Source organism: Vulpes vulpes, chromosome 7 (assembly GCF_048418805.1).
Source record: "Vulpes vulpes isolate BD-2025 chromosome 7, VulVul3, whole genome shotgun sequence".
Classification (NCBI taxonomy): Eukaryota; Metazoa; Chordata; class Mammalia; order Carnivora; family Canidae; genus Vulpes; species Vulpes vulpes.
Window position 1 is genome coordinate 30,172,446 of NC_132786.1, and position 275,172 is coordinate 30,447,617.

General features: G+C 34.1%; 2 protein-coding genes across 2 annotated transcripts; both read right to left on the minus strand.

Annotated features, from left to right (window-relative positions):
• Positions 1-8,781: 8,781 nt before the first annotated feature.
• ADAM2 (ADAM metallopeptidase domain 2) lies at positions 8,782-147,822 on the minus strand. Its single transcript, XM_072762690.1, has 20 exons — positions 147,708-147,822; positions 147,465-147,541; positions 135,510-135,638; positions 126,971-127,047; positions 126,188-126,356; positions 121,858-121,914; positions 97,009-97,080; positions 96,403-96,569; positions 95,453-95,534; positions 77,711-77,847; positions 74,723-74,903; positions 70,593-70,691; positions 70,286-70,481; positions 51,191-51,296; positions 35,976-36,159; positions 14,394-14,471; positions 14,036-14,171; positions 10,539-10,698; positions 9,281-9,342; positions 8,782-8,871 (listed from the first exon to the last, which is right to left on the minus strand). The coding sequence occupies exons 1-19, from the start codon at positions 147,820-147,822 to the stop codon at positions 9,309-9,311; spliced, it is 2,256 nt and encodes a 751-aa protein (XP_072618791.1). The 3' UTR covers positions 8,782-8,871; positions 9,281-9,308.
• Positions 147,823-162,494: 14,672 nt separating this feature from the next.
• On the minus strand, positions 162,495-262,384 carry LOC112916316 (A disintegrin and metallopeptidase domain 3-like). Its single transcript, XM_072763475.1, has 21 exons — positions 262,235-262,384; positions 261,628-261,710; positions 257,231-257,286; positions 252,940-253,018; positions 247,209-247,285; positions 245,895-246,072; positions 236,210-236,272; positions 229,103-229,174; positions 228,704-228,870; positions 227,483-227,564; positions 225,436-225,572; positions 214,316-214,505; positions 200,497-200,595; positions 192,152-192,347; positions 191,576-191,666; positions 191,197-191,389; positions 176,932-177,018; positions 174,743-174,857; positions 169,499-169,661; positions 166,323-166,373; positions 162,495-162,665 (listed from the first exon to the last, which is right to left on the minus strand). The coding sequence occupies exons 1-20, from the start codon at positions 262,290-262,292 to the stop codon at positions 166,325-166,327; spliced, it is 2,235 nt and encodes a 744-aa protein (XP_072619576.1). The 5' UTR covers positions 262,293-262,384; the 3' UTR covers positions 162,495-162,665; positions 166,323-166,324.
• Positions 262,385-275,172: the final 12,788 nt, after the last annotated feature.

Genomic DNA, 275,172 nt, shown 5'->3' on the forward strand with positions numbered 1-275,172 from the left:
TGGAAGAAATGGATAAATTCTTAGAAACATACAAACTACTGAAACCAAAAAAGGAAGATACAGAAACTGTGAACAGACCTAAAACCAGCAAAGAAATTGAAAAAGTAATTAAAAAATCAGCCAACAAACAAAAGTCCAAGAGCAGATGACTTTCCAGAGGAATTCTACCAAACATATAAAGAAGAATTAATACCTATTCTTCTCAAACTATTCCAAAAATGGAAATGGAAGGAAAATTTCCAACCTCATTCCATGAAGTCACTATTTTCCACTAGAAAAGAGAACTATAGGCCAATATCCCTGATGAACATGAATGCAAAAATTCTCAGCAAAATATTAGCAAATTAAATTCAACTAGTATATTAAAGGAATAATTTACCCAATCAAATGGGATTTATTCCTAGGTTGCAAGAGTGGTTCAATATTTGCAAATCAATCAATATTATACACCACATTAATAAAAGAACCATACAATCCTTTCAATAGACACAGAAAAAAGTATTTGACAAAGTACAACATCTGTTCTTGATAAAAACCCTCAACAAAATATGCTTAGAGGGAACATATCTCAACATAATAAAGGCCATATGTGGAAAACCCACAGCTAATATCATCTTCATTGGGGAAAAACTGAGGATTTTTCCTCTATGTTCAGGGACACTCTCCATTCCTGTTATATAACATATTACTGGATCTTAGCCTCAGCAATCAGACAAAAAGAAATCAGACAAAAAGAAATAGCAAGGAAGAAATCAAACACTCCCTATTTGCAGATAACATGATACTGTATATAGAAAACTCAAAGACTCCACACACACACAAAAAAATCCTGGAACTGATACAGGAATTCAGCAGTCACAGGATATGAAGTGAATATATTGGAGTCTGTTGCATTTCTATACACCAATAATGAAGAAGCAGAAAGAGAAATCAAGGGATCAATTCCACTTACAATCATATTAAAAACCATAAGATACCTAAGAATAAACCTAACCAAAGAGGGAAAAGATCTAATTTCTCTAAGCCTCCTTTAGATACTTCATATAAAAGTGTAATCGTGAAGTATTTTTCTTTACATGACTAGTTTATTTCGCTTAGCATAATGTCTTCAATGTTCATCCATGTTGTAGCATATTGCAAGAGTTCCCTCTTTGCTAACATGGAATAGTCTTTGCTGTGTTTTTATCCATTTTTCTGACTTCTGAAAGGAATTGGTGTATTTAAGACTGATGGTTTATCTTCTTAAGCATTTGCTAGATTTCAATAAGAAAAACATTTCTCTATGAGACATCTTTTAATTATGATTGTGATTGTTCTATTAACTAAACTTCTATCTAGATATTTAAATTCATCTTAAGTCACTTTTTTAAAAATCTTTTTAAAAAATAATTCTACCTTGGGATGCCTCAAGTGGTTGAGTGTCTGCCTTTGGCTCAGGTCATGGTCCTGAGGTCCTGGGATCAAGTCCGGTATCAGGCTCCCCATGGGAGCCTGCTTCTCCCTCTGCTTATGTCTCTGCCTTTCTCATGAATAAATAAAATTTTTAAAAAATAAAATTCTATTTATGTAAATATTTAAATGTTATTTTTAAAGACTGTGTGCCTTTTTCTCATATTGATAATTTGCACATCCAAAATTTTTCTTTACCTTGATAATCTTTTGAAAGGTTAATTTTATTAGTATTCTCAAAGAAATAACTTTGACTTTGCTTATTCTCAGTATTATATATTTTGTTTCTCATTTATTTTTGCTTCTTTCAGTATTATTTTTTATCTTAAATTACTTTTTAAAGAATTTAATGTTAGTTTTTTAAAAATTTTTCCTTAATGTTTTCAGATAGTTTATATTCCTTCTAAGCAAGGTCTAAGGTTCCCTCTAAACAAGGACTCTCTATATTATGCATTTTTTCTGGAATTAGTATATCTAAAAGATGTATATATAGTTTGAAGGATATTTGAATTTCCATTAATTTTTCTTTTGTGACTCATGGATTATTTTAAGCAATATATTGCTTATTTCCTTATATTTATGAATTTTTAATATAACATTTGTTTTAAATTTTAGTTAGAAAATACAATCTAAATATTTCAATCTTAAGAATGTATTTGGGCTGTTTTATATCCAAGCATGTGGTATATATCAGTAAATCTTTCATTGTATATATATATATATATATATATATATATATGCATATATGTATATAATATATATAATTATATATTATAATATTATATATTATAATATTATAATATATTATATTATTATGTTATATATTATTAATATTATTATATGTATATAATATATATGTATACATATGTATATATGTATATAATATATATATACATATGTTATTGGGCACAGTGCTCTCTGTATCAAATAGCCCATATATGTTCATCATGTTCAAATCCCTCACTATCTTTGATAATTTTTCTAAACCTTTTTTCCAAAATATTTGCTTCATTTATGAAGCTATATTAAAAGTCATGAAATATAATTTGTTGTTATGCTTAATTTTATGAATTAATTTAAATAGGCTAAGGGATGTCTGGGTACCTAGTAAAACATTTCTGAATGTCTGTGAGGGTGCCTCTGGAAGAGATTAGACTTTGAATCAGAAGACTGAGAAGAAGATCATTCTTGATAAAACTGGTGCACATTCTCCAATTCTTTAAAGGCCTGGATAAAGCAAAAATGTAAAGGGGGAACTCACTCTATGCTTGAGATGAGACTTTAAATTCATCTTGCCTTAAGACGTCAACAATTGTGGTTCTTAGACTAGGACTTATAGCACCACTACCCCCACCACCGTTTTCATTCTTAAACTTTTGAACTTGAATTGAATTAGATCAGCAGCTTCGCTGGTTCTCCAATTTGCAGATGTCAGATCATGGGATTTCTTGGCCTCTATAATCATGTGAGCCAACTGCTACAATAAATATTATATCTATCCACTTGTATGTATCTCTATACCTGTCTATCATCTATCTATCTTTTTTTAAAAAATATTTATTTATTTATTTATTTATTCATGATAGACACAGAGAGACAGAGAGAGACAGAGAGAGAGAGAGAGAGGCAGAGAAGCAGGCTCCATGCCAGGAGCCCAACGTGGGACTCGATCCCGGGACTCCAGGACTGCACCCCAGGCCAAAGGCAGGCGACAAACCGCTGAGCCACCCAGGGATCCCCTCTATCTATCTTTCTAATCAATCTATATATACTATTGGTTCCCTGGAGAATCCTCATACAGATTTGGGGATTTATTTTTAAAGATTTTATTTATTTGAGAAAGAGAGAGAGCGAGTGAGCAAATGAGGGAAAGGGTAGAGGAAGAAGGGGAGAGAGAGAGAATCTCAAGCAGACTGAGCTGAGCAAGGAGCCCAACTCAGTGCTCAGTCTCACAACACTGAGATCATTACCTGAGCCATAACCAAAAGGTCAGGGGCTTAGCCAACAACCACCCAGATGTCCTTGGACTTCTGTTTCTGTGGTGTGAGCTACAGGTTCCATAGATTTTTTTTTTTTAATATTTTATTTGACAAAGAGTAAGCATGAGCAAAGGATGAGGAGGGCAAAAAGGGAAGCAGGCTCTCTGCTAATCAGGGAACCCCATGTGGGACTGGATCCCAGAACCCTGGGATCATGGTCAAAGCAGAAGGCAGACTCTTACCTGACTGAGCCACCCAGTCACCACCAGAGATTTGGGGATTTTTAAGAATGAGTTTTCTAAATTGGTTCTGATATTTCTGGATTTGGCTCTCTAATTTAATATTAAATTTAAATATACTAATGACTCCATTTCCAGCATTGAGAGTCCATGGCAAAAACTGTTTATAAATATGTGCAAAATATCTTCATTGGATACTCCTAATCAAGCACTTGTAAGAGGCAAGAAGACTAATGACTTTTACATGATACTTTTAAACATTTTTTTAAAACTAAGGAATACAGCAATGTTGATTTGGTTTTTCTTAATGTTGCCAGACAACATAGTGACCAAAAAAATGACTAGTGATTTGAATTCCCGGGTAAAGCATTGCACAAATGACCTAAAATATCTACATATGCCCTGAAAAAAATTAATCTGTAGCCTCAGGGCTGAAACTGCTGAAAATAAAATAAAATTAAATCTCATCCTGTGATTGGCTGAATTATAATGCAGTTAGAACTTCAAGACTCACAAGGTGTCTACTTTTATATTAAGGACATTGATTGGAAAAGATTAGAATTTTGTAAGTTGGAATGGAGACATGTGAAACTGATAATAGTGTATTTAGCCCCTAAATTCTGCTGAGTCTTTTTTTTTTTTAAAGATTTTATTTATTCATGAGAGACTGAGAGAGAGAGAGAGAGAGAGAGAGAGAGAGAGAGGCAGAGACAAAGGTAGTGGGAGAAGCAGGCTCTATGCAGGGAACCCGACATGGAACTCGATTCCGAGTCTCCAGGATCATGCCCTGGATTGAAGGTAGCGCTTAACTGCTGAGCCACCTGGGCTGCCCCTGAGTCTTCTTTATGGAAGAAACCTCCCCACCCTCAGTGGTAGTGACCTCACTATCCTCTGCTAAAGTGTCCTCTCTAACCCCAGTGCAAGTGGCCCTCCCACCTCCAGTGGCAGTGGCTTCTCTACTCATGTTGGTGTTTCTTTCCAAGGTGTTTTAGCCTTCCTACCTCCATTTAGGAGATTAACTTTGAGGAAATTATCATGGCTTCCCCTGAGGCAGCTGCATGTTACATATCACACTTGTCCATTACCTTGATGACATTATGTTGATTGGACCTAGTGAGCAAGAAATATCAAATGTTCTAAGCTTAAAACAGTGCTATCAAAGGGTGGGAAATAAATCTGACTAAAATTCTAAGATCTAAGATAGATCTAAGATCTCTATTTCTAGTAAAATTTCTAGGAGTCCAGTAGTATGAAGCATGTTGATATAAACCTTCTATGGTGAAGGGTAGATTGTTGTAATTGGACCTTTTTACAACCAAGATAGAGGTGCAATGCCTAGTGGGTCTCCGGATTTTGGAGACAATATATTCCTAATCTGGGTGTTTTACTCCAATACATTTACCAAGTGACTTGTAAAGGTGCTAGTTTTGTGTGGGGCCCAAAATAAGAAAAGGCTCTGCAACAGGTATAGGCTTCAATGGAAGCTGCTTTATCATTTGGGCTATATGATCCAGCATATCCAGGGATGCTTGAAGTGTCAGTGGCAGATAGGGATGCTGTTTGGAGCCTTTCGTAGGCCCCACACAGTGCATGCCTTTAGGATTTTGTGTATCACAGTGCATGCCTTTAGGATTTTGGGGAAAATCCCTGCCATAATCTACAGATAACTACTTTCATTTTCAGAAACAACTCTTGGCCTACTACTGGGTCTTTGTAGATACTGAATGCTTGACCATGGGCCACCAAGTTACTATACAACCTCAGCTGCCTGTTGAGTGTTTTCTGACTCATCAAGCCATAAAATTAAGCATGCACAGCAGTACACCATCATCAAATGGAAATGGTAAATATGTGATCAGGCCCAACCAGCCCTGAAGGCAGAGGTAAGTTACATGAAGAAGTGGTCTAAATGCTCATGGTCCCCTCTCTTGCTACACTGCCTTGTCTGTCCCAGCTTGCACTTATGGCCTTATAAAGATTTCCTTATCATCAATAAACAGAGGCAGAGAAAATGTGGGCCTAGTTTACAGATAACTCTGCACAGTATGCAAGAACCAACAGAGAGTGGAGAGCTGCAGCACTATAGCCTTTCTCTCAGACATTGCTGAAGGATAATAGTAAAAGGAAATCCTCCCAAGAGGAAAGAACTTCAGGCATTGTACTTGGTTGTGAACTTTGCTTGGAAAGAGAAATAGCCAGACATGTAATTTATGTTGATTCATGGGCTGTAGCCAATAGTTTGGTTGAATGGTCAGGGGCTTTAAAGGAACAAGTGGGAAAATGGTGACAAATTTGGGGAAAGAATATGTGTATAGATCTCTCTGAATGGGCAAAAAATGTGAAGGTATTTGTGTCCCGTGTGGTTGCTCACTAAAGGGAAACCTCACCAGAGGAAGATTTTAATGATCAGTTGAAGAGGATGACTTATTTTGTGGATACTAGTCAGTCTATTTCTCTATCTGCTCTTACTCAAAGGGCTCATGAACAAAGTGGTCATGGTAGCAGAGATGGAGTTTATAATTTGGCTCAGCAACATGGACTTCTACTCAACAAATATACATGGTTACAGTCCATGCTAAATGCCTAATGTAGGGCAGCCTGGGTGACTCAGAGGTTTAGTCCTGCCTTTGGCCCAGGGCCTGATCCTAGAGACCTGGGATCAAGTCCCACATCGGGCTCCCTGCATGGAGTCTGCTTCTCCCTCTGCCTGTGTCTCTGCCTCTCTCTCTCTCTCTCTCTCTCTCTCTCTCTCTCATGCATAAATAAAATTTAAAATAAATAAATAAATAAATAAATTAATTAAAAAGAAAACACGCCTAATCTGTCAGCAGCATAGGCCAATGCTGAGCCCCAGGTGTGGCACCATTTCCCAGGATGATCAGCTAGATACCTAGTTGCAGGTTGATTACACTGGACCACTTCCATCATGGAAGGGGAAATGTTTTTCCTTACTGGAATAAACACTTGCTATGGATTTTTATCTGCCTTCCCTACATGCAATGGTTATGCCAAAACTACCCTCTATGAACTTATAGCATCCCTTACCTACTATTATGTTATTCTACTCAGCATTTATTCTGGCCAAGGAACTAACTTCAGAGCAAGAGAGAAGTGTGGCAATGATACCAGGCTCAGGGAATTCACTGGCTCTCCACTGTCATGAAGCTGTTGGCTTGATAGAATGGTGGAATGGCCTTTTGAACATTCAATTACAGCATCAACTAGGCGGCAATATCTTTTGGGGCTGGGACAAAGTTCTCTAGAGGATAGTATATGCTCACTGTTCAGTATATGGTGCTATTTCTAACATAACCAGGATTCATGGTTCCAGGAATTGAAGGGTGGAAATAGGAGTAGAGCCACTTATTCTTACCCCAAGTGACCCACTGGCAAAATTTTTGCTTCTCATTTCCATGACTTTATGCTGTGCTGACCTAGAGGTCTTAGTTCAGAGGGAGGAATGCTTTTATTAGGAGACACAACAATGATTCTTGAGAAGGAAATTGGAAGATTTTTTAGGATGTGTCTTAGTGTTGCCATGCCCTGTGATAAAAGTCAATAGAGAACTACAATGACAGGACTACTAATAGTCCAGAAGTGAAGGTTTGGATCACCAAACCAGGCCAGGTACTGGCTGAGGTCATAAGGAAAACAGAATGAGTAGTAGGAGAAGGTAGTTGTGAATACCAGCTATGACCACATGACCAGTTACAAAAATGAGGACTAAAATGTTATGACTATTTCCTCTTTATTTTGTTATAAATACACTTATGTGTATATATGCATATCTTGAGCTTTATTTTTCCTCTTATTCTTTTATAGTAAGAGGTTTTGACTTTATATCAATGTTTTAATTATTGCTGATTTTATTTATATCATAGTATTTAAGCTAAAGGATATCAGAAGAGTAAATATTACTCAAGGACTTTATTTCCTTTTCTGAGAAGGGATTAGTGCCTTTTTGTTTGTACACAGGGTATTTATATCACAATAGACAGCTATGACATTTATTTGAAGAATACATATAGGAATGCAAATTGAGCAGGGGTAGATTGTGATAGTTAATTGTAAATGTCAACTTATGAACCACCAGAAATCTGATAAATCATTATTTCTCTGAATGTGTCTCTGAAAGAGATTATTATTTTAATCAGAAGATTGAATGAAGATTACCCTCATCAATGAGAGTAGGCATTATTCAATCCGTTGAGGACTTAAGAGAAAAAAAAGGTGGAGAAAAGGTGTATTTGCTCTCTGCTTGAACTAAGGCATCCTTCTCCTGCCCTTGGACATCCACTGACACTCTTGGTTCTCATTTTGAACTCAGACCTAAACTTACACCATTGGCTTTCAAAGTCTCAGGACTTTAGATCCATACTGAGTTACACTACCAGCTTTCCTGGTTCTCCAGCATTCACATGACAGCTCATGAGACTTCTTGGCTCCTATAAACATGTGAACAAATTCCTATAACAAATCTTCTCATTTACCTATCATCTATCATCTTTATCATCTAATTATCAATCATTGATATCCTATCAGTTCTGTTTCTCTAGACAATTTGACTAGTGCATTTGTATTGTTGTAATTTCCTTTTAAGAATAACCCTTTGCATTATGATTTTTTTTTATCTCTATGAATGCTATCAGTGTTAAAGTCTATCAAGCTTTCTTTTGTATAAAGTTTTTGGATAAAGTTCCATGGCATATATCCTCCCATCCCTTACTTTGAACCTTTACATAACTGAGTTTTATCTTTTGTGAAGAGCATATAATTGAGACTTTTTTCCAAATCTTAGAATCATTGTTTTTTGATTGGTTACAGATCTGACTATAACATAACTACATAGCATTGCAATTTAAAATATAACAGTGAGCTTTAATCATGGTATTGGATTTATTATATTATAAAGTTTTTCTCATGCCTACTGATAATTTAGTGCATACTAACAATTAGTATGACATAACTTTAAAAATAAATGTAATATAAATACTCATAAGCATGCATTTCTTACAAGTAATTCATCTGTGGCATTTTATGTATAAGTATAAAGGTATATTTCTGCTATAGTAGAAATCTTCTATATATTCTTGTCATATCAGAACAATAAAATACAGGTTTTGAATCCTAGACAATCCAGCAATGCAAGTAATTTTTTGTTTTTTCTTTTTTTCTATTTGTCCTGTCCATTGAAGATAACTGCTCTGAAAGAATAAATAAAAGGGGAAAAGTTACTTGTTTGACCAATCAATTTAAAAGTGGTTAATTCAACAAATAGCATGAGGTTATCCTAATTATAAGAGTCCTATCATGCAATTTATTTGTGACCAACTTCTGAATGCACAAATACTAAAGGATTAAACATTATTAGAAAAAATTTAAAAGATCACACTGCAAAGAAGTTTTTAAATGGCAAAATGAGGTCATTTATACTTTATCATGTCATTGTATAGTTTGCAACATTGAAAATATTCTGCAATTCAATTTTATTATATGTAGCCATATGACTATCATCATTAATATATGTTTATATTATTTACATTTATTTAATATGTTAAATTTTTTTTCATTTCTCTGTCTCTACCTTTCACCTTTAAACTATTTTATACTCACTGTGATATGACGGATTCTGTTGTCCTGGCTACTCTTTAGGTTCACTCTCACTTTCAAGTTGCCTGTATGTTTCAAAATAAATATAGTCACTTAAAATTATATTTTCTTTAAGATTGTTCTATAAAACTCTGTATACAATATCAATTTTGAAAAACGTTTGAATTCCTATTTAGGATCTGAGGGCAGCCACTACTTGCGAATATCTTACCATTGAGGACATTTCTCAACTAGTATCTCCAGATTAACTCGAGAAAAAACACAGTAATACAATTTTACCTAAAAATGAACTAATAATTTTTCATAGTCATAACATTAGCTAAATAGCTTTAAGTTTTCCTGTGATTCATCTTCTTACATATTTATTCCTACACATTTTCATAGCTCTTTCCCCTAAAGATATTTGATATTAGTTTTTCCACAATAAAGTTCTCCAACATATATTACTTTAATATTGAATTATGTAAACTACACACTGCATATTATTCAGTAATTTTACATAAACTTTTCAAAACATTTCTGTGAAATGTATTGTTCTCTTTTCATTGATATCTTATCAATTTTAAATATTTTAATAAAATTTACTTTATGTTAAATAAAATGAATAATACAGATATAAAAATTCAAAAGCAGAAACTATTTTATAGCAATTTCTCTGAAGAAAACTAAACAATTTTAATATTATTTTTATTTTTGAGGCATATCATCAGATGTTTCTAAGGTTTTTTTAATGAAAAACCATTTGTCTTATTTTTTCTGAAGATTCGCTTTTACTATAATTCAGATTTTTTCATTCTAACTATTATTTATTGACTTTTAACTTTTTCTATCTCTGGTTGCCCTACTCTCAACTTATTTAACTGCCTAAAGGGCTAACTACTCTTTTAGATTTATCTGCTTTCTTTTAGTAAGATACTAAACACAAAATACTTTGAAATATATAACTATTAAAAAATAATGTTCATATATATTTAATAATTAAGATCAAATAATAAAAGGAGGTAAATAATCATTAACTAGAAGTCATTTCCACTTAATTTTACCCCAGCGGAGTTCAAGTTGTTATAAGACTAAAACTGCTGACCTTTGAAAAAATTCTGTTAACCACTATACTAATTATCAACATATTAAGTATTTTGTTTTCATGTAGAGATAAAATTTAAATCTGAATTATTAGTTACATCATGATTATATTTATTAATGTTATATATATGTCTACAAATTATAAAAGTAATGAATCTTAAATATTAAATCAATATACTCATCACTTGTATACTCCTCAGTTCTCCATTTTTTCCTTTGGAAATAAACTTTTACCAGTGTGATGATCAGTACAGAGAGAATAATGAGAAAAGGAATTAGTAAGAAAAATGGCCATTTTGTAGATTTGCCATGGTAAACATTCTCAATGTAGCGTCTTTCTGGAAGAGAAAACATCAGTGATTTAAAAGCAATTACCAGGAATATAATAAAGACATTTCTATATTTTAATATGACTATCAGCACAAAATTTTTAACTCTTGTATAATGTTATAATTAACATGTTTTTAAATGAAGTAGATAAGTTAACAGCATTTAAATGTGCTCCAGAATTTTTTTCATCCATAATAGTCCTATTATTTGCTTTATCATTGAGAACCTTTTATTTAATACTCTTTTCAGAATAGTTTAATAATTAATATAGATAAAAAGAAAGTGTGACCCCTGGAAACAAAGAATTTTTCTCAATACCCTATTTTTAGTAAGAGATACTGCTGTGAATGTTATAAAATTTTCCTGAGGTCCAAAGTACTTTTCTTTTATTGCATTGATGTGTATCATCACATCTTATCTAATAAAATTTATGTTAAATAAAATGAATAGTACAGATATAAAAATTGCTTATTCCAACATCGTGTGGGTATTTCTCTGCTTCTTTCAAGAAGATATATAGTTTTCATTTATGTTCAGATTTATGATTTATTTCATATAAATTGTTAAATGAGTTGAGATTTTAAGGGTCATTTGATCTTATGTGAATATTCAATTATTACAGAAGAATGTTTTGAACTAATTTTCCTTCTTCATGGAACTATCTGTATTTTTCTTGAAAAATTGATTAACCATATAACAATGGGTATATTTCTGCCTCCCTATTCCATTCCATTGATCTAACTGTATATCTATTATTTACCAATGCCACATTGTCTTCATTAGTGTAACTATATGCTAAATCTATAACATAGTATATTCAATATAAGGGCAATAGACTAAGGTGTCTTTCTTTGTTGTTCTTTTTCAGGAATTTTTTTTTTTGGCTATTCTGAGCACTTTGGCAAATACTGTAGAATCAAATTGTTAATATATAAAAAGTTGCATGCCTTTATGATTGGGTTTTTCAATCTATAAATTTTGTGAGACTTGACATCTTAACAATAATAAACCTTCCAATGGGTAAACATGGCATATTTCTCCAATTATTTTTGTTTAACATCTGTCTACATTTCTGTTTTAGTTTCAGTGTAAAGGTATTACATATATTTTGTTAAATTTATTTCTAAAATTTATATTTTAATAGTGTCCTAAATGGTACTGATTTTGATTTCCAGTTACAGCTGCTATTATATAGCAATACTACAGACTTCTGTTTGGTTCAAATTTTCATTTAAAGTCTAGTTAGTTAACATATAGTATAATGGCAGTTTCAGGAGTAGAATTTAGTGATTCATTATCACATCAAGTGCTCAACACAAGTGCCCTCTTAATAACCATCACCCATTTAGTCCATGTCCCACCCACCGCCCCTCCAGAACCCTGTTTGTTTTCTCTAGTTAAGAATCTCTTTTTAGGGATCCCTGGGTGGCGCAGCGGTTTGGCGCCTGCCTTTGGCCCAGGGCGCGATCCTGGAGACCCAGGATCGAAGGATTGAATCCCACGTCGGGCTCCCGGTGCATGGAGCCTGCTTCTCCCTCTGCCTGTGTCTCTGCCTCTCTCTCTATCTCTCTGTGACTATCATAAATAAATAAAAAATTAAAAAAAAAAGAATCTCTTTTTAAAAAGAAACTCTCATATGGTTTGCCTTCCTTTAATTTCCCCCCTCCCCCAATGTTCATCTGTTTTGTTTCTTCATTAGTTATTATTCTCTTCTCATGTTTTATCATAGATTACTTATAATCACCTACTGGAAATCTTTACAATCTACCTGGAAACCTTGCTGACCAGAACCAAGGAATTTTATTTTCCACTTTACCACAGGCTGCAGTGATTTAAACTATTTACCATTTCATAATAAATGTCTTATTTCTCCAACTTCTAATAACATGTTTTTGAATTGTCTTTGGATTGCTCACCAACAGTATTCTCAAGACAATTCCAACACATAATAAATGTCTTCAACAGTTTCCTAGAGGTCTTTTTATGTTCTGTGCACCATTCAGGTCCAAAGCTAATGCCACATGTCTTAGATTCTTTTTATATAAATACACCATCTGATTACCATATTGTTTTCTATATTATATATATAAATATATATTTTTTATGGATATGAGAGAGAGAGAGAGAAAGATGTGTAGGAAACTTCTCCCAAATGTAGTAATTTAAAACAACCATTTAATTTTGTTCATTTTGTGTGGCATGAATTTGAGGATTTTGCATTTTCATGTCTCAGTGTAATCAGATTTCAAACAAGGAAGATGATTTTCAGCACAATGAGTGTTCTAATAATGAGAGTTCCAAGAATTAGTATTCTAAAAGACCCAGTCAGAATCTCACTTCTATACATGTTATTGATCAATTACATTGTAAGGTCAACCTGGAATGATATGTGTGTGCTCAAAATATGCTTTTTTAAAAAGATTTTATTTATTTATTCATAGAGACGCAGAGAGAGAGAGAGAGAGAGAGAGAGAGAGAGAGAGAGAAAGAGGCAGAGACAGAAGCAGGCACCATGCAGAGAGCCTGACGTGGGACTCGATCCAGGGTCTCCAGGATCATGCCCTGGGCTGTAGGTGGTGCTAAACTGCTGTGTCACTGGGGCTACCTCAAAATATGCTTTAATTATCTGTTAATTTAGGTTTTTATATAGAGTTTGGCCCTAAGCATCATTGGATATACTGCATTATTCTAAAACCCATCCCTCATGGAAAAAAAGAAATGTAGGAAACTACTTCAAACTTCTACTTATAATTGGCTAATAGGAATAACTGGCTAACATTTGCAGGGTCAGAATAGGTCAGAAATATTAAAGATATTTATTCCCCAATCTCTGCACCATCTCCCATAGTGGCTGCACGTGCTCTACAGCTCCAACTTCTGCTGGGCAGTACTCTCCCTGTGACTTAGATCCTGATATGTGGCCCTGACCATAGTTACATGTCATGAAGGTGCCTCAGATTCTGGTTCTAGTAATAGTGCCTCCTTTCATTGTCCTTTTAGCCCTAAGAAGTAGTAGTGGATCCCTCTGTTGCCTCAAGATTCTCTGATTGGCTTTCAACTCTGCCATTATGTGTTAGCCTTATATTGAATATCTTCTGTGTGAAATACTAAAATGATTTCTATTTCCCTGCCTGGGCCTTTACTGATATATCTTATTTAGGATATATGTTATGTATGTTATATTATTCTCTATGGTAAAACATAAACTAGTTTTATATGTTTTATTATTTGATGTCCATACATAATCTAAATATAGATTGGTAGGCAAATAAAATTTTATTTTATTAAATTTAATAAATTAAAATGTTGTTTTAATTATGTTTTCAATTTGCTCTTAATACTTACCAGAACTGACTTGGCCAAGTGGAGGTGGAAAATTGCCACTGTCAACACTCCCACCAATCCATGCATCATCAGTATTTTGGCAATTAGGAGGCAAATATGAAGGGTTACAATGACAGTTCTTTCTATTATTGCATATCTGAAACCAGGAAAAATATCACCTTATGAGATAGGTAGCTATAATTATTTGTGTTCCAGCAGAATTTTAAAATAATACTTAGGTCAGATAAGGCCAATCTTTTTACATGGTTTATGAATATATGTGTGTGTGTGTGTGTGTGTGTGTGTGTTTAGTTATATGTTTGCTTTCTAGGATTATTCTCAATGAGTTTTATTCTCCCATCATATTACTGGTACTTACACCCCGTTCATTGCATTTTCCTGGAGTACAATCATAATCCAAGTACCCAGCATCTACACATTCGTGGTTCTTACAAACCTAAAAGGAAAATAAGCCAAAGTAAATTAACTGAAATAACATTTGTATTTGACATTTTACTAAAAGAATTCTATATATTCTTATATAAGGATATTCATTTAGCAATAAGTGAAATATACTAAGTGATTAATTTATAGGGCTACTATGTTTCCAGCACTAGATGAGACTCTGATTATCTGATAGTAAAGAAAACAACAAAAGTATCTTCCCTTCTTATACCGGGTTAAAAAGTACAGACATCAAATAAATAAAGTGGAGATAAATATGTCATAAATACTATAATGAAAAAATAGTCTTATGAAAGATTAAAGTACAGGCAATTTATCTGATATGTGAGAACTGTTCTCATATCATATGTTCTCATATCATATATCACATATATCATAATTTTCTTATCAAACCTGGATATTGAACAAGACTTAGTCAAGAATAGAAATGAGAGGGGATCCCTGGGTTGCTCAGCAGTTTGGCGCCTGCCTTTGGCCCAGGGCGTGATCCTGGAGTCCTGGGATCGAGTCCCGTGTAGGGCTCCCGGCATGGAGCCTGCTTCTCCCTCCTCCTGTGTCTCTGCCTCTCTCTCTCTCTCTCTCTCTCTCTCTCTCATGAATAAAAAAAGAACAAAAAAAGAATAGAAATGAAGAATGCCTGGGTGGCACAGTTGGTTAAGCTTCTGACTCTTGGTTTCAGCTCAGGCCTGATCTCAGGGTCCTGAGACAAGCCTGCATCAGGCTTCATGCTCAGTGTGGAGTCTGCTTGAGTTTCTCTCTCCCTGTACCTCTTCCCCCCTAAAGTAAATAAATCTTTTTAAAAAAAGAATAGAAATGAAACACAAAGTACTTATAGGAAAAGAAATATTTAAAATGACCCTATATTGAAAGATAGTATAAAAATTTGAGAAATATTAATAGCAGTGCAGCTGTTACACAGAGAATAGCCATTCAATCATTAAATCACTATATATTTGAGTCCTACAATGTGCCTACCCTAAAAACACACCAGTGAACAACAAAAAAATTCTCATATTGTTCATATGCAGTGAGAGATACAGAAATACAATACAAAATTTATTTGTAAAAGGGCAGGTATGATGTGATAGAAATTGTTATGGCAGGACTGTGTAAGCTGAAAGTAGGCCTTAACCTACAAGCAACTGATTATATTTAGAGATTTTATTGGAAGATGGAAAGCTGATAAAAGTAGGTTTTTAAAAGAGGATGGAAAGGGCAAGAGAAAATGTAGGATACCATTACAGTAGTCCAAGAAAATGATAACCATAGAGTGAAACTGAGTGGCTGTGGTGTAGTGAAAATCTGTGGTTGTATTTGAGATATAATTTAGAAATTTAAATCATTTAAGTTTAATTATAATTATGAATTTTATATAGAGAACGAAAAGGGAGACAGATCAATGACACTAAGTTTCCTGGCTTATCTAACACTTTGGTGGTGGTACAATCGATTGAGGTAGAGAAAGCTAAGCAGAAAACTCAAAAGTGCAGCAATTATTTTTTGAAATTTCTTTCAACTATGCTTCATATTTTAAAAAAATTTTAAAATTTACTGCCCTCATAGAAAGGTTCTGCATGATATGGTGAACATATAATTGGAAATAGTTTTTCTAAAAATGTTTTCTAAATAATATCGTCAATATTTATTTGGAATTCTTTCCTCTTGAAAATATATGATCAAAATATACTATTTATAAAGACTTGATCTATTTGTTTATTTTAGAGAGAGAATGGGTGGGGGAGGGGGTAGGACAAGAAAGAAAACTCCACTCTCAATGCGGAGTCCAACATCAGGCCATGAGATCATGATCTGAGCTGAAACCAAGGGTCAGATGGTTAACTGACTAAGCCATCCAGGTACTCCCATAATATGTGAATTTTTAAACCCAGAGAATGAATCTGCTCAAATAGGTTTTGCAAAAATTACTGAATGTGGAAAAATATATCATTAAAGGTGTTTGATGATTGTAGCAACCAACTCATACCTCTGTTTAAGACTTAGAAGGATATATATTGATGTTAAATGGATGGCCAGGTTATTCTGAGGGGTTATGGTAAGAGTATAAAACTTCTAGCTCTGGTTACAGACTAGTGTTGCTATAGTTAGAGATATATGTGTTCTGTATAAATGACACATTAACATCTAATTAGCACTTGTGCAGAGAAGTTAAATATGTAATTTGCAGAGCTGTTGTCCAGAAGAAGATAAACTTAACTCTCAGAACCATTAAATAAATTCTTTGAACCAGAGAAGAAAAAAGTTGAAAAGATATTGTTGATATTATGGGTATCTATTACTGCAATGATTTTATTTTATTTTATTTTTTTGCTTAAACATGCTTACTTCAGTAGTGCCATGCAGAAAGGCTAGAAAAATATTATCTGAAGTGATGAGCTAGCTACAAAACCACAGAAGTTCTTTATCACCATATAATAATAACATAAAGAAAACAATGTTTTTTCACTAAAGTCTTTGAAATAGATTTTCAGAAATGTGGCTGTAGATAAGAAAATGATGCAGTTTCCTATTTCTCTTACTATGATAGAATAAGATTCTGTTGAAATCTTCTTGTACAGAGAACTTAAAATGGAGGATAAAATAAATTATGTACACATATTCTTTAAAAAGAACACATGACTATACCATTGATAAAATAAACATTATTTTTAGGTTCTCAAAATATGAGACATTGTGATTCCACAAAACTAACCAGAAACTGAAGCCAATATTCCCACTGGCCATCAGTGACCAAGCACATAGGCTTTAAATGATATTTACCCTGCACCAATGACAGAATAACAAGCAGACTTTACCAAATACTGAAAAAATAATCTGGATAGTTGCTTAATATAATGGTGCACTAAGAAGTCTCAAGTTCTTGTTCTCCCTTGGAGATATTTTTTAAAAGAAGAAGAAAAGCTGGCTAAAATAACCAATAGGAACTCTAGAAACACTCAATGGTCTACAGCAACCAAGAAAATGCCCAATCAAGAAATAGCCACATTCAAAATGGTGGAAAAATGAGTGGGATGTTTGATCAAATTTTCCCCACCCCTTCCCCAACATGGCACAGTCTTGGTCTGGAGGAGGAAACTGCTGAGGTCACAATTATTTCCTTTGAACTGAAGGGAGCAGTGGAAACCTAGTTTTTAATATTATAATATTTCTCGGAGCTGCCTGAAGGACTGGTCTCTGCTTCACCTAACTTGAATCTCAAATAGAGAGAAGCAATGAACACTGCTCAGGAAAGCTGCAAGGAGCCTAAGATTCTCAGACAGGCACCTGGGGCAAAAGATTATGCATAAAACACACAATAGACTATTTAAGACCCAAGGAGAAGCTGGTATGAGACTGTTTGGAAAAATAGTACATTTGAAAGCATTCGCGTATGTGAGAAAAGGAAAAAGCCAAAAGGAAGACCAGGAAGGATGCATAATCACAAAAGTTCTGAAAAGACCACAAGCACTCTCTCTTCTCAGGCTGATTGCAAGGCTCAGAGCATCCCCCAACTGCCCTAACACAGAGCCAGTCTACAGACAGTAGAAGTGTCTGTTTTTACAAAAGTCCAATGTAAAAAATAAATAAATAAATAAAATGCAGAAAAAGAAATAGGAAAACATGTCCCACTCAAAGGAAAAAAACAAAGTGATATAATGGTATTTTAATAACCATACTAAAATGGTGCTTGGGTGGTTCAGTTGGTTGAGCATCTGACTCTTGTTTTAGGCTCAGGTCATAATCTCATGGTCATGAGATCAAGCCCTGCACTGGGCTCCATGCTCAGTATTGAGCTTGCTTAAATTTCTCTCTCTCCCTCTCCCTTTGGCCCTCCCACCATTTGCAGTCTCTCCTCTAAAATAGTTAAAATAAAAATGCTGAAAAGCTAAATAAAAACATGGATTGAAAATGACCAAAAATCAAAAAAATTCCACATGAATTAAATAAAAATATCAACAGAGAGAGCAAATATAAATAGCAATCCAAAAATTATGATACTGAAACATACAACAGCTAAATTTCAAAGTTCAATATATGGGTTCAACAACAAATTTTGGTTGGCAGAAGAAAGAATCAGTGATTCAATGATAAGGTATTTTACATTTTGAAGTATTAGAAAGAAAAAAGAACAAAGAAAAATGAACAAAACCAATGGGACTTATGAAATACCATTAGGCAAATCAAATACATATTATGGGAGTTTCTGAAGTAGATGAGAAAAAAAGGGGGCAAGGAGATTACTTGAAGAAATGATGGCTGAAAACCAAAAATGATGGCCCCATGTTTGAAGAATAACATAGATCTAAAAATTCTAGGAATCCAGTGAACTCTGGTAAGACAAATGCAAACAGGCTCATACCAAAGCACATTACAATCAAATTCAAATGACAAAGAAAAAAAGAGAATCTTAAACACTGCAAGTGAAAAAGTAATCACCATGTACAAGGGATCCTAAACGAGATTACAATAGGTTATTCAGAAAAACTTTGAGGCCAGAAGGCAGTGGATTGATATATTGGAAGTACTAAATGGAGAAAAAAAAGCTCTGACAACTGAGAATTCTATATCCAACAAAACTCTCCTGAATTTGATGGGGGAAATTAATACTTTCTCAAATTAAAAAGAAACAAACTTTAAAAAGTTGAGGGTACTTAATATCATAAAATTTAGCCTACAAAAAATACTAAAGGGAGTCCTACAGGAGGAATAAAAGGTTGCTAGTCTGTAACTAGATTTTAGAGAAATAAAGGTCTGTGGTAAAGTTAAATAAATGGTGAAAGTATAAAAAACAGTAATATTGTAATTTTCATTTAGAACTCAAATTTGAGGGATGCCTGGGTGGCTCTGTGGTTGAGTGCCTGCCTCCAGCTCAGGTTGTGATCCAGGTGTCCTGGGATCAAGTCCCACATTGGGATCCCTGCAGAGAACCTGCTTCTCCCTTTGCCTGTGTCTCTGCTGCTCTCTGTGTGTCTCTCATGAATAAATAAAATCTTAAAAAAATAACTCAAATTTGAAAATTTCTGTGACTTTAAAATATAAATGCATAAAATTAAATAATTATGAATCTATTTTAATGTATATAAAGTATATAAAATATAATTTTGAAATCAAAAACAAGTGTGGAAGGAAAAACTGTAAAAGAGTGGAGGTTTGTATGTACTTGAAGTTAATTTGGTATCAATTCAAATCAGATTGTTGTAACTTTAGGAAGATATATGTAATTCCATGGTAACCACAAAGAAAATATTTATAAAATATACACTAAAGGAAGTAAGAAGAGAATCAAAACATGTCACTACAAAATATGAACTAAACAAGAGTGAAAGTGGTAATGGGGAAATGAGATTCAAAAAGCTATTATAAAAATACCAACAACAACAACAACAAAGGTAAAAGAAAGTCCTTCTCTATCAGTAATTACATTAATGTTAATGGATTAAATTTCCCACTCAAACTCCATGAATTGGCAGAATGGGAAAACACTGCTCAAAATATGCTTAAAGAGACTTTCTATGGAGGAAACTCACTTAATAGCCAATGACACAAATACATTGAAAGGATGGAAAAATATATTCCATGCAAATAGTAACAAAAGGGAATGGAAATGGCTATAATATCAGACAAAATAGATATTTTTTTAAAAAGATTTTTATTTATTTATTCATGAGAGACTCAGAGAGAGAGAGGCAGAGACACAGACAGAGGGAGAAGCAGGCTCCATGCAGGGGGCCTGATGTGGGACTCACTCCAGGATCTCCAGGATCATGCCCTGGGCTGAAGGCAGGCACTAAACTGCTGAGCCACCCAGGCTGCCCCAGACAACATAGATCTTAAATCAACCATTACAATAAAAAAAGTTCTAGATTAATGTTCTAGATTAATAAGTTATCAAATTAATCAGAAAACATACAAATTATAGACATGTATATACCAAACATCAGAGCTCCAAAATATATGGCACAGAGAGAACTGCTGGGGAAATAGACAGCTCTACAATAATAATGGCCTTTAATATCCCTTTGAATATCCCTTTGAAAAGAAGATCAATAAGAAAACAGAGGATTTGAACAACACTATCTACCAATTGGATTTAAAAGGCATATAGAACATTGCCTGACAACAGCAGATAACATTTGTCTCAACTGCACATGAACATTGCTTATATTAGGCCATATGTTAATTACAAAATGAGTCAGTAAATTTAGACTAAAATCGTACAAAGTACCTTTTCTAGTTAGAGTAAAGTAAAACTACAAATTAAAAGCAGAAGGAACACTGGAAAATTTAAAAATATAGGGAAATTATTACATTTAATTAAAAAATGGTCAACAAAGGACACAAGGGAAATTATAAATTATTCTCAAACAAATTAAAAATGCAATACACCAAATCTGTGAGATGCAGAAAAATGCTGTTGACAGTCATTTTTAACTATAAATCAGCATGTTAAAAATTAAAAAGTATTTTAAATCAACAACTTGAACTTGCACTATCAATCAATCAATAAATGAATGAATAAACAAACCTAGAGATAACAGAAGGAAGAAAATAATAAAGAATAGAACAGAAACAAAAGAAAATTTAGAGAAAAAAAAAGACCAATAAAATTGAAAAAAACTTTTACCTAGGAAGACTAAAATAAATAATTTTCAAATAATTAAATTACAAATGAAGATGGGACATTGCTATCAATTTTACAGAAATAACAAGCTTTATACGATCAAAAACTGAAAGCCAACATTTGAATAAGATAACAAAATGGGGGATCCCTGGATGGCTCAGCGGTTTAGCGCTGCCTTCGGCCCAGATCTTAATCCTGGAGTCCCAGGATTGAGTCCCACATCAGGCTCCCTGTGTGAACGCTGCTTCTCTCTCTGTGTTTCTGTCTGTCTGTCTGTCTGTGTGTGTGTGTGTGTGTGTGTGTGTCTCATGAATAAATAAATAAAATCTTTTAAAACAAAGATAATAAAATGAACACATTTTTAGGAACACCCCATCTACCAACACTGAATCACAAAGACATAGAAAGTCTGACTAGACCTATAACTCATAAATAGATTAAATCAGTAATCAAAATCCTTGAAACAAAGAAAATTCCTGGACCAGATAGCTTCACTGGTGAATTGTACCAAATATTTACAGAAGAGTTAGATGTATTTTTGTCAAACTCTTCCAACAAATACAAGAGGGCATACACCCAGATGCATTCTATGAGGCCAGAATTACCCTAATATAAGAGCCAAGGACACAATAATAATGGAAAATTACAACCAAATATTATGAATATTAATGCAATGTCCACAACAAAACACAAGTAAACAGAATTCAACAGAATGTTAAAAAAATTCTGTATTATGGCCAAGTGGGAATAATTCATGTAATGTGAGAATGACTCAACATACAAAAATTAATGTAATATACCACATTAAAGGACTAAAAGGGAAAAAATCACACAATTATCTCCATTGAAGCAGAAAAAATGACAAAATTTAACATTTTTTAAAATTATAAAAAAAAAACAAATTAGGAATAGAAGAAAACTCCCTCAATATAGTAAGGACTATCTATAAAGAACATACAGCTATACTTCCAGGGAAGATGACAGAGTTGGAGAATCCTAAGTGCACAGCATCCCATGGATACAACTAAATAACTCAGTATAAATAATCCAGAAAATGATCCAAAGATCAGCAGAACAGACTTTCCACATTCGAAATGTAAAGAAGAGACCATCTCAGAGAAGGTATGAAGGACAGAGATATGGACCAGAGCTAAACAGCCCTGTGAGACTGACCACAGGAAGGAGAGACATCTCAGGTGTGGAGAGAAGAAACAGACCCTCACACCAGAAAGCTCAGGCATGGGAGATTCATATGAGAAAGACAAATCCCCATAATATTTGGCTTTAAAAACCAGAGAGCTAAACTTCATAAGAGTTTACAATCAGTGGGGCTTAATACCTGGAACTTTAAAAATCACTGGGCTTGGCTCTGGGAGAGCCTTTGAAAGGTGAGAGGAATTTGAGTCCCAGCCCTTAAGGAGAAGGCACAACAAACAGTGTAGAAGGAGATGGAGCATAGAAAGCAGTTTTAAAAACACCTGGGTTATACAAGGGGGATATTTATTTACTAATCTTAGAGCCTGAGCTGGAGTGGAGGGATCTTTGAGATACCATTTCCCTCCTTTGCCCCACGCCCTAGATATACAGACACTTGTGGGAAACAATGCAGCAAAACACTAGTTTGCTAAAAGGCCACTCTGCCCCAGTATTCTACTGCAGACATGCCCTTTCCAGCCAAATCTTATGCCAGGTTTCTTCCCATAGTTCCTGACACTGCACACCTTGCTCCTGAGTTACCCTGCAAACTTGTCCCCTCAATATTCCCTTGATCAGAGCCCATCCAAAGTGGTACCACAAGCCTGGCAGTGTGCAAGCTGTCCCAACAGGGGCCAGTGCCACTCCAAAGTGAGTCCAGCTCTGGGGAGAGAAGAAGGCATCTGGTCTGACTGCAGGCCCTGCCCACCAAGCTTCTCAGGGGACAACACAGGGAAAGTGTCCTGCAATTTGATGCTAACATATCTCTGGGAAACTCCTGGTATGACCCAACTCAAGCCCAAGATAGCCCCAGATTTGCCTCCTGACAGCACAGGGACCAAATTCTGCCCATACAGGCAAAGAGAACTAAGGCAGGTGACTGAATTGAAGGCAAAACCAGCTTAACCATAATAGTAGGTGCATACAACAAACAAAGGAGATACCCTTGATGCACTAGGTTCTGGTAAACAGGGGACATTGCACTGCAGGGCATTATAGGACCTTTTCTTTGTAAAGCCACTACCTTCTAGAGAAGGACATCTAGCTTCCTTTCCTAACACATAGAAACAGAGAGGTAGACAAATATGAGAAGACAGAGGAATATTTCCCAAATGAAAGAATGGGACAAAAATCACAGCAAGACACGTAGATGAAATGGAGAGAAGTAATATGTCTGAAAGAGAATTTAAATTAATAATCATAAAGATACTTACTGGACTTGAAAAAAAGAGTGGAGGACATCAGTTAGACCCTTAACAAAGAGTTAGAAAACAAAAAATAAATCAGAGATGAAGAATTCAATAACTGAAATGAAAAATGCACTAGACAGAATAGTAGACTATAGGAAGGAGAAGAATGGATCTGCAACCTGGAGAAAAGAGTAATGTAAAGCGATCAAGTGAATAAGAGAGAAAAAAAATAATAACAAATGAAAATAGGGAACTGGGCAACATCTAAAAGTATAATTACATTTGCATTATGGGATCTCAGAGGAGAGAGAAAAGGCAGTAGGAAATTTATTTGAAGAAATAATGGTAGACAACTTCCAGAATCTAGGAAAGGGAACAAAACTCCAGACCCAGTAGGTATAAGTGGTCCCCACCAAATCATTCTGAGAAGGTCCACACCAAAAGACATGGTAATTAAAATGGCAAAAAGGAGTGATAAAGATAATTTTAAAAGGAGCAAGAGCGGGGATCCCTGGGTGGTGCAGCGGTTTGGCGCCTGCCTTTGGCCCAGGACGCGATCCTGGAGACCCGGGATCGAATCCCACGTCGGGCTCCCGGTGCATGGAGCCTGCTTCTCCCTCTGCCTGTGTCTCTGCCTCTCTCTCTCTCTCTGTGACTATCATAAATAAATAAAAAAAAAAAATTAAAAAAAAAAAAAAAAAGGAGCAAGAGAAAAGAAAATGGTTATGTATAAAAGAAATCCCATAAGACTATCAGTTGATTACTCAGCAGAAACTTTGCAGGCCAGAGAAGAGTGGCATGATATATTCAAAACTGAAGAAAAAAGGCTGTGACCACAAACATTCGATCCAGCAGACCTATCATTCAGAATAGAAGGAGAGATAAAGAGTTTCCCAGATAAACAAAAATTAAAGGAATTAATGACACTAAACTAATCCTATGAGAAGTGTTAAAGGGGATTCTTTGAGTGGAAAGGGAAAACCATAAGTAGGAGAAAAAATAGGAAGCACAAAAGCAATAAAAATAAGTATATCTATAAAAATGAGTCAAGGGATTCACCAAAATCATCATCCTTAAAAGGATGTAAAGGATGATACTGTATATATAAAGTTTAGAGATATTAAATAATGAGTTCAAACTTAAGCAACCATCAACTTAATATAGATTGTTATATGCAGAGGATGCTATATACAAATGTAATGGTTACCACCAATCAAAAACCAGTAACAGACCTGAAAAAAATAAAAAAGAATCCAAATATATCACAAAAGAAGAAAGCAAGAGAGGGAACAGCGAAGAAATACAAAAACGGCCATTATACAAGTAACAAAATGGTAATAAGTACATACCAGCAATTATTTTGAATGTAAATGGACTAAATGTTTAATCAAAAGATGTGGGGGGCATCTTGGTGGCTCTTGGTTGAACATCAAACTCCATTTCAGCTCAGGTCATGCATGGTCTTGGGGTCAGGATGGGGCCCCATGCCAGGTTCCTTGCTCAGTAAGGAGTATGCTTCAGGATTCTCCCCCTCTGTTCCTCCCCACCACCTCCACTCACTCTCTCTCCCTTAATTTTCTCTCTTTCTCTAAAATAATTTTTTTAAAAAAGATATAAAGTGACAGAATGGATAAAAAAGCACAACTCTTCTATATGCTGCCTACAAGAGACTCATTGCAGACCTAAAGACCAAAGCAGATTGAAAGTGAAAAAATGGATATAATATAATATATATATTTTATAATATTTATATTATAAAAATGGAAGTGAAAAGAAAGCCACAGTAACAATACTTATATTAGACAAAATAAAATTTTAAAACAAGACACAAAGAAGAACACTATATAATCATAAAGGGAACAATCCAACAAGAAGAGAAAGTAATTATAAATATTTATGCAACTATCATGGGAGAATTCAAATATGTAAATCAGTTAATAACAAACATAAAGTAATCAATAGTAATACAACAATAGTAGGAGACAGTAGCATTTCACTTACATCAATAGATAGATCATCCAAACAGAAAATCAACAAGGAAACAATGGCTTTTGAGTGGCACATTGGATCAGAGGGATCTAACAGATATATTCAGAACATTCCATCTTAAAACAGCAGAATACACATCTTTTTCAAGACAATTAAAACATTGTCCAGAATATATTATATATAGGAACAAAACAAATATCAACAAATTCCAAAAGATCAAAGTCATACTATTTATCTTTCATCTTTTCTGACTACAATGCTACGAAACCAGGAATTAACCGCAAGAAAAATCTGGACGGAACACAAATACATGGAGGTTAAATAACATGCAACTTAACAATGAATGGGTCAACTAAGAAATCAAAGAGTAAATTTAAAAATACATAGATATATACAAATGAAAACACATGGTCCAAAATCTTTGGGATGTAGCATAAGCTATTCTAAGAAGAAAGTTTGTAGCAATATAAGCCTACCTTAAGAAGCAAGAAAAATAAAAAAACAAACAATCGAATCTTACACCTAAACAAGCCAAAGAAAACAAACAAAACTCCAAACCAGTAGAAGAAAAAAAAATACAATAAAAATTAGAGCTGAAAAAATGAAATAGTAACTAAAAAAGTGAAAAAGATCAGTGAAACCAGAAGCTGATTCTTTGAAAATACCAATAAAATTGATAAAACTTTATCCAGACTCATTATTACTTATCAGTAATAATAAAATAATAATAATAATTAATAATAATAATAATAATAATACAAAAGTTCAGGACCAGGGGCACCTGGGTGGTACAGTCAGTCAAGCACCTGCCTTCAGTTCAGATCATGATCTCGGGATTTCAAGATTAAGTCCTGTGTCAGGCTCTCTGCTCAGTGGGAAGTCTGCTTCTCCCTCTCCCTCTGCTCCTCCTCTGCTCATGCTTGTGCTCTCTCTCTCAAATAAATAAATACTTTTTAAAAAAATTTCAGGACCTCACAGAGGAATTCTACCAAACATTTAAAGATGGGTTAATACTTATTCTTCTCAAACTATTCTAAAAAAGGGGGTGGGGGATTTTCAAATCCATTCTATGAGGTCAGCATTACCCTGATAACCAAACCAGATAAAGACACTCCAAAAAGATAGATAGAGAGATAGAGAAAACTACAAGTCAATATCTCTGATGAACATAGCTGCAAAAATCCTCAACAAAATGTTAACAAACTGAATCTAACTCTATATTTTTAAAAATCATTCACCACAATAAAGTGGGATTTATTCCCAGAATGCAAGAGTGGCTCAATATTCACAACTCAGTCAACGTGATATATCACATCAGTAAAAGAAAGCATAGAAACCATATGATCATTTCAATTGATGTAAAAAAAGCACGTGGCAAAGTACAGCATACATTAATAATAAAAACCCTCAACAGAGAAGGTTTAGAGGAAACATACCTCAAGATAACAAAGGCTGTATATGAAAAACCCACAGCTAATACCATCCTCAACAGATAAAAGGTGACAGCTTTTCTCTCTATGATTTAAGCAATACAAAAATATCCACTCTCCCTACTTTTATTCAATGTAGTACTAGAAGTCCTAGCCACAGCAATCAGACAACAAAAATAAATAAAATTAGTAAGGAAGAAGTAAAACTTTTACTATCTGCAGATAACATAATACTATATACAGAAAACTATAAATAATCCATCAAAAACCTACAAAACTGATAAATGAATTCAGTAAGGTCACAGGATAAAAAGTTAATATATAGAAATCCATTGCATTTTATACACTGATAATGAATTAACAAAAAAAAGAAATTAAGAAAAAAACACCTTTACATTATATCAAAAATAATACCTTGTAATAAACCTGAAGGAGGTGAAAGAATTATATTCTGAAAACTATAAAACAACGATGAAAGAAATTGAAGTTGAAACAAATAGAAAGATATTCTGTGCTCATGGGTTGGGAGAACAAATATAGTTAAAATGTCATTACAATCTAAGGCAATCTACAGATTTAATGCAATCCCTATCAAAATATCAACAGCATTGGGCTACTTGGATGACCCAGCTGGCTAAGTGATTGACTCTTGATTTGGGCTCAGGTCATGCTCTCAGGATCATGAAATTGAGCCCTAGGTCAGGCTCTCTGCTTAGAGTGGAGTTGGCTTAGGATTCTCTCTCCTTCTTCCTTTATCCCTTCCCACTCACAATCTCTCTCTCTAAAAACAAAAAATAAAAAATAAAAGACCAACAGGATTTTTCACAGAACTAGAACAAATAATGCTAAATTTGTATGGAGCCACATAAGACTCCAAAAAGCCAAAGCAATCTTTTTTTTTAAGATTTTATTTATTTATTCATGAGAGACACAGAGAGAGGCAGAGATATATGCAGAGGGAGGAGAAGCAGGCTCCACGCAGGAGCCTGATATGGGACCTGATCCTAGAACTCCAGGATCATGCCCTGAGCCAAAGGCAGATGCTCAACCACTGAGCCACCCAGATGTTCCGAGCCAAGGCAATCTTTAAAAAGAAAAGCAAAACTATAACCTCTGGAGATTTGAGTCCTTAGGTCTGAGATGGTGCCTGGGAATCTGTTTTTGTGAGTAGAGCTTCAGGTGATTCTTAAGGACCAAGCAGGTTTGGGAAATATTGGTGTTGTAGTTAATAACAAGGCTTTGATATCAGATGGATCTGGGTTCTAGTCACATTGCATTTGCTTGACAGCTGTGTGTTTTGATGCACAGAAATAACCTCCTTAAGTGTTAACTTCTTCTAATAGCAGTACTTACCTCTTAGAATTGAGAGGATTAAAAGAAATAACAAATATAAAGAGTGAGGCCCACAATAAATATGCAATAAACATTATCCACTATACTCATGTTCTATTTAACCATAATTAGACAAATATTTGACCATTAAGGCCAATGATGAAGAAAACTCACTTTGCTTTCTAGGTGGAGATGAGATTTTACAGGAAAGTCAGTAAGGGGCACTGACTGGCTTAGTTGGTAGAGCATGTAACCCTTGATCTTGGCGTCCTGAGTCTGAGCCCACTTTGGGTTTTTATTTTTTTATTTTTTATTTTTTTAAGATTTTATTTATTTATTCATGATAGACATAGGGGGAGAGAGAGGCAGAGACACAGGCAGAGGGAGAAGCAGGCTTCATGCAGGGAGCCTGATGTGAGACTTGATCCCGGGACTCCAGGATCACGCCCTGGGCCAAAGGCAGGCGCTAAACCGCTGAGCCACCCAGGGATCCCCGCCACTTTGGGTTTTTAAAAAGTTATACCATCAATAAGACCCATTTTTAAATAAAAGATTTTATTTATTCATTTTTTCAGGTGCCCCACTTGTTTTTAAATGGACCATATAGAAAGTCTCTACTATGGACATTTTTCCTTTATTTACCTAGATTATTGGAGTTAAACACATTACCTTTCAGATGTATTTTAAGCATTTGTATTTTGTTTTGAGATGTAGATTCCTATTGTTTTTAACCTTGAATTACTATTGCATCACTATTACTATTGAAACAAACTCCTAATTTTTCCCCCAAATTAATTCTTACGTTCACATTGCCAGGTTAATTTGAAGTACCTTTTTAAGATGTGTAAAGTACACTATACTCTTATTAATATTTTCCTGTTCAAAATCTTCAGTAGAAACAAAAGCCAAGCCCCTTAAATCTCTCAAAAACCCACCAATCTTATTATCTTTATCTCCTGACACTATTCCAAGTTTACATACATATGAAAGAAACCAATAGGATTGATCCCTGTTTTGTGAAGAAGCTTTATCATTTCCTACCTCTGAGTCTTCATTGTTCCTAGTTCCCATAGGACTCCATCTCATTCACTCACCCTATAACCCAATTCTAATATATTCTGCCTATGTAATTTCTTTTATTCAAAAAATAGATCTTGGGGCACCTTGGTGGCTTAGTGTTTGAGCATCTGCCTTTGGCTCAGGTCATGATCCCAGGGTCCTAGGATGGGCTCCCGCATTGGGCTCGCCTCAGGGATCCTGCTTCTCCTTCTGCCTATGTCTCTACCTCTCTCTGTGTGTCTCTCATGAATAAATAAATAATAAATATTTTTTAAAAGTAAAAATTAAAACAAATTTTTTTTAAATGTAAAGCAAAAACAACACTGGAGTTATCATAATCCCGGATTTCAAGATATATCACAAAGCTGTAGTAATTAAAACAGTATGGCACTGGCACAAAAATAGACACATAGATCAATGGAACAGAATGCCCAGAAATAAACCCATGACTGTATGGTCAATTAATCTTCAACAAAGGAGGCAAGGATATGAAAATGGGAAAAAGACAGTCTCTTCAATAAATAGTGGTAGAAGAACTGAACAGCTACATGCAAAAAAGAACAAATGTTGAGGAGGATGTGAAGCTACTGTAACCCTTTTGCACTGGTGGCAGAAATGTAAAGTAGTAGAAAATAGTATGGGAGTTCCTCAGAAATTAAACAGAATGCAATATGATCCAGAATGCCTTTAGATATAGAATCAAAACAGTTGGAAACAGTGACCTGAACAGACTTGTACACTGATAGTGGTAACAACCCTACTTACAGTAGCCAGAAGAAAAACAAAACAAATGGCCATTTACAGATAGACGGATAAGCAATTTATGGTATAAACAGGCAATGGAATATTATTCAGACTGAAAAAGGAATGAAATTTTGGTATAGTAATAAAATGGGTGAATTTGAAAACATATTATCAGGTGAAATAAATCAGACTCAAAAGGTTAAATACTGTATGATTCCACTTGGATTAGGTACCTAGACTATTCAAATTTGGAGACAGAAAGTAGAATAGTGATTACCAAGCATTGTGGGGAAGGCTCATTGGGGAGTTATAGTTTAATGTGTAGAAAGTTTCAATGTTTCAGTTTATAATAAAAATTATCTGGAGATAGTGATAGTGGCTGCAACAACAATGTGAATGTACTTATGTTTCTGAACTGCACATTTGAAAATGATTAAGAGGGTAAAATTTATGCTATACATATTTTACCACAAAAAATTGTATGTATTTTATACACAGTGTTTTAAAAACTAAGATAGTAGGTATAATCACTAAACTGTGAGAACAGTATATATTACTATTCACAGCAGCCGAGGGCACCCTAAAAGATGGTATATTGTTTGTTAGTATTTGGGGAATATACAGTCTAAACAAATTGAATTATTTTCCACAGTTGAAAGGGTGGAGGAAAAACAGAATATTTATTTAATACACACTATAAAGTGATTACATGTAAATAAAATGTGAGATAAGTCAAATCAATCCAGATAAATGTTTTTTAAAAAATTAACATTCATTCCTTATAATAAAACCTATTTGAAAATAAGAAAGGGGCATCCTAAAGGAGTACCATTTTATTTTTCTTTATTTTTTTAGGAGTACCATTTTAAATGTTATGCATTTTTGTCCATTAAAATTGATTATGCCTGGAGTTTTATTCAGCACAGTCAACCAGTGTGATTTTTCAGACCCAGCCCGGGGTCTGACCCTGGCTGAAATAGACCCAACAATCTATTTCATTACCATCAGTAGTATGATATACTGACTTGTGTATATCTTCAGGGTTTTAATCCTTTATGTGAGCATGCAAAAAGTTTATGTTTTAGGAACATGAAATCAACTCTTGTTTTCCATTCTGTAGGAAGAGACAAATAAAAATTACCCTGCCCACATTGTAGAGATTTTTCTCATACTGTAATGTTTTACATTTTTACTCAAGGAAAAACAAATAAAACCAATGTATAGCAGTGCTCATAATTATCATTTCTATTTTTAGTGCTGTCTTATTCCTGTCTTCCCTTATAGCTAGCCACAGTAGCAGTAAAAATGATGGCAATTGTCAGGAATTTCTTGTTTCCACCATATTCTTTTATAACTCTTTCAGTTTCTCCCTCAGAATCATACAATATTTTCTACTCTGATCTTCCTTAAATATTGTAATAGACTATCTGTGCTGGTTTCTTTTTTTAAAAAATATTTTATTTATTTATTCGAGAGATAGTTAAAGAAAACAGGATCAGGGAGAGAGAGAAGCAGACCCTCTGTTGAGAAGGAAGTCCAATGTGGGGCTCAATCCCAGGACCCCAGGATCATGACCAGTTGAAAGCAGACATTTAACCAACTGAGCCACCTAGGTGCTCCTGTGCTTATTTCTTTTGAGAGAACATTTTCATATTAGGTTTTGTGCTTATCATTTTTGTTTGAATTTCAAGATCAAGACTTAAATACAGATCTTAGCAAATCCGTGTTAGATTCCCTTTAAGATTAACTGTGCACAGTAGGTAGTAACGTACTATTTCTCATACTTAGTCACTAATGTCTGAAAATTGAAACAATATGTTTAGGATTCAATATCTCCTGCTATTTCTTTTTTTTTAAGATTTTATTTATTTATTCATAGAGACACACACAGAATGAGAAAGAGAGGCAGAGACACAAGCAGAGGGAGAAGCAGGCTCCATGCAGAGAGCCCGACGTAGAACTCGATCCAAGGTCTCCAGGATCACGCCCCGGGCTGCAGGCGGCGCTAAACCGCTGCACCACTGGGGCTGCCCTCTCCTGCTATTTCTTTGTAAACAAAAAGAATTATAAAATTTCTTGTGATGATGAATCCATTATAATTCAAATGAACATTTATATATGAAGCATGTAAAAAACAATGATACTCTAATTTTCAGAATACCAAAATGATTTATTAGAACACTAACATGAAGCTAGCTTATCTTTTTGCTGGTAGAAATATATGATATAAATGAAGCCAAAAATCTTGCAGATACCATTTGGATAATATCTCCCATAATCTCTGCCCAGCACCTGTATCCTCCCTACCTTGAAACAGAAACTTTTCCAACATTATATCTATTGCTTATTTAATGATGAATAGTATAATGGTTTAAATCTGCTGACACAGATGTCTTATTTAATAAAGCATCACCTTAATCACAAATACTGTGGCAGAGTAGTGACTACCAAATATTCCTCATTCTGTTTACTAACTGTGGTGAATAAAAATGACATGCATTCTTTTTACACTTTAGCTATTTCCAAAAATCATTCTTAAAATGTGGATAGTTGGAGTTCCATCAATCATCTTGAAAACACCAGGAAAAGTATCACTGTTACAGGATCTATAGCTGAAAATTAGACTGAATCTAGATCATTGATGATATGAAACCCATTAACTCTTCTGGATAAACAATCTCCCCTACTTTTTAAATAATGGGAAAGAATAAGCCATCAACTGTTTAAGTCATTCTTGGTGGGTCTTGTGCAATTCCTAATTCATGATATCCTATGTTTGGCTGCTTAGAAAAATGGAGAGTTAAAAATACAAGACAGTTTAGGCAATAATTTAGGAAATATTTTGTAAAGTAAATTTTATGAAATTAAAACTTATTACAATGTTTTAAAAATGAGTTTTTGTGAGAATTTGGGGTGACAAGTTTTAGATACTTTTTTACTTACTAATTTTTAAAATAAACATTAGTAAAGCTAGGTTATAATAGGACATTAATTGTATGGCAAATATTTCCATAATTATCAGGTAATATGTTAATATATATATCCTTATTGAATATAATTAACATACAATGTTTTATTAGTCTCAGGTGTACAACATATTAATTTGATAGTTCTATGTATTATTCAATGTTCAACACAGTAAGATTAAAAACATCTGTGACCAAAAAAAAAAAATCTGTGACCAAACAATGTTATTATAGTATTATTAACTATATTCCCTATGCTGTACTTTTAATATATATATAAATATATATATTTATTTACTTATTTACTTATTTATTTGAAGGAGAGAGAGAGAGAGAGAGAGAGAGGGTATATGAATTGGGGGAAGGGCAGAGGGAGAGAATCTTCAAGTAGACTCCTAACTGAGCATGGATCCCAACATGAGGCTTGATTTCACTACCCATGAGATCATGACCTGAGCTGAAACAAAGAGTCTGATGCTCAACTGACTGAGCCACCCAAGTGTCCTCTGCCTCCATCTTGTACTTTTTATCTCCATCACATTTATTTTATAACTAGAATTTTGTACCTCTTAATCCACTGTATCCATTTCATGCATCCCCCAAACCACCTCCTCTATGGCAACCGCAACAAATTTGTTCTCTGTATATAAAAGTCTGAACAGATGGCCAAGACACACATGAAAAGACGCTCAACATCACTAATCGTCAGGGAAATGCAAATCAAAGCCACAGTGAGATATCACATCACACCTGTCAGAATGACTAGTTTCAAAAACTAAGAGGGGCACCTGGGTGGCTCAGCAGTTGGGCATTTGCCTTCAGCTCAGGGCATGATCCTGGAGACCCAAGATCCCTCATCGGGCTTCCTGCATGGAGCCTGCTTCTCCCTCTGCCTATGACTCTGTCTCTCTCTCTCTCTCTCTGTGTCTCTCATGAATAAATAAAATCTTTTAAAAAAATAAGAAATAACAAGTTATTACATATATAATAATATATATTATATAATATTATATATAATAAATAAATAAATCTATATATACTTTATATATAATAAATATAACATACACCAATATATACATTATATATAATAAAATATGTATTATATATAATATATTTTATAATTAATGATAATATATTATTATATATTATATAATTAATAATAATATATTATTATATATAATAACTCTTGTTATTTCTTATTTTTATTTAGCTATATATAATATATAATATAATATATATAATTATATATAATAGCTAAATAAAAATAAAAATAAGAAATAACAAGAGTTATTATATATAATAATATATTATTATTAATTATATAATATATAATAATATATTATCATTAATTATATAATATATAGAGAGAGGAAGAGAGAGAGTATTTGTCATAAAAGATAATGAGATCTTGCCATTGGTGACAACATGAATATATATAATTATATATAATATATATAATTATATATAATATATTATATATAATAGCTAAATAAAAATAAAAATAAGAAATAACAAGAGTTATTATATATAATAATATATTATTATTAATTATATAATATATAATAATATATTATCATTAATTATATAATATATAGAGAGAGGAAGAGAGAGAGTATTTGTCATAAAAGATAATGAGATCTTGCCATTGGTGACAACATGAATATATATAATTATATATAATATATATAATTATATATAATATATTATATATAATAGCTAAATAAAAATAAAAATAAGAAATAACAAGAGTTATTATATATAATAATATATTATTATTAATTATATAATATATAATAATATATTATCATTAATTATATAATATATAGAGAGAGGAAGAGAGAGAGTATTTGTCATAAAAGATAATGAGATCTTGCCATTGGTGACAACATGAATATATATAATATATAATATAATATATAATTATATATAATATATTATATATAATAGCTAAATAAAAATAAAAAGAAATAACAAGAGTTATTATATATAATAATATATTATTATTAATTATATAATATATAATAATATATTATCATTAATTATATAATATATAGAGAGAGGAAGAGAGAGAGTATTTGTCATAAAAGATAATGAGATCTTACCATTGGTGACAACATGAATGGACCTAGAGGATATTATGCTAAGTGAAATAACTAAGGCAGAAAAAGACAAATACCATATGATTTACTTGATATATGGAATCTAAGAAACAAACAAACAAATAATAAAAATAGCAGAAGCAGACCTATAAATACAGAGAACAAATTGATGGTTGCCAAGGCAGGGTAGAGAGGAGATGGCCAAATGAGTGAAGGACAGTAAAAGAAACAGGAATGGTGATAAATGGTAACTACCTTGTTGTGAGCATAGCTTAATGTATAGGCTTTCCAAAAATCACTGTTATACACCTGAAACTAATGTAATGTTGTATGTCATCTATACTTCAATAAAAATTCAAGTATTGTGTATACAAAATATAGTTATTATAATAAATATTCTATATTTATGTAAATGAGTATATAAATTAAGAGTTGTTGGAAGGCTCATGAAAATAGAGTGGTTACATCTCAGGTGTGTGCCTTTGAAAGATTTTGCTTTAGTCTCTTTATCTTCATTATTTTCATTGCAAAAATGACTATATATTATTTTAACAGGTATTTTAAACAATTATAGGAAAAGATAAATTCATGGCATTGGTACTCTCTATGTAATATGAGACAGGTTAATAAAATACAGTGAATAAACAGTATGACTCTCAGTTCAGTGAATATACATAATTTCCATGAAAAAAAGTATGAATAGCCAATAAAATGTTCATAGCAAAGTAATGTGTGTGAACGCAGATTTAAGTTTTTTTCTTATTCTTAAAGTTTTTTATTTTTGAAATCAAATGTGCACTTAGTTATGAAAAAAATATTGAACATGCATTTGAAAATAAAGTATAAAATCCTAGGAATTTATTGTCATACGTACCTTATTAAGACCACAAACAGTTCCTTCTTTTACCCACATCTTATTGCCATCAGTAAAATCATGTGGAAAATCCACTGCAACACAGAGGCGTCCATTTATTTTGGCATAAATAGCAGTGGCATTTGGAATATTAATTATTTCTTCTCCTCTATATTCACATATTAATTTTCCACATGGCAGATCCCTATAATTTACAAATAAATGAAATCATTATTTTAATAAAAAGAAATGTTAGAATATCATTTATAAAGTAAAATGATTTAGGTAAAGCATTGAAGACTTCCAAAGAGATGCATGCAAATTAATTGTAAAATGACAAAAAGTATAAAGGCCTTGCCTGCATTGTTAAAAATAACTCAATATTTTAATAATTTTTAATTATTCTCAGCCTGATCACTTTTTTGGTAATAATTCCTTTACTCTTTTTTTGATTTTTAAAGATAAGTAATTCCAAGCTTATTCCATTTTTAAAAATTGGTAAAAGTTCATCTAATTATGAATCTCATTGGATTTTCTTTCCAGTTTTTCAAACAGAATACCTAATATCAGAATTATTAGTCCCAAAAAGACAAGACATTGAGACCCATATTCAAAAAGCATTATTCATTAATAAATATTAAAATATAGCCATGAAGATTCATCATAAAGATAGTCTATAAACCACAGAAAAACTGGTAAAAGTAACCAGAATACAAAAAAGTATTAAAAGCAAAGGGCAATAATAAAATTTAAAATTGACTTTCCAAGAGAAACAATGGAAACCAGAAGATTATTGAATGACAGATTCAAAAAATAAACAAAGTGTTTTCCCATTCTATATACAGAGAAAAAAATCTTTCAAAATGAAATATAGCATTTTCAGATAATAATTAAGAAAATTTGTCACCAGCAGTCCTGGACTAAAGAAAATGTAAACCAAGTTCTTTACACTGAAGGGAATTTATCCTAGATGGAAGCTTGTAGAAGTACAAAATGTATATAGCTTTACCAGATTAAGGAAGTCTCTCTTTTTTCTTTTTCTTTTCTTTTATTTATTTTTTTTGAGACAGAGAGAGACAGAGGCAGGGAGAGAGAGGGAGAAGCAAGCACCATGGAGGGATCCCGATGTGGGACTCGATCCCAGGACTCCAGGATTATGCCCTGGGCGGAAGGCAGGCGCCAAATTGCTGAGCCACCCAGGGATCCCCAAGGAAGTCTCTTTTTATACTTAGTTAGATGACAGTATCTATCATGGATCAGTGCTAGATTTTGTGATAAGTTAGACACAGAATCAAGAAAATTGTGCAGATAAATCTAAATGAGGAGGCTATGAAAGAGAAGATATATTTAAATCACCTACCCCCAAAACAGATATAAAACTGGGCAAATTTGTCAAAATAACCATTTCAGGGTGACATATCAGACAGAAATTAAAGGCATGATCTTGAAAATCATAGCTCCATAAAGGGTAGTGATAAATTCTCCTTATATCACATCCCTCCTGACAGGGAGGCTACATGCATGTGCTAGAGAGAACTGAAAAAGACTGACAGGAAGTAACACCAGTGAAAACTTTAAATTTGCCTAGAATATAAATGTACTCCCCAATTACAAAGAAAAGTGCAATGCCATGTGGCTCATAGGATAAAATCTATAAAATGCATAAAGAAAAAAGTAATTCTACCTAAAATTTACAGAAAGCGAGAAATCAATGCAAAACACATTAATGAAAGAAAGGAATAGAACCATATAATCATTTCAAGAGTTGCAGAAAAAGCATTCAACAAACTACAACATCCATTCATGATAAAAATCCTCAATAAAGTAGGGTTAGAGGGAACATACCTCAACATTATCAATTATGAAAAACCCACAGGTAATATCCTCTTCAATGAGGAAAAACTGAGGTTTTTTTTTTTCCATATAGTCAGGACAGGGATGTCCAATCTCAACATTGCTATTTAACATAGTCCAAGAAGCCCAAACACAGCAATCAGACACACACAAAAAGAAAAAAAAAAAAGGAAGGAAGGAAGGAAGGAAGGAAGGAAGGAAGGAAGGAAGGAAAAGAAAAAGACAAAGAAAGGCATCCAAATTGCAAGAAAGAAAACAAAGTTTCACTATTTTCAGATAACATGATACTATATCACATACACAAATTAAGTAAAGTCACAGGACACAAAAATCAACGTAGAGAAATCTGTCACATTTCTATATAACAATAATGAAGCAGAAAGAAAAAAGAAAGAACTGATACCTTTTATAATTGCACCAAAAATCAAAACATACCTAGGAATAAACCTAAACAAAGAGGTAAAAGATCTGTAATCTGAAAACTATAAAACACTAATGAAAGAATTTGAAGAAGTCACAATGAAATGGAAAAACATTTCATTCCATACTTATGGATTGGAAGAACAAATTCCATGTTAAAATGTCCATATTACCCAAAACAATCTACACATTCAAAGCAGTCCTTATCAAAGTACCACCATTTTTTACAGAGCGGGAACAAGCAATCCTAAAATTTGTATGGAACCACAAAAGGCCTTGAATAACCTATAAGCAAACTTGAAAGAAGAAAGCAAAGCCAGAAGCATCACAGTTCTGGACTTCAAGGTATATCCCAAAGAAAATATAGCTCTGGTATAAAAACAGACACATAGATAAACAGAATAGAATAGAAAACCCACAAATGAAACCACAACTACATGGTCAATTAATCTTCAACAAAGCAGGAAAGAATATCCAGTGGGAAAAAGACAGTCTTTTCCAGCAAATGGTGTTAGGAAAACTGGATAGCAACATGCAGAACAATGAAACAATATTTTTGGACCACTTTCTTACACCATACACAGAAATAAATTCAAAATGGAAGAAAAACCTAAATGTGAGGCAAGGAATATCAAAATCTTAGAGAACACAGGAAATGACCTCTATGACATTGGTCACAGCAACTTCTAACTAGATATGGCTCCTGAAGCAAGTGAAACAAAAGCAAAAATAGACTATTGGGATTTAAGCAAAATACAAAGCTTCTGAACAGCAAAGGAAATAATCAACAAAACTAGAAGGAAACCTTTGGAATGGAAGAAGTATTTGCAAGTGACATGCCCAATAAAGGGTTATTATACAAAATATATAAAGGACTGATACAACTCAGCACCCAAAAAAACCTGAAATATCCAGTTAAAAAATGGGCAGAAGATATGAAGAGACATTTTTTCAAAGAAGACATATACATGGCCAATAGACGCACGGAAAGATGCTCAACAATTGCAAGTCATCAAGGAAATGTAAATCAAAACTACAGTGAGATGTCACTTCACAACTGTCAGAATGGTAAAATCAATAACACAAGGAACAATGGGTGTTGGTGATGGAGAAAGGGGAAAACAATAGCTATTGGTGGGAATGCAAGGTGGTGTAGCTACTCTGGAAAATAGTATGGAGGTTAATAGAATTCAAGAGACACCTCAGTGGCTTAGTAGTTGAGCATCTGCCTTTGGCTCAGATCATGAATCCGGCATCCTGGGATTGAGTCCTGCATCAGGATCCCTGCGGGGAGCCAGCTTCTCTCTCTGCCTATGTCTCCGACTCCCCCTTTGTGTCCCTCATGAATAAATAAATAAAATCTTTAAAAAGTAGAACTCAAAAGTTAAAAATAGAACTACACTATTATCTAGCCAATGGCACTGCTAGGTATTTACTGAAAGGATACAACTTCATGTTTACAGCCCCATTGTGTACAATAGCTAAATTATGGAAACTGTCAACTGACTGATGAATAGATAAAGAAAAAATGATATATATATAATTTATATATATATGGTAGAAGTGATAAATATATGAAATGATGTACATATATAATATATATTATATATATACATCATCAGCTGGTGCTTATTACAAGTGCACTCGTATGTATATATATAATTGGTATGGTATATATATATATGGTAGAAACGGTATATATATAGGGGTATGGTATATATATACTGGAATGGTGTATATGTATATATATGGTATATATATGGTATAATGGTATATATACACAAGAAATGGTGTATATATATATATATATAATACATATTATATACATAATGAGCTGTTGCTCACTACAAGTCCACTTCTTTATTAAGAAGCAATGAGCAACAGTAATGAGCAATGTTGTAATGAGCAACAGTTGTATGGAAGTGTTGAGTGACCATATTGTACACCTGAAACTAATATTACATTGTATATTAATTATCTGGAATTTTAATAAAAACATTGTTAAATTTTTTTTAAAAACATTGTTAAAAAGATATTAAACATATAGTTGCCATCCAAGTATACATCAAAGTGAAATTTTAAAAATATCTGTTTATCCAATGACTTGGACTTGCATCTTTGTCACTTGTTATATCCCAAGAAAAAGTGAAACAAATACATGACTTTACAAAACCAATCACAAACAATACTACATGAGAATGTTCACAGCAGCATTATTCTTAATAACCCCAAAGTCTAAATTCCCACCAACTGTTAAATAACTTAAGAAATATAACCATATATATCCACACTGAAAAATTCAGCAATAAAAAATTATAAACTACTTATATATACCACAAAAAGGATGGACCTTAAACACATTATGATAATTAAAAGAAACCATACAAAAACCCTTATGATTTCCCTTATATAAATTTTCCAGAAAATCCAAATCTATGGAGACAAATAGCAGGTCACTAGTTGCTTGGGAATGGAATCAGGAATAAAGGTTGATTCCAAAATGGTCATGAAAGAAAACAGGCACCATAGAAATCTGGGGAAAAAGTAAAGAATAGATGATAATAGGAAAGTATTTAAGAAAATTGATTGGGGGTGCTGTAGCTGTGGCAGGGACTCAGCAATGGTGGCATGTGATGGGAAACTCTATACCTGCAAGAGGGACCATAACACTTCCAAAATCCATACCCCTAAGACACAGGCACATTAAAATACTAAGCTTACGTGAAAACTACAAAAGGTCCCTACCCACACCCCATCCCCATTCTAACAAGTAACAACAAAAGTGGATTACTACTGAAAGAACTGCAAGATACATATGATCTCCGAAGGCCAATGTGAAGGAAAACCCTAATCTTAAGAGGGGAGAAAGAGAGTGTCCCACTAGAGAAATTTGAGGATTCTCGTGCCCATAGCTACAAGAGCCAAGCTCCTAAAAGATTAATATAAATCCTCGCTCTAAAGGCCTATTTATTTCAGTGCCTATTATCCTATAGAACATGCTCAACTGTATGTGAAAAAGCAAAACAAACAAATAAAACACAGTCTAAAGAGATAAAACAAACATCAGAAGTGAAAATAATATAAAACAGATGTTGGAAGTACCAGACATGAAATTTAAAATAACTGTGATTAACATCTTAAAAGCTCTAAAGGCAAGTTGACAACATGAAAGGCTAGAGAGAAAATATCAGCAGATATATGGAACCTGTAAGAATAAGATATAATGAAAAGGAAATAATAGCAAAATAATAATAATAATAATTAATAATAATAATAATAATAACAGAAATTAAGAATGTCTTCCAAGGGCTCATCAATAAAACTCAATCAAAAGAGCAGAAGATTAAAAAAACTCAATGATAGGTCAATAGAAACTTCCTAAATGAAAACTCAATGGTAGAAAATAATAGAAAAAGAAAAAAAAATTAAAAAAAAAAGAAAAAGAAAAAGAAAAAGAGAACAGAAAATCCAAGAACGATGGAACAGTATCAAAAAGTGTAACATAGGGCAGCCCCGGTGTCTTAGCGGTTTGGTGCCACCTTCGGCCCAGGGCGTGATTCTGGAGACCAGGGATCGAGTCCCACGTCAGGCTCCACGGAGGATGCTTCTCCCTCTGCCTGTCTCTCTTTCTCTCTGTCTCTCTCTCTCTGTGTCTCTAATAAATAAAAAATCTTTAAAAAAGTAACATATTCAAAAGAATTACAGAAGGAAAATCGGGCAGAAAAAATATTTTTGAAAATAATGGCCAAGATCTTTCCAAACATCAAGCAGGGTAAATACCAAAACATAAACCACCTACAAATATATGACATCCAACTGAAGAAACCAAAGTCAATGAGAAAATCATGAAAACAACTAGGTTGTGAGCACATCTTACTTACAGAGAAATAAGGATAAGAAATAAAATAGACTTATTAAAAAATCCTAAAATTAAGAAGAGAATGGAGGAGGGCCTCCTGGGTGGTTTAGTCCATTAAGTAATCCACTCTTGATTTGAACTCAGGTCATGATCTCAGGGTTGTGAGATTGAGCCCCATGTCTGGCTCCACACCTAGCACAGTCTTCTTATCCCTCTCCCTCCACCTGCTTGTGCTGTCTCTCTTTCTGTCTCTCAAAGAAATAAATAATAAAAACTTTCCAAAAAAACTATAAGACAATGGAAGAAAAATTTTGAGGGGTGAAAGCAGAAATATCTAACTTGGAATTCTGTCCAGTAAAATGATTCTTTGAAAGTTAAGGAGAAATAAAGACTTTCTGAGACAAACAAAAAGTGATAGAATTCTTTGCCAACAGATTTGTTTTGCAAGAAATGTTAAAAGAAGTTCTTCAGGCAGAAGGAAAATGATTTGGGATCAGAAAACTGGATCAACATAAGAAAAAGAAGAGCATCAGAAAATGGATACATTAAAAAAATAGTTTAAAAGCCATACATTTTCAGTGGATAAAAAAACATGACACAAAGCTAGCTTAACATCTGAAAATCAATATAACATACTATATTAATAAAATAATGGACAAAAATAGAATCATGTAAATAAATGGATGAGAAGCATTAGAAACATACAACCAGAGCTCAAGATTTAAAACTCTCTAAAATAAATAAATAAATAAACAAATAAATAAATAAATAAATAAATAAATAAAAATAAAACTCTCTACAAAGTAGGAATACAGGCGAACTTTCCTAGTCCAGTAAAGGCCATCAACAAAACAGAGATAATGATAAACTTAATGCTTAATTTTTCTAAAAAATTTGGGAATAAACAAGTATCTCTTCTTTCTCCACTTACATTTCAACATTTTCAAGCAAAAGAAACAAATTAAAAAGCATCCTACTTAGAAAAGAATAAACAATTCAGACTTTACTTGCAAATGACATGAACTTGGACATGGAAATGCTAATAAACTCAGATACAAAAAAAGAGAGAGAGAATTTAGGAAAGTCATGCAATATAACAATATAAAATAATATAAAATACAAAAACAAAAAAATATTTGCATTTTCATTATTACTGTTATTATATACCGGCAATGAACAATGTGAAAATGGAATTTAGAAAACTATTCTACTCACAAGTTTCAAGAGTAAAATGTTTAGAACATACTTAATGAAATAAATGCTACACTTGAACACTGAAAAACATTAAACCCGCCTTAGAAAAAATAAATAAGATAAATAAATTGAGATATTCTATATTTATATCTATCAATTGAAACTCAATATTGTAAGGTGGCAATTCACCACACACACACACACACACACACACACACAGACACACTTAAAACTAACAAAATCTGAAGAGTGAGGTCTATTTACCAGTGATAATTTCCTGATTTTGATATTGTACTACAGAAAAAATACATATGATATAAATCATAGAAAATGCTACCATTTGGGGAAACCAACTGAAGGGTACAGGGGGGCTCTGTATTCCCTATATTTATTTTTGCTACTTCCTGTGAATCCACAATTAGTTCAGAATAAAAAGATATAAAGATACAAGTCAAAGATAGGAAGACTAAACTATTCTAAATACAATGGGAAAAAAATTGAACATATTCTCCAGTGGAACAGATTTACAGGTAAAAATATGTAGTGACAAGAGGACTTGGAAAATGCTCAAAAGTTTTAGATTAGATAAATATGTAAATTTAAACAGTTAAGACTAGAATGCTAACATTAAAAATAATGTAATACTAAATGGTAGAATATTGTAGAAAAATAGAACTCTTGCATTCTGCTAGTGTAAATGTACATTGCCACAGTCACTTTGGAAAATAATTTGGCAATTTCTTTCAAAGGCTAGTATGAAGTTATCATATGACTCACTAATTATAGTCCCTATGTATCTCTAACTACGAAATATAAATGAAAATATATTGCACTATACAGACCTGATCTTAAAGATTTATAGCTTTATTCATATAGCCAAAAACAATGTACCACAAAATTGACCATCAATAAGTGAATTTATAAACTAATCATGCTATTGTGATATATATATATACATACATATATAAATTTTCAGTAAGATTCAGAATTATTTAACAATAAAAACAAAATATTAATATAACAGTAAACTATTTGAATCTCAAAACTATGTTGGTAATATATTTTTTTTAATTTTTATTTATTTATGATAGTCACACAGAGAGAGAGAGAGGCAGAGACACAGGCAGAGGGAGAAGCAGGCTCCATGCACCGGGAGCCCGATGTGGGATTCGATCCCGGGTCTCCAGGATTGCGCCCTGGGCCAAAGGCAGGCGCCAAACCGCTGCGCCACCCAGGGATCCCCTATGTTGGTAATATTAAGTGTGACACAAAAAAATGCATACTGTAGGAATCCATTTGTATGAAATTTTTTAAGAGACTACGTTTATCTATCATCGAGATAAAGCACAGGTTTTATGGGGCAGAGATTAAAGAAAACATCTTTCCATCATGAAAATGTTAATTAAGTTTTACATTTAAAGTACATTCAATTGGGCAGCCCGGGTGGCTCAGCGGTTTAGCGCCTGCCTTCAGCCCAGGGCGTGATCCCAGAGACCCGGAATCGAGTCTGGTGTCGGACTCCCTGCATGGAGCCTGCTTCTCCCTCTGCTGTGTCTCTGCCTCTCTCTCTTTCTATGTCTCTATGAATAAATAAATACAATCTTTTAAAAAAATAAATAAAAATAAAAAATAAACTACCTTTTTAGTTTACACAATTATTTAGGTCTAAGTACATTTAAAAGTCAAATAAAACCAAACAAAGTGAGGATAAACAAAAGCCTCAACAGGAGTTTGTATATACTCTACCTTTAGTATGCTATATCTACACATGGACTTAAAGAAAAACTTTACAAGGGTAAAACAATAGTGTTTTCAGGTGTTTAACATGAAATTTAAATTCTTTTAAAAGTCATTTGAGGTACAAAGGGATAGTATTATTAACAATAACAAAAATAAATAAAAGGCATCCAAATCAGCAAGGAAGAAGTAAAACTTCTACTATTTGCAGATGACATAATATTCTGTATAGGAAACCCACAAGAATCCACAAAAAAATTGCTAGAACTGATACACGAACTCAAGAAAGTCACAGGATACAAAAATCAACATACAGAACTCTGTCAAATTCCTATATACCAATAATGAAGCAGCAGAAAGAAAAATTAAAGAATCAATCCCATTTACAATGGCACTTTAGATAATTAGATACCTAGGAATACACCTAGCCAAAGATGTAAAAGACTGTACTCTGAAAACTATAAAACACTGATGAAAGAATTTTAAGATGTCACAAAGAAATGAAAAAAAGAAAAGTCCATGCTAATGGATTGAAATAACAAATATTGTTAAAATGTCTATATTACTCATAGCAAGCTACACATTTAATGCAATCCCTATCAAAATACCACCAGCATTTTCACAGAGCTAGAACAAACAATCCTAAAATTGGTATAGAACCACAAAAGACCCTAAATAGCTTATATAACCTTGAAAAAGAAACGCAGAGCTGGAGGCATCACAATTCTGGACTTAAGTTATATTACAAAGCTGTAGGAATGAAAACAGTATGGTACTGGCACAAAAATAGATACATAGATCAATAGAATAGAATAGAAAACCCACAAATGAACCCACACCTACATGGTCAATTAATATTCAACAAAGCAAGAAAGAATATCCAATGGGAAAAAGATAGTCTTTTCCAGCAAATGGTGTTGGGAAAATTGGATAGCAACATGCAGAACAATGAAACTGGACCATTTTCTTACACCATACACAGAAATAAATTCAAAATGGATGAAAAACCTAAATGTGAGACAGGAATATCAAAATCCCAGAGAACACAGGCAATGACCTCTTTGACATCAGCCATAGCAACTGCTAACTAGATACGGCTCCTTAAGCAAGTGAAACAAAAGCAAAAATAGACTATTGGGACTTCAGCAAAATAAAATGCTTCTGCACAGCAAAGGAAATAATCAACAAAACTAAAAGGAAACCTTTGGAATGGGAGAAGATGTTTGCAAATGACATATCCAATAAAGGGTTTGTATCCAAAATATATAAAGGACTGATACAATTCAATGCCCAAAAAGCAAATAATCCAGTTAAAAAGTGGGCAGAAGACATGAATAGACATTTTTCCAAAAAGAAATACAGATGACCAAAAGACACATGAAACGATGCTCAACAGCACTGGTCATCAAGGAAATGTAAATCAAAAGTACAGTGGGATGTCACCTCACACCTTTCAGAATGTCTAAAGTCAACAACACAAGAAACAAGTGTTGGCAAGGATGTAGATATTAGTAGGAATGCAAAGTGGTGCAGCCACTCCAGTAAACAGTATGGAAGTTAGTCTAAAAGTTAAAAATAAAATTACTCTATGATGCAGCAAATGCACTATTAGGTATTTACCCAAAGGATACAAAAATACTGATTCAAAGGAATATATGCACCCCAATATTGACAGCAGCATTATCTACAAGAGCCAAGCTATGGAAAAAGCCCAAATGTCCATCAACTGATGAATGCATGAAGAAAAAAGTGGGAGTATATATATATATATACATATATATGTGTATATACATACACATAATGCAATATTATTCAGCCATAAAGAAGCCATTATACATAATAATGCAATATTATTCAGCCATAAAGAAGAATGAAATCTTGCCATTTGCAGTGATATGGATCAGCTAGAGTATTAGACTAAGTGAAATAAGTCAATTAGAGAAAGACACATACCATATGATTTCTCTCATTTATGCAAATTAAGAAACAAAGCAAATGAGCATAGGGGGAAAAAAGAGAGAGGAAAACCAAGAAACAGACTCTTAACTATAGAGAACAAACTGAAGGTTACCAGAGAGGAGATGGGTGGAGGAAGATGAGTTAAATAGGTGATAGGGATTAAGCGGTGTACTTGCTGTGATGAGCACCAAGTGTTGTATATAAGCGTTGAATCACTAAATTGTATACCTGAAACTAATATTTTACTGTATGTTAACTGGAATTTAAATAAAAACTTTAAAGGACACCTGGGTTGCTTAGTTGGTTAAGCATCTGCCTTTGGCTCAGGTCATGATCCCAAGTTCCTGGGATGAGCCCTACATTGGGCTCCATACTCAGTGGACAACCTGCTTCTCTCTCTCTCTCCCTCTTCCTCCCCCAACCTTGCTCATGCTCTCTCGTACTGTCTCTCAAAAAAATAAAATCTTAAAAAAACATAAAAAATTAAGAATTCAAGGGCTAAAGTTAGATTAATGAAAGCAATTCAATTATGTACTCTAGAATTATCACTATGTACATTATTTAAGGTATATGCAGTATTTTAACAAAATGTGTATCCTGAAAATTATGTCTGATGGATAGTGTGAACATCTATTTAAAGTGTATTAACATACACTAAAAATTTTATTTGGCTTATGAATCCTTTTGGAGATCTTAAATTCTACCACACAGCCAGTGGTACATCAGAGGCTTCACCAAAAGTGGTAGGGAGAGTAACACCAGCCCAACTGTACACAATGTTCTCTAAATAACTTCCTAGACAGTAAAATCATAGCAATGATGAAAATATAGATATCTTAGAGCAATTTTTCTATGGTCTGATTTTTTTCTGCTTTTGGGCAAAAAAGGAAAGTGGAAAAGAAAAAGCAGCTCTTGACATTCAGGTGAAAGTATTAACAGCAAGGCATTAGAGTACTGACCTGCACTCATAACTAAATCATCAGGCTTAACTGTTGAATATAAGCAATTTTAGGAGTATTAACTTTAAGCCAAGTCACTCTGTGGCCATGATGGATCAAGAAAAAAGAAAAACTTGCTCCATAAATTATGTCTTGAATATAAAAAGACATGACATAAATGTTGTCCAAACAAGATTACCAAGCATCCCTTTCATCCTGCTGAGTGACTATTGCTTCATTATCAATGACTTTAACTTCTCTCCAGTCTTCCTGCTTTGTATATAAGTCCTAATGAGGTATCCAATCATAGAATTACCTTCACTTTCTGAGAACATCTGATTCAGAAGAAAGATCCACTTTCTAAAATCCTGTTGAAAATCACTTAAAACACACCCAAATCCTATAAGAAAAAGTTTCTAAAACTCTGGAACCAAGATGTCCCACAGTTTCCCATAGTGTTTAGTTTTACTGACTGGTACATGTAATATATGTTCATATATGATATGAACATCACATGTTCAACTACAAGTGTGTTCCTGTGGTCTTTGGCTGGAAAGCATTGAAACAGAACCTGATCTACAAAGCATGGGTTGAAGTATATACCAGTAAGGGTACAATTCTAATCGGAAACACATGCACATACACATACACACACAGAAGGCACCTGAATATAACCAGAAAGGGAAGAATTATATGATTAACTGAGCCTTAAGAATGAGAACTAAATCAAGAGATACTGCGGATTGGGGTTTTTTTTTTTTTTTTTGATTCAGTACAGAACATTCAATCTCTTAACTTGAATAATCAGAGTGCAGGACAAAACAATGGGCCTCCGTCAATTAGGTAACTGGAAATTAAAAGGTACTTAACACTAAAGTGTGTACAAACTTCATTCTAAAACCTGGATGACCACTGAACCAACCATGTGCAGCGAAGACTCCAGGGAGTTCATAAAAAGTATCTTAAGAGGCTTAAAGAAATAAACAGTATTTCAGCTGCTACTCAAAGAGAGATTATTGTTTATAGCATGAGTCCAACTATGTTAAATGCCTCCCATAACAAAATTCTATAGCTTTCAGAAAGCATAAATGAATGCAAAGTATCTGTTACATATTTTTCATAGTATCCAATATAAAATTTAAAAATTGTGAAACATGCCAAAAAATTAAATGTGACATAGTTAAGAAGCATATTAATCACTAGATACCAATATTAAAATTATTCAAATATTGCAATTAGCAGAGAAGCACTTTATAAAAGTTAATATAAAAATGATCATTAATTTAAAGGAAAATACAGTCATAATAGCTAGAAGTTTTTCTTTAGTCGGTATACACAATTTTTATACACAATTTTAGTAATTGTGAAACAAACTTCAATGTATTTTGAGCTTGAACATATGAAAAGGCAACTTATATAAATATACTAAAATGTACTTGGTGGTGTTTAATCAGAAATAAAATTATCACTGGAAGTTGATGTCTTAAATACAGAGATATATGTGAACATATAAGAAATTGCATGATGCATATATTACATGTATGTTCTAGATCTACTGACTAAGAAGGCTTAGAAGTAATGAAAGACATTTTAAATAAGCACATCTGGTGCCCAGATATTTATTTTTTAAATATTATTCTCTACTAAAAAGAATATGGGCTACTTGGATATATAGCTGTATCCAGAGTAGGGGTAGGAAAAAGCGTAACAGGAGTATAGAACATTTTGTGATAGAAAAACTTGGAAGTTCTTAAAGAGCCATACACACTTTTGATAAAACACTATAGCCAAATAAAAGAAACTCTCAGTAGCCAAAACTGAGACAATTTGAAAAGGAATAAAAATAAATAACAGTAATGTATTCTATACTATTAAGTAAAATAACAATTGGTGAATCTGAACTGATATTAACAAATATGTAAACAAACAAATAAATATAGTGAAGGGAATACTTCCTACAGCACATTTCTAGCTTAAAAAAGTAGAATCAATAATGGAGTTACAAATCGTCAATGGATTTTAAACCTAGTGGGTGAAAGTTTGAAGAGGAACAGAGTATGTCCATGGTCTCAATTTAATTTAACCTAAAATATCCAAGATTGAGAAAAAATGCCAAGCACCTTTTAAAAACTTCATTAGGGCATACATCACTTCAGTAGTAAGCATGCCAAAATGCATAACATGGATAATTATGAAAAATATCCATCAAAATCAAATTGAAGGAAATCTTTAAAACAATTACTCTGTAGCATTTTTTAAAAACCTTATGGAAAAGAAAAAATTAAAACAAAATTTTCTAGATGAAAAATTGGTATGACTGGATTTGTTCCTTAAAAAGGCAAAATAGTTATAAATACTTCACTGAAACAAAGAAATTTTAATACAAGCTATGTTTTTATAGCTGCAATGTAGTTATATAAGAAAATATCTTTATTCTCAGGAAAGACACACGATTTATTTAGGGGTTAGAGAAGGATAGTTTTTAATATTATTTCAAATATTTTAGGAAAATCATTTTGAAGACAAGAGAGGAGAGTTGGAAAAACAGAAGGATAAAGCAAATGGGCAAAATGTAAACAATCGGTAAACCTAGGTAAAGGTGTATGAGGAATCTATACTATTCATGCAAACTGGAAATGTTTTACAGAATTTTTACTTTTACTATCAAACAAATTTTTAAATCATATCAAAATAAAATATTATAATAACAGCAACATTCTAAATATTCCCAACAGACTATCTAAATTCCACACTGGCATCAACCCAATAGTGTTAGTGGAATTCATGTTTATATTTTACATATCAGAAAAATGAAGCACATCCAAGGTCACACAAGTAAGTAAGCAGTGGGATTAGGATTTGAAACCAAGAGTATCTATTCTTAACCACAGTGCTTTACTTACTGGATAGTAAAAATTCATGTATTTTCATTTCTTCACCAGAAGAATGCTCATTCTTTGCAAAATTAAAGTAACAATCGCTTCTCAGCCTTTTGGCTAAGATCAAGTATTGTAAAATTAAAGTGACAGTATGCAAAATAAGAATGATCAGTCTAACTAATGTTAATGTACCTATATAAATTAAACACTGTGGGAAGGCGTAAGGGATAAGTAGATATAGAAGAAAGAACAGTATAAATATTCTGTATTAAAGACATAATTTCTAGTCTTACTTCATGATCAAGTAATATTCTGATTACTCATAACTTTAATTATCTGGTGGTATTTTCTAATTTAAAGCAATAGAGTTTCTCAAATAGATTTCTTAAAGCATACTTAGTTTTACACCGTATGTATCCTGAAGCACCTGAACCACAGTTCCCAGATATATCAGCCTTAGTATTAAGGTAAGCATAACACTCTTCAGGACCAAAATCTGCATCTGAAAAAAATATGTGGTTAGTCATATTGAGCTTGTATAAATTTAAAATATTTTATGAATATATTTGAAATTCTGAAATGTTTTAAAATATATTGTAGAAAATACAATCATAATATAAATTGAAAACAAAAACTAAATTTAAGATCACACTAAATTACCTCAATGAAATATTTAAAAATTGAAAGCACTCTTGTCAACTATCCAAAAGGATATCTTAATCATATTGTACAGTTTATTTTCTAGTTTTTAGTAAGTCTAGATATCTGTAAGTGTATTCTTATTCACTTACAGATTCAAGTAAACTTTGACTTATTAGTCAATAACCTATTTTCCATAAATGTCTTTTTAAGTCAAACCATTAGACTAATATCTTATTTTTCATATTTTTCTCAAACCAAAAAATCTTGGAGATCATAATTTTTACATTCACTATTCAATTCATGCATATGATATGTTCAATTCTCTTAAGATCTAACCTACTCAAAGTAGTTTATTTATGATGACCTCTAATCAGTTTTAATGTAGTCGAAAGATTAACCCAAGAACTTTGATAGGAAGATTTAACCACTGAATTGTGGTACTGAAGAAAAATGACACACCTAAGAGGATCCACAGTGGACACATCGGGATCTCAGCTGAAATTCCCACAGGCTCTACTGAACTGAAAATAAGCAGTTTATTTCATCCCAGAGGTTATTTGCAAACCTCCTTATGGGTGAGAAGTCAAAATTATGTGCTTCAAAAGGGAAGCAGGCCATTGCTGGTGGAGATAAAAATAGACCGAAGTTGAAAGATCTTTATAGCTATAGTGACTAAATTAGAGACCCAAAGGGCTTCAACATATAGTTTATCCCCTCCCCAAAGCTTTTTCCTGCTTCTAAATGTGTGAAGAGCAAGAGATTAACCCATAAGAGACCCTTGACTATAGGAAACAAACTGAGGGTTCCCAGAGGAGAGGTGAGTTGGGGGATGAGGTAAATGAGTGATAAGTAGTGAGGAGAGCACTTGATGTAATGAGTACTAGGTGTTACACACAACTGGTTAATCACTAAACTCTACCTCTGAAACTAATAATACACTATATGTTACTAATTGATTTTAAATATTTTTTAAATAACAAAATTAAATAAAATATAAGATGACTTCCATAGAGCAGGATGGATTTTTCTGCAGTCTTGTATTGTCACGTATCTGCCAAGGGCAGGAGTCTCAGTAAATACAACTCTCAGTTGAAAACCCTGAAGAGTCGTGCCATAGAAACAGTGAACTAGATGGACCAAATTTTAAACCACGTATCAGTTTCTGATTTAATTAAAGTGATGAGTCTCTCATTTCATACACTTAATAGAAGAAAAGATAAGAAATAGTAGTATCTATACAAAAGAAGCATTTTAGACTGAAAGCAGGGCTTCAAAAAGGCAAAGATTGAAGAAAATAAAAAAAATTACTAGAAATATCTTTGTCATTCAAGAAAAAATATAAGATAAAGATATCTACCTACATTAAAATAGTTGAGAAAGGGAACAATGATATATATATGAAAATTACAAAGGATATAAATATGCGAGAAATAAAAGTATCAAAAATAAATATATTGAAGTAATTTATGGAGAGACAATTAAATATAAATATAAACTGAATTTTTAAGAAAATATGCATAATAATACAGGGTTTACACCAGAGTTTCAATTCACAGAACATTAAGAAGAATTAAGCATACAAATATACTTAAAAATGTCCAAACATATGATATGAAGACTGGCCAAAAACAAGGAAAATTTGTATTATTCAAGGAGAAAAGAAACACAATTTGACAGATTTTCTTTAGAAAATATGGAAACCATATGACAAGAGACTAACATCTTTAAAATGTTAATGGGGATAGAGGTTCTAATTCAAGATGGCAGTGTAAGAAGAGTCTGGGCAAATCTTCAGCTCCATATGGAAAAATTTCGCATCAGTAAAACTAAAATCTAAGTGGACAACTCCTACAGATTGAGCAAAGGAGAAAAATCCACATAGAATTTGATAGTAGAGACTGAGACACAGACAGCACCACCCCACCCCTGGCATAGTGACCTACAATCATAAGGGAATACAAAACCCAGAGCAATAACACAAAAAGAGCTGGAATGCCTATACTAACATCACAAAAATGCAGTATAAGAAAAATATTGTTACTAAAGACAACCAAAGAATTCTTACAACGGTAAGTCAATCCACTAATAAAATATTACAGTTATTAAGTGTGTTCCCTAAGAACAAAACACCAAAATCTAGGAAATAGAAACTGGCAGAATTGAAGTAAGAAATAGGCAAAAATAATACCTGATTTTTGTCAGCTTTTTTTTTTTTTAAGATCATTTATTTATTTATTTGTGAGAGACACACAGAGAGAGAGAGAGAGAGAGAGGCAGAGGCACAGGCAGAGGGAGAAGCAGGTCCCAGGCAGGAAGTCTGAGGTGAGACTCGATCCGGGGTCTCCAGAATCATGCCCTGGGCTGAAGGCAGCGCTAAACTGCTGAGCCACACTGGCTGCCCAGTCAGCTTTCAATAATGAATAGAACAAATAGATCAGTGAGGAAATACAAAACTAGAACAACACTACAAATGAACTAGACCTATCAGATATCTGTAGAACATTATCCAACAATAGCAGGATACATATTCTTTTCCATGCATTTGGAAATTCTCCAAAATAGATCAGATAAAATGTCAAGATAGTCTAAGTAATATGAAATATGTTCTCTGAACACAATTAAATTACATTAAAAATCAATAATAAAAGCACATTAGGGAATGTGCAAATATGGGAATTATAAAACACACTCCTAAATAACCGAAGCATCAAAGAAAAAAAATCTCATGGAAAATTAGAAAATAATTTAAAGTAAATAGGTATAAAAATATGACATACAAAAATTTATGGGAAACATTGAAAGCAGTATTTAGAAAGTGTAAATTTTTTAAAAAAAAAATTTTATTTATTTATTCATGAGAGACACAGGCAGAGGGAGAAGCAGGCTCCACGCAGGGAGCCCAACATGGGACTCGATCCCAGGTCTCCAGAATCACAACCCAGGCCGAAGGCTGCACTAAACCGCTGAGCCACCCGGACTCCCCGAAAGTGTAAATGTTTAAAATAGGAAAGAGTATTTCAAATTAATAACCTAGAATTCCATCTTAAGATACTAAAAGTAGAATTCTTAACATAAAGCAAACAGAAGGAAAGAAATAATAGTGATTATAGCAGAAAACAATACAATAAAAGATACACAAATGACGGAAAGTCAACAAAACCAAAATTTCGTTCTTTGAAAAGATCAACAAAGCTGACAGATTTGAATTATTAATTAGGAAATTTCCTGCAATGAAATGGCTGAGTGCAGATGACTTCATTGGTAAATTCTCCAAAATTTTGAGATAATACGATACATTACAGATTCTTCTAAAAATATGAGTTAAGGAATGCTTTTGCATCATGCAATGTGACTTATTAAAACAACTCAAGACATTTCAAAAAAGAAAAAAATTAGAACAATATCTTTCACAAATATAGATATAAAAATTTCAAAAAATCTACAGAATTTAAGAAACAAAACAAATGAACATAGAGGGGAAAAAAGAGATGAGAATGAAAAAACAGACTCTTAACTATAGAAAACAAATGGATGGCTGCTAGAGGGGAGGTGGGTAGGTGGATGGTTAAATAAGTGATAGGGATTAAAGAGCACACTTGTGATGAGTACTGGTTGTTGTATCGAAGTGTTGAGTCACCATATTGTACAGCGGATACTAATATATTATACTATGTGTTAACTAACTGGAATTTAAATAAAACCTTTAAAAAATCTACAAATGAATGCCCTGTATGAATAGCGATTTTAAAAATCTCAACAAAATGCTAGTAAGTTGAATTCTAGAGCATATTTAAACATTGTACATCATTACCAAGTGAGATTTATTCCTGGCATGCAAGGATGATTCAAATACAAAACTTTGTCAGTGTTATACACCAAACTAGCACAATAAAAGGGGAAAACACATGGTCATGTCAACTGATGCAAAAAAAGTATATGAAAAATTCAATGCATTTTAATGATAAAAACAACAAACTAGACATAGGAAAGTCCTTCAATATAATAAAGACCATCTATAAAAAACACAGTGAACATAATACTCAATGGTGAAAAATTGAAACCTTTTCCTAAATGACAAGGAACAACACAAGAATGCCAGATTTTGTCACTTAATGTAGTAGGAGTCCTAGCCTAGAGCAAGAGGCAAGTAAAAGAAATAATAGGCACCTAAACTGGAACAGAAAAAGTACCGTCTCTGTTCACAGTTGCCATGATTTTATGCATATAGAACCCTAAGGATTTCACACAAATACACACACACACACACAACTAACACATCAATTCAGCAAAGCTTCAGGAAACTATTAAGATGATCTACAGCTCCAATGCAAACTATATCAAAATACCGACTTTGCAGAAATAGAAAAATCTGTCCTAAAATCTGCATAAAATCTCAAGGACCCTAAATAGAGAAAATAAACTTAAAAATGGAGGACAAGCTTGGAGGTCTCATACTTCCTGATTTCAAAACTTATCACAAAAAGCTACAGTATTCAAAACAATGTATATTGGCATACTAGCATAAAGACAGATATATATACATATATATATGCAACTAGAATAAAATAGAGATAGAATAAAATGGAATAAAATATAATTTATAATAAATATATTATTTAATTATTAATTATTGAATTAATTAATTATTAAATATTAATTAAATATAATAAATAAATATATTTAATAAAATAGAATTTATAGAATATATAGAATAAAATAGTATGTATATATATATATATATATATATATATATATATATATATACAAATAGAATAAAATAGAGACCCCGGGAGTAAATCCTTTCATACGTCTGATAATTTTTGATTAGGATACCAAAACCATTCAGCTGGAAAGGATGGTCTTTTCGATGATTAGTGTTAAGAAAATGGATATACATATGCAATTGAATGAAGTTGAACCCTTAGTTATATGATATTCTAAAATTAACACAAAATGGAGTAGATACATAAATATAAGAACTACAATTATAAAACTCTCTTTTAAAATGATAGGGATTAAGGAGTGCACTTGTTTTGATGAACACTGGGTGTTGAATCACTAAATTGTACATCTGAAATTAATATTACCCTATATGTTAACTAACTTGAATTTAAATAAAAACTTTAACATCTTTTTTTATTTGTGTATAATTTACACAGAGTGTGTTGCATTAGTTTCAGGTATACAACATATCAATTCAATGTCTCTATATATTGTAGCGAAAACCTACAAAACTCTTAGAAGAAAATATAGAGGAAAAGTTTTCTGACATTGGATTTGGCAATTATTTCTTGGATGTGATGCAAAAAACACAGACAACAAAAGAAAATATAAGTCAAAATATTAAAAACAGTTGTACTTGAAAATGAACAGTGAAGTCACCTTTAATGGATATGAAATTTCAGTTTGGAAAAGTGAAAAAATTCTGCGGATGGATCACAGTGATGTTTGCAAAGTAATGTGGATACATTTAATGAGATTGAATTGTACATTTACAAATGGTAAAAATGATATGTCATGTATATTTTTCACAATAAAAATTTCTCAAGCATATACCAACAATCCATATCCATCAATATAAAAAAGAATACACCATGACCAAGTGGTATTTTTTCCAGATATGCAAGGTTAGTATGATGCACTGTATCAATAAACTAAAAGACAAAAAAAAAAAAAAAGATCATTTCAATAAACACAGAAAAGAATGGGAAAACCTAGCATTTTACTCTTGATTTACAAAAAACAAAAACTGGGTGACAGAAGTAGAACTTCCTTAACCTAATAAAGAGTATTATAAAACCATAGTTAGCATCATCTGTAACATTGAAAAACTCAACTCCCAACCCCTAAGATAGGGAATAAATGAGAATATATGTCCTAACTACTTCTACTCAATATTGTACTGGAAGTACTAATGGAGGAAAAATAGCCAAGAAGAAAAAATAAAAAGCATATAGATTGCAAGTTAAGAAATTAAAATATACTCATTTCCTATGACATTTTCTGATATATAGAAATTCTAGGAATCCACTAAAAATATTTATTAGAACTAGTAAGGAATTTTAGTAGTTTGTAGGATAAAAGTTTAATAACCAATATCAATTGATATCTATACACTAGTAATGAACAATGAAATTGAAAAAAAATCCTATCTATAATAGCATCAAAAAGAATACCAAGAAATATATTTAACAAAAGTATAGAGCTTATATACTGATAATTACAAAACTATAAAACATTTAGTTAAAATTAACTAAATAAGATACTAATAATTGGAAAGACATCTCATGTTTATGGATTAGAAGTCTTCATATAGTTGATATAACATTGCACCTCAAGTTGATGTACAAATTTGACACAAAATTACTATAAAAATTCTACATCTGACTTTTTTGCAGAAATTGATTAGCTGATTCTGAAATTGAAGAAATAGAAGAGACCCAGGATATCTAAAATAATATTAAAAAGAAAAAAAATTGGATTTCTCACATTTCTTGATTTCTAAACTACAAAGCTATAGTAATCAAGACACTGTGCTACTGACATAAACACAGTGATGTATATATCAATGGACTAAAATTGATGGTCCAGATATAAACCGTTACTTTTGTAAACAAATAATTTTTCAGCAGAGATGCCAAGTCAGTTAAATGGGGGAGTAATCATCTTTTTAACAGTGATGCTGAGACATTTGGATATCCACATGCTAAAATATTGAGTTGGAACCATATTTCACACCATATACAAAACTAACTCAAAATCGATTCTAGACTCAAATTTATTTTTATTTTTTTTAAATATTTTATTTATTTATTCATGAGAGACACAGAGAGAGAGGGAGAGACACAGGCAGAGGGAGAAGCAGGCTCCATGTAGGGAGTCAGACGGGGGACTCGACCCCGGGTCTCCAGGATCATGCCCTGGGCCAAAGACAGGCGCTAAACTGCTGAGCCACGCAGGGATCCCCTAGACCCAATTTTTTTTTAATTTTTTTTAATTTATGATAGTCATCACAGAGAGAGAGAGAGGCAGAGACATAGGCAGAGGGAGAAGCAGGCTCCATGCACCGGGAGCCCGACGTGGGATTCGATCCCGGGTCTCCAGGATTGCACCCTGGGCCAAAGGCAGGCGCTAAACCGCTGCACCACCCGGGGTTCCCTAGGCCCAAATTTAACAGGAAAACTCCCAGAAGAAAAAAAAAAGGAGTAAGTCAGAACCTTGGACTAAGCAATGCTTTCTTGTATATAACACCAAAATGTAAAGCAGACACACACAAAAATAGATCATTTGAACCTCATCAGAATTAAAACTTTGAATTTCAAAGGAGGCTATCAGGAAATTGATGATATAATCTAAACAATGGAAGAAAAGATTTGCAAAATATGAATTTAGCAATAAACTGAATACAGATTATATAAAGAGCTATTACAATTCAATAATAAAAAAGACAACCCAATTAAAAAACAGGTGAAGAATGTAAATAGATATCTCCAAAGAAGACATACAAATGGTCAATAAGCACATGAAAAGATGCTCATCTTTAGTCTTCAGTTAAATGCAAATGAAAACCACAAGATACCACTTCACACTCATTAGATCTTCCACAGAATAACTCAATATCATATGGATATCAATTAAACTAAAAATAATGTATGAGTTAATTTATTAATCTAGTTCTTAAGTTCATATGGAGAGGAGTCAAGTCAATACATATGAAGAAGATACAAAAGGCTAAGATGCCTTATTTTTGAGATATTAAAATAATTGTAAAGGGAGAGAAATTAAAATAGCATAAGATTGACAAAGCAGAGAAAAATGACCAAGAGAACACTGAGAAACATTCACACTTTTAGGTTTAAAACCAACAACCACAGTCAAACAAACACTTAGCTTTTAGCAGATACCACATTGCAGTGCATTTAGAATTAAGTTGAAGCAGTAAAGGTGATCACCAATATGCTGTAATAGTAAACTGAATATATGTTGAACAACACACACACACACACACAATCACATACATCTTTTCTTTCCTTCCCCTAGCTTCAGGCAACTATTAATTTACCTTCTATCTTTATATATTTGCCTTTTCTGTATGCTTAATATAAATGGAATCAGAATCTGTTTTTTTGTGGCTGGCTTTCTTAGCATAGGTTTTCAAAATTTATTCACATTTAGCAAATATCACTTCATTTTTATCAATTACATGATATTCTGCTTTTTATTTACTCATTCATCAGTTGATGGATATTTGCATTGTTTCTGCATTTTGACTATTATGAATAAATGGTATCAGGAATATTTGCATGCAAGGTTTTGTGAGCACGTTTTCAGTCCTCTTAGCTTATACATACCAAGGGTTAAACTGCTATGTTCAACATTTTGAGGAACTTCCAAACTGCTTTTTTAAGCAACTGTACTATTTTATAACTAGCAAAGCATAAGAGTTAGGATTTTGCCTTATCCTCACAAAAATTGCTATTTTAATTATGGCTATCGTAGTGATTGTGAACAAGTATCTTTTTGTGGGTTTAATTTGCATTTCCTTAATAATTAATGATATTGAGCATCTTTCATATGATTTGCCATTTCTGTGTCTTTTTTTCCCAGAAATGTCTATTCAGATTATTTCCTTATTTGTTAAACTACATTGTCTTTTTATTGTTGAGTTGAATGTCTTATGTATTCTGTATATGACCATTATTAAAAATATGGTTTGCAAATATATTCTCCCACTCCTTGAGCTGTCTTTTCACTTTCTTGGTGATTTTCTTTGAAGAACAAAATCTGCTTAAAGTTTTGAAATCCAAATTATTCCTTTTTCTCTTATCGCTTGTGCTTTGAGTATCTTATCTAAGAAAACTTAGCCTAATCCATGGTCATTAAGATTTATGCCTATGCTTTCCTCTAAAAGCTTTATGGTTTTAGCTCTTACATTTAGATCTACAATACATTTGAAGTTAATTCTTGTGTTTGGTGTGAGGTAGGGGTTCAAATTCATTCTTTTGTCTATGTACACTTGTTCAAGGACATTTATTGAAAAGATTTACAGGGATCCCTGGGTGGCGCAGCGGTTTGGCGCCTGCCTTTGGCCAGGGGCGCGATCCTGGAGACCCGGGATGGAATCCCACGTCGGGCTCCCGGTGCATGGAGCCTGCTTCTCCCTCTGCCTGTGTCTCTGCCTCTCTCTCTGTGTGTGACTATCATGAATAAATAAATAAAATCTTTTTAAAAAAATGAAAAGATTTACAGAGTATTTTGGATCATTACAGAATCCTGGGTGGGCAGTTATTTTCTTTTAGTGTTTAAGAAGTGTCTTTACTTCATCATCTGGCTTCTCTAATTGTTGACAAGAAATCTGACTCACACTTGCTTTTTAAAAGGCATTGTGTCTTTTTTCTCCCACTCTCTATGTTTTGTTTTCATCTTTTCATTTTTTGTAGTAGTTTTGCTATGATGTCTTTATGTGTTTTATCTTTAGACATTCTTCTTAAGATTCTTAGAGCATCTTGAATTTGTAGGATTAACTTTCATTTTGAAAATTATTGGTTCTTAACTCTTTAAATATTGCTACTTTCCATTCTCTATTTTATCTTTTTAATGACTCTTTCCAAAATTAAGCAGGTTGACTGAGATAGTGACCACTGAAATCAAATCAGGCAATTAAATGTGTCAGAGCTTATGTACAGTTTTATTCTGAATCTGCTCATTATCTTGGGTGTGACCCTTGTAAGCTACTGACTTCTCAATATTTGTCTTCACTATAAGTCTGCTTGAGATAAATGTTTACCTTCAGAAAATCTCAGAAAGCTTCCTAGCCTGCTAACATAGGCACTTTAAATCTTTTAGAAGACTAAGGATTTGTGGTGGTAAGCTTACTCCACCATTTGGTCTTTGATAATCTTGTGACTGCAGGGAAATTCATAATGCCTTTTTAATGTTTTTAATCTAATTAAACAAATTGCTGAGCAGCTTCAGAGCTCCCAAAAAGCCTCACGCAAATTTTTTTCTATGGTTTTGACAGTCCCCTTAAATTTCAATTGCTAAAATTTTCTATTTTTTTTTCTAGTGGAAGATTTATGCCTAATCCAAGCCTGACTTTCAGCTTTCAAAATCACCAAACGTCTCTAGGAAAAAAAATTGGCTAATAATAGTCCCCTAAAATACACAAACTTTCTCTCCTGTGGTAATTTAAACAATTAGCTATCTTTGGTTTCATTATAGTCTAATACTTTTTAAAATATCATCAGGGGACACCAGGTGGCTCAGGGGTTGAGTGTCTGCCTTTGGCTCAGGGTGTGATCCTGGGGTCCTGGGATCTAGTCCTACATTTGGGTCCCCACAGAGAGCCTGCTTCTGCTGCTGCCTGTGTCTCTGCCTCTCTGTCTCTCATGAATAAATAAATAATTTTTAAAAGAATTTAAAAATACAATATCATCAATACAATGCATCTTGTTTTTTCTAGTTATTTTCTCACAATTACATCTGTCGCTACTCGCTACATCCTATCCCTAAATTTAATATTGAATACAGATTTTATATTTAATGTAATTGCTAAATATTTAAATGTAAATAAGCTATCTTAGAATTTATTGTCCATTCTATTTTCTTTTTTTAACTTTGTTCTTGTCTTCTTTGGGGCTAATCAAGTATTGTTATTCTTTTTGGTTTTCTCCTTTATGAGCTTGTAGTTTCATATTACTTTATTATTATTCTTATAGCTATCTTAAATTATAAAATGAATACTTGATTTATGACAATTTTTCATTTTACTTTGTGCCACATTTTATTGGAATGATTGACTTTTGTTTCAGGATTTGTTTTTTTCCTCAGTGAAACTATTTTTTTCTATTTTTATTCTTCTAGGGATTACCACATTTTTGATATATTAAGAACTCCATTTCATATTATTCTTTATGTTTTAAGAGATATGTTTATTAGTCAACAGTGAACTTTGCTAATTCCTATGATGATTATTTCTTCTTGCTAATTCTTCTATCCCCTGGTTTAGTCTCCCTTTTCTGCGACATCATTAACAACCAATTCTTATAGAAATAAATTTGGAAAGTAAATTATAGAAGTTCAAATGCATGCTATCACATACTTTTTTGGGGGGGGGTGGGTATCTACCTATTTAAGATTTGGTGAAATTTGCAATTCTATCATAGATGATAGATGATGATGATGAGGAAGATAGATGATAGATAGATGATAGATAGATAGATAGATAGATAGATAGATAGATAGATAGATAGATGATAGATAGATAATAGATGATAGATGATAGATAGATAGATGATAGATAGATAGATGATAGATAGATAGATAATAGATAGATAGATATCTGAGAGAGAGAGATGGGGAGATAGAGATATCTCTCTTCAAAAATTCCTTTGTGGTTCAAGTCACCCAGTTCTTTGGGAGAGCACTTTACCATTATATAAGTTTCTTTCCTTGTAACTTTGTGTCACCTTTCTTTTTTTTTTTTTCTTTTTTTTTAATTTTTTTTTAATTAATTTTTATTGGTGTTCAATTTACCAACATACAGAAAAACACCCAGTGCTCATCCCGTCAAGTGTCCACCTCAGTGCCCGTCACCCATTCCCCTCCAACACCCGCCCTCCTCCCCCCTTCCACCACCCCTAGTTCGTTTCCCCGAGTTAGGAGTCTTTATGTTCTGTCTCCCTTCCTGATATTTCCCAACATTTCTTCTCCCTTCCTTTATATTCCCTTTCACTATTATTTATATTCCCCAAATGAATGAGAACATACACTGCTTGTCCTTCTCCGATTGACTTATTTCACTCAGCATAATACCCTCCAGTTCCATCCACGTTGAAGCAAATGGTGGGTATTTGTCGTTTCTAATCGCTGAGTAATATTCCATTGTATACATAAACCACATCTTCTTTATCCATTCATCTTTCGATGGACACCGAGGCTCCTTCCACAGTTTGGCTATTGTGGCCATTGCTGATAGAAACATCGGGGTGCAGGTGTCCCGACGTTTTGTTGCATCTGAATCTTTGGGGTAAATCCCCAACAGTGCAATTGCTGGGTCGTAGGGCAGGTCTATTTTTAACTCTTTGAGGAACCTCCACACAGTTTTCCAGAGTGGCTGCACCAGTTCACATTCCCACCAACAGTGTAAGAGGGTTCCCTTTTCTCCGCATCCTCTCCAACATTTGTTGTTTCCTGCCTTGTTAATTTTCCCCATTCTCACTGGTGTGAGGTGGTATCTCATTGTGGTTTTGATTTGTATTTCCCTGATGGCAAGTGATGCAGAGCATTTTCTCATGTGCATGTTGGCCATGTCCATGTCTTCCTCTGTGAGATTTCTCTTCATGTCTTTTGCCCATTTCATGATTGGATTGTTTGTTTCTTTGGTGTTGAGTTTAATAAGTTCTTTATAGATTTTGGAAACTAGCCCTTTATCTGATATGTCGTTTGCAAATATCCTCTCCCATTCTGTAGGTTGTCTTTTAGTTTTTTTGACTGTATCCTTTGCTGTCCAAAAGCTTCTTATCTTGATGAAGTCCCAATAGTTCATTTTTGCTTTTGTTTCTTTTGCCTTTGTGGATGTATCTTGCAAGAAGTTACTGTGGCCGAGTTCAAAAAGGGTGTTGCCTGTGTTCTCCTCTAGGATTTTGATGGACTCTTGTCTCACATTTAGATCTCTCATCCATTTTGAGTTTATCTTTGTGTATGGTGAAAGAGAGTGGTCCAGTTTCATTCTTCTGCATGTGGATGTCCAATTTTCCCAACACCATTTATTGAAGAGACTGTCTTTCTTCCAATGGATAGTCTTTCCTCCTTTATCGAATATTAGATGACCATACATTTCAGGGTCCACTTCTGGGTTCTCTATTCTGTTCCATTGATCTATGTGTCTCTTTTTGTGCCAGTACCACACTGTCTTGATGACCACAGCTTTGTAGTACAACCTGAAATCTGGCATTGTGATGCCCCCAGCTATGGTTTTCTTTTTTAAAATTCCCCTGGCTATTCGGGGTCTTTTCTGATTCCACACAAATCTTAAAATAATTTGTTCTAACTCTCTGAAGAAAGTCCATGGTATTTTGATAGGGATTGCATTAAACGTGTAAATTGCCCTGGGTAACATTGACATTTTCACAATATTAATTCTGCCAATCCATGAGCATGGAATATTTTTCCATCTCTTTGTGTCTTCCTCAATTTCTTTCAGAAGTGTTCTATAGTTTTTAGGGTATAGATCCTTCACCTCCTTGGTAAGGTTTATTCCTAGGTATCTTATGCTTTTGGGTGCAATTGTAAATGGGATTGACTCCTTAATTTCTCTTTCTTCAGTCTCATTGTTAGTGTATAGAAATGCCATTGATTTCTGGGCATTGATTTTGTATCCTGCCACGCTACCAAATTGCTGTATGAGTTCTAGCAATCTTGGGGTGGAGGCTTTTGGGTTTTCTATGTAGAGTATCATGTCATCGGCGAAGAGGGAGAGTTTGACTTCTTCTTTGCCAATTTGAATGCCTTTAATGTCTTTTTGTTGTCTGATTGCTGAGGCGAGGACTTCCAGAACTATGTTGAACAGCAGTGGTGAGAGTGGACATCCCTGTCTTGTTCCTGATCTTAGGGGAAAGGCTCCCAGTGCTTCCCCATTGAGAATGATATTTGCTGTGGGCTTTTCGTAAATGGCTTTTAAGATGTCGAGGAAAGTTCCCTCTATCCCAATACTCTGAAGGGTTTTGATCAGGAATGGATGCTGTATTTTGTCAAATGCTTTCTCTGCATCCAATGAGAGGATCATATGGTTCTTGGTTTTTCTCTTGCTGATATGATGAATCACATTGATGGTTTTACGAGTGTTGAACCAGCCTTGTGTCCCAGGGATAAATCCTACTTGGTCATGGTGAATAATTTTCTTAATGTGTTGTTGGATCCTATTGGCTAGTATCTTGTTGAGAATTTTTGCATCCATGTTCATCAGGGATATTGGTCTGTAATTCTCCTTTTTGGTGGGGTCTTTGTCTGGTTTCGGAATTAAGGTGATGCTGGCCTCATAGAACGAATTTGGCAGTACTCCATCTCTTTCTATCTTTCCAAACAGCTTTAGTAGAATAGGTATGATTTCTTCTTTAAACGTTTGATAGAATTCCCCTGGGAAGCCATCTGGCCCTGGACTCTTGTGTCTCGGGAGGTTTTTGATGACTGCTTCAATTTCCTCCCTGGTTATTGGCCTGTTCAGGTTTTCTATTTCTTCCTGCTCCAGTTTTGGTAGTTTGTGGCTTTCCAGGAATGCATCCATTTCTTCTAGATTTCCTAATTTATTGGCATACAGCTGTTCATAATATGTTTTTAGAATAGTTTGTATTTCCTTGGTGTTGGTAGTGATCTCTCCTTTCTCATTCATGATTTTATTAATTTGAGTCTTCTCTCTCTTCTTTTTAATAAGGTTCGCTAATGGTTTATCTATCTTATTAATTCTTTCAAAGAACCAACTCCTGGTTCTGTTGATCTGTTCCACAGTTCTTTTGGTCTCGATATCATTTAGTTCTGCTCGAATTTTAATTAACTGTCTTCTTCTGCTGGGGGTGGGGTCCATTTGTTGCTTTTTCTCTAGTTCCTTTATGTGTAAGGTGAGCTTTTGAATTTCAGTTCTTTCCAGTTTTTGAATGGATGCTTGTATTGCGATGTATTTCCCCCTCAGGACTGCTTTTGCTGCGTCCCAAAGATTTTGAACGGTTGTATCTTCATTCTCATTAGTTTCCATGAATCTTCTCAATTCTTCCTTAATTTCCTGGTTGACCTTTTCATCTTTTAGCAGGATGGTCCTTAACCTCCATGTGTTTGTGGTCCTTCCAAACTTCTTGTTGTGATTAAGTTCTAATTTCAAGGCATTATGGTCTGAGAATATACAGGGGACTATCCCGATCTTTTGGTATCGGTTCAGACCCGATTTGTGACCCAGTATGTGGTCTATTCTGGAGAAAGTTCCATGTGCACTTGAGAAGAATGTGTATTCAGTTGAGTTTGGATGTAAAGTTCTGTAGATATCTGTGAAATCCATCTGGTCCAGTGTATCATTTAAAGCTCTCGTTTCTTTGGATATGTTGTGCTTAGAAGACCTATCTAGTATAGAAAGAGCTAGATTGAAATCACCAAGTATAAGTGTATTATTATCAAAGTATTTCTTCAGTTTGGTTATTAATTGGTTTAAATATTTGGCAGCTCCCACATTTGGGGCATATATATTGAGAATTGTTAAGTCTTCTTGTTGGATAGATCCTTTGAGTATGAGATAGTGTCCCTCTTCATCTCTCACTATAGTCTTCAGGGTAAATTTTAATTTATCTGATATAAGGATGGCTACCCCTGCTTTCTTTTGAGGACCATTTGAATGGTAAATGGTTCTCCAACCTTTTATTTTCAGGTTGTAGGTGTCCTTCTGTCTAAAATGAGTCTCTTGTAGACAGCAAATAGATGGGTCCTGCTTTTTAATCCAGTCTGAAACCCTGCGCCTTTTGATGGGGTCATTAAGCCCATTCACGTTCAGAGTTACTATTGATAGATATGAGTTTAGTGTCATCATATCTATTCAGTCCTTGTTTTTGTGGATTGTTCCACTGAACTTCTTCTTAAAGGGGAGTTTTAAGAGTCTCCCTTAAAATTTCTTGCAGAGCTGGTTTGGAGGTTACATATTTTTTCAGTTCCTGCCTGTCTTGGAAGCTCTTTATCTCTCCTTCCATTTTGAATGAAAGCCTTGCTGGATAGAGTATTCTTGGTTGCATGTTCTTCTCATTTAGGACCCTGAATATATCCTGCCAGCCCTTTCTGGCCTGCCAGGTCTCTGTGGAGAGGTCTGCTGTTACCCTAATATTCCTCCCCATAAAAGTCAGGGACTTTTTTTCTCTTGCTGCTTTAAGGATCTTCTCCTTATCTTTGGAATTTGCAAGCTTCACTATTAAATGTCGAGGTGTTGATCGGGTTTTGTTGATTTTAGGGGGGGATCTCTCTATTTCCTGGATCTGAATGCCTCTTTCCCTTCCCAGATTCGGAAAGTTTTCAGCTAGGATTTGTTCAAATACATATTCTGGCGCTCTGTCCCTTTCGGCGCCCTCGGGAACCCCAATTAAACGTAGGTTTTTCTTCCTCAGGCTGTCATTTATTTCCCTTAATCTATCCTCATGGTCTTTTAATTGCCTGTCTCTTTTTTCCTCAGTTTCCCTCTTTGCCATCAGCTTGTCTTCTATGTCACTCACTCGTTCTTCCACCTCGTTAACCCTTGTCGTTAGGACTTCTAGCTTGGATTGTATCTCATTTAATTGATTTTTAATTTCTGCCTGATTGGATCTCAATTCTGCAGTCATGAAGTCTCTTGAGTCCTTTATGGTTTTTTCTAGAGCCACCAGTAGCTGTATAATAGTGCTTCTGAATTGGCTTTCTGACATTGGATTGTAATCCATGTTTTGTAACTCTGTGGGAGAGAGGGCTGTTTCTGATTCTTTTTTTTGAGGTGAGGTTTTCCTTCTAGTCATTTTGCTCAGTGCAGAGTGGCCAAAAACAAGTTGTATTGGGAAAAGGAGAAAAAGAGAGAGAAGGAAAGAAAAGAGAAAAAGAAAAAAGAGAAAGAAGAAAAAAAAGGGGGGGAAAAAGAGAAGAAAAAGAAAGAAAGGAGAAAAAAGAAAAAAAAGGGGGGGGTGGGGGACGCAATCAGAAATCAAGAAGAAAGAGAGAAAAGAAAAAAAAAAAGCACAAAACAAAACAAAACAAAAAACAAAAAAAACACGGGGGAGTATCTTCCGATTCTGTGTTCTTTAAGTCCCTTGACTTCCCTTGGAACTTGTCCCTCTAGCTGGTCTTCTGGGGGAGGGGCCTGCTGTGCTGATTCTCAGGTGTTAGCACTTGGGGAAGCTGCTCTGCCCTTGCCTGGTGCAGGGCTCAGTGGGGGTTGTTCACCCCGTGAGGCCCCGGGAGGAAGCCACAGTGGCGGGGGCAGCTCTGGGACCCTGAAGTCAGCCCCCGCAGTAGCTCCGGGGCTCTCCGTCTGCAGGGCCTGGAGGCTCCCAGGCGGGGCCGCTGATCTGCTCAGTTCCAGGCAGGAGCGTCCTCGCTGTCCTGGGCCCTCCCGGCCTCTGCCTGTCCCGGGGGGAGGCCGGATCCTGGGCTGTGTGTCCCAGCGCCCTGTGCTCCGGGGCCTGCGCTGTTGGATTCGCGCTCCCGGCGGTGCAGCCTCCTCCGCGGAGCCGCCGCCCGAGCCCCTCCGAGCTGTTCCCGGAGTCGCGCCGCCCCCTCCGGGCTGAGCTTCTTCCTCCGCCCGAGCCGCCGCTGCCGAGCTGTTCCCGGAGCCGCGCCGCCCCCTCCGCGGAGCTTCTTCCTCCGCCCGAGCCGCCGCCGCTGAGCTATTCCCGGAGCCGCGCAGCCCCCTCCGCGGAGCCGCCGCCCGAGCCCCTCCGAGCTGCTCCGGGGCCCGCCGAGCGCTGCAGCCCTTAGGGAGCTCGGCGCACTCTCCGGGGCGCAGGTGCCTGTTACTGTCCCAGGGAGCCCGAGGGCATCCCCGCCTTTCTGGGGATCCTGCTCCAATTCCCCGGGAGGCCTTTCCCCCGGGAAGGTCGGTGCAGCTCCTGCTCCTCCGGGACGGGGCTCACCTGTCCTGGGGACACTCGCCCCGGCCTCAGCCCGGCTCCTCGCGGGGCCCCTCCCCCTTGGAGGCCTTTTGTGTCTTTATTTCTTTTTCCCCGTCTTCCTACCTTGATAGAAGTGCGAACTCTTCTCACTGTAGCGTTCCAGCTGGTCTCTCTTTAAATCTCAGGCTGAATTCGTAGATTTTCAGGATGATTTGAATGTTTTCTAGGTAATTTGTTGAGGACAAGTGACTTGGAGACCCTACTCTGCCGCCATCTTGCCCCTCCTCTCCTGTGTCACCTTTCTTCAAACCAACAGTCATTCTATGTCATTGTATTTTTATTTTGGGTTAATAATCACTTTGCAACTCATTTTTACACAAAAACTAGAGGAGGCATTTACCTGTTACAATTGAGAAAAGATTGACCCATCATGGTACAAAATATACACAGAATCATTTGCTGAAAAAGATGGAGACAGAAGCAATGGCAGCAGCATGTCATGTCAGTATCAGAAAAGGCAAGAGCAATTGACAGAGGAATTATTTAGGATATATGACAGAGGAATTATTTAGGATATTTATATATCCTAAATAATTCCTCTGTCAATTGTTCTTGCCTTTTCTGATACTGACATGACATGCTGCTGCCATTGCTGCTGTCCCCATCTTTTTCAGCAAATGATTCTGTGTATATTTTGTACCATGATTTTCCTTTTTGTTTTCAACTTTGGTGCACATCATCTTTCAATGATTCCATAGTTACTGGATCTTCATGACCCCTTTTTGGGATTTTATAAGCTATCCATGTGGTTCCCAGGTGTGAATTTGTGTAACTGGAGGTGCGTACCTGCATGTATGATTTAAATTATATTCATATGCCAACTTACATTTATGACCTTCTAATGCCCATAGCCATATGTATTTATTTTATATTTACTAATAAAAATTGTGGATATGGAGTAAGAGAAGGAAGTGTAACTTATGTTAAGTCTGCTTTCTTCCTTCTTAAATGAAGATCCCATGGACTTTGAATCTTTCCCTTTATTATTTTGTGGAAATAATTCATAACTTTAATTCCAGACAACTTGTCTAATTTTTTTCTTACAGAGTATTCATTATATCTTTCTGTAATCCTTTAAAATATTTATACTAAATCACATTATTTTTTAAAATCACAATTATGTATCAACATCTTTTTTTGCTTTCCAGAAAAATACATATATGAGAGATCAAATTATAATAAATACCTTGACCAAATACAGCTATACATTGTTGTATTCCACTTATACAACTTCCATTCAGACAGACCCATTGATTCTCTCCACATGGATGCCCATTCTGAACAAAAAAGTTATCTTGACATGTTGCAGATGATCCATTGCAATATTCAGGGAGATCACATTCATCAGTGGAAGTTCTACATATTTCTCCTTTTGCAGAATACTGATGGAGTGAAGTAAATGACATTGAATAAAGCAGAATGTAAACATAAATATTATGAAAAAGATGACTTTGTTCATGTAAGTAACATAGAAAATTTTAAAAAGCTCTTACTTGACAATTTTTACAACATGCACCAGTATCACAAATTGAACCAACTTTTAGTGTACATGTGGCAGGATTACAGCATGTGTTTGAAACAGTTTCACAATCCTGAAAGGCAAATCAAATGCTCTGAAGTATCTTCCAATTTTACTTGTGTTAGACACATATTTTTATGATGACAACATATTATATAATATACAGATAGATGTTTAAATAACATGTCGGCGAATAAAATATGAAGCTACTTATTCATTTACTTAACAGATATTAGTTACTACTCTATGCTATATTGTATATCCCTAGGTAGGTTTGACTATGTTGGTAGTAGGATTTTCTGAAACTCTGGAGTCCACGAAAGGCAAGACATCAAGCTCTCTGATAAAGAGAGCTAGGTAGACAAAGAGATAGTTAAATACAAGACAAAAATAAATAGAAGCTATAATTTATCACTTTCATTATAGTGACTAGCTCCTAATCAAGTCTTATGAATCTACTGTGTATTAACAAGTCTGTAACTTTTATGGGATGCTCAAAGTTTACTTTGCATTTAATTCTCTGAAGATGAAGTGCTAGAAAATTATATTTCTAAACAAACATTACTGAAATTAACTCCTCTATATCACTCATCTATATTAAACAATTCTTACATACAGTCACACACACACTTTTACTTTTTAAATTCCCAGGGATTTGGAATAGGGTTAATTGGACAAAAATCTCAATAAGTTACACAAAAATAAATCATGTATTTCACTAGTCTTAATATGAGTTATAGCATAATACTTACTAAAGCAAACTAAATTTGTGGTATTTTCCAGAACTAATCTGTCTAATCAAATCATTGTATTTCCATCTATATGGGATTCCAGAAAGTAAAGTTATATCACAGGGGCTGTCTCAATTATATGATAATTAATAGAGCTATAATACACAGGTGTCAATTTTTACTAGAAATTTTCATAGTTTCCATTCAGACCCAAACAAGAAAAGACAAGTGGGTACTGGGAAATAGTTTCTTAAAAACACATCACCCAACAAGGTATGTAAAGCTCACTTTCATATTGGGGAGGGTGCACATGAGTAACTTAAGCTACTGCTGTAGGGAACACTGAACTCCTTTCTTGTCTTGATTTTTTCACCTCCATATGCCCATTATGAGTCTCATGAACTCTTTCCTTCATTACATTCCTTTTATCTCAACTCTTCCCACCTTCCTTCAATTTATCTAAAACTTATGTGGTTCAGAAACATGTTTTTTTTTTTAAGATTTATTTAATTGTGATAGACAGAGAGAGAGAGAGAGAGAGAGAGAGAGAGAGAAGCAGAGACACAGGAGGAGGGAGAAGCAGGCTCCATGCCGGAACCTGACGCGGGACTCGATCCTGGGACTCCATCCCGGGACTCCAGGATCGCGCCCTGGGCCAAAGGCAGGCATTAAACCACTGAGCCACCAAGCAATCCCCAGAAACATGGTTTTATTAATTATATATGGTCCAATATTTTTTACTTAAATATTGACCTGTATTAAAATACTCAAAGCCTCAAGTATGCCTCATTTTATTGTTGAATTGTGAAAACTTTGTATCTATTTTCCTGAATGCCAGAAGATCCTAGGTTAGGAAGAAATATGGGAGTACCGTATTTTATTGTGCTTGACTTCATTGCACTTTACAGATATTACATTTTTTTAATTGAAGATTTTATTTTATTTTATTTTTATTTTTATTCTATCAGTGTCATTTTCCCAACAGTCTGTGTGTCACATTTTGGTAATTCTTGAATTCAAACTTTTTCATTATTATTATATTTGTTATGATGATCTGTTTTCAGTGATTTTTGATGTTACTATTGCAATTTTGGGTAGTGTCATGAACCATGCCCATATAAGACAATAAACTTAATTGTGTATTCTCTTGACTATTTCACTGATGAGCTGCTCCTCTTTCTCCCTCTTCTCAGGCTTCCTATTCCCTGAGACACAACATTGAAATTAGGCCAATTAATAACCCTGTAAAAGGAGGAGTCTCGTATTTCTCACTTTAAGTCAAAAGCTAGAAATGATTCAGCTTAATGAGGAAGGCATGTTGAAAGCTGAGATAGGCCAAATCCAGGACTCTTACACCAAAAAGTTAGCCAAGTTTTGAATGCAAAGGAAAAGTTTTTAAAGGAAATTAAAACTGCTGTCTCAGGGACACTTGAATGATAATGATAAGAAAGCAAAGTGGCCTTATTGCTAATATGGAGAAAGTTTTAGTGGTCTGGATAGAAGATCAAATCAACCATAACACTTCCTTAAGCAAAAACTTCATCTACAGTAAGACCCTAATTCTCTTCAATTCTGTAAAGGCTGAGAGAGGTGAGGAGGCTGCAGAAGACTCTGAAGCTGGCAGAGGTTGGTTCATGAGGTTTAAGGAAAGAAGCTAAATACATCACACAAAAGTGCCAAGTTAAGTAGAAAGTGTTGATATAGAAGCTGTAACAAGTCATCTAGAAGATTGACTAAGATAATTAATGAAGATGACTATACTATGCAACAGGTTTTCAGTGGAGATAAAACAGGCTTCCATTGAAAGATGTCATCTAGGACTTTCATAGTAGGACAGAGAAGGTAATGCTTAACTTCAAAGCTTCAAAGCACAGGCTGACTCTCTTGGAAGCTAATGCAGCTGGTGACTTTTAGTTGAAGCCAATACTAATTTACTATTTCAAAAATTCTAAGGCCCTTAAATTTTATGCTAAATCTACTCTCTCTGTGCCCTTTAAATGAAACAACAAAGTCTGAATGACAGCCTAGCTGTTTACAACAAGGTTTAGTGAATATTTTATGACCACTGTTGAGACACGCTTCTCAGAATAAAAGTCTTTCAAAATATTACTACTGATTGACAATACATCTGGTCATCCCAAAGTTCTGATGGAGATGTACAATGAGATTAATGTTCCTATGATTGCTAACACAACATCCATTCTGCAGAACACTGATCAAGGAGTAACTTCAATTTACATTTCATAAAGTTACAATTACAATACATAGTGATTTCTCTAATGGATCTGAGCAAAGTTGAAAACTTTATGGAAAGGACTCACTGTACTGGGTGCCATGAAAAGCATTCAGAAAGCATTAACATAAGTTTGGAATAAATTGATTCCAACCCTCATGAAAAACTTGAGGAGTTCAAGACTTCAGTGGAAGAAGTAACTATAGGTGTGGTGGGAATAGCAAGAAAACTAGAATTGAAAGTGAAGCCTGAACATGTGACTGAATTACTGAAACCTCATGATAAAACTGACAAGGAGATGCTTCTTCTAATAGATAAGCAAAGAAAGTCATTTCTTGATATGGAATCTACTCCTGCTGTGAAGATTGTTGAAATGACAACGAAAGATATAGAATATCATATAAATTTAGTTGATTAAACAGCAGCAGGGCTCGGGAGGATTGACTCCGATTTGAATCAATTCTACTGTGAGTAAAACATCGTCAAATGCTATCACATGCTTACAGGGGAGCTGTTCATGAAAGAGTCAATAAATGCAGGAAACTTCATTGTTGTATTATTTTAGAAACTGCCAAAACCACTCCAAATTTCAGCAACCACCATCCTGATCAGTCAGCAGATATCAACATTAAGACAAGATTATGACTTGCTGAAAGCTCAGATTATAATTAGCATTTTAAAAAATGTATTAGCAAATGTATTTAGCAAAAAAATTATTTAACTATTTACCTTGTTTTTTAAACATAATTCTATTCCACACTTAATTGACTATTTTTATAGTCAATTTTATTACATATAAACATATAACTTTTATATGCACCAGGAGATCAAAAAATTTATTGTGATATTCACTTTATTGTGGTGGCCTAGAACCAAAGGTATGCCAGTATTAAGGAAGACAACACTCAAGAGGGAAAGTAAAATCTCAGACAACTCAGTTATATAATCAATGACCTTGAAAATCACCTGTATGAATAACCTACAAACCACTGAATCCATATAATGATATACAAGTGCACTCGACATTTTAATATAAAAGTGAGTTTGATGTATTAGGGAAAATGGCAGCATAATACTATAAAAATTTATTTATAACTTTTCATGTAATTCTGTTATATATCCTTCCAAATTAGTACTAACCTCTGCACTTCCACAGTCACATTGTTCTCCTTGTTCCACTTGTCCATTACCACAAACTGCAACTTTGTATGATGGATCTAAGTGTGGCTGATTTTGAAGACATTGGGACTTTGGCTTTGAAATAAACTGTGCAAAATCCTCCATGCTGCAGTTACTAAAGATCTTCACACCACTGGAATGACTAAACATACATCAATTTTCAATTTTTTATGTAAGTTATCGCTTCATAAATTGCCTAGACTTGGAATAAAGCTACTTAATAGCATTCCACAAGAGTCAAAATGCTCAATTTTGTTAGTGTCAAGCTTTCAATTTCTGTACAAGGGAAGTCAAATGTGCAAGAATTTATATTAAATAATTTTAGTTAGGATTAAAATTTTATTGGTTCTTATATTACATTCACTCATGACATTATTTTCTCTTATAGCTCCTATCTCACAAAGTACTCCACCTGTTTCATTTGTTGCTTCTTTTTCTTTTCATGATTCCTAAATATATAATACCCTGTATTAACAAAAGAGATTGGGCTTTTTGCTGCTTTATCTATATTTAATTATAGATAATATTATCAGTACTGCATTGTGAATAACAACTATACCTGACAGCTCAGAGAGTTGTATTTCTAACTCAAACATATCGCCTAAACTCAGGAGTCCAGTATCCAATTCTTTATTCAGAGATAACATTTATAAGCACACATTTAAAATATCAACCCTTACTATTCTTATCCTTTTAGTGACATTTATTTTTAAAATATTTATTAACAATCAAAATTTTATTATTTGCTCATTATCATCTCCTACTACTTTTTTAGCTTCAGGAAAAAGGCATTCCAACTCTTGTTCTCTAGCCAGAGTAAAAGCTCGTGCTCTCTCTCTATATATATATATATTTTTTTTTTTAATAAATGAATTCATGGTGGAAACCATCTGTTGAAAATAGTACATTCTTTGGTTGTTTTTCTATTATGATTTTTATTATGCTGAGTAGCATTAACATGCGAAAAGATTATTTTCATAAAGGTTTATAATTTGATGACAGATATAGCTAATGAATTTTTGGATATTAAGGTAATAGACTCAAATCACAGTTCTTTGACTTAGCACAGGGAAATGTTATTTACATAGAATCATGAACAAATTAGGGTGTTTTGAATGAATTACAATTTTGTTTAGAAGTCATATCCTGGTTTAACATACACTTCAGTTATGACCACAAATAATGGATTTATTATTACATTGCCAGTAATTCAGATGATTTCCATTTATATACCAAAACACATAAAACATTTTATTACTAAAAATTAGGCAATGCAAGATATTTTACTATGTGTGAACTGGTTTATAAGATATAAACTTTCTAGTAGTAAAATTAATGCTGTTATAAGAAAGAAAATATCAATAATTATATCCAACTAGAAAAATTTTTTGCAGCTTGAATCTTTGCAAACATTTGTTGGATGTTCCCATTCTCCATTCTCTCATTTTCCCTTGATAATAGAGCTGATTTTCAGTTGAATACAGGACTTTCAATCAGTTTATTTAGATTATCTTGACCTTATATCTGATCTATTTTGGAGAATTTCCAAACGCATGGAGAAGAATATGTATCCTGCTATAGTTGTTTGTTTTATGCTTTGCCTCCTTTCTCCCCTATGTTCATGTTTTATTTCTTAAATTCCACATATAAGTGAAATTAGGTTTTTTACTTTCTCTAACTTATTTCTTTCAGCATAATACATTCTACCTGCATCCACATCTTTGCAAGCAGCAAGATTTCATTCTTTTTGATTAGTATTGCTATATATATATATCTTTTCATTATATATATATATATATATATATATATATATATATATATATGAAAGAACCCAAATGTTCATCAATTGATGGATATATATATATATAATCCATCAGTTGATGAACATTTGGGTTCTTTCCATAATTTGGCTATTGTTGATAATGCTGTTCTACAGCCCCTTCTGAGATAACTAATTTATATGAGTTTCTGCCAAATCAGAGCCTGAGATAAAAACTCGAGTGCAAGTATTCTTAAGAAATGATAATTGAAGTAAAAGTGAAGGAATAGAGAGAGAATGTGATATTATCAACTTTGCTGCTGTAGGCAATGGGGTTGATTTTCTAAAACATAGACAAGCAGAAAATGGCTGTGAGAAATGTCCTCCAGAAAGACAAGGGGCTGGCTCTAGTCACTGACTGGATGATGGTTTCCTAAATCCTATATTTGATCCTAATTCTATAAAATCTAACCATCATACTCTAAAAATAATTATGACTACAACAAATTCACTAGATCTTTAAGGCATGACAAGGATACTGCAAAAGGCCTTCACTAGTAACAGAAAAAGCTGAATAACTGCTCCTCTGAAACCAGGAGATGCCAATACTTTTTGGTTGAGTGAGGTCAAAATGAAAGAGATTGATGCAGACAAGACTAAACTAATAAATCATTCTTGTATAGGGATCACGAGCCTGAATTTGGCTTATCAAATCATTGATTAGATTATAAATTCAGGCATATAGTAATAAATGTAGAATTAGATCACATATGACAAAGCAAGTGTCACATCAGAATACAAGTGACAAGGCAGCCCCGGTGGCGCAGCGGTTCTTCGCCGCCTGCAGCCCAGGGTGTGATCCTGGAGACTCGAGATCGGGTCCCATGTCGGACTTCCCGCATGGAGCCTGCTTCTCCCTCTGCCTGTGTCTCTGCCTCTCTCTCTCTCTCTCTCTCTCTCTCTGAATAAATAAATAAATCTTAAAAAAAAAAAAAAAGAATACAAGTGACAGTGAGGTAGACAATCAGCATGGGCATTGGAATGGATCCAATGACTTGGGCATTGTTGGATAAAGCTTATATTTGACCATAATTAATTATTTTAGCAGCCTAGACTCTTTAAACTAAATATACCAAACTTATTTTTATATAAACTATGTATATAAAGCATATAAAAGTAAAGCATCTTACATTGCTTCTGGGTTCATTATGCAGACAGCTCCTGAGCACTGGCATTTGTTAATATCATCATAGGCTATTCCCATACTAAGGCTCAGTAATTGGGCTAAAATAACTGCAAGCGATTCCAGACTTATGGTTCTGGGGTGCTGGCAAAAAAGAACACACATGCACACACTCACATTAAGGAAGATAATTCATTTGCCTGGACGATAATGTAATTATTAAAGATAGTCACTCAATAAAATTGAATAGAGTCATCTAATGTATTAAACACAGGCATGCCATCCATATTAATCTAACATGATACAGGTACTATTATCAATATAAGAAAAATATAAAAAGTGACATCTGAAATTTTACCAAAATGTAAATACATGGTTCACTTGGCATCAGGGCAAGAAAAATATTACCCCAGTAACTTTTAATTATATATACAAAAGTTATATTTGTATTCACAAAAGAATATCTTTAGACATAATATATACAGGTCAAATTATTAACAGATTATGTTCATCTATAATTTAATTATAATTAAATTATATTTATATTATATATTATAATAAATTAATTATGTAAATCTTCCATACATTTAAAACATCAAAAATTAACCCATTGAGTTAGGCTAAATAATGACCAAAAAGAAGAATGCTGACTTGGCACAGTTGCTTAAACTTTATTTTCAAAACTAAAATATCTTTATAATTTTGTTTGCAAATATAAAATACTTATTATCGTGCACTTGGGACATACTAAAACATACACAGTCCAAGAAAAGTCCAAAACCCACACTATCACTTTTTAGTATATCCATACTTATCACTATTAGTATATATCTAATAGCATTTTGTCAAATATACTTCAAGAATGGTTTCTGGGAATACATTTGGGTATCTTATGTTTGTCTCTCTATATCAGCTTTGCAGCATTTTCCACCCTGCTCTCTAGCCCAGAAGGTGACACCAATAGATTATGTTAAAGGTTTCCTTTACCCTCTGCTTTTACCTTGATTTGGTCTTAAGAGAGGAACAGTCTGAGAGCAAAGTATTTATTACCACCACTGCCAGCATGCCTATAATTGTCTGAAATATTGAGTGGGAAGCCTCTAATCTGTCTGTGACCGTAGTAAAATGACATTGTCCTTTCCTTCAAGTCTGGGTGACATTTTTTTATTACTATCCTTACAAGCATGGCAAAGTTCTTATGTCTTGCATACCCATTGACAAATGGTCCCTTTATCAAATTATCACAGTTTAATATACCACCCATCTCAGAGAGAGAGAGAGAGAGAGAGAGAAAGGGAAAGGGAGGAAGAATGCAAAAGAAATTGAAGGATTCTGAGGATTCGGCTAAATTTCAAGAATTTAAATAATAAGATATTATATAATAATATAACAAATAATAGCATATTATTACTATAGTTACAGATTTGCTTGTTTGCAGGATAATGTGGAAAAGGTATAGCAATTATTCAATGTATCCTTACAAAATCATTTCTTTTTTTAAAAAACATTTTATTTATTTATTCATGAGAGACACACAGAGAGAGGCAGAGACACAGGCAGATAGAGAAGCAGGCTCCATGCAGGAAGCTGAGCCACCCAGGCATCCCTTAACAATCATTTCTCATTCTGTATCTGTCCTGTTCCCTGTTATCATTTATAGCTCAATAAGATAGAAAAAAATGATATTCAAAAATTTCAATTTAGTTATTTGTGTAAAAGTAGTTTCCTTCTCTCTCTCAATGTATAAACAAATCTTAAAAAAAAAAAAGTAGTTTCTTACCCCCACTCCCCATTAACTGCTTATCTTCTATCTTCTTACTACGACATGTATTTTGACCTTTCCTTTCATAGTATGATGGGATCAGATACATGGTTTAGTTTTTGAGATGACCTTCCTTTACACTTTCATTATGACAATCTCACATTGAACTTCTACTAATCAGCTCAGGCCGCTATTACAAAATACTACAGATTGTAGTGGTTTAAATAACAAATTTATTTCCTCATAGTTCTGAAGATCAAAAGTCCAAGATCGAACTACCAGCAGGGTTAGTCACTGGTGGGGTCTCTCTTCTATAGCTACCTTTTTACTGTGTTCTCTCACGTGGATTTTCCTCTATGTACGTGCAGATAGGTATTTCTGGTGTCTGTTCCTGTTTTTGTAAGAACACCAGGTCTACTGAATTAGAGATCCACTCTTATGATCTCCTTGAATCTTAATTATCTCCATAAAGGGCAGCCGAGTTGGCTCATTAGCGCCGCCTTCAGCCCAGGGCCTAATCCTGGAGACCCAGAGTCGAGTCCCACCTCAGGCTCCCTTGATGGAGCCTGCTTCTCCCTCTGCCTGTGTCTCTGCCTCTCTCTCTCTTTCTCTTTCTCTCTCTCTTTCTCTCTCTAGCTGTGTCTCTCATGAATAAATAAATAAAATCTTAAAAAAATATATATCTCCATAAAGGTTAAATCTCTAAATACAGTCACATGGGGCTTAGGGCTTCAATATATGAATTTTAGGGGGCTCGATTTAGTACATAACAGACCAATATGAAAAACTTGAAAAAAGTAAGGACTAGAGTATTAGAATCTCCTACAGAATATTTTTATGATTACTTCCATTTTGAAAATAAAATAATAGAAAAAGTAAAAAGTAAAATTAAACATTGGATTTTTAAAAAATATTTTAGGAAAAATATTACAACTAAGCAGAGAAGTTTCTTTTTGCAAATAATACTTGCTTAGGACAATAGTTGTAAAATAACAACAGTAACTGACATTTATTAAGGCTTCTTATGTGTCAATCACTAGACTGAAAAAAGATATGCAGATGAGTATTGATTGAGCAACATGTGATTACTTACTATAAGTATGCCTGCCACTTATGCTTATAAAATCTTTTAGTCTCTAATTTAAGGTCAGATTCTATATATGCCTTTCAGACAAAGCTTGCCAATATTGTTCAAGTCTTCTAAATTTGGTCTGAAAAATTAATTATCCAAGTATGATTTCTTTGGGCTAGTAGCTCTTTCAGTGTTTGCTTTGTGTTTTTTTGTAGGTATTTAGTTAGGTACATATGATTTCAAGTTTATTATATAAGGCTGGTAAAATTTTGTTTCATTCGAAATAATGAATCACTTAAAATTCATAGTTTACTTGAAGAACATTTTGCTGATTTACATTAACACTGATACATTACTCTTCCTTTGGCACTATATTCTGCATTTTTGTACTCTTCAGGGTTAAAATTTCTGGCATTATATATGGTTTTGAAACATAAAAGAGAAAACAATCTGATAACTTTTTTATTTTTAATAGTTGAAATTAAAATATTTTTAGCCACTTCTGGTTATTGCCTTTTCAAAATTGATGAAATTTTGTGTAATAGTTTCACACAAATCTTATGCCTTGATGCAGTTTTATGTACATATACGCATATATATAGAATACTTATTTAACATATATACACATTCACATACAATTTATACATATTATATGTACATACACATATACATACATACTCATGAATTGTGTATATATGTCACATACCTGCATACGTAGTACACTGTAGAAGATATAGAATGTTTTTATTACTCAGAAAGCTTTCTTCAGCAAGTTTCCAGGCATGATCTCTCCACGAAATGTTTCTGTTCTGATTTTTAACAATATGGCATATCTTTAGCTATGCTTTAGCTTCATAAAAATGGCACCAAGAAATAAATAGCCTTTGTTTCTGTCTTCTTTTTCTCAACTTACAGTTTTTGAGATCCATGAATATTGAGTGCACCAATAGTTCTTTTATTGCTTACATTATATGTATATACCACATGTATATCCATTTCATGGATAAGAGGAGTCAGTATTGTTAAAATGTCAATCTCCCTCAAATTGACCAAAGGATTCAGTTCAAAAACCAATCAGATTCAAAGCTTTTTTTGTTGGAATTGACAAGCTGATTTTAAAACAGAAATACCTAAATTAGTCTGAAGTAGTAGTAGTAGTAGTAGGGCTTATACTACCATTATGGATGATATACTATAAAACTATAGTTATCAAGACAATGTGGTGTTGGCAGGAAGGACAAAAAGACCAATGATACAAAAGAATACATAAAAGAATATATATAAAAAAATAAAAAAATAAAAAATAAAAAAAGAATATATATACGATGATTTGATTTATATAATAAAGGCACCACTGTAATTCTGTGAAAGAAAAATAACCTGTTTACTAAGTGTCATGAAATGATTGCTTGCCTAATGTGAATAAATAATCCTGACCCCTAACTCACAGCAAACAAGTTATTTGAATGTGATTTACATAGATCTGTAATTGAAAGGTAAAAATAAGTTTGCATTAGAAAATATAAATGATTAGCAAAAATTCTTTGAAGGTGTTCCTTTTTATATCTAGTTTGTTAACAATTTTCTTTTTTGTCATAAATGGGTTCTTTTTAAAATTTTTTATTTAAATTCAATTAACCAACATATTGAACACTACATCTGACACAAATGATGATATCATAAATGAGTTCTAACTTTACTAAATGTTTTCTTCTGCACCTATTATTTATTTTGGTATGATAGATCATGATTGATTTTCAAATATAAAATTAACCTCGCATTCCTAGAATAATTCCAACTTGGGCCATGTGTTAATCTGACAGATTGTAGACATAGTTGACATAAATCTCAGTTCATAACACAAGTGAAGAAACAGGCCCCTCTTTTAATTTTCTCTAAAAGAATTTGTTATACATTGGTACTAGAACTTTTCGGGATTTCCTGAAGGAGGCCATCTCAACCTCAAGTTTCTGTGTATTTTCATTTTTTAGTCTTATAAGATTCAATTACTCAATAGTTCAATGTTGATTCAGATTTTCTTTCCTATTGACTTGATAGATTTTTATTATTCAGGAAATTTGTTAATTTCATCCAGATTTATTGCCATCTGTTACTTAAGAACATGCCTTGTTTTATTTTTGATATGTCTGAGATCTGTGGTGATGGTGTCCCTTTTTTGTCAATGATGTTTTGATAATTCATTTGCTCTTTTTGAGATAGCCTACTAATTTTGCTTGGAATTTATCAATTTTATTTATCTTCTCAAACAAATTGCTTTCGTACTTGATGATCTCCATGATATACATGTTTTGTATTTTTCACTGATAATCAATATTATTTTTATTACTTCCTCCTTTCTATACAGTCTTTCAGTTTAACTTACAACTACATGTTTTTGAAATTGGATTTAGATCATCTATATTTAAGCTACCTTTATTTTAATTTGTATAACTAAAGCTACAATGTTCTCTGTTCTTTTTTTTTTTTTTTTCTGGCATCCCAGGAGTTTAAGTATGCTGTATTTTTGGTATCATTTAACTTAAAATGAGTTCTAATTTCTCATGTTTTATTTGCAAACCCTTAGAAGTTTTATGTGATGCTTCTATTATTTAGTTCTAATTTTAATCCATGGTGGTCAGAAAATTTTCTCTGTAAGATTTCTCTCATTGATGCTGTTTATTTATCACTGTTTTATTTATTTTGGTAAATTAAGGAAAAAGCAAGGGAAGAGAAGAAATCTTATGTATGTGATAGATATGTTTATTCCCTTGTTTGAAGTGATGATATTATGGATTTATGCATATAATAAAATTAAAGTGTATACATTAAATATGAATAAATTGTTATGTTTAATGCAGTTAAAAATAAAATATTATTCTGCTGCTCTTTGGTATAAAGCTTTTAAATATGTTTCAACAAAATGGAAAATAGGGCATTTCTGAGTAGATTTTTTCTCATTCTCAAATATTATCATGGATGTCTTTTCTTCTTTTATTCTTTCATATTTGCTTTATGTATTTTGAAGCAGTGTAACTAGGTACATGAAACATAATGATTGCTATGTCTTTTCAATTCCTTTATCATTTAGTATTCCCATTTCTTGTTTTTTTTTTAAGTTTCTTTTTTAGATTTAATTATTCATTCATGAGAAACACAGAGAGAGAGAGAGGCAGAGACATAAGCAGAGGGAGAAGCAGGCTCCATGCAGGGAGCCCAATGTGGGACTTGACTCAGGATGCCCTGAGCCAAAGGCAGAGGCTCAACCGCTGAGCCACCCAGGCATCCCAATATTCCTATTTCTTGTAACACTCTTTCCTTAAAGTCTACTGCTATAGATTGAATTGTGTCCTCTGCAAAATCTTAGGCTGAAGCCCGAGCCCCCAGTGTGACTAATGTGACTGTATTTGGAGACGGGGTATTTAGGAAGTAATTAAGGTTAAATACAGGCATCTCATAAAACTGTGGGCTTAAAAAGAAGATCTCTTTCTCTTTCTCTTCTTTTTCTCTCTCCTTCCCCACTTCTCCCCACTATATAAAAACACAAGAGAAGATGGATGCCTGTAAGCAAGGAAGAGAGAGAGCTGTCACCAGAACCTGACCATGCTGGCACCCTCATCTCAGACTTCCAGCCTCTAGAACTATAAGAAAATAAACGTGCTGTTTAATCTACCCACTCTATGTTATTTGGTTATGGCAGTACAACCTAATTAAAACATCTATTTTATTTGCTATTAACATCTCAAGAAAAATTGCTTTTGTTTAGTATTTACACTGTATAAATTTTCAATGTATAGATTCCATTTTCAGAAAAATGGAGCAAACACCAGTTTATCTCTCCCATTGAACCCATCTATAAAACCTGGACAGAATGAAGAGACAGCTCTTCGACAAGTCTGAAAGTATCAGCATTCAAAGGGAGAAGAATACCCTAACCCAAAGTACCAGTGAATTGGTCTCTTCTGGCCTAAAAGCCATGTAGTGTGAATTTGGAAGTGAGCACTATATTGCAAATGGAGAACCAGGAGAAAAATCTAGAATTCTAAACTGAAAAGTGGGAAAGGAAACTTGAATCTCAGGGAAAGTGGGGATGTCCTGTGTATTTCTTTTTTTCCTTTTCCTTCTGTTCTTTCATGTCCCATCTATCAGATGATTCTTCAGGGACTGTAGCAGCACTGAAGTGGACAAAATGGGGGAAATTACAGAGCCAAAATTCTGAATCTGAAGGAAGAGCACTTTTCCCTTCTTTTAGTGGAGCTTTGGGTTCAAGAATTTGGGACAAAATAATCACAGAAATGGAAAGATTCTGGACAAAAGACTAAAAAAGGCAACCACAAATAAGTGAAACATAGTAGGATGATAAAGAAGTATAAATTGAGGAAATCAATCCCACAAAGCTATCGTCTATCTATTTACCATCCATCTATCATAATCATCTCTATCCTGTAACCCTCTCTTAATATTTAAGACTATATTTTTTAAAATTTATGTATAAACCATTGTATTAATCTGGGCTTGTTAGAGAAATAGAACCAATAGCATAGTGAGAGAGAGTCGGAGAGAAAGACATGTATTATAAGGAATTGGCTCATGTGATTATGGAGGCTGACAAGTACAAAACTGGGAGAGTGGGCCAGCAGCCTGGAGACCCAGGACAACTAATAATGCTATTCCAGTTTGAAGGCCAGCAGGCTGAACACCCAAGGAAGATGATGGTGCAGATGAAATCTGAAGGCAATCTGCTGACGAATTCTCTCTTGCTTGTGCCGGATGATCCTTTTATTCTATTTCAGCCTTCAAATGATTGGATTAGGCCCACCCACATTAAGGGAGATAATGTGTTTTACTTAAATTTCACCAATTTAAATATTAAATATTAAACTCTCCAAGTCTACATGCAAAATTAATCATCACAAGCATCATTCTAACATTTCAAATTCAGGTTCAAAATTAAACTCCTCTTTTACCCTTCCCTTCCCTTATGCCTCTGGCCCTGTTCCTCTGTCTAGTTTTTTCAAGACAAATCTGAGGCATAATCATTTATTTTTCTATCCTACAGGTTATGTATTCCAATAAGGTGTTAAGCCCTTTATGTTCTATTTTTATAGTATTTACTGAACAAAATCTACTCACAAATCCAAGAATAAAACACTAGCTTATATCATTCATCTGCAATTATCTCCTATCTGGTCTCCCTGTTTTAGAAACTTACCACTCAACAATTATTTTTCCATAAGGCTACTAGAAGAATATTTCACATTGGCTTAAAAACCTCCAGTGCCTTTTTATTGCAAGTTGAATAAAATTCAAAACTATTTACCAAGATCTATAAGGCCCCATATAATTAGACTCTTGTTGACTTCAACAATCTTAATATTTTTTCAGCCATCTTGTTCATGACATTCATGTCCATCTGAAAGCCTTTGAATTTAATGATCTTTCTTGTAGTCACTGACTTCTTAGACCTTGCCATAACTGCCTCTGTTTCATCCTTCATCCTTCCCTCTTAAATATTTTCTCCTTAAGGTTTTTCTCTGATCACCCTAGCTTAAATAGTCCCTTCCTCATCTCACCGATTATATCACCCTAATGTATGTTCTTATTAGCAAATGCCATTAACTAAATATTATGACATTACTTTCAGTTAAATGATGTCAACAGATTTTCCAAGTAGAAATGATCCTACATTCTTTGGATAAAATCACATTGGTCATGGTCTATTATCTTATAAATTGTTAGGTTCAGTTGGTTAGTATTTTTGATTTATGTTTCTACTTCTCTTCATGTTTGTGGATAAATGAGCTCTAATTTCATCTTGTGTAACATCCTCTTTGGGTATTAATATTATTATGGTAATTCTGGCTTCCAAATTTGTATTTTTATTTTTCTATTCTCCATAAATACCTAAGATTGAAATAATCAGTTCCCTCAAAATTGTGTAGAATGCCTAAAAACATTGTTTTATTTTCCTTATGAGATTTTTAAAATAATTGATTCCTTTAATAGTTTGGTTATTCTGAATTTCTAGTTCTTCTTGTGTAAGTTTTAGGAAGTGATAGATTCCTATTAAAAATGTACTTATTTTTCTACATTTGCAAATTTGTTATAATACCTACTATCTTCCTAATGTTATCTACATCTGCAGTATTTCCCCTTTATTTTTATAATTTTATTAATATATGTCTACCCTATTTTATAAAAATTAGTTTTGACAGAAGTATGCTTGTTTTTAGTTTTTTTTGAGACTTAATATTCCTTTCAAATATTTCTATTCTACCTATAATGTCTTACATTGATTTCTGCTTTTATCTTCATTATTTCTTGCCACTTATATGTCTTAAATGTTATCTTGTTTCCATCTTTTCACATATTTTATATTAGATAATTAGCTCATAGTTTTCAGCTGTATTATCTGCAAAGTTCATCAGATACTAATTTCCTGGACTATTCTTCCTTTACTCCTTCACTCCTAAAGTTTTAGTATCAATTATTTTAGTATCAACAATGCTTTTGATTTAAAGTTTCTTATGAATATGAGATTTTAATTTTATTAATTATTTTTGTTTATTGTATAGCTGGAATTGCCTTGACAACTTGTCCAAAAATCATTTGATTATATATGTGTGGGTCTATTTTTAGATTTCTATATTGTTACATTGATCAGTCTAATTACACTGCAATATCTTAATTACTGTGTTTTTTGGAAGTTTTTATCTTCCACTTTTCCTCAATTTTCAAACTTGTTTTATCTATTTTCTTAATATTTGTATATAAATTTTTTGTTATCAGCTTGTCAATTTTTTCCAAAAAAAAAAAGCCTGCTGAGATTTTGATTAGGACTGCATTATTATCACTATAATATTGCAAAGGACAATTTAATTTCATATGAGAAAGACAACAATTTAATAATTTTTTTATAAGAAACAGAGGATTAAAAAATAAAATACCTTTTAAAAAGCTTAGAAAATTAGAAATGAAACTGAGCCTCCATATTATGTTACAAAGTGTCTATAATTATCTAGGATTATTAAATCTGGGATTTTTGAGGTCCTAGCCGATAGGAGAAGAAAGAAAAGATATAAGTATTAGAAAGGAAAAAAGAATGAAATTGTTCTTATTCACATATGACAAAATTGGACACGAAAAAGTTTAAATCTAATACTGCTATAGGTAAACATAGAAATATATAGGTCAGTGTACAATATTTGTTTTTCAACATAACAGAAACACATTATATTTAAAATATAATATTGTCAAAATCAAACCAAATATATGCAAAACATCTACATGGAAAGCTACTGTGAAGTTTATGCCTATTTGCTATGTATTATATATATATATGTATTATGTATATATGTTTTAAAGAACTCGTGAGTTATTGGCTTCTCTGAAGGTTTTTTTTTTTTAAATAAAAAGATTTTATTTATTTATTCATAAGAGACACACAGACAGAGAGAGAGGCAGAGAGAGGAGCGGGCTCCTTGCAGGGAGCCCGATGTGGGACTCGATACCAGATTCTGGGATCAGCCCTGAGCTGAAGGCAGACACTCAACTGCTGAGCCACCCAGGTGTCCCTGAAGGTTCTTTTTTTAAAGGATTTTATTTATTTATTATTGAGAGACACAGAGAGGCAGAGACATAGGCAGAGGGAGACACAGACTCCATGCAGGGAGCCTGATGTGGGACTCAATCCTGGGACTCCAGGATCACACCCTGAGCCAAAGGCAGATGCTCAACCACTGAGCCACCCAGGCGTCCCAATATATTTTACTATCAATTCTATTTGCTCATACTTGCTTCTTTCTTATTTAACTAGAATATATTTTAACTTTTTATGTTCACTTTCACTTAGTCCTAGTAATGTATCTCTTGTAAAGAACTAAACATTTGAACTTGAAAAAAAAATTTAAATTCATCAGAGATTTTATCACTTAGTTGGTGAGTTGTAATTCATTACATTCACATAATTACTGTTATATTAAAATATATTAAACCATTTTATTTGATATTTTCAATTCACTTTATTTTATATATTATGTTTCTTCTTCCTTAGCTATAATTTTCATTTATTTCATTAGATTATTACATGATATAGTTTTGTTCTTACTATCCATTCTCTAGATCAAAGTTCATCTCATATGCCCATACTTCTTTTTTTTATTATTTTATTTATTTATTTTAAAGATTTTATTTATTCATTCATGAGAGACACACAGAGAGAGAGAGGCAGAGGCACAGGCAGAAGGAGAAGCAGGCTCCATGCAGGGAGCTTGATGTGGGACTCAATCTCGGGACTCCAGGATCACACCCTGGGCCAAAGGCAGGCACTAAACTGCTGAGCCACCCAGGGATCCCCCTCATACTTCTAAATTTTATTATTATCTATAACTTTCTCTTAAGAAGACAAGTTCTATAACATTCTTTTATGTCAATTCTATTACTCCTTAACCACACCATCATAGAATATGTTCTGGTTTAATATTGACATAATACCTATCATTCTCCACTGCAGCACAGTTCCAGCTATTTTCATTTATAGCTTTTCATGTTATAAGTAATTTCTACAAATATATTCTGAATGTTAGTATATCTGGGAATATTTTATTGTGTCTTATATTTGAATGACTTCTTTTAGGTATTAACTGTGCCTTTCAAGCACTTTTATATTACTTTTTTTATTCATTATTCATTATGATTTCTCCACTATAGAACTTCTTTGTTATTCTGATTTTCATTTTTCTGGAAATAAAGCAATTTTCTTCATTATATTTGATATTTCATTTCATTTTTGGTGTGCTTTTTTATCTATTCTGTTTTGATGTTTTATATGACCTTTTCATCCAACAACCAACTTTTCTCCTCTCCTACAAGATGATTGAGTATAAGGGATATGGGAGACTGCAGAAGGGATTGCTTGACAAGGATTTTGTTGATCTGATAGTGGCTATGATTTAGTGAAATTTATTTTCATTTCTCCTTCAAAAGTCTTCTTATGACTTTTAATTATTTATCTCCATTACTCTTTTCTTAAAATATTTAACATACTTATTTGAGAGAGAAAGAGAGCACACACTCGAGTTGGGAGAAGGGCAGACAGAGGAAGAGAATCTCAGCATGGAGCCCCATAGGGCGCAGTCTTATGACACTGAGATTATGACATGAGCTGAAATCAAGAGTCAGACCCTTAACCAACCAAGTCACCCAGGGGCCCCAATCTCCATTACTCTTAATATCTAGCTATTGGCACTTTTACTTCAATAATATATTTCCCTTAACTTTTCATTTACTGTTCCTATACCTTTTCTGATGTCTCCTGGGAGAGGTTCTAATTCTGATTTTATCCAATACTTTGTGCAATTATTATAATTATACCTAATTTTTTTGTACCTAATGCTTCAAAGTAGTCCATTCCTATAATATCTTACACCTAATGTTTTTTTTTTATACCTAATGCTTCAAAGTAGTCCATTCCTATAATATCTTACACACTTCATTTTCTTTGAAGTTCTATAACTATAAATAGTTCTGCTTCAAGTGGTATATATTGTGTACTGTGTTTTCTTCCAAAGACGTATAATACTCAGGATCTACATAGTCCATGAACTGAGGTCAACAGATAATATGTCCAGTAATACATAATGGTATAAAAACCTTGAGGCCAAGAACTGCTTGTGTCAATCCTCATGAATGAGTAAATTAGTGACTAACAAGTAAGTGGATGAGTCCAAGGAAAAAGAGTTGCAAGACATCAAATAACTTTTGCTAACTATTCTTACATGTTTCTACTAATCCTAAAGTCACCTGGGTTATGGTTTCCTCTACAAACTTTTAGGAAGAAGAAGCAACTGAGGGATATAGATCTTAGATTGTATTCCATAGCTCTGAGAAATTAGGTAGGGAGGTGGTGTCTAAACATAAGAGGACAGAGAGGAGCTAAGATAGGGTAGTAGGAGGACCCTAGGATTGCCTGGTCCCTCAAACACAGGTAGATAACTATCAAGTCATTCTGAATATCAAGAAATTGTTCTGAAGACTAGTAGAACAAATTGTACAACTAGAGAGAGAGATAGAAGAGGCCACATCATGGAAGGTGGGATGTAGGGAGGCATGATTTGGGGGAGAAAAGGATCCCAATGAGGGAGTCCAGGTCAGGGAGGGAGGCAAAAGAGAGAAAGAGAAGTGCACAAGAGATCACACAAGGAAAACATTTATCCAAAGACATTGACTGATAAAATGAGAGGGGCTGATTTTCACGAGCCCCTGGTTGTTTTTTTACAACCAATGGGGCCAAAGATTGGAATTTCAGAGGCCTAGAGTGTGACCAGGGTGGAGCCTGGTGGGTACTACATTGCTCCAATGGAGGAGGACAAATATCCAAGTAGCAGGAATTGAGAATCCCCTGGTACACCCTGAGAGAAGTTTCCCTCCATAGACCACATCTTGGATAGATGGCATTATCTTTTCAGGGACAAGAGAGCTGGTGGGTGCCGTTATTCTTCCCCACCTTTCAACATAGGTCAGAAACACCTGCTGAGGGTAGCTCATCTGGACACTGGTTATTTGCTGCACTTTATTCCAAAACCCACTCCCTGTACTTTGCTGTGTCAGCTTTTCTGGGAAAAACTTACATCAACATCAGCATGGCAAGACCCTCCACCAGAGGACTAATGAAGGTCTCTGAAGACAGAGACCTAGCCAAAATGCCACGACAGAGGAATTCATCCCAAAAGAAAGAACAAGAAAGATTACAGACGATCAAAACAGATATAAGTAAGATGCCTTATCCATAATTTAAAACAATAATCATAAGGATACTAGCTGGGTTTGAAAAAGCATACAAGACACCAGAGAGTCCCTTACCATACATAGGAAAGACCTAAAACTAGTCAGGTTGAAATAAAAAATGCTATAACTGAGATGTGAAAAAGACTGGATATAATGACCTCAGGATGGAAGAAGCAGAGGAATAAAAGATAAAACTATGGAAAAAGTGAACTGAAAAAGAGAAGGAAAGAAAACTATTGGATCACAAATGTAGGCTCAGAGAACTCAGCGAATCCATAAAGCATAATAACATTCATATCATAGGAGTCTCAAAAAAACAAAGGACGGGAAAAAGTTTGAGCAAATTATAGCTGAAAACTTTCCTAATCTGGAGAAGGAAACAGACATTGCAATACAAGAGGCACAGAAAATTCCCACCAAAGTCAACAAAAGCTGGCTAACACCAAGATATATTGTAGTCAAATTAACAAAACACAGACAAAGAAAGAATCTTGAAAGCAGAAAGGGGGGAAGAGTCCTTAACTTAAAATAATCACTCTGAAAATGACCACTAAACAAGAAGCTGCAAGAAATATTAAGGGGGACTCTGACTCTGAGTAGGGGGAAAAAAGACCAAAGGAACAAAGCAACAAAGACTAGAAAGGAACACAGAACAATTGTAAATATATATGCACCTCACTTGGAAGCTTCCAGATATATAAATCAATTAATAATAAACAAAGAAAATCATTGGTAATAATACAATAATAGTAGGGGACTTCAACGTACCACTCACAGCATCCAGGCAGAAATTCCTCAAGAAAACAATGAACCAGATGGATTTAACAGATTATATATATATATATATATATATATATATATATATATATATTATATAAAATATATATATAATATATAAAATATATATATACATATATATATATATAAAACATTTCATCCTCAAACAGCAGAATACACATTCTTCTCAAGTTCCCATGGAACATTTTACAGAATAGATCACATACTGGATCACAAATCAGGCCTCAACAAGTACAAAAAGACTGAGATCACACTATGCATATTTTTAGACCATGACGTTATGAAACTTGAAGTACTTGAAGTCAACCACAAGAAAAAAATTGGAAAGACCATAATTATATGGAGGTTAAAGAACATAAGAATGAATGTGTTAACCAGCAAAGTACAGAAAATAAAAGTATATATGGAAATAAATGAAAATGAAAACACAACAATCTAATACCTTTGGGATGCAGAAAAGGCAGGCCTAAGACAGAAGTATATACCAATACAGGCCTATCTCAACAAGCAAGAAAAGTCTCAAATACACAATCTAAACTTACACCTAAAGGAGCTAGAAAAGGAAGAGCAAATAAAGCCTAAAGCCAGCAGAATGGAAATAATTAAGATTAGAGCAGAAATAAATGATGTAGAAACAAACAACAAAAAAGTAGAATAGATAAATTAAACTAAGAGCTGGTTCATGGTCAGAATTAATAAAATTGATAAACCCCTAGTCAGACTTATCAAAAAGAAAAAAGACTCAAGTAAATAAAATAATGAAAGAGGAGAGATCAACCAATATCACAGAAATACAAGCAATTATAAGAGAATATGATAAAAAAAAGTATATGCCAACAAACTGGGCAATCTGGAAGAAATGGATAAATTCCTAGAAACATATAAACTACCAAATCTGAAACAGGAAGGAATAGAAAATATGAACAGCCCCATTACCAGCAAAGAAATTAAATCAGTAATAAAAAGTGTCCCAACCAAAAATAGTCCAGGGCCAATGGCTTCACAGGTGAATTCTACCAAACACTTAAAGAAGAGATAACTCCTATTCTTCTCAAATTATTACAAAATATCAAAAAGGAAGGAAAAATTCCAGTTTCATTCTATGAATTTAATATTTCATATTTAATATTCTACAGTACATTAAAAGAATCATTCATCCTGATCAAATGGGATTTAATCCCAGGCTGCAATGGTGGTTCAATATTTGCTAATCAACTTGATACACCACATTAATAAAAGAAAATAGAACCATACCATCCTCTAATTAGATGCTGGAAAGCATTTGACAAAGTATAGCATCATTTATTGATAAAAAACCCTCAACAAAGTAGAGATAGAGGGAACATACCTCAACAATGTAAAGGACACATATGAAAGACCCATAGCGAATATCATCCTCAAGGGGGAAAACTGAGAGCTTTTCTTCTATGGTCAGAAACAAAAGAGAAATGTCCACTCTTACCACTGTTAATTAGTTTAGTGCTAGAAGTCTGAGCCTCAGTGATCAGACAACAAAAAGAAATAAAAGATATCCCAATTGGCAAGGAAGAAATCAATTTTCACTCTTTGTAGATCACATGATACTTTATGACATGATACTTAGGCAGCCTGGGTGGCTGGGCGGTTTGGCACCGCCTTTGGCCCAGGGCGTGATCCTGGAGACCAGGGATCAAGTCCCACATCGGGCTCCCTGCATGGAGCCTGCTTCTCTCTCTGCCTGTGTCTCTGCCTCTCTCTCTCTCATGAATAAATAAAATCTAAAAAAAAAAAAAAAAAAAAAAAAAAAAAAACCTCCACCAAAAAATTTCAAGAATAATACATGAATTCTGTAGAGTCATAGGATACAATATTAACATGCAGAAATCTGTTGCATTTCTATACACCAATAATGAAATAATAGAAAAAGAAATCAAGGAATTGATCCCATTTATCTTTGTACCAAAGATAATAATACCCCTAGGTATAAACCTAACCAAAGATGGAAATGATCTAAATTATGAAAATTATAGAACACTTATGAAAGAAATTGAAGAGGACACAAAGAAATGGAAAAACATTCCATGCTCATGGATGGAAGAACACCTATTGTTAAAATATCTATATGACCCAAAGCAATCTACACATTCAATGCAATCCCTATCAAAGTACCACCATTTTTCACAGAGCTAGAACAAACGATCTTAGTATTTTTATGGAACCACAAAAGACCCGAATAGTCAGAGCAATCTTGAAAAAAGAAAAGCAAAGTTGGTGGTATCACAATTCTGGACTTCAAGTTATATTACAAAGCTGTGGTCATCAAGACAGTATGGTACTGGCACAAAAACAGATACAGAGATCATTGGAACAGAATAGAAACCCCAGAAATGGACCCATAAGTATATGGTCAACTAATCTTTGGTAAAGCAGGAAAAAACATCCAATGGAAAAAAGACAACCTCTTCAACAAATGGTGTTGGGAAAAACTGTACAGCAATGTGAAAAAGAACAAAACTGGACCACGTTCTTTCACCATAGACAAAAATAAATTCAAAATAAATGAAAGGCCTAAATGTGAGACCTGAAACCATCAAAATCCTAGAAGAAAACACAGGCCACATGTATAATAAGAAGCCAGAGGCAAGAGAAACAAAAGCAAAAATGAACTACTGGGACTTCACCAATATAAAAGTTCTACTCAGTGAAGGGAACAATCAACAAAACTAAAAGGCAACTTTTGGAATGGGTGAAGATGTTTGCCAATGACATATCTGGTAAGGTTAGTACCCAAAATTTATAAAGAACTTACCAAACTCAATAATCAAAAAACAAATAATCCAGTTAAGAAATGAGCAGAAGATATGAACAGCCATTTTTCCAAAGAAGACATATAAATGGCCAATAAACATGAAAAGATGTTCAACATCACTGATCATCAGAGAAATACAAGTCAAAACCACAATGAGATATCACCTCATACCTGTAAGAATGGCTAAAGTTAACAACACAGGAAACAACACATGTTGCCAAGGATGAGGAAAAAGGGGAACCCTTGCACTGTCGGTGGGAATGCAAAGTGGTGCAGCCACTCCAGAAAACAGTATGGAAGTTCCTCAAAAAGTTAAAAATAGAACTACTCTGTTATCCAGCAATTGGATAGTAGATACTCACCCAAAGGATATAAATTTTTATTTGTTAAGTTCAGTAAGAACTTTTTTAAAGTTCAAACATTTCCAATGATCTTAGAATTATTTTGTAAATTTTAATATACATGAAATAATAAATATTAACTGTATATTAATCTAAATAGCATTCTACTTATACATTTCAGCCAAACAAATTAAGCCATACTATACCAGAGCAACACCTCCTCCATAATGGCTATCACACATCTTCCCTTGAAAGGTTGCACCAACATAATTTGATTTTTCTCTGTAACTTAAGTTTAAAAACAGGATTATAATCATATGATTTTGTAAAATTAAGCAAATTACTATTGAATTTTCCTAATAAAACGTTTTGGTTTGCATATTTATATAATAAATTTATAAATATTTCTACCTAACATTAGAGCTTGAAGTGACTAAATGTGTCTGCTTGTTTTGAAAACAGTGAAGCACATTTAAAAAAACAATAAAAAGTTTATTTTCATATTGAAGTTTTAGAAAATAACAAATCTTATTGTAACAAATTTTTTTTAAATTTTTGTTACAGAAAAAATTTTTTAAATTTTTTAAAATTAAAAAAAATATTTTTTAATTTAAAAATTTTAAAAATTTTAATTTAAAAATATTTTTCAAAATTAAAAATTTTAAAAAATTAAATCAATCCTAGAATATCAAAATAGAAGAGGAGGCTTATATTTTTTAAAATGCAGCACAATGTAAATATGGTATGTTAGAGATATTAAAATATACAGTAGTATTGACATATTCTTGGAGGTTTTTTGTTATCTTATGAAAATAAAACATTAAAAGAAACCCTAACTACTACACCCATCATGTGTGTTTCTTTAGATACATATTATTAATATTTCAAACACAGTTAGGGACATTTAATGATATATTACACATTCTAAGGTAAGAAAGCATAATAACAATATTGAAAGAGTGAGTTTTAAGTACAAATAAAATGATTGACATCAATAATTCTCTGTAAAATCTATGTTTTAAAAAATAATATTCCCATGATGTTGTATGCAGGGCAAAAATGGCATATTTTCCCTGAAGACCTGTCGTTGTCAGAAATTGGGTCAAATATAGGTGTTTCCTTTGTATAAGATTTAGTAAAACCAAGATATGCTTACACAAGTAAAAATGCTACATCATGAGGACGCAAAACAAGATAAGATCTTTTCCATTTTAAAAATCTGTGTAATAATTCATTAGCATCTCCAGTTACTGAGATTTTATTTTCATCTATCCAAAGTTCCAATGAAGAGAGAATTATTGTAACATTAAATGATGTAAAAATCTAAATAGAAGACATAAAGAAAATATGTTTAAAGGTCATGGTTTAAATAGATCCAGGGATTTATCCATAAAAACAAACAGTACATTGATAACAAATATTAAACAACAAAACTGCTAAGTCTGGTTCAGATCTTATAGAGTATATCAGTAAGTAATAAATACTACTTGTAAAACAAGTAATAATTAACATTTTGAAATACTTGTACTTCAGCAAGCCCCATGTGACATGCTTTATCAATTTTATAATTACCATAACTTAATTAGGATATATAATAACTATTTTTCTTTTTATTATCCCTACTCAGAAAACTGAAACTTAAAATGGTTATATAATTTGGCCTATTCCATACTCATGTGTATTCAGGCAGTGCCATAAAAAAATGTATGGAAATTATTTAGGTAACACAGCAAATGCAAAAAACTAAAAAGGAAATACTTACAGCGTTGGTCAGTCCAATCAACTGGAAAATTTTTTGAGTGACAACAATCATATCAGAACCCATATAATTATACTGAAAAATATAAGAAATTGTTTAAATTACCAATTTATTAGTTTTTAAACATTATTATAGAATTATATATATTTAGTGTAAAATAGAAAAAATATTTTTACAATACAAAGGCACTAAAAACTCTTCCAAAAATAAAAGAGGAGGGAAACTTTCTAAACTCATTTTATGAGGCCACCATTACCCTAACACGAAAATCAAACACTGCAAGAAAGGAGAAATGCAGACCAATATTCCTAATGAACATAGATGCAAAAAATCCTCAACAAAATATAGAAAGACTAAACTCAACAGCATATTAAGAGGATAATACACTGTGATCAGTAGGGATTTTTTTCATTAATATAAGAATGGTTCAACATCTGCAAATCAGTCAAAATGATACACTACATCAACAAAATGAAGGATACAAATTATGAGATCAGATGACGAAGAACCATCAGAAGATACAGAAAAAAGCATTTTAACAAACTTGGAAATTCTTTAATAATGAAAACTCTCAGCAAAGAGGGTATCTAAGAAGGTACATCAACATAATAAAAGCCATATATAACAAGCCTATAAATAGTAGTATACTCAACCAGGAAAACCTGAAAGCTTTTAGTCTAAGATCAGGAACAAGACAAGGATGCTCACTCTCACCGCTTTTATTTAACATAGTATTCAAAATCCTACCCAGAGGAACTAGGTAAGGAATAAAGAAGTCATATAAATTGGAAAGGAAGATGTAAATTGTCACTATTTGCAGATCATGTGATATTATATATAGAAAACCCTAAAGTTACACACACACACATATTTAGAACTAATTTTCAAAGTTAGCAAAGTTGCAGGGCAAAAAAATCAATATGCAAAAATCTGTTGCATTTCTGTATACTAGTAACAAACAGAAAAATTAAGAAAACAATTCCATTTGTATTTACAACAAAAAGAATACAATACCTAGAAATTAGCATAAATAAGGAGGTAAAAGATATATACAGTGAAAACCAAAAGACAATGATAAAAGAAATTTAAAAAATGTATAAATAGAAATGTATACTATGTTCATGGATCAGAAGAATTAGCATTGTTAAAATGTCTATATTACCCAAATGAATATACAAATTCAAGGTAATGCCTCTCAAATTTCCAATGACATTCTTCACAGAAATAGAACAAAAAGTCTTGAAATTTGTGTAGAACCACAAAAGACCCTAAATAGCCAAAATAAATTTGAAAAAAGAAAAAAGCTAGAGACATCATGCTCCCTGATTTCAAAATATATTACAAAACTATAGTAATCAAAACAGTATGATATTGCTATAAAAACAAACACATAGGCCAATGAAATAGAACAGGAAGCTCAGATATAAATCCATGCCTTGTGGTCAATTAATTTATAACAAAAGAGTGAATAATACACAATGGAGACATTTTTTATTTGCCTAGTTATCAACTTATAAGAATTCTATGAATATTGAAAATACTCATGTTTTATTATCTAAAATAAAATATCAAAATATTGACTTTTATAATTAAATTCATTTGCTTTTTAATCACAAAAATCTTTAATTTTCATGTATTCAAATATGACCTCACATTCCCACACAATTTTCACCTAGGCAATTTTAATTAGGAAGGTATCAATTCCTCCTATACTTTTTAAAAATGAGAAAAGATATAAGTTGTCAATTCAGAAAAAAGCTAATACCAGTGACCACTAAATATTAAATGATGTTTAAATTAATTATCAATTAAGAAGAGAGAAATTAAAATCATATTTAGATTACGTTTTATGTGCAATGACTAGAAAAACTTAAAGAGAAATATAAAATGGATGGCTAACAGGTATGAAAGGAACATTAGATTTTCATTTTCAACTTGGATATATTAAAAAAAAGTTACAATCTTTTTATGAAGCAATGAATGATATCTATTAAAATTGAAGAGCATAAATCTTTTGAGCCATCATCCCTACTCCTGGTCACCATTCTCACAGGGTTAAATACCCAAGATGGAAGTACACATGAATAAAGGATAATTCATAAGCACTATTTACAGTGGAAAACAAAACAAAACTGGAAATAAAATGAATATTCACCAAAAAAAGGAATCTATTTCACCACATGCATACCTGAAAGTCCTCAAAAAGAATTAACTACTCAGTTGACTTGAAGAAACACACACACACACACACACACACAAATTAAAAATTAAATAATCCAAGAAAACATCCTACACTGCCAGACTTGATCGAGAGAAGAATTAAATGTTTACAGAAGACATACTACATTTTCAAAGATAAAAATAACTTGAAAGTAAAAGTACTGAAAGAGCATACCATGCAAACAACATTGAGAACCGACATGTCCATGAGGAAGACATGTCCATAAAATTATAAATACATATGCATCTAAAAAAAAGATCCTGGGAAAGGGGAAAGAGTTAAGATGGCAGAGGAGTAGGGGACCCTAATTTCATCTGGAACCTGGAATGTGGCTAGATAATTATCAAATCATTATATACACCTGAAAAATTAATGGAAGATCTGGGAAAAGAATTGTTGCAGTTCTACAAAGAGAAAAGTGATCACTTTTTGCAAGGTAGAAAGTGCAGAGGAGATGTGACTCTGGGGCAATATATCAGAAGATAAGCCTTGGAGGAGAGGGAGTTCCTAAGCAGGTTACCAGAAAGTATTATAAACATCAGAGTGTAAAATTAGAACTTTAAGAAGTCTGTTACAATTGGGAACATCCCTAGCCTAAAGGTGCTCAGGTGGTGAATTGAGGCAGAATCCCAGGTAGACAGTGTGGTCTCTGGATTGTCCAGGTCACAAAAAGAATGGGGGTGCCTAAGTGCAACAGATTTCCCAAGCATCAGAGTAGTGAAGTCAGCTGAAAGCAGCAAGTTTAAGCATCAGCCTTCCACTCAGTGTTGACATAAACTGAGAACCACAGCAAGGTCAGGCAACCATTCTCTGGGCAGGAGCCCAGGAAAAGGCAGAAGCTCAAGGACAACTCCTTTCTTACCCAGTCAACAAAACTAAAAGATGACTTACAGAACTGGAGAAGATATTTTCAAATGTCTTATCAGCTAAAAGGCTAGTATCCAAAATCTATGAAGAACTTATCAAAGCCAAAATCAAAAAACAAATAATCCAGTCAAGAAATGGGCAGAAAACATGAACACACATTTATCCAAAGAAGACATTCAAATAGCTCAGGTCCACACTGCAGGAGTCCAAAAGTTTGGAGACTGGAAACTGGGTGATGTGCCTGAGATTAAAAAAAAAAAAAGCTTAGTCGCAAGCTAGGTGAACATAGAGTTAGGATGAAAATCAGGGAAACGAGTGATTGACTGCTTTTCTTTGAGAGATCAGTGAAGAGTTGGGGGCATGAACTTTTAGCTGTGGGGCTAGAGATCAGAATTCCATCATTTTTATGACCCTTATTGGTGCTGAAAGTTTTCAAGGAGCAAAACAGCACCACATAGTGCAATCTGGAGCCACTTACAGATTGGCAAGGTGGGCACAATTCCACCGGCAAGAATACCTGAGAATCAGTGCAACAGGCCCTTCCCATAGAAGACCAGCAGGAGCAACTAGCTAACACCAAGTCAATCGATCATATAGAACTGCAAATTTTCAGCTTTTGGAGAAAACAGTACAGCATTTGTGGTGTTTTTATTATTCTTTAGTCTTTCATTTTTTTCCAGATATTTTCTTATTTTATCAATTCTTTTTTTAAAATTCCTTTTTAATTTATATATATATATATATTTATTTTTGGTTTTCTTTCATTGTAATATTGTAATAATACAATATTATTATTGTATTATATATAATGTACATAATATGTATGTATATAAATATATAAAAATCTATTTAAAAATATATTTTTTTCTTTCTTATTTTGGGATCCAGTTTCCTCTAACAAACAGCCACAATATACCTAGGATCTAGGTTATTGTTTTGTCCTGTCTTACTTCTTGTTTGACTTTTTCTCATTTTGTTTTGTTTCTCTTTTCTTCCACTTTGGGTTTTTTTTTTTTTTTTTTTTTTTTTTTTTTGCGTCTTTCTGGTGGTGTTGTTGCTATTTTTGTCTTTTCTCTCTCTTTCATCTATTCTTTTCTGGACACAATGAGGAGACAGAGAAACTCACCCCAAAAGAAAGGACAGGAGGCAGTACACACTACCAGGGGTTTAACCAATATGGATTCAAGTGACATCAGAACAAGAATTAAAAACATGGCTATAAAGATACTAGCTGGGGTTGAAAAAAGTATCGAAGACAGTAGAGAAATCCCTTACTGCAGAAATAAAAGGACTAAATTCTAATCAGTCCAAATTGAAAATGTTATTATTGAGATACAATAAAAAATGGAGATTCTAACTGCTGGGATAAAGGAGGCAGAAGGGAGGACAAAATGATGGGAAGTAAGGAAGCTGAGAAAAAAAGAAGAGAAAAAACACTACTGGATCATGAAGGGAGACTTCGAGTAATCAGTGATACCATAACACAAAATAATATTTGAATAATAAGAATCCCAGAAGAGGAAGAGAGAGACAGAGGGATAAAAGGTTTATTTGAACAAATTAGAGCTGAGAAATAAATAGACACTCAAGTCCAGGAAGCACAGAGAAACTCCCTCAAAGTCCATAAAAATAGGTCAACACCTTGACATATAAAAGTGAATCTTGCAAATTTCAGAGATAAAGAGAAAATTCTGAAATAAGTTTGGGACAAGAAGTCCTTAACATACAAGGATAAAAATATAAGGCTAACGGTAGACCTGTCCAAAGAGACCTGGCAGGCCAGAAATGATGGCATGACATATTCAATGCGCTAAGTATGAAAAATATGCAGCCAAGAATACTTTATCCAGTAAGGCTGTAATTCAGATTAGAAGAGATAAAGAGTTTCAAGGACAAACAAAACTAAAGGAAATCATGAACATTAAGCCAGCCCTGCAAGAAATATTAAAAGGAATCCTTTAAGTGGAGAGAAAGCACAAAGGTAACAAACACCAGAAAGGAACAGAGACAATCTACAGAAATAATGATTTTACAGGTAATACAATGGCACCAAATTCATATTGTTCAATAATTATCTGAATGTAAATAGCTTAAATGCTCCAATCAAATGACATAGGGTATTGGATTGGTAAAAAGCAAGACCCACTGATAATGCTGTCTACAAGAGACTTATTTTAGATCCAAAGACACCTCCAGATTGAAAATGGAGGAGTGGAGAACCATTTATCATGGTGATGGGCATCAAAACAAATCTGAGGTAGCAACCCTTTTATCAGAAAAATTAGATTTTAAACCAAAGATTGTAATAAGAGATGAAAAGGGATACTTATATTATACTTACAATGTCTATCCAACAAGGAGATCTAACAATTATAAATATTTATGCCTCTAGCATAATTGGGAGCAGCCAATTATATAAAGCAATTAATAACAGAAACTTAAAGAAACTCATTGATAATAATACAAAAATAGTAGGGAATTTAACAACCAAATCAAAGTAATAGATAGGTCATCTAAGCAAAGAGCAAGAAGGAGACAAGGGCTTTGAAGGATATACTGGACTATGTCAACTTCACAGATATATTCAGAGCATTTCATCCTAAAGCATGAGAATACATATTCTTCTCGAGTGTACACAACATTCTCCAGAGTAGATCACATACTGAGTCACAAATCAGGGCTCAGTTGGTACCAAAGATTGAGATTATTCCATGAATATTTTCATATCACAGTGCTTTAAAACTTAAACTCAATCAGAAGAGAAAATTTGGAAGGAAAACAAATATATGGGAGTTAAAGAGCATCCTACTAAAGAATGAAAGGGTCAACCAGGTAATTAAAGAAGAATTTTTAAAATACATGGAAACAAATTAAATTGAAATCACATAAGTTCAGAACATTTAGGATGCAGCAAAAGCAGTCCTAAGAGTAAAGTATGTAGCAATAGAAGCCTCTCTCAAGAAACAAAAAATGGGGATGCCTGGGTGGCTCAGCAGTTGAGTGTCTGCCTTTGGCGCAGGGCGTGATCCTGGAGTCCCAGGATCGAGTCCCACATCAGGCTCCCTGTGTGGAGCTTGCATCTCCCTCTGTCTCTGCCTCTCTCTCTGTGTTCCTCATTAATAAATAAAAATAAATAAAATCTTTTAAAAAAGACTTAAAAAAAAAAGAAAAGAAACAAAAAATGTCTCAGATATACAACTTAACCTTACACCTAAAGGAACTGGAAAAAACCAGTAAGTAAATTCTAAATCCTGCAAGAAAAGAGAAATAATAAAAATTAGAGCAGAAATCAATGATATAGAAATCAAAGGAACAGTAGAACAGATCAATGAAACTAGGAGCTGGTTCTCTGAAAGAATTAATAACATTGATAAACCCCTGGTCAGACTTATCAGAAAGAAAAGAGAAAGGACTCAAATAAATAAAATCATAAATGAAAGGGGAGTGATCAGAAACAGCACCAAGGAAATACAAACCATTATAGCAATTATATGCCAACAAATTAGGCAATCTGGAAGAAATTGATGCATTCCTAGAAACATATAAAGTACCAAAACTGAAACAGAAGACCTGAACAGATACACAACCAGCAAAAAATTGAAGCAGCCATCAAAAAACTCCCAGCAGAGTCCATGGCCAGATGGCCTCCCAGCAGAATTCTACCAAAAATTTAAAGAAGAATTAGTAACTTTTCTTTGAAGCTGTTTAAAAAAATATAAATGGAAGGAATACTCATACTCATTCAATGAAGCCAGCATTTCCTTGATCCCAGAATCAAATGAAGATCCCCCACCAAAAGGAATTATAGAATATCCCTGATGAACATGAATGCAAAAATTATTCCTAAGATAATAGCTAATAGAATCCAACAGTACATTGAAAGGATTATTTACCATGACCAAGTGGGATTTCTTCCTGGGATGCAAGTGGTTCAATATTCAGAAATCAATCAATATGATAGACCACATTTAAAAAGAAAGGACATATGATCCTCTCAATAGATGCAGAAAAAAATTTTACAAAGTACAGCATCCTTTCTTGATTAAAACTGCACAGTGTAGGGATAGAAGGAATATACCTCAAAATTATACAAAAGCCATATACAAAAAGCCCACAGTGACTATCATTCTCAATGGGGAAAAACTGAGGGTTATTCACTTAAGGTCAGGAACACAACAAGGATGTCCATTCTCACCATTGCTGTTCAACATAAAACTAGAACTCCTAGTCTCAGCAATCAGACAACAAAAAGGAAAAGAACGGTATCCAAATCAGCAAAGAAGTCAAGCTTCCCCTCTTTGCAGAAGACATGATACTCTAAGTATACAAAATGTAAGAATCCACCCCAAAATTGCTAGAACTCTTACAGGAATTCAGCAAAGTAGCAGGATACAAAATCAATGCACAAAGTCAGTTGCATTTCTATACAATAAGAATGAAGCCTAAGAAAGAGAAATCAAGGAATGGATCCCACTTAAAATTGCATTAAGAACCATAAGATATCTAGGAATAATCCTAACCAAAGAAGTAAATGATCTGCAGTCTGAAAACTATGTAACACCTTTGAAAGTAATTGAGTAAGACACAAAGATATAGGAAAACATTCCATGCTCATGGATTGGAGAACATTGTTAAAATGTCTATAATACCCAAAGCAATCTACACATTCAATGCAATCCCTATCCAAATACCATAGACATTTTTGGCAGAGCTGGAACAAACAATCCTAACATTTTATATTCATATGGAATGAGAAAAGACCCCAAATAGCCAAAGGAATGTTGAAAAAGAAAACCAAAGGTGGTAGCATCACAATTCCAGACTTCAAGCTGTATTACAAAGCTGTGATCATCAAGACAGTATGGTACTGGCACAACAACAGACACATAGATCAATGAAATAGAATAGAGAACCCAGAAATTGACTCTCAAATCTATGGTCAACTAATCTTTGACAAAGCAGGAAAGATCATCCAATGGAAAAAAGACAGCCTTTTCAACAAATGGTGTTGAGAAAATTGTACAGCCATATGTAGAATGAAACTGGACTACTTTGGGCACCTGGGTGGCTAAGGCGTTGAGCATCTGCCTTCAGCTAAGGTCGTGATCCCAGAGTCAGATCGAGTCCCACATCCAGCTTCCCACAGGGAGCCTCCCTCTGCCTCTGTCTCTGCCTCTCTCTGTGTCTCTCATGAATAAATAAATAAAATCTTTAAAAAGAGAGAGAGAAAGAAAGAAACTGGACTACTGTCTTACACCATACACAAAAATAAATTCAAAATGGATGAAAGATGTAAATGTGAGACAGGAAATCATCAAAATCCTAGAGGAGAACACAGGCATCAACCTCTTTGACCTCAGCCACAGCAATTTCTTGGTAGACACATCTCCAAAGGCAAGGTAAACAAAAGCAAAAATGAACTATTGGGACTTCTTCAGGATAAAAGCAAAGAAACCAGTCAACAAAACTAAAAGATGACTTACAGAACTGGAGAAGATATTTTCAAATGTCTTATCAGCTAAAAGGCTAGTATCCAAAATCTATGAAGAACTTATCAAAGCCAAAATCAAAAAACAAATAATCCAGTCAAGAAATGGGCAGAAAACATGAACACACATTTATCCAAAGAAGATATTCAAATGGCCAATAGACATGAAAAAATTCTCAACCTCACTCAGCATCAGGACCACAATGAGATACCACCTTCCACCAGTCAGAATGGCTAAAATTAACAACTCAGGAAATGACAGATATTGGTGGGGATATAGAGAAAGGGGAACCCTCTTACACTATTAATGCAAGCTGGTACAGCTACTCTGGAAAACAGTATAGAGGTTCTTCAAAAAAGTTAAAAATAGAGTTACCCTACAACCTAACAATTGTCCTATTAGATATGTACTCAAATGATACAAGCCTAGTTATTCAAAGGGGCACATGTGCCCTAATATTTATAGCAGCAATGTCCACAATAACCAAAATGTGGAAGGAGCCCAGATGTTCATCAACAGATGAGTGGATAATGAAGATATAGTATATATGTACAATGGAATATTACTAAGCCATCAAAAAGAATCATTATCTTGTCGTTTGGAACAATGTGGATGGAACTAGAGGGTATTATGTTGTGAAAAATAAGTTCATCACAGAAAGACAAATATCACAAGACCTCACACATATGGAATTTAAGAAACAAAAAAGATAACTAGGGGAAGGGGTAAAAAAATAAAATAAGATGAAATCAGAGTGGGAGAAAAACTGTAAGAGGCTCTAAACTATAAAAAACAAACAGGGTTTCTGGAGCAGATGTAGGTGAGATCATGGGGTAATGGGTGCTGGGCATTAAAGAGGGCACTTGATGTAATGAGCACTGAGTGTTATATGTAACTGATTAATAACCAAAGTCTACCTCTGAAACTAATAATACACTATATGTTAATTAATTGATTTTAAATTAAAAAAAGAAAATAGAACATGAAATTACAAAAAAAAATACAAAATGCAGAACTGAAAAGGGAAACAGAAAATTTAACAATAATATTGGAGACATAAGTATACAACTCTTAATAATTGAAGCAAAAACTTAGCACAACATAGAAACCTGAGACAAAACCAACAGATATCAATGGGACGTCCCACCTCAAACAGTAAAAAATGATTTTTCTTGTATAGGCCACAAATTGACCATATGCTATGCCACAGGACAACTCTTCAATAGAGTTAAAACAATTTTTTAAAGTATAAAATATACTCTCTGACCATAATAGAATTAAATAAAAAATTGACAACTAAGGGAAATTTGGAAAATTCCAAAATATGTGGCTACTAAGCAATCAATTATAAATAACGGATAATCAAAAAAAAACAGCATGGGGGTAGTAGGAAATGCTATATTAATCAAAATACAATATAGTAAAACTTAAGTTATTTAACACAGTGCTCAAAAGCAATGTATAGGAAGTGGCTATATATTTTTTAAAAATCTCCTCAAACTTAGGAAATTAGTCAAAGAAAAGCAAAGAACCCAAAGAAAGGAGGTTAAAGAAATTAATAAAGGTCAGAACAATGTGCTTGAAATTCACATAAAAAATAACATAGAATATTAACATTTTTTGAAAAGATGAATATAATTGACAAACTTTTACGGACATTGACAAAGAATATGAAAGAAGTCTACAATTATTTATTTTTTTAAAGATTTTTATTTATTTATTCATGAGAGACACAGAGAGAGAGACAGGCAGAGAGACACAGGCAGAGGGAGAAGCAGGCTTCATGCAGGGAGCCTGACGTGGAACTCAATCCCGAGTCTCCAGGATCAGACCCTGGGTGGAAGGTGGCACTAAACCACTGAGCCACCCAGGCTGCCCGAAGTGTACAATTATTAATTCAAGATGGAAGAACTACAATTACTGACCATAAACAAATGATAAGTGTTTTAAGGGAAGTCTGGGAATAGTGTGGTGAAAACTTAAATTAAATAGTTAATTCCTGGGATTACTGGGCGGCTCAGTGGTTTGGTGCCTGCCTTCGGCCTAGGATGTAATCCTGGAGTCCTGGGATCAAGTACCGCATCAGGCTCCCTGCATGGAGCTTGCTTCTCCCTCTGCCTATGTCTCTGCCTCTGTGTGTGTGTGTGTGTGTGTGTGTGTGTGTGTGTGTGTTTCTCATGAATAAATAAATAAAATATTTAATAAATAAATAAATAGTTAATTCCTTATAAGACATATAACCAAAACTGACTCAAGAAGAAATAAGATATCAACAAGCTGAAGATTGAATAAGCATTTAAAAAATTTCTACTGGGCAGCCCCCATGGCGCAGCGGTTTGGCGCCACATGCAGCCTGGGGTGTGATCCTGGAGACCCAGGATCGAGTCCCATGTCGGGCTCCCTGCATGGAGCCTGCTTCTCCCTCTGCCTGTGTCTCTGCCTCTCTCTGTCTGTCTCTCATGAATAAATAAATAAAATCTCTTTTAAAAAAATAAGATAAAATAAAAAATAAAAAAATAAAAAATAAAAAAATAAAAAATTTCTACCAAAAATAAATAAATAAATAAATAAATAAATAAATAAATAAATCAGTTTCAGAAGGCTTCATTGGTAAATTCTTCCAAATATTTAGAGAAAAACAACACAAATCCCTTATAAACTTTTCTATAAAATAGGAGGAAACTTTTTCCTATTCGTTCAATGAAGTTAGTATTACCCTGACACCTAAAGTCATAAAAAATATAATAATAAAATAAAACTACAAAGGAATATGCCACATGAATACAACTATAAATATCTTAAAATACTAATAAACCAAATGATGCAATGATTTGGTTTATAACCACACATTTGGTTATTCCACACATAACCAAGTGGAATTTGTCCCAGGAATACAAGGTTGGTTTAATATCTAAATACCAATCAATATAATTCGACTTATAAAACAGACAAGAAATGTGATGCTTTAAGCAAATACAGAAGTACTTGAGGGGCAGTCCAGCATAGTGTCTCAGTGGTTTAGTGCCGCCTTCAGCCCAGGGTCTGATCCTGGAGACCTGGGATCGAATCCCATGTCAGGCTCCCTGCATGGAGCCTGCTTCTCCCTCTACCTGTGTCTCTGCCTCTCTCTCTCTCTCTCTTTCTGTGTCTCTCATGAAAAAATAAATAAAATTTTTAAAAAAAGTAGTACTTGAATAAATACTTGACTAAAGTATTGACTAAATATACTTATTCATGACAAAAACAGTCAATAAACTAGGGATAGAAGGGAACTCACTCTATCTGATAAAGGATATCTATTAAAAACCCACAGATAACATCATATTTAACAGTGAAAGAATAAATGTTACTTCTTTTATATCATGACTAAAGTAAGGATATCTGTTCTCATTGTTCATTCCACCTTTAACTGAAGGTTCTAGCTAAGGCAATTATCAAAAAAGGAAAAGAAACAATAGGCATCTAAATAGGAAAGAAAGAAGTTAAGCTCTCTACTGATAGATAAAAAGATTTATATATTGAAAAATCCTAAGAAAGCCACTAAAGTATGTATGCATATAAAAGGTATTTCAGCAAATTTGCAGGATACAAGATCACTATACAAAAATCAATTACATTTCCATACATCTACAATAATCAATTCAAAATTAAATTAAGAAAATGAATCTATATACAATAACATTGAAAATAATAAAATATCAAAATATAAATTTAACAAAAGCACAAAATATCAAAAACTCAAAGCCACTATTGAAAGTAAAAATACGTAAATAAATGGAAAGTTATCCTGTGTTCATAAGTTGGAACATCTAATATTCTTAAGATAGTAATAATTTTTAATTGTTCTATAGATACAATTTAATCTTTATCGAAATTTCAGTTTTCTTTTTTGTTGATAGATTGACACAATGATCTTAATATGTGTATGATAATAAAAGCGATGTAGAATGTCCAAAACAATTTTAAATAAGAACAAAGTTGGAGGACTCTCCTTACTCTCCAATTTCAAAACTAACTACAAAGTTGCAGTAATTAAGAGTTATTATAGGTTAGACTCATAAGTCAATGAAACAGAATTGAATGCCCAGAAACAAAATCTAACACTTATGATGAATTGATATTTGAAATTTTAAAAAAACAGCAAGAAAATTAAATGAGAAAGATGGATGCTTTCAAAATTTAAAATCATTACGCTTTAAATGACACCATCATGAAAATGAATATACAGAATGGGTAAAAATATTTTAACTCATATATCTGATAAGGGTTTAGCATCTAGAATATGTATAGAACATTTACAACTAAACAATAGAAAAACAAACAACCCAACTAAAATATATGTAAAGAATTTGAATAGACATTTCTCCAAATAAGATATGCAGATAATTTATAAAAAGTGCAAATATTCTCAACACCTCTGCCATGCATTAGGGAAATGCATATCAAAAGCAGAATGAGAAACCAATTCACTTCCACTAAGGTGGCTATAAACAGAAAGATAGTCAATAACAAATGTTGAAAATGTAGAGAAACGAACTCTTATACATTTATACACTGCTGGTGGACTATAAAATAGAGCAACCACTTTTTAAAACCATTTTTTTCCAGTTCATCAAAATCTGAAACATAAACTTACCATATAACCCAGCAATTCTCATCTTTTGCATCCACTCAATAGGAGTGAAAGTATATGTCCACAGAAAACCTTATACATAAATTAGTATTATTTGTAATATTAAGAAAGCAAAAAAAAAATGTCTAACAAATGGGTAAACAAATGTGATTCATCTATATGATGGGATATTTGGCAATAAAAATTACTACAGTGTTAATTGTATGAACCTGAAAATATGATAAATGAAAAGAGCAGAAATAAAAGGTTACATATTGTATGATACCATTTATATGAAATGTCCTTAAACCAAAAAAAAAAAAAAAAAGTAGCATATGATTGCTTAAGTCTTCAAGGTAGGAAAGCAGGGAGTGACTGCTAATGGATATAAAGTCATTTTGTAGAGTGATGAGAATGTTCTATAATTAGATTACTGTGCACACTGTACAGCTCTGCAAATATACTAAAACTCATTAATCATACACTTCAAATAGACCTTCTGAAGTGTAAATTATATCTCAATAAAGTTAAAAACAACAACAAAACTGAAGCAGTTATGTAGCTCCTTTTGCTCTTCAATAAGTTCAGTGACTGCATCTCTCCACTATAAGTTAAGACTGGGAGGTTTATTTTCTTTCAAGGTTATATTACAGGATTTCTAAACAGGACAACAAGTAAGAAGCATTTCCCAAAAAAGGGAGTTCAAATGCAATGTTTTTTTTTTTTAATTTCTTCAATTAACTCTCGAGACACCTTTAAATTTGCCTTTCCAAAAGGAAAGATATACACATATAGACATCTATGCTTAACCAAAGAAAACAAAGAGATCTTCTGATAAGCCTCAACTTGAAAATTCCTATCCCTGAAACCCAGTTTATCAAAGAATTTTAAGAAGACAATCTCTGAATATACTGGCATATTTAACTGCTTCGAACTATGCTCATAAATTGAGTTGGATTAGCTCTTTGAAGGAGATAATTAATTTAGAAAGGTGGAAGTAAATTTTACATTAAGTTAATTTGGAGAATAGAAATAGAAATTTAAAAAATGAGATTGGACAGGTTAAGAGAGAATATTAAGAGAGGAATGGTGTTCAGTAAATACAAACAAGTCTTTCAAGAAGTGTTATAAATAAAAGAAAAATATCGCTGTGTTACCTAAGAGAAGGGAGACTGTTGTTTTGTTTGTTTTTAATACAGAATAACACTTATTTTTTTATGAAAATTGATGATGTGGGCTGGATTTTTTAGTGTCACATCCTTCAATGAGTGAGTGTTAATGTACACAATCAGAGTTTCATATTAGATTGGAGCACCATTTCATCCATACTAACATCAAGGAAAGTAGAGAATATGATTATATACCAAGTTCAGTATTTGATAAAGACTAAAGTGTGTGGGGTTTCTTTCCTGATTTGTTCTATTTTATTAGTAAAATATGAGTCTGTAAGGTAACCAGTAAAAAGTGGAAAAGCACAGTGAAGTTTGGGCATGTATGAGATTAAAGTGAGAGCATTCCCTATTATGGTGTATTCTTTCTAGTTATAAACAGATTATTCCTAGACTTCAATTTAACCAGGTGTGAGGCTTTTCCAGGAAGATAATTAAAGGGAAAAAATGGCAAGTGGGTTGAAGATGTTTGCAAAGGAGTGACAATAATAAAGAACCATAGGATACATGGTTTATAAGGGAAAGGTTGATTACATGATGAAGGCCAATGCAAAAGTGATAGAATCAATGAAAGTCTTGGTGGCATAAAATATGCAAGACTGGAAATGGGGAAAGAGAAATACCCAAAAAAATGGAAGTCAAAGACTGTAATGCTTGAATATAAAAGTATGGAGAAGTGATATTATAGTAGTCATGAATTATAATGTATAATCATGGCAGCTGGTGGTTGAAGCAGGCTGATGAATAGTACTACTGAAGTAGTAAAGTCAAGGAATTGAAAAGTATGGGAATTGAACATTCATGTAAAATTATGATACGAGTATTATTGGAAAGTAGAGAGTGACCAAAGTGTTAAACTTTTCAGGGAAAAAAAGCAAGGAAAATGCAAAACTTTATTTATATTCTTTCCATTCCTGTATGATGTTACTTTGTAGTGTATTAAAGTATATTTTCCTACCAGTTGAATTAGAGGCTGGACATTGTTGCTCTTTTTGGATGTTTTAGCAATCATGATGTAAGGAGAAGCTTATAAGCCACTTACAAAGTGAATGTTGCTGTTTTGAAGGACCCTATCAATGCTAATAGCATGCAAACAACCCCTCAAAAACAAAAAACAAAAAACAAATTATAGGCCTATTTGCAGACTGACGAGACACCAAGTGGAGCAGAGATGAGATATGCTAGCTGAGACACCCTTGGACCAGTCAACCCAAGCAAAATTCAGCCTTACTGAAGATACATGAGTGATGCCATCCAGTAAGAGAAAATCTTGCTGAGATCAGAATAAAATTTAAAACTGTGAGTTAAATGAATAGTTGGATGGCTTTTTTTTTTTTTTTTTTTGAACCACTAAATTTTGGAGTACCTTATTATACAGAAAAAGCAAATTGATATACAAAAAAAAAAAAAAAAAAGATTCAAGAATCTTTGTAGGTGGAGCTCCCGGCTTAAATGAGCCTGGGCTGCCCGCGCCCACCACTTGGGAGCTGCCGGTGCGGGCGCTGCCCCTCGCACCAGCGCACCTGGCCGCCTGGCTGCCACTTGGGCCCGTAGCAAGGCGCCAGGCCGCTCGGGAACATGGCCCTGGAGCAGCTGTGCACAGTCTTCAAAGTGTTGTTAATAACAGCACTTGTAGTCGAAGGGATTGTTGTGGCCCAAAAGACCCAGGATGGACAAAATAATGGAATCAAGCATATTCCTGCAACCCAGTGTGGCATTTGGGTTCGAACCAGCAATGGAGGTCATTTTGCTTCACCAAATTATCCTGGCTCTTATCCACCAAACCAAGATACATTTTGGAAGCGGCTCCACATCAAAGAATAGAGTTGACCTTTGACGAACATTATTTTATAGAACCATCATTTGAATGTCGGTTTGACCACTTGGAGGTTCGAGATGGGTCATTTGGTTTCTCTCCACTTACAGATCGTTACTGTGGTGTGAAAAGCCCTCCACTAATGAGATCAACAGGGAGATTCATGTGGATTAAGTTTAGTTCTGATGAAGAACTTGAAGGACTGGAATTTTGAGCAAAATATTCATTTATTCCAGATCCAGACTTTACTCACCTAGGAGGTATTTTAAATCCATCCCAGATTGCCAGTTTGAGCTCCTGGGAGCTGATGGAATAGCGCGTTCTAGTCAGGTAGAACAAGAAGAAAAAACAAAACCTGGCCAAGCAGTTGATTGTATATGGACAATTAAAGCTACTCCAAAAGCCAAGCAGTCTTCACACCATCTTCACCAGGAGTACCTTCCATCCGAAGAATCACTTTCTTTGCTCACCAGTGAGAAAGTCCTCTTCTGTTAAAGTTTTATCATGAGATTGTTGCAATTCAAATCTAGTAATTTCAGTTTGAAATATTGAGAAAATTACCAAATGTGACCCAGAGACACAAAATGAGCAAATTCTGTTGGAAAACTGGCTCTGATAGATTTGCTTGATACAGCATTGCCACACATTTTCAATATGTAAAAAATGCAGTATCTGAGAAGCACAAAAAACAAGGTATGCCTGTATTTTTACAGAAAGGCTACCAAGAACAATGAACTGGAAAACTATTTGCATACTCAAACACCAGTGACTTCTTTTTTATACATAAGTAGATTTTTCTGAAACATCACCCATTAACTACTTTATCCCATTTTGAGTATTCACTGGTTAGGGTGGTTAATCTTTAATATTTTTTACTTTGAATTTTTTTAAGATTTGTTTATTTATTCATGAGAGACAGAGAGAGAGAGAGAGAGAGGCAGAGGCAGGCTCTACGCAGGGAGCCCGATATGGGACTTGATCCCTGGACCCCAGGATCTTGCCCTGTGCCAAAGGCAGACACTCAACCGCTGAGCCACCCAGGTGTCCCTCCTTTGAATTTCTTAAATCTGTTTGCCCATTTAGTTAAACACAGTTTTAAAAATTTGATCCAATTCCCATGTCAATTGTGTATAATATTTTGGATTTTTAATTTTAAAAATGTAGTGATTAAAGTTACATTCTCCAGTGTTCAAATATTACATTTCTAAAAATTTATGAATATAGAATTTCTCCAAGAAGTATTTCAGAAAGAGAGCAAGAACTAAGAAATAATAATTTCATAAACAATTAGATAACTAAGTATTATCAAATAAAAAAAAGGAAAAACTATGTAATATTATAGGTATAGAGGAAATCTATGTTCCCATTATCTTTTCTATGTACCCTATCATGAGTTTGAGTTTTATAATTCCTATATACAGTTTTTTATCTTCATACTTATGTGCTATTCAAATATATACTATTCTGTATATTTTAAAAATTTGTAGCAATTGTGGAAATAAATCAGTATCCATTCTCCTTTAAAAAAAAAAGAAAAAGAATCTTTGGAGGTGCCTGGGTGGCTCAGCTGGTTAGACATCTGACTTTTGGTTTCAGGCTCAAGTCATGATTGTGGAGCCTACTTGAAATTCTCCCTCTCCCTTCCCTTTGCACCACCCCCCCCCAAAAAATTTAAATTACAATAAATAAAAGAATATACAAAAATATCTAATTTATGGAAATAATGAAATAAAATGCCTAGCAAATGTGTGAAATCTATAGGAAGAAAAATCATAAACTTCTCGAGGATTAAAAAAATAATTACAGGCAGCAGAACTTCTGAGATGGTAACATGATGAGCTCTGTAAATCCTAAATCCTTTCCACAATAAGCAATGATAAAACAAAATTTTCAAAAAAAAAAAAAAAAACATTTCAAGATTCTTGAAATTGACCACATACAAAAAACAAGAAGCATTTATTAAATAAAAACTTCTAATATTATGGAGAGAGTAGTAAGAATCTGTTGCATTTTATTTACTTGAGGCTGTTCCCATCACCATCTCAAGTTCTTCTGTATAGTAATTCTGCCATGCTAGGTCAAGACATATAAGCGAGCAGCTTCCCTTCTAGAGGAAGATGAGTTGATATGGAGCAGAGCAAGGGCAAAATGCCCTGAATGCATGCCTAGATACATCGTCAAAAACAATAGTAATCTCTGTATCGACTGAACATCAAAAGTCATTATTACAGCTAATCTCAGGATGCGATTCTCATTGTTTCAAAAAACAATCAAAAGACTAACATGGAGGTGGAGGGAATACAACAGCCATCGTATACAACGTATATGTTGATTCATATATCTTTGGTAATCTGGAATATTCCATGAATACACAAGATATCATTCAGGCTCAGGAAAGACAATATAAGATCCAAGATATCCACAAGGTCATGTATAAACAAACTGAAGACATTACTTACTAGCAGAAGACACATGTGAAAATCCTGATACAAAATTAAAACCTCCCTGACTTGGAAGACTACCTAAATATTGAATACTATCCCCCATCCACAGATAAATCCCAGATAGAAGACTTACTGCTCAATTGTTGAAAGATAACCTTTGACTCATCATTGACTAGCTGACCACTAAAATATGCTGACCCAGGATATAAAACAAAACAACAAAGCCTAGGAAACCTGGCTTAAAAATAGAAACAAAGGGGGAAAACCAGTAATAACCAACATTTTTAAACTGCCTACAAGAGACTCATTTTAGACCTACTACATCGGCAGATTGAAAGTGAAAGGATGGAGAAATGCACACGATATAAATGGATGTCAAGAGAAACCCAAAACAGTAATATTTACATGGGATAAACTACACTCTAAAACAAAGTTTTTAACAAGAGATAAAGGGCACTAAATAATCATAAGGGGGACAATCCAACATGAAGATGTAACGATTGTAAATATTTATGCCCCAACATGGGAGCACCCAAATATGTAAGAATTAAAAACAAATATAAAGGAACTCATTGATAAAAATAGTATGAGACATTAACCTATTACTTATATCAATAGGCAGATCATCTAAACATAAAATCAACAATGAAAAATGGCTTTGAATAGCCCACTGGAACAGATAGACTTAATAGATATATTCAGGATATTCCATCCTAAAACAGCAGAATATAAATTCTTTTTAAGTGCACATAGAACATTATCAAGAATAGATCATATATTAGATAACAAATCAAGCCCCCTCAAATACAAAAAGACTGAAATCATACCATGCACCTTTTTTGACCACAATGCTATGAAACTTGGAAGTCAGTTAAACTACAAAATTTAGAAAAACCACAAATACATGGAGGTTAAACAACATGCTACTAGACAATAAATGGGCCAACCAGGAAATATAAGGAGAAATTATATATATGTATATATGCAGTATATACATATATACATATATATATATACATATACACATAGATACATGTATACATAGAGTATATATGTACATGGAAACAAATAAAAATGAAAATACCACAGTCGAAAACCTTTGGGATACAAGAGAAATATATATAGTAATACAGGCCTATTCCAAGAAGCAAGAAAAATCTCAAATAAACAACCTAGACCTATATTCAAAAGATCTAGAGAAAGAACAACAAGTGAAGCCTAATCCAGCAGAAGAATGATATAGAAACTAAGAAAAACAAAACACAATAGATCAATGAAATCAGTGGCTAGCTTTAAAAAAAAATAAATAAATAAAATTGATAAACCTAAAGCCAGGCTTATTGAAAAGAGAAAGGACCCAAATAAAATTACAAATGAGAGAGGAGAAGTAACAATTACCACAGAAATATAATTACAGGAGAATATCATAAAAAATATACCAAAAATTGGTCAACCTGGATAAATTGCTAGAAATATATAGACTTTCAAAACAGAAATAGGAGAAATAGAAAACTTAAGCAGACCAATAACTAGCAAAGATATTGAATCAGTAATAATAAAAAAAAAAAAACTCCAAACAAACAAAAGTCCAGGGCCAGATAGCTCCACAGGCAAATTCTACCAAACATTTAAAGAAGAGCTAATGCCTATTCTCAAACTACTCCAACAAATAGAAGAGGAAGGAAAATTTTCAAACTCGTTCTATGATACCAGCATTACCCTAATACCAACACCAGATTAAGACTCCACTAAAAAAGAGAACTATAGGCCAGTATCACTGAAGAATATTGATGCAAAAATTCTCAATAAAATAGTAGCAAATTGAATCCAACAACAGTAAAAAAGTCATTCACCAATCAAGTAAGATTCATTCTTGGGTTGCCGGGGTGGCTCAATAAGCACAAAGCAATCAATGTGATATGACACATTAATAAAAGAAAGGATAAAAACCATGGTTATTTCAATAGATGCAGAAAAAGCACCTGACAAGTACAACAACCATTCATGACAAAAACCCTCAACATAGTAGGCTTAGAGGGAACATACCTCAACATAATCAAGACAATTTATGAAAAATCCATAGCTGCAGTGGGAAAAACAGAGTTTTTCCTCTATGGTCAGGAACAAGACAGGGATGTACACTCTCATCATTGTTATTTAACATAGTTCTGGAAATTGTAACTACACCAATCAGACAACAAAAAGAAATAAAATACATCCAAATCAGCAAGGGAGAGGTCAAACTTTCACTATTTTCAGATGACATGATACTCTATATGAAAAACCTAAAAGACTCCACCAAAAAATTGCTAAGACTAATAAACAAAGTTAGTAAAGTTGCAGGATATGAAATTAACATACAGATATTTGTGCATTCCTATACACCAATAATGACACAGCAGAAAGAGAAACTAAGGAATTAATCCCATTTACAATTGCACCAAAAACTACAAGATACCAAGGAATCAACTAACCAAAAAAGTTAAAGACCTGTACTCTGAAAACTATCAACAATTAAGAAAAGAAACTGAAGAGAAATGAAAATATGTTCCATGACTCATGGATTGAAAGAACAAATACTGTTAAAATGTCTATAGTACCCAAAGCAATCTGCACATTTAAGTAATCCTTATAAAAATACCAACATTTTTCACAGAAATAGAACAAAAAATCCTAAAATTTGTATGAAACCATAGAGACCCTGAATAACCAAAACATAATGAAGAGTAAATCTGAAGACATCATGTTTCCAGCATCATAATCACATCTTTATGTTACAAAGCTGTAGTGATCAAACAATATGGTACTGGCACAAAAATAGACACATAGATCAGTAAAACAGAATAGGAAACTCAGAAATGAACTCAAAACTACATGGTCAATTAATCTTTGTCAAAGCAAGAAAGAATATCCAAGGAAAGAAGACAGTCTCTTCAACAAATGGTATTAGGAAAACAGGATAGCAACATGCGAATAATGAAACTGGACCACTTTCTTATGCCATGCACAAAAGTAAATTCAAAGTGGATGAAACACCAAAACGTGGGACTTGAAGTCGTGAAAATACTAGAGAACACAGGCAGTAATTTCTCTGACATTGGCCACAGCGACTTCCTTTTATATATAGCATCCTGAGGCAAGGGAAACAAGAAAAAATAAAACACTGAGATTTCATTCAAAATAAAAACTTCTACACAGCAAAGGAAACAATTAGCAAAACTAAAAGGCAGCCTAAGAATAGGAAAAGATATTTTCAAATAATGTAACTGGATAAAGGTTAGTACTCAAAATATATAAAGAAGGTATAAAATTCAATACCAAAAAAATCAATAATCCAATTTAAAAATGGGTGAAAAACATCAACATTTTTTCCAAGAAGACATACAGATGGCTAACATACACATGAATGCTCTACATCATTCATTATCAGGGAAATACAAATCAAAACTGCAATGAAATATCACCTCACAGTTGTCAGAATGGCTAGAATCAACAACACAAGAAGCAGCAGGTGTTGGTGAGGATGTGGACAAAAGAGAACTCTCTTGCACTGTTTGTGAAAATGCAAATTAGTGTATCATTCTGGAAAACAGCATGGAGTTCCCTCAAAAAGTCAAAAATAGAAATATCCTATAATCCAGCAATTACACCACTAGGATTTATCCATAATATACAAAAATACTCATTATAAAGGATACATAAACTCCAACATTTATAGCAGCCTTATCTACAATAGCTGAAATATGGAAACAGCCCAAGACTCCATCGACTGATAAATGAATAAAGAAGATGTGAGATATATATATATATGTATATATATATATCACATGTGCTATATGTATCTATCTGAGATATATCTCAGATATATCTATCGCTGTGGCCAATGTCGATAGATGATAGATAGATAGATAGATAGATAGATAGATAGAGATATATCACATATCAGATGTATATATATATTATATATAATGGAATATTACTCATCCATAAAAAAGAATGATATCTTGCCATTTGCAACGACATGGTTGGAGCTAGAGAGCATAATGCTAAGTGAAATAGCCAGAGAAAAACAAATACCATATGATGTCACTCATATGTGGAATTTACAAAATAAATAAGCAAAGAGGGGGAAGAAAGAAAGAGGCCTAAATAAACAAACAAACAAATAAATAAACAGATATTAACCGTTAGAGAACAAACTAACAGTTACCAGATGAGAGGTAGGTGGGAGAATGGTTGAAATAGGTGATAAGGATTAAGGAGGACACTTGTGATGAGCACTAGGTATTGAAAGCAAGTGCCAAATTACTATATTTAACACCTGAAATTAATATTATACTGTATGTTAACTAACTGTAATTTAATTAAAACGATCATAAAAAGATAACATAAAATATGCTGAAACAGTTAAAGAAAAGAAAGAACTAAGGAAATTCAGGAAATGGAACATGATTTATGAACAAAATGAGAATAATAAAGATAGAGAAATTATAAAAAGAAATGAAACAAATTCTGGAGTTGAATAATGCAATAAGTGAATTGAAATTCATTAGAATGGTTCAAAAGTAGATTTGAAGAGACATAAGAATCAGCGGACTCAAGAATAGAATAATTGAAATTACTGAGTCTAAGAATCAGAGAGAAAAAAAAGAATTATAAGATACCATTGTGCAGAACAATATATGAATTATGGAAGTCCCTAATAAAGAAGTTTTTTGAAGAAACAATGGCCAAAAACTTCCCAAATTTGATGAAACACATGAAACTATAAATCCTGGAAGCTCAACAACAATAAGAAGGATAAATTCAAAGGGCATCACATCAATTACACTTTATAATCAAAGACATTACAACCAAACTATCAAAGTTAAGACAAATACAGAATATTGAAAGCGACAAGAGAGAAGTAATAATAAATTATCAGTCAATTTTTCATCAGAAATCTCAGACACCAGGGACAACTATGTCGCTCAGTCAGTTAAGTATTGGACTCTTGATTTCAGCTCAGGTCATGGCCTCAGGGTTGTGAGATGAAGACCCGGATCAGGCTCCACATTAAATGTGGAGTCTGCTTAAGATTGTCTCATTGCTCCTTTCCCTATTCCCTCTGTGTCTCTCTCGAAAAGAAGAGGAGAGGAGAGGAGAGGAGAGAGAAGAGGAGAATAGAAAAGAGAAGAGAAGAGAAGAGAAGAGAAGAGAAGAGAAGAGAAGAGAGAGAAGAGAAGAGAAGAGAAGAGAAGAGAAGAGAAGAGAAGAGAAGAGAAGAGAAGAGAAGAGAAGAGAAGAGAAGAGAAGAGAAGAGGAGGGGAGGGGAGGGGAAGGGAGGGGAGGGGAAGGGAAGAAAGAAGAGAAGAGAAAGAAGAGAAGAGAAGAGAAGAGAAGAGAAGAGAAGAGAAGAGAAGAGAAGAGAAGAGAAGAGAAGAGAAGAAGAGAAGAGAAAAGAGAGAAGAGAAAAAAATGAAAAAAGAAAGAAATCTCAGAGGCCAGAAGACAATGGGATGACATATTTAAAGTGCATTTTGCATTTATGCAAAATGGTACATTCACTTTAGAAGAAATTCTAGCAGTCTCTTACAAAATGGAACAAACTCTTACCATATGATCTAGCAATAATACTCCTTGGTATTTACCCAAAGGAGTCAGAACTTATGCCCACACAAAGACCTGAACATGGATGTTTTTAGCAGTTTGGTTCACCATTTTCAAAACTTGTAAACAACCAAGATATCCTTCAGTAGCTGAGTGAATAAATAAATTGTGGTATATTCAGACAATAGAATTTTATTCAGTGCTGAAAAGAAATGAACTATTAAGCCATGAAAAGGCATGGAGTAAAGTTAAAAACATATACTAAGGTGAGGAAAATAGTTTGTAATGGCTACATACTCTAATTTTCAATTATATGACATTCTGAAAAAAACAAAACTATGGAGATAGTAAAATAATTAGACATTTCCAAGCATTAGGAAGATGAGAGGGATAAATAAAAATTACTAAGAAACTATTCTAAAGGTAGCAATGGTTTTAATTTACGTCAATTATGTAAAACTAAGAATAAATTGATAGAGATTTGATTTCCAACTTATTAACAATACTAGTAATTTAAAATACATTAAAAGATATAAAGCAAAAGTAGTCATTTATTGTCATTTCTTAAAAATTTATTCCAATTTTTTATAACCCTTCATTGCTAATATAAATGGACATAAAACAAATAAATCAAAATATACTTACCAAATTCTTTTCAACTACAACATGCATTTCTATATACTGAGAGAACTCAGAAAGTGGCTGAAAAAAACCAAAAATTTTATATCAAAATAGAAGTATTACTTAAATATTTTAATATATATCATTACCTCATGAATTCAGTGTCGCAAAATATACTTTTATATATAAAAAAGAATTAGATAATATAATCAAAACTTGCTCATTGAATCATTTTCAGAAATTTTGCCTTTGTCATTTCTTTTGCATTTGATCAAATATTCAATTTACTCAAGAAAAACTTTCCATTACTTCAAGTGGGCAATTTCTCATTGGTACTGGGCTATTCATATTATTTTCTCTAAAGAAACTTTTCTATTGACTTTCCATTACAAAATATGTGTGTTTAATTAGCTTAAAAATTCTATTATACTGTAGTGTGTGGTCCTCTTTTTTTTTCTATACCCCGAAGGAGTGAGGACACATCTCTATCTAAAAGAATGGGATATCATTTGAAGGATAAAGTAATTTTTGTATAATTTACTTCAGAAAAACGTTAGCCAAATAATTTTTTTAAAAAAATGTTCGCCAACAAATAATTAAAATGACAAACTTTCTTAAATCAGATCACAGATATTTCAAGATGTATATTCTGAGTATGATGTGATCCACTTAGATCATAGTAGTTAAATTAGGCATAAATGTGAAGCCTAACGGTATTTCAAATCTTGCTTATCATTTATGTGACTTAGATTGTTTTCCCAAAATGAGGACAAAGTAATAATTGTTATAATTACTATTAATAAAATGTTACTTTTATTCTCATTATTTTTCATGAAGGAGGAACACACATGTGAGACAGATGCTGCAAGCACTTTGAGACTATAAGTGTGGAAAATTCAAAATATTTTGTTACTAAAATAGCATATCGTCTATATGCACTGAAAAATATTTGGAAGCAGAAAAGGATAATCAAATATCAGAAATTCAGGAAAATTTTGTCATGTTTATTTTAGTGTCTGCATTTTTTCTTCTTTACACTGATATTTAATCCTTTGAAAGTTCAAAACCATTGCATTTGAAACTGTTTTTCTTTAACATATAAAGAGAATAATTAAGGAGGGAACAACAAATCAGGGGATTTAATAAAGATGAAAAGAGTGATGATTTTAGTAATTTAAAGGAAAAAGAAAAGTTGAGAAAGGTCAGATAGAAAACTTTAGGATTGATTACTCATTTTCCCCCCACTTTAAAATTCTCTTTCTTAGCCCAACTTTTGGAGATTTGAGGGTTTCATTTAAAAAATGCTGATGAAATCCCCTTATGGTCTACTGCTTTCTTGTCATTTCTTCCAAAATTAAGCACTAAATTTTGCATAACAGTCTTGCATATAGGATTCTATCCTTTTATTAAAGTCCCTAAACAAGAAAATAACACTATTTTACTGGAGGATAAAAATAAAATAAACATTTAAATTAATTGAGAAAAATAATGTATTAATGGATTGAGAGATTCAAATCTGTTTTTGTTTTGTTTTGTTTTGTTTTAATGAATATTAGTGTTGCTTAACATTCCCTGAAGTAATTTTTTATCATTGTCATACTTGAGATTGGGATTGGTAATATTCAGTTAATAATAATTTATTCATTTACTGAGCAATAAGCTTGTATGCAGAAAAAATACACAGTTCATCCTAAACAAATAAAAATTTAAGACAAAAATGCATAAAATAATGCCAGGAATTGTGTGTGTTGGAAAAGTGAGTAGATATTTGATTTCAAAAGACCTCGTAAGCCATTTTATTTAATAAGAGAAAGTAGCCATATACAGAGACAATTTGCTTAGATATGTGTTATATAAAGATATCTCCAAATGCAGGAAACTTTGCTTTAGTCAAGTAAATGCTAAAGAATTGTATCTAAGCAAGAAAATCACATAACACTACCTGATGATCTAATTGCAACATGGATAGGTTAAAGATTTAAGTTTAAAAATTGTCAAAGGTGGGATCCCTGGGTGGCGCAGCGGTTTGGCGCCTGCCTTTGGCCCAGGGCGCAATCCTGGAGACTCGGGATCAAATCCCACATCGGGTTCCCGGTGCATGGAGCCTGCTTCTCTCTCTGCCTGTGTCTCTGCCTCTCTCTCTCTCTCTGTGACTATAATACATAAATAAAAAAATTTAAAAAAAAAAATTGTCAAAGGTCATTAATACAAATATTCAGGGAGTAAGATGGGACATGAAGGTAAGTGATGATAGATACATAAATGATAGATAGATATAGGTAGATAGATAAGTAGGTAGATAGATAATGTGTGTTTGTATATTTTATCTTGGGATTACTCAGGAAAAAAACTTGAAAGAGAGTGGAAGATCTGTAAATCACAGTAGATAAATCAATGGAAAAATACATGACAAACAAATGAAAACCTGAGATATAACATGAAAAATATCAGTATCTAAAATGTGAATGCATAAGGAAAAGTCAAAAAAAGTGGGATAGAATGGACAACTGGAGAGTTTTATCAGGGAGTAAAGTGAGTAAAAAGTTCTAGAGAGTTTTTATTTTATTTCACCATCAATATCAAACTTAATGGCAATGGACTGAATCCTTTCCTCCTAAGATTGGAAAAAGACAAAGATATCTCTTCTCACTAATTCAACACTATACTTGAGGTGCTAACCAGGGCAATTTGGCAATGAAAAATAAATGGAAGGCATCTTAATTGCAAAAGAAGAAGTTTGCAATAAAAATTAAGTGTGCAATAGTATTTCAATAAAAAATGTAGAGATAAATTTCACAAAAGAAGTTTTGATGACAACTTGAAGACTAAACTGTATAAAACATTGCAAAAGAAATTAAAACCTAGTAGCCAAAGGCTACTCAATGTTCACAAATAGAAAGAGTTAATATTGTTAAATGGCAATATTTCTCAGAGAAATCTACAAAATCAATAAAATCCCATCTGGCTTTTTAAGGGAATTAAAATAAATAAAATTTAAAGTTATTTGGAAATGAATACTACCCAAAGTAGCCAAACAGTTTCATAAAAGAGCATCCCTGAAGAGTGTACATCTACTAATTCCAAAGCATACTTCAAAGGTATAGTGGTTAAAAAAAAATAAAATGTGGTTCTGGTATATGAATAGACATAAAGATCAATGAAACATAACTGCAAGTGCAGAAATAATTCCAAACATTTATGATCAACTGCCCTTTGGGTGAAAAAAAATTATGAAAATTCAGTGGAACAACATATATTTTTTTCACTAAAAAATATTTTGGGAAAACTAGATTCCAAATAAAAAATGATGAATTTAGAACTCTATCTCATTCCATACAAAAAATTGACTTAAAATGTGTCATATATTAAAATGTAAGAGATTGAATAATAAAAGTTTTAGAAGAAATATAGTAATGATTTTTCTAACTCTGGTGTGGTGCATAGTTTTTATCTGTCAACTTGATTGGGCTACAATGCCCTGATTTGTCGTTAGACATTATTCTAGATGTTTCTGTGAAGGTAGTTTTGAAGATAAACATTTTTATTAGGGGACTTTGAGTAAAGCAGATTACGCTTCAAAATGATTGGACCTCATCCAATCGTACATATATATATATACATGCATTTTGTTGGTTATGTTTCTCTGTAGAAATGTCTGCCCTAAAGAAATCCTTAACTACTGTATTTGCTGAGCTGAGATTGTTGAAAACAAAACTCAATCTCATTTATATGAATGGATGAAATATTATGCAAATTGAATTTCCAATGTTACATGTGTCTACTATTAAAATGTGGACATAATTGGGAAGAAATAAGATCTTGAAAATTGGAATAAAAACATATGGGAAGACTCTGATGAAGCTCGAGTTCACTGAACTCCTAAATTCTGATGAATCTTCTTTTCTAGTAGAAGCAATCTCTCCATTCCTGTATAAGAAGATTAACCCTGTCTTTCTTGAGGAAAATGTAATGGCCTATCATGAGGCAGTCGCCTTTAAAGATGCTGGTGACTCTCTTCAGGACCCTAGATATTTATCTTCAATATTTATGTGAGTTGCTTTTGTGTTAATTATATCAAAATTTTGGCATAATAAATATGGAGAAAGGAGTGCATCTGCAGACAATAAAGATCTAGATCACAAGAAAACATGCTACTAACAGTGGAAAATGCCAGGTTGTAGTTCTAAAAAATTGAATACTAGTTTTAAGGCTTACAATAGAGGTCATGAAGTTTCTGGTATATCTATCTATCTATCCAGTCTGTAATGTATGTTAATGTAAATAATTTGTACATTAGAAAAATACATTGTTTATATTGCTGCATAGTAATCATATAGTTTACTCAATCACCTACCTCTATACTTTGTATTTTATGGGACATTTCTCTTGACTCAATATCCTTCTCAGCATATAAAGAAACACCTTTATTCTTATGTTTTACTTGATAAACCACATGTTCAAAACCAATTGAAGGCTCCAAGGGCTCAATACCATAACTTACATTTTCAAACTGTAGTAAGCCCCTACAAATATCAAAAAATAAGTAAATAAATAAAATAATGCATTTTTAAAGTCAATACAATAAATAAATAAATAAGAAAATGACAGTGAATGAGTTTAATAGTATGTAGATTTTTTTGAGTCAGTCTTAGATGGTAAAGTAGGAAAGAGTTACTGAATGTCCACAAACTCACTGAGTGGCAAGAATTGGAACATAATTGGTATGCACTTAGCCATTAATATTTTATAGTTTACAAATATATCAAAAATCTCAATTCAAGACTGAGTAGGAGACATAACAAGAATTTGCATACTATGCTTTTCCACTGACAGTTTTCTACAATAAGCCATGCCTCACTTTAAAACTCCTGAATATAATTTTTAAGAATTTAAAAATTTGGGAGGCCCTTGGGTGGCTCAGTCTGTTAAGCAATTGACTCTTGGTTTTCGATCAGGTCATGGTCTCAGGGTCATGAGATGGAGCCCCCTGTGGCAGGCTTCATGTTCAGCCTTCTCCCTCTGCTCCTCCCCACTTCTGCTCTCTCTCTTAAAAAAAAAACAAAACAAAACAAAAAAAAAAACCTAAAAATTTCTAAAACACGGTTCTACTTTGTAATCATAAAATTATATAACAAACCTGAGTCCAGAACATGTGCTAACGATGACCATAGAATTTGGATAACCTTCAATATACCCTTGGTAGTAGCAAAAATTCTGAAAAATAAAGATACCTCTATTAGCATAATTCATTAGAACAATTCATGTTAAAGGAAATATTTTCAAATATTTAAAACATATATGTTTATTTGCATATATGTGTCAAATACTCATTATTTCCAAAATAGATTTATAAGATTATTGCATGAGCATTTGGTTCAATTATTCAAAAATTTTCCTGTTATAAATTACACGTGACATTTGCAGTCACTAGGGTCAAAGTAAAAATCATCAAAAACTTTTTTTCCACACTCTCTCGACTTAATTTTGCAGGATAGAGTTTAAAAAATTGAATCCAAAAGATAATTTGTTCTTTTCAGAATTACTTGAGTACAACGGCCAACTAACTTGCATTAACTCTCACTGATAATAAAGCAGAAAGGTAAAGGAGGGGGACAGGGAACCCTCACTAGAAAGAAAACTGCATTTTTTTAAGATTTGCATTTGTAATGGTTTTCACTTGAGGGCACTCCTCAAGTCAGGTCAGCATAATATTTCAACAAAAAAACCCAAATTATTAACCAGAGTTTGAAAGTGTCTAGAAAATGAGATGTGATATTCAAGAAAGGAGGAGGCACAGAATCAGGCTTTAAAAATGTGTGCTATTAACTCAGGTGTAGGTTTTTTACTTACAACTAAATTGACACTATATGAAAATAGTTTAGTAGAAACAAACTAAAAAAACTGGAAGAACTAAGGAGATATTTTTGGTTGTCTCCAAACTCAAGAGTAGAGTTTGGAAACTGGTTCCCGTCTAGTTATTTGTCTGCAATAGCAAGAATAAAAAAAAAAAAAAAAAAGTCACAAGCTCCAATGTATCATTGAATATGGCTAGTATATGATTTTAAAATAATGTATATATGAATAAAAGAAAAATGTGGCCCCTAGTCAAGAGAACAATCCAAAAGAGAGCTGACCCTGAAATAAGTCAGGATTTTGGAATTAGTAGAGGAAAAAAAAAGGCATTAAATCAGTATTAAAAATGTGATCAAGAATATAAAGGAAAGTTGAGAACAATAAGCAAATTCAGCAAAGAAATAAACATTATACAAATGTCAACTCTAAATTTTAGAACAAAAAATATATTTAAAATGAAATGCACAGGATAGGTTTTTTAAAGAAATAAACGTTATACAAATGCCAACTCTAAATTTTAGAACAAAAAATATATTTAAAATGAAATGTACAGGATAGGTTTTACTGCACATTGAAGAAGATTTAAAAAAAGAGTATGGATCTATAAGATATTATCAAATCTGAAAGAAAACTGAGAAAAAAAGAGGGACTTTAAAAATTAAATATAGTTGCAGCAACCAGTAAGGCTATATTATCTAACATATGCTTAATTGGAGTTTCTGAGAAATGGAAAGAAAAAAATAGGTAGAAAAATATTGAAGAGCTAATGGCCAACACTTCCCTAAATTCAGTGAAAAACTACAATTACAGATTGAGAGACTGAATATACAAATGGACAAAGGCCAGACCAAATATTAAAAATAGTCCTTCAGTAACCTGTCCAGAAAACCAATCCCATTGTTGACAATAAATAGCCCAGAAAGCCAGCCCACTGCAAATCAGATTTCATATTGCTATCTCCAGTAATAATCCAGGAAGTTGAACAATAACTTATATAACAGTCACCCCCAGATAATCAAGACTTATTAAAAACTATCAGCTTACCTAGTTTTTTGTCTCTCCTTCCAATTTAGGACCAAGCAGAGAAAGTTAAATATGTACTCCTAAACATAAAACATAAAATACTTCACCATTTCTAGTTAGCCTACACCTTCCTCAGGCCAACAACCTCTAATCAGGGATTCATGAAGCTTTCCCTTTTTTCTATCATATAAATGAGATAGGGACAGATAGGGCTATGCAGGGAAAGATAAGAGAAAGGCCCCAGAGTCAGGTTCCCATAAATCCCAAGGACATTGAGATGCAATAAAAACAGAGATAAGGAAGTAAATCTGGCCCCCTGGCCCCAAAATGCTAGGGAGTATCTTCCTTTGAGATCTACCAAGTAATCACCAAGACTCAAAACAATCATATGTCATTCATTCAAAATGGCTCAAGAAATCCCAAGTCCATCAACTCTAATGAGGTTTTCTATAAGAGGCAAGCTGAAAAAGCCCTCAGTGGCAACCCTGTCAGGATCCCTTTCACTTCTGAGAGCTTTCTTTATATCTTTGCTTGATAAATTTCTATTGCTTTACTCCTCTCATTTCTCCATGAGATTCATTTTTTGACTCTGTAAGACAAGAGCCAAGTTCTCCCACTTCATAAACCTTTCCTACTTTCCTCCTGCTTTTGAGTGTCTGCCAAGATTCAGCTCTCTCACTCTGGCAAGCTTTGAATAAGTAGCCTTCACTTATTCTCATTGTTTGGTTTTGCTTATTTCCACAAGATCTAAGGAACTCATTAGGATAAAAAAAAAAAAAAAAAAGCAAGCAGTAGAAACTACTTATGAAAGTGACCAGATATTGGATTTAATAGGAAAAAAACTTAAAGGAGACATTATAATTATGTTCAAAGATTTATTGAAGGAAACTATGATTTAAAAATAGATGTATGATAATATCATATCCAATAGAGACTATCAATAAAAGGTAGAGATTGTCAGAAAAAGTAAAAAACAAAACAAATCTATAATTTGTCAACATGTACCATGCTTTAAATTCAAAGACACAAATAGATGGAGAATAAAAGAATGAAAAAAGATGTATCATGAAATAGCATCCCCAAGCAAATCAGATAAAATAGACTTAAAAAAAATTTTTTTACTAGAAATGAAGAGTAACATTCTAGAATTATTAAAGTTTCAACACATCAGGAAGATATAACACTTTTAACACATGTGCACCAAATAACAGAACACCAAATTGCACAAAGCAAAAAAAAAAACTAGGTAAAATTAAAAGCAGAAATAGACAATTCAACAATCATAGTTGGAGACTTCTTTTCTTTTTCTATTTCACATTCAGTAATGGATAGAACAACTAGGCAGAAGATCAACAAGGAGATATAAAGCTTGAAAACAGCATAAATCAATGAAGCCTAGCAGACATCTGTTAAACACTCCACCAAATAACAATAACAACAGAATATACATTCTTCTTATGTATACACAGAACATTTTATAGGATAGACTATATGATAGGCCATAAAAAAGCCTCATTTAAAAGTATACAAATAATAAAAATATATTTCTAAAATAGCATGAAATTCAAACTCGTTTACACAAAAATTTGGAAAAACTCACAAATATGTGGAAATGAATAACCTACTATGGGTCAAAGAACAAATAAACCTGAATCCAGAAAATACTTTAAAGTAAGTTAAAATGAAGGTATACCATACTAAAAAGTATGGTAGGTAGTTAAATTAGAGATAAATTTATGTGGATAAGCGCATATATTAAGAAAGAAGAAAATCTTTTCTTTTTTAAAAAGATTTTATTTATTCATTAGACAGAGAGAGAGAGAGGCAGAGACATAGGCCAAGGAAGAAGCAGGCTGTCTCTGAGGAGCCTGATGCGAGACTCAATCCCAGAACCCTGAAATCACAACCTAAGCCAAAGGCAGATGTTCAACCCTGAGCCACCCAGGTGCCCAGGAAAGAAGAAAATCTTAAATTAATATCCTAACCACCCACCTAGGACATGGGGAAAAAAAAAAGAAAAGAAAAGAAACTAAAACTACATCAAAGAGAAGAAAGGAAATAATAAAGATTAGAGTAAATAAATAAATAAGAACAGATAAAAAATAAATCAATAAAACCAAAATGTGACTCTTTAAAAAAATAAAAATGACAAATCTTTATAACAGCCTGAGTTTGATACAGAAACCTATTTCTCAACAAATTAAGTGCATTAATGGTTTTATGTGCTTGAGATTAACATAAACTTTACCATATAACTCTATCAGTTGAAAGCAGCTCGTCTGGTTGGAAGATACCCTAGGTTCCTTAATAGTCATATACTATGCCAGTTGGTACTCTAAAAGGCTAGGGTTATATTTGAACCAGAGATCATTATATGGTATGGTTTTCTGATAGAATATGTGAGTTCAGGAATTAGTGTTGAGGTGGGAATGTCTCCTCTCACGATTATACCTAATAATCTTTTAGAATTTTTGCATTCCATCTCAGTAAGGAAATTTGTCCTTACATAAAATAGTACATAACAGGGACATAAAAACAGTGCTACTAATTTGGAAGATGAAAACTTCCAACTGGATGTGTTCAGATTCTTATATCACTAAACAAAGGCTAATCTAGTAGTTGGAGTGACTGACTCTGAATATCAAAGGGAAATCAGTTATCTTTACCAATAAAAGCAAGAAGGGCTAAGACTTGAACCCAGCTGATTATTACAGCAACCAAAAGAAAGTATAATTAAAGATGCAAGCCCTTTGGGAATAAAGATTTACTCTATTCTGCTTGGTTAATATCCATAACAAGCTAAGGTTCTGGGTGAAAGCAATGGGAACAAGGAATAGGTAGTAGGGAGGAAAAGCCATAGACAGCAATTATAACTTAATACAGAAATCAAGAAAATAGTGGCTTTGCATATTTTCTCTTTTTTTCTTATATGTATACATATGTGTTTATTTGTATGAGCTAACCATTTTCTTTTTCCTTCTTCCTATTAGTGGTTTATCTACAAGTTGTTGAAAGTTAACTTCACAATTTAATCTCTAGTTATCATAGCATTAATTAACGATCACAATGGCTCTTGTGATTCTTTTTCTCCTCAATTGAAGGGAAGAGTGGGAATTTCTTCATTCTTAAAAAGGGTAGCTGAATCTTGTTAAATAGAAATATAGGGTAAATATGTTGTTTTACCAGAGTTCAAATGTGTGCAAATGAAGCCTGACTAGTCAAAGTTGTAGACATTATCAATTATTGATGTATTAACACTCAGCTTCTAATAAATCTTTTATCCGCTTTGTGTAAGTAAATCTAGGCTCCTAAATTATTTTTTCCTTTGCCAAGAGGCACTGGAGATTTGCCAGAAGAGCATGTAAGAGAGCATGAGAAGAGAGCTTTGTTTCCTGGTTCCAGTGTGCTGGTTTGGAAAGCTCCTGTAAGTGTCCCGCTCATTGTACCACCAGGATCCCTCAGTACTTGATGATTCTCCAGTACACAGATCCTTTAGTGCATGATGGTCACTAGCACCCATCAACCAGTAGTTTCCTCTCATGATTCAAATCCCTTTCCTTTTGTAGCAGAGTAGTTTTGTGAGATACTGCTTGGTGAACAGCTTTCCTGACTACCCTAAACAGATTTCCAGAAAGTTCCAAAAAGAAATTCTATGGCAATACCTATTGGTACAGCACCATTGTGGCTTCCTGCTCTTCAGCTTTAAGTGTTCCAAATACATGAGATATTCTTAAATGTATATGAAGAGAGGCACAGTTGTGCCTCTTCTAACAAGGTTTGGATCGCAGCCCTGGGATAACAAGACTGTCTTCTTTATCCCAGTTCTAGGGGTGCTGGCTGCTTCTTGTATCTGGTATTCCAACGTTAATTTTAGAGTTCTCTCTACTTCTTATTTTTTAATCGAGTCTCTGTTGCACTTAATAATTCTTTATGTAACATTTTCCCTGTTTAAGTTACTATATGGTTTCTTTACATTGAACTATAACAGTGTCTTATTTTTTTAAAAAATTTTTTCATTAGCATATCATCATAACAGATTACTTTGCCTTTTTTTTTTTTAATTGTGGGCCCATGTAGAGTTTCAACGGTTCGAATCATAGTTTATAAGATCAAAATAAAATACCTGGACCTTTCCACCAGCTTTTTCTACTTCCTTCCAAAGGTGGTTTATATAATTCAGATTGATAAATTTCTAATCTTTTGGAATAATCAGTAAGTTATATCAGCATTATAAACATTTGGAAAAGTCATAAATAAATAAGTAAAAAAATCATTTTTAAGTAAGCATATGATAGAATTTTCATGGAGGAATCAAAAACTTTATTATTATTATTATTAATCAATTTCCTTCTTTGGTTTTTTCTATTTTTATCATTGCCATTTCTTGCACTGTTTTCCTTTATCGCATCTTGTTTAATGTTCTTTTTGCACTAAAAAGAATGTGTATACTGTTGCTACTCTGTGTTATCTCCTATAAATGTTGATTAGATGAAGATGATTGATAGTTCATCTCAAGATCCATCAGATTTGCTATTTGTTTCCTCTTCATCTATCAATTATTGAGAAAATATTTACATCTTCAATTATTTTAATAATTTATATATTTCTCCTTTCATTTTTGTCAATTTCTGCCTCATGTAATTTGAGATCTATTTTTATGTGCATACAAATTTTGAATTGTTATGCTATCCTGGTGATTTTATCTTTTAATAACATGATGAATATTTATTTGTTCTAGAGAAATTGTAAAGTCCACATTCATGAATGGCTTATACTTGTAAGCTCTAGGCAATAAATAAATTCTTTCTATGTCTAATGGACTAATCTGTTCTTTTGTAGCTAAGTCTGTATTTTCCAAGATAGTATGACTTTGAGGGATGAAAATCACTTGTAGATTTTATTAAAAACAAATTTACCTACACTTTTAGGCTAATTCAATAAACTTTCCTGATTTTCCCTGCGCTAGAAATAGGCCTGCAGTTTTGGCAAATATCAGTTATCTATGTGGAACCATATATGTATTACATTAGAAGCCAGCATTAACAACCTACTTCATTCAGGTTTTCAATAAAGTAGTCTTTGCTTTGTTTTTTAAATTATACATTTATCTCTCATGGTCACCTCCTGGGATGTAGGGGCAGAGGTAGGTGCTAGGAATGGCAGAATTACATAAAATTCCGGTATGGGATATTGTAGCTCTGGTGTCTCTTTGTCCCACTGGTTCCAACTCGGTCTCTCTCTCACACACACGCACATACATGCTTTTATGCCACACACACGTATCATACATTTATGTGTGTGTATGTGTGTATAGCGTTGACAGCACATAGTATTTATGTATTTCTGTAGATGACTCACGTAAAATTTAAACCAACTCACCATATCTATTATTTCTTCTGTTAAAAGCTTAGTTTAAACAAAAATGCTTTAATTTCAAAGTACTGGTTGATTCACTACACAGAAATCAGGAATACAAACAGAAAAAAAAGCAATAAGAATTGGTAGGGCAGTGAGAAAGAAAAAAGAAAAACAGTATATCAGACATGGGTCATCCTAGCAATTCTATGCACATTTCTTGATTATTTTTACAACAAAGCATAGACACTATTAAACAAAGCTTCAACTGTTCCAAATACATGAGATATTCTTAAATGTATATGAAATTCCATGTATATTTATTTAGTCCTTGAACATGTTAGACAAGTCTTTGGACTCTCCTTCTCTTCCCAGATTTACCTTTCTTGATTCAAATTGTGGTTGTTTTTTTTTTTTCCATTTTAAGTATTACATGGTATTTTCAACCTTACTGCTACCTGTACTTAAGCACATACATCATCATGAAATAATAGCTTAAATAAATCACAATCCTTTTTGGTTTGGTTAACCATCTTTGTAATAAGAGCTAATTTGTGACACGTTGTAAGCAGAAGGTTAGAGGTTCTCAGAAAAAGTAAACGAGACACAGTTTTTGTGACCCAAGGGAAGTCATTTTAGGCTGGCAGGTTTTTTCTGTAATTTATCCCCACCAGCACACTGTATTTGCCCAAGCACACTTCCTGCAGAGCTTCCTAGGAAGTATCAGAATTATAAAGAAATGCAAAAACCTCAGTATTTAAGGATTTTAAGGGAACAAAAGGAATGCAAAAACTGAATCTCTATCAGGCCCGGAAATAGCCTAAGAATATCAGAGACAATAAATCTGTAGTAAAACTCTCAGAGATGTTTGAAAAATAAACAAGGCCCTGCATTCTCTACCCATGATAAGAGCCCAAGACTCCATCTCATTTATACTGGCTCTCTGAGCATGCCCCATAGCCTCTTCCCCTTGTCCAATACTTACCTATTTTTCATTATTATGTTAAAATCTCCACACCATGATGAACACAATCTTCATTAACAAGCATAAAAATGTATGTATAGGCATGTTTTCTAAGGACACCTGCACAACTTTATCCCTGCCTTTGCACGTGATGACTAATTTTCCCTCTCTGATTATTCACCCTAAACACAAAATAAAAAGAACCTGCTCCCTCCTGCTTAGGCTTTGGTTCTATTCCCTGTGATCTTGTTTGTTGCAAATAGTTTCCTTTGTGTGACAACCACCCAGTGTAGTCCCTATCTGTAGCTCACCAAGGAGAGAGAACCATCTTAGTTCAGTTACAGCATCATCAAAAGTAAATGTTAACTTCATTTTAAAACAACACATAACTCACAATCCTTTGTTTTCTAATATGCGAACCCTAAGTTACGTGATCATAAGAACTCACATAGTAAAGGTAAAACAGACAGTAAAATCATACCTGAAACTGTTGTTCAAGAGGCTTCATACTTCCTGTGCCATTATATCCATAAACTCTAAAATTATGAGGCAAAAAGGTTCTGTAAAATAAGGATAAAAAGTATTTAATGGGAAGTTTGTTTTCTAAGCTCTTATTTTGAAAATATATTTATTGTATTTATTATAGACAGGAGTAGACAGGGTCAGGGGAGAAATAGAAAGATTACTTTGTTCTAATTTTACTCAAAAATCCTGGTGTCCGGACCTCTCCTCATTCACTTTACCATCACGCTGTCCTCTAGGTTGTTTTAATTTTATAATACAATAGGCAAGGGGCACCTGGGTGGCTCAGTGGGTTGAGTATTTGCCGAGCCCTATGTTAGGCTCCCTGCTTAGTGGGGAGTCTGCTTCTCCTTCTGTTCCTCACCCTACTCTTGCATGTGCACTCTCTCTCAAATAAGTAAGATCTTAAAGAAAAAAAAAAAAAACAGTAATAGGCAACATCCCTTCCTGGGATGTTCTTCAGCATAGTTCATTGTCTTATCTACTTCAAGTCTTTACTTAAATAACAACTTATCAGTGAGGCTTATCTTGGCAAGTTTATTTTAAAAAAGCAACTTTCCTAATTGTCAAAACAGGATTTTCAAACAACACTTCTAACTTTGCTCTCTATTTTGCTTAAGCATTTATCACCTTCTAACATTCTTCCTAATTCATTCATTTTTATTGATGTAGGAAAGATGTTAGGGTTTGAAGCCGACAGCCAAGAAAGAGTTCTTGAGACCTCTTTGGTACAAAAAAAGGTGATTTTATTAAAGCACAAGGTCAGGATCTATGGGTAGAAAGAATTAAACTAGGGTCATGAGGAGTGGCCAATTATATACTTTCAAGTTGAGATGGTATTCAGGGTAGACTTATGTCTCTAAGAAATTTGAAAGCAAGGTTTCCAGGACCTTGAGGGGCTAGCTGTTGTTAGGAAAAGTCCATTTATTACTGTCTAATAAAACCTTAGTCATGATACCCTTCAGATGTATATCAGTAGGTCATATACTTGGGGGATGGCTGCCAATATACATCTTGTGGGGTAGTGATAAAGGAAGTTTCTGAAGGAATTTTTGTATGTTAAAGTAGACTTACAGGATCCCGGGGGGGTCAGGCTAATACTACCTTTTGCCCCTAGCAAAGTATTAGTGCCAAAGCAGATGAGTTTCCCAAAGAATGTCACTCTGCCTATTTCAAGGACTTGTCAGTGGGCTATAGGTAATAAGGAAATTTAATTTTTTCTTTGCCTTTGTTTCCCACATTAATACCATCAATAATCTCATTTGATAACAATATAAACAGAGATTCTTGTTTATTTTGTTTACTAGTGCATCCTAAGCACTTAGAAAAATATCTGTAAAATAGCAAATGGTTACTAAATATTGAACTAATGTGACAAGAATTCAACAGATTAGATGGAGATCTCACATTACAATATATTATTTATAAATATGGGAAGAATATGCCGAAATGGCTCTGTAAATTTTTAAAAGATTTTATTTATTTATTTGACAGAAAGAGAGAAGGCACAAACAGGAGGGGTCACAGAGGAAAAGGAAGAATCAGGCTCACCATTGAGCAGGAAGCCCATCATGGGGCTCAATCCCAAGACTCCGGGATCATGACCTGAGCCCAAGGCAGATGTTTAACTTACTGGGCCACCCAGGTACCCTTGAAACGGCTCTATAAAGAGAAAGGGTAATTGTAGATATCCCATTTCATTTTCCTAATTTAAGTGTAATATAAAAATCTGTGACTGCCATGGCAGTCTGGATTTGTTGAAGCAAAAGGCCAAAGAGCCAAACTACTGACAAGCAGAGCAAGATTTTTTACATTTTTGTCATACCAAAAAAGACTATGACCCACAGTAGAGTGGGGCTTCAAGAAACACACAGATCCTGAGTTGAAGGTCCTATAAAGAGATTTAGCTGGTGGATATGTGGACACCATTTTTTGGCAAAGAAAGAAAAAGCCAAATGTCCATATTTGGGCAAGAAAGCTACTTGGGGATGCCTAGAAACAGGCAGAGCCCCTGATGTCGTGTATCCCTCGAGTGAAAATAATGAATGTTTGAAGTATATCAAATACATAGCTTCTCTCCCTGTAAAATCTTTTGCCAACATTGGAAATTATTCAGAGTGGCCAAGGAGCTAAACTTAAATTCTCTGAAAATAATAACAATTTTTTTTTCAAAAATGATACAGAATCAATAAACTCAATGTAACTCACGTGTAATAAAAGCAAAGAAAAAGCACATCGATTTGTTTAAAAGGCTAATGAAAACCAAAATAAAATCTTCAAAGCATTAAGACAAAAAAAGAACAAAAGATTTTATCTTCAAAGAAATAGCAGTAAGACTGATAACTACCTTGTCAATAAAAATGAAGAAAATCAGAAGATACTAAAATGACAATTTTAGAAGACTGAAGTTATTTACAAAATGTCATCCTAGAATTTATTCCAGCAAAAAAAGTTAAGAGTAGGGTTAGGTAAAAATGTAACAATGAACACAAACCAATATAATTAAAAACAAAGAGACTTACAACAGAAATATGGAGAATTCCAGAGATATATAAATTAACTGCACATTGAAATGAAATGTAGGAAGAAATGAAGAGCACCAGACTGAGTAAATTTATTGTTAAAGATAAAAGAATATTGACTGAACAAAAAAAAATAATAATATCTCATTGGGATTGACAAGTATGCAGGATTATAATGGCTAAAAAAAATAATGCCACATGTATTGATATTTAGAAATACAGTAATGTAATATAAACTTGAGTATTTAATGTAATGTAAACTTGATTATGTTTGCTAATAGTAAAACAGAGAAAATTCTACACATTCAAAGATATGAGGGGGAGCTAAGAAGTATTTGGAGAAAAAGTTAGCCTTAAGTTTGTAAACTAGAAAATAAAATTGTTGATGAATAATCACTTTAGAATTCACTTGCAGAAGTAATAAAGGTCAAAATAAGCACAAAAAAGTCAAAAGCAAAGCAATAATACAAAAAATCATATAATGTAGGGGATGACTGAAGTAAAGGAATTTTTTTTTACATAAAAATACAATTTTTCAGAAAGGAAAAATTCTCTTTACTAAAATGTCATAAGTGTGAAAACAGAAGGCATAAAATAAAAGAAGTTATTTGAAAAACACATCATGAATTAAAGACTTTTAGGCAAAAAGTTGAAAGAATTCCTAAAAATAGGAACAAAAATGTTAGATTACACATTACTTTTTAAAAAGTATAAATGTCTTACATAGTGCTTCACAAAGAAGACAATCCAAGTAGCCAAATGATATATTTTAAAAAGTATTCAGACTTACTTGCATTTAGAGAGATACATATTAAATCACAATAAGATGTTAGTATATAATCAATAGTTATTGAAAAGTTAAACTATCTACCATTATTAATAGAATATGCAATTCAGAGGGGTATATAAATTAGTATAATGTTTCGGGAGATTTGCTTAATAATTATGACAATGCACATAATTTAACAATCCAGTCTATCTTTAGTTATATGTCATAGAACATCTTGTGCACATGTACCAAAGAATATATATATGAATTTTCATATTTGAATATTTGCAATATCTCCATAATAGAAAAAAAAGCACAAAAAAGCAGAATATATTGTTGTATAATCATTAAATTGGATCTTATACAGTAATAAAAATGAATAAACTGAAATTACTTTTAACAACATTGGTAAATCTCACAGGCATTGTTTTGAGTGGCTAAAATAAGCTGTAGAAGAGTACATCATTTAAATTCAAAACAAAGAATAGAAATATATTACTAGGATAATTAAATAAAATCAAGGAAATGATTATCACAATGATCAGAAAGTGGTTACAAATAACAGAGATGGAAAATGATATCCATTTGGCTCTTGGAGGTCAGTCGATGTGTGTTTGATGTCAAAGAGATACAGGAATGTTCACTTCATAATTACTCATTTAACTGCATAAACATATTTCAACAATTAATTAAATAAAGGTAATTAGTAGTGATTTTTACGAAAGACAGAAGATTCAATCCCCTATTTCCATTTCTACTCTCAACACACAGAAATGACCAATTAACCATACTAATACATTTTTTAATATGTTACTACACATTAAACAATAAAGTGGTTTGACAAAGTATGGCCTATAGGCCAAACCCAGCCCATCACTTTAGTGATATTAGAATATAGCTAGGTCTATCTATTTGCATATTCCCTATGCTGGCTTTTGCAATGGCAGAATTGAGAGGCTACACGAAAGATCAGATGAAGTTCATTCTAAAATGTTTACTAACTGGCCCTTTGCAAAAAGTGTACTGATTCTTGCTTTAAACAGAATGATCAAAAAAGTAAAAGCAAGACTAGTGCTTCAGCTAAAAGAGTAAGCAGGTGACACTACAAATTAGTACGGAATCTGAACCAGAATGTGTCTTAGGGATGGAGTTTTTAAAAATGCCCTTTAGTCTCTGGCATGAGAACACATTGTGGGCTTTCAAGTAAAGAGCATGGAGCTAGAAATATTCTCAGTAATTTGTAAACAGAAGGAGAAAAAAAATTAATGCCTGCTGTTGGTGGACAACTGGGTCCATGATTGAGATCCACATCGGGCTCCCTGCAAGGAGCCTGCTTCTCCCTCTGTCTGTCTCTGCCTCTCTGTGTCTCTTATGAATAAATAAAATCTTTAAAAAAAAAAAGAAAACCCTAAACTACAGCTCATGCAGATGTGGAATGGGTTACAAATGGTCCCATCACTTCTGAAACTCTGAGATAATGAACAATATAAACATTGGAGCCAGATAAACAGACCCACCAGGAATGAAGCAGAAACATCCATAAATCCATTGCTCTACTTACAGTTGCCGCAAAAATCTTCACTATGTAAAAAATATAGTCTGTGTGAAGCACAATAAAATGAGGTTTGCTTTAGTATTATCCTCACTATTCCAATCTAGATCCATTCCCGATTTTGGCAAGAACAGTTTTGAGCAATATGATAAAATTGGTGTTCTAATTTTTTTATATTTGAAGGCCCTGGGGGATTGCCAAGTTTCTGTGACAAGGCACATATTTTTGCTAGCTCTGCACACAGCCAAAACTCCATAGGCTGTTGAGAGTGCAAGTGATAGCGCCCTGTTTGTATATAGACTGTTGGCTAAGCCTGAAGCCAACTATCTGCCAAGACACCCTGAGTGGTGACCCTACAGTGGTCACTGAAGGCTTCATGACTCCACCAGCAGGGATTCCCTGGCCACACTTTATTTTGTTTCCTTTCATCACAGTATTAATCACTATATTCTCAACTGTTCATATAAAATGAAAGAAAAAAAACAAAGTTTTACATTTTACTTTGATTAGAGATTTTGTCATATATATAAAGTTGAGTTCTATTTGTGATTACTTTATTGATATTTTGCAACAATATTTTGAATTTTTCTGAGCCAAGATTTATTTGGTGACTTTTATTTTCCAAAAAGCTGGTTTTTCTTTGATTAAGCATTTGTAATTATGTTCTAATTTTATCATGCTAGTCATTGAGAATATGATTACTCTTCAAAAGATTTTGTGTTCTACTATGTGATAGCTTTTAAGTGTACTTTGTATGTAAATAAAAGCATTAATTGTAGGGTATGTAATACTCAATTCATCAATTACATTCTCATTAATTGTATGTTCTGTATCTTTTTTCTTAATATAAAAAAGATAGCTTATGAATAGCAGTATACTCTTAAGCTCTATCTTTTTTTATATTAGAAAAAAAGTATAGAATATACAGTTCAACTAATGATGACACAGATAGCAAACAGACACATGAAATGATGCTCAATATCACTTAGCATCAGGGAAATACAAATTAAAACCACAATGAGATATCACCTCACACCTGTCAAAATGGCTAAAATTAACAATACAGGAAACAACAGATGTTGGCAATGATGTGGAGAAAGAGGAACCCTCAACTGTTGGTGGGAATGCAAGCTGGTGCAGCCATCTGGAAAACAGTATGAAGATTTCTTAAACAGTGAAAAACAGAGCTACCCTATGATCCAGAAATAGCCCTACTAGCTACTTATCAAAGAATACAAAAAACTAATATAAAGGGATACATGAACCCCAATATTTACAGCAGCATTGCCTACTATCACAAAGTTATGGAAATAGCCCAAGTGTCCATCAACTGATAAATGGATAATGAAGAGGTTTTATATATATATATATACATTGTATATGTGTGTGTGTGTGTGTATATATATATATATATGAACAATGAAATATTACTCAGCCATAACAAAGAATGAAATCTTGCCATTTGCAATAACTTGAGTGGAGCTAAAGTATATTATGCTAAGCAAAATAAGTCAGTCAGAGAAAGACAAATATCACGTGATTTCCCTTATAATGTGGAATTTAAGAAACCAAACAGATTAACATAAGGGAAAAAGAGAGGGAGTCAGGCAAACCATAAAATAGATTTAACTATAGAGAACACACTGATGTTTACCAGAAGCGAGGTGGGTAGGGGATAGGTGAAATAGGTGATAGGGATTAAGGAAGGCACTTGTGATGAGCACCGGGTATTATATGTAAATGATGAATCACTAAATTCTACTCCTGAAATTAATATTATAGAATGTATTAACTGGATTTTAAATAATAATTTGGGGAGAAAATACACAACTTCACAGTTTTAAAAATACATATGTAGAGTTCTGAAATTCTTACTTTTACCATTTAAAAAGTGCCAATACAGTTCTGATTTTTCTTTATTCCATAATATAATGCACCTATTTTTTTCCTCAATTCATCAGCTGGCATAGGATTGAGTTTGGCTAATCACAATATATATTCTAAGTCCTTAGTACATTCTGACAGGATATGCTAAGTAATTATTTTCAGTTAGTAATTTTCTTTTAATTATCACTATTCTTTCCACCCTAAAATTCATGATGTTCTTTTCAAATATAGCTGAATATTAGGGATTCAAAAACAAGGCATATTTATGTTCTGATAAAATAAAAATAAAAACTAATGTTTCATGAAATCCATGGATAGCCAAATAAAAATCTGGTGCTACTGAGAAGGAGGAAGATGGGAGTATACACTACAGGTCCAACTTCTAGATATTTATTGTATAAACTGGAAGTTTTTTAAGGCATAAGAGAAAAATGAATAGCCAGTTACTAGGAACATCTGAAAATGCAAAATAACTACATTCTGGATTGATTATAAACAACAATTAGAATAAATACAGGTGATAAAATAATGTAGATCACCTACTTTTGCATTAAGTTCACCGTGTATGTTTTCCCTTCAATTATAATGTTGTAGGACACCTGGCAGGAGAGTATATTAAAAAAGCAAAGAAAAGTGAGAAGAATGTTATTTTATAATAATGATAATTACATTCAAAGCACATTAATACAATAAAAAGAGGAAAATTTATATTAAATTTGATATTTAAATATTGGCTTTCATAATAAAAATAGATGGAAGAATATGATTTGTGCCATTTCTTGTTAATTTTTAAATGAAGCTAACAAAACATTTGACTCTGAAAGATTGGTTTTTTATCCAATAATCACATTAGCTTAATAAAGAATGAGACCACTGCAAAACTTATGCTAAATTATTCAATACAAGATTTATATAGAAGAGCAAAGATTCAACAGCATATGGAGTATAGTATTTGCAGATTTTATAAAATTAATTCCATTTTTGGATCAAAACTCATTGATCTATTTTATTAATAGTAAGATTAAGAAATGATGTCTCTTAAATGGGCAATTTAGTCTTAATACATCAATTTGGGTAGCTTTGACATCTTTACATCATTAGGTCTTCCAATCAAACAGCATGAGATATACTCCATTTATTTAAGTCTTTAATTTTTTTCGTGTTTTATTGTCTTAAGGGAGGAAGTCTTGCTTATCTTTGTTAGATTTATTAAGATTTTGATTTTTATGTAGTGTAGATTTTCTTTTTAAAAGTTTCATTTTATATTTTTGTTTTGCACAAGGCATTTGATCTTCTCTATAAGCCACAATTGATTATTATTTTTAATTATTACATACTTTGGGCATATAAACATTACAGCAAATTACTTTAAATGCCTTGTCACCAATGTCTATGTTAAAAAATAAAAACATTGCAAGTATTTGAAAACAATTTTAAGTGCTCTCTCATCCCATGGTTAACTCTCTTTCTTGCACTCCAGCTAACCAACATCCTGAATTTTGTGTTTATCATTCCCATGCATATTTTTATATTTGTACTAATTATGGATGTTTAATTTTTTGCATAAACTTTAGCTCTGCATAAATATAATACTTCTAAAAGTTATATATTTCATTGCTGGATTTCATTTGCTTGAAACAATCTCATACAAAAAGCACTATGCAAACATTTGCTATCATCATTGTCATCAATATATGTAGCTTTAAAAATTTTTTTTCTGATGTTATAGTATGCCATTTTCTGAATATAGCACAGTTGTTTCATCTATGCGGTTGATGGATCTTGTTTCACTATTTTAGGAAATGCCCCAATTAATAATGTTAAACATATCTTTTTGTGAATATTCCTCAGATATATATTAAACTAAACCTATGAAAGAACTTCTTTTATTAAAAAGTACTTTTGCAACTTCACCTGAAGTTTAAAATTAATCTGCAAATTTGTTGTACCAATGTAGAGTCACCAAATGTGAATAATATTATCCATCTCCTCTAATTGCATTTTTTGTTATTTAACTTTTGCCATTGATGATGTTTAATAGTAACCTATTGTATTTCACTTGACAATTACTGATAAATTTTCTGATTTGTATATATGTTTGATAATTATTACCTCCTCAAGTTCAACACTTGTCACTCATAACTGCACGTTCGTATTTTTTTTGTTTTTTATATTATTGTATGATTTCTTGATATATTCTGAATACCTTTTGTGTGTTATATGGATTGCAAATATCTTCTGTGAGTCTGGAATATTTTTCAATTTGTTTATGGTAACTATTTATATCTTTAAATCTAGGTATTCCCTAATCCTTCACTTAAGAATTTGTGTCCTTTTTCTTTTTGGTATAATTCTTCCGTATTAAAGTCCTAGAAATAATCTTCTATCTGGTCTTTCAGATTTATAGTATTTTACTCTCAGATTTAAATGATCTTGAATCAATTTTGCTGTATAATGTAGCACTAATACACACTTTATCATAATTCTGTATCATTAATCAACTGTGAGTTCACTGTTTATTAACCAGTCTATTCTTTATCCAATGATTTCATTGCCACCATTGAATAGAGTAAGTTAATATGTGTGTGGGTCTTGAGGTGGCACTCTATTCTGTTCTATTAATTTGTCCCTTAGATCATACCACATCATATTAATTACTAAAACTTTAAAATATGTTTTGAAATGAATCAAAGTGAATCACTGGTTAGCAATCTTTTACCATTTATCATGCCATATATATTTCAGAATCAACCTACCAATCTCCACGAAATTTTTTTTTAAGATTTTATTTATTTATTCACGAGACACACACACACACACACAGAGGTAGAGATACAGGCAAAGGGAAAAGCAGGCTCCCTGCAGGGAGCCCAATGTGGGACTCATCCCAGTACCTCAGGATCATGCCCTGAGCTGAAGGCAGCCACTCAACAACTGAGCCCCCCAGGCAGGCGTCCCTCCATAAAATTTCTTATTCGAACAGCAGTCAATCTATGGATTTGGTGAAAATTAACCCAAGAAAATACTAAGTATTCTTGACTGCCAACATGATCTATCTTTTATCTTTCCATTTTTATTAGTGGTTGTGTAATGCCTTTTTTAAAAAGGATTTATTTATTTTAGAGAGATAGATGGAAGAAGAGAGAGCATAAGTGGGAGGAGAACAGGGAGAGAGAATCTAATGTCTTTCAATAAAGGTTGACTCTATCCTAAAAACTCTTTACCTTTTTAATAATATTTATTGTTAAGGGACCCATGTTTTTGGCCTAAATGTGTATGTGTTGTACGTATTTATGTGTGTGTGTATACATACATATACACATGTATATAATATGTACACTCTATCAAAGATGTTATTTACCAATAAATATTAAATATATGTGTATATTTTCCCTAATTTTTTGTTCTACATTTCTACTTAATTTTAATATTTGAGTCTTATAGTTTGTTCTTATTTTACTTAGTTTATAATACCATGTAGGATATCTGGTATTCTGATTTCACTATGTCAAGGTGTTGTCAATACTGATTTTTATTTCTTCCGTGTTGTCATACTTGCATCTGAGGATTCTCTTCTTTTCTACCATTTCTCAGTTATTATATGTTTAATATAGCCTCTTCTCCAGGTTTTTTCCCTCTTTCAGGAATTTAGTTATTATATACCTAAGCCTCTAATTCTATATTCCTCTTCCTTAGGCACTTGTATGTTACATCTATCTGGTGTCTTTAGCTAACTCTGGTCTACTGTTAATTCTTGATTTTTTTCCCGCTTTTATTATACTTTTTCACAGTTAGATGTGCCATTCAGTTGTTGGGTTTTTTTAACTGCTAGTTTAATATTCTTTTCTTATAATCTATATCATTTATCTATGAATTATAACAATTATACACTATGTGTTTTTTTTAAGATTTTATTTATTTATTCATGATAGACACAGAGAGAGAGACAGAGACACAGGCAGAGGGAGAAGCAGGCTCCATGCAGGGAGCCTGATGTGGGATTCAATCCTGGGTCTCCAGGATCACGCCCTGGGCCCGAAGACAGGCGCTTAAACCACTGAGCCACCCAGGCTGCCCTATACACTATGTTATATTTATAGCTTTGTTAAGCCAATAAGTACAATATAACCTCACTGTTTCAAAAAATACTATATATGTATCCAGCAGTATTCTATAATGGGAGATAGAGATATTAACAAAATAGTAAACTTTTTCCCTGGTGAATTTGACAGTTGAGGACTGGTATTTTTTTTTTTTTTTTTTTGTACTTCTGAGAATTACTATCATAGAAGGTAGTGATGCCTGGTTGGAGAGATCTCCTAAGTCATTCTGTATGTATTTTCTAATATGAGCAAGCAATTTCATATTATTTTGCATTCAAAAATAAAACTCTTTAAAAATACCTTAATGCTTCACCTTTTTTCTATTTAAATTATTAAATTTTAAGTTTTCATAAATATGCATTCCTTTTAAAATGATATATTGATAATTTTAGCTTATAATATCTTAAAGAGGGTGACAAGTGAGTAGTTGCTAAGGAAGTACTTGCATTCAAATACTGGAACATTTCCTACCCAACCAAAAATAAATTTAAGGTGTGGTGTTTGAAAAAACACATTTCATATCTTGGAAATGACTCTAGAAATCAGAAATAAATAAATAAATAAATAAATAAATAAATAATAAATAAGATATTTTCTAATCCAAAGAAAAGGAAACCTAACACCCTGAACCAAGATGAATTAAGATGGCATGAAAAAAGTCTTAATGATTAACATATTTGCAACCAAGATGCAAAAATTACTCATATAAAACTTCATTAAATGAAATGATCATTAGATAGTATAAGGAAGCCATAAGCTTAACAAGGACAAAAAAACCCTCCAAATATAGCCTAGTAAGTAAAAAGAGAATCTCTAGATGAATTGGGTCAATGATTATTCAAAAAAACTTAAGAGGGAAACATTTAAAAAATGGGACTTGGAGCTTTAATAATAAATATCACTGCACTATATTTATATGACGCATTATCTTGATTCATTTTCAAAAGGGCTTTTCCACTTAAGGAAAATTGGATATAAATATAAAATTCACCAAGTTGCATGGATGAAAATGCCAAGTTTTCTTCTTACAAAAAAATATCCACATGATTTTAGAATGTGAAAAATGTTAGTGCTTAATTACATGTGATTCAGCTCCTCCACTGATTGTTGACCGTATTTTCTCTGGTATGGTAATTTGCACACGAAGTTTTTCAGAATCTGCAAGATACAAATGTTTTATTAAAGTAATACCATCACCTCATAGCTTCCTCCATTATTTCCTCATCTAAATCCACAATATTTCATATATCACCGTTTTTTGAGCTATCTTTTCAAATACACTCTATTCCCACTTCTTTCTAGAATTACAAGAGAAATTCAGTACAAGTAAAGTCAGGTCCTTTGGACTTTCCAACTACAGAGTCCACAGGTCGAAAAATGCGGAGCAGTATATGAAACTCTAACCTTGAGGCATTCACTCGAACCATGGCATCTCTCATTTTTCGTATGGTACCAAGATGAGTGGGAAAGCCCCCTCATGTCCAATGTGGATTTTGGTCGGGGAAGGTGATGTGGTGGTGGGCTCTGGCTTACAGAGTCGGAGCCCCTGCAAGAAGGCACTTTTCCAGGGTATCCAGCCTCTTAGAAGAAAATGAAGAGAGGAACTGACATTCCCGAAAGGTCAGAGGCAAGGTTTTTGTACTTACTATTGTCTGTCTGGAGCCCGATGAGCCCGATGAGAAGAAGCAGAAAGCACAACATAGCTTCATGTCCTTGATGCCAGCCCGAATATTGGCGGTTGGCTTGCCTAGAGGGCAGTTGGGAGCGCGAGGAATATCCCTCCTGGCCACGGACCCTGCAAGAGACAGCCAACTTTGAGAGCAGAGGTGAGTCAAGAGCATGGGTATTGTGCATTGTTGAACGTGGACTATCTTGCCACCTGCGTCTGTGTAGATTTCGAACAGTGTGACCCCGCTTTGAGGATAAAAAGGAACAGAATCACTTTCAAAAGGAAGAGCTGAAGAACAATTAATGAACAGGAAGATTCATATATACTTCTTACTGAACTTTTAATTCAAGATATGTATGTATTTTCAATCAACATATAAGATAAACTTATATTCTTAGAAGTTATAAAAAGAACAAATTACATCCAGTATAGAAAAAAGGAACATAAGAGGAAAAATCAATAAAATAGAAAACATGTAATAGAAAAAAAACGAAATCCCAAACTTAGTTATTTTAAAAGTTAATAAAAATAATAAACTCAAAGAATGAATAATGTAGAGAAAAATCACAAATTATTAATCTTGAAAATGAAAAAAAAGGAATTTGTTCTACAGAGTTCAAAAGAACGATAAAGGAGGGAAGGATACTATGAACAGCTTTGGCCAATATATCTAACAACTCAGAAGAATTGGGATGAATATATATATCTTCAAATAATATTCAAGTAAACAAACCAGTGTAATTAACACCTAGATTCAGATCAAGAAATAAAACATAGAACCACAAAACCCCAGAGTGCCCCATGATAATCGTTACTGTCACCATCATAGAATAGTTTTGTCTGTTTTTGAACTTTAAATAATTGGAACCAATCACCATGTACTCTTTTATATGTGAGTTCTCTTAATATAATGATTTTCAGAGCCAGCCAGCCATCCATACTCTGAAGAGCAATAGCTTTGCTTTGTCCTTATAGGTGTTTATCACTCACTGAATGAATATAAAACCATCTATATTTTCATTTTACTGTTGATTGACATCTGGTTTATGTATAATGGTGGCTATTAAAAACTATATTTAGCTATTTTATTTCTTTGATGAACATATGTAGTGATTTCCTTCAGTTACATTTCTAGAGTGAAGTTGCTAAATCACCATGTATGTTTTATAGATATTTCTGAGTTTTCCAAGATTGTTGTACTAATTTATTTCTTCACCAGAAATATTTGAGAATTCCAATTCATATCATTGCCTACACTTTTTTGTTTTTTATTTCATTGTAGTCATTTTGGTGGACCTATAGATGGCCTGCATTAATTTGCAGTTTCAGTTATTAACAAACTTTACCACAATTGCATATGTTTATTTATATAACTTATTTGGTAAATGCTTATATAAGTCATTTATATAATTTATTTGCTAATGCTTGTTTGACACTTTGGTCCATTTTTCAATTGACTGGTGTTGTCTCTTTTGTATTATATGTTGAACCTAATAATGCATTCTAGAATGATTCTTTTGTTGGATATAATGGTTTGCAAATATCTTCTATACTGGGGCTTACATTCAATGGATATTTGTATATACAAATTGGTATTCAGAAATTTACTCCCCACCGGTTTGCTGGGATTTTCATGATATGTATCTTATTGTGAATGTGAATTTTATCAAAAGCTTTTATTATAGGGGCACCTGGGTTGAGTGTGGGTTGAGTGTCCGACTCAATTTTGACTCTGGTCATGATCTCAGGGTAGAGCCTACTTAGGTTTCTCACTCCCTCTTTCCTTCTACTCTTCCTCTCCACTCCACACCTTCATCCTTACTGATGCTCTCTCACTCTCTTTCAATTAAAAAAAGCTTTTGCTATATAAATTGAGGTGACTATATAGCTTTCTCCATTTTCTGTTAATTTGGTGAATTAAAATTAATGGCTTTCTAGAGTTTAAACAAATTGTATGCTGGAATACATCCTATTTGATGTACTATCTTTTTATGTTTTGCTCGGTTGATTTGCCAGCATTTTGTTTAGGATTTTTGCATCCATGGTCATAACAAATATTTGTCTGTAATTTTCTTTCATTGAATAAGCTTGTCAGTTTTTGTACCAGAGATATGCTGCCCTCAAAAGAAAGTGGGAAATGTTATTCCTTCCTCTATCCTTTGAAAAAGTTAGTGTAATGTTATGAATATTTCTTCTTCTCATGTTTCTTAGAATTTAGAAATGGAGTGATTTGGACCTAGAATTTTATTTGGGAGAGACTTTCTTTTTAATTTATGAAACCAATTTTTAAAAAGAAATGGATTCAGATATTCTTTTCTCTTTGTGTTAGAAAAGTACTGTTTCTGATGGATTTTATCCAATTCTTCTGAGTTGTTAGATATATTGGCCCAAGTTGTTTATAATATCCTTCCCTCCTTTATTACCCTTTGAACTCTGTAGAATCTGTACAAATCCCTTTTTTTCATTTTCAGTATTTATAATTTGTGATTTTTCTCTACATTCTTCAGTCATTCTTTGAGTTTATTATTTTTATTAACTTTTAAAATAACTAATTTTGGGATTTCTTTTTTTTCTATTACATGTTTTCTATTTTATTGCTTTTTGATCTTATGCTCCTTTTTTTTCTATCGGGATGTAATTTGTTCTTTTTCTAACTTCTAAGAATAGAAGTTTATCATATTCATTTGAAACAATTCTCCTTTCTAATATGTACATTTAAAACTTTAAATGTTCATCTATTCATCACTTTAAATTTATCACCAAATTTATATGTATTATATTCAGTGAATCTTGATATACGTTATTACTGTTCATTTCAAAATGTTTTCTAATTTTCATCATGGTTTCCTCTTTGCCCCATGTGCCACTTAAAATCCATAAGTATGAGGATGTTCCACTCACATTTTTCTTATTAGTATCTAATTTAATCCTGTTGTGGTCATGGATCATACTCTGAACCATTCTAAGCCATTGTAATTCACTGAGATAAGATTCATTTTGTTCATTTAATGCTTCATTTGTTCATTAATGCTTCATTTGTTCATTAATGCTCCACATAAACTTCAAAAGAATGTGGATTATTCACTTGTGAGCTATGTTATTCTATAAATGTCAAATAGGTCGTTAGATAGCAGAGTTTCAAATATTTTTACATCTGTGTTAATTCTTTTGCCTGCTTGTTCTTTTAATATACTCAAATAAGAGAGTAGATATATGTATTACTCCTTTGTGTTCTATCAATTTTTTTATTCTTATATTTTTAAGACATGTTATTTTGTATATCCCCATTTAGTGATGTTTTGTCTTCTTGATGAATAGCCTTTATCATTATGAATTTCACTCTTTATCTATTGTAATACTTGTCGTCATCTTCTATTTTGTCTCACACTTACATACCCAGATTTTGTTTTATGGTTAGAATATGCATGGAATATTTTTTTTTTTTTACTTCTTTACGGAGAAGGGTAAACAGCACCATGAATATACAAATAGGAACATCCAGACCGGAGAAACTACAAAAAAACTACAAGTCAAACACCTGAGGCTTTTATGAAACAAATTATTGGGGGAGAGGGGCGGTAAAATGGCATCTTAAAAAATGCATTCATACGTTGGTTTTCAGTATTTATGTCTTATTTTACTTTGTAAATAAGTAATTTCAAATTTCAAAATATTTTTAAATTGTATCCTTATTTTTAAGGTGTGTATGTGTATTTTCAATAGTATATAGATTTTTTAAAATCCAGATTGGCAATATTTAGCTTTAATTGAAACAATATGCCTATTTCATTTACTGTTCATACAGATATGTTTACTTCTCTCATCTTGCTAGTTTTTCTATTTTTTTTTTCCTGGTTATTTTGCTATTTTCTTTCTTTTTTAAAGATTGATTGATTGATTGATTGATTGATTGATTTTAGAGAGAAAGAAAGCATTGGGGGAAGGGCAAAGAGAGAGAGAGAATCTCAGACTTCCTGCAGAGCACAGAGCTGGCAGGGCTCCATCTCATGACCAGAGAAGAAATCAAGAGTCAGATACCTAACTGACTGGGCCACCCAGGCACCCGTTGTCTTTTCTTTTTACTTGTTTACCTTCTTAGAAAATTGTAATTAACACTGGGTGTTGTATGGAAGTGTTTAAAACTATATTGTATACCTAAAACTAATATTACACTGTATGTTAACTAACCAGAATTTAAATAAAAATTTAAAAAATATAAAGTCATTGTCACTTCCCCTCTAAGTGACCATCAGTTTCTTCTCTATAGTTTAGAGTCTGTTTCTTGGTTAGTCTTTCTCTTTTTGTTTTCCCCTTTGTTCCTTTGTTTCTTAAATTCCACATATGAGTGAAATCATATAGTATTTGCCTTTCTCTGACTATTTCTCTTAGCATAATACATTCTACCTCCATCCATATCATTGTAAATGGCAAGATTTCATTATATGTTATGACTGAGTAATATTCCATTGTGTATATGTAGGACCCCTTCTTTATCCATTTATCAGTCAATGGATACTTGGGCTGCTTCCATGATTTGGCTATTGTGGATTATTGCATTGTAGTACTTTTGTTTTCTCCTTTCCACTCAAAGAGTCCCTTTTAATATTTCTTGCAGGGTTGGTTGGGTGGTCACAAACACCTTTAGTTTTTATTTGTCTGGGAAACTCATTATTTTGCCTTCTATTCTTAATGATAGCTTTGCTGGATAGAGTGATTTTTACATGTTTTCCCATGTAGCACTTTGAATTTATCATGCCACTCTCCTGTAGCTTGCCAAATTTCTATAGAGAAATACTGAGCTAGCCTTATAAGTTTTCTGTAGTAAGCTAAAGACTCCTTTTGTCTTACTGCTTTTAAAAATTAACTATAATTTGTTAATTTAATATGTCTTGATGTTGGCCTGCTTTTATTGATTTTGATGGGAGTTCTCTGTGCTTCCTGGATCTGGATGTCTGTTTCTTTTTGCCAGATTAAGGAAGTTTTCTGCTATTATTTCTTCAAATTAATTTTCTACTCTATTTTCTCTCCATCTGAGGTTCCTATAATTCAAATATTATCCTATTTGATGGAGTCACTGTATTCCTTAAGTCTATCCTCATATTATTCTCCTCTCTTTTGTTCAGCTTCATTATTTTCCATTACTTTGTCTTCCAGATTGTTCATGTGCTTCTTTCAACCTGCTGTTTGTTGTGTATAGGCTGCTTCCAATCTCATTTATATCACTTTTCATCTCTGATTTATTCTTTTTTTATTCCTTTATCTTTGTGGTAAAGGTATTATTAGTGTCTTCTATTCTTTTCTCAAGCCTAGTGAGTATCCTTATGATTGTTGCTTTAAATTCTCTATCATTTATGCTACTTACATCTGTTTTGCTTAATCTTTGGCCATGGCCTTCTATTATTTTTTCATTTGGGATAAATTCCTCCATCTTTGCATTTTTTTCTAAGTCTCTGCCTTCTTCTCTATGTTACCAAAGTCAGTTGTATCTCCTGCACCCAAAAGTAATGACCTTATGTAAAAAAGCTCATGTGATGCCCACAACTTGGCACTTCAGGGAGCATCTCGGGTATGTGGTGCATTAACTCTGCTGTTGAGTTTTGGCTGTTCTATCCTTCAGACAAATCATTTAAAGAGGCTTTCTTTGCCTGCTGTGGGCTGTATATGGTCCTGGCATAAATGTGATGAGTTTTAACTAGGTATGCTCTGGTCTGCTTGTGAAATAACACTTGAAACCACCTCCAACAAAACTGAACCTCTGCAGAATTCTGGTTGGGAAACACAGTGAGGGCATTTGTGCATGTCTTCTTGGGGAGGGTCCTGTCACACTGGGATTGAGGCAAGCTTGACTGAGAAGAGAAATCCCACCAAAGTGCAGAGCTGTGGGGCTTTGTGTAAGTAAGTTAAAAAGCCAGTGTTGGCACTGTGCTACTTCCCACAGGTGGCTCTGTGTTTATGCTGAGGGGTAGGGAAGTGAAGATATGTTGTCAGCCAGCTCCTTTGTCCCCAGAGAGGCATCTCTGTAAATTCCATCTCTCAGGGAAGCACATAATGAGTTTGTCCATTGTGTGCCCCAGGCATTCTTCAAATCTCTGTTTCCATGCTACCTGGCCCCAGATTGTTTGCATGCCTTCTCTCAAGGAGCAGGGAAATGCTCTACCCCAGCCATGCTCACTGACCTTTAAGACTCCAAGGTATAATCCCTGCTGGTTGAAAGAACTCAAAAAACTCAGCCTTTCTTATATCCCAAGACAATGGCTTTGGGGAACTATTCTCCTTGTGTGATACCTCTGTGCTCCTCTCTCTCTCTCTCTCTCTCTCTCTCTCTCTCTCTCTCTCTCTCCCTTCCCTGGAAACACAGCTCCCTGTCTTCATAGCACCCATGATCTGTTTCTCCCCTATACCATGTCTCCACATTTCCTACCTTCTTCAATGTGTCTTCTTCTCTCCCTTTAGGTATGGAATTTGTTCTGTCAGTCTTCAGGTCAATTTCTGGGGTATTTAGGATAATTTGATAGTTATGTAGCTGTGTTCCTGGAAAGAGACAAACCTAGAGTCCTCCTACTCCACTGCCGCCTTCTGACTCCAGACCATAGCTTTTTAAAATAAAACTGGTTGGGATCTCAGAAGACAGACACTCGTGAGAGAATTTAGAAGATGGGGATCTAATGCTTCATAATCAAGACTTCAGAAAGCAATTAACTAATTACCAAAAGGACAATACCCTCAGGAAAACAGATCCTGAAAAACACTGGGAAGCTTAAACAAAAAGAAGGATCTCAAATCCAAGAAGATACTTTCTAAACCAAAAGGAAAAAGATTACTCATGGAAGTGGAAAGCTGACTCCATTAATGTTGCAGTGGCTTCTCATTGACTGAAGGTAAGTAAGGGCAGCCTGCTTTTGCCAGACAAAGAGGAAATCTTCCTTCTTTCTGCTGGATTATGCAAGCTGTGATGAATGGTACATGCACGAGAGCCCTGCCTCCCTGACTTCTTCACACCAATTTAGTTAGGTTTCCTTGACACAGCATCACAAAATTGATCTAGAAATCCGAGCCATTCCCAATAAAAGTCCCATCGAGTGAGTTTATATGAGCATGTGTGTGCATGTGTTAGAATTTATCAAGCTAATTATAAAAGGTTCATGGAAATGAAAAGGATCTAAAAAGCCCAAACAATTTTTAAATAAAAAGTCATACAGGCATCCTTTATTTTATTGAACTTTGTTTTTGCAGTTTTGCAGAAACTGCATTTTTGCAAATTCAAAATGTGGCAACTCTCACTGAACAATTTCATAGGTGTGATTTTTCCAACAGCATTTGCTCACTTCATGTCTCTGTGTCACATTTTGGTAATTCTCACAATGTTTCAAACTTTCTCTTTATTTGTTATGGTGTGCATTATGTACATCTGTACATCTACAGATATGTACATTGCTTTTTTGGACATAATGCTGTTGCACACTTAGACTACAGTACAGGGTAAACATAACCTTTAATATGCACTGAAAACCCCCCAAAATTCTTACTTTATTGCAATATTGCTATATTGCATGGTCTGGAACCAAATCTGAAGTATGTCTACAGTATTACTGTACTATAAAGCTCCAGTAATTAAATGAGTGTGTTAATGGCTTCAAAGAGACCCAGATTAGTGGAACAGAATATAGATTGCAGAAACAGATTATCTTTTTCATCTCTCTCTCTTTTCCTATAACTATATATGCATAGAAGTACACGTTTATATATGAACACATATGTATATGTAATATATAATATGTATATTCATAAACATATATATATTTATTTGTATAAATATACTCACAAACACATATTAGATTCTTTGTAGGTAAAGGTAACAAATAGTTTCATGAGAAAAGCACTGCCATGTCAATAAGTGGTTCTAGAAAAACTACATGTTCCTATGAGGACAGGAACCCTAAACCCTTCATCATGCCACATACAAATACTAATTTGAAATGAATCATTGAGTCAAACATAATCAATAAGAATATAAAACTTCCAGAAGAAAATATAGGGAAAAAAAGAAAATATAAGGCAACTTTTCATGAACATATGTACAAAAATTTTTTGAGATAAGTGCAAAAGTAACTAACCAGAAAAGAAAAAAAAAAAAATTGGACTTTGTTGGAATTAAGAAAATTTGATCCTTTTTAAAAGTTTTATTTATTTATGAGATACACACACAGAGAGGCAGAGAACACAGTGGGGAGCTAGATCAGAGGTTTTTATACAGAAGATGGAAAAGCAAAGTATTTAATTGGCTATAGTTTATTTATTTATTTATTTATTTATTTATTTAAGATTTTAAAATTTTCTTATTCATGAGACTTACAGGGAGAGAGGCAGAGACATAGGCAGAAGGAAAAGCAAGCTCCCCACTGGGAGCCCAATCCTGGAGTCCTGGAATCCCTACCTGAGCCAAAGGCAGGTGCTCAACCACTGGGTGACCTAGGCATCCCAATTGGCTATAGTTTAAATGGTTGCCCTTTTTGGGCTAATCTAGTTATTTAGATGTTTATAATTACTTATTTCTTGAGTTTCATTTTATAAGATACCAAAGCATTGATTCTGCCTTGGGTTTTGGTTTGCTTATATGGACTACCAAAGGCACTAGAGCCCCTCCAGTTTAATGTCTTTCTTGTTTAACTTCTCTAACAATATACATAAAGAGAGATGTACGACTTAAAATCAACCATCAGCTGAAGTAGATTATCCTGGTATTAAACCTTCCCCAAATCTCTATGACCTTATAAAGCATTTTTAACATCTTCTTGCTGAGATGCTCCAGGGGTCCCCAAGGTCTGTGTTCTCTCTCATTGCAATGACTAATAAACCTAACTTGTTTTACTACAGTTGTGTTCACAATTGTCTTTGGCAGGAAGGCATTGACAGGAGGAAATAAATCCACTATAACTCTCTCCTCAGTTAAGGACTTTCTTCTCAATGTTACAGCAATTAAGGCACTATGGCCTTCCACAAATATGCTTAGGTAAACCTTCAAAGGTTAGACACTATCTGCCTATAACTCCTGTTATATCCCCATTTCCAAGCCATGCTTTAGTGGAATATACAGGAAACGTGAAAACGTGAAAAATTGAAAGCCCATGAGAAAAGAATCCTTTATATGTCTAAAAAAACCAACATGGCATAATGAGGTATTAAAGGAGGTAAAGAAGAGAGATAAAGGAGGTCAGCTCTAAGAAATAAAATGAGTATGTAAGCATACTCTATCACAGAATATAATGGCTTCAGTAATTTCATATATAAAATATAAAATATAAAAAATGAAGACAAGTACTGAACACTTCATGTAAAACTCTTTCATGTCCTATATAGTTATACTTTTTGACAGACAATTTGATGTAAACAATTGAAGTTTAAAATGATCATGCAATGGTAATGTACAAACAGAAGTAAATTTGAAAAAAATAGAAGAAAATAAACTTTTATGCAAATAATTTTTCAGACAAAGGTAATGGAATTGTAATGGAATTACATTCATTACTGGTTTTTGATTTGTGATTACCATTAGGTTTGTCTATAGCATCTTCTACATATAATAGTCTATATTAAGTTGATGGTCACTTAAGTTTAAACCCATTCTTTCCTGCTTTACACACACACACACACACACACACACACACACACACACACACATTTTAGGTGTACGTTGTCATACCTTATATCCTTTTATCTTGTGCATCCCTTGACTGATTTTAACAGATATACATATTTTCACTGCTTTTGTGCTATTTTACTCCTACTTGTGGTCTTCCTTCCCACTCAAAGTCCTCTAACATTTCTTGAAGGAGTGGTTTAGTAGGAGTCATGAATTCCTTCAGTATTTTTTTTTTGTCTGAGAAACTCTTTATCCCTCCTTCTATTTTGAATAACAACCTTGCTAGAAAGAGTATTCTTGGCTGCAGATTTTTTTCGTTTCAACACATTCCATATATCATGCCACCTTCTTCTAGCCTGCAAAGTTTCTGCTGAAAAAATAATAGCTTTATGGGATTTCCCTTGTATGTAACTATCTTCTTTTCTCTTGCTGCTTTTAAAATTATCTTTATCACTACTTTTTAATTTATTTTTATTTATTTATTTTAGAGAGAGCATGTGTGTGCATGAGTGGGGGGAAAGGCAGAAGGAAAGGGGAAAAGAGAGAGAATCAAGAGAATCCAGGGTGCCTGGATGGTACAGCCAGTCAAGCAACTGACTTTGGCTCAGGTTATGATCTCAGGGTCCTTGGATTGAGCCCTGGGTCAGGCTACCTGCTCAGCAGGTAGTCTGCTTATCCCTCTATCCCCACCCCACCCCCCATTCATTCTGTCTCTCAAATAAATCAATTTTAAAAAGAGAGAGAGAGAGAATCTCCTGCTGAGCAAGGAGCCTAACATCAGGCTTGATTCCTGGACTCAGATCATGACCTGAGCTGCAGCCAAGAGTTGGATGCTTAATTGACTGAGCCACCCAGGCACACATCACTACTTTTTACATTACTGTATGTTTTGGTGTGGATCTTTTTGGGTTGATTTTGTTCAGTTATCTCTGTGACTTTGGGATCTGGATTTCTGTTTCCTTACCCAGATTTGGAAAGTTTTCAGTTATTATTTCCTCAAATATATTTTCTGTCCCCTTTTCTCTTTCTTTTCCTTCTGGGATCCCTATAATGGGGATGTTACTACGCTTGATGGGGTTGCTGAGTTCCCCAAGTCTTTTTGCATAATTTTTTTCTCTCTCACTTTTTCAGCTTGATTACTTTCTGTTACTCTGTCCTCCAGGTTGCTGATTCAGTTTCTGCTTCATCTAGTCTACTATGTATTCCACTTAGTATATTTGTAATTATATTTATTATGTTCTTCATCTATGATTGGCTCTTTTCTATCTCTTTTTTAAGGGTCTCACTGTTGTCTTCCATTCTTTTCTCAAGTCCATTTAGTATCTTTATGATCATCATTTTAAATTCTCTATCAGACATATTACATATTTCCATTTTGCTTAGGGATCTTGCTATGATTTGTCCTATTTGGGGGGGATGGCAGGGGGGGAACATATTCCTCTGTCTCCAGTTTTTCTAACTCTCTGTGTCTGTTTTGCTGTATTGGGAAAGTTGATTACATCCCCTGCTCTCAAATTCAGTGGTCTTATGAAGTGCCCTGTAGTACAATGTCCCTTATTCACTAGAACCAGCTGTTTAAGAGGTGTCTCCTATGTGTACTGCATGCACTCTGCTATTATGGCTAGGCTGCATTTCCCTTCAGTCTAGTTCTCTGGAGTGGTTCTCTTTAACCTGTTGTGGGCAGTGTTTGGTCTCTATGGTGTTAGTGGGCCAATGTGAGGCTGCCTTGGGCTTGAGTTGAGTTAGAACAGCATTTGCCATAGATGTGATAACACCAAATTTCAGAGTACTTTCCCTGTGTTGTCTCCTCAAAATCTTTAATTGGTGGGTGGGGCCTGCAGTCAGACCAGTTTTCTGCCCAGGCCCACTGCTGAGGATGCAGTCTGACTTGTTTGTATGTGGTTATTTTTTCTTCACCCTGAGGAAGAGGTCACTTTGGAGTAATGGTGGCCCCTGTCTGAATTGTTTGCTCACTGCTAGGCTTATGACACTACCTTGAATGGGTTCTGGCCAAGAGCATATTTTATGGAATGGATCTACCAAATTGCAGAGGGGAAAGGCATGCAGTGTTAGCAAGTTAGCTAGTTAGTGTCTGTGCTACACTGGTTTCAGCTTGTGGCCCTGTGTTTATGCTGGGGGGAAAGGGAGAGAAATGGCACCTGCCAGCTACTTTGTCCTAGAAGAATCTCCCAAAGGTCTCTGTTCCTGCAAGACAAGTTCTGCTGGTTGTAAGAACTCATGAAATTCAGCCCCTCTGGTTTCAAAGTGAAATCTTATGGGGATTTGTCTTGCCCATGAGGAATCCCCAGTGTGGCAGTTTTCTTCACCATGCCTGTAGGCTCCTCCTTCCCACTGACCATCTCTTGGGGTCATTTAGCTCTCCCACCACATCTACACCATTCCTAAAATCTTTCATGAGGTCTCTTCTTTTCATTTAGTTGTGAAGTTGTTCTGTCAGTATTTGGATTGTTTTCTGGGTTAGTTACATTGATGTTAGAATTATCTAGTCGTATTTGTGGGATGAAGTGAGGCTAGAGTCATCCCACTCACCATCTTTCCAGCAATCCTCACCCTTGACCCTTGATGCAGAGAGTGTATACCTTGGCTCACATCCTCAACCCTGGCCTGGGAATTAGGGAGACAGTGAGGAAGGAAGGAGCAGATTTAGGATGGGAGAGGTAGGGATCCCAGAGCTACAGGAAATTTCTCTCCGGGAAGAGCCTGGTTGGAGACAAAAAGAAATGGTTGAAGCACTAGTAGTCTCACCCTCCTGGGCGTTCAATCTTCCAAGCTCAGAAAGCAATCCAAAGAGAAGGAACTAGGCTGGGCTAGAGCACAGCCAGCATGGCCAGGGCTGAAGGCCATTGGGAAGCTCTAAGGCTGCAGGCAAGCAATACTCAGGAGTTCATCACACTGCCCTAAGCCTTGTAAGGACTGTACTTGCTTTCAGCTCATGCTGGATCACCCTTAGGGCTTCCATGTGGCTCAGCAGCTGCCACAGGATGCAGAAGAAGAAGAAGCAGACACGGGCTTATGCCTTTGCACACAACTGATTTGTTCTGGCTAAGTTTACATTGATTAAAGCCTTCAATAGTGACACAGGAGCAAATGAGCATAATTTGCTATTCTGAAGTTCTTGGTAATTTCATTTCTCCATTTCACGGTTTTCTGGCATGTTTAATTTGCTGCTTTGGAGGAATAGAGGAAAATAGAAATGTTAAAACCTTGTACAAGAAATTTTGTTTAAAAGCTACTGCAGAGTTAATTTAGGAAAAGGAAACCTAAGTGTTTTGTTAACAGTTACTCTAAGCACTAGCAGGGAAGCTATAGAGGTGGGAAGGGCAACAAGGCAAATAGAAACTGTGTCCCAGGTGGACAAGAGCATGAAATTGTCTTTGAATATCCTAAGAGAAATCTTAAACCACACAAGTCCAAAACCTAACTCAACTTCTACCCACTTCTCATCTATACCTCCTTTTATCCCAGCACACCCTATTGCAAGCATGAATTGTGTCAACAGTTGCAACATTAAACTCATCAGGCTTAAAACGTGGGCCTGCTAGTACTACACCAGAGATCCTCAGAAATTTTTATTAAAATAAGGCAGGCCAGTGATCACAATGACCTAAAATAAGTTAGAAATGAGGATGGGGAAAGTAATGGTAGAATTATCCTATGTGTCATATACATGACACACAATATATATATATTATATATCATACATGTATTATATATGTATATATTATATATAATATATATCATACAATTCACCCACTAAACTGTACAATTGAATGATTTTAGGATTTTTTTCATATATTCACAGATGTGTGCTTTGACCACCCCTCACCCAGCCTAAACAACCCAGCCCTACACAGCCATTCATCTTTGTCTCTATAGATGTCCCTGTTCTGGATATTTCATTAATATTGTCTCTATAGATGTCCCTGTTCTGGATATTTCATACAAAGAAATATGATTTTGTGACTGGTTGTATTCACTTAGCATAATGGTTTCAAAGGTTCACCCAAGTTGTTGAGGTGTGTTTCATTCCTTTTTATGGCAAAATAATATTCATTGTGCATAAATTACTATCCATACAATGTTTATCCATTTATTAGTTGATGGACTTTTGGCAAAGGAATCTCTTGGGCTCTGTGGTGAGCTACTCTCAGGCCTGAACCAGGAGCAAAGAATCTTTGTTTATTGATGGAGACTCTGTAGGTTCTCATTAGATTCTACCTAGGTTGATGGTTTCTTTATCCATGTACAATGCTTTGAGGTATGCAGAAGTGCACTCATTTCAGTAAGAGGGAGATGAGGAGGAGGGCACTGAAGCAAGAAAATCTTACCCCAGAAGCTCAGCTCAGTGAAGAAGGAGTAACAATTCTGGGTTCCCCAAAAGAAAAAGATATATCCTAGATCTCAATTTACCTGAGGCCAAGGATGTATCACCTGGAGATGCAACATTTATATATGACCAGGAACTCAGTTCAAGCAATTCCCTGAAGATAGAATGATCTTAATGACTCTCTGAAGGTTCCGGGGCTGCCCTTACCTAGCAATATTTCCTCTCAATATCCAAAAGCCTAGAATGTATAGAGCATTCTAGGATACTGGAGAGATGTGGACTATGGGTGTCTTTTCCTGAGAAGGGATCAGTTAGCATGGCCCTGGGGATCTAAGGGTGGGCAGCAGCAGTGTAGCTTGGGATGTAACAATTTTCTTGGTTTCAAAAGAGGCAATATTGTTTTTCCCCATTAAGGATCACAGCAAGTAGAGGAATCAATAGACACAAGCCTACATATTTCACTCTCAGGATTTATTTTTTTTTGTTTGTGAAATTGAAAGCTTTAAGCCATAACAAAAGGAGAGAATATCAGATTTTTTTTTCATTATAGAATCAGGTCACTTAATGGTGAATGTCTTGGTTAATAGTCTTTCTCCAACCTATGGCTTTTGATGTTGCTTAGTCACTGTTGTAAAACAGAGAAAAATGGAAATGTTAAATTTTAATTGTTAATAAAAGCTATCTAATTTTTCTATGCAACTACAGGTGTAGGAAGTAATTAGCATATAGAACACTGCTTATAATGTCACAGTCTATGCCAGTGCTCCATGAAATTATCAAACCTGGCTTTCTTTTTCCTAAATTGTCTGTGACAGCTCCAGTAAAAGGAAATACTATAAAGTGGCATTCACATGCATTTCAGTTACACAGTTTCAACAATTCATGTGGAGAAAAGAATATTATCAGCAAGGAAAAAAGAGGAAAAGAACATTAAAATATGTGAAGAAATAAATAACTATTGTCTATTTTTATCATCTGAGGAAGAGTACTTCCACAAGTCCTCTATGCATTTCCAGCAGGTGTCCAACCTACGTACATGTTAAACTCAAACTCATTCTTCACTCCCTCCACGTGGTCACTCCCAACACAAACTGGTGCTGACCAGGCTGTACAATATGTCATTAGTAAAAGGTGTCATCATCCATTGGGTCAGAAATATTTATCTCTGCAGGTTTGTCTCTGTAGTTCTCTTGTATTCTAACCCAAATACACCTATCCAGTCACCCATTCAATTGAGTCTACACCTCTGTTATATCTCCTAAAACAATTCTTTTCCTCTTAATCCTGCCCTTCTCACACATTTCTGCGTATTCTATAGTCTTAAAGTTGTTTCACTAACCTTTGGTTCTTACTGACTCTGAATGACTTTTCCCCTACTTTATCCCAGTAAAATTTGTAAAAAGCAAACCATGTCATCCTGAATCCCTCCCTTACTACTTCAAAAATACTTTAACTATACAAGAAATACTTCTATATAAGAAAATGACTCCTTGTCATGGCATACCAGACACTTGTCGTGGCTCATAATTACTTGAGTAAATTTTCTCTTGCAATTTTAATTTTAATAAATTTTAAAATGTATTAAAAGCACAAATTTGAAAACAGGACTGCATTTACATTTAATCTTGCTTATCTTGCTACTTTATCAATAAACATCATTTAAGTACTTCTTACACTTTATACTCAAACTGTCCATTCATTTTGTTGGTCACCTTCAAAAGGTGACCAGGTGATTTGGTAAAAGGTGATTTGTTCCTAAAAAGGTAAAAGGTGATTTGTTCCTAAAATCATCTTTACTATCCCTGATCGCAGGTACCATCCCTTCCCTCCTGGACTGTTACAGTAGTTTCTCCACTCTCTAATTTCTCCAGTTCTACTGTTGCCATCATACAGACTATTTTCAACAAACCAACCTTTTATGTTTTAACAAACCAGCCTTTCAAAGTGGAAGTAATGTGCTTCAAACTTTAATCTTCCAGTGATTTCCCTCTTTCACTGGGAATAAAACACAGATGGCCCCCAAATCTCCCACAGCCTACAAGAGTTTTACTGTCTGACCTACTACTACCACAGCCCTCTTGCTAACTCTGCTCCAGCTAACCTGACATGACTTTTATTCATCAAACATTCCTGGCTTATTGTTTCATTGGATCATTCATGTGCTTGGAAAGCTCCTGCCCAGGTATATGCATGGATACCTCTGCTAGCTCTATTCCTATGTCAGAAAGAGTTGATTTACAGCTGGAATGGAAAAGTTCTACCTTTATCTCTGGGAAAGCCAGGGTCCCTGGTTTCACTTTTTGCCAAGATGTCAGTGAGATTTGTCATGGGCTGTTAAATTTTTTTTAAATTTTAAGTTCAATTTGCCAACATATAGTATAACATCCAGTGCTCATCCCACCAAGTGCCATCCTTAGTGCCTGTCATCCGGTTACCCCACTTCCCCTCCTGCAACCCGTTGTTTGTTTCCCCAAGGTTAGGAGTCTCTCATGTTTTGTCTTCCTCTCTAACTGTTCCCCCACTCAAGTTTCCCCCTTACCCTAAAGTTCTTTTCACTATTTCTTATATTCCATGTATGAGTAAAACCATATGATGATTATCTTTCTCTGACTGACTTATTTCACTCAGCATAATACCCTCCATGTCAATGTAAATGGTAGGTATTTGTCCTTTCTGATGGCTGAGTAATATTCCACTGTGTGTGTGTATACACACACACACACACACACACACACACATATATATATATCACACCTTTTTTTATCCATATATCTGTCAAAGGACATCTTGGCTCCTTCCACAGTTTGGCTATTGTGGACATTGATGCTATAAATATTGTGGTACAGATCCCATCATTTCACTACATCTGTATCTTGGGGAGCAATTGCTGGGTTGTAGGGTAGCTCTATTTTTAACTTCTTAAGGAATCTCCACACTGTCTTCCAGAGTGGCTGTACCAGCTTGCAAGCCACCAACAGTGCAAGAGAGTTCCTCTTTCTCCACATCCCTGCCAACATTTGTTGTTTCCTATCTTATTAATTAAGGAAACTTGAGGCCTTGTGCATGAGGTGTACCTGTGGTGCCCATTGCTTGCCTGCACTCTCTTTGCTGCACTGTACCATTTACATTTAAATAAAAGCCTCATGTGAGTTGATCCCGGAAAGTCAAGTACCTCCTTTCAAATTATCTAGACTGGGAAATACTCATTCAATCATATTCAAAATTTCTATTCAGCTCCTCCCTCACCATCAACTCTCCCATTTACCTCTACTGAAAAATAAGAACATTTTACATGAAGGGTAGTAGTTATGTTTTCTTTGGTGGCAGATGGGAAATAGAAATCCATTAACAACAACAACAAAAGAAATCCATTAACTTAACTCTCCATCAAAGTAAAATATGAAGGAGTGGCAAATTAGTAATTGGATGAACTCTTGATTTCACTAATGGTTGAATTTTTAATTTTTCCATTTACCCAGTGATAGGTCTGTCAAATACTATGATTTCTCTATGTATCTGACTTATAAATATGAATAAATATAGGTATACAAATGTATATATGTACATATACAATTTACAGATATATATTTTGAATATATGCAAAGGCCAACATTATCCTATTTTATAGTAAAGAATTTTCTTTCTAACCTGGAGGGACAGTGCATTTATCATTTTGCCTTGCATCTAATAGATCATCAAAAATGGAAATTTCATTTTCCATCACCAGGTATATATCAGGCTATGTGTATCTAAATTGTGAAGTTCTTTTTTTTTTTTTTTTTTTTTTTTTAAATTGTGAAGTTCTTAAGAGTCAAACCCTGGAGTCTGGTTGTCTTAAATGAAATTACATCTCCCAAATTTACTAAAATTTCATACACATAGTAACTTAAGTTTTTTATGTCTGTCCCTTCATTTCTAAAATGAGGATAAATATAACCATGGAGTCTTAGTGAGGAAGAAATATCAATGTTGGGAGTCAATCTGTGTAAATCTACCAAGTTAGAACTTAAATGTGTGAGCAGGATGCATGATGGCTCATAAATATTTTAAAGTCATTTCTTATCATAAAAATGTTGGTTAACAAATATCTGGTAATATTAACAAAATATCAAATTTTAGTTTTGAAATTAAATTAAAACTAAATTAAATTTAGTTTTAGTCTTTGTTTTAGTATGTCATGATGTAATATGGAATAATAGCTTTTTTACACTGAGGTATTGTTAAAAATTTTAAACTATTTTATGAATTATGTCACTTTCACTAATTTGTTTCCTCCATTTACCTTTAACTTGATGACTGGTGGCTGTTACTTTTGCTGTCTTCTGATACAGATCTGTAAAAAATAAATAGCATTACATTAGGGTTAGAAAACATTATTTTTTTCTTTTTTGAGTATTTACTTTGCACACAATGTTACATTAGTTTCAGGTATACAACGTGGTGATTTCACAAGTATATGCACTATGCTATATTCACAAGTGTAGATAACATCTATCCTATTATAGCACTATTACAATGTCATTGACTCTATTCTCTGTTGTGCCTTTTATTGCCATGATTTATACATTCCATTACTAGAATCCAACCTTTTCCTCTCCCTTTCACCCATTTTACCTAGCCATCCACCCCACTCCCCTCTGGCAACCAACAATTTGTTTTCTGTATTTATAGATCTGATTCTGCTTTCTGTTTTATTCGTTATTTTTTCTATTCATAAGTGGAATCATATGGTATTTGTCTTTCTCAGTCTGACTTCATTTAGCATAATACTCTCCAGGTATTTTGTTAATTTTGAGAAATCTCCATAATGTTTTCCATAATAGCTATACCAATTTACAATCCTACTAATGGTGTACGAATTTGTTTTTATTTCCTGCACATCCTTCCCAACACATTATTTTTTGTTTTATTGATTCTAGCCAATATGATAGGTGTAGGTCATATCACATTGTGGTTTTAATTTGCATTTCCTTAATGATTAGTGATGCTGAGCATCTTTTTATGTGTCTGTTTGCTATCTGTATATCTTCTTTAGTAAATGTCTATTCAGGTCCTTTGCCCATATTTTAATCAGATCATTTATGGGGTTTATTTGGTTTGAATTGTATAAATTTGCAAATGTCTTCTCCCACTCAGCAGGTTTCCTTTTCCCTACTTCCCTGAGTATAAGCTGATTTTGGCGTAGTCCTAATAGTTTATTTTTGCTTCTGTCTCTTTTGAGGACACATATCTAGAAAAATGTTTCTGTCATCAATGTCAATGAAATACTGCCTATGTTTTCTTGTAGGATTTTTATGATTTCAGGTCTCACATTTAGGTTTTTTAATCTATTTTTTTTTTTTTTTTGTATATGGTGTTAGGAAGTGGTCCAGTTTCTTTTTCTTTCTTTCTTTCTTTCTTTCTTTCTTTCTTTCTTTTCTTTCTTTCATTCTTTCTTCTTTCTTTTTTTGCATGTAGCTGTCCAGTTTCCCCAGCACTATTAGTTGAAGAGACTGCCTTTTTTCTCATTGTATATTCTTGCCTCCTTTGTCACAGATTAATTGACCATACAGTTTTAGGTTCATTTCTGCCTTCTCTATTCTGTTCCATTGGTTGATGTATCTATTTGGGGGCCAGAACCATACTGTTTTGATTACTAAAGCTTTGTAGTATATCTTGAAATCTGGGACTGTGATACCTCTAGTTTTGTTCTTCTATTTCAAGATTGCTTTGGTTCTTTGGGCTATTTTGTGGTTCTCTAAAAACTTTAGGATTGTTTGTTCTAGCTCTGCAAAAAGGAAATGCCACTGGTAGTTTGAGAGAGATTGTATTTAATCTGTAGACAGATTTGGGTAGTATGGATATTTTAACAATATTCATTTTTCCAATCCATGAGCATGAAAATATCTTTTAATTTGTGTCATCTTCAATTTTGTTCATCAATGGCTTATAGTTTTCAGAGTAAAGGTCTTTCACTTCCTTGGTTAAGTTTATTCCTAGGTATTTTATTCTTTTTGTTCCAATTGTATATGGAATTATCTTAATTTCTCTTTCCACTACTTCATTATTAGTGTATAGATTCACAATTGATTTCTCTGTGTTAATTTTGTATATTTCAACATTGCTGAATTCATTTAATATATCAGTTTTTTAGAGGAGTCTTTGGTTTTTCTATGTAGAGTATGTTATCATCCACAGATAGTAACAGTTTTACTTCTTCCTTACCAACCTGGATATTTTTTATTTCTTTCTGTTGTCTAGTTGCTATGGCTAGGATTTCTAGTACTATGTTAAAAAAGTGGCAAGAGTAGATATCCTTGTCTTGTTCCTAATCTTAGAGGAAAAGTTTTCAGAGTTTCATCTTTGAGGATGATGTTAGCTGTGAGTTTTTGATATATGGTATTTTTTATGGTGAGGTATGTTCCTTATAAGTCCACTTTCTTGAGAGTTTTTTTTTTTTGGTGGAAGTTTTATATATTATCTTTATTTGCTCAAGTAAGCAACAGAGACATTTTCCTTTAGCATAGAACAATGAGACCTACTTATTTATCCTTACTTCTGCATTCTTTTTTCCCTAAAGATCCACTGACTAAACAAAATTGTGATTTGTATAGTGATATGGTAAAGAAAAAAGTTGTAAGTGAAATGTTAGATAAAGAAAGACAACTATCATATGATCTCACTTATATTGGAATCTAATTATTTTTAAACAGAAAATAACCTCATAGATACAGAGAATTGATTGGTAGTTACCAGAGGTGGGGGTGTGCTGTGAGTGAAATGAATGAATGAATTCAAAAGATACAAAGTTCTGGTTACAAAAGAATTAAGTCATGAGTATATAATGTTAACTATATTTAATAATAAAATATTGTATATTTGAAACTTGCTAAGACAATAGATCTTAAAAATCCTCATCACAAGAAAATAAAATTTTGTAACTATATGTGGAGACAGATGTTAACTAGGCTTTTTGTGGTGCTCATTTCAAGTATCTTAAGTCTAATTTTAGAAACATGAGCAGTATTAAGTGTAAAATGGGCATTGTATTATCCATATTCTCCCTTTGCTATAATGTTTTTTTTTTATTTTTCTCAACTTCAACATATTCTATTCATTAAATTTCCTTATCTCTATTAATCTCCTTGGCACAATCTGAAAAAAATAGAGGTTGCTTAGGTGGTAGACAGAGCCTACTAAAGCAATTGTAGTCAACATGGCTTTCACTTTGAAAAGCACTGTGAATTTATTAAGTAGCTTCAGTTATTTCTAGATCTATAAGAATAAGAAAGATAACTACTACATGAAATTGGAAAAAATATGGTATATAACAAGATTCAATATGTCTAAATACTAACCCAATTCATCTGAGATCCAAACTTAACACTTTTAAGTCCTATTTGTAATATTCTAAAATATATTTTAGTTTTTCCACAATTGGATTTTAATATGACTTTTAAAAATAATAAATTTACTTACTCTTCACTTTCTGATCCCTCTCTGTTCCAAAGTCTTATTTTATTCCATTTAAGGGCAACAATTGCAGTTAAAATAAGGACAGGTATAAAAATGTAGAAACTGATCAAGAGGCCATTTTTTTTAGGAGCAGCATGTCGCTTTCTGAATAAGGTGTTTCTTTTCTCTGAAAATGTGAAAGTACATTTTAACTTTTTCAAAAATAATATTCAAAGCTTATTAGTAATTTGAAATATAAAAATTTGGGATTCAAATAATACAGTCCTGGGATAAATAAGTTTATATTTTTAAATGTTTCCAGTAAATAAATAAATAATTTTTAAATGTAAAAAAAAAAATGTTTTCCAATATTCTGACTATGCCCCATAAAGTATTATATATTTGTCAACTCAGTATATAATTAATATAAATCTACATTTAATCCTTATATGTATATTCAATCTTTCTATATATTTTCATATTTTTCTATAGCTTTTATGGACTGCTACTTAAAACACATTAAACTGATATTCAAATTTATTCATTTAAAAAATAGAGTAGGTATAAAAGAGGGACTCTAGGGTTGGGGAAGACATAGGAGAAGTAGGGACCCTACTTTCATCTGGTCTCTGGAATTCAGCTGGATAGCTATCAAATCATTGTGAACATTTGTGAAATCAACCAGAGATCTAAGAAAAGAATTGCTGCAATGCTACAAATAGAAAAGCAACCATTTCTACAATGTAGGAGTATGAAGAAGTGAATCCTGGTGATGTTCAGAAGATAAACCAGATGGAGGGAGCCTCTGTAAGCTGGCTGTGGGAAAGTGATATAGCAGCAGATTGCAAAATAGGAACTTTTAGAAGTCTGCTCTGGCAAGGGACATCCCTGCCTGAAAGGCAGTCAGGTAGAGAAGCCAGGTAGAATCCTTGGTGGGACAGTGTGGTCTCAAGATCCCCAAGGTCACAGAAATAATAGGAGTCCCTTAGTGATGCAGAGTTCCCAAACATCAGAGCCAGGGAGCCAGCTGCAATCAGTGAGCCCAGGAGTGGGCTTTCAGCTCAGTGTTACCATAAACAACATAAGTATTAACTATTTTTTTTAGTATTAACTATTTTTAAAGACTTTTTTACATTTACTTTTTCATATGCATATTCTTCATTTTTGGCTCCCTTTTATTACATTCAATTTTTTTTGTCTATATGTTTTCCTTTCTTTACAATTTTGGGATCTAGTTTTTTCTAACAACAGACCAAAATACACCCTGGACATAGTGTATCACCCTGTTCTGTCTACCTATGTGATTATATTCTCTCTTTTTTTCCTTATTTTCTTCTTGGTTTTTTATCTCTTCTGATTTGTTTAGTGTATATTTTGCTGAGGTCATGGTTGTATTTTTGTACTTTATTCTCTCATTCATCTGTATTTCTCTGGACAAAATGACAAGATGGAAAAACTCACACCAGAAAAAAGATCAAGAGGCTGTACTAACCACCAGAGCCTTAATAACTATAGATATTAGTAAAAATGTCAGAGCTAGAATTCAGAATAACTATTATAAAGACACTAGCTAGATTTGAAAAAAGCATAGGACACACTAAATAGTTGCTCTCTGGGGAAATAAAAGAACTAAAATCTAATCAGATCAAAATCAAAAAGGGTATTACTGAGATGCAATTAAAAATTGAGGCTCTGCCAAGATAAATGAGGCTGAAGAGAGAATCAGTGACATAGAAGATAAAATGATAAAGAAACTGAGGAAAAGAGAGATAAACAAGTACTGGAAAATGAGGGAAGGATGTGAGAGATCAGTGATACCATAAATCAAAATGATATTAGAATAATTGGGATCCAAGATGAAAAGAAAAGGGGGGGGGGGGGGCGGAAGGTATACACTGGAGTAAATTCTAGCTGAGAACTTTCTCTAGTCTGGGGAAGGAAACAGGCATTCAAGTCCAGGAGGCACGGAGAACACCTTTCAAAATCCATAAAAATAGGTCAACACCTCAAGCTATAATGGTGAAGCTTACAGATTTCATACAGAAAAAAATCCTAAAAGCAGCTAAGGACCAGAGGTCCTTAATCTACAGAGGTAGAAACGTAAGGCTAGCATCAGTCCTATCCACAGACAACTAGGAGGCCAGAAAGGACTGGCAAGATTGGAGCAAAAATAAATGATATAGAAACAAAAAAAGTAGAACAGATTGACAAAACTAAGAATGAGTTCTTTGAAAGAATTACTAAAATTTATAAAACCCTCACAACACATATCAAAAAGACCCAAATAAATAAATAAAATCACAAATGAGAGGAGATCACAACCAGTACCACAGAAATGTAAACAACTATAAGAGAATATTATGAAAAATTATATGCCAACAAACTGGGCAATCTGAAAGAAACAAACTACTAAAACTGAAATAGGAAAAAATACAGAAAATTTGAACAAACCTTTAACCATCAAAAAATTTGATTCAGTAATAATAATCTATGAACAAACAAAAGTACAGAGCCAGATGGCTTCCAGAGAGATTCTACTAGACATTTAAAGAAGAGTTAATACTTATTCTTCTCAAACAGTTCAAAAAAATAGAAATGGAAGGGAAATTTTCAAACTTATTCTACAAGGCCAGCATTACCTTGATTCCAAAACCAGATGAAGACTCCACTAAAAAGGAGAATTACAGGTCAATATCCCTGATGAACATGGATGCAAAAATTCTCACCAAGGTACTAGCAAATTGAATTCAACAGTGCATTAAATGAATTATTAACCACAATCAAGTGAGATTTAGTCCTGAGCTGCAAGGGTGGTTCAATATTCACAAATCAATAAACATGATATGCCACATTAATAAAAGACAGGATAAGAACCACATGATCTTCTCAACAGATGCAGAAAAAGCATTTGACAAAAAAGTACAGCATCTATTCTTGATAAACTCTCTCAACAAAGTTGGGATAGATGGAATATAGCTCAACATTATAAAGGCTAGAGACAAAAGACACACAGCTACATATCTTGACATCATAAAAGCCAAAGAAAAAGAAACACAGCTAATATTATCCTCAATGGGGAAAAATTGAGAGCTTTTTTTCTCTATGGTCAGGAACAGGACAATGATGTCCACTCTCACCATTCTTATTTAATATAGTACTGACTTAGCCTCAGCAATCAGAGAATAAAAAGAAATAGAAGGCATCCAAATCAGCCAGGAAGAAGTCAAACTTTTACTATTTGCAGATGACATAATACTCTATGTAAAAAATCTGAAAGATTCCACCCCAAAATTGCAAGAAGTGATATACCAATTCAGCAAAATTGCAGGATAAAAATCAACATACAGAAATCTGTTGAATTCCCATATACCAATAATGAAGAATCAGATAGAGATCAAAGAATTGACCCATTTACAATCAATCACACCAAAAACCACAGGATACCTAGGAATCAATCTAACCAAAGAAGTGAAATGCCGGTACTCTGAAAACTATGGAACACTTATGGAAGAAATTGAAGATGACAGAAAGAAATGGAAAAGAATTCCATGCTCATGGATTGGAATAAAAATATTATTAAAATGTCTATACTATCCAAAGCATCTACATATTTAATACAATCCCTATCAAAATAACAAGAGTATCTTTCAGAGAGCTAGAACAAACAATTCTAAAATTTGTATGGAACCACAAAAGACCCTGAATAGTCAAAGCAATCTTGGGGGAAAAAAAAAAGCATGAAGGGCACCTGTATGGCTCAGTCAGTTAAGCATTTGCCTTCAGCTCTGGTCATGATCCTGGGGTTCTGGAATTGAGCCCCCATGTTGGGCTCCCTGCTGAGCAAGGAGTCTGCTTCTCCCACTGCCTCTCTCTGTGTCTCTTTCTCTCTCTCTCTCTCTCTCTCTGTCTCTCTCTCTCTTTCTCTCTCAAATAGAAAGAAAGAAAAAAACAAAGCTGGAAGTATCACAATTCCAGACTTTAAGCTACATTACAAAGCTGTAATCATCAAGACAATATGGTATTGGCACACAGACAGATACATACATCAATGGAAAAGAATAGAGAATCCAGAAATGGCCATAACTATATAGTCAACTAATGTTTGACAAAGCAAGAAAGAATATCCAATGGAAAAAAGGCAGCCTCTTCAACAAATTGTGTCAAGAGTACTAGAAGCAACGTGTAGAAGAATGATAATGGACCACTTTCTGACACCATACCCAAAAATAAATTCAAAATGGATGAAAGACCTACACTGGGACCAAAGATATAATTGAATCTTTGAACTGCTGAAAGTGAAAATTCTCAGTGCAGAATTCTACTTCCAGTTAGAATACCCCTCACAAATTGAGACATTTTTAAAAAACGTTTTAAAGACAAAAGCTTTAAACAGTTGGTCACCACAAGGTACATTTTTTTTTTTAAAAAAGGAAGTTTTTCAGTGAGAAAGAAAATGACCCACATGGAAATTTAAATGTGCTGGAAGAGTTGAAAAGCCCTTAAAAACAGTAAATGTGTGGGTAAATGGGAATATTTATATAAAAAATTCTTTAACTTTCCATTGGCTGTTTAAGGCAAATATAATAATGTGTTGTCCAGTTTGCAACATATATCTATATGTACACACACACACACACACACATAGAATATATAGTTAAAAATGCAAATGATGGAAAGACATAAGGAATTATACCATTATGAAATTTTTACATAATATTTAGAAAAAATGAAAATGCTGTGAAGAACATGAGTTAATGTTCATGAATGTTCATCAAATACATAAGAAAATGTTTTATACCTTCTACTATCCATATCTTTCAATAAGATGTCAACTTCAAAGATGCAACTTGGTTATGAACTAGCACATCATAATAATTAACACCCTTGGAATATACAGAGTATATAATAAAACAATTACCTATTCTGTAATTTAACCATACTTATCTATAAAACTCTGCCATATAAACAGGAATGTTTTGGGAAGTATGGTTTAAATTAAAGGAAGGCCTATTAGCATGTTCACTTCTTGACTGGAACTAAAAGCATATGCAAAATTTTGACTGATAGTATGATCTGGAGCTGTACTGTTTAATTGCCACTAGCCACAAATGGCTACTTAAATTTAAATTAAATAAAGTAAAATAAAATGGAAATTTTAGTTCTATAGTGGCACCATCAACGTCATGTGCTCAATAGCCACACAGTCGGTGGAGACTATTTCTCTAAGTGCAGAAATCACTACTGAAGCACACTGATCTTGATACTAACTTTCTGGATACCAAAATCCATCATTATAACTTCCTCCTGGTGATGATGGTGATGGGAGACAAATTGGAGGAGAATATCCAACATCACAGTGACAATTAAGCCTATCATTGCAAATCTAAAACCAAAACCAAACAAAAAATTAGATCATTTTAGGTAAAATGCAAACATTAAATTTATTATTTGTGACTGTTGGTCAATGTAAGTTATTAAAATATAACTTCATATACTATAATTTTTATTTTAATATGGAAAATAATTTTTAAAATATAATAAATGTCTGTAATATCTTTTCAATGTCATAGGTACTTCCTCTTATTTGTCTCTTGTATTTTAAAATAACAATAGATTACAAGCTGATACAATGAAAATGTCTTATTCTACAAAGGCATAGAAATTATGAAGCTAGAAATTATAAAATAGTGGAAGTTGATATATATAATGAATTGTGCTAGATTTTAAAATATGCCTGTTATAAGAGCCAATTTTTACAAAAAAAATGGAGAAAAAAACATAAAGGAAAAAGCTTGCTTAATGAGACACAGATACCAAAATGTATTTTGCTAGAAGTAGGAAGGCTATAAAATATCTATAAATGTGATCTGGTGGATGGGCACTTGGGTAGTTCAATCTGTTGAGCATCTGCCTCCAGCTCAGGTCATTATCTCAGGGTCCTGGTATCCAGCCCCACATTGAGCTCCCTGCTCAGCAGGGTGTCTGCTCCTCCCTCTCCTTTTGCTCTTCACACCTGCTCATGGTTTTCTCTCTCTCTCCAATGAATAAATAAAATCTTTTTTAAAAATGTGATCTGGTGGATGAATCAAAAGGGTCAGAAGCAGAAGAAAGAGTCTAGAAATAGATTCATGCAAATTAAATTTAAACTAAATAAGAAAAGAAAGAAACAAAAGAAACTGTTAATAATAGGACATGTAAGTGATTTGGGGGAAAATTTGATACAAGTCATGTAGGCAGGTCACTTTCTTCCTGGATTATTATATAAAATATGAAGCATCAATATAGCAGGAGATATTAGCCAAAAAATTAAAGCCAAATGCAGGCTTGGAAACATTTACTAAATTTACAAAATTCTATTCCCTGGTAGATATTTTCACAATGGATGGACAAATAGAAATGCAAATGGTAAATATGACCATACATGCTTAAGAACTGTATCTTAATTTCTTAATTAAATGTAAATTAACAATAGATTTAGCATGTGAGAAGAGATTTTAAAAACTGAGAATGTAGTCTTGCCAAAATTTGAGAAAATGCATTTTTATCTATAAGGGTGAAAGCAAAAACAGTATAGTATTTCTAAAAAATATAATATCTATGAAAATTTAAACTGCATAAATTTGACCCATCGTATTTCATTGCTAGCAATTTAAGGAATCAGATAATTGTGTGAGGGGTAATGTATAACAATGTCCATTACACTATTATTTACATGAGTAAAGTAAAAATTTGACATTATCTTAAAGTCCATTGGTAAATGAGTTTTCAAATATAGTTTGGAAGAGACATACATGGAAGTAAATTGAAGTTATTAAAGGATGAAAGAGATCTGGATGGATATGAAATTCTGCTCTCACAAAAATATTAGATTTTAAGTAATATGTGTAATATAAATAATATGTGCAATATAAATGGTGTGTTTAAACATCAGTACACATACATTCAATTACAAGCAAAATTTATATAAACATGTATAAATATATATTTATAATCTTCAATGAACCCATTTCTAAAATTTCATACTGGAGTATTTTTCATGCTGCATTTTTGTACAAAGCTCAAAGTTATTTTAGCTCATGAGGCTTATAATAACCTGAACACATAAATCATTTGTATATGTATATGGAATGGAATCCACTTTATTAAATTTCTAAAGGAAATTTCTACATTGAATAATTCCGAACTTTATTACCACCTTGGAAAAAGTTACTGACATGGATTTTATTTTATTTTTTTAAATATATTACTTATTTACTCATGAGACACACACACACAGAGATAGAGGCACAGGCAGAGGCAGAAGCAGGCTCCTTGCAGGGAGTATGATGCTAGACTCGATCCTAGGACCCTGGGATCACTAACTGAGCTAAAGGCAGACACTCCACCACTGAGCCACCCAGGTGCCCCTGACATGGATTTTAAACATTATACATGAAAATAGAGGAAATATTACATACCCCATGTCCACTGCAATTTTTTTCTGACCCACAATTTGGTCTATTTGGGTAGTTATTGATGTCTTCGCAGACTCCATTAAAACAAAACTAAAATGTTAAAACAACCAACAAAAATTTTAAATGTAAAGCCAAGAGTTTCACAATCATACTTGGTACAAAAATTAGACACACAAGATAGATTCATATATACACACACATACAAAGCATATGAATCTGGATTTCATGACATCTATTCCTTCTAATAAAATTAAGTTGAAGTCTAAATGGCATGTTATTACTTTACCATATAAAATTCTGAGAATGAGATACTAGTTATTTCCCCATGAGGCAGCAGAGCTGTAAGTTAGTTGATACTAACTGGCCTAAGAACAAATATAGCCAACTTGTACTGACCATTTGTAATAAGCTAGTATCTGTCTTTGCATTTTCTATGCATTTTTATAATATATACTCAGAATGACCCTGTGAAGATGTTTTAACCTCACCTTATATTTGATAAAAATAAATGTACTCTTTTATGATCATGCATGAGTGGTTAACAGAGCCAATATCAGTGCAGAAACTACTTCAGTCTCAGAGCCACATATTTATAGATCAATGCTAAATATTAATGTTCCTGTCATTTTTAGATTTATTTCCAACTTTAATGATAATCTTTCTTCTCTTTCACATTAGCAGTGTGACCTAGTACAAATTATTTAAACCCTCCTTGCCTCAGTTTATCCATCTTTGAATTTGGAATATAATTGATACCCAAATTTTTTTAAAACTATAGGTTATAAAAATGTAGGTTATAAGGATGAAGTAATTTGTTAGACATAAAGGGATAACAGCAATGTTTGGCACACAGTAAATTTTCACTAACACAAGATATTGTTTTACTGATTATTTATTTCATTTTTTTGTAGACTTTAAGTACTTATTCCCCTATCCAAATTTTAATTTACCCTAAATATCTTACCTGTTGACAAAACCATTTTCATTCTCCTTAAACATTGTCACTGTGGCTATAATACACTAGTCATATTTCACTTGGTTGTCCTTAAGGGAAAAATAAGCTATGAAAAGTTAAGACCTATGCTTCTGATACAGTTTCCTTCAAGTAAACAGACCAACTTATAGGTGGCTTTTTTGTAATGACAGCAAACAAGAGACGCTATAAAAGTACATAGCCTTGGGATGATGTTTTGAATATAAACTAATACACAAGACTTCCTTCTTTGAACAAAAGACACAAATAGTGTCAAACAGAAGCAGACACATCATAGTTCAAAGGAAAAAAAGCAATATAAGTAAATACATATTTCCTAAAGAGAAACACCTGGATTATGTAAGCATATTTTCTTATATAGTCCCAGGTATGAGTAAGAAAAAGGCAGATAATTTTATTTATTTATTCAATGATTAGGTTATCTCATTTTGGATGATTAAATGTCTCAAACATACCCCTTTTCAAGTGTAAAATGAATGTGCTGAGATGTATTTGTCCTAGCCTACCTGTGTGAGCTAGAAATCACTGAAACTCTTTACCTGTTCTAAGTCTTTTTTTTAAAGATTTTATTTAATCAAAAAAGCTTTCTATCACATCTAATATTAAGCAAACTTGTATTGTGAGAATAATGTTTATCTCCATGTAGTATACTTTTCACTCAATATATTACAGTATTAAATACATATGTTTTATTTAAAATTTCATTGTGATTAGTAAGAGAGACATACTTTTCTTCATGTTAATAAGTAAGATATAAAGTCTCCCCCCCCTCCCTCTTTCTCTTCTTATCTAACAAGATAATTTTTACAAAGGACCCACATTTAATGAGAATAAGGTAAGGAGTCTTTCCTTTCCAACCATTCTGAAATCAACTGACTAATGTAGAATAACAGATGAAAATAAAGTGTATCTTTAATTTTCTAAACAATCATAGAATAATTCCAGTTCAAGTTCACAGACATGGCAGTCACGATTGTTCCCCTTTCCTAATTAATGTGAGTAAAGGAGAATCAGAACAAGCCAATTAGAAGATGAGAGAGTTAAGAACTTCCTGGGGTTTTGAAATAAAATGAAGGCCACTGGTGGATAAAATGCTGTGTGGAAGCAACCACATCAAATGCAATAATAAAAGAGAGAGCCTAGTTGATCAGCCTCACAATGCTCTGGAGGAGCTGCAGCCTCAGAATAATAAGGAAAAGCAGAGGAAGGAGACCCAAAAAGTCAGGTTGGGCAGGGAGGCTAACAGGTGGAATTGTCCATGGAAGTCTGTCCATAGAACCACAGAAGTAGAACCACAGAAGTAGTTAGCTCTCATATTCACCACTTGCCTCTCCTTTCTCTCAATTACAAAATGCAGCCAACACAACATTTTTTATCCCAAGGAAGAAAATTTAGAAAGATATTTTGTTTCCTAAAGCAACTGAATTAATGATGACTATAGAATTTAGGCTTTTCAAGTGGTCTGTCCTCTAGGAGAGTCCTATCCAATTAAACTACAGGATGTACCACAGCCGAAATGGCCAGTTCCCAAATGAAGACAGTTTGTGAAAAGTCCCTGTCACATGGATAAGGCTGTAAATTAGGTTTTTTTTTTTAAATTAAAAATAAAATGGGAGTAAAAAGTCATGCCAGCTCAAAGTTCCTACTGAACCAAGTAGAAAGAGTCAGTTTCCCTTCCTTCCTTCCTTTCCTTCCCTTCTCTTCCTTTTTCTTTCTCCTTCACTTCCTTCTTCTCCCTCCATGGGCACATTAGTCAAATGGGCATAAGCTAGTGATCAGACCTTCCCAGGCAGAGAATCATTGATGGTGAGATGAGTGGTCATACAAGGCAGTAGGACAAACCAGCATGGCATTCTTCTGTGGCATTTGTATGCTTCATCCTCATATGATTTTATTTCAATTGTTATCGTTATTTTAATTGTATTCTCCCTGTAGGTAAGATATGGTTTCACTCTCATTACTTTTTTTAACATTCTTCATCTTGAGGGGGTGTGGCAAGATGGTGGAAGAGTAGGGTCCCCAAGTCACCTGTCCCCACCAACTTACCTATATCACTTTCAAATCATCCTGAAAACCTATGAATTTGACCTGAGATTTAAAGAGAGAACAGCTGGAACACTACCGAGAGAAGAGTTTGCATTTCTAACAAGGTAGGAAGATGGAAAATAAATTAATAAATAAAAAAGAAACCAGTGGGGGAGGAGGCCCCACAAGGAGCCGGGCTAAGGTCAGGCAGCGACAGCCTCCAGGACAGGAAAGCCCAGGCCTGGAGAAGCAAGAACTTTAAAAATCTTCTCAGACAGAAAGGTGCTCGCAGGGAACTCGGGCAGGATCCCAGGGGGGCAGTGGAGCCCCCAGGCTCCCGGGGTCACTAACAGAGGAGGTGCGACAGGGGGGCAAGAGTGAGCGACACACCGCAGGCCCAGTGGGGTAAAGGGTGGGGCCTTGGGGAGAAGCTCAGGCAGTGGCTCCAGGCAGAGGGGGCTGCGGGCCAGGGAGCACAATTCCTGCAGTGCAGGCCTTGCATTCCAAGGCTCATGCGGGACACAGCCCAGGATCTTGCATCCCCCCCAAGGCAGGCGGAGGCCGCGAGGGACAAGACAGCGAGGATGATCCAACCGCAGGCGCCCCCAGAGCATCCAGGCCAGTGCAGACTGGGAGACTGCGGTAGTTACTACCAGGAGGTGACTCTAGGGATGGAGAGCTGGCCGCTGCCACTGTTGCTGTTCCTCCTGACATCCTGTGCCTGGGAGGGTCGGGGCCACCAGGGAACCGGGCCTCACATGATAAACAGCTCCCACTGAGCCATGCACCTGGTAAGGGCAGGGCAGCTCCCCCAGGTGTACACACCTGAGAATCAGCAGAGCAGGCCCCTCCCTGAGAAGACCACCTGGAAGGACAGGGGAAGAGCAAGTTCTTGACCAAGCAGAACTGGGAAGCTCCACAGGAAGTCGAGGGATTTATAGTACATAGAACCAGAGGATACCCCTCCTGTTTTTTTGTTTTTGTCTTTTGTTTCTTTGTTTTTCCCTTTTTTTTCTTCCTTTTTCCAGTACAACTTGTTTTTAGGCACTCTGCACTGAGCAAAATGACTAGAAAGAAGAACTTACCACAAAAGAAAGAATCAGAAACAGTACTCTCTCCCACAGAGTTACAGAATTTGGATTACAATTCAATGTCAGAAAACCAATTCAGAAGCAAATTATAAAGCTATTGGTGGCTCTGGAAAAAAGCATAAAGGATTCAAGAGACTTCATGACTGCAGAATTTAGATCTAATTAGGCCGAAATTAAAAATCAATTAAATGAGATGCAATCCAAAATGGAGGTCCTAATGACAAGTTAATGACGTAGAAGAAAAAGTGAGTGACATAGAAGACAAGTTGATGGCAAGGAAGGAAGCTGAGGAAAAAGAGAAAAACAAAAGACCAGGAGGAAAGGTTAAGGGAAATAAATGACAGCCTCAGAAGGAAAAATCTACATTTAATTGGGGTTCCCGAGGGTGCTGAAATGAACAGAGGACCAGAAGGCATATTGGAAGAAATCATAGCTGAGAACTTTCCTAACTTGGGGAAGGAAACAGGCACTCAGATCCAGGAGATAGAGAGAATCCCCCACCTAAAATCAATAAAAACCGTTCAACACCTTGATATTTAATAGTGAAATTTGCAAATTCCAAAGATAAAGAGAAAAGTCCTTAAAGCAGCAAAAGAGACAAGAGATCCCTAACTTATATGTGGAGAGATATTAGATTAACAGCAGACCTCTCCACAGAGACCAGGTAGGCCAGAAAGGACTGGCAGGATGTATTCAGGGTCCTAAATGAGAAGAACATGCAGCCAAGAATACTCTATCCAGCAAGGCTCTCATTCAGAATAGAAGGAGAGATAAAGAGCTCCCAAGATTGGCAGAAACTGAAGGAATATGTGACCACCAAACCAGCTCTGCAAGAAATATTAAGGGGGACTTTATAAAAGAAAGAGGAACTCCAAGGAAACGATCCACAAAAACAGGGACTGAATAAGTATTATGATGACACTAAATTCATATCTTTCAATAGTAACTCTGAACATGAATAGGCTTAATGATCCCATCAAAAGACGCAGGGCTTCAGACTCGACAAAAAAGCAAGACCCATCTATTTGCCGTCTACAAGAGGTTCATTTTAGACCTAAGGATACATACAGCCTGAAAATAAAAGGTTGGAGAACCATTTACCATTCAAATGGTCCTCAAAAGAAGGCTGGGGTAGCAATCCTCATATCAGATAAAATAAATTTATCCCAAAGACTGTAGTAAGAGATGAAGAGGGACACTATATCATACTTAAAGGATCTATCCAGAAGAGGACCTAACCAGCATAAATACTTATGCCCCTAATGTGCGAGCTGTCAAGATCAATTAATTAATAACCAAAGTTAAGACATACTTAGATAATAATACACTAATAGTGGGAGACTTCAACACAGTGCTCTCTGTAAATGACATATATTCTAAGCACAACATCTCCAAAGAAATAAGAGCTTTAAATGATATACTGGACCAGATGGATTTCACAGCTATTTTTACAGAGCTTTACATCCAAATGCAACTGAATACACATTCTTCTCAAGTGCACATGGAACTTTCTCCAGAACAGACCACATACTGGTTCACAAAACAGGTCTCAACCAATACCAAAAGATTGGGATTGTCCCCTGCATATTTTCAGACCATAATGCTTTGAAACTAGAACTAAATCACAAGAAGAAATTTGGAAGAAATTCAAACACGTGGAGGCTCTAGACCATCCTGCCAAAAGATGAATGGGCCTACCAGGAAATTAGAGAAGAATTAAAAAGAATCATGGAAACTAATGAGAATGAAGATACAACCATTCAAAATCTTTGGGATACAGCAAAAGCAGTCCTGAGAAGGAACTACATTGCAATACAAGCATCTCTCAAAAAACTGGAAAAAACTCAAATACAAAAGCTAACCTTGCACCTAAAGGAACTAGAGAAAGAACAGCAAATAAAACCTACACCCAGCAGAAGAAGAGAGTTAATAAAGATTTGAGCAGAACTCAATGAAATAGAGACCAGAAGAACTGTGAAACAGATCAACAAAACCAGGAGTCGGTTCTTTGAAAGAATTAATAAGATAGATAAACCATTAGCCAGCCTTATTAAAGAGAGAAAAGACTCAAATTTATAAAATCACAAATGAAAAAGGAGAGAACACAACCAATAACAAGGAAATACAAACGATTTTAAAAACATATTATGAGCAGCTATATGCCAATAAATTAGACAATCTAGGAGAAATGGACGCATTTCTGGAAAACCACAAACTACCAATACTGGAACATGAAGAAATAGAAAACCTGAATAGGCTGATAACCTGGGAGGAAATTGAAGCAGTCATCAACAACCTCCCAAGACACAGAAGTCCAGGACCAGATGGCTTCCCAGGGGAATTCTATTGAACGTTTAAAGAAGAAACCATACCTATTCTACTAAAGCTGTTCTGAAAGATAGAAAGGGTGGAATACTTCCAAACTCATACTATGAGGCCAGCATCACATCAATTCCAAACCCAGACAAAGACCCCACCAAAAAGGAAAATTATAGGCCAATATCCCTGATGAAAACAGATGCCAAAATTCTCAACAAGACACTAGCCAATAGGATCCAACAATACATTAAGAAGATTATTCACCATGACCAAGTGGGATTTATCCCCAGGATGCAAGGCTGGTTCAACACTCATAAAACAATCAATGTAATTCATCATATCAGCAAGAGAAAAAACAAGAACCATATGATCCTCTCAAAGATGCAGAGGAAGATTTAACAAAATACAGCATCCATTCCTGATCAAAACTCTTCAGAGTGTAGGGAATAGAGGGAACATTCCTCAGCATCTTAAAAGCCATCTATGAAAAGCCCACAGCAAATATCATTCTCAATGGGGAAACACTGGGAGCCTTTCCCCTAAGATCAAGAACATGACAGGGATGTCCACTCTCACAACTGCTATTCAACATAGTAGTAGAAGTTCTCGCCCCAGCAATCAGACAACAAAAAGAAATAAAAGGCATTCAAATTGGCAAAGAAGTCAAACTCTCCCCCTCTGCAGATGACATGATACTATATATAGAAAACCCAAAATACTCCACCCCAAGATTGTTAGAACTCATACAGCAATTCGGCAGTGTGGCAGGATACAAAACCAATGCCCAGAAATCAGTGGCATTTCTATACACTAACAATGAGACTGAAGAAAGAGAAATTAAGGAGTCAATCCCATTTACAATTGCATCCAAAAGTATAAGATACCTAGGAATAAACTTAACCAAAGAGGTAAAGGATCTATACCCTAAAAACTACAGAATACTTCTGAAAGAAATTGAGGAAGACACAAAGAGATGGGAAAATATTCCATACTCATGGATTGGAATAATTAATATTGTGAAAATGTCAATGCTACCCAGGGCAATTTACACATTCAATGCAATCCCTATCAAAATACCATGGACTTTCTTCAGAGAGTTGGAACAAATCATCTTAAGATTTGTGTGGAACCAGAAAAGACCCCAAATAGCCAGGGGATTTTTTAAAAGGAAAACCAGAGCTGTGCACATCACAATGACAGATTTCAGTTGTACTACAAAGCTGCGATCATCAAGACAGTGTGGTACTGGCAGAAAACAGACACACAGATCAAATGGAACAGAACAGAGAACCCAGAAATGGGCCCTCAACTCTATGGTCAACTAATATTCAACAAAGCAGGAAAGACTATCCACTGGAGAAAGGACAGTCTCTTCAATAAATGGTGCTGGGAAAATGGACAGCCACATGCAGAAGAATGAAACTAGGCCATTCTCTTACACCATACACAAAGATAAACTCAAAATGGATGAAAAATCTAAATGTAAGACAAGAATCCAGTGTCCTAGAGGAGAACACAGGCCACACCCTTTTTGAACTTGGCCACAGCAACTTTTTGCAAGATACATCTATGAAGGCAAGTGAAACAGAAGCAAAAATGAATTATTGGGACTTAATCAAGACCTAAAGCTTCTGCGCAGCAAAAGAAACAGTCCACCAAACTAAAAGGCAACCTACAGAATGGGAGAAGATATTTCCAAATGACCTATCAGATAACAGGCTAGTATCCAAGATCTATAAAGAACTCTTTAAACTCAACAGCAAAGAAACAATCCAATCCTGAAGTGCGGAAAAGACATGAACAGAAATTTCACCAAAGGAGACATACACATGGCCAAAAAACACATGAGAAAATGCTCCGCATCACCTGCCATCAGGGAAATACAAATGAAAACCACAATGAGATACCACCTCATAGCAGGGAGAATGGTGAAAATTAACTAGACAGGAAACAACAAATGTTGGAGAGGATGTGGAGAAACGGGAACCCTCTTGCACTGTTGGTGGGAATGTGAACTGGTACAGCCACTTTGGAAAACTGTGTGGAGGTTCCTCAAAGAGTTAAAAATAGAGTTACCCTACAACCTAGCAATTGCACTGCTGAGGATTTACCCCAAAGATACAGATGCAGTGATATGCCAGGACACCTTCACCCCAATGTTTATAGCAGCAATGTCCACAATAGCCAAACTCTGGAAGGAGCCTCTGTGTCCATCGAAAGATGAATGGATAACAAAGAAGTGGTCTATATGTGCAATGGAATATTACTCAGCCATTAGAAACAACAAATACCCACCATTTGCTTCAATGTGGATGGAACTGGATGGCATTATGCTGAGTGAGTAAGTCAATCGGAGAAGGACAAACATTCTATGGTCTCATTCATTCAGGGGATATGAAAAAATAGTGAAAGGGAATAAAGGGGAAAGGAGAGAAAATGAGTGGGAAATATCAGAGAGGGTGATGGAACATGAGAGACTCCCTACCTCTGCGAAATGAACAAGGGGTAATGAGGGGAGGTGGGCGGGGGATTGGGGTGACTGGGTGATGTGCACTGATGGGGGCACTTGATGGGATGAGCAATGGGTGATATGCTATATGTTGGCAAATTGAATTCCAATAAAAAAAAAAGTCAGGAGCTTAGCCGAGGGATTTGTATTAATAGCAGAAAAATAGATATCTTGGTGTGGAGACATATCAACACAAATAAAGTCAGCGTTTATTAAATGTGAAAAAAATATTCTTCAGCTTAATTTTCATAAATTTAATTATGCTGTATCCTACTGTAAATTTTACTGGGTTCATCCAATATGATATTTCTTCAGGTTCTTACATTTTTAAGTTGATGCTTTTTGGCAAATCTTTCTGGCAAACTCTTTCCAGGAGTCACTTCCTCAAATACTTTTCCATCCTTAAATTCTTTCTCCTATTCTAGAATGACAATGTCATGGATATTATATCTTTTGTTATAATCTCACAGGTCCCTGAGGCTCTATTCATTGTGTTTTTAGTCTACTTTCTGTTATTCAGATTAGGTATTTTCTATGGTTGTATCCTCAGGTTACTGATTCTTTACCCTGTCCCCTCCATTCTGCTCCTGAGCCTATCACTGAGTTTTATATATTGATTATTTTTATTTTTTAAATTTCCAGTTGGTTCTTTTTTATATCTTCTGTGTACTAGAACTTTCTATGTTGTTTTTCATTTTTTTTAATTTAGATTCAATTAGCCAACATATAATACACCATTAGTTTCAGATGTACTTTCTATTGTTTCATTAGTAGTTTCAATCATGTCTGTAATTGCTCTTAAAAAATGCTAATGATGGCTGCTTACATTCTATGAAGTATACTGATAACCATCTTGGTGTTGTCTTGGTATTAGTGTTTGGGTTTTTTTTCTCTTTCAAGTTGAGATTTTCCTGGTTCTTGGTATGAAGAGTGATTTTTTATTGAAACCTAGATATTTTTAGTTTTATGTTATGAGATTCTAAAATCTGTTAAAACCTGTTGTAACAGTTCCTGTTAGAGCTCTAGAGGAAAGGCAAGGGACATTGCCTCTTTATTGACAGGTTAAGATTGGAAGTAAAGATTCCACTAACACCTGAAATGAGAAGAACTCCTAATTACTAGAAGGGTCAAAGAAGGACAGATGCCACTGAGCCTCTGCTCATTCCACCCTGGTGAGAGTATAGATATGACCCCAATTTTTTCTATGTTTTCAGTTGAAGTAGAACAGCTATTATTTAAAAGTGTACTATTTGCTATACTGCTCTTTTGGCTAAAGAAGTTTGGCCTTCCTTGATGACTTCTTTTTGTCTGTTCTATTTGGCATTTCTGAGTTGCTAGCTTCTCTGACACCCAGCTTGGGATATATGAGGCAAAAAGAAAAGGAAACACATTGCTATGTTGTTCCTTGGGTTTTGAAGTCTCTACTTAGTTTTCCTTTCTCTCTTCAGCTTTCAGAGTCTTCTTATTTTTGCCTTACATATAAAATTGTTTTTTTAACTGTACATAGTAGAAAAGTATGTCTAGTGCATCCTTCTGGAACCTCAAATCTCTATCTAGTCATTTTTAATCATCACATATATATTTGTCAATATTTTCCTATACATGTAACTCTTTTTGTAGCATTTAAGAAATCTTTTAGTGTACCAGACACTAAATTTTCTTTGAGCTCTGTATTAAAAATCTTTATCTGCAATTCCTCTGAAATAGTATTTTCTATTTTAGCCTAGAGATTAGTTTATCTATTCTTATACTAATACTGCAATGGTTTAATTATTTTAACTTTACAGTAAGTCTTGATATTTAGTAGTATGAATTTCCAGTTTTCATTTTCTTTAAAACTATATTGACTACAGGGTGTCTGAGTGGCTCAGTCAGTTAGGTGTCTGCCTTTGGCTCAGGTAATGTTCTTAAGGTTCTGGGATCCAGCCCTGCCTCTGGATCCTCTGCTTCTCCCTCTCCCTCTGCCTCTGCTCTCCCTCCCATTTATGATCTCTCTCTTTCTCTCTCAAATAAAATCGTTTTTAAAAAATAAAATTACATTGATTATATTGCCCTTTACATTTTTAGGTAAACCTTTAAGTCAGTTTTTCAATCTCCACCAGCAGAACATCCTCACTGATACCAAAAAAGTGAAAACAAAAAAACCTGCTGGGAGTTTGTTTCTTGGTGGTATATTCATCTATTGATTGAGAACATTAACATCATAACAAATTTAAGTCTTCCAATAAATGAGGATGGTCTATCCATTTTTTAAAAGATTTTATTTATTCATGAGAGACACAGAAAGAGAGGCAGAGACATAGCCAGAGGGAGAAGTAGGCTCCATGCAGGAAGCCTGATGTGGGATTCGATCCCAGGACTAGGATCACGCCCTGAGCCAAAAGCAGATGCTCAATCACTGAGCCACCCAGGCATCCCGGATGGTTTATCCATTTCTGTAGATCTTCTCTATTAGAGTATATCTCTACTTTACACTATACTTTGCAATTTCAATGTAGAAGTTGTCTTGCATATCTTTTATTTAGTTTTCCTAGGTTATAAATACTTTTAAATGCTATCAATGCCACAATGTCATGATGCTAGCACTCCTTCTAAAAACTTCACTTTTAACCTACTTATAAAGATATAACTTCAAAGACATAAAGTCACAGGGCTGTTACAACCTTGGCTTGGGAAGGACCAGCAAGACAACTTTAGCCAAATCACAATCTACACTTTAGTCAAAATCAAAACCCATAGAATTTCCATGTGTAATCCAAACAGAAGAAATGCATGTTTTGTAGGTTTTGCTCTGATTTCTTATACACTATGTTGGAAATATATGGTGGGGTCATTAAAAATTATTTGCAAATGTTGCTGTATAGAGAAATGTAGCATACTATAATTTAACCAACTTACAGTTGGTGTTTAATGTGTATTGGTTTTATTCTCTATTGTAACTCAATTCATAATTGCTCTATACTAGTGTATATTTCCTAATAGCTAAAAATTAACTCATTATTACATTAGAAATGGATTTAAAAGTATGTTAATATATCAAACTCTTTACACATTATTTTTAAAGTAGGCTCCATGCCACGCACAGTTCAAACTGATGACCCCAGATCAAGACCCAAGCAGAGATCATGGTCATACACTTAACTGACTGAACCACCCAGGCATCTCACTCTTTACATATTTCTAAATCACTTTCCAGAAGGCATGTGCTAATTTATACTTATTTTAAGATGATACTAATTATGCTTCTCACCATCAAATGCTATTTTTAATGCCCAAATAACACAAAAATAATTGCTGGATATTCATTTAATTTGTATTTATATAATAACAAGTTAGATGGAACATTTTCATATTCTATAGTAATATATTCAACTTCATGAGACTTTTTTGCACTGATATATGTTGGGGGTATGTGTGTATGTGTGTGCATATACACATATACATACTATACACATATATTGTGATATATGTATACGTTGTGATATATATATGTGTATATATATATATATATATATATATATTATGTGGGGTTTTCTTTAATACCAACTGAGTGTCTAATAATTCCATATAACTCAATTCTGACACTATTTGGAGTTAAAATCACATTCTACAACTTAAAAGTGCCATAAGACTGCCCCCATGTCAGATACCAGATGCAAATCCCAGACCACCTATACTTCTAACCATCTGGCTTATAAATTGGAGGTTCCCATGGCCCCCTCCTCAGGTTTGATAGTTTGCTCATTTGGCTCACAGAACTCAAGAAAACACTTTACTTATGTTTACCAGTTTATTACAAAGGATGCAACTCAGCAACAGTTGAATGAAAGAAATGCATAGAGTAAGGTATACTGGGCACTACGGGGCAAGGAGGATGTCATAGTGCCCATGACATCTCTAAACATCTTATCATTGCAGCAAATTGTTCACCAACTTAGAAAGACTCTGAATCTCAATGTTCAAAAGTTTTTATGAAATTCAACCTCTAGCCACACCACTTTTCTTTCATAGAGGTCTGTGAGTGGGGCTAAGTCTTCCAACTCTAATCATTTGGTTTTTCTTATAACCAGTCCCACCCTAAAGCAATCTAGAGATTCCACCCTAAGTCATCTTATTAGCATAAACTCAAGTTTGGTTGGAAGCAGATGAATAACAGAACACATTCTTATCACACAGGAAGTTCCAAGGGGATTTAGAAACTCTGCCAAAAATGAGGGACAAAGACCAAATTATTTTTATGTGTTATACCACAAACACACACACACACATACACACACACACTCAAATACCACCTTAAGGTATATTAATGATTAAATTAGTTAATAAATTTATGTATTTACTCTGTCATATTTATAGTAAATATTTTTTCATTTTAAATATCTTTGAAAGGATGACATATTAATTTATAATATAGTCAGTGATAGTTTGTTCCTTTGCAATTATGTCATTTTTATGTCAGAATATCTTTTCTCATTCTTAGACAAGCTTACTAGTCACTTCTGTTTTCCTCTTGATTTTCATTTCTTAAAATATTATATCTCAATATAAATATTTTTATTAAAATTTGTGTACTTTTTTCCTTTGGTCAACTAATTTTTTAATGGTACAGTTTAAAAAGTTTATTTTGTTTCTCAAAATTTTTAAGAAAAAAATATAAACAAAGCTTAAACTCTGTTTTATTATTGTGTCTTATGGGAAGGCCAAATTTTTAACATACATATATTTTGCTTTTGGAGGAAGAATTAGGCAAGTTGGCCAATGACAAATAAATGTTTTACTTTCATTACAATCAAATTGTCAATTATAGAAAGATTAAATTCTTGGCTTCTTTTGCTTTTCTTCGTTGTTCTTATTAGATTGTTCTGACCTCCTTTTTCATGTATTATCTGATTCTTTTTTGTTTTTTATTTACACAGATTTTTGAAGATTAGATTCTGGCTTACCAAAGAGGTTTAGATTCTCAAGTATGAGAAAACAAGTTTAAATATCTATAGCAAAATTTATAATTAAAAAATGATAGTGAAGTAAGCGTTCCTTTGGTTAATAAAAATTCTGATGTTTTAATCTTAAGATCATGAAACAGTAACCAAAATTTGTAATATTAAATATAAATGAAAAATCTTAAAGTCTCTCTCTTTACAGAGGGAACAGTTCTGTATCTCAGTGTAGATGCAGTGTATCCAGGGAAGGAAGTGAGTTCCGGGTCTTTCTAGATCATCATCTTGGACCTCATCCTCTTTTTTCTCTTTCTTATGCACAAACACTTACATACACAGACACTCAGACACACACACATATCATGTATGGAATCAAGTAAAATTTTTACTTACCTTATTGTATCCACACATAGTGCCATTGCTCATTTGGGTAAGATCCATAGCTGAAGATGTTGTGTCATTTCTTACCTTGGCTGACAAACAAATATGACCTCCAAGGTAAGTATATTGAACATCATGAACTGATGATTTTGGTACTATTTCTGAATGCGTCCAGTGACAAACTAACTTTCCACAAAGGATACTCCTGGCAATATGAAGATAATTCAAAAATGTTACTCAGATCATAACATCAAAGTTATTCAGAACATACATCATCTTATATAACAAATAAATTCAAATGTATATATTAGGTCCATCTCTCATTTGTATTAACTTATTTTTGCATACACACACACATGCATTTGAGAAAAACAGTTAGCTAAATACACACCCAAAACTGCAACCTGTGTTTCCACAATTTCCAAAAGTATCTGCTTGAAAATTCACTTCTTGTGTACATAAATAAGTAGAAACTTTAGCAACTGAAAATATAAAGTTATAATTACTCATCTTAAAAAATTTTAAAAATAAAAGTGGTAAATTACTATAGGGACATCTAGACAATAGCAATGCCCAGTCAGTGTCATCTGCTATAAATATTTAGTGTCATCTACTGGATATATGAGAAGGAGAAACACTAAAAACTACCCACTTGAGAATAGGAAAATTGTATCACAGGCAGAAATAATTAAGAAAGTAGACATTTGCTCTTTTATCTATAATTCTAATATTCTGCTCTCCTTTGCACCTATCACCTGAAATTGGATTAATATCCTCTTTTATTGGTCCTCTACTTATTAAGTCTGTTATGCCTGTTTACATAGTTCAAAGTCACATTGATTCACAATTTATTTTCAAATTTGGATTTAAACAAAACATATCTTTTATAATGGCTATTGGATGGATTATTGACTTTAGAAAAATATAGTTTGTAAATGAACCCCAGAACAAAAGACACAATGATTACATTTTCCAAATAATTTTTCACACTGTACATCCGGATCTTGGCATACTCCTCCAAAGCAAAAGGCAGTCTTATTATTGCATGGTTCTAAATCAATAGATTTCACATCAGGTACACAAGATGTAGATGATCCATTGCAAAATTCTGGAAAATCACATGGATCTGTCCTTTGCCTACATAAACGTCCTCTTTCTGCTATCTGTGAGACAAAGAAAAACTAGTATTTTTTTAAAGTAGTAAACCAAAAATGTAAAAAAATCTTAAATGAGAGCAGCATATTTCTGTTACTTCCACTAGAAAAAGTGGAAGTAACATTTTAACTACTTAAAGTCAAATTATGGATTTACTTAAAAGCTCAAATGAAATAGATTGGAAAAAACCCAACTGTCCATCAATGGATGAATAGATGAACAAATTGTGGTATTCATACAGTGGAAGGAGCACTGATATATATGCTACAAGGTGGATGAAACTTCAACACTATCTTAAGAAAGCCAGACACAAAAGGTCACATATTCTATGCTTCTACTTATATGAAATATCCAGAATAAGTTACTACAGACAGAACACAAATTGGAGGTTGTCAGAGACTGAGGCAGAGGGAAAAAGGAGAGCAAGTGCTTAATGGGCTGGGAGTCTCCTGTTTGAGTGAGGAACATGTTTTGGAACTAGGTAGAGGTGGTAGTTGTGCAGCATTGTGAATGTACCAAATGCCCCTAAATTGTTCACCTGAAAATGGTAAATGTTATGCTATGGGATCTTACTCTTAATTTTTTTATAGGCTCTACCAAATGTAGGAATTATCCCCATGTGTACGGAAAAGGGCAAAGGACTGTGTAGAAAAGTCTTATTGTTCAATACCGCTGATTTGGAGACCAAGGCCAAGATGAGAGTTCTGGTGAATGGAAGAATGATAAGCTTTATAGCTAAGTAGTAGAAACTCTAGACTTAAAATAAAAAAAAAAAGAAAAGAAAAGAAACTCTAGACTTGCCTCTTTATTCATGCTCCTTCAAGACAAGTGACCACTGGCTTTAATTACTAGCACAGAGAGTGAAAAAGAACACACACAGAACAAAGTAGAATGATGTTAGGAGAGATTTCATTGACAGAGAACCTACCAACCAAAATCTCTAATGGATCAGCTTCTATGACTGTTGTTGACACCTGAAAGTGACACAAAGGCAGTAAGAGGCTACAATGAAGTGATCCCCAAACACAAATCTTACTCAGACTCCTTTTAGGTGTGGCAATAAAGGAAAACTGAAAAACTTGCCAAGGGAAGTCAATGATTCAATCCACTTCTGGGACCAGGAGTCCTTGCATAGAACTTCAGTACTAAACATGCTACATCTTGCTGACTATAGATTGTTATTGTCTGTTTATTCAAATATTGTATGTCAACTGTGTGTTGGGCAGCTTATTTTCAATTTTGTCATAAATTACCTGATCATGAAGAGCTAAATTCAGGTATGACCAAGAGTAATTCATAGTGTCCAAATAATCAGAAATTAATATTGAATAATAACTGGATGGGTCCTGAGTAGATTAAAAATGATGCAGGGGAGGGAGGGGCAAGATGGCGGCAGAGCAGGGTCTCCAAGTCACTTGTCCTCAACAAATTACCTAGAAAACATTCAAATCATCCTGAAAATCTACGAATTCGGCCTGAGATTTAAAGAGAGACCAGCTGGAACGCTACAGTGAGAAGAGTTCGCGCTTCTATCAAGGTAGGAAGACGGGGAAAAAGAAATAAGGACAGAAAAGGCCTCCAAGGGGGAGGGGCCCCGAGGAGCCGGGCCGAGGCCGGGGCGAGTGTCCCCAGGACAGGAGAGCCCCGTCCCGGAGGAGCAGGAGCTGCACCGACCTTCCCGGGGGAAAGGGGCTCGCAGGGAGTTAGAGCAGGACCCCAGGAGGGCGGGGATGCCCTCGGGCTCCCTGGGACACTAACAGAGGAACTGCGCCCCGGGAGATGCGCCGAGCTCCCTAAGGGCTGCAGCGCTCGGCGGGACCCGGAGCAGCTCGGAGGGGCTCGGGCGGCGGCTCCGCGGAGGGGGCTGTGCGGCTCCGGGAACAGCTTGGCGGCGGCGGCTCGGGCGGAGGAAGAAGCTCCGCGGAGGGGGCGGCGCGACTCCGGGAACAGCTCGGAGGGGCTCGGGCGGCGGCTCCGCGGAGGGGGCTGTGGGGCTCCGGGAGCAGCTCAGCGGCGGCGGCTCGGGCGGAGGAAGAAGCTCCGCGGAGGGGGCGGCGCGGCTCCGGGAACAGCTCGGAGGGGCTCGGGCGGCGGCTCCGCGGAGGGGGCTGCACCGCCGGGAGCGCGAATCCAACAGCGCAGGCTCCGGAGCACAGGGCGCTGGGACACAGCCCAGGACCCGGCCTCCCCCAGGGACAGGCAGAGGCCGGGAGGGCCCAGGACAGCGAGGACACTCCTGCCCCGAGCTGAGCAGATCAGCGGCCCCGCCCGGGAGCCCCCAGGCCCTGCAGACGGAGAGCCCCGGAGCTACTGCGGGGGCTGACTCCAGGGTCCCAGAGCTGCCCCCACCACTGTGGCTTCCTCCCGGGGCCTCACGGGGTGAACAACCCCCACTGAGCCCTGCACCAGGCAGGGGCAGAGCAGCTCCCCCAAATGCTAACACCTGAGAATCAGCACAGCAGGCCCCTCCCCCAGAAGACCAGAGAGACGGACCAGTTCCAGGGGAAGTCAAGGGACTTAAAGTATACAGAATCGGAAGACACTCCCCCGTGTTTTTTTTGTTTGTTTGTTTTTTGTTTTTTGTTTTTGTTTTTGTTTTGTTTTGTGCTTTTTTTTCTTTCTTTCTTCTTGATTTCGGATTGCTTCCCCCACCCCACCCCACCCCTTTTTTTCTCCTTTCTTTTTCTTTCTCTTTTTCTTCTATTTTTCCCCCTTTTTTTTCTTCTTTCTCTTTTTTCTTTTTCTCTTTTCTTTCCTTCTCTTTTTCTCCTTTTCCCAATACAACTTGTTTTTGGCCACTCTGCACTGAGCAAAATGACTAGAAGGAAAACCTCACCTCAAAAAAAAGAATCAGAAACAGCCCTCTCTCCCACACAGTTACAAAATATGGATTACAATTCAATGTCAGAAAGCCAATTCAGAAGCACTATTATACAGCTACTGGTGGCTCTAGAAAAAACCATAAAGGACTCAAGAGACTTCATGACTGCAGAATTTAGATCCAATCAGGCAGAAATTAAAAATCAATTAAATGAGATACAATCCAAGCTAGAAGTCCTAACGACGAGGCTTGACGAGGTGGAAGAACGAGTGAGTGACATAGAAGACAAGTTGATGGCAAAGAGAGAAACTGAGGAAAAAAGAGACAGGCAATTAAAAGACCATGAGGATAGATTAAGGGAAATAAATGACAGCCTGAGGAAGAAAAACCGACGTTTAATTGGGGTTCCCGAGGGCGCCGAAAGGGACAGAGGGCCAGAATATGTATTTGAACAAATCCTAGCTGAAAACTTTCTGAATCTGGGAAGGGAAACAGGCATTCAGATCCAGGAAATAGAGAGATCCCCCCCCTAAAATCAACAAAACCCGATCAACACCTCACATTTAATAGTGAAGCTTGCAAATTCCAAAGATAAGGAGAAGATCCTTAAAGCAGCAAGAGAAAAAAAGTCCCTGACTTTTATGGGGAGGAATATTAGGGTAACAGCAGACCTATCCACAGAGACCTGGCAGGCCAGAAAGGGCTGGCAGGATATATTCAGGGTCCTAAATGAGAAGAACATGCAACCAAGAATACTCTATCCAGCAAGGCTCTCATTCAAAATGGAAGGAGAGATAAAGAGCTTCCAAGACAGGCAGGAACTGAAAGAATATGTAACCTCCAAACCAGCTCTGCAAGAAATTTTAAGGGGGACTCTTAAAATTCCCCTTTAAGAAGAAGTTCAGTGGAACAATCCACAAAAACAAGGACTGAATAGATATGATGACACTAAACTCATATCTATCAATAGTAACTCTGAACGTGAACGGGCTTAATGACCCCATCAAAAGGCGCAGGGTTTCAGACTGGGTAAAAAAGCAGGACCCATCTATTTGCTGTCTACAAGAGACTCATTTTAGACAGAAGGACACCTACAACCTGAAAATAAAAGGTTGGAGAACCATTTACCATTCAAATGGTCCTCAAAAGAAAGCAGGGGTAGCCATCCTTATATCAGATAAATTAAAATTTACCCTGAAGACTATAGTGAGAGATGAAGAGGGACACTAACTCAAAGGATCTATCCAACAAGAGGACTTAACAATCCTCAATATATATGCCCCGAATGTGGGAGCTGCCAAATATTTAAACCAATTAATAACCAAACTGAAGAAATACTTTGATAATAATAACACTTATACTTGGTGACTTCAATCTAGCTCTCTCTATACTAGATAGGTGTTCTAAGCACAACATATCCAAAGAAACGAGAGCTTTAAATGATACACTGGACCAGATGGATTTCACAGATATCTACAGAACTTTACATCCAAACTCAACTGAATACACATTCTTCTCAAGTGCACATGGAACTTTCTCCAGAATAGACCACATACTGGGTCACAAATCGGGTCTGAACCGATACCAAAAGATCGGGATAGTCCCCTGTATATTCTCAGACCATAATGCCTTGAAATTAGAACTTAATCACAACAAGAAGTTTGGAAGGACCACAAACACATGGAGGTTAAGGACCATCCTGCTAAAAGATGAAAAGGTCAACCAGGAAATTAAGGAAGAATTGAGAAGATTCATGGAAACTAATGAGAATGAAGATACAACCGTTCAAAATCTTTGGGACACAGCAAAAGCAGTCCTGAGGGGGAAATACATCGCAATACAAGCATCCATTCAAAAACTGGAAAGAACTCAAATTCAAAAGCTCACCTTACACATAAAGGAACTAGAGAAAAAGCAACAAATGGACCCCACCCCCAGCAGAAGAAGACAGTTAATTAAAATTCGAGCAGAACTAAATGATATCGAGACCAAAAGAACTGTGGAACAGATCAACAGAACCAGGAGTTGGTTCTTTGAAAGAATTAATAAGATAGATAAACCATTAGCGAACCTTATTAAAAAGAAGAGAGAGAAGACTCAAATTAATAAAATCATGAATGAGAAAGGAGAGATCACTACCAACACCAAGGAAATACAAACGATTCTAAAAACATTATGAACAGCTGTATGCCAATAAATTAGGAAATCTAGAAGAAATGGATGCATTCCTGGAAAGCCACAAACTACCAAAACTGGAGCAGGAAGAAATAGAAAACCTGAACAGGCCAATAACCAGGGAGGAAATTGAAGCAGTCATCAAAAACCTCCCGAGACACAAGAGTCCAGGGCCAGATGGCTTCCCAGGGGAATTCTATCAAACGTTTAAAGAAGAAGTCATACCTATTCTACTAAAGCTGTTTGGAAAGATAGAAAGAGATGGAGTACTTCCAAACTCATTCTATGAGGCCAGCATCACCTTAATTCCGAAACCTGACAAAGACCCCACCAAAAAGGAGAATTACAGACCAATATCCCTGATGAACATGGATGCAAAAATTCTCAACAAGATACTAGCCAATAGGATCCAACAACACATTAAGAAAATTATTCACCATGACCAAGTAGGATTTATCCCCGGGACACAAGGCTGGTTCAACACTCGTAAAACAATCAATGTGATTCATCATATCAGCAAGAGAAAAACCAAGAACCATATGATACTCTCATTGGATGCAGAGAAAGCATTTGACAAAATACAGCATCCATTCCTGATCAAAACCCTTCAGAGTGTTGGGATAGAGGGAACTTTCCTCGACATCTTAAAAGCCATTTACGAAAAGCCCACAGCAAATATCATTCTCAATGGGGAAGCACTGGGAGCCTTTCCCCTAAGATCAGGAACAAGACAGGGATGTCCACTCTCACCACTGCTGTTCAACATAGTTCTGGAAGTCCTCGCCTCAGCAATCAGACAACAAAAAGACATTAAAGGCATTCAAATTGGCAAAGAAGAAGTCAAACTCTCCCTCTTCGCCGATGACATGATATTCTACATAGAAAACCCAAAAGCCTCCACCCCAAGATTGCTAGAACTCATACAGCAATTTGGTAGCGTGGCAGGATACAAAATCAATGCCCAGAAATCAATGGCATTTCTATACACTAACAATGAGACTGAAGAAAGAGAAATTAAGGAGTCAATCCCATTTACAATTGCACCCAAAAGCATAAGATACCTAGGAATAAACCTAACCAAAGAGATGAAGGATCTATACCCTAAAAACTATAGAACACTTCTGAAAGAAATTGAGGAAGACACAAAGAGATGGAAAAATATTCCATGCTCATGGATTGGCAGAATTAATATTGTGAAAATGTCAATGTTACCCAGGGCAATTTACACGTTTAATGCAATCCCTATCAAAATACCATGGACTTTCTTCAGAGAGTTAGAACAAATTATTTTAAGATTTGTGTGGAATCAGAAAAGACCCCGAATAGCCAGGGGAATTTTAAAAAAGAAAACCATAGCTGGGGGCATCACAATGCCAGATTTCAGGTTGTACTACAAAGCTGTGGTCATCAAGACAGTGTGGTACTGGCACAAAAACAGACACATAGATCAATGGAACAGAATAGAGAACCCAGAAGTGGACCCTGAAATGTATGGTCATCTAATATTCGATAAAGGAGGAAAGACTATACATTGGAAGAAAGACAGTCTCTTCAATAAATGGTGTTGGGAAAATTGGACATCCACATGCAGAAGAATGAAACTGGACCACTCTCTTTCACCATACACAAAGATAAACTCAAAATGGATGAGAGATCTAAATGTGAGACAAGAGTCCATCAAAATCCTAGAGGAGAACACAGGCAACACCCTTTTTGAACTCGGCCACAGTAACTTCTTGCAAGATACATCCACAAAGGCAAAAGAAACAAAAGCAAAAATGCACTATTGGGACTTCATCAAGATAAGAAGCTTTTGCACAGCAAAGGATACAGTCAAAAAAACTAAAAGACAACCTACAGAATGGGAGAAGATATTTGCAAACGACATATCAGATAAAGGGCTAGTTTCCAAAATCTATAAAGAACTTATTAAAATCAACACCAAAGAAACAAACAATCCAATCATGAAATGGGCAAAAGACATGAAGAGAAATCTCACAGAGGAAGACATGGACATGGCCAACAAGCACATGAGAAAATGCTCTGCATCACTTGCCATCAGGGAAATACAAATCAAAACCACAATGAGATACCACCTCACACCAGTGAGAATGGGGAAAATTAACAAGGCAGGAAACAACAAATGTTGGAGAGGATGCGGAGAAAAGGGAACCCTCTTACACTGTTGGTGGGAATGTGAACTGGTGCAGCCACTCTGGAAAACTGTGTGGAGGTTCCTCAAAGAGTTAAAAATAGACCTGCCCTACGACCCAGCAATTGCACTGTTGGGGATTTACCCCAAAGATTCAGATGCAATGAGACGTCGGGACACCTGCACCCCGATGTTTCTATCAGCAATGGCCACAATAGCCAAACTGTGGAAGGAGCCTCGGTGTCCATCGAAAGATGAATGGATAAAAAAGATGTGGTTTATGTATACAATGGAATATTACTCAGCAATTAGAAACGACAAATACCCACCATTTGCTTCAACGTGGATGGAACTGGAGGGTATTATGCTGAGTGAAATAAGTCAATCGGAGAAGGACAAGCAGTGTATGTTCTCATTCATTTGGGGAATATAAATAATAGTGAAAGGGAATAGAAAGGAAGGGAGAAGAAATGTTGGGAAATATCAGGAAGGGAGACAGAACATAAAGACTCCTAACTTGGGGAAACGAACTAGGGGTGGTGGAAGGGGGGAGGAGGGCGGGTGTTGGAGGGGAATGAGTGACGGGCACTGAGGTGGACACTTGACGGGATGAGCACTGGGTGTTTTTCTGTATGTTGGTAAATTGAACACCAATAAAAATTAATTAAAAAATAAAAAAAATAAAAAAAATAAAAAATAAAAATGATGCAGTGAAAGGCATAGTTAAGGAGGTTGGAAAAGATCTAAAGACATCCTTGGAACTTAGAATTAAGTACATATATGAATGTATGTACCTGAGTCAGGCACATAAAGTTGTATGAATGTTTGAATTAACTAAATGTATGTATCAGGTACATAAAGATACATATTATATATATAAGTCAGGCACATAAAATTGCATATTTTAAAGCTGTGTAAAAAAAAACAGTCTAAAAAATGCTAAAAAAAAAAATGAACACACAACACAAAAAAATATGGAAGAAAACCAAATAGTATTTTGAAAGCTTACCAGACAAGTTTTTCTATCACAGCATGGTCCGCTGCCACACTCTGCAAATCCAATCAGAGTACAATCTACAGGGTTACAACATTTTTTATGACTGCATTCCTATAAGCCAAAATAAAAGAGTTAAATAATAGGAATTTTCAATCAAATAAATAAATGCATGTATTTCAAAATATATAAAATATTTCCTCAAGTTAATTACAAACACAGTATGATTTTCACTTCTGTATTTAACACTACATCTAAACTTATATTTTCAGCATAGGAAAAAAAAAAAGATGGTAATTAAATCCATGCTTCTATACTCAAGAAACTGAACTACAAAAAACTGAATGCAATTTCTTTCAATCTTCTAGGAGAATGTAATTGAATGCACTCTAACTTCTTAGTTTTTAATTTATTATGCCCTAAGTACTTTTCTATTTTACCAGACCTCCTCAAGATCTCATATTGGGAACATATAACAATTTATGCATGTAACAGCATAGATATTCTAATCTATAACATTTTATTATCATAAATAACGGGTCAAAGAAAATAGTTTATCTTTTTAGCTCTAAGGCCTTATATTAAATATTAATTCTAGAAATTATTAGATAATAAAGCACACAAATATTAATGACTCTTCATAATATACAATTTTTTCTTTTCATACAGTAAAAGAGTGATGTTTCACAAGACTGATAGTAATATCTAAAAATGATTAAAGTGGAAAGGCACAAATAACTGTATTTATATTTGTTTCAATATTATTTTTATTGCTAGAGTGCTGAAAATGTCACATATCTGCACATTATGGTTTATTTTATATTTTGTGTCTGTATTTCTGTTCATGTATTCCTGTTTATTTTCTTTATTTATAAGCACTATATTAATGATGTTAACTCCGAGCCACCAATATATATCACTACATTTTAAAATTTGTCATGACACTTACTTTTGTTTTCATTTATTTTTCAGGTAGGTCTTTGAAATTGTGATATTGTGAAATGGTATACCCATGAAATCTGAGAATCATCATCTTCTTTTTTTCTTCTTTTGTTCTTTAAGTTTATGGATAAAACTTTATTCCACCCTGACCCCACTAAATATGTGAGCTTATGTTTATAAAATGTTAGTGTCATATATTCACATATATTCACTTATTTTCATTTTACCTTTTTTTTTTAGATTTATTTATTTATTTATGAGAGACACAGAGAAGGGGGCAGAGACACAGGCAGAGGGAGAAGCAGGCTCCTCACAGGGAGCCTGATGTGGGCCGGGATTCTGAGATCATGCTCTAAGCCAAAGGCAGACGCTCAACTGCTGAGCAACCCAGGCAAACCTACATTAAATTTTTAATTTGAGTATAGTTCACATAATGTTATACTAGTTTCAGGTGTACAACTTTGTACTTTGACAAGTTTATACATTATGCTAGGTCTGTAAGTGTAGCTACATCAGTCCCCATACATCACTCTAACAATATCATTGACTATATTCCTTATGCAATGCTTTTATTCTTGTAACTTATTCATTCCATAAATGGAAACCTGTATCTCTCTCTCCCCTTAATCTATCCTGCCCAACCATTCACTCTCTACCCCTCTGGGAACCATCAGTTTGTTCTTTGTATTTATAGATCTGCTTTTGCTTTTTGTTTGTTTATATATTTGGCTTTTTTTTTTTTTAGATTCCACTTAGAAGTGCAATCATATGGCATTTTTCTTTCTCAGTCTGACTCATTTCACTTAGAAAAATGCCCTCTAAGTATATCCATGTTTTCTCAAATGGCAGAACTCAGCCTATTTTACAGCTGCAGAATATCACATTCTGTGTGTGTGTGCGTGTGTATATATCATTTTCCTTATCAATTTGTCCATTGATGGACAATAGCTTCCATATCTTGGCCATTGTAAATAATGTGATAAGTGATGTGTATGTCTTTTTGAATTAGTGTTTTTGTTTTCTTTCGGCAAATACCAGTAGTGGAATTACTGGATCTTATGAATTTCTATTTTCAATTTGTCAAGGAGCCTCCATACTGTATTTCACAGTGCTGCACCAATTTAAATTCCCACAGTGTACAATTCCCTTTTTCTCCACATCCTTACCAATACTTGTTATTTCTTGTGTTTTTTTTTTTTATTGTTATCTATTCTTTCCAGTGTAAGGTGACATGTCATTGTGACTTTGATTTGCATTTCCCTGATGATAAGTGATGTTGAGCATATTTTCATGTGTCCATTGGTCATCTAGATGTCTTCTTTGGAAAAATGTCTATTCAACTTTAAATCAGATTTTTTTTATGTTGTTATATAAATTCTATATGTATTTTGGATATTAACCCCTTATTGGGTATATCCTTTGCAAATATCTTGCCCTGTTTCATTTTCCTTTTTTTTTCTTTATTTTAATTCCAGTATGGTTAACATACAGTGTTATATTAGTTTCAGATTCCATACATCACCCAGTACTCAGCATGCCAAGTTCACTCCTTAATCCTCATCACCTATTTAACTCATCCCCCTACCCACCTCCCCTCTGATAAATATCTCTTTCTTCTATATAGTTAAAAGTCTGTTTCTTGGTTTGTAAGGATGTGGAGAAAGGGGAACCCTTTTGCACTGTTGGTGGGAATTTAAAATGGTACAGCCACTGTGAAAAACAGTATGGAGGTTCTTCAAGAAGTTAAAAATAGAACTAGCCTAGTTGTGTTACTAGGTATTTACTGAAAGAATACAAAAATACTAATTCCAAGGGATTGAGGAACCCAATAATAGCAGCATTATCTACAATAGCCAAATTATGGAAGCAGCCCAAGAGCCTACTGATTTATGAATAGATAAAGATGTGGCATATATGTATGGTGTATTATGCTAAGTGAAATAAGTCAGTAAGAGAAAGAAAAATATGTGATTTCACTCATATGTGGAATTTAAGAAAGAAAACAAATAAGCAAAGAGGGGAAAAAAGAAAGACAAACCAAGAAACAGACCCTTAACTATGGAGAATAAACTGATAGTTACCAGAAGGGAGGTGGGTAGGGGATGTGTTAAATAGGTGATGGTAAAAATAAATAAATAAATAAATAAATAAATAAATAAATAAGTGATGGTGTTAAGGACTGCTCTTGTTTTGATGAACACCAGGTGTGGTACAGAATTGTCAAAACATTATATTGTATACCTGAAACTAGTATTACATTATATGTTAACTGGAATTTAAATTTTAAAAATCTCTATTTTATCTGATGCAAGTAGTGCTGTTACACGTTTCTTTCTTGTATTTGCATGATTAGTGTTTCCCCATCTCCTCACTTTCAATCTACGGTATCTTTAGGTCTGAAATGAGTCTCTTGTAGGCAGCATATGGATGGTTCTTGTTTATTTTATCCACCCTAACATGCTCTGTCTTTGGTTGGGGTATTTAGTGCAGTTACATTCAAAGTAATTATTGATAGGTATGTATTTATTGCCATTATGTTACTTGATTTATGGTTATTTTTGTAGCTTTTCTCTGATCCTTTCTTCTCTTTATCTCATGTTTTGTTGGTTTTCTTTAGTGATATACTTGAATACCTTATTCTATTTTTTGCACATCCATTACTGTTTTTTGATTTATAATTACTATTTGTTTTATATATAACATCTGCACATAGTAGTCTATATTAAACTGATGATCACTTATAATTTTGAACTCATTTGATACTCCTCTCCCTTTCATATTTCAGATATTTGTTATCATATTTTATATCTTTTTATTTTAGAAATACCTTAATCGACTTTTACAGAAACACTTATTTTTTACTGTTTTTGTGGTTTTTATTTTTTGTATAGTCTTTCTTTTCCACTCAAAGGATGCCCTTTACTATTTCTTGTAAAGCTGGTTCAGTGGTTATGAAATCCTTTAGTTTTTGATTGTCTAAGAAACTCTTTATCTCTCCTTCTATTCTGAATTATAGTCTTGCCGGATAGAATATTCTTGAATACCGATTTTTCCCTCAGCACTTTGAATACATCATTCCACTCTCCTCTGGCTTGCAAAATTTCTGCTGAAAAAACTAACTCATAGTTTTATGGGGTGTTTCCTTTTTATGTAACTGTCTTTAATTCTCTTGTAAACTTTAAAATTTTTTATCACTATTCTTTGCTATTTTAATTACTATATGTCTTGGTGTGGACCTCTTTGGGTTGAGTTTGTCAGATCTCTGTGCCTCCTGAATCTGGATCTCTATCTCCCTCCTTAGACTTCGGAAGTTTTCAGTTATTATTTCTTCAAATACATTTTCAGCCTCACTTTCTCTCTCTTCCTCTTCTGGGATCCCTAAAAGGTGAATGTGATTATGCAATAATGACAGTAATTATTTCATAATAAAAATACACTCTGTCTCTCCTTTGTTTAGCCTGATTACTTTTCATTACTCTATCCTCTAGGTCACTAATACATTCCTCTGCTTCCTATGGCCTACTATTTAATCTATCCATTGTATTTTACATTTTATTTATTGAGTCTCTGTTATTTTTTATCTCTTTATCTAGGCTTTATCTGATCTCTTCCACTTTATAATCATCAAATTCTCTATCAGGAATATTACTTATTTCTGTTTCACTTAGATCTCCTGCTGTGATTTTGTCTTGTTCTTTCATTTGGGACAAGTTCCTGTTTCCTTTTGTCTTCCTCTGTTTCTCTGTGTTAGGAAAATTATATCCTTTGCTCTTTAAAATAGTGACTTTATAAAGAAGAGGTCCTACAGTGCCCTGCAGTGCAGTATCCTCTGTTCACCAGAACCTGGCATGTCAGAGGAGTTTCCTACGTGTGTTGTTTATGTCCTGCTATTGTGTCTCAGTGTCTTTTCCTTTCAGTTCAGACTTCTGCACTAATTCTCTGCCTATTGTGGGCTGTGCTTGCTCTCTGTGGTGTTAGTGAGACCCAGGCAGGCTAGCTCTCAGGGACATAACTGCAGGAGGGCTCACAGTGGTGTGATGGTTTTAGCAAAATTTGCACTGAGCTGCTAGTCCTAGCCTCAGATCCCCCAAAGTGCAGCAGTGGCCAGGGACATGGCACATGTTAGTGGCAGCAGCCAGGGTGCAGTGTGTGTGGATGGCAAAGTGGCCAGGATCATGTGGTGGCTGGCCACAGTGTGAGGCATCTGTGAACACAGAGGCTGGGCATAGAGCAAGGTTGTGGCTGGATAAGGCACTCACAGCATTAGCAAAACTTATGCTGAACCAGCAGTCTTATGTTAGATTCCCAAAGCAAAGTAGTAGTCAGGGGCACAGTGCATGTTAGCAGAAGCAGACAGGGATGCAGTGTGGTGTCTATCTCAATCAGTCGGAGGCCCCCAAATGTGGAGCAATGATTGGGTGAAAGCCAGTGGTATGGGCAGTGAAAGGATGGAACAAAGGAGACATTAGTTTATTGAATACACTACAAGGGAGTGGGGCTGGAGGCAGGACAACAAAGGAGAGAGAGGCTGTCTGCAATGGGAGCCATATTTAAAGTGGGAAAGTGAGGAGGTATGGGATGTGTGGAATTTTTCCTTTATCTAATGAAAGGGAATATTCCCTTTATTTATTTAAAACTGCCTAGTTTTAAGCAGTTTATTGGTTTGTTAGGTCATGGATATCTTGAGGTGAGTGGCCTGATGGGGTTGTCTGTATTCAGCCAGGTGGTCACTGGGGCCCTCTCTACATTGCATTGCTCAAGACTATTTGCCTAAAAGCAGCTTCTACAGGCAGCACACTGCAGTTGTGACAACCAGGATGATGTGATGTCTGTGTGCCTGATGGCTTGGGAGTGAATTGTGGCAGAAGCTGGGGACTTGTAATGTCTTTACCTTCTGCAGGTGGGTGGGGCAAAACACAGCAGTTAGCAAAGTTTGTACTGAGCCATTAATCCTGGGATGCAGGGCCTGGAGGCAGAAGTTGGGCAGGGTGTGCAGCATTAAAACAATTCCCACTAAGCCCAGCTCTGAGGCTAGAAGGCTTGGAGTGGGCAAGTCTTCAGTGAGTGGCTCAAAGTGCTAGCAGGTTAGGTAGCAGGTATACATGTAGCACCACCTTTTGCACCTTCGGCTCTGTGTTTATGCTGGGGGATTGTGGAGGAAAATGGCAGCTGCCAGCTCCTTTCTTCCCAGAAAAGACCCCAACATGTTCTAAATCCTTATAAAGAGGTATCTCTCCTGTTTGCCCCAGGCATTGTGCAAAATGTCCATTCAATATTGCTTCCTGCAGGCTGTTGTCTTTTTAAGTGTGGGGACCCAGCTATCACTTGCCCTCCAGGTTAGTTCAGTGCCTAGTCAGCTGACTTTTAAAGCTCCAGGCTACAAGTCCCCCTGGTTATACAAGCACAGTTCAGTCCCTCTGGTTTTCAAGGCTGGACATTATAGGGACTCATTTTCCCCATGTGGGCTCCCTAGTACTTTCCACTCTGCACACCTGCAACTCCCTCCTGCAGACAACTCTCAGCCACTGTGTCTGCCTTTCTTAACCTCTCAGATTCACCTTCTTCCCTACATGTAGTTGTGGAGTTTGTTCTGACAGTCTTCAGGATGCTCTCTGGCTTATAAACTCAGATATGAGTGATATCTAGTTGTAAACATGGGACAGGGTGAGCTCAGGGTCCTGCTACTCTGCCATGTTCCTGGAATCTCCTTGCTTTTTTATTTTCTTGATGGCTTCCTTCACTATACAAAAGCATTTCATCTTGATGTAAGTCTCAATAGTTTATTTTTAGTTTTGTTTCCCTTGCCTGAAGAGACATAGGTAGAAAAATGTTGCTATGATTGAAGCCATAGTAATTATTGCCTCTAAAAATCTCTTCTAGTATTTTCATGGTTTCAGGATCACACTTAGGTCTTTAATCCATTTTGAGTTTATTTTGTGTATAGTTTAAGTGGTCAAGTTTCACTCTTGCATTTTAGCCATCCAGTTTTTCCAACACCATTTGGAAATGGTAAGAGACTGTCTTTTCCCAATTGTATATTCTTGCCTCCTTTGTCAAAGATTAATCGAATATATAAATTCGGATTTATTTCTGGGCTTTTGATCTATTCTATTGATTGATGTGTCTAACTTTATGCCATGACCATACTGTTTGGATTACTACATTTTTGTAATATATCTCTGATTCTGAGATTGTGATACTCTCATCTTTGTTCTTCAAAGATCACTTCGGCTATTCAGGGTCTTCTATGAATCCATATAAATTTCAGTGTTATTTGTGTTAGTTCTGTGAAAAATGCTGATGGCATTTTCATAGGGATTGTACAGAATCTGTAGATTGCTTTGGGTAATACGAACATTTTAACAATATTAATTCTTCCAATCTATGATCATGGAGTATCTTTCCATTTGTGTCATCTTCAATTTCTTTCATCAATGATTTTTAGATTACAGAGTACAGATCTTTCACCACATCTAATATCATACTTGGTGTGGAAAAACTGGGAGTTTTTCTTTAAGATCAGAAACAAGATAAAGATTCCACTCTTATCCCTTTTATTCAACATAGTACTAGAAGTCCTAGCCACAACAATCAGACAAGAGAAAAAAATAAGAGCCATCCATATTGGTAAAGAAGTTGAGCTGTCTCTATTTGCAGATAACATAATACTATACTCAGAAAATCCCAAAAACTCCACCAAAAAACTACTAGAAATAATAAATGAATTCAGTAAAGTTGCAGGATAAACTAATGCCCAGACCAATAGTGTTTCTATATGCTAATAACAAAGTAGCAGAAAGAAAACAAATAGAAAACAACACCATTTATATTTGCAGCAAAAAAAAAAAAAAAAAAAAAATTTCCTAGGAATAAACTTAACCAAAAAGGTGAAAGACCTATACTCTGAAAACTATAATACATGGAATGGTTTTGAGTGGTATGTTATAAGAGCAGCCTTGATGAGAGATCTTTCTTCCAAAATAGAAGATAAATTTTTTAGGTGCCTTTATAACACAACAATTTATTTCTGACCTTTTGTAATACCTGGATTATCATGTAATATTTTATATAAAATTAGATACAATGTTTTCACACTAACTGCAAAGTTAATGTATTATTAAAGTATATCAAACCTTTATTACTATATAACATCTTTTGAATTTACAGGAGTTAGATGACATTCTTTTTCACTTTTATATTTCAATATTAACAAAAGTTTGTTATTCTTCACAATATAAGTATTTTAATGAAAAATTATCTAGAGTAGGGAAGATAGAGGACTGAATATACATTAAATATTAATGGGGGGGGGGGAACAAAAATCAATGACATGACAGGGAATTCCCAGGATAGTATCAAAGAAAGGGCCTATAGTAGAGAGCAAGTTTTCACAATATTCGATGAATAATGTAAATTTAGACTAAATGCCTGGCTTAGAAATTGACTTGTAAGGGCAAGTGTGCTGTAGGAATAGAATCTCATCATGGGACTAGAAGCCAGAACTTTATAAAATAGGTAGCTAAGGTTCATCATTGAGAAATTTGAGAGTCAAAAAGACATTTCTTTTTCTCCTACTTGTCCAAACCATTATCAAATTCTCTTCAATATTTAATATCTTACAATCTTTCTTTCTTGGTAAACTTAATATATGTTGAAAAATACTGAAATGTTTATTTCTGGAATAAACCCCAGAAGCATATTCTTTTTCATATACTAATTTCAGTTGATAATTCTAATTTAGATATTTTGTAAGTATTTTCCAAAATGTAAATCAGTCATTCAAAGTAACATTAATAGAAGGCATCAACAATTGTCATGATTTAATTCTATTTCTATATGCCTGCAAAGGATACTGGGAATTAAAATTTTTGCAAGTACTCATTTTACAATAACATTCAAAAACATTAAATATTTAGAGTTAACTTTAAGAATTAAAGATACTAAATAAGTGAAACAAAATATGCTCATCGTTTGAAAATCATAACATTATGAATATGTCCACTCTCCTCAAATTCATCAAGATTTTTAAAAATCTCAGTCAAAATTGGATATACATACATATAGAAAAAAAAATACCCTGATGCTTAATTTACATACATTACTTTCATGAATCATAGATATATATATAAAAGCTAAAATAAAAGAAATTCTAGAAAAACATTTATGAGAAATCTTCACAACCTTGGAAGAGATAGGGCACAAGTAGTATAATGCATAAAAGAAAAAAAATGATAAACAACTTTATCCAATTAAAAACTTTAAGCACTGGGTGTTATTCTGTATGTTGGCAAATTGAACACCAATAAAAAATAAATTTATTATTAAAAAAAACTTTAACTTTTTGAAAGATATCATTAATCAAATAAATATGTACAAAGTGTTTGAATAGACACTTTAAAAATGGGGACATATAGAAGTCCCATAATCATATGAAACAATGTCGAATATAATTAGTCATCAGGAAAATACAAAATAAAGCCACAATGCACACATTCAAATGACTAAAATGTAAAAGAATGGCAATAACAAAAGTTGATAAGGATTAAGAACAACTATCACTCTCATATGCAGATTTTTTTAATGTAAAATATTACAATATTTGGGAAAGCAGTTTGACATTTTGTTATAGATTTCAGAGTAGATTAACATATGATTTAGCAATCCCACCACTATATATCCGCAGAAATAAAAACATAAATTCAACAAAAGATCTGAACATGAATATTTCTTAGAAGCATTTTTCATAATAGCTGCAAATGAAAACAACCTAAACATTCATTAATAATTTCATGGATAAACATTCCACTATATAAATATAATGAAGACCACCTCGACACATCGTAAGTCTTTTTGTTAAAAACCAAAGATAAGGTCGCAATGCCTTTGTGACACAACAAAGATGGGTTCTATGGATCATCTGGCTAGGTATGGCAGGCAGAAGCAAAATTGGGCACTGATGCCTTCAGTGACAATGGGACAAATGGTTAAAAACAGAACTACTCTATGATCCAGCAGCAGTTGAATATGGGGTATTTACCCAAGGATACAAAAATATAGATTTAATGGGATACATGCACCCTGAGGTTTAAGCAAGCAGCATTATCAACATTAGCCAAATTATGGAAAGAGCCCAAATGTCCATCAATTGATGAATGGATAAAGCAGGTGTGGTATATATATACAATGGGATATTACTCAGCTATTTAAAAAAAAAGAAATCTTGCTGCTTGCAATGATGTGGATGGATCTAGAGAGTATTATGTTATGCAAAATAAGTCAGTCACAAAAAGACAAATACCATGTGATTTCCTTGATATGTAGAATTTAAGAAATAAAACAGTGACCCTAGGGAAAAAATAGAGAGGCATCTCTATTATGATTATGTTCTTAACTATAGAGAACTGAGTATTGCTGCAGTGGAGGGGGGCAGTCTAAATGAGTGATAAGCTTTAAAGAGGGCACTTGTGATGAGCGCTGTGTGTTTTATGTAAATGATGAATCACTAAAGTCTATTACTGAAATTAATATTACACTGCCTGTTAACTAACTGGAGTTTAAGTGAAAATTTGGAGAGAAAAAAAAGCCAATTTCACAGTTTTAAAAACACATTAATGTAGACTTGTGAAATTTCAGAATTATTATTATTTTAATTTCCTAAGAAAAGAAAGAAGAACACATTTGACCAGATGGACTAATAGATCAACATTCCATCCAAAAGCAGAAAGAATACACATTTTTCTCAAGTTCACATGAAATATTCTCCATTTTAGGTCATATGTTGGCCACAAAGGAAGTCTTAGTAGTTTGAAGAAGACTAAAATCTTATCCAACATCTTATCTGATAAAGATATGAAAGAAGAAATCAACTGCAAGAAGAAAATTGGAAAAATTACAAATATGTGGTGGTAAAACAATATGCTAGTGAATAACCAATAGGTCAATGAAGAAATTTTTTAAAAATCAAAGTTTATTTTGAGACAAATAAAAATCTAAATGCAACCCAGAAAAATGTGATGCAGCAAAAGCAGTTCCAAGTGGGAAGTACATAGCAACATAGGCTTACCTCAAGAAATAAAAAATATCTCAAACAATCTAACTTTATACCTAAAGTAGGTAGGAAAAGAAGAACAAAGTTAGTAGAAGGAAGAAAATAACAAAAATGAAATGGAAGTAAATTAAAGGGAGACTGAAAGCCTAATAGAAAAGATCAATGAAACTAAAAGCCAATTCTTTCAAAAGATTAAAAATATGATAACTTTTAGCTAGACTCACAAGAAAATGAGAGAGAGGTTACATAAATAAAATCAGAAATGGAAAGGGAGAGGTTACAATGGATACCAAAAAATACAAAAGTTCATAAGAGATTATTATGAATGACTTAGTAGAAATGTATAAATTCTTAGAGACACATATACCAAAACTGAATCATAAATAGAAAATATGAATAAACTGACTACTAGTAAGGAGATAGGGTCAGTAATCCAAAACCTCCCAAGAATCATAAAGCCAAGATCAAAGGGCTTCACTGGTGAATTCTCAAACACTGACAAAAGGTTTAACACTTACTCTTCTAAACTCTTCCTGAACACTGAAGAGCAGGGATCATTTTCAAACTTACTTGATGAGGCCTGAGTGCAAATTATTCAGGTGCTTGTTAAGTATCTATCCATTGCACATTTTATTCATCTTCCATGCATATATTTCATGTGTATTTTATATCACAATGAAATGATGAGTATGAGATATTTATTGTTAAAGTGGGCAGAAAACTACCTTTCAAAAGAACTAAAATATACTAAAGTATATTTAGTTTAAAATATACTAAAGTATATTGAAAATTTATTTTCGAGAGAACTAAAATATAGGGAAGAATACTAAAATATACTAAAGTATATTCTCTTAGTATATACTAGTATATTAGTATGCACTATTATGCTTTCTTAGTATATATTAAGAAAGAGAATATAATTTAAATGAAATTCCTTCAGAAGGGAACTGTAACATGCAAAGAAATACTAATAACCAAAAAGAACAATAGATTAAAAAAAAGAGTACTTTCTGAATAAAATCTTCAGGGCATTTTCTAATGTAAAGTACAGAGGTGACAGAAATGCAATGTTTACAAAAATGTTATATAAGTTAAGCCCTGTTATTTTGGAGGTGGCCTAGATACGGTTAAAATTTACATATGTATAGTAAAAATGCAAGAATAATCATTAGAGGAAAATTAAAAGTACACATCCACTAAGCTATAGAAATAAATGGTGGAAGAAAGAAAAACAAAGCACACAGATTAAAAAATATGAACAGAAATTCAATTAAAAAACATGAAAAATTCTCTGCCTCTCTCTCTCTCTCTCTCTCTCTCTCTCTCTCTATCATAAATAAAAATTTAAAAAAACATGAAAAATTTGAGGGAAATAAAATTATAAAAAATATGTAGTCTAGAGGAGTGTAAAAAGTCATAACAGCTTAGTGTAATGAATTACCTAGAGAAGATTGTTACAGAAAGATGCTATTGAGTAAAAAGAAAAAAAAATCCAAATAAATTATGGACTTTAGTTAATGAAAAATATGTAAAAATATTAATCACAATGATGTTTAAGAGGATAACCTGATTAATCAAAGACAGATTGGATAGTAACTCAAAACCCAGTGTAGATCTTGAACTTAATAGTACAGGAAAATGAAATGAGAAGAGAGAAATAACAGGGAAATATCAATTAAGGGTAGCTACTATGTGCATAGATACATAGATAATGTCAGACCAAATAGACTTTAAAACAGAAAGCAATGTTGAAGAGATTCAGCATTTGAAAATAAAAGTTAAATTTTTAGGAAGATATAACAGTCATAATAGGGGCACCTGGGTGGTTCAGTTAGTTAGGTGTCTGCCTTCTGCTCAGGTCATGATCCCGGGGGCCTGGAATCCAGCTCCTGCTCATCAGGGAGCCTGCTTCTCTCTCTCCCTGCCCCTACTCATGCTCTCTCTCACTATCTCCCTCTCTCTCAGATAAGTAAAATCTTAAAAAAATAATCGTCATAATATATCTCTTCACCATATAAAACAGCTTCAAAAAACAGAAAGCGTAAATTGGATAATGTATAGTGAGAATTAGGCAAATCTAACTGTATGGTTAAAGGTATCAATATTATCTCTCAAGTACCAAGTTCAGGCAAATAAAATTCATAAAAATACAGAAGATATGAGGCATTCACCTAAAAATTATCATGTAATCAAGTTGTATAGAATTTTGATTCTAACTATTCAAGAGTTAACATTTTCTCAAGTGAACATAGAACATTCCAAAAGCTCACCATGCATTAGTATATGAAAACAGACACAACAAAATACAGTGATTAGCTATCTTACCACACACAACTAAAAAAGGGCAATAGCAAAAAGCTAAATATAAAATAATAAGCCAAGGATTATTATTAATCCAATTCTGTGAGATCAAATTAAAATAAATGAAGTTCCTCCAGATGCAAGAATGGAAATTAGGAGATGAAGAGGTATACAACATACACGTAGTAACTTATTGAGCCACTGCAGTCACTTTGATGAATTCAGGAGATCCTTGAAGTGACATAGTATTGACATTACCAATGTTTATCATACAGAAATATGGGTATTACTACTAATGGTTACACCATGAAGAAAATCTACCTCTTTAATCCACACTACACTTACCCCTTACTTAAACTCTTCAAATGCTTTAAATTCAGAGTGAGTCAGTTATTACATACCCCATATCTCCATATCTTGGATGTTTAATAAAATGGTGCTGCATTTCAAAAAAAGTCCTCCTGTATCACATCTATATTTATAAGACTACATGCGAAACACAAAAACGAATCCTTGGAAGAGTTATAAATGTTTGTTACTAACCCCTTCAAGGCCACAATCACACTGTTCTGGTGGTTCGAGAATTCCATTGCCACAAGCTGCTGCACTTCTTCCTTGGTAAACCACTTCTGAAACTTTTTGATTCTGAAGACACTGAATTTCAGGCTGTGAAACCATATGTTTAAAATCATCCATGCTGCAACTGCTAAAATACTTTACACCATGGGAACGTCTAAAAATAAATTATATTCCTCAGATACATGGAATACAGTCAGTATCAAAGTAACACTATGAATTACTGAAAAGTACCAAAAATTCTGTAGTGCTGCATTTACAGAGGAGCCAAGAAGGAAGAGAGAGGATGTTTATCTTTTATATAAGTTCTAAATAAAAGCAATATGTTTATTTCTATTATAATCCAATATAATAGACATCTAGGAAGTAGAGGAAGTTAAGATGACATGAGTTAAAATATATTAAAACATAATGTTTGCCACAAAAACTCTCTTTAAATATATCCTATTATTATTTCCATTATGATTATCAACATCACAATTTTAATAATTATTATAAGCACTAGTTATAAGAAAATGACACATGCTAGAAAATTTATGTGGAAAACTGAAGAAATAATGATGGTTGATAGTGTTACAGAAAAATCAGAATCATTTGTACTTTGATAACAAAATTAATCAATTAAAATATCTCAACATTGATTATATAAAATGTATAAGCCCTAGATTCATTTTATTTTGTTATCTTTGGAAATATTTCTGTGCTTCTATGTGTACTGTTTAATGATTTTTATTTAATTTTGTAAGAATCTAAAACTTAGAGAAATTACACAAAAATAGACCAAAAAAATTTTCCCCAAACAATGAGGAAACACAATCCTAGTAACTCTAAATATTATGCTGTATAATTCCTACAGACATTAATTCTTAAAAAGACCCTTCAAAATCAGGAAATAATTACACATTATCTAATCCTCAGATGTCATCCAAATTTCCCATCATTACAATATTGGTATTTTATAGCAAAAAGATCCAGTTGAGAGCCAATATTGCACTTTTTTCAATTTTTTTCTCCAAGTTATTATTTAAATTCCAGTTAGTTAACATGCACTGTAATATTGCTTTCTGGTGTGGAATTTAGTGATTGATTCATCACTTACATGAAACACTCAGCGCTCATCACAAGTGTTCTCCTTAAATCTTTCACTCATTTAACCCATCACCCCCACCCAAACTCCCCTCCAGCAAACCTCGGTTTATTTTCTATAGTTAAGAGTCTCTTTTATGGTTTGCCTCCCCTAAGTTGATTGTTTTATTTCTTAAATTCCACATGTAAGGGAAATCATATGGTATTTGTCTTTCTCTGACTTATTTTGTGTACCATATGCTCTCTAAATCCATCCACATCATTGCAAGTGGCAAGATTTCATTCTTTTTTTATGACTGAGAAATATTCCATTGTGTGTGTGTGTGTGTGTGTGTGTGTATACCACATGTGTATATATGTACACATACTACATCTTCTTTATCCATTCATCAGTCAATGGAACCTTAGGCTCTATAATCTGGCTACTGATGATTATGCTGCTATAAACCTCGAAGTACACATATTCCACAAAATCAGTATTTTTGTTATCCTTTGGGTAAATACCCTGTATGCAACTGCTGGATTGTAGGGTAGTTCTGTTTTTAACTTTTGAGGAACCTCCATATTGTTTTCCAGAGTGGCTGCAGCAGTTTGCATTCCCACCAACAGTGTAAGACAGTCCCTCTTTCTCTGCATCCTTGCCAAGCACCTGTGTTTTTTCCTGTGTTAAGTTTGACCATTCTGATATATGTGAGGCAGTATACCTCATTCTGGTTTTGACTTTTATTTCTCTGATGATCAGTGATCTTCTTTTCATGTGTCCATTAACTATCTGGATGTCTTTGAAAAATGTCTATCTACTTCTTCTGCTCATTTCTTAACTGGATTACTTGGTTTTTGATTATTGAATTGAAGCTCTTTTTTTTTTTTAGATTTATTTATTTATTTATTCAGAGAGAGCGAAAGAGAGGCAGAGACACAGGCAGAAAGAACGAAAGAGAGGCAGAGAGAGAAACAGGCTCCATGCAGGGAGCCCGACGTGGGACTTGATCCTGGGTCTTCAGGCTCACACCCTGGGCTGCAGGCGGCGCTAAACCGCTGCGCCACCGGGGCTGCCTTGAATTGAAGCTCTTTAAGGATTTTGGATACTAACCCTTTTTAAGATATGACATTAGCAAACCTCTCCCACTCTGAAGGTTGCCTTTTAGTTTTTTGTTTCCTTCAATTTGCAGAGGCTTTTTATCTTGATGAAGTCTCAATAATTCATTTTTGCTTTTGTTTCTGTTGCTTTTTCAGACATATCTAGTAGAAGTTGCTACCTGTGCTCTCTTATAGGATTTTGATGATTTCAGGCCTCACATTTCAATCTTCCATCTATTTTGAATTTATTTTTGTGTATGGTGTCCAAAGTGGTCCAGTTTCATTCTTCTCCATGTTGCTGTCAGTTTTCCCACACTATTTGTTGAAGAGGCTGCTCTTTTTCTCCCTTGGATATTCTTTCCTGCTTTATCAAACATTAGTTGGCCATATAGTTGCAGGTTATTTCTGGGTTTTCTGTTCTGTTCCATTGATCTGCTTTTGTGCCAGTACCATACTGTTTTGATTACTACAGCTTTAAAATACAGTTTAAAGTCCAGGATTGTGATTCCTCCAGCTATGCTTTCCTTTTTCAAGATTGCTTTGGCTATTTGGGTCTTTTGTGGTTCCATACATATTTCAGGATTATGGTATTTCTGTGAAAAATTATGTTGGTGTTTTCATATGGATAACATTAAATGGGTGGATTGTTTTGGGAAATGTAAATATTTTAACAATATTTGTTATTCCAGTCCATGAGCATGGACTATTCTTAAGTTTCTTTGTGTCATCTTCAATTTCTTTCATCAGTGTTTTATAGTTTTCAGAGTACAAATCTCTTTCCTCTTTGGTCAGGTTTATTTCTAGGTATCTTATGGTTTCTGGTTCAATATTAAATAGGATGGATTCCTTGACTTTTTCTGCCGCTTCATTATTGGTGTATGGAAATGCAACAGATTTCTGAATACTGATTTTGTATCCTGTCATTTTAATTTGTTTATCAGTTCTGGCAATTTTTTTTGGTGGACTCTTGGGTTTTCTATATAGAGTATCATGCTGTTTGCAAATAGTGAATACTTCTTCCTTGATGATTTAGATGTCTTTTATTTCTTTTGGTTCTCTGATTGCTGAGGCTAGGACTTCCAGTACCATGTTAAATAATAGCATTGAGAGTGGACATCCTCACCTTGTTCCTGACCATAGAAGAAAAGCTCTCAGTTCTCTCCCATTGAGAAAGTTATTAGTGGTGGGTTTTTCATGTAGGGCCTTTATGGTGTTGATGTATGTCCCCTCTATCCCTATTTTGTTGAGGGTTTTTTTTTTTTTATCAAGAGTGGATTTGTACTTTGTCAAGTGCTTTTTCTGCATCTATTGAGAGGATCATATGGTTCTTCTCCTTTCTTTTATTAGTGTGGCGCATCACACTGATTGATTTGTGGGTCTTGAACCACTTCTGCAACCTAGGAATAAATCCCACTTGGTCATGGTGAATAATTCTTTTAATGTACTGTTGAATCTAATTAGCTATTATCTTGTTGAGAATTTTTGCAGCCATGTTCATGAAGGATATTGGTTTGTAGTTCTCTTTTATCGTGGAGTCTTTGTCTGGTTTGGGAATCAGGATAATGCTGGCTTCATATAATGAATGTGAATGTTTTCCTTTCATTTATATTTTTTTTGGAATAGTTTGAGAATAGGCCTTAACCCTTCCTTAAGTGTTTGGTAGAATTCATCTTTGAAGCCATCTAGCCCTAGACTTTTGTTTGTTGGGAGATTTTTTATTACTGATTTAATTTCTTTGCTTATTTTTCAGTCACTCAAGTTTTCTATTTCTTTATGTTTCAGTTTTGCTAGTTTATATGTTTCTAGGAATCCATCCATATCTTTCAGATTGTCTAATTTGTTGGCATATACTTTTTCATGATATTCTCTTATAATTGTGTATCTGTTATTTCTTCTCTCTCATTTGTGATTTTTTTTTTTAACTTGGGTCCTTTCTCTTTTCTTCTTGATAGGTCTCTCTAGTGGTTTATCAATTTTATTAATTTTTTTCAGGGAACTAACCTCCTCATTTCATTAGTTTGTTTTACTATTCTTTTTAGTTTCTTTTTTAAGATTTATTTATTCATGAGAGACACAGAGAGAAAAGCAGAGACACAGGCAGAAGGAGAAGCAGGCTCCCTCTGGAAAGCCTGATGCAGGACTTGATCCTGGGATGCCGGGATCACAACCTGAGTCAAAGGCAGACCCTCAACCACTGAGCCACCCAGGTGCCCCCTTTTTTAGTTTCTGTATCATTTTTTTTCTGCTCTAATATTTTCCCTTCTTCTGCTGGCTTTCTCATTTGTTGTTCTTTTTCTAGTTCCTGTATGTGTAAGACTAAGTTGCTTACTTGAGATTTTTCTTGCTTCTTCAGGTAGGCCTGTCTTGCTATACTTCCCTCTTATGACCAATTTTGCTGCATCCCAAAGGTTTTGGACCATATTTTCATTTTCATTTGTTTCTATGAATTTTCTTATTTCTTCTTTAATTTCCTGGTTAATCCATTCATTCTTTAGTAGCATGTTTAACCTCCATGTATTTGTTGTCTTACCAAATTTTTTCTTGTGGTTGGCTTTAAGTTTCATAGAGTTGTGGTCAGAAAATATGCATGGTATGATCTCAGTCTTTTTGTACCTGTTGAGGAGTGATTTGTGACCCATGATTTGTGACCCAATATGTTATCTATTCTGGAGACTGTCCCATGTGCACTCAAAAAGGACATGTATTCAGCTGCTTTAGGATAAAATGTTCTGAGTATATCTGTGAAGTCCATCTGGTTCAATGTATCATTCAAAGACATTGCTTCCTTGTTGATTTTCTGTTTAGATGATCTAAAATCCCCTAATATCAATGTATTATTATTAATGAGTTGCTTTATGTTTGTTATTGTTTGAATTATTTGAGTGCTCCCATGTTAGGGGCATATATATTTACCTTTGTTAGATCTTCTTGTTGGATAGACCCCTTTCTTATAATACATTGCCTGCCCTTATTCATCTCTTGTGACCGATTCCATTTAAGATCTATTTTTGTCTGATAGAAGTATGCTACTCTGGCTTTCTTTTGATGTCCATTGGCATGATAAATGGTTCGCCATTCCCTCAACATCTGCAGATGTCTTTAGGTCTAAAATTAGTCTCTTGTAATCTTGTAGGTAGCATATAGATGGGTCTTGTTTTGTTTTGTTTTGTTTTTATCCATTCTAACACTCTATATCTTGTGGTGGCAGTTTTAGTCCATTTACATTCAAAGTATTATTGATTGATAGATATGTATTTAGTGCCATTTTATTACTGTTTTTTCATTGTTTCTGGAGTTTTTCTCTGTTCTTTTCTAGTTTTTGTCACTTTTGGTCTTTCCTTCCACCCAAAGAGTCCTCTTTAATATTTCTTACAGGGCTAATTTAGTGGTCAAGAACTCCTTAGGTTTGTTTGTCTGGGAAATTCTTTCTCTCTCCTTCTATTCTGAATGATAGCCTTACTGAATAAAGTATTCTTGGTTGCAGATTTTTCCCACCCAGAATGTTGAATATATCATGCCAATTTCTTCTACCTTGTCATATTCCTGTGGAGAGATCTGCAACAACCAGCAGGGTCTTCTCCTTGTAAGTTAGAGACTTCTTTTGTCTTGCTGTTTTAGGATTTTTTTTTAAGATTTTTTTATTATTATTATTCATGAGAGACAAGAAAAAGGCAAAAACATAGGCAGAGGGAGAGGCAGGCTCCCTGCAGGGAGCCCGATGCAGGACTCTATCCCAGGACCTTGGGATCCCACCCTGAGCCAATGGCCGCCACTCAACCACTGAGCCACCCAGGTGCCCCAGGATTTTTTTTAATCATTGTGTTTTGCAAAATAACTATAGTATGTTTTAGTTTTGGTGTGTTTTTGTTGATTTTAATGGGACTTCTCTGTGCCTCCTGGATTTGGATTCCAGATTAGGGAAGTTTCCCTCCCCACATTAGGGAAATTTTCAGCTATTTCCTCAAATAAACCTTCTGCCCCCTTTTCTGTCTCCTCTTTTCTGGGATTTCTATGATATGAATGTTATTTACATTTGGTGGAGTCACTGATTTCCCTAAGTCGAATCTCATGATCCATAATTCTTTCTCTTTTGTTCAGTTTCATTCTTTTCCATTATTCTATCTTCCATATCACTTATTTTTATTCCTTTTCTTCTTTTATCCTTGTGGTCATTATGTACACTCTGGTTTGAATCTTGGTTATTGCATTTTTCATTTGATAGTTTTAATGCTTTTATCTCTGTGGTAAGAGCCTCCCTGAAGTCTTCCATTCTTTTGTCAAGCCCAGTGAGTGTCCTTATAATTGTTTCTTTAAATTCTCCATCAGGCATATTCCTTGAATGTTTCACTTAGATCTCTGGCCATGACCTTTTCTTGTTTTTTCTTTGAGATGGATTCCTCTGTCTTAACATTTTGCCTAAGTCTCTTTTCTTCTTCTGTTTATTAGAGAAGTCCGTTATGTTTCCTGCTCCTGAGTAATGGCCTTATGAACAAGAGGTCATATATTGTCTAGGGCCTGGTGTGTCAGGTTAACATCTCTGGTGTGTGCTACATGTACTCTGCTGCTGTGTTTTGGCTTTTCTATCTTTCCAGCAAGTCGTCTGTAGAGCCTGTCCCTGCTGGCAGTTGGACCTTGGCTAGCATGTGGTGAGTTTTAACTAAGTGTGCTCTGGTTTGCTTGTTAAATGAGATCAGATGCTACTTCCACTAGGACCAAAGCCTGCAGAACTCTGTTCAAAAGATGTGGTGCATGCAGGGATTTCTGTTGGTTTTCTGGGGAAGAGGCCCACTGGGCTGGGACTTAAGCACACTTGCCTGAGAAAAGCAGTACCAGTAGAGCACAGGGGTATGGGCTTGGTGTAAGCAGGTTAGGCAGCCAGTATCAGTGCTGGTTTATGCTGTGGGGCAGGGGAAGGAAATGGGGCCAGCCAGGTCCTTTGTCCCCATAGAGGGGTCTTCATGCTTGCTGCTATCAGGGAAGCACTCCCAGAAGAGCAAATAATCTCCCCTCATGAGTTCCAGGTGTTTTTAAGATTCTTTCACACTGTTTCTGTTGCTTCCCTGCCTGGAGCAGTGCAGTGCACTTTAGATTCTGTCCCAGTGAAGCCTGCTGACTCTGAAAACTCCAAACTTTAGGGATATGCTATGGCAGGGGCTTTGTGCTAGTCTTTTGGACAAGGTTCTGACAGTGTTGGGACAGATGCAGGTTTGACTGAGAAGGACAGGGATCTGGGATTTGGAGCAAGCAGGCTAAGGAGACAGTGTCCATCTAGGTTAGCTGCTCTCAGCAGGTGTCTACTGTGCCTACTGGCTAGGGGGAGGAAATGGTGCCTGCCAGTTCTCTTGCCACCAAATTGTCATCCTGTGACCACTACCTCTCACAGATATGCTCCAAGAAGAGTGAGCAGTCTCTCTCCCATACACCTTTAGTTGATCCTCAGATCACTCACTGTCTATCCCCCAGGGTGCTTGCCTGCCTTTTCCCTAGGAGTGGCAGCACCTTCAGGGCTCTATCACAGCTATGATGGCCATCCTCTAAAATTCCAGACTTTGAGCCCTGCTGGTTTCAAAACCTCTTGAAAATCTGCCCCTCTGGTTTTTTTCAGCCAATGGATTTGGGGAAATCCAAATCCAAATCCAAATCCAAATCCAATCCAAACAATTCTGTTTGTTTCCCTGTATATCCCCACTACCCATTATCTGCTACCAAGGCTCTCTCCCCTCTGCAGCACCTGGAATCCATTTCTGCCCCAATCCATGTCTCCATGCCTCCTACCATCCTTGATGTGGCCTCTTTTCTTCCTATAGTTGTGCAGTTTATTCTGTCAGTCGTCAGATTGATTTCTTGGATGTCAGAATAATTTGTTATCTAGTTGTGTTCTAGGTACCAGACAAGCCAAGGGCCTCCTTACAACAATGCCATTTTAGCTTCTCCTCAACCCTTGCATTTAATTCTCAGGTCTCCTTAGTTTACTTATATTGTTTTTTGTTGAATTACATGATTATGAGAAGTTCTGTGATTACAGACTTATTATTCGGTAGAATGTCCCTCAGTTAGGACTATAAAATATTTCCTCATAATTAAACTGAGGCTATGCATCTTGGCAACATCATCACAGGAATGTTGCTGAGTCTGTTTCACTGCATACTAACAAATGGCACAGGATTTCAATTTGTTACAGTACTGATGAAAGTCGTTTTGATTAGCTAAGGTGTATCTGCTAGTTTTCACTCTAAAATTACTTTTTTCTTATTAGTTAGTAATTATCTGAAGAGATATACTTTGGTTTTGTGTTAATATCCCATTTCTAATTATGTTTTCAATTTTAATTTATTCATATATTTATATGAATATGGAATCATGTTTTCTGGTCATGTTAATAAATAGGCTATAATCCATTACTATCATTATTACTTATAAAATTCAGATTCCCACAGATTTGACTATTGGGAGTTGGCTTTTGTGTCTCTTTGATGAATCTCCATAATTCTTTGAACACCTCCTAATTTTCTCATGCAATATGTTCCAAGCTTCTTTTTATTTTCTTTTATTTTTCTTTTATTTTCAATCATTCCTTTAAAGTGCCCCAGTTATTTTAGTGAGGAATAGTATTTTTAAAACATGATTTGGGTGATACATGTATTATTGTTACTAGATTTTTTTCAAGAGGAGAGATCAAGGCCATGCTCACATCTTAAGAAATCACAGCCCCTTTGCTCTTACCTACAATTTGCCATATCCCCACCAATTCTGGCTCCTGCAATGGCATGAGCTTACTCATACTTCAGTCTCAGGAGAGACAACTTGTTAGGGTATGGCTAGCCAATGATTTGAGTCCACAGGTCAGTAAGACTTTTAGAGTTCCTATTGTCCTCCTATTTTATTTCCTGGTACACAGCTACTTACTTCATGCTTCTTATGCTTCTTGTTAGTGGATTGGTCCCACCTGCTAGTATTTATGGTGCATTTCAGTTTGGGAAACTTGTGGAATATGCTTTTGCTTTTTGTTTTTCTAGTTTCACTGTGTTTTATGAGAGAATAGGGGGAGGCTAAAATACCATGCTGACACTTTTACCACTTGATTTCCATCCTTTCCCTTATTCTTGAAACACATCCCTCCCTAGGTAAAATTCCATCCTATCTTGGTTCTTGTTTCTTTTTTAAAGACTTTTTAAATTTACTTATTCATGACAGACACACAGAGAGGGAGAGAGAGAGGCAGAGACACAGGCAGAGGGAGAAGCAGGCTCCATGCAGGGAGCCCGACATGGGACTTGATCCCGGGTCTCCAGGATCCGCCCTGGGTTGAAGGCGGCGCTAAACCGCTGAGCCACCTGGGCTGCCCTTGGTTCTTGTTTCTGATATTTTCTTCCTTTCTGTTCCTGCTCATTGCAATTCACTTATTTTTCCTCAATTATTCAGCCTGTAAATATGAGAAGTATACAAAGCTAATCTTAAGGTACCCTTATCACTCTTAACTTCTTTGTAAATGATCCTCATGGTTTTAACTTCCATCAATAAAGTGATGGCACATTTTAAATTCCTTACTCTCTGAGATCAGGACCTATGTATAACTATGCATCTAACTCTAATGGATGACTCAGAATCCTCAAGTTAACATAAACTGCCCTCAAGACTTCTCATTTCTCTGCTTTCCTAAAATATTTTTCTTTTTCAATATCTGTTAATAAGTGTGATAGCTAAAAGCCTACAAATAATTCTTCACATCTTTTTTCTCTCAATCCTAATAAACTGCCATAAATTATTATGAGAATTATCTCTACAATATTACTATGTTGTTATTCATTCTGATATATATTACATTCATTTTAAGATAATTTTTACTATTCATACTGCATAAATTAATTTAAAATGTGTTTGGTTACCATTTATCATAAAACTCTAGTTCTTGCATCATGAGTGCACAATCAAGCTCTTCCATATACATTCTTGAATCATCTGGCTTTCTTCCCCTGACTTCTTATGTTTTAGCTTCACTGTATTTTACTTTCTTTTCCCTATGTCTAAAACTTTCTTCCTTATAGTCTCAGCTATTTTTTTTCTTTTTTATCCTTCTCTCAATCTCCTTATTCTAGTCTGTCCAGCTTTTCAGGCTTCTTGCTCTTCAAGTATCACTTCATTTGCCAGCCTGAAAAGTTTTCAACATGCTCTTATGACCAAATTCATATCCTTCATTACTGTTTCCTCAGAAAACTTAGAAAGTTTCTCCCCGCCATGTATTCCCTATTTACTTCCTTTTTGGCATCTATCATAAGCTGTTTATACTTTGTTTAAAAAGTAGGTTTACTTTTTAATTTTCAGACACTGATAGGATATTTATGACAAATCTATCTTGTTAGCCATTTAGAAGACTATCACAATCACTGCAACACAGTAAGTGCTTATTATATATTTTTAGAATGAATGAATTTCATCTCAAGACTCTAGTAAATGCCCAGAAAGTCATCATCAATATTCACTTTCTCTGTAACATTTAATATAGAAATATTAAGTACATTTTATGCAATATCAAATACTCCTCTTTAAATAAGATAAAAACAGGGGGGCAGGGCAAACCATGAGAGACTCTTAACTCTAGGAAATAAACTGAGGATTGCTGGAGGGGAAGTAGGTGGGGGGATGGGGTAACTGGGTGATGGGCATTAAGGAGGGCACTTGATGTAATGACTATAGGTGTTATATGCAACTGATGAATCACTAAATTCTACCCCTGAAACTAATAATACTATATATGTTAACTAAATTGAATTTAAATAAAAAATTAAATAAGTTTAAACAAGCACATTATGTTTTTATTAAAAATATTCTTACTCAAGTTGTATTGCAAGAGATGAAACATCAGTTACTGCTACAAACATTTCCCAAGAGAAGATATAGATTTGATAAAAATAAAATCTTACATTGCTTCAGAATTCATTATGCATGTAGATCCTGGACAATAACAATTGTAGATGTCATCATATGTTAATCCTAGATTAATTCCAAGCAACTGTGCCATAACAACTGAAAATGCATCTAAAGTTATCATCTGTGGATACTAAATGCAAAAAAACAAAACAAAGCAAAACAGAATTGTTGCCTAAGTTATTTCTTCACCTCTTTGATCTTTTCTTTTTGGCCATATGACTTAAATGTAAATACAAATTTAAGAAACTACTATGTCAGAGCTCATTATTTTCTTAGGAATATTGAGAGCAAGAAAAAAATAGGTAAATTTTTTTCTTTTTGAGTTATTATATTTTTAATCCAAATGGCACTGACATAGAACAAAATAAGATTAATGCTTTTATTACATATTAAATTCCAATAAGCTTTAAAAGTTTTTGAGAATATGCACTGTTTCAGTAACTATATTATTTTTTAATGAACACTTAGAAAAAATGCATAGATTCTTAAGGGTTGAATTTGCGATCAGTTTTGACTTCAGAAATAGTTTTGGGAGAAAGTCAAATTGATTTTTTGTAAAGCCAGAATACTATAACAATTTGCAATTAGCATTTTGCCTTCAAAAAAACTCTTGGGAAGTAATGATGGCAGTAGACACAAGCCCTTGGCAACTTATAATCTTTTTACTATCTCCACAGTTTTCCCTTTTCAGAAGGTCATATAGTTGGACTCATACAGTATGTAGCATTTCAGATTGGCTTTTCTCACTAACCACTATGCACTTAGTTTTTTCCACTTCTTTTCATGGCTTGATGGCTCATTTTTTTTTTAAATCATTGGATAGTTTTCCTTTATATCAATTTACTCTAGTTTGTTTATCCATTCATATATTAAAGGACATCTTGGTTGTTTCCAATTTTTAGCAATTATGAATAAAGCTGCTATAAACATGCATGTGCAGGTTGTTGTGTGGCTATAAGTATTCAACTCATTTGGGAAACACCAAAGAGGACAATTACTAAATTATATATTAAAAAAAAAAAGACTAAGGACTTGAATAGATATTTTTTCCAGAGATAGTATACAAAAAGCAAAAAGAATATGAAAAGATGTTCAGTACTAGTAATTACAGAAGTGCAAGTCAAAACCACAGTGAAATATCACCTCATACCACTTAGAATGGCTGCTACTAAATAACAACAACAATAACAGAAAGTAATGTGTTGGTAAAGATGTGATGAATGTAAAATGTAAACTGTTGGTAGGATTATAAAATGATGCAACCACTCTGGAAATAAGTATCTTGGTTCCTCATAGTATTAAGAATAGAACTACTACATGATCCAGCCAATACCTACTTCTGGTATATATCCAAAATAATTGAAATCAGTATCTTGAAGAGCTATCTGCATTCTCATGTTCATTGCAATATTATAATAGCCAAGGTATGGAAATAACCTAAGTGTCCACTGACAGATAAATGGATAAAAAGTGTCATATATATATATATATATATATATATATATATATATATATTATTCAGCCATAAAAAGAATGCAATCCTGCCATTTGCAACAAGATGGATGAACCTGGATAAAATTATGCTAAGTGAAATAAGCTGGACACCAAAAGAAAAATACTATATGATCTCTCTCATATGTGGAACTTAAAACTGTCACACACAGAAACAACAAGTAGAATGTGGATTCCAGGGGCCAGATTGTTTGGAAAATGAGACAAGTTGGTAAAAAAGTACAAATATTCATTTACGGAAGATGAAGAGGTCTGGAGGTCTGTTTCACAACAATGTGAACATACTTAGCACTACTGAATTGTACACTTAAAATTAGTAAAAATGGTAAATTTTATGTTACTTGCATTTTACCACAATAGTAAAAAACTTTTAAAATTATAACATTTGAGTTTCAAAATTAAAAAAAAAAAGTATACTCATAAAAATTTGTCAAAACATTATGGCAGATATACTATACATATTTTGTTCCTTGATGTGGATATTTCAAAACATGATATAAACTGAGTAAATGGGAATAAAATACATACCAGAGCAATTCCTGCAGCAAACTTTGGATTGCAGGCCATTCCATGATATGTTGCTCCCACATAATTCAAAGGGTCCCTATAACTAAATAATAAATATTTTTCTCAATAAATGCATTTTAAATTACTAACTTAATGACTTTTAAGAATTGGATTTCTCAATAAACCTTTTTTTAATACAAATATTACATATTACATCTAATGCTTTCAATCATTTTGTATTTGGGTAATCTCCCATAGTTCCTACAAAAGTTCTAAAGTCTATTTTAACATTATATGATACACGGTCCAAAACCCAGCAGTGCCTAATCCTTCCAAAAAAAATTAATCACCACTGTTGCCACCACTGGATGGATATAATTCTGATATGTACAAGTCAGGATAGCTTACTGCCATGATTTGCACATAGTGAACCCCTAATGCATGTAAAAAATGTTGGATTGGAGGACAGGGAGACAAAGAGACAGAGTACGCAGTAGATCCATTAAGAATAAAAGAGATAGCATGTAGAAAGTGTCCTCATACATTTCAGTCTTTAGTTTTTGTAGCTCTTGAGTCCCCAAACCTGACCTCAATTTCCACAGGAATCACCAATATATTTAGGAATATCTTGCATATTATACCTTAAATTCCACAGGAATCACCAATTTATTTAGGAATATCTTGCATATTATTCTTGCATATTATTCAGAATTGTTTTTATTATTTCCATCTCAATAATCAAACTATTAAGAGAAACCTATATAGAGACTCTTAAAAAAAATAGTGCAAGTAGTTAATAGCTACATCTTAGGTCAGTATAGATATACCAGACAGTAACCACACTACTAATTTGATGTATTATATTCTAACTAGCATTATATGCAATTATTGCATTCTGTTAACTAATTTACATTGTGTTTAAAGTTCAAATGATGGTTTTAATTATTTACTAAGAAAACCTTTAAAACCATTGAGGCCCTATGTTTATCTCAAGGCTTTCAGAATTTTCAAGTTTACTGTATTTCCATAGGTAACAGCCTACTCTGAGAATACTTGCCTATTATGACTTAGCATCTTACGCTATTGTCAGAATTTTATATTTTGCATTTCATCAACACACTATGCATATAATCTTTTTTGAAGTGTCTTAACATTACATAAAACACACTTTGTATATAACCTTGACAGCTATCATATGAAATAATTTGACAAACCCTATGTCAATACAAATAAGATACTTGCATTAATAAGTATGCCATATCATGGGACCTTTGAAACAAAAATTGTTCTTTCCATGACACAAATCTTTGTAGTACTTCATTAGCATCCCCGCTAAGTGAAATCTTATTTTGATCTGACCAGAGCTCCAAAGAAGTTAGCATAATAGTCATATTTAGCTGGGAAAACATCTGAAAACAGAAGGTACATAATATATAGTTTTAGGTACATTTAGGTACATTACATTTCTATACATAATGTTAATATATTCAATTTACTCTTTTTTGGAGATGAAATTCATTCATTGAGGGATGAAACTAGTTGATAGGACTAGTTTTTAAAAAACTGGAAATGGTATTTACACAACCAATATTACTGCATTAATAGGAATGTTTCTTACTTAAATGAAACACAAATACTTACAGTGTTGATTAGACCAAAGATATGAACAACTTTCTCAGCTGCAATTGCTACTTCAGAGCCCATATAATCAAACTGAAAGGCAAATTTTGTTTCTTAATTGCTAGTGACAAGTAATAAACTATTACATATTAAATGGATATAAAATATTAAAATAATGCAGGGCTCAGGTGAAAGGAAAAAATAGAATTAAGATTTATCAAGTACTTAGTAAGTTTTAGGCATAAACCTAGAGACTTCATATATTAATCAATAATCTTAAAATGAAAAGGTTGTGATTGACTTTCTCTTCATACATAGAGAAATTAAGAATCAAAAGTTAAGGTTCCAAGATTCTGTAACTACTAAGGGTAAGAACCAGGACTCAAGTCTCCAACTAACTACACTACTAAGTCTTTTTTTCCCCACTATAGTATGCTGCCATCATTTGTCTTCATCCCACTAAAACATGACTATATATCCTGGATAAACAGCGTACTTTCTAAATACAGACCTCTGAGGACCATAACAGTGAATAATTTCAAGAATATGTCTTCATTCAAAGGAACAGAAGTCATAATCTTTTCTCTAAATATTTCTAATTATGTGTATGTACACATTTCTAAGTGTTAGCAGAAAATATAAAAAGTGGCAACTTGGTATCTTCAATAATCTAATTTTCAGCAAGTCTGCCAAAAATTTACTAATAGAAAATTAAATATAATGCATAGACTTCTCTGATTTGGATAAAAGAGATGTTATCCTCCCAGGTCCTTAGAGACTATTTATACTTTATTTCTCTGTATGTAACCTATCCAAATAAACTATATTGCATAATTACACAATGCAGCATGTGTGATATGAGTGAAAGTGATCCTTTGCAAAACTGAACATATGAAAAGCAAGACAAAAGAATACAAAAATATGACTATGGAAATAAACCCATATATTTCAAGTCACAAATTATCAACAGACCAAATATTAGGTAAATGAGAGAAACTATTGAAAAAATCCACTACATGCAAATTAAAATAAAAACCTCTAAATTGTGAGTACATAGAGATATTAAGAGTCAAAGCATAAAAATATACACAAGGAAAATAATAGACAAAAAGCATATATTATACGATAATTATATTAATCAATGCAATAATTACATTAATATTTAAAAAGCTTAAAAGCAAAAAGTGTACATAATAATTATCACAGTGCATTAATATTCAATTATTAAGAAAGATGGAAGAATTCTAAACTTGACTATAATAGCATAGCAACAAAATGTATAAAACAAAATTTAACAAAATTAGAAATTATCATAGTGAGAGATTTTTACATAGTTTTTTAAATCATTAATAGATCAAACAGGCATATTAATACATACAAGATTTTTCAAATTAAAGCAAAACTTAGATATGATATGTATAAAAACATATAAAACAATGAGACATTTTTTTCAAATATACATAGAGGTTTTACATAAATTGACTTATATTAGGCCATAAAACAGTTATTTGAATATAAAACATAAGTGTCACTTAGATCACATTGTCCAATCACAATGCAATTAAGTTATAGTAATATGTATAGTGTTACTTGATAAAAAGTATTTTAATCATGTTATTTTTACTTACATGGATAACTCTAAAAGCTCCATGATGCAATTTATAACTTACTTTCAAACAGAGAGAGCACAAGTGATAATGGGATACATTGTAAAACAATAAGTCTAAGAAAAGAGAATATAGGTGTTGTTCCATTATTCTTATTTTTACAGCTTTCTTAGTGTATGTGCTGCCGAAGCGAGCACTATTTTTACAACTTTTATGAAAGTTTGAAAATATTTCCAAGTAAGATGTTTTAAAAATGAAGATAAAATAAAGACAACTGCATATGAACAAACACTGAAGAGACCTCATCAACAGGCTAAACAAAAAAATCAGAAATACAGACCAACAAAAGGAATGAAGAGTCTTGGAAATGTTAAAATGTGGAAAAGATGAATGCTTTTTTCCTTTCCTTAATATCTTTAAACAAATCAATATTTTATTTAAACTAATTCATTTTGTGGTTTATAACATATGAAGAAGTAAAAATATATTACACTAATATCACAAAGAGGTTCTATGGAATTTTACTGTTGTAAGGTTCTTACATTGTATGTGAAGTGGTATAACATTAATTCTAGATTGTAAAAAGTTAGGAACATTTCATTGGAACACTAGAGAAACCACTGGTGTAAGATATGGGGATAAAGAGGTACAGCGGGGGGAAAAAAACAGTATGGGAAATAAAAGCAAGTGCTGAAAATAACCCACTAATCCAAGGGTAACAAAGGAGGAACAAAGAAGTAAATCATTGATGGGACAAATAGAACACTAATAAGACAATAGCACTTAACCTACATCCATATTTATCAGTAATTTTGATAGACATAATTCAACTGAATTTCTAATGAAGAGGCAGAGATTATCTGACTGAATAGAGAAAAAAAAGACCTACCAATATTGTTTACAGAACTATACTTTAAAACTTAAGATAGATAAACCCAACATAAAAGAAGAAATACTAAGCATATTTTAAGGAACTCCTCCAAGTTTTTAGTAGTTGGGTTTCTTTGTTTTGTTTTGCAGGATGTCATTTGCATTGAAAATGCCTTCTGTTGTTACTGGAATGGTAAGAAGGTACCCAGCTAAGTGGAGAGAGGAAAATAGGCCATCTAGATTCAATGTTAGCAACCTGATGGGAGAAGCTGTGGCTAAACATAATTCCACCACCTGTGATCTTGATTTTAGGCCAAATACTATTACTCCCCATGTAACAACAAAAATCAAAATCTAAATGCCCCTGGGGTTCAGTTAAGATGGTGGAATAGTAGGAGGATCCTATGTTTGCCTCATCTCTGGAACAAAGCTAGTTAAAATGTTGGATCATTCCAAACACCCAAGAAATCAATCTGAGGACTGACAGAACAAACTGCAGGACTTGGAGGGAGAGAAGTCACATCATGGAGGGTAGGAGGTATGAAGACATGATTTGAGGGAGAAAAGAACCACAAGTGCTACAGAGGAAAGGGAGCTCTGACCATGGAGAGAAGGGAGAGACAGACAGACAGAAGGAAGGGGAGAGGGAGAGAGAGGGAAAGAGAGAAGTACACAGGGGATCACATAAGAAAAACTCTCCCCCAAAATCATTGACTGGGAAACAAGAGAGGCTGATTATCTTAAGTGTTTACAACCAGCAGAGCTCAAAGACTGGTGTTTTATTAGATCCATGCTGTAATTGGTATGGAGTCCAGTGGGTGCTGCCGTACTCCTGTGGAGAAGGAGGGTAGATGCCAGGAGCTAATGATGCAATCTGAAGATCCCCAGGGATGCACTGGGAGAGACGTTCCCCTTTCTTGGAACGCATCTAGGAGAGGTGACTTTCCCTGTCAGAGACAAAAGAGCTGGTGGGCACCATTGTGCTCCTCATTACCCTTTAAGCATGGGGGACAGAGACATCTGCTGAAGGTGGCTAACCTGGACTTGGGCTTTTTGCTGTGTGTTACTCTAAACTCCAAGCTCCTGTGCATTGGTGCAACTGCCCCTTTGGACAAAGTGGTACAAGCCTCAGCCTGGCAAGACCCTCACCCCAAAGATAAGCATGGGTCTTTACCACAATGGGTTCCTAAAGTTTGGAGTTTTGAAACTCATCCAATGTGTCTGAAATAGAACATAGGTGCACTGCATGGCCTGGCAGGCAGACTACCCAGACACAGACAGAGAGAAGGCAGGAATCTGAGGGATGCCTCTGACACACAAGAGGAGACTGTTTGCTCTTCTATGAGGGCTTCCTGGACAGCAGTGGACATGAACTCACCTCTTTAGGGACAAGGGGTAGGGCTGGTCCACTTTTCTCCCATACTCATCAGCACAGACTGACTTCAGTGAACAGCACCGTTCCATCAACAATAGAGGCTTAAGCTGATTACAAGCCACTCTTATGTTCTGCAAGTGCTTCTTAACTAGGGCAAGTGTGCCTGAGAGCAGCAGGTCCCTACCCCAGAAGACCAGCAAAACCTCCTTATGCCCCAAGTCTACTGACCATAGTGCTGCAAAGCTTCAGCTCAAGTGGAAATAGCATCAGGCCTCTTTTAACAGGTATACCAGAGCACAGCTAGTTAAAACTCACCACACTCTGGACAAGGTTCAAACTCCCCCACTGCAGACAAGGAGAAACTTCTTGAAGCATCAGGCCAGGAAGAGTATATGACCTCTTCTTAGCAAAGCCATTACTCCCAGGAGCAAGAAACATAACAGGCTTTCCTAACACAGAGAAGAAGACAGAGACCTAGACAAAATACCAAGATGGAGGAATTCATCCCCCAAAAAAGAACAAGAAAAGGTCATGGCCAGGGATCTAATCAAAACAGAGATAAGTAAAATGCTTGGCCCAGAATTTAAAGCAAATCACAAGGATACAAGCTGGGCTTGAGAAAAGCATAGAAGACATCAGGCAGTACCTTCCACAGAGATAAAAGAACTAAACACTAGTCAGGCCAAAATTAAAAAATGCTGTAACATAAATCCAAAACTGACTGGATGTAATGACCACAAGGATGGAAGAAACAGAAGAATGAATAAGTGATATAGAAGCTAGAATAATGGAAAATAATAAAGCTGAAAAGAAGAGGAAAAGAAAAATATTGGATCATGAATGTAAGACTTGGGGAACTCAGTGACTCCAATAATATAATAACATTGATATCATGCAAGTACCCAAAGAAGAGAGGGGAAACAGAAGGTTTATTTAAGGACACAGCTGAAAACTTCCCTAATCTCGGGAAATAGATATCCAAATCCATGAGATACAAAGAACTCCCATCAAAATCAACAAAAGCAGCCAAACATCAAGACATATTACCATAAAATTTGTAAAATACAGACATAGGGGGAAAAAATCCTAAAGGCAGCAAAGAAATCCCCAACTTACAAGAGAAGACCAGTAAAGATAGCAGCAGAGGTCTCCACAGAAACTTGGCAAACCAGAAGACAGTGACATGTTATGTTCAACATGATGAATGGGGAGAATGTGCAGCAAAAATACTTTATCAAGCAAGGCTATATCGTTCAGAATAGGAGAGACAAAGAATTTCCCAGACAACCAAAAACTAAAGGAGTTCATGACCATGAAACCAGCCCTACAAGAAATATTGAAGGGGACTTTTGAGTGGGAAGAAAAGACTAAAAGTGACTAAGACTAGAAAGGAACAGACAAAATCTCCAGACACAATGACTTAACAGGTAATAATACAATAGCATTAAATTCACATCCATCAATAATCACTCTTAATGTAAATAGAATAAATGCTTGAATCACAAGACTTGGAGTGTCAGAATGGATTAAAAAAACCAAGACTCATTGATATATTGCCTACAGGAGACTCATGATAGACCTAAAGAAACCTGCAGATTGAAAGTGAGGGGGTGGAGAAAAAAGCAAGAAGGGAAAAAAGTCCTTAATCTACAAGGGAAGACAGATCAAGTTCACAGCAGATCTGTCCACAGATACTTGACAGGCCAGAAGTGAATGGCAGGCTATATCCAATGTGCCAAATGGGAAAAATATACAGCCAAGAATACTTTATCCAGCAAGACCAACATTCAGAATAGGAGAGATAAAAAGTTTCCCAAACACAAAAACTAAAGGAGTTCATGACCACTAAACTAGCCCTGCAAGAAATATTAAGGTGATATTCTTTGAGAGGGAAAAAAAGACCAAAAGCAGTAAAGACTAGAAAGGAGCTAGCAAATTAGATTTCAATTTATATTAAAGTAGTTGGACACTATGTGAACTCAAAATTTAATTCAATTAATATATTTCATTAATATGTGGGAAAATATTATTTAAAAAAACTTACAAAATAGTATATCTAAAACAAAAATGGGACTCCTGGGTGGCTTAGCAGTTGAGCATCTGCCTTTGGCTCAGGGCATGATCCTGGAGTTCTGGGATGGAGTCCCATATTGGGTTTCCTGCATGGAACCTGCTTCTCCCTCTGCCTGTGTCTCTGCCTCTCTCTCTCTCTGTATCTCTCAGTAATAAATAAATAAATTTTTTTAAAAAATCTTATAAAACAAGAGTGTATGAATATATATGCATGTGTACAATTAAAACAGGACATGTATACATATGATTTATCTCCTGGTAATAAAATTATGTGTGGGGTCGCCTGGGTGCTCAGTTGGCTAAGTTTCTGCCTTCAGCTCAGGTCATGATCCTAGAGTCCTGGGATTGAGCCCTGCATCAGGTTCCCTGCTCAGTGAGAAGTCGGCTTCTCCCTCTACCTCTCACCCCACTGGTGTTCTCTCTCACTCTCTCTCTCAAATAAATAAATAAAATCTTTTAAAAAACTGTGTTTTTTCTTTATTATTTTTTGTCTATTCTTTACTGTTATTGATTTTTTTAAATTATTTAAAGATCTAAATATTTCCTTTTTTAAAAATGTTTCCGTTTATGACCAAAATCATGACATTGTGACACTTGTTAAGATACTTTATGCAAAAATATCAGTGATAATGGACAAATCTGATTTTTTAACTTGCTACTCATATGACTTTGCTCAAAGTGATTACATAAACAAGAATTCCATAACTAAATGGATATTCCTATGAATAAATCTCATTTTCGAAATACAGAACTTCCACTAGAGAACTCAAGCAATTATACAGCCAGCATAAACTAATCTCATAAAAGAGAATATTTAATGATAAGGATCTAATAAACAAAATAGCTTGTTTTAAAATGGAAATCAATTCAAGGAAAAGAATTCACCACATTACAGAGTGGATTCAGAAATATCTATAGCTAGCTGTAATCCAATAGTTATACTGTAGTAGAACCCTTGCATACATACATATACATCATTGCTAGAATTCTATAGTGATTTGGAAATCAATACCATAAATATTGGTCCCTGTATGTCAATGTAAAAGCAATTAACAACCTTTTTTTTATATCCTGCTATCCTAAGATACATATTGTGAACAGAATGAAATATCTGTATTGCAAACAAGGCAAGTTTCTTTTTCATATTCCCTTTGAACTTAAACACAGGACAAAGATATGATGCAATATATCAATAATACCTACCAAGGCTTTATCCATAACGACTTGTATTTTCAAAACTCTTTTCAATAGCACATCTGAATTTTTCTGTGAAACAGAGAACATACATTAAATAAAACATTTTTTAAATTCTTATATTGTTTGTAATTATCATGAACATTACCTACATATATATGCACATAATTACATACATACATACATACACAAAGAGAGGTATAGATACATAGAAAACCAGATAGATATAGATTCATCAAGACATAATTAGAAAATAAGAGAATACCCATTGAATAAATAAGTAGATTCCAAATACAAATTTTAGGAAGAAATCAAAAGATTTTACCTATATTCCTCATAATTAGAATCCTCAAAAAGTTACTGGAGGGAGAACCCATGTTTCCTTCCTCTGAAAACCTCTTCCCCAACCTTGAAGTTAAATGAACTTCCACCGACTGTCCTCCAAATGTTGCCTATATATTTTCATTATTTTAATTATCTGTATTAACTTGTGGCTTATATTCAATAGAATGCATTCGTTTTAAGAATACAGCTATAAGAATTGGCACTAATGTAAATACCCATGTAACAATTTCCAGAAGTTAATAGAGAAAATTTCCATTTTGCTCTGCCAAGTCAATCATCCACATGGCTGAAGGCAACCAATTGACCTGTTTTCTCTTACCATAGGTTAGAATAATCTATTCCAGAATTTCATATAACTGGAATCATATAGTGTGTACTCTTTTGTTTCTTTTTTCCCTCAGCATTCACTCATGTTGTTGTGATTATTAATTCATTAGTTTTTACTGCTAAGTAATGTGTCATTTTAGAAATATACCATTTTAGAAATATACCATTGACCTGTCAATGCTGTGAAAGATGGAATAAAATGGTGTCACTTATGTAAAGGTGTTTTAAAACATAACTGGGAGGACATAAAGGAGGTAGGCCTTATGCACATCCTCACTGGGTAGAACCATGAACTTTTGAACTGGGCCCAAACTTAAATATTCCTAGGGCCCTGCACAAACGTATCTGCAACTTGATAATAGTAACAAATTTTTACTTAGTGACAGCCTTAAGAACCAATTATGTTTAGCCTAGTTTACTTTTCTGCTAACAACAATCAAAATCTTTGTAAACATATGCAGGCAGATTATAAAGACATAATAAATAAATATTATGACATGAATAAATCTATGAATATCCATGTACAGATCATTGTAAAGTTATATTCATTGTTCTTGGTAAATATTTAAAAATGGAATACTTGAGTCATATGGTAACTGTGGGTGTGTAAAGTAATACAAAAGTACCAGATTGCTTTCTAAGATAGTTTGATTATTCTAGGGTCTTTGCATCTCCTCATGAATTTGAGAACCAATATGTGTGAAAATGTTTCCTGGAATTATCAAAATTGGGATTATACTGAATCTACAGATTAACTGAGGGGAAATGGACATTTTAACAATGTCAGTATCTTTATTCCTTGTGATATAAGGAATATCACTTGCTCTTATAGCAAAGTGTCACTCTTACAGTCCTGATTGCTTTGACAGAATTTCTTTTTAATCTATACACACAGAGTTAGGTCACTAAAAACATAAGGTTATTTTTTTCCTTTAAACAATGTATGCCATTTTATTTTATTTTATTTTATTTTATTTATCCCCGAGAGATACAGAGAGACAGAGACAGAGACAGAGACACAGGCAGAGGGAGAAGCAGGCTCCATGCAGGGAGCCTGATGCAGGACTCGATCCCCGGACTCCAGGATCACGCCCTGAGCCAAAGGCAGAGAGACATTTAACCGCTGAGCTACCCAGGTGTCCCTGTATGCCATTTATTATTATTCTTTTTCCTATTTAGTATCCAGAAACTCTAGTAAAATGCTGACTGGCAATAGTGAGGGCAGACAGCCTTGAGTTATTCCTAATCTTAGGGTCTGTTTTAGTCAGTGCAGGCTGTAACAACGTATACCATAGAACAGCTGGCTTAAACAGCAAACCCTCATTTCTCACAGCTCTAGAGGCTGGGAAGTTCAAGATCAAGGCCTGAGCAGATGCCCTTGGATAAGAGCACTCTTCCTAGTTTGCAAATGGCTGCCTTCCTCTCACAGGACAAAGCAGAGAGAGAGAGATCCATATCTCTTCCTTTTTTTTTTTTTTTTTTTAAATAAGAGCATTAATCCCATCCTGAGGGCTCTATACTCACAAATGATCTAATTTAACCCTAATTATTTTTCAAACACTTCCTGATGCCATCCTCCAGAGGGTTGGAGTCAACCCTCAGGGGAATTTGGGGAACACAGCATGCAGTCCATAACAGGTAAAACATTCAGTCACTTACATTCATTAGGTTAGCTGTAGATACTCACAGATGTTCTTAATTAGATCAAAGAAGTTTTCTATTCTTAGTTTTTATCATGAATGGGTATTGAATTTTGTCAAATGAAATTTCTAGAACAACTGATTAGATCTTATGGCTTTCTACATAACTATGTTAAATTGTTTTATTTAATTCCTCTTTTTTTTGTACTGATTTAGTAATAATGTCTCAAAATCCTATAGTCAGAATTCTTGAAAGAATATTTTTATATCATAATGGCAACTGGACTGGGTAAAAAAAAGTTGGGATATTGTATACCCTCTAAAGAGCCATTCTCAACATCCTCTCCACAGATATTCCTGTCTTATAAGCACTTCATTTTGGCAAAGGTTAAAAAGCCAATCTTGAGTTTTTCCATATTTGTAGTTGATTTTCTTTGATGCCAAAAATCCTATAGAATATTTATAAAGTCCAGCATATTAACAACATTATATATATATGGATATTGCCAGTTTCTATCATGGTTTCTTGAGAAATTTTTCAAATTTAGGATTCTTTTTTTCAATGTTTTATTCCTTAATAACCTAGAATACTTTGGGTGCTATTTTATTCATGAATGACAATATTAATTATCTAGAATTTCTATTATCAGTCTTTCACACTCCATTAGTCAGGATTCCTCAGAAAAACAGAACACTTATTATAATTTGTTATAATTAGATTTATATAAGGAATTGGCTCACATAATAATAGAGGCTGGCAAGTTCAAAATCTACAAAGTGGGCCTGTAGGCTATAAATCAGGCTGAGCTGATGCTACATTTCCAGTCTGAAGACAGCTGGCTAGAAAATTCTGTGGGAGGGTCCATCCTTTTGTCCTATTCAGGACATCAACTGATTGGATGAGGTCCATCCACATATGGAGGACATTTCTGCTTTATTCAAAGTCCACTGATTCAAAGTCCACTGATTTAGATGTTAATCTTATTCAGAAACACTGATTTAGATGTTAATCTTATTCAGAAACATCCACAAAATGGGTTAATCTTATTAACATCTAATTAACATCTAATTAACATCAACTTATTAATCTAATTAACATCTTCTAAGATGTTAATCGTATTCAGAAACACCCACAAAATTTGACCAACTGTCTGAGCAATATGTCCCAGCCAAGCTGACTCACAAAATTCACCATCACACATTTTTAGGTTTTTTTCTATCATCATTTTATGTAATTGCTTTCGAGACTCTTAAACCTGACTATAATATCATGTATTGGGGTTTATCATAGTGTCTATTATTCATTAGCTACTTATCAATGGCTTTCAATTTTAAAATAGCTTTATTTTTCTCTTACATTTATTTCCTGAGCTCTTCCAAGGATCTTTTAAACAGATTATATAAATGTAGACCATTAGACTACTATAGAATGTATATCTCAGGGCTCACATTATCTAGGTTTGAGTTTTATCTCTATATCTTATCAAAGAATTTTCCAGAATAGTAATTTAAACTCTAAATCTCTGTTTCCTGATTTGAAAAGGGGGACAGCCATACTAACTTTTAGAATTGTTCAAAAAATTGGAAAGACAGGATATATGTAAAGCTCTTAGAACAGTATGTGGCACCTATGAAGCAGTACATGAATATAAAACAGTTTTTTCATTCACTTTGGATTTTGTGTTTTTCTATCTTATATTTATATTTTATATACTTCATTTATTCTTTTCTAAATATTATTATTTTAGAATATATGTAGGTCTTTCAAGTCAAATCATTCTTAAACAAAGGGTAGAGATTAATGATTTTTATTACACTTTTGCTTTATTATAAGAAATGACCAATTATCTAAGGATGTTTGCTCCCTTCTCCAAGAGAACAGATATCAATGAGACACCTGTCCAGACTCAACTGTATTGAGGTAGGGATGCACACACCCTTCTCCCCTTACTCTCGACTAAATTCAAAGAATCTAATTGAGTACTCTTACGGGCCCCAAATCAGAGCTAGGAAGAGAATTAACCAGGAGAGTTTCATCCACTTTGATATTTTCCTGAGCAAGACATAAACCTATTAAGCCACTGACAGTTGGAATTGTTTGCTTCAAAATCTTCTGGGATTTGACCTAACAGCAATTCTCATGAAAATACGGGATGAGGACAGAAGCTTACACAGCTCTTCCATCTTTTCATGTGATTGAAATTTCATATTTGGCAACTATTATTTGTGAATTTGGTTGTGATTGCTTTTGGGCTACTATCTTCAATCAGGAGAAGATCAGAGTCTCTCTTTTTCTGTTTAATTGTTATTTGTTTTACTTTGAGGGAAGAATATTTCACATTAGGAGGAAAGAAAATTTTTAAATTTCAAAAAATATCTCAGTTATGTAGTTCTGGCTTCATACAGAATTACAGATCAGAAATTACTTTGCCTCAGTTTAAGTAATTGTGGTATTGCCTTTCAACTTCCAGTATTGCTACTGGGAAATTTCATGCTATTCTGCATCCTGACCATATATAGGAAACCAGATTTTTTAAAATATCAGTTCAGGGATGCCTGGGTGGCTCAGTGGTTGAGTGTCTGCCTTTGGCTCAGATTGTGATCCCAGGGTCCTGGGATCAAGTTCCACATCAAGCTCCCTGCGTGGAGCCTGCTTCTCCCTCTGCCTATGTCTCTGCCTCTCTGTGTGTCTCTCATGAATAAATAAATAAAATCTTTAAAATAAATAATTAAAATATCGTTCAGAAACTCACTTTAAACAATTCTGATAAGTTTTCATTTTTTTGAAGATTGATTGATTGATTTGGCGGAGGAGAGAAAGCAGGAGCAAGTGGGAGAAACAGAGGGAGAGGGAGAAGCAGACTCCTGATGAGTAGTAGGGAGCCAGATGTGGGGCTTGATCCCAGGGCCTCAAAATCATGACCTGAGCAGAAGGCAGACACTTAGACGACTGAGCCATCCAGGTGCCCCTCTGAGAATTTTTCTTGGATTATTTTGTGATTTATTCATTTCAATTTCCTGTTTATTCATACTGGGAACTCCTGTTGTATTACCCATCTCTTATTTTAATTTAAATATCTTATCTCTTGATTTTCCTTGTCATTTGTCTTTGTATTTTACTTTTTGTGTGACTTCTGGAATTTTATCTTGTGAACTTCCTATGGAGTTTTCTTTCTTTTTTCGTTTTTATTATCATACTTTTAAATCCCTAAGAACTAATAAATAGCACTCCATTCCTAAATTTATGGATGGAATATTTTGTCTAACTCCTCTAAGGATATTGCCATTTTATTTTCTTCACCCTCTGTATTCTTAGGTACCTCAAACTTTAAAAACTTGGTCTTTTCATGTCTCTATCTTCCATGTTAAATTGTTTCAGCATATGTGTAGTACCCCTTCATATTAGCAGTTGAGCTCTCAGCAGCTTACTCCAATATCTTGATGACCACATATGGAATTTTTGGGTATTGTCTTTGGAGAAAGCAATGTGTCTTGGTTGGGAAAATGCTGTTAACATAAATAGTTTTGATTCTTTTGGCTGGTTTAATTCCTTTCTGACGAGTCTTCTAATACACTTCTCAGAATGTATAAGCCTGGTTCAAATATCCAGTGTGCCAATTGGAAATTAAACACACTAGTTTCAGTATGTTATTCCTCTACGGGGAAATACAGTAGGATATCTGTGACTGCTGTCCCCATTTCATAGACTCCCCAAAGAAAGCAGTGTTCAATTATCTCTCAGTCTACAAATAAACAATTCATTAGGAAAGGAAACCAGGATGGCTAAATACTTACACATCTTATTTTCAACCAATTATCTTAAGTCCCTTTAAAATTATTTCTTAAGGTAACTGTACAGAAACATTTGAACAGTACTGTAGTACGTGTCACATTTCCCATAGTCTACTCCAATTCCTATTTCAGGATTTCTATTCCTTTAGTGCCTGGGATTTTTGGTCACATCTCTTTAAAGAATGAAGAGGTAGACCAGATGAAGAGTGGTGGACAGCAAAGCAAAGTTTATTTGCTTGCACTATTTAGGTGCAAGGCTCCCGAAGAGGGAGGGGACCCAAGAGGTATGCCATTTTGGTGTTCAAATCAAGGGACTTTTATAAGGTCTTCTGCACAACTATTTTAAGTAGAGTGTGGGCCCTCTGCAGATTGGTTGCGAAGGCATGCTAATCAGGGTTTCAATCATGTACCTGTCTACCTATCAGGTTAATGTTTAAATTTTGATGGTCCTTTTTGGACTGACATCTGGAGACTTATGTCTTAACTGTTTCAGCTCACAACAAAATGTCAATAGTTGCATCTGAGGATGTTTTGCAAAAGTCACTTTTACAGAAGTTGCGAAATGGGATGCTATTGTGGTCTTTCTAAGCTGTAAAACAGGATAGTAGTCCAGTTTTGTCTTAGCTGGCCTGGCTCCCTGTCTTTTTGGTGGGGACCCTGGCCCTGACTACCTAATTGTCCAACTAATTCCTAACATTATCAGTTTAAGATTCATCTTTTTGGGGGCTAAATCAGCTATCTGCTATTTGATACACATTATTATTTCTTCTGTTCTGTATGTGTTTATATGTTTATGCCACTTTAAAAATCCCTGTCATTTAGTGGGTTTCTTAAAAGGGATAAGAGGGATAAGTGCATGTGTTTAACATGTTTTTAATAGATAAGCCCTTTATAGTATTTTATTTGGTTTCTGTTCTACTTTTCAACTCTTTGTTTACTTTCATGAATATAGAAATATGCCTAAAATATGTTTTTATGTTATTCTTTCTGTTCCCTTTTAAAATCTGATATATAATCTCTTTATTCATGCTCATAAAAGCACTAGTCATGTGATAATATGCTTAACTAAACCTATAGATCTAAGCCTATCAAATATAGGATGAAAAGCAACTTTCGAACTACTTCATGAAAGATAGAAAATTTACAAACATATATCAATATTGACTTATCTCCATTCCTGCAATTATATCTTTGGTTTTGTCTGGTTCTGACATTTTTGTCTCTATTTTAATTCATTACAACATTTTGTTTTGTACCCAAACTTTCCATAATGACTTCATTAGCTTGATCCACTACATTAGAAAATATGGTATGGTAAGCAAATAATAATAGTAACAATGATTTTTATTTATCACTTTTTAAATTTTTCTACATACTATGCTAAGTAATTTCCATTTATAAAGTTATTTAATCTTTAAATAACTGTATGAGTCATGTATTATTTTTATTACTGCTTTTTCACAAGTAAGAGAATTTATACACAGAAAAGTTATATTACTCATCCAAGTTCTTATAGCTAAAATGGGCAGACTTGTAATTCAAACCAAGGCAACTAGGATGGTATGTTACCCCTATCCTGTCTGATCTCTCTTATTGCTAATTCACTGGAGGAGGATGGCTTCAAGTACAGTGTTACTTGAATTTTCCAAAGTTATGTCCATCCCTTCAGGTTCTTCCTCTGCCACAGAATATTCATGGAATCCTTCAAGTTTTTCAATTTACTTATGTGATAGTGCTCTGTTTCAGTGGTGAAAATTGTCTTCATTTGTATCCAGTGTTGTAATGCAATATGCAAATGGTTTAAAGAAAGGGCATAAAGTTTGGAGTCATCTCTATATCTTTTATTATTTTTATGAGTTTTTGTAAGGGCAGCTTTATTAACCTGTATATGTACCAATATCTTTGACAAAATAAACACAAGCAAATTAAAGCAACAGAGATGGAATTCATCATAAATTCAGTTCAAGTATCATTCATTACTATTTTACTTTGCTTCTCTTTAAAATGATATCCAACTGTGATGAGAATATGTGGACAGAGATTCATTCATTTTAGCCACTGATGATGAAAAACAAAGCTGTTCAAACATTTCCAAGGAGGAAGTTAAAATTATTTTTTTGAGAGATACATTATGTGTATATATGTTCTTTGAGATATATATATTCTTTTGAGATATATATAAATATATATTAATTTTTTAAAAGCCTCAAATAATTCATTAATGTATCTTCATATACTCTTATATACTCTTATATATTTTTTTGAGATATATATATATATATATATATATATATATATATATATTTGAGATATATATCTCAAACAGTCTTTGGAAATATGCCTACCCTAGATGTAAATATTTATAATCAAAGTGTGATTGTTTAGAACTGTGCTACATTCATGAAGTACATTTCTTGATTAAAGTAAAAATATAAAAATGGAAAGGGGCACCTGGGTGGCTCAGTCAGTTAAGCATCCAACTTTTGATTTTGGCTCAGGTCATGATCTCAGGATCCTAGGATCAGCCCCACATCAGTCTCCGTGCTCAGTGGGGCACCTGCTGAGGATTCTCTTTCCCTCTCTCTCTCTGCCCCTCCTCCTGCTTGTGCACACTTTCTCCCTTTCTCTCTCAAATAAATAAATCTTTAAATATATATATATATATATAAATATACATACACACAAATAATAATGACATAATTATATAACCTATATACATTTTAAGTCTATATATAAATTTATTTTAAATTTTATATGTTTTAAATTTTATATAGATTTATATATATAAATGGAAATAACCTATATACATTTTATAATTATATAACCCATGTACATGATAGATAGATAGATAGATATCACAAAAGGGTATACATCAAATGGTTGTAGTGGATTCCACAACCTCATTTACCTCTAGAAAATGGCATATGGTCCATTCTTATTTTCCTTACATGTATATGTTTAATAGATGTTAAGCAATATACTTAATTTAAAATAATAAATGTAACATAATTTAATTATAAGTAAAAATATGTATTATTCTTTTAATAGAAAAAAGGAAATTTCAAAGAGGAGTATATAGCTATATCGCTATATAAATCAGTATACTTATAAATTTCTATTTATAACTAGAGATACTAAAAGAATCAGAATACTTCACTACTCTAAGAGCACTATCTCTAGACAATGAGATTTAGACAATTTCCTGCCTCTTTTCTACTTTTACATTTTCTAGCAAAATTTTCTATTGAAAAAAAATATTGGTGGGGAAAATTTCATACAAACTAATAATCAAAAACTTTGTGTAACATTATATTAATAGAATGTTAATTTGAAAACAGTACAAATATGTATAATGCATCAATATACTCACAATTAGAAAAATGTAAGAATTTTGGTTTTTTAATTATGTGCATTTATAGCTATTACATTTTCTAGATATATGACTAAACATAAAAATATATTTAAAATTAATATCTTACAACAGAATATTTTAATTACCAGTTTATTTGCTTTCCAAATGTAATAATTCCAATGTGAATAAACTTATCAAAGATAACACAAGCAAAGATCACATATAGGTGGTTACTTACTTCTGATTTCACAAGAATCCTGTAGGGGTGATCTACCAGTTGAGTCATAGTATAATTTTCTTGTACAGGGGAAAAATCAATTTTATTATTCTTTATTTGATAAAGCATATGCTCATATGCAGCTGCAGATTCCAGTGGCTCAATGCCATAACTGACATTCTGCAACAGCAATAATCCCCTAGATATTTAAACACATAAGAAAGAAATAAAAACATAATTAATCTAGATTACCTACTGAGAAATGTAAATCAACATTATATAAAAACATTTTTTTTAAAAAACAGGCTTTTTTTTCTTTTTTTTAAAGATTTTATTTACTCATGAGAGACAGATTGAGAGAGAGAGAGAGAGAGAGAGAGAGAGGCAGAGACACAGGCAGAGGGAGAAGCAGGCTCCATGCAGGGAGCCCGATGTGGAATCGATCCCGGGACTCCAGGACCACACCCTGAGCCGAAGGCAGGCACTAAACCACTGCACCACCCAGGGATCCCCTATAAAAACATTTTGTAGGAATTTAACAGTGGTCTTTGTGGTCTAATATCTCTTCTCGCTTGGCTAAACTTTCAAACACAATTTTATAGCTTCTTCTCTCTATTATGACATTTAGAAGTCATTGTGGTGCTAGTGCTAAGAAATGTGAATATTCTTCCTACTAGCAAAAACTCTTTCTGCATAAGTTTTATGACTACCAGCCTGATCAAGAGAATAGGAAAAATGATAAGAAGAGGAGGAGGAAAGTATATGAGAAGAAACAAAATCAAAGTCTCTATTTTCCTTGAAGACATTTCGGTAGATAAGGAGGTCGAGCCGAGGCCTTAGCCCGAACCCCAGAAGCCTTAAGGGAAGCGTGCCTGCAGCCCCCTGGCTCCGCCGCAGCTCTGGGGGGGCCCCGCCCACTCTTGCAGCAGCGCGGTCGCGGGCAGCGGGCCGGGCATGAGCGGGACCGCCGGACTCGCCGGACTCAAATCCTCACCTCACACACGCTGGCCTCCCTCCTCTCTGCCCCCGCCCCACCCCTCTTTGTAAATTGGCCCCTAAGGGTCTGGGGGTGGGAGTGGGGTTCATTTTCTTAGTCTGGTGCGGAGGCCTTTTCTGAATAAACTCATTTGACTTTGGAAAAAAAAAAAAAAAAAACCTTGAAGACATTTCCAAATGTCTAACCTTGAAGACATTCCAAACCTTGAAGACATTGAAGACATTTAACCTTGAAGAGTCTTCACTCTAGAGTCTTCACTCTAACCTTGAAGACATTTCCAAAAATTATAGGGCCACACAAGATTTTCAATCATTTATATCTCTAGAATATGCCATTACCTGAGTCCAGAACAAGTGCTAAGTGTCACAACTGATTTTGGAACCTCTGCAGCATATCCTTGATAAAGGCAATGGCCCTAAAAAGAATATATGAAGATACATTCATGAATTATTTGAGGCTTTTAAAAAAGTTTTTAAGATTTAAATTCCAGTTAGCTAAACACATAGTATAGTATAATATTAGCTTCAGGTGCACAATGCAGTGATGCAACACTTCCATACAACACCGGGTACTCATCACAACAAGTGCATGAATGATTTTTAAATAGTTTCTGGTTTATCTTTACTTCCTAGATATCATCAAACATTCGCATTTAGCCATTACCATAAAATTATCCACCAGATATTCCATTATCTGCAATCTCTTCCGCTTAAACCTTTTTTTCTAAGAATAGTCATGACTCCTATCCTTTGCCAAATAATTCTTGCTTTAATTCTAATTTTTGACAAATAACTTTATCTGCATCTTTTCTCTCCTAGCCACATTTCTTAAATGTGTAGTTTATAACTGCTAACTTGATGTAATTCACAGCATTAATTTAACTTCATATGTGAACATGTCACTTGTTTTTTTTAAGTTACCCAAAAGTATCTTAATCAATATTTCTTCATTTCTTTCTCTTTAGTATCTTACCATGTTCATCACCCTTAGTTTGAGCTTTCCTTCTTATGGACTTCCACAGCATTAATCTTCCCAGATTCTCCCCTAATACTCTCTTTGAGTGAATATTCACTTCTCTTCCCTTAAAAGTCTAGTGACATCTACAGTCAGTCCTGTTCCTTTGTTAATCCTATGCTAATAAAAACTATAGTATCATCACATTCTTTATGAATTTGTTTCTATGTCATTATTATATGTTATTAGCTGTCATGCATATTATTTCCATTAGTTCCAGATAGGAACTTCCCTCAGTGAGAAGAGAGTAGCAAAAATAGAGGAGAGGCACACTGACATCCAGTGGCCTGAGTACAGCCAGAAGAAATGCTCTCCATCACATTGATCCTTCATCATCTGATCCTACCTATCAGTACAAGATGGCCCAGGTAAGTACCTCTTAACACCACAGGCTGCAATAGCAGAAGTCCAGTAGAGTCAGAAGAACAACACTCAATGGAATAATATTAAAAGCTATAAAGAAGCTAAATTGCCATTGGAACAACACACCACACTAAATCTAAACTTAAACTGGGTTGGCTGCCTTCAAAAACAGATTTAAACATCAAAGATTCAAGCGAAAATCACTCACTATACCAAGAACCAAAAAACTCACAACAAAAATAAGACAACTGATGACAGTATTGAGATGAGCCACATGTTGGAACTATCAGACAAACATTTTAAAGCAGCCATGGAAAACTGCTTCAGTGAGATTACAAATTATCTTGAAACAAATGACAGAATAGAAACACTAGCAAAAAATCTACTTGGGACAAAGAGAGTCATTACCTAATCATAAAAGCATCAATCCATTCAGAAGACATGGCAATCCTAAATGTACTAGCCATCAAAAAACAGAGCTTCACAATACGTGAAGCAAACACTGATACAACTGAAAGAGAAAGACAACAAAAAAGCAATAATAAATGATGAACTCAGTATCCATCATTCAGTTGGTAGTACTAGGCAGGAAATTGATAAAAAATACAGAACTGAATAACATTAATCAATATGATCTATATTACATTTATGGAAGACTCCACCCCAACAGCAGAGTACACATATTTTTCAATTATCCAAGAGCATTCATTTACACATACAATATAGAGGATTGTAAAGCAACCCTTCACAGATTTAAAAGAATTGAAATCATACAGGATATATTTTCTAACCATAATGATATCAAAGTAGAAATCAGCAGACAAGAACAAAAGGAAAAATCTCCAAACATTTGGAAATTGAACAACACACTTTTTAAAACCCCATGGATAAGCAATAAGCCTCAAAGGAAATTTTAAAATATATATAACTGTATTAAAATGAATATACAGCATATTGTTGTAGGCTGAAGCTTGAGCAGTGCTGAGCAGGAAATTTTAGTACTAAAATGCTTACTGTAGCAAAGAGAAAAGGTCACAAATTGATAATACGTTTTTCTCTCAACAAACTAAAACAAGAAACCCAAGGAAAGGAATAAGGAAGAAAATAATAAACATAAAGCTAAATGCTATGACACTGAAAATAAGGTAATAGTATGGAAAAAGCAAGAAAAAGCTGATTCTTTGATAAATTCAAAAAACTGAAAGATCTCTAGTATGATTAACACAGTTAAAAAGAGAGAAGAGAGCAGTCATTCATGTCAGAAACAAAACATTCCTGTAATCATTAAAGGATACTAAGGGCCATGACAAAATTACACTACTAAATTCCACACCTAAGATAGAATGGATCAATTCCTTAAAAAACACAAATAACAAACAATACATATGAAACAGATAAGATATTCCTATAACTATTAAATAAACTGAGTCGGTAATTTAAAATTTCATACACATACATACACACACAAAAATCCCCAGGACTAGTGACAACAATAAAGAATTTTACCAAACAACTTAAAAATTGCCATGTTCTTTATACACCACTTCCAGAAAGTAAAACGGGAAATAACACTTCCAAATTTATTTTGAGGCAGATATCATTCTACTACAAAAATTAGACAAAATCTGGACAAAAAAAACCACAGATCAATACTTCTCATGAACTTTGATTTTTAAAAAAATCCTCAGGATATTATTAGCCATCAAACCAGTCATGGGTAAAAAGAATTATATCCATCAGAGCCAAGTTGCAGCTTGCACAAGGTTTTTTTTTTTTAAGTTTATACCAAAGCATTTTTTTTCAATCAACTACAAATGGTATTGCATTTTAATTTCAGTTTCCACATGTTGTTAGCTAGAAATGCAGTGTATTTGTTGTGTTGATCACATATCCTAAAACCTTGCAGAAGTTATGTATTTTATGGTGTTTTTTTAGATGGATCCTTGAGATTTTTTACATAGATGTGTCTTGTACAAATATGGGGCATTTTTCTTTTTTCCTTTTCAATCTGTATGCTTTTTATCTCTCTGCTTTGCCTTTCTGTGTTTGCTACAACTTCTAGTGCTGTACTGAAGTGTGTTCCCTATCTGCAGGATATGCATGCTGAAATTACAAAATGTTATTAAAATACATAAGAAAAGGAAAAAGATAAAAAAAATGGAGAGTCTCACTGCATTCACAGATTGGAAGACTCAACATAGCAAAAATGTCAAGTCTCCACAAATTGATCTACAGGATTAAGAAGTTGTCTATCACAATCCTAGCAAGTTGTCTGTATTCATAAAGTAATTTAGTCTGAAATTTATATGAACAAGCAAAGACTATCCATGATAAAAATATTAGAAAGGAATAAAGTATGAGAAATCACTGTTGTCTGCAATAAATGCTTAATTTACAAGTAGAAGCATGGTAGTGGCAGAACTACAGACACAGAGGAACTGAACAGAATAAATAAGAACTGAGAAATATATCCACAAAAATATGCCCCACTGACTTTCTGACAAAGATGCAAGAGCAATTCAATGCAGACCAGTCTTTTCTATCAATGGTGTTAGAACAAATACACAACCTCAGTCAAAAGAATAAACCTTAATCCAAACCTCATACCTTACACAAATTATCTCAAAATGAACATACAATTAAATGTAAATAAAACTGTAATACTTTTAGGGGGAAAAAACCTTCAGGAACTAGGCATACATGGAATTCTTAATTTGATACCCAACTCCATTTATAAAAGGAAAAGTTGATAAATTCACTCTCATCAAAATTAAAGATTTCTAATCAATGGGGGACCTTTGAATAGGATAAAAAGAAAAATTACAGACGGGGAATAAATATTGGTACATCATATATCTGGCAAAAGACTTATATTTAGAATATATAAACTGCTTTAAAATCAACCATAAAAACTAATCAATCCAATTAGAAAATTATAAAGGATATTAATAGACATTTCATTTCATAAAAATATGTTCAATATCACTGGACATTAGGGAAATGCAAATTTAAAAATTACATGAGATATCACTAGACATTTATTGAAATGACTAAAATTCTAAAAAAATTTAAATACTGATCAAATGGTGTCAAAAATACAGACATTCTATCTTTCCTACATTGCCAGTGGAAGTGTAAAATGGTACACTCTGGAAAATAGTTAATATTTTAAAATATTAGCTATATAAAATATAAGTATAATATATATATATATATATATATATATATATATATATATATATATATATATATACCATATAATGGCAATCATATTCCTGGGCATGTATCCCAGAAAAATGAAAAATTATGTCTACACAACAAATCGCACATGAATGTTCTTATAAGCATTACTTTCAATGGTTAAAGACTCTAAAAGATAAAGCATGAGAAGATGGAGACCTGATGTTTCTTTGTGGGAAAGTGATTGTTTAGAAATTTAATTTCTTAAATAGATTTCAAATGATTGAGATTTTCTATTATTTCTCCCCTCAAATTTGATAATTTTCCTTCCTTTTCAGGGAAGTTGGCCATTTCATCTAAATTATCAAATTTATTGACATAAAGGTTTCATAATACTTCAAAATATTTTATTTTCTGTATGACTAATCATATTTCCCCTTTGTCCCTAATATTGATGGAAACTGTTTTTGTTCTAGGTTAGTCTTACTAAGGGTTATTAATGATATTTGTCTTTTTAAAGAACTAAATTCTGGGCTTTAATTTTTTCTATTCTTTTTCCTTTTTCTATCTCATTGGTTTCTACCCTTATCTGCATTATTTCCTTCCTCTACTGTGTTTTTACTCTTTACAGAGTATTTCATTTTGTATTGAAATTAATTTAATGGCAACCTTCCTGAATCCTCTTGTTGCTGAGTTTTAGGCCTTGGGGTAGGGAATGAGGGTGATAAGAGTATCTCTCACTCTCTGCTCTTCAGTAGAGTCTTACCCTCTTCAGTAGAGCACACAGGCAGCCTAATCGTTAGTCAAGGGCATAAAGACAATTCCCTCCCTGCAAAAAATTCATACATCTGACGGCCCCTCTCTCTGGTCCTGAGGCATCCCAGTTAAAGCTGCATCAGCAGCTCTGGTCCAAGTCTGCAAGCTCTGCTTGGTCCCAACTCCCTATGCTATGGTTGAGACTTTACCCTCAATCAGAAGGGCCAAGTTGAATGTGACTCACCTTCTGGCTCTCTTTTCTCTCAGAGAGAAAATTTTTCCTGATCTGCCTATTGTCAAATGTCTCAGAACAGGTGTCTTGCGTACTTTGTTCTGCCTTCTACTTGCAGATGGTGACAAAAACAATGTTGCACTAGTTTATTTTTAATTTCATTATCTCTCAATTGCAATATAGCAATAGAATCTGACCCTTCACTTGCATTTACTTCTTGCCAATCATCTGTTCTCACAAAGTAAATATCTCACAGACTAAAGCTAATTTTCTCACATACTTAAAAATTTCTTGAACCCTATCCACATTTTAGGATACAATGTAAACTCGTATGTTTCACACGTGAACCTCTTCAGATTCTGTACCCAATATGGTTTAGCATCCTTACTCTCCCTTTCTATAAGGGCTTCTGATCTGTTTACCCAATAATTCTGTGGGGTAGAAAGCATTTTTTCTTCTTGCCAATGGCAACTTAATGATATTTAAAAAGTAAACCTACACAGAGTAAAGCAAACCTAACTTACCTTTATAAATGAAGAATCTGGATACAATGTTCCTGATTTGTTGTATGCATACACCAGGAAATGAGGGTCTAAAAATGACCTAATTCAACCAAAGTAATGACACTTCATTGTAATTGTAACATTAGCAAAACCACAATCATGAAATTAAAATTTACTTTCAATTTTACAAGTTCAAATATCCAAAAATTAAATGGTCTCCTCTCTCCATTACCTCAGTTGTACTCTGATAGCACATTTCATATATAAGAAAAAATATTAAGTGGCATAATCAGATAGCAGCAGGAACACCATAATGACATAGATTTATGTATACTAGAAACCAGGACTTCTGGATTCCAACAGCAAAGTTTTCTTTTAGATTCAACAATCAATACATCGCATTGCATAAATATGTTAATATTTCCTAACAAGTAGCCATAGGTTGATAAGAAAAAAAATATGCTTTTTCCAATAGTTTTCATGAAATGATACTGTGGTAAAAACACTTCCCAAATTTTCAATGCCTCAAAACAACAATGAATGTTCTTCACAAGTTTATTGCAGGTTCAGCTCCACTTCATTCTGGAACCTGGGAAAAGACATACCTTCTTTATTTATTTATTTATTTATTTATTTTTAAGATTTTAATTAGTTATTCATGAGAGACAGAGAGAGATGCAGAGACACAGGCAGAGACACAGGCAGAGGGAGAAGCAAGCTCCATGCAGGAAGCCCCACATGGGACCTGATCCTGGGTCTCCAGGATCATGCCCTGGGCTGAAGGCAGCGCTAAACCACTAAGTCAACGGGGCTGCCCAAAGACAGACCTTCTAACCCTGGAACATGCCTTGCTTGAAGCAGAAGGAGAAAAGAAATTGTAGAAGCACACAACAGTTCTTAAAGCCTTTGTTTAGAAGCAGAAGATTAGTGCCTTGCTCAAATTTCATAAGCTAAATGATATCTATAGACAAACCTCATATGAATTGTACCAAAGTGTCATCTTCTTACAGAGAAGATAGTGATTGTTATGGAACAATCTGACACCACTATTTACTGCTGGGAGACTGGGGTTTCTTAAGGATTCCAAAAACTAAAGCGTAGTTCAAGGCCAGAATCAAAGAGGGACCAGAGCATTCATTGAGTGTGTGCTTTCACCTCTACTTCTTTTTTTTAAGATTTTATTTATTTATTCATGAGAGACACAGAGAGAGAGAAAGAGGCAGAGACAGGCAGAGGGAGAAGCAGGATCCATGCAGGGAGCCCGATGTGGTACTCGATCCTGGGACTCCAGGATCACGCCCTGGGCGGAAGGCAGATGCTCAACCGCTGAGCCACCCAGGCATCCCTCACCCCTACTTCTCATTCCAGATCTGCTTCTTCATCTTCTTTCATTCCTGACAACTCTTCCTTTCCTCAGTTCAAATAACAAAACTAGAGAGCTTCCCAGAAAAAAAAAAATACTGATATTTATCAGCTCATATCCCACATATATTCAAGGACAATGCTAAGTGGCCTGAATTGTTTTAGGTGCGAGTACCTGGAACATGAATTCTGGCACATGGGCAGAGCCACATTTTAGCAACTAAGCAATTATTATACTCATTTTTTTTAAAAGATTGTATTTATTTATTCATGAAAAACACACAGAGAGACAGAGACACAGGGCAGAGGGAGAAGGAGACTCCCCATAGGGAACCCAATTTGGGACTCTATCCCAGCAGCCTGTGATCACACCCAGCAGAAGGCGATGCTCAACCACTGAGCCACCCAGGCGTCCCTCATGAATATTTATTTTTATCGGCAATAAATCCCACAAAGGAAGAACACAATCAATAGGTTGGATAGCATGTTTGCAACATATAGAACAGATTAAGAATTAATACCTACAACAAACACAAATTCGTCATGGGAAAAAAAGAAAAGCAGAAAAGTAAGTCATAAATTGAAAATAAAGAACACAAAACATATGAATAAAAATGAAAACCGAGTCCCACGTCAGGCTCCCTGCATGGAGCCTGTTTCTTCCTCTGCCTGTGTCTCTGTCTCTCTCTCTCTCTCTCTCTCATTCTGTGTCTCTCATGAATAAATAAATAAAATCTTAAAAAAATAAAATAAATAAAATAAAATAAATAAAATAAAATAAAAATGAAAACCAGAAAGGAAAAACAAAAGCTTAGGAGAAGCAATTCAACTAGAATGGTCAGTAAACATTTGAATATACTACATATTAATAATCAGGGAAGTGCCTATTAAAATAACAATAAAATAGCATTTCTTATACATTAACAAAAATAAATGAAGATACTTATTTTATTGAGAATGTAGAGAACAGAAATGTTTCTGTATTGGTCTGAGTGAAAACTGGGATAAACCTTCTTATGTAAAAACTAGTAGCATATAGGCACTCTTGAGAATTGTATCATTTATAATCTATCAATGTCATGGGTGCCCAGAGTATCATGGCCAAAGATATCCATAATATGGCTTTTCTTGCTATAAATATATAGGTGGATAAATAATAAATGAGATATATTTATTTGATGGCTACATATGTATCTACAATCAATTAACTCTTTCTGCACAAAATCAGTGTAAATAACTCTCAGATAAAAATGACATGCGAGGTGCCTGGGTGGCTCAGTTGGTTAAACGTCCAACTCTTGGTTTTGCCTCAAGTCATGATTTCAGGGTCATGAGATCGAACCCCACTATGGCTCAGTACTAGGCATGGAGCCTGCTTAAGATTCTCTTTCTCTGGTTCCCTCTGCCCCTCACTGCCACCCCACCCATTCTTTCTGTCTGTCTCTAAAAAATAAAAAATAAAAAGTTATACAAAATGTTTCATGAAAAGCATAACCACAAAACCAGAACAATAACATAGTAAGTATCTACTGTTCACATTTTTGGGTCATTAGTTCTGCTAATGGTGGCCAGGCTTGCTCATTGGTTGGTCTGGGATTCAGCTGGATTTTGGCTGATCTAGAGATGATTAGGCCAATATAAAAAATACTGGACTGATATAAACTATGGTCTTTGTGTAATAATGATGGATAGGATCATCAGTAATAATAAATATATCATTCTGGTGGGGCACATTGATAATGGGAGAGACTACACATGTGCAGAGGCAGGGGGCATATAGAAACTGCCTGTACCTTCCTCTCAATTTTGCTATGAACCTAAGACTAGTCTAAAAAATTAAAATTAAATTGGAAACAGGAAACAGGAAACTGCAAACAGCTGATAATTGTTTAGAGAAGTTTCTTTAGGGAAATACAAATTGACACAAAAATGTGATAGAAAATTTTAACACATCTTGCATGCTTTTGAAAATCTGAACTGCTACTGTCTTTTCAGAAACTGGCAATATCTCTCAAAATCCTAATACAAAATGTGAGTAATAAGGAAAGTTGTTGTGCAAATTAAATCAGTTACTACATGCAAACTGGAACATGCCTACCAATTGGTAAGTGTTCCATGAACATCAGTTACTTTTGTTGTTTTTGTTGTTGTTGTTATCATTATCACCATCATTACTATTATTCATACGTCTTGATCCAGAAACCCATTTCTTGGTAGCAAGCCCACAAAACAAAATATCTATTACATAAGAAAATACATACAAGGATGTTTATTGCAGGGCTCTATACTGACAATCCTTGGAAATATAACCTCATTACCTATCAACATGCCATACTACAACTACAGTTATCTTTTAAAGAATAAGTTAAGATATACAAAGAGAAGAGGAAAATGAACACCATTATTAAATAAGACCTGCCAATTGCATTTCCATTTCTCTAAAAAACTTTTTTGGTAGGTTTCTACATATTTTATTTAAAGAAAAGGTGAAATTTAGAATAGAAAATGGTGGAAAGACACATACATATGAGGTTATTAATATTGGTTTCCTCATGGAGTGAAAATTTAAGATAATAAAAAAATATTGGTGTAATATCAAATAAAATGTTTAAAATCATATAAATGTATAAAATGACATGAACAAATTAAACATGGATAAATTAAATCATTGCCTTAATTATTATAGTTATAATAATAATTATAAATAATTAATAATTAAGAACTACATAGACTAATTTTCATTTATCTGACATAAACATTAATTTTGTAATATGAAACTAGAACTTGGTTCAAATATTAGATTTAAAATCTCAAGCTGAAAACTCAGATGCTAAAACAAAGATGTAACATATTAAATATGTCATTTTCTTGTTTAGGCTCAACTTAGAGTAGTAACTATAAAAATTTCAGAAGTTAAAAAGACTGTATGAAAAATGGAATGTCAACTTACTGTTTTTCAAGATGGAGAGTGTACCTTTTCCGGTCAATTTTGATGGCATAAGTGACCTATAGCAAAATATTCAAGAAGAATGTAATTATTAGAAATTCTAAATTCTTAAAAATCAAAAGCCATAACTTCTTAAAATATATTTACTCTTTCATATAGACAACACAGATCATATCACACGTCTCAAAATAATATATACATATATAATTGTAATCTTCCTTCAATCTTGGAATGTATGACAGAATTAATCATAATTAAACTTAAAATCAAAGAGTCTCAATCTATTTCAAAACTAAGAGCATTAGTCGTAGAGTAATCTTGGGAGAAACTAATTTTATTATCTTTTTTCTACTTTGCAATTTCTAGCCCAAGTACATTAAAAATTTAAAGAATACATCACAGTTCCCCTTTTAAGATTAAAGGAAGTATCCCCTAACTATAAAAACACTCTTTATCTCCTTCTCCTCTTTAGGAATTGCTTCAGCTACAGAGGGTCACCTCACACCAAGTCACAACTTTCTGAGACAGCCCACATTTACCGAGAAGCCCCCTCATCCCAACTCCAGAGATTGATGGACCATGCCAGCTTCATACTTTGTTGAGACTCAAATGCGTCTCCATCTCCCCTTCCGACTTCCTGCCCTCCCCTTCCACAGAGGCTCATCACAAGAGCATACCCTAATAAACTGCCTTCATGGGAATCTTCTCAAAGACTCCATCCCAAAGAACCCAATCTGTGACATGATCATAAAACATACACATTCTTCACAGCATAGCACTTGGTTAATGTTGGTAAACTTTCCACATTTGCAAAGAACATGAATTTTGTCATTGGATACAGTTTTCTGCATTTTAAAACTTCTCATGTTCAGTCCCCTGTAAGCTTACAGCTATTGAAAAACGTGTATGGAGTTGCCAGGGAGCACAGTAAGCTAAGCATCTGACTCTTGATTTTGGCTCAGGTCATGATCTCAGGGTCCTGATCTCAGGGTTGTGAGATCAAGTCCCACATCAGGCTCCCTGCTTAGTGCAGAGTCTGCTTAAGACTCTTTCTCCCTTTGCCCTTCTCCCACCTCTAAAATAAATAAATCTCTAAAAAAAGATGTGTTGACATCTTCTCAAATTATTGTGATATTATTTCTTTCTCCTTTAATCTGTAGTTTTCTTCATTACATATTTTGAACCTTTGTTGTTGGTTGCAAACAGGAGTCAAATTAACAAAATGGCAAACACTTATAAAGTATGCTTCTATGTCATCTTCAGAATTTGACTTGAATTTTGGGTTGTAATTTCTTCAATATCATACATTATCATTTAATATATATGAATAATGAATAATGTAGAAGTGTATTTTTAAATTTCCATATACATTTTCAAACCTTAATATTTCACTTAATTGCACTGTTACCAGATAAATACTATATTATCAGTAATTGATTTTTAATGTTTTTTCCTTGCTTTTGTCAATTGTGTTGAATAATCTGTATATTCCTGAGAAGAATGTGATTACTCTAGTGATAAAGTTGAATTACAGCTAGATTAGAAAAACACTATCTTTATTTCTGGGGTTGCCTAGAAGTCTAGATTTTCTGATTCTCAGTTAAAGATGGTAAGATTTAAAATGTACTTTTTAAGGGACAAAATCTCTCTTGGCCAAGGTTAGCTTCTTTAGTGCTTGCCTACCTAGTTTGACAAAGCTGGCTTGGCTACTTAGAGAGTCACTGAAAGCTTTTTAAGAAGTTTTTCCCAAAGTCAAAATTCCACCAATAAGTCTCATCATTTCAAAGACTCATCATGTTCCAGGAGAACAGAGATCTGATTCATAGGGAGCTCACTGTGGATGTTTCTTGAATTCCTAATATTTGCCTGAATTATTTCTCTTGCTGCACCATATGCTTTGCCATTAAATAAAAGCCCCATGGTAATACCCTGTAGAGTCTAGTGAGTCCTAATGAACAGCAGAGGGAGAAAAAAAACAATATATTCACTGTGATGGGTTAACTTCTATATAAATCAATCAAATAAAATATTTTTGTTGTTCAAATTGTCTTTAACTTTATGAATCTTTTTATGATTTGTAAGCCAATACTTGAGGAAAACATTTTAAGACCTATGAAAATGGATTTGAAATTTTCTCCCTCTAGTACAATCCGATCTTATATGTGCTGAGAGCATTTTTAAAGACATATACAAATTTAGAATTTTTAGATGTTCCTAGTAAATGGAATACTTTATTAAGTAATGATGTTTATCTCTCACAATGGTGTGAGGGTGTGAGTGTTAAATGTTGGTTTTTTTTCTGCTTTTATCATGGATAGTTGGTTTGCTTTTGGTTAGCATTTTCCCAGTATGTGTCATATTCCTCTAAACATTTAAACTCTCTAGATATTTGTTTTGGTGTAATAGCTTTTATGAACACATAATCACTGGCTGGTTTGGTGCCATAAATAAAGACAAACAGACCAGTCTATCAAACCTGTCCCAGTGTCTAACAGTTTTCCATTTAGCAATTCAATGCTCCTCTCCAATCTTGCCACTAAGGTTCCAATCCTTGGATTCCTATCAGATCCCTGCGTGTCTTTATATCAACACTTCTTTCTTGAAAACAAAGTGTCCTAACCAAAACTTCTAAGTCATATAAAAAGGGAAGTAAAAATCAGTACAAAATTATTAACCAGAAAAAAAGATTCAAATAGGCAATATATATAAAAGGTATATTAATACTTAATAAAAAAAATGCCAGTTAAAAATGAAGCTTTCATTTTGATGCTCATGTTAACAGAAATGAGAAACTAGAAAGTTAAGTGTCATTATTCTTTGTTAATGGGAGTCAACTATCATACAACTTTTATGAAAGATGTCTTGCAAATATTTATCACTTTTTTAATGACTTGCTCATGATCCTACGGAGATAACTACCTAAGAAGGCTTATAAAACTACATGTTTAAATTTGGCAAAGAATGATGTTACATCCATATAATGCGATAATCATGCAGTTATGAAAAATGAGAAAGCAATGTTTACTATAAAAGTAAATTCTGACTTTATAAATAAATTAAAAGCCAATTAGCACATCATATATTACCATCAAAAATATATGTGCAAAAAAATATGTGCAGGAGTGTGCATGTCTCTAAAAATTCATTCAGTTCAAATTTACTACCTTTAGAAACTGAGGCAGACATTCACTTTCTTAACAACTCTTCGTACTGTCTAGATTTAATTTTACAACGTTCGTGCTTTCCTTCTGAATCAGGTTAAAAATATCATATTTGTTTTAATAGATGTATATATTTCTATATAAGCAAATATAAGCATGAAAAAATTCTTTTTAGTCATTTTAAAAAATGTTACACAACAAATACTAGTGTGACCTCATTTACATAGAATATTTCAATGTACATATTTTCTAGAAAAAGTCCAGGAGACTTTTATATGATAAGGATTTGGGGCACTTTTGTCTGAGTCTGTTTTTAAAAATTTTCATAATGTTCTTGGGAAATGAAAAGAAAAATCAAAATACTTGCTTTCATTTAAACAAAATGACTCTTTAACACAGTAATTAGAACAAAAAATTTCCAAAGGATATACATGAATTGATTTGGGTCATGTAGTGCAATAATAAAACACTCATATAAAAAATGAATTTTCCACAGGATGGCTCAGTTGGTTAAGCATCTTGATTCTTGATTTTGGCTTAGGTCATAATTTCACAAGTGGAAGCCCCAACTGGAGCTCTGCCCTCAGTGGAGAGCCTGCTTAAGGCCCTCTCTCTTTCCCTCTCGTACTCTCTCTCAAATAAATAAATTCAATTTCTACGACCTAGCAATTGCACTGTTGGGGATTTACCCCAAAGATACAGATGCAATGAAACGCCAGGACACCTGCACCCCTATGTTTATAGCAGCAATGTCCACAATAGCCAAACTGTGGAAGGAGCCTTGGTGTCCGTGGAAAGATGAATGGATGAAGAAGATGTGGTTTATGTATACAATGGAATATTACTCAGCCATTAGAAACGACAAATACCCACCATTTGCTTCAATGTGGATGGAACTGGAGGGTATTATGCTGAGTGAAGTAAGTCAATCGGAGAAGGACAAACATTATATGTTCTCATTTATTTGGGGAATATAAATAATAGTGAAAGGGAATAGAAGGGAATGGAGAAGAAATGGGTAGGAAATATCAGAAAGGGAGACAGAACATAAAGACTCCTCTGGGAAACGAACTAGGGGTGGTGGAAGGGGAGGAGGGCGGGGGGTGGGGGTGAATGGGTGACGGGCACTGAGGGGGGCACCTGACGGGATGAGCACTGGGTGTTTTTCTGTATGTTAGTAAATTGAACACCAATAAAAAATTAATTTATTTTTTTTAAAAAAGGTGATTTTTTAATTACGTGCGTTTCTGAAGCTTCACTGTCATTGGTATTTGTCCCAATCTTCCGTGGCACGGTAATTTGTAGAAGGGATGGTTCAGGATCTACAGTAAGGACAACATGTGTGAGCATTCCCCAGTGCCTGGCAGCATCCTTATTCTTCACTTCTCCTCTCACATCACCTCACTCTTTGAAGCTCCAAGCCCCAACACACACACACACACACACACACACACACACACACACACACACAGGCACGCACGCACCCACCGCAAAATCAGACTTTGTACACCCCCGTTAGAGGCTCCCAGCCAGTGGGGAGCGTGACCCTGCCCCCGTCCAGAGACCTCAGCCCGCAGGTGAAGGAGGGCTGCGCCCCAGGCCCCGGGCCGCAGAGGTGCGCGCCCTCCCCTCCAGGTGCAGGGTCCGGCAAGGGAGGGGCACCTGTCCCAGCCTCGCTCCGAGCCCTCCCCGCAGCAGGCCCAGGACCACCCTGACGCCAGGCGGGCTCTGACAAGACGCTGGTCTCTCCCCAGCCGACCGGGGCTCTGGAGCAAGGTCCCGGGGCCCGCCGAGCCCAGAGGCTCTGCGGCCGGGGGCCCTCCGCGGAGCAGGGTCCGTCACTCACGATGGCCCGCGGAGGTCAGCCGGCCCAGACCTGAGAGCATCAGCAGGAGAGACAGCATCGCGGGGCCCGCCGGCCTGGCCACGGTGACGGCTGTTGGCTGCGGAACGGTGGCCGCGCGCGGGGCCCTGCGCTCCGGCCGGTGGGAGGGGTCGGCGCGGGCCGCGGGGCGGGGCGGGGCGGGGCGGGGCGGGGGCGCGGCTGCTCCGCCCACCCCGCCCGCCCCGCCCCGCCCCCCGCCCCCTCCGCGGACCCGCGCGCAGCCGCAGTCCCCCCCGCCCCCCGCCCGCTGCGCGTGGGAGGCACACACCGGCGGGGCCTGCTGCCCTCGTGGGCTTGCGCTTTATTTTGCAAAGCGGGGACGTCGGAGACTCGTTCGGGGATGACGTAAGGGTCACGAAGTGCATTTTCTACCCTGGAAATGGGCCGTTTGCCGGGGAAGTGCTTGGCGGGGTTAATATTCCACGTCGTAGTTTTCTGGCGCAATGGCTGAATTACTGTAGTGACAGAAGATAGAAAACGGAAATTCACAATATGTTTATCAGCAGACAGGCGTCTGTTTTAAGCATATCTATTGCGGGATTTCTAGAAGTCTCGGATCAAAACAAATACACGCAGGTGCACACAGATAAAGAGTGTAAAAAAATTGTATCTGAACCAGTTAGTTCTATGGTCGATAACTTTCTTAGCTCCTTTGTTAAGGAAACTAAATAAAACGCTAATTATGACATGGATGCCTGTATGTGTTTTAATCCTTCGGTATAGAATTGCTATTTATTTATTTATTTATTTATTTATTTATTTATTTATTTATTTATTTAATAATTGCAATTTAAATACCAGGCCAAAAACAAATCATAACTATGAAATAATCCTGTAAGAACAACTTTATTACTTATTTATTTCATTGTGTATAGCTTGGCTTCTTAGGAAAATCTGTGGCTAGTAAAACATTAAATGTAAACTTTCTCCCCATTAGTATGACATTCACACATGTGAAGGGAGTAACTTGGAAACAGCATTCATTTTCTAGCTAAATGCACAAGTGGTGACTTCTATAATTTCAGTTTTGCAAGGACATTTTTGCCAGACAATTCTTGAGTTCTCCTTCTATGGAACACTTCTGCTTACATTCCTTACATGCAATATTTATGCATAAAATCAAATGGTGGTTTTCTCAGTTTCTAAAAGGAAAAAAATAAAAAGAAATGGACGAAGCTAACTTAAAAAATATATACATTCATTTTTCATGATTTTCCTAAATCTAATTTTAGTGTCTATTTATTAGGAAAATATTGGTACAGGTAACAAATGATAACAGTAGGAATTTAACTTAAAAATAGCCACTTCTGCATATTTCACTGAAGTCACTGAAGTATGTGATGCCTAATCATTTAGCTTTGTTATGATCTGTATTGTATCCTGTATTTAATTTATTTGAATATTTCTATGTACCTTATCTTTTTTTCCAAATTATATGAAAAATGATGGGATTAACATATCAAAATTATGTTGCTTATGGTAAATTTTCCTGATTGTCTATAACCTGATTAAACTTTTTAAGTCTAATATATATGTTACTGAAGGAATGAAAAATATTGAAAGGTTATTCATGATTCTTCTAAAAATCTGTTGTTTAGTCAAGTAACCAAAAGAGAAAATATATATTTATTATCTAAATTCATTATGGTATTTGTTTGGTGGTATTGATGGCTCACTTTTTGCTGGGCATAATTTACAAGCATTCACATCATTTGAATTTAATTCAACAATTATTTTTACATGTTTATTATAAGCCTGAAACCGGACAGATATCAAAATATGTGTGACAACATCCCTGTCTCTCCAATAAATAAATAAATGCAAATAAATGATGGATTTTTGTGTTAGAATGGTAACTTGTAATAGTTTGGGGATGGAGGGATTGAAATGATGAGGACTAGAAATAATAGGTTCATTAAAGGAAATTTTATAAAGTTTAGGCCAAAAATGTCTACATCCTCAGGATGAGATTGGGAAGAAAGATAAAGCTGTAAGAATATCAGAGATTTATTTAAGAATAAAAATCAGCTTGCTGAATAATATAATATGGAAATTGGTGAAATTGTCGAGAAGACCTAGACATTGAGATGAGAAGCGCACCAATTTTATTTCATTTTTTATGGCTTTATTTATAACTTTTCAGAAAATTACCTACAGTTATCATTTTTTAAAGTTTTATTTAAACTTAAACTTTTATTTAAATTAAGTCCCAGTTAGTTAACAGTGTAACATCAGTTTCAGGCATACTATATAGTGATTCAGCACTTCACACAACATCCAGTCCTTGTTACAAGTGCCTTCCTTAATTTCCATCACTTGTTTCACCCATCCCTCCACCCATCAGCACTCTGGTAACCATCACCTATAGTAAAGAGTCTGTTTCTTTGTTTGCCTCTCTCTCTCTCTCTCTCTTTTGCCTCTCTGTTCATTTATTTTGTTTCTTAAATTCCATACATGAGAGAAATCCTGTGGTATTTCTCTTCCTCAGACTGACTTTTTCACTTAACATTATACCTCTAGATCCTATTCATGTCATTGCAAATTACAAGATTTCATTCTTTTCATGGCTGAGTAATATTCCATTATATATTGATTACTTCTTCTTTATTCATCAGTCAGTAGACAAGGACTGTTTTCATAATTTGGTTATTGTAGATAATACTGCTGTAACATTGGGGTGCATTTATCCCTTTGAATTCGTATTTTTATATTCTTTGGGTATTTTTAACTTTTTGAGGAACCTCCACACTGTTTTCCAGAGTGGCTGCACCAGTTTGCATTCCCACCAACAGAGCAGGAGGGTTGCCCTTTCTCCCATCCTTGCCAACACCTATTTCTTGTGCTGTTGGTTTTTGCCATTTTGACTGGTATGAGGTGGCATTTCATTGTAGTTTTAAAAGATTTGCAATTCCCTGATGATATTTGGTGTTAAGCATCTTTTCATGCGTCTGTTGGTCATCAGTATGTCTTCTTTGGACAAAGTTCTCTTCATGTCTTCTGACCATTTTTAATTGGATTCTTCATTTTTGGGGTGAGTTGTATAAATTCTTTATAGATTTTTGATACTAATCCTTTATCAGATATGTCATTAGCAGATATTTTCTTCCATTCCATAGGTTGCCTCTTAGTTTTGTTATTTCCTTCACTGTGCAGAAGCTTTTTATTTTGATGTAGTCCCTTTATTTTTGCTTTTATTTCTCTTACCTCAGAAAATCCATCAAGAAATATGTTGCTATGGCTGGTGTCAAAGAAGTTACTGCCTCTGTTCTTCTCTAGGATTTTAATGGTTTCCTGTTTCACATTTAGGCCATTAATCCATTTTGAATTTATTTTTTGTGTATGATATAAGAAAGTAGATCAGTTTCATTCTTTTGCATGTTGCTCTTCTGTCGTCTTAACACCATTTGTTGAAGAGACTGTCTTTTTCCCATTGGATGTTCTTTTCCTGCTTTGTTGAAGATTAATTGACCATATAGTTGTGGTTTAATCTCTTGGTTTTCTATTCTATTCATTGATCTATGTGTCTATTTTTTTTCCTATGTGTCTATTTTTGTGCAAATACTATACTCTCTTAAATTGACTACAGCTTTGTAATATACCTTGAAGTCCAGAATTGTGATACCTCCAGTTTTCTTTTTCATTTTCAGGATTGCTTTAGTTATTCAGGGTCTTTTGCAATTCCATACGGATTTTGGGATTATTTGTTCTATTTCTATGAAAAATGCTGTTGGTATTTTGATAGGGATCGCATTAAACGTATAGGTTACTTTGGGTAATATAGACATTTTAACAATATTTGTTCTTTCAGTCCATGGACATGGAATGTCTTTCCATATCTTTGTGACATCTTCATTTCTTTCAGCAGTATTTTTATAGTTTGCAGAGTCTTTCACCAATTTGGTTAGGTTTATTTCTAGGTATCTTATTGTTTATGGTGCAATTGTAAATGGGGTTAATTCTTTATTTTCTCTTTCTGCTGCTTCCTTAAGGTGTGTCAAAATGGGGATCCCTGGGTGGCGCAGCGGTTTGGCGCCTGCCTTTGGCCTAGGGCGCGATCCTGGAGACCTGGGATCGAATCCCACGTCGGGCTCCCGGTGCATGGAGCCTGCTTCTCCCTCTGCCTGTGCCTCTGCCTCTCTCTCTCTCTCTGTTACTATCATAAATAAATAAAAATTTAAAAAAAAAAATTAAAAAAAAAAAAAAAAAAAGGTGTGTCAAAATGCAACAGATTTCTATATGTTGACTTTGTATTTTCAACTTTGCTGAATTCATTTATCAGTTCTAGCAATTTTTTATGGCATCTTTAGGATTCTCTCTATATAGCATTATGTCATCTGGAAATAGTGAATTATTTCTTCCTTACTGATTTGGATGCCTTTTATTTCTTTTTGTTTTCTGATTGCTGAGGTTAGGACTATGACTACTATGTTAAATAACAATGGTGAGAGAGGACATTCTTGTCTTCTTGTGACTATAAAGGAAAAGCTCTCAGGTTTCCCCCATTGAGGATGATATTAGCAGTGGGTCTTTCATAGATGGTCTTTATTATGTTGAGATATGTTCCCTCTAAACTGACTTTGTTGAGAGTTTTATCACGTTGTACTTTGTCAAATGCATTTTTCACATCTATTGAAATGATCATATAGTTCTTATCCTTTCTTTTATTCATGTGATGTATCACATTGATTGATTTGTGAATATTGAACCATCCTTGCAGCCCAGGAATAAATCCTGCTTGATCATGGTGAGTGATATTTTTCATGTATTGTTGGATTTTCTTTACTAGTATTGAGAATTTTTGCACCCATTTTCATCAACCTCTACTTATGCACTCTCTCTTTCTCTGAAATGAATGAATAAATAAATAATCTTAAAAAATATTCTCTTAATTGTTTGTATTTCTGTGGTATTAGTTGTTATTCCTCCTCTTACTTGTGATTTTATCTGTTTGGGGCCTTTCTCTTTTATTTTTTCTAAAAGATTTTATTTATTTATTGGAAAAAGAGAGAGCACAGGGTTGGGGGAGGAGGAGAGCAATTGTTTGTTTGTTTTCTGCTTAGATAATCTGTCCATTGATATAAGTGGGGTGTTAAAGTCCCCTGCTATTATTGTATTATATTCAATAAGTTCCTTTATGTTTGTTATTAGTTGTTTTATATATTTGGGTGCTCCAATACTGGGGGCATAAATATTTACAATTGTTATATCTTCATGTTGGATTGTCCCCTTTATGATTTTATAATGGCCTTCTTTGTCTCTTATCACAGTCTTTGTTTTAAAGACTAGTTTTTCTGATATAAGCTTTACTATTCCAGTTTCCTTTGAAATCCATTTGCATGATAAATGTTTCTCCATTCCCTCACTTGCAATCTTTAGGTCTAAAATGAATCTATTGTAGATAGCATAGAGATGGATATTGTTTTTTAATCCATTCTGACACCCTATATCTTCTGTTTGGGGATTTGGTCTATTTACATTCAAAATAACTATTGATAGATATGTATGTATTTATTGCCATTTCATTCTTGTTTTGTCATTGTTTCTGGAGATTTTCTTGTCTTTGTCACTTTGGTGTCTCCTTTCCACTCAAATGGTCACCTGCAATATTTCTTTCAGGGTTGGTTTAGAGAAAGTAGTTGAAGCATACAACTATAAGAAATCATCAGATTGCTAGGGAAGAAAGTAAGAGAGTAAGAAAGAAACAAAGTCTTTTGTGTACCTTTACACTTTTCTATGTGTATTCTCTTCAATTTCTTTCACCAATATCTTATAGTTTTCAGAGTATAGGTGTCTTTACCTCCTTGTTTAAATGTATTCCTGGATATTTTATTCTGTTGATACGATAGTAATGGAATTATTTTCTTAATTTCTCTTTCTGACAGTAAGTAGAGGAAGATCTCTACATGCATACATGCATGTGTGTGTGTTTTCATCCTCCTATTGAGATCTTTCACAAAATAAAACTTTTAAATTTGGATGAAATGTTATTTATTGTTATTTTTGTGTTTGTTGCATTTATGGTATTATGATTAGGAATTCTTCACCAACTGTTTGATCCCAAAGGTTTTCTCTTTTTTATTGCCCTTAAGTTTTGATATTTCCCACTCAAAATCTCTTCAAACTAACAAGTTCAGAAAGGTTGCAGTAATAATAGATCAACTAAGTTAATTGCATTTCTACCACTAACAAATGTGTGAAAATAGATATTAAAATGCATTTCAGTTTATACTTTCTAGGAAAATTAATATACTCTTCAGCATTTATATTCAGCATGCAGTATGCATTTTAAAATTAAAAATACTGATTAGAAAACCAAAGAAAATGAAATAAATGGAAAGATGTATTCATGAGTTGGAACATTTAATGTCTCAAAGAGCTAAATTATCTTAAAAAGTGATCTGCAGTTTTGACACAATTTATATTAAAATTGCAGCAACTGTTTTTGTAAACAAGATAATTATAAAATGTACATGAAAATTCCAATGACCTAGAATAGTCAAACCAATCTTGGAAAAGATGAGTAAAGAGAACATTGTCTTTACAAAGAGAACATTGATGCTGTCTTACTATATAACTATAGTTATCAAGATAGAATAGTACTAGCTAACAGATACTAGAACAGTTGAATTGAGTAGAGAACCCAGAAATAATGAACAAGCCCAATTGAATGGAAAAATCATAGCCTTTTAAATAAATGGTGCGACTGCAATTAAACATCCATTGGCAAAAGAATGAACCTGGACTGATATCTCATACATTATGCAAAATTAGATAAAATTTGATCCAAGAGTTAAGTGTAAAATGTAAAACTTTTGAAGAAAAGGTTAGGAAAAAACATTTTTTTATCTAGAACTAGTCAAAAAGTTCTTGGCTTTAACACTGAAACCACAACACATAAGAGGAAAAGTAGATAGATTTGACTTTATTAAATTTTAAAACATATGCTCTGTAAGAAACCCTGTTGAAAGGATTTAAAAAATTAAAATTCAGACTGGGAGAAAATAGTTTCAGACTGAATATCTGACATGGGACATTCATCTTGATTATAAAAGAACCTCAAACAGGTCACCAAAGAAATCAAAAGTGAAATAAAAAAAATTCTCCAAGACAAATGAAAAGGGAACTACAATATATCAAAACTTATGGATTCAGTAAAAGCAATTGTCAGAGGGAGTTTCATAGCAATAAATGCCTACCTCAGGAAACAAGAAAGATATCAAATAAACAATCTAACTTAGCACATAAAGAAACTAAAGGAGGACAAATTAAGCCCAAAGCTAGTAGAGGGAAGGAAATAATAAAGATCAGAGTAGAAAAAAATGATATAGAGACTAAAAAGCCAATAGAAAAGATCAATAAATTCAAGAGCTGATTCTTTGAAAGGACTTTAAAATCATACAAAACTTTAGCAAGACTTACCAAGAAAAACAGAGATGACTCAAATAAATAAAATCAGAAGTGAATGAAGAGAGATTATAACTGGTGCCACAGAAATTCGAAGGATCATAAGAGAATACCATAAACAATTATATGCCAACAAACTGAACAACCTAGAAGAAATGGATAAATTCCTACAAGCTACAACCTTCCAAGACTGAATCATGAAGAAACAAAAAATCTGAACGCACCAAATACTACCAAGGAGATTGAATCAGTAAACTAAAATCCTCCCCAAAATGGCCCAGGACCAGATGGCTTTTCTGTTAAATTATACTAATTATTCAAAGAACAATTAAAACCTTTATTTCTCAACTCTACCAATAAATAGAAGAGGAGGAAACACTTCCAAATGCATTTTTATGAGGCCCACAATATCCTGATAACTAAATCAGATGAGAACACTACAAGAAAATAAAAATATAGATCAATATCCCTGATATAGATGCAAAAATCCTCAACAAAACATTATCAAACCAAATTCAACAATACACTAAAAGGATCATACACAGTGTGCCTAGGTGGCTAGTATATTAATCATCTGCCTTGGGCTCAGGTCATGATCCTGGGGTCCTGGGATCAAGCCCCACATCAGGGCTCAATGAAGAACATGTTTCTCCCTCTCCCTCTGCCTTCCACTCCATCTGCTTGCACTCTCTCTGTCAAATAAATAAATAAAATCTTTTAAAAAATAAAAATAAATAAAAGGATCACTATGATCAAGTGGAATTTATTCAAGGGATATAAGGATGTTCAACATCCACAAATCAGTGTTATATACCACATTAACAAAATGAATAATAAAAATCATATGACCATTTCAAAAGATGCAGAAAAATCATTTGACAAAATTCAGCATCCATTTTTTATAAAAACTCAACAAAGTGGGTATAGAGAGAACATACCTCTACATAATAAAAGTCACATATGATGAACCCACACCTAACATCATACTTAGTGAAAAGTTGAAAGTTTTCCCTGTGAGATCAGGCACATTAAATTGTTCCTGGATGCCCATTCTTGCAATTATATTCATCCTTGTACTGGAACTCCAAGCCAGAGAAATTAGGCAAGAAAAAGAAATAGCATAAAAAATCAGAAAGGAAGCAGTAGAATTGTTTCTGTTTACAGATAATATGGTCTTATGTATAGAAAACCCCAAAGGTTAAAAAAAAAAAAAAAAAAACCTGTCAGAACTAATAAGCAAATACAGCAAAGTTGGAGGAAAGAAAATCAACATGCAAAAATCAGTTGTGTTTTTACATACAATCAACAATCAAAAAAGATATTAAGAAAAAAATCTCATTTACAATAGCATCAAAAAGAATGAAATACTTAGGAATAAGTTTAACCAATAAGGTGACAGGCTTATACACTTAAACTAGAAAACATTGCTGAAAGGAGTTAAGGTAAAAATAAATGGGAAGACATTTCATGCTTATGGATTTGAAGATTTAATATTGTTAAAATATTCATACTACCCAAAGTGATCTACAGATTCAATACAATTCCTATAAAAATTCTAATGGTACTTTTTTTTTTTACAAAAATAGAAAATACAATCCTAAAGTTCATATGAAACCAAAACTGACCTTTAGGAGCCAAAATAATCTTGAGGAATAGGAACAAAGCAGTAGGCCTCATACTTCCTGATTTGAAAACATTAAAAAGCTACAGTAACTGAACAATATGTTAATAGAATAAAGACAGACACATAAACCAACAATGCAGAATAGAGAGCCCAGAAGTCATCTCACATATATGGCAACTAATCTTTGGAAAAGGAGTCAAGACTAGTCATTGTTGTAAAGGTAGTGGCTTCAACAAATAGTGTTTGGGAAACTGGGTATGCCCAAGCAAAGCAATAAAAGTGGGTCCTTTTCTCACACCACACACAATAATCAATACAAAGTGGATTAAATACTGAATTGCAAAATCTGAAATTGTAGCCTCTAACATGGGGAAAAACTTTGTAACAGCAGTGATGGCTGTGACACCAAAAACACAGTCACAAAGAAAAGTTACAAACAAAAGCAAAACTAAACAAGTGAGACTACATTAAACAAGCACAGAAAAAAGAAAAGGCAACCTACAAAGTGAGACAAAATATTTGTGAACCATGTATCTGATAAATGATTAATATCTAAAATTTATAAGAATCTCCTATAATTCAATAGCAAAATAGTGATGTTCAATCATAAGGGAAATGTAAATCAAAACCACAATGTTACTTCACACGTGTTTGGATGGCCATTAAAAAAAAAAACTGGAAAATAATTAGTGGTAGTGAGAATGTGGAGAAATTAGAACCCCATTACACTGTTGGTGGGAATGTAAAGTGGTCAGCTGCTATGGAAAACAGTGTGGAATTTCCTCAAATTAAAAAAAAATTAAGATTTTATTTACTTATTCATTAGAGAGACGGGGGCAGGGGGCAGAGACACAGGTAGAGAGAGAAGCAAACTCCATGCAGGGAGCGGATGTGGGACTCGATCCTGGGCCTCCAGGCTCCTGGGCTGAAGACAGGCGCTAAACCACTGAGCCACCCAGGGATCCCCAAATTAAAAATGAATAACCATATAGCCTAGCCATTCCCTTTCTAGGTAATTATTCAAAATAATCGGAATCAGGATCTCAAATAGATATTTGCATTTCATTTTCATTGCTGTGACATTCAAAGAACAAAACAATGGACAACCTAGATGTCTATCAACAGATTAATGAACTTAAAAAATGTGGTGTATACATATAATGGAGTATTATTTAGCCATAAAATAGAAAGAAATCCTGTCACATGCTACAACATGGATAAACCTTGACCACATTATACTAATTGAAATAAGCAAGTCACAGAAGGACAAAAACTACATGATTCCAGTTAGTATTATCAGGTATACAGTAGTCAAACTCAGAAGCATCAAGTAGAATGGTGGTGATGGTTGCCAGGAACTGGGAGCAGGGCAAAATGAGGAGTTGCTGTTCAGTGGATATAGAATATCAGTCATGCAAAATAAAAGTGCTCTGGAGATCTATGTATAGCATTGTGCTTCTATAGTTAATAATACTGTCTACTAAGAATTTGTTAAGAGGTCAGATTTTAAGTAGTGTATTTTTTACCACAATAAAAAAAAAATATGTTGAAGTCCTAACTCTTGGTACCTACTGTTTATTCTAAATCTCCCTCCAATTCAGCTACCACCTGAAAGGTCTCCATGGCTTCCTGAGAGTGTAATGATAACTTTATCCTGAAGTGCCAGAACCCTCAATAATCAAAATTTTCTTATTCTAGCATTGTTAGGCATATCTATTCACAGTTACAGTGGGACACACTCAGGTGTGTATCACATGGGTTTCACTCATATTCCACTACCCACCCCCTGTCTCCCTTGGGAAAAAACACTCCCAATTCCTCTGGCTAATCAGAGTCTATTATCCCTGCCTGACTCTTATTTTTTTGCTTTTTTGTCACTGGATACAAAAAGTTCAAAGTGCCCTTTTTGTATTTTAGTTAGAAAGTTAGGAACTTGCTGTTTGTTCTGGAAAGAGCCTGCCTCCTTTAGGAACCATGACCTTCTATCCAAAGATCACAGAATGTGGGGCAGAGGCCAGAAAGTTCCCTAATTGGTGACTGGGAGAAAAGGTAGGTGGGGCCACTCCTACTACTACCCCTATATTCCCATTCTATAGTCCTTCCTACTTGTGACGCATTAGGAATTCTGGATTAATAAATATATTGCATCCTAACAATATTGTATTAGTCAAGTTTCTCCATAGAAACCAAACCAATGAAATATCTATATACATATATAAAGATACATGTGAGGTTTATTTTAGAATTGTCCCATGTGGTTATGGGGGCAAAGAAGTTCCATAATCAGCCATCTGCAAGCTGGAGAACCATGAAAGCTGGTGGTATAATCAATGTTTGATGAGTCTGAAAACCTGAGAATCAGATGCTGATGAATTAATTTATCTGAGTCCGTAAGAACCAGGAACACTGATGCTGAAAGGCAGGAAAAGATGGGTATCTCAGCTCAAGGAGAGAGCGAATTCACCCTTCCTCTACCTTTTTATTCTATTCAGATACTTAGAAACAATGTTTTACTGCGTATCTGGGTATCTTATAGCCCAGTCATGTTGACATATAAAATCAATCACCACAGAAATCATCCCATTATTTTAGAATACCTCCTTCAATCTGGTGCTTCAATTTTAACTTTAGAAAGCTGTTGAAGAGTTCTGTAAGGCTAAGTGGCACATTATGAGAAACAATCAGTGGATCTCATTCCCATGTGTGAATTGGGTACCTTGCTATGGCGCTATGAATGTGGGAGTCTATGCCTATGGATTCCATTATATTACTGGTTATATCAATAATCCCATATACCATAGTGCCAGGTAAGGCTCTGCAGGTAGGAAAGGTTAGCCAATAATTGAACAAAATTAATAGAACAAAACTCTGGTGGCCCTTCCAGGATGGAAAAAGTTGTGAACTTGCCACCAAGTTGCTTTCCTCAAAAAAAAAAAAAAAAAAAAAAAAAAGCTAAATTGAAGCTTAATGTGGGTCTCTGCCTCTGACAAGTTTGACATTCAGAGGCAGCAGTAACTATATTTGCCTCAGTAAGTGGAAATATAGATATTAGGCCTATACATAGCTACCATAGCTATGCCATTTATATGCCTATTATGACACTCCTGGGGAAATTTGGTTTTAATTAATATGTGATACAAAAAATACTAATACTTTGTACCTACTCTTATATGTGGGAATACCCACATGCCTCTACCACAGACCTCCTTGTCTCTAATGCTTCAGTACTTTTCAGGCCCATAACCAGAAGGCCAGAAGGCCAGGTTATTTATTGCCTCTCAGATTTGAATTCACTATTCAATACTTGTTCTGCAATAATGGATTGAACTCCAAACATTTTATCCATTACAAGTGAGATGATGCTAAACTTTGCCATTAGAGGATCCCAGAGGCACACTGAGGAAAGAAGAGATTCCTCTGGAGTGTATTGTGTTTTTCTTTTGCTTATCCTTCTGCACAGGGAATATGAACATGGATGTAAAATATTACTGATATGAATGGAAAAGAATATATTCCCCAAATCAGTGGCCACACACCATGTGCTGAAGATTTTATTAATCACTTCAATAGACACATCTAACACATTGATTGAAATTAGGTATACAGTTCACCATTGAACAACACAAGTTTAAACTTCTCAGGTCCACTGATGTGCATTTTTTTTAATAAATATATGTACAGTAGTATAAATGTATCTTCTCTTCCTTATGATTTTCTTAACATTTTTCTCTAGCTTACTTTATTGTAAGAATACAGTATATAATACATTTAACATGAAATATGTATTTAGTTAAGTGTTCATGTTATCAGTAAGGCTTCTGGTCAGTACTAAGCCATTTGTAGTTAATTTTGAGGGGAGTCAAAAAAGTTA

Bases quoted from the DNA above. Each gene is read 5' to 3' on its own strand.
- ADAM2 (XM_072762690.1), bottom strand. From the start codon at position 147,822: ATGAGAGATGCCATGGTTCGAGTGAATGCCTCAAGGTTAGAGTTTCAT. The intron at 77,848-95,452 runs GTATAGTATGGC...CTTTTTTGCCAG, and splicing joins ATGGAGGAGGTGTTGCTCTG to CACCCCAGAACCATAAGTCT. The intron at 9,343-10,538 runs GTATATTGATTT...TGAAACATACAG, and splicing joins GAGGAGTATACAAGTGATGA to GCAACTTGAAAGTGAGAGTG.
- LOC112916316 (XM_072763475.1), bottom strand. From the start codon at position 262,292: ATGCTGTCTCTCCTGCTGATGCTCTCAGGTCTGGGCCGGCTGACCTCC. The intron at 253,019-257,230 runs GTAAGTTGACAT...TGGTTGAATTAG, and splicing joins ACTCTCCATCTTGAAAAACA to GTCATTTTTAGACCCTCATT. The intron at 169,662-174,742 runs GTTAGTATCAAG...TCACATTTTCAG, and splicing joins TGGATTTTGGTATCCAGAAA to AGAAAAGAAACACCTTATTC.